Here is a 288,358-nt window from a genome sequence, read left to right as displayed (position 1 = left end):
GTACCATCTGAGTGCTTACTAGGAGCTGGAAACCTTCTAGGTGGACTACTAGCTAATTTACTCTTCACAACCACCTATGAGGTAGATACTATTAGTATTCCCATTTTACAGGTGAGGGAACTGAGGCACAAACGACCTAAATAGCAATTTGACCAAGGTCTCACAGGCGGAAAGAGGTTAGAGGATGGCTTCAAACCCGGTTCTAAATCACTATGCTATATACCACCTCTCAGGCATCTTGTTTGACAAATAAGGGAACTAAGGCCCAGAAAAGCAGGGCATCTGGCCCAAGGCTACACAGCAGCAGTGTGAGAGCTAGGACTCTGGCATCCCAAGGCCCAGGCACTGAGGCTCCACAGTGCCCCCTTCAGGCAGTCTGAGGCTGCACTGGCCACTTGGGTCCTGGGGGCTATGGGAAGGGCACCATTTGCACCCCTCCACACCCACAAGTGGATGGCGGGGAAGTGCAGATCCTTGGAGTGTAACGCATGAAACACCTGCCCCTTCCCCCTGGAGCACTGCACCCGCTTAAATCCTGTGCAATTTAAGGCAAATGTAATCCATATGCCTCTCATTCATTTACACTGAGATCTTTAAAATACTGTGTTTTAAGAGCTGTTACTTACAAAGCCTTCAGAACCTGCTAAAGATTCAGCTCCTTCACCCGTCCTCCCCACCCGGTCCCCAGTCCAGCCACCCTCCCGCTCCCCCATCTGACTGGAGCTCACACCAGCATCTGGCCAGGCTGAAAAGAAACTCACAAAGTCAGACTTGGAAACTTGTATGTGGGCACAGGGAGACCATTATCAGGGTGTTCAGAGCAGAACTGTTCGTAATCGCCCCAAGTTGGGAAAGATGTAAATATCTATAAATGGGAGAATGGATGAATACATTGTGGCAAATTTATATAATGTAATATAGCAGTGAAAACTAATACAAAAGATCTACATATATCAACATGACAAATCTCACAAACATATTGTTGAGGGAGAAAACAAAACAAGTTGCAGATGAATTCATATGATGCCAGCTATACAAAATTTTAAAACATTGAAAACCATATATATGTGTCTGTGTGTGTATATATATGTGTATATACGTATATATATATATACATATATATGTGTATATATATATATACATATATATATATATATATATATATATATATATATATATACACTTTTTTTGGCACCCCAGTATATGTGTGTGTGTGTGTGTGTGTGTGTGTATACCGTGTTTCCCCGAAAATAAGACCTAACCAGAAAATAAGCCATAGCATGATTTTTCAGGATGCTCGTAATATACAATAAGCCCTAATGCGTCTTTTGGAGCAAAAATTAATATCAGACCTGGTCTTATTTTCGGGGAAATACGGTAGGGATTATTTTTTATACATATATATATACACACATATATATATCCAAAAAATATATATATTATATTTATATATATTATATATATATGTATCTCCAAAAAATGTATACATATTTTGAGAAAGGAAAACTGTATTAAAGTTGTAATACTCAATGTATACGATAACAAAAGATGAATACAAGTCACGTTTGACTCCTGCAATTACAAGAGGTGCTCAAAGTGATTACCATCAGCATCCAGACACTTCTGATTACAGCGAACTACTGCTTGAGCAACACTGACCAAAGTGGCCACTTGTATACGTATTTTTGACACCTCCGGTATATATACACACAAACTACCCTGGTAATGTTTATTTTTTAAGCTTGCAGTGGCTACATGAATGTCCGTTAGTTACATCATGTACACATTTTTGTATAATTTGGGAAAACTACATTTTCAAAACATCCTAGATGTAGCATCAGCAAAGACAGTTATGTATTAACAAGTTCAATGCCCTCATTTCAAGAAGGGGAGAAGGAAAAAATTTAATATTTGTTAACTACGTAACACTTACTGAATACTTCCTAGCCAGGCACACCATCATTTCATTTAGGTTCCACACAATTGCATTGTGATATATGCTATTACTACTTTCATTTTATAGACGAGGCAACCAAGGTTCTGAAACTTCCCCAAGATCAGGTAGCTGGTAAACCCCAAGGTCGGAATACAAATTGTGGCCTCTGCCTCCCAAGATCACACATCAGCTCACACGCTATCGAGGCAGGCATGGTTATTTGAGCTTTCCTCACAATTCTTTGAGTTAGGTTTTATTACTACCCATTGTATAGATGAGGAAACCAAGGCTCTGAGATGTTAGGCGACTGGCTAATGGTTGTTCAGGGAGTTAATCCATAGAAACCATACCAAAGAGCCTCCTGATTCCTTGTCCAGTGCTCTTTCCATACCAGGCCTTATCTGGAAACTCTGGGGGTGGGAGAATGTGGCCATGTTTACTTACCTTCCCCTCCTTTGAAGCTCTATGCAGTCTGATCACTTCCAAGGGAAATGAATCCCACAAAGCTTCCTTGGCCAGTTCTGGGACACAGAGCTGTACAGAACGGCAGAACTTGGTGATCCTTGGTCCTGTAGCCAAAGGAGCCGTCCTCCACTCCACTTTCATTCATGACCGGCATCCAATCTCTTGTAAGTCAGGGTGTCTGCAAGAAACAGGTAGCACATTCAAACTGGGTGATCTAAGGAGAGTTTAATAAAGGGCCTATCCACAAACGTATAGACAGGGTTTAGGAAAAGCAACCTGTTCTAGTGCAGTACTCTGGGGCTGGTAGGGGCAGGGAGCTGTTCCCACCTAGGTCTGAGGGCCAAAAGGAGCAAGCCAATAATGAGCCCAGAGGAGCAGAGTTTCTGGAGTGGGCTTCCTGACTAGAGCTGTGGGGTGTTGATAGAGGGCTCAGCCAAACCTGCAGGGAGGGAGTTAAAGAGACATCCCCACTCTCACGCTCTTCCTTCCCTCAGATCCCTTGCTGAAACTCATTTTGGCCAAACCCAAGCGGACAAGAGAAACTCGATGCAATTCATACAGGTCAGCCTCCCAGGGCACAGAGCAGGGAGCAAAGAGGTGAACAGTGAATCCAGAAGGGGCAGACAGGAGATAGCCACACATTCCACAAGAAACAGTGGCTTTCCTTCAGACACACTCTGACTCTGACCACTTCTTCCCACCTCTGCTGCTAGCCCCTAGTCAAGCCACCATCACCCCTCAGCTGGATTACTGCAATAGACTCCTCGCTAATCTATCGGTTTCTACAGTCTGTTTTTAACAGTCTGAGTGATTCTTGTAAATTATAAGTCAGACCATGTCACTCATTTGCTCAAAATCTTCAAACTATGAATAAAAGGCAAAATCCTTACAAAACTCCACAAGGCCTGGCGGGATCTGTCATCCACCATCCCTCTCGACCTCATCTCCCGCTCACCCTCTGGTCCTCACTCTGCTCCAGCCGTGCTGATTTCCTTGTTTTTCTGATATGCCAGGATGCTCCTGCTTTAGGGCCTCAGCTGATCCTTCACCCCAGTCAAGTCTTTACTCAGGGGCTCCTGCTCAATGAGACCTCCCCTGACACTCCTTTGTCAATGTGGAAACCATCTCCTCTCCCCATCTCTTGCCCACTACTCCTGATCCTCATCACTCTGCTCTCATTTTCTTTTCCCTGTATCACTTGACACCTTTTCCCATGCCATATACTTTCCTTATTTGTTACATCTGTCTCTCCCCACTCGAATTTGAGCTTTATGAGCATAAAGCTCTGTTTTATTTGTCAGTATAGCTGCAGATCTTGGAATACAGTGGTTATTTAATATATAACTATTGAATGTTGTCGAATGAATGAAATGGGGTTGAGGAAAGATTAGGCTTTGGAATTTCCAATTAGGAAAGGGTAGAGGAGGGGTAGAGCCAGTGAGATCAGTGGGTCCTATATGAGGGGAAGGAAAACAAAAAAGTCAACATGTAATTATTCATTATCTACTATATGCCTGTTAAAAGTCATGTTTTACCAACAGGTATCCAAGGCGTGAACATCTTGTATACCCTTTGGCCTAGGAATTCTGCTTCTACTTTTGAGAATTTGTACTAAGGAAACCGTGGTAGTTTTTTGGTAAAAGCTTAGCTGCAATGAAATTCTTCGCAGTTTTGTTTATAATAGTGAAAAATTAGAACCAAAGTAGGTGCCTAACAATTGTGGAACACTTAACTCAATGCTTAACTATGGTACATCCAGAAGATGGAATTCTATGCAAACATTAAATGTATTAATTGACTTGAGACTATATTAATGATAATTGCTTAGTGAGAGAAGCACATTATAAAACAGCATTACAGTATAATCTTGTTTTTATTAAAGTATATACATATTTTTAAAATTTGGAAATTTATAACCCAAAATATTAATAGCACTTACCTCCAGATGCACACTATGTAGGTATTTTATTTATTTTTGTCTCTATTTCTTAAATGTGCTTCAAGGAACTTGCATTATTTATTTTTTAAAACTAAATTTATATATTTTAAACAACAGCTCTTGGACAAATAACTTGACTTTTCTGGACTACAGTTTCCTCATTCTTGAAATAGAGACAAAAACAACTTCAAGTCCTTCCAATTTCACAAGAGTTGCTCTTAGGTATGTACTGGAGGAATTAGCCAAGATATAAGAGGAGAAAAAAAATTAAGAGATGTAAGGAATGAAAGGTAAAAGATAAAACTATCACTATTTGCAGTGATAATGTTTAATCACTTAAAAAAATCAAGTTCAACCTACAAAAATGAATAGTATCTCTCTATGCCAGCAACAACCAACTAGAATATACAACTTAAAAATACAATACCATTGATAAGTGGTAACAAAAACTATAATGTCTATGGGAAATAATTAAGGACAAAGCCAAGATGTCCCCTTTCACCATTTCTATTCAACATTAAAGTGGTTATTTTAGCCATCGCAATAAAAAAAGAAAAAAATAATAAAAGGTATGTAGCTTGGAAAAGAACTAAAATTGTGTTTTTTCACAGATGATATGATTGTGTGCGGAAAAAATTTAAGAAATATACAATAGAAACTACTAAACTCATGACATAAGGTAAGTATTTTAAAACTCAATTTTATCTCTATAGTAACACAAACAATTAAAAAAATAAATAAAAATACCCCTTACAATAGCTCTATAAATCATATAATTCTTAGAAATAAATTCATCAAAATATGTGTAAGACCTCTACACTAAAACCTACAAAATATTGATAAAATAAATTAAAAAGACCTAAACAAATGGAGAGCTATAACATGTTCATAGATTGGAAGACTTAATATTGTTATGATATTAATTCTTTCCAAATTTATAGATAGATTCAACATAATCTCAATCAAAATTACAGCAGGACTTTTTTGAAGCACAAATTAACTCTAAAATTTATATGGAAACTTAAATGACCTCAAATATTCAAATCAGTCTTAAAATTCAAAGGAGAACAAAACTGAAGGACTTATCCTACCTGATTTCAAGACTTACTTTAAAGCCACAATAATCAAGACAATGTGGCAGTGGCCTAAGAATAGATATACAGATCAATGAAACAGAATAGTGTCAGAAGCAGACCCATACATATATATGGCCAATGGATTTTCAACAAAAGTTCCAAGGTATTTCAACGGGGAAAGAAAATATTTTTCAACAAATTGTACTGGAACAACTAGCTCGGTGTGGGGGAAAAAAAGAATCTCAATCTGTACCTCATACTATATCCCCAAATCCCAGAAGAATGAAAGATCTAAATGGAAAAGCTAAAACTAAAACGATAAAACCTCTAGTAGCAAACAGTAGAATATTTCCAACCTTGGGGTAGACAAATATGTCTTGGAGAGGCCATGCCAGGCATAATCTATAAAAGATAAAAATGGATAAATTTTCAAGAGAATGAGAAGACAAGCCACAGACTGGGAGAAAATGTTTGCAAATGATATATCTGATATTTTGGATAACTGTTATCCAAAATATACAAAGAACACTTAAAACTCAACAATAAGAAAATGAACAACCTGATATAAAAATGGGCCAAAGACCTGAACAGATACTTCATCAAAGAAGATATATAGATGGCAGGTAAGCATATGAAAAAATGTTCAACATCCTATGTCATTAGGAAGTTACAAATGAAAGCAACAGTGAGCTACCACTACACACCTATTATGAATAGAATGGCCAAATCCAAAACACTGACAACACCAACTGCTGATAAGAACGTGGAGCAACAGGAGCTCTCATTCACTGCTGGTGGGAATGCAAGACGGTGCGGCCACTTTGGAAGACAGTTCTGCAGTTTCTTATAAAACTAAGCATGCTCTTCCCAGACCACCCAGCAATTGTGTTCTGTGGTATTTACTCAATGAGTTAAAAACTTGTATCCACACAAAAAAAACTGCACACAGATGTTTATAGCAGCTTTATCTATAATTGCCAAAAACTTGGAAGCAATCAAAATGCGTATGCGTGTGTATAAATAACTAACTATATAAATATGTATATATATATATATATATATATATATATATATATATATATATATATACCGAAGGACTTGTGTCCAGACTATATAAAGAACGCCTACAACTCATCAATAAAAGAAAAAACCCAAATTAAAACAAAAAGGTCAAAAAACTCAAACAGACACTCCACAAAAGAGTATAAAAATGGCCAATAAGCACATGAAAAACTGTTCAATGTCATTAGACATAATGGAAAAGCAAACTGAATATGAGATACTACATACCAGAATGACTAAAATTAAAAACACGGATGATATCAAGAGGAGGATATGGAGCAACTGGAACGCTCTTACATTTCTAATTGGAGTAGAAAATGGGAAAATCATTCTGGAAAACTCTGACAGTTTATTTTGCAAGTAAAATACATCTACCCTAAGACCCAACAATTCCATTTCTAGAAATGAAATGAATACGTACACACACATACATGTGCACATACATGACTTGTACATGAGTCTTTATAGCAGCTTTATTCATGACAACCAAAAGCTGGCCTAACTTCCATAATTCGGTTAATGAATAAACAATCTCTTACAATGGTGTACTAGTCAGCAATTAAAAAAAAGACTAAATTACTGATACATAGAGTGGCATAACTGAATCTGAAAAAAAAATTGTGTGAAAGAAGGCAGCCATAAAAGTTTGTGTGATTCCATTTATATGAAGTTCTATAATAGGAGAAATTAACCGATGACAATGAATATTAGACCAGTACTTGCCTTTTGTGAGTGATTGAGTGGAAAGTGGCCAGAGTGAACTTTTTGGGGTGATGGAATGTTTTATATCTTTATTGTGATAGTGTTATATGAGTGTACACACTTGTCCAAACTCATCCAACTGTACACAAACTCAGAGCATTTTTTGAGTGTACATTATAACTCAATAAAATTATGTAAAGCTAAAAAGGATACAATATATGTAAAAAGGATATGAATATATAAAAATTAAAGATTTTTAAATGGAGAACAACATAGTAAAGAGATGACAGATTGAAGGAACATAATTTGCATTGTCAAAAACTAACATGAATAAAAAGGAACGCTTGACAATTAATAAAATTGGCCAAGGATCTGAGTTAGCAGTTTACAGTCCTTAGTCAAATTAGGTATGTTCATATACATTATTTGTGCATATATATTATTATTATTCCATTTCTAGCCATTGATCCTAATGCTATTTCACACAGGTCCATAAAGGAAAGATCCATTATGTTGAAGGTAGTATCATTTGTGGGGCATTGCTGAAGGCAGTCTGGAGCTGGAATTCACCAATTGGATAGTGAGGAGTTGTATTAACTCCTCCCGCTGCAGCTGAGGTCTCTCTCTCTCTCTCTCTCTCTCTCTCTCTCTCTCTCTCTCTCTCATCGAGGACATACTATATTCCAGTTATGTTGTGTGTTATATAAATTAACTCATTAACCTTCATAATAAGGAGGAATGATTTCCATCATTCCCATTTTATAGGTGGGAAACCAAGGCAAAGAGAAGTCAGGGAAGGTTTTGCAGGTCACCCAGCTTGTCCTTGTAGAACCAAGAGTCCAACAGAGCAAGCCTGAAGCCCACACTGTCAATTGCTCACTTTGCTTCTCTGTGCTTCCTCTGTATGAACGCAGAGGAGGAAACTCAGAACCTTGAGGCCCAAGGCTCAGGGCTGTCGACCAAGTAACATGAAAGCCCCTATAAAAAGGGTTAACCCAGAGCAAGCAGGGTCTGTGCCTTTAGCCCAAATAAACATCCCGCCAGCATTTCCTCAAATTCAGTGGTCGCAGGGAGGGAGCCAGGTGGGAGCCCATGTGGTTTTGATAGAACGTCCATTCAAGCGGAGCTTTAAATATTATAGTGGCACTGTTTGCGCAGTTAAATTTAAGGATCTGTCAGTTTATGATGAATTTTTATTTTTAAGGGTTTCAAGTAAGCTGTAAACATTCACTCCAGACTGAAATTCCCCCCATTTAACACCTGGGAGGGGCAGGGCTACGGGTGGGGGTGCTGGGAGGTGAGCATGGACGGATGAGAAGAGGCTGGGTACCAGTGTGGGAGGAGACAGTCCCACCAGTATCTCCAGGGAGGGATGGGAGGGGCTGGGTTTCCAATAAGGAGGGAAGAAGCTGACTGATGCTTCAAAGGAAGCAGGGTCATTCTCTTTGCAACCCAATTCACTTTCTCCTTTCCCCCTTCCCAGCAAAGCAGGATGGTAATGGGCATTTAAGAATAATAATCCTTTGCGATCTATTGCTGGAGGAAAGGAAGTTAGGGGATGGAATGCATGGTATGAACATAATTTTTTAATGCATACATATACGTGGAAAATGGACTGGTATTTTATAGGTTTTTTTTTTTGCATTTTAGGGGCATTTTTTACATTAGTTGAATAGTAAACACTTATGGCTTTTGTAACCCTAAAAAAGGTTATTACTAAACAAACAAAAACCAAACTGCAAAGAACAACATGTTACTATCAACTGCTAACCTTTCTGTGCTTTCACCCTGCGCCAGGCCCCAGATACCCCGTCTTCTCGCACTGTCCTGTCCCGTTTGACCTTCACCACACACTCTGCAGGGGTTACTATTTTTGAATCCCCATTTTATAAATGAAGAAACTGAAGTTTAGGGAGACGAAGTAGCCTGCCCAGGGGTACACAGCTAGGAAGTGGAGTTGCTGCATCACCGGGAAATCCTCCTGAGGCTTTTATAAACAGCAGTTGAGTTTGTCCGTGAAGTAACATCTCATTCTCATCAGAGGAGGCCCTCAGAAGTTCACCTCCAGGAGATGGGAACGAACTAGGGTCCCTGGGTGATCTCCCAAGTGCCTGGGCTGTCCCATCAGTTTACAGCCCACCGTGAAGCCCTCTTTCTACCAGTCACTGGAGGTGTCTGATTGCTTCTTGCACTGTTCCATTTGCCCAGAAACGATTTTGCCTCTTCCTCTTTCTCTCGAGATAGAGGAAAGTAGGATACATGGCACAAGAGAGAGTAGCTTAATGTGAATCCTGACAGTGGGACCAAAATTTCACACCAGTGTGTGCATCTGTCGGGGAGAGAATGTGATTGGCACTTTAGCTTGGGAAACGAAACAAAACATTGCAGAAATATATTTAAGCGAATTTTTAATAATTACAACTGTGTGCTAATTCTTAGAATAAACAAAGTCAAAGGTTACTTGCTTTATGTTTGGTGGCACATTGTTTCAAATCAAATCACAGAACTCAGTATCTAACTTTACTTTTGTCTCAGCATAATTTATGAAAAAAAATCATTACTGCAATAATATTCTAGGGTTTTATCAATTTCTAAACTGTTCTCTCTTGAAATCTCTATTGCCATTTCCTGTTTTACAGTGTTAATTGGCCTAACTTTGCTGTGTCCCGGTTTGTCCCAGACATTGCAAGGATCTGAGCAGCTCATGGGCATCATTTTCATTGATTTTGTGAAATCCATATATATGTTTGTGTTTTTTTACAACATTTGCAGTTTCACTCTGTGATTAATTTGTACTATTAGTGTCGTCTTTTTATAATAACCAGGGAGAAACTGAGTTGATGCAATGGGTGGGGACAGAAGTTTGTATTCAAGAATCAGGTTGGGTGGGAGGGAGGACTCATTTTTCAAAGTATTATTTCCATTAATGAATTGTTTCCTGTTTCATTGCCTTTTGCTTCCCTTTCCAAACTTGTAACCCTAGGGACTTTGGCTAATGGATATTCAAATAATGGGAGATTCCCTATCTATTTATTAAATATAGAGCATACTTTTAGGTATGAAGTACGTACTTGTTAAGTGTATACAGAAGAAATAACATCCATGTAGGTAGAACGTGTGTCCACAATGACAGTGGTGGTGAGTAATGGTTTCTCTTTCTAGGTAACGCAGCATGAGTTCTGAGGGCTGAGTTCCATGCTGGTTGCCAATGGAGATGAATCACCTTGACGTGTCCCAGGAGATGGAGACTGAAATCAGTCCCATTGCTTCTGTGATGGAGAAGAGGATCAGACTTACAGCTAAGGAATTTGGGTACCACACAGCATGGCCGCCTGTGGCACCTCTCTGCTTCCCTGCCTCTGCTCTCCACACCGGCAGAGAACTTTTTGCCTCTGGTTGGAGTATATGGACGAGGACGCATCTGGGAAGATGACAGAGATGTCAATAATGGTACTGAGGCCAACAGCTGTCATAGAGACACCGCCAGTGTGCCAGACACTCTGCCAATATCATTTCTAATCGTCACAGCAGCCCTATGAGGAACCTAGGATAGCTGTACCATTTGGGATTTTCTGATTGAAAATGACAGAAAAACCAGTCAGAACTAATTTAAGCAAAACGAGGGATTAATACGCGTAAACTGCCTCCAAATGCAATACTTTTATTGCTCACAGGTCTACAGGTCAGCTGGCTGAGTCTTCTGGTCTCGCTGGGCTCAGCCTGATCTTGCCTGGGCTCTCTCATGCATCTCCATCCAGCAGACTGTAGGCCCTTAGCTAGGATAACCAGATTCTCCTCATCTCTCGTCCTCCAGCAGACTAACTCTGGCTTATTCACGGGTCCAAGAGAGTAAGTGTAAGTGCACAAGGCCCACTGAGACCTGGGCTTGGAACTGGCCCACTGTCACTTCTGCCATGTTCTACTGGCCAAAGCAAATTACAAGACCAGCCTGGATCCAAGGGGTGCGTAAATAGATTCCACGTCTTGATGGGAATTGCTGCAAAGCCATATTGTAAGAACATGGATACAGGGAAGGTAGAGAAGTATGGCCATTTTTGTCAATAATCTTCTACAAGGAATTTATTGGTTTGTATATTTGGAAAGTCAAAAGGACTGGCTGCAAACACAGCTTAATGCAGGCATTAAAAAGCCATGTCCTGGCTTGGCTCAGCTCTGTGGGTTGCTCCATTCTCAGATATACTTTTCCTTCATAACAGCAAAACAACAAAAGGGACTTCAGATTGCTCATCTCACAGCTTTACACCTACTAAAAAGAGTCAGCATCTGTCCATCAGAGCTGGACTCTCACTGGTTGGAATTGGCTCACATGGGCATTCCTGAACAGACCACTGGAAGGAAGGCTAAGGGAAGTGCTGAGTAGCTGAGTCCCCGAGCCAAGATTGGGATTACCTCCAAACCATGTGGGCTGAAGGAAGAAGACGAATGGTGCCCTCCAGGCAACTGGGGATACCAAGTGGAAGGCGGAAGGCTACTGGGCAGCAAAAACCCAGCTGTCCACTACAACCATTAGTTCTGTTTTACAGAGGAGAAAACAGAGATTCAGAGAGGTTAACTGTCTTGCGTGAGGTGATCCAATGTCATAACAGGACTGTAATCCACATCTGCCCCACCCCAGATCCTTCACACTTTCTAGAAACCTAGCTGCCTCTCAATCCGGAGGGAGAAGAAGGTTCCTTAACCTAGGCTGCTTGCAAACTCTCCCGTCCAAGGTTGGGTCATCTCTCTGCCCTGACCTGAGAAGGCAGCAGCCAGGATGAGGAGGGGGCTAGAGACCATGTCATTTGGGGAGTTGCTGAAGATGCTGGAGTGGCTTGGAGAAGATTTGGGGCTAAGGGTCGCCCCCAACATCAGAGCACCTTCCTATTGTTTCCCCGAAAATAAGACCTAGCCGGACCATCAGCTCTAATGCGTCTTTTGGAGCAAAAATTAATGTAAGACCCGGTATTATATATTATATAGTATATAGTATATAGTATATAGTATATAGTATATAGTATATAGTATATAGTATATAGTATATAGTATATAGTATATAGTATATATTAAGACCCGGTATTATATATTATATTATATTATATTATATTATATTATATTATATTATATTATATTATATTATATAAGACCCAGTCTTATATCATAGTAAAATAAGACCGGGTTTTATATTAATTTTTGCTCCAAAAGACGCATTAGAGCTGATGGTCCGGCTAGGTCTTATTTTCGGGGAAACACGGTAGGAGAAGGCCATGAAGTTGCAAAGGGCAGAGCTGGTGCCTAATGGGTGCACACCACAAGGAGACACAAGAAAAAGGAAAGGACAGTGAGGACTGGGGATGGCAGGGGACTTGGAGGGGAAGGGTGGGTGGGAGGGGCGTGCAGGGGCCCACTGGGAACCCTGAGCTTGCCCAGAAGATTCCCAGGGCATCCTGTTTTGGATCTGTAAGGCCCACTCCATGATGTGGGATTCTCAGACGATGACTTAGCCCAGTCAGGGGCAACACACAGACAGGAATCGTCATCTCCTAATCCTCACTCCTCGAGCCAGGAGACACCTCCTAAATTCCAGGCCAAAGGGCTTCTCTGGAGCCCCAGTGACAAGAAAGCATAGTGGTGAGGCCTCAGCCTTTGCCTCTGTCTGAGTGGGTCTGAAGCCTTCCCTGACACTTTCCAGCTGTGTAACAGGGAACAAGCCACTTCACTTCTCTGAGCCTCTGGTTCCCCATCTGAGAAAGAATTAATTCCAACCTCTCAGGGCTGTTATGGGGACCCCATGAGCTAATGTGTACCAAGCGCCCCCGTGGAGGCAGAGTCCAGCACACCTGGAATAATTGTGCATATGCAACCCCTCGGGTCCTCCCACTTCAGGCCCTGTACAGCGCCCCCCATTGACTCAGAAATAGGTTCCAGGTGCCACCGACAGGAAGCTGCGGGGCCCTGAGGGGGCCCCCTCCCCAGCTCGCCTCCAGCCTGCCTCTCTGTTCTTTCCCTGGCCTCCTGGTGCCCACTGACACACAGATCTCTTTCACTTCCAACTGCAAGAACCCGGCAGCTGATTTAAGAGTGTGCTCAGGGCCCAGAATGTAAACCATTTCTCACCAGGAATGTGTAAACAACCCATAAAGCAAAGGATTTGGGGCTTGGTCACGTGGCCCAGCTGCCCATAAAACCAAAGCATTGATCTCCGCTCAGAGCAAGCCTCTAAGCCACGGGAATGATGGAGGGGCTGGTGTTGGGAACCTGTAATCTCCCACCATACATCTGAGGTGGCATGTTTGAAGTCCTAGGATGAGTTATTTATATCATGTTTGCAATGTGTACTGAAAGGGCATTAGCCCAAACGCCTGGCAATGGGGCCGAGGGGAACCTGGTCACTTAAAAATATAGGGGGGAACAAGGGGTCCCTCTGGCAAGTCACTCATGAGCCAAAGTTTCACTGGGCCGTCATATAATCAAAGCCAGATCTTCCAGTCCAGAATTCCCTAAACCCGGCTGTTCAAGAATAACCTTCTCGATTTCTGCTGTACCCTTGTACCACCTATTATTTACTTAATGATCTGTTATTTACTTAATGGTTTTTGTTTTAAACCACTTCTCTCCTACTTAGCTTCATTACAAACAATATCCATGATATCATGAATATTTCCTTAGTTTTTTCACTTATACATTAAAATATATTCAGAACTTAAACTAACAACTGTTCACTTTGTACCACCAAGACCACCTAGCTTACCACTCACTGTGAACTACTTTGGAGAACACTGACCTTGTCCAACCTGCTCATTGTACAAATGGGGAAGCTGAGGCCCACAGAGGAAGGGTCTTACCCGAGGTCACTCAGCTATTTAGGGGCAGAACTGGGAGCAGAAGGGATTCAGAGGAACAGCTACCTGTTTACTGAGCACTTACTGTGTAGCAGCACCGCACTAAGCCCTTTATGCATATTTCCTGATTCACACGACAATAAAATAGTGTCTGTCCAGACGAAAAAATGCTCAACATCACTAATCATCAGAGAAATGCAAATGAAAACCACAACGAGATATCACCTCACCCCAGTCAGAATGGCTATCATCAACAAGACAAATAGTAACAAGTGTTGGAGAGGCTGTGGAGAAAAAGGAACCCTCATACACTGTTGGTGGGAATGCAGACTGGTGCAGCCGCTATGGAAGGAAGTGTGGAGGTTCCTCAAAAAATTACATATAGACTTACCATATGACCCAGCAGTGCCTCTCCTGGGTATCTACTCCAAAAATCTGAAAACATTTATCCACAAAGACATGTGTACTCCAATGTTCATTGCAGCTTTACTTACGGTGGCCAAGACATGGAAACAACCAAAATGTCCTTTGATAGATGAATGGATAAAGAAGTTGTGGTATATATACACAATGGAATACTATTCGGCAGTAAGAAAAGATCATATAGGAACATTTGTGACAACATGGATGGATCTTGAGATTATAATGCTAAGCGAAATAAGTCAAACAGAGAAAGCAGAGAACCATATGATTTCACTGATATGTGGTACATAAAACTGAAAATAACAAAAGAACAAGACAAACAAATGAAGAAACAAAAACTCATAGACACAGACAATAGTTTAGGGGTTACCAGGGGTTTAGGGAGGAGGGGGACTCTAGAAGAGGGTAAACGGGGTCAAATATGTGGTGATGGAAAGAGAACTGACTCTGGGTGGTGAACACACAAAGTGATTTATAGATGATGTATTACAGAATTGTACACCTCAAATCCATGTAACTTTATTAACAATTGTCACCTCAATAAACTTTAATTAGAAAAAAAATAATAAAATAAAACTGTCTGGCACTATTCCAATTTTGCAGATGAGGTTGCTGAAGCCCAGAGAGGTTAAGTGGCTTGTCCAAGGCCACACAGCTAGTCAGTTGTTTAACTAGCATTTTGACTCTGACCCAACTTCAAAGTTTGACTCTTAATCTTCCCAGGGAAAGAGGGAGGGGCGGGAGGAAGGAAGGAATGGAATATTTATTAAGTGCTGGCAACTTTTATGTCTATTGCTGTATCCTTCTCTGCTCACCCATTCAGTGTCCTTGTCCCATAAAATTCTCACCATAGCCCAGAGTTGTCACAAAGAACGGTGTCTCGCCCTAACGCCTTTGGGCACAGGAATAGATGTTTAAATGCCCAGGCCCCAGTGCGATTTACAGAAGGGTGCCCTCCACCACTCACTCCTTCGCAGAGGCCCTTGCCGAGCTGTGGCTGTGGGTGCTGCACTTACACTGGGAAAGTTGGACTTTGGATCAGGCACCCTCTGATCAAATCAAAGCTCCTCTGGTCTCTAAGTAAACTGAGAAAGGCACTCAACCTCTCTGAGCCTCCGTGCCCTCTGTATTCAGTGTGAGTAATAGCCTACCTATCTCATGGGATTTTAGTGAAGGTGAAAAGCTCTGTAGCGTGTGAAGTGCTTTGCACAGGGCCTGGGACATGGCGCTCAACATTCTTTAAAAAGAAAAAAGGGATCATCTAGGGGGTGGGGACAGACAATGAGGAACGACCTTCACCTCCTCCAGGACCTGAAAGCAGATCTGCAGCAGCCACCATGCAGACCACAGCCAAGGCGGCTGGATCAAAAGCTGCCGAGGCATGAACAGAAAGAGCAAGGGTGGAGGAGCAGAAAAGGCCAGCCCTGCACCCAGAGCCACCAGCAAGAAGCTGTGTTTTCGTGCCAGTCGCAGGACCTGGCTGAGCCTGTTTTCTCAACTGTGGAATGTGGATCACCTGGGCCTCACATTTAAATGACCACCTTTATATTCATGGAATTGAGTCCTTGGCTTGTCAGGACACGAGGTGCTGTCCAAGGTCGTTGAGACCTATCCCTAATTTTACAAATTTGGGAACTCTTCATGCATGTGCATGCCTACAGAGTCCTATGTGTACGTGACGGATGGCACTTGAGGGTTTGAGGTCTGATGTTATCGCTGCCATTACCGTACAAATGGGTGACTTTGCTAAATCAGCCTCAGTTTTCCCAGTTCTGAAATGGGCCCCGTCAAAAGCCTCTTCTTAAAGAACTGTTTTGAGGATTATATGGATGAAGTCTACAGGGCACTTTGTACAGGGCCTGACATATGGTAAAGGCTTGATACGCAAGGTGTTCTTCCTTGTTTCTCAGAAACATATTTTCATAGCCCGATTTAGGAAATAAAGATACTGGGAAACGCTTGCTGGGTTCTTGAACAGAAAAAAATAAAAATGTACATTTCACCCAAAACTTGGAAGGTCACACAAGTATTTGCTGCAAGACTGATCACCCTGTCCTCATTCAACACACGCGTGTTGAATATTAAGTGAAGATGCACTGCCCGCCTCGAGGGCAGTAAGACAGAATGCAGCCCCTGCCCTCATGCGGCTCAAACCCCATAGCTAGACAGGAAGACAACGGGCACTGGTCACAAAGCTCTGTTAATAGGGCTGCTAGGGAAACATGAATAATTCCAACCAGCAGGATCTAGTAAGCAGGAAGGCAGCTTTTGAGTTGATCCTTTAAGAATGGGAAGAATTTCCTTAAAAAAATAAAAAGGAAAGAAAGAAAAAAAGAAAGATAAAGAAAAAAATCTGCCTGCATCTACATGTCCAAATTCCACCCATCTTTCAAAAGCCACTTCTCAGAAGCCTTCCAGGAGCATCCTTTAATGGAAAGGTCCTCTCCCTCCTCTTTTGAAATCCAGTACCACTTTATCTGCCCAGTTCATTCGGCCTTTATCACCATTATCTGGTAGGTATGTATTTCTGAGGCTTTTCTCATCTGGGTTTTTTTTTTTTAAAGAAAACTCTCTGCAGGCCTTTCTCGTATGCAGTGGGCAGTCAATAATTGAGCTGAACTGAACAGATAGGTGCAGTTCTAATGGCCAAATCGGGGCGCTGAGACCAAAGGTGGTGCCGTGGGTTCCTGGGATCCAGTTCCCTGCCTGCACATGCTCCAGTCTCAGGCTTCTCTGGGGAACGGCTGGGGAGCTACAGGAACAGAGAGGATGCGCGAGCCTCCCACCCAGCACTGGACCACTTCCACAACCCCATGTTACCTCGATGATCAGAGCATCCCAGGTCCTCTGCCTCTCCTGGGGGAACCCACAGAACACATGGTCCTTGGGGTTACAATGAGACCCCACCAGGCAGGCTCTGGCCTTTAGGTGACTGCTTTCTGGCTGAGTTAGTTACCTGGGAGGGAAACTGGGGGGTTGGGGGGGAACGGTCTGGCTGGGCATTTTCTGTGGTTCTTCATTTCATGCTCACAACACTGTGAAATAGCTGGTATCATTTTGTCTAGTTTAGGAATTCAAAATCACCTAATTAGTGACTTGGGAGCCTTGAGGCTTCCCTTTCTGTCACCACCACACAAATCAACCCATTCCCTGTCCAGGCCATTCTCAAACCTGTCCTTTTCTCTCCACGCCACTACCACCACCTTGCCCCAGCCGCCATCTCCTCTCACCTCTATCGAATCCAGAGCCCCCCAACTGACCTCCTTGCCACCAGTCTGTCCTCAGTACTGTAGCCAGTGACTTTTTGTTTTAGCAAATCTTTTACATTTAATTTCTTCATGCCTATACCTGAAATACATACATACATATAGATACACACATACATACGATTTTCTATAAATACCTAAAAATGATCAGAAATACACTTCGGTTAGTCAAGTGTTCTTTCTGTTCTTTTTTGTTTGGTTCCTCTTTTTCCATCTCCTCCGCTCACCAGAGCCCTCCACTCTCCATGCCAACAGCCTATTGACTGCCCTTCCATATGTTTATCTATATTCATTCAATCCTAAGCAGACGCCTTAGATCCTAAACACATATTTGTATTCACATTGATAGACTAAAGTTCATTTGTCACTATTCACTTTTTTTTAAATGGGACCATAGTAGTTTTCTGCTCCTGGCCTCTTCACCCAGCATCACGTCACAGACATCTTTGCAAGTCAGCTGATACAGCTCTAATTCGTTATTTTTTAATGGCTGCCTCATTACTATTCCCCTGTGTGGCTGTGTCAGTTTATTCAGTTGTCACCTTGTTGATGGTCATGTTCTGCTTCCGGTTTTTTACCACTGGGAACAATGCTGCAGTGTTAGGTAGGGTTCTTAGAAGCTACAGAAGCCAATCCTGTTTGATGGAGCTGGAGGCTCAGTTTCTAGGATCAAAGTCCCCAACTATACATGGGACAGCCTGGGGAATTCACCAGCTGTGGTCTCACCTAGCCCTCCCCTCCCCCTCGCTCTGCCCCACGCCACCTCTGCACCTGGAATTCTACCTTGCAGCCCCTAGGAAACTACTCCTGGTGCTGCGGCTACCGGAGCTCGACTCCCCGTTTGCTCCCACGCCAGCACAAATGGGAGAAGCCTCACATGTTTCATCTGATTGGTGGAGCCTGGTGTGACGGCCACATATATCCTTAGCAGCAAATCTGAGTTTGAGATTCCTACATTCATGAGGTGGGGCTCCAACGCAGGGATTTCTCCAAATACAATGTTTGACTGAAAATAAGATCTAGCTGGACAATCAGCTCTAATGTGTCTTTTGGAACAAAAATTAATATAAGACCCGGTCTTATCTTACTATAAGACCGGGTAATATAATATAATATAATATAATATAATATAATATAATATAATATAATACTGGGTATAATATAATATAATACCGAGTCTTATATTAATTTTTGCTCCAAAAGACGAATTAGAGCTGATTGTCCGGCTAGGTCTTATTTTCAGGGAAACACGGTATACAGAAAGACCATTCAAAAGATGATGGGTAACTATAAATATGACAGTATCTACTGCCATCTTCTTGCATGTAAGTCTTTCCTTATTAGGGCCTTTATTCCTATGGGGTAGATTCCCAGGAATTGAATTGCTGCTTTCCAAATATCCATCACTCTTTACATTTCCACCAGCAATAGGTAGGAGTCCCACTGTCTTTACTTCCCCACTAGCGATAGATGTTACAGCGCTAATAGACGTGAACTCTACCATATGTCTAGATGTACTTATGTTTTCCTGGTTACTAACATAAGTTTGAATATATTTTTCATAAGCTTGTTGGCCATTCGGTTTGTTCAGTCATTGGCTGTCTCATCATCACCTCTGGCCATTTTCCTGTTGGGAAGTCCTCTCCTTTCAACCTACATACTGGATACCTCCCATCTGCCCCTCCAGGTCCATGCTCCGTCTTTCTCCACCTGCCTTGTGCCTCTTACACCATAGGAACTGGAACAAGTTCCTAGTCCTCAGATTCCAGTTGGGTTTGGCTAATGGGAGCACAGCTGGAGGTTACTGGGCAGGAGGAGAGAGAGGCTGAGGCTTTTATTCCCAAGCCCTCACCCCTTTTCCCACTGGGCACCATGGGTTCTAGGTAGAACCGATTCCCTTCTGATAGCAGCCGTAGCGCACGTCCCTGGGTGTGCTTCTCAACCCCGCCCACCCTTTGGAAACAGTGCTCTGCATGGGCCTTTCATTACATCTTAAACTACCCAGTTTGGGTGTGCGACCAACCTCCTGCCAGGACCCTGACTGATACAAGATAGGCATGCTTTCTCTGTCATTAGTGTTATAGTTACTTCTTTAAGCTCTGTTTTGCCCAATGACTTTGTTTTTAGTATTTTTTTTTTTTGCCATACTAAAGACTTTCATATATACTGGGGGTGCCAAAAAATGTACACATTTTAAGAGATGTTATCTATGTATTACTTTTCGAAGTTGAATTGACTTACGGTAGCAATGTGTATAGTATGACGTTCACTCAAAAGATGGCATTAATCAAATGAATGCTAGTATCATTCATTGTATTACAATTTTAATACAGTGTTTTTCTTTCTTAAAATGTGTATGCACTTTTTTTGGCACCCCCGGTATGTATGTGTGTGTGTGTGTGTGTGTGTGTGTGTGTCTGAAGATTTGCCGTAAAAAGATTTTTATATAAATTTAATTTTTAAATAATGTCTCTTTTCTTTTATAGCTTCTTAGTTTCCAGCTCTCAAATGTAAGGCCTTCCCTGCTCTAGATCAGGAGTTGGCAAACGTTTTGTGTACAAGACCCAATAGTATATATTTCAGACTTTGTGGGGCATACATACAACCTCTCTTGCAACTACCTGACACTGCCATGGTAGCAAAAAAGCAGCCATAGACAATACGTCAACAAATGTGTTCCAATAAAACATTATCTGTAAAACAAGCAGCAGCAGTTCTCAGGAGAAACGAAAGCATACAAAACATGGACATGTACATTCACAGCAGCACTAATCATAATAGCCAAAAGGTAGAAATAACCCAGATGGTCATCCATGAATGTAGAAATAAAATGCGGCATAGTCATACAGTGGAATACAGTTGTCCCCTCTTATCTATGGGGGATAAGTTCCAAGACCCCCAAATGTATGCCTGAAACTGTAGACATAAAACTGTAGATAGTCCCAAACCCTATATATACATTCTTTTCCCACATACACACCTATGATAAAGTTTTTGTTGTTGTTGTTTAATGTGTTTTTCCAGGACCCATCACTCCAAGTCAAGCAGTTGTTTCAATCTAGTTGTGGAGGGCGCAGCTCACAGTGGCCCATGTGGGGATCGAACCTGCAACCTTGTTGTTAAGAGCACTGCGCTCTAACCAACAGAGCTAACCGGCCACCCCCGATAAAGTTTAATTTATAAATTAGGTACAGTAAGAGATTAACAACAATAATTAATAACATGGAAGAATTATAACAATATACTGTAATAAAAGTTATGTGAATATGGTTTCTCTCTCAAAATCTCTCATTGTACTGTACTTGCCTTTTCACTTAAAGGAAGCACTTGACGGCTTCTCTGCGGCATATCTCAATTGTCAGCATCACTCCTCTTGTGCTTTGGGGCCATTATGAAGTAATATAAGGGTGACTTGAACATAAGCAGTGCAATACCAGGACAGTCAATCTGATAACCTAGGCAGCTACTAAGTGACTAATGGGTGAGGATGGCACGCAGCGTGGAGACGCTGGACAAAGGGACGATTTGCGCAAGATGGCCAGAGATTTCAGCATGTTGCTTAGAACGGTGTGCAATTGAAAACTTCTGAATTGTTTAATCCTGGAATTTTCCACTTAATATTTTCAAGCCACAGTTGACCACAGGTAGCTGAAACTACAGAAAGTAAAACTGCAAATGAGGGGGAACTACTGTAGTACTGATCTATAAAAGGGCTGAGCACTGACACATGCTACAACATGGATGAATCTTGAAAACATGACACTAAGTGAAAGAAACCAGTCATACAAGGTCACATATTGTATGATTCCATTTCTATGAAATGTCCAGAACAGGCAAATCCATACAGACAGAAATTAGGGCAGTGGTTGCTTACGGCTAGGGAAAATAGAAAATATGGGGTTGAGAGCTGATGGGTACAGCATTTTTTATTGAGGTTATGAAAATGTTCTAACATTGAGGTTGGTGCTGGTTGCACATATCTATGAATATACTAACAGTGGTACACTTTAAATGGGTGAATTCTATGGTATGTGAATTAAATCTCAATAAAGTTATTTAAAACAAAAAAAGGCAGCCAGCTTCCTTTGGCCCACGGCAGTAGTTTGCTGGTCCCTGCTCTGCTTTATACATGCAGCCTCCTAGAATGTCTTACAATGTTTTGTAATTGTGTTATTTTTAACTCTTACATTTAAATTTTTGATCCATCTGCAATTTGGTATTGGATGGACTAAAATGGGGGTTCATTTTTATTTATTCTAGAGGGCCTGCACCATTTGTGAAATAAACTATCCCTTTTTCTGCTGAGATGAGGTATCTCTTTTGTCAAATATTAACATCTATATCCTGGGATGTAATTCTGGATTATTTATCATGTTCCATGGATCTATTTGTCTATGCCTTTCCCAATACCACATGATCTGATTTTAGTGACTTTATTGTATGTTCTGGTTTCTGTAAAGGAAGTCCCCCCTCATGTTCTTTTCTTTCACACTTGACTTGCAGCCAGTGAGCTTATCAAAATGGATATCACTCCCCGCTTAAAAGCCTTTAATGGATTCCCACTGCTCTTACAATGATGGCCCACATCCTGACTGGCCTTGAGCGCTGCATGCTTGGCCCTGCCGGCTCTCTAGCTTCACTTGGCCAAGGACACTTCACCTGGGACTCTCTACTTAAGCCATGCTGAAGTTACTCACGTACTCCTGCCCTCTCCTGCCCCAGGACCTTTGCACTGACTGTCTCCTCTGCCTGGAATGCTTTTCCTTCCCTTGTGTCAAGTAAACTACTCCCCTTCTTCAGCCTCAGTTTGGTCATCATTCCTGGGGGAAGCCTATGCTGGCCTCCCTGACCAGAACAAATCCCCTTCCCCACATCGTGAACCTATGCTGTGTGCCACTGACTGCACTTGTAATATTACATTTATTTGTATACGTTTTTGACTAATGTCTGCTTCGTCCAGCTCCCCATTGCCTTCCCAGTATTCAGCACCATGAGCCACTCAAAAAAATGTTCAAGGAGTGAATAAACAGGTAGAGATCAAACTCAGACACCTGTCTGCCTGGCTTCCAAACTACTGCCCTCTCCCTTTCACCATTCTGTGTGCTGCCCGGAGTAAGCCCTGGCTGGGATATTAGGAAACTTGGGTTCCAACTGAGGCAATGCCTTAAATCTGTCTGTTTGCAAAGTGCTTCCTCCTTCCGTGCCTCTTGGGATCTTGCGATCCGCACAGCCACTGTGGGAGGCAACCAGTGTGGGGATACATTTGCCCCTCATTTTTCAACTGAGAAATCTGAGGCTAGAGATGAAATGACTTGCCCAAGGTCATGGTCAGTCAGAGGCACAGCCAAGAGCCCTGTCCTCTGGGTCCCCGAGTCTTTATCTGAGCCTTTCCTGAGTGGCCTCAGTTTCCCTATTTATAAAATAGGGGAAGAGGGTTTAGACTAAGTGTTGTCAACAGTGTCGCAAACCTCAGGTACCAAAGGTGTTGCCATCTCTGAGTTCCACCTGTATTATCATTGACTTAATTTTTTTACTAAAGGACTTTAAAAGAAAAAAAAACTTAATTACCTTTATTTTTAATTTTTTTAAAAAAGGAACTTCTGAAAATAACGAACATGATTACCACTTCTGTCATTTCATTGTAACCACTGGTTTAATTTTATATAAGACACATGTTAGTAAATTTGTACCTATTAAAGTTAGAACAGTTCATCTGGGAGCTATCTAAAATCCCCACATCCCTCCAGCAGTGAGGTTCAGTGCTTTGAGAAACCCTGATCTGGGGGCAGGTTGAGGACAGGCACCCCTCCATGAAGCTTTCTCTTGTTTAGTCCATCAACAAAAACCTGCTTAGTGCCACCACGTACAAAGCACCAGGCCAAGTGCTTTCCACATCAAGGCTGGGGTGGGGAGTGGCGGGTGTCTCCGGGAGTGTTGCGGGGTGTAGCCATGTGCTGTGTGACTCCGTGCCTGTGTCTGGGCATGATGCCTGTACATGTGCGGAGGTCAGTGTGTCTGTGCATGCACGTGGGTGTCTGTGTGTCTGTCCGTGGGAGAGTTTATGGGATTCTTTGCACACGCCAGTGCAGGCCCTCTTCCTAGGCTCCACCACAGCCCGTCCTTCCAGGCCCAGTCTGGGGTCAGCCCATGTGACGGCCGAGGCAGGGTCTGCTTTTTCTCAGGGCCAGAACTGTGAAGTGAGGGAGACAGGGGGGCCACCAAGGTGGGCACCTCGGCCCCGCCAGATCTCCTGGAGACCAGGAAGTAAAGTGGGCCCCTCTGGAGTCCTTGCTGGGGACTAAGCCACCCTGGGATCCAGAATTCTGGAATGTTCCTAGTCTCACCCTCTCATCCTACCAATAGGAAAATAGGCCCCAATGGGAAGAGGACTCGCCAGAGACACTGAGCATGTTAGTGGCAGGGCCGGTCCTCAGGAGTCTCTCAGACCCTCTGCAGCTGATCCATGCACTTCCAAGGATCAGCCAAGCCCTGTCTGCTGCAGAGATGACTTTGAAATGAGGAGAAAGCAAGGACTTCAAAATAATTCCAATAAACGCTAATGTGTACTGAGCACTCACTGGGTGTCAGGCACTGTTTTAAGCAGTTTAAATACATTAACACATTTCGTCCTTGAACAACTCTATGAGGTAGCTACGACTGCTACCGTCCCATTTTCCAGATGAGGTGCCGCCACAGAGGGGTTCACTAACTCGACCAGGGTCACACAGCTGCTAAGTGGGCTTTGTGGCCAACGCGCTCGGCCTCCACGTTAAACAGAGAAAGGGAGAAGGGGAAGAGGCCTATCCAACCCATAGGAAGACGCCTGTTGGCATCTGACTCTGAGGTGACAATAGCTGGCGCCCTTCTGCCATTCTACAGCATGTTCTTGAAGACTAAGGTGCTGCTCTCAGCTTTGCCTCTGATGTCTTGACATCACTTTTCAGATGAGGAGACCAAATTGAAGGAGGCAGAGTTACATATGCGCTCAAGGGCACACAGCTATCCCCATGTGCCCTCACCATTTGCCAGGTACCATGCTGAACACTTTTACCTGCTTTGTTTAACTTAATCCTCACAACAACCTTATAAATAGGAACTGCTATTCACCCCTTTTTCTGGATAGGGCGATGAAGGCTTAGAGAGGCTAAGTAACATGCCCATGGGTGCACAGCTAGAAGTGGCTGAGTATGAACAAGTAGACTATGAACCCAGGTGTGTATGGTCTGACAGCTGTGCTCTTAACCACCAGACTCTCCTGCCTCACTCATCCCTGACGTCATAACTACATGCAAGGAGGGCAAGGCACAGGCATCGCCCTATCTTATGGGGGAGGAAGCAGGCAACTTGCCTGGGAATGCATAGCTAGTGACCATGGGAGCTTGGATCCAGAACCCCAGGCCCATCTGACTCCTTGGCCAATCTGTTTTCTTTGTTTCTTCAGGAATATTCCAGAAAAGGCCCAGCTCTGTGGTTGTCGGTGATCAGCAGTCCAAAGCAATTTCTCACTTATTCTGCTGCCACTTTCCCACAAGCCCATGAAGGTCAGAACATGCTCCATTTTACAGGTGGGCAATCAGAGGCCACGAGAAGAAAAGAGACTTGCCCACGGCCTTGAACTAGGGTTCCTGACTCTGAGTCTAGTGAGGGAGGTCGTGTGGAGGAGGTTCTGTGGGGGCGGCACCAGCTAACCGGTCTCTGCTCTGCCAGAGGCAGGAGGAAGGTCATCACCTTATCAGGCTAATTGCTACCCTGCAGTATAATCTGCTGCTCAGCTGGAACCTGCGGGGATGGTCTCAGAAACAGGAGCTGTTATTGTCCAGATGAGGGGCTGGGCAGCGGGCAGGGAGGCAGGGCAAGCTTACCATCAGCATTCCCCTTGAAGCAGCTTGCTTTGTCAAAGATCTCTGGACAGAGACATTTCTCAGGTCTTCACTGGCAGGACTGAAGGTTTCTGCTGCTTTTGTGTGTTGTTGGCTGAGATGTCAGCCATAGTGACAGAAAAAGTGTCAAGAAACCCTGCCTTCTACAAATAGACAAAACAGGGCTGAAATGAATACAGGTGGGGCCTGTTTCTCTCTGAAGCACAGGAATTGGTCATTGATGGTGGAGATACAAGTTGAGCAACAGAGCTTGGGACATGTGAGCGCAGAGTCACCCCATCTAGCTAGGGATAGCCCCAAGGGCCTGACATTGGTGGGATATGAGTGGGGGCAACCTAAAGCCGGGTGTTGAGAGGAGGGACACAGAATCAGAAGGCGACAATGACAGTTATGTAACAGCCACCATGGGTTTAGTGTGGCCAGTGTTTCCTGCACCGTGAAACAGTTGCTGAGGCACCTGTGTGGTCACGAGTGCCCAAGTCACAAGGCCTGGCTTTAGGTCCTACTTCCTAGCTGTGGGACCCTGGACAGCAGGGCTGAACGAGGGTGAGGTGAGTTAGGCACCCAGGATATAAGATTTAAGGAGGCACGACCCCAAGACTGCGTGCCCCCCAATTTTTGCATACAGGGTGCCTCTCTTGCCTCATCCTAGACCCAGCCCGGTCAGCAGGGTACTTTCCCTTTCTGAACTCCATCCAGTTCCATCACCCAAATGGTGGGGATGAGAATAACAGCTTCTGCCTCAGAGGGTTGTGAGGAGTAAATGAGAAGTGGCCGAGGAGCGCTTAGCGTGGGGCTGGCACCCAGTCAACACTTAGAATGTCAGCTGTCATTCTTACTCAGAGCAGGGCTGTGCTATGTGCTGGGCTCACAGCAGGGAATGTCTGTGTCCCTTCGAAATTCATGTTGAAATCCTCCCCACAATGTGATGCTGTTAGGAGGTGGGGCCTTTGGAAGGTGATCAGGGTCATGAAGGTGGAGCCCCCAGGAGCAGGATTAGTGCCCTTAACAGAGAGCCCTGTCATGTGAGGACACAAAGACAAGGCCCGTCCACAACTAGGAGGAGGGCTCTCACCAGAATCTGACCTCACTGGCATCCTGATCTTGGACTTTTGGTCTCCAGAACCCTGAGCAATAAATGTCTATTGTGTGTAAGCCACCCGGTCTGTGGTACTTTGTTACAGCAGCCTGGATGGATTTAGACAGATGCATACAAATCTCTGACCTCGTGGTGCTCGAGTCAGGAAGAAATCAAGCATAGAGTGTGACATGAGATGATGGGGCAGGAGGAAGGGGCCAGGGAAAATGTCATCAAGACAAGAAGTAGGATGAGAAGAAGAAAAACCCCACTCCCCAAAGATGGTTGCTTAGAACCAAGAAAGGCGTGCTCTTGCTCTGAAAATGACCAACGCCAGGATGGCACCCTGTGTCTCACTCTACTATTTTATTTAACCCTCAGAACCGTTATCACCATTGGATAAGTGAAGAAATTGAGGCTCAGAGAGGTGAAGTGACCTGCCTAAGATCACATAGCTTGGACGTGGCAGAGCCAGGACTGCCTGATTCTCTCCTCCACAGCTTAATTCTGCTGCTACGTAGCTGGATGTGTGATTTGTGGCAAGTCACACTTCCCCTTCCAAGCCTCAGTTCCCCCACCCATCAAGATAGAAGATGAGGGTCACATGAGGTCATGGATATGGGAGTGCTTTGGACATTGCAAGCTGCTGTCTGTGGCTGAAGGATTCTTGGTGCAGCGGATGCAGAAAGCACCAAAGGGCTCCTTATCTGTGATGACCACTCTGTGGGTCCCCTTCCCTCCCACAGGATCTTCCTCTGAGTCAGCGTACTGAGTCTCCTCAGACCTCCCTTACATCTATCCTGCTGTCATGAGCAGAAGCATCTGGAAGCATTTTCATCAGCCATGTGGCTACCACCTCCCTATGAGAAATATGTTGTTGGTCCCCATTTAACAGATGAGGAAACTGAGGCACAGTAAGGTAGGTCATTTGCCGTAGGGGGATCCAGTTTGTGGCTGAGGAAGAACCTGAAAGCAGATAGTCCCTGGACATCCCTTGCTGTAGGTTCTAAGTGTGTGAGACACTGGTGAGCAAGCATCAGACAGCACTTGAAGACTGGGGGCCAAAGTAGTATTTTGCTCTGGCGGGTGGGATAGGGTTAGGTAGGCCCCACCAGCCTTCCAGCTCCCTCCCCAACCCTATTTCAGGGCCTAGAGATTTCTCTGTGTCCCAACCATGCAAATACTCCAGGCCCTTTCAAGCTTCATTCTCACCTGCTTGTGAATGACTTTAATCCCACACCTTAGTTGCTTTCTTATAGGAGAGGGGAAGTGTCTGGAGAATAAGGCCAATCAGATTTAGAGATGGGCTCCAGATGAAGGGGCATGGGAAGGGGGGTTGGGTGATAAAACAGGACACTAATCTAGGCAAGCTGGCACTCTCATTTTTTTTAACTGTTGAAACCAAGAAAGGTGTTCAAAGTCTCACGTAAGTCAGGGGAAACACCTGGGCCAGAACCTAGGTCTCCTAGCTCCAATCCAATGACCTGGCTCTTGCCTACTTTGTGCTGTCACCTTCACATGTTAAGAACCTTAGCTATAGGAAGACAAGATACTTGTTTGATAAATGAATGAATGAATGATGAATGAGTGAATACTGGTCCCTCCCCTAGGGGGCGCATGGGGGTATGATGTTGACTCCTCTAAGGGGCCCTACCAGGATAGACAAGGCTCAGCCCCTCTAAAATCATCCCTCCTTTCCTTGGAATGAATTCACTTGGGGTTCCCTCCTTTCCCCAGAGGGTTGTGCGCCACCTAGAGGAAGCCAGGATCCCAGCACCCTCATTCCCTGGGGAGAGTGACAAGGGAAGAGCTGCCCACCCCACCACTTCTAAGATGGCCCCTACCACCGTCCAGCCTCTTCCCTGATGCCTGGAGGTTTTGGCCAAGCTCAGGTTCAAACAGCATCTAGTGAATGAGGACATCCTTGCAGCCGAAAGGACTTAGAGAATGCCACATACTTTCTCACCTCAGTATTTCCTACTCTGAGGCCTTCCCCTTTTCCCACCTCCTGTTTCCTTACTTTTAAGAGATGCAGACAGAAGAAATAGCATCACTTGTGTGGTGTTCCTGCTGAAGATGCATAACCTGAATCTAATCATTAGCAGAAACCCAATTTAGGGACCTGCTACAAAATAACTGGCCAGTCATCTTCAAAAGTGTCGAGGTCACGCAAGTCAGAGAAAGTCTGAGGGATCTTCCAGGCTGAAGGAGACCAAGGAGACATGACAACTAAATGCCACACGTGATTCTAGCCCAGCGCAGAATTTTGGAGGGGGTCTGAGGATTCTATGGGAGGAAAGTGTCAATGTAAGGTTCCGATAGTGATGGCTGTATTGTGGTTTGTAGGTGATTGTCCAGGCGTGTTGGAAATAAACACAGAAGTGTTCAGGTGACATGGGGCATATCAGCAACTTACTCTCAAATGGCTTAGGGAGAAGAAAAACTTCTGTGTACTTTACTGGTGACGTTTCTATAAATTTGAGATTGTTTCAGCATTTAAAATATATGAGCATTAAAAATAAATCAAATTAATTTATTACAGAAAACAATGCACACAGTAAAATCTCCTTCAGATTGGAATGATGGTGAAACGAAATCTGTCATCATGACACCATTTACTGAGCTCTAAGGGCTTTCCACAGGTCACCCCATTTACTCCTTACATGCTCTGTGAAGTAGGTATCATCGCCCCCATTTTTCAGATGGAGAAACTGAGATTCAGAGGGTTGAACTGACTTGGCCGAGATGGCTGCACTGCAGCCCTTGGGCTCACTACTTCATTGTCATCTTTCCTCAAGCTGCCCTCAGCCCACTGCCTGCCCCATAGCCTACACACTGCCTTCCTCCTTTTCTTGTCTCTACCAGGCAAAATCCTACTCATCAAGACCTGGCAATGGTGGCATTTCCCCAGGAAATCTTCTCGGATTACCCCTACTCGATATGACTGTCTGTTTTCTGACATCAATCCTTCTCATGGTCAATCATTCATTCACTAAATAAATATTTGTTTAGAGCCTTCCACGGGCAAGCTTCGTGCCAGGGGCTGAGCATGTGCTAATGTATAAAACAGATGCTGTCCTCACCCCTGTGGAGCTCACAGTTGAATAGTGGAAACAGAGATACACATATAATCCCGAATTTGACAGGGGCCATCAAGGAAAGAATAGCAGTGTCAGGGGCACACAGGAGCTGAGTGGGAAGAGCTGAGAATGGCATGCAGTTAGCTTACTCGCAGAGCTGAAGGAAAACCAGTATGCTAGCGGACAGAGGTGCCAGCAGCTGAGGTCTGAGTAAGAGTCAGGGGTGAGATCCCATGGGGTCCCGGAGGCCATTTTTAAGGAACTCAAGTGCAAAGGAAGCCACTAGAGGGTTGTGAGCAGGAGAGAGCTGATGAAGTTTAAAGCATCACTCTGGTTCTGCTGTGGAAGATCAGAGGGGACAAGAGTGGAAGCAGATGGGACCTTATCTCTCCCTCCCAGTTTTCTGGTGGAGTCCAGGTCTTATCTTGCTTTCTAGAGAGCTCCTTGAGGCCAGGGAGGGCCTCTGACAGCTCAGAGGTCACCGAGCCTAGGCTGTCTGTCCCAGGCCTGGCCACGGGGCTCCGTCTTCTGGCCTATGCTCTGTCCCTGGGGACAACCTGGGACACACTTTGCTCTCTGCTCCCTGGGGCTCTGCAGCCCCAGCACGGGTGGAATGTTTGACAGAGGAGTGCACGTGTTCTCCAAACAGACCTTGATTCATGTTTCCAGGAGAAACTTGCAAACAGACTTCTGCCGGCCGCATCCATCAGAGGAGAGATGGGCTCTGTAAACAAAGGCCCACAAGCTGTCTCCATCTTCCATGCAGACACCCCTCCCTGCAGGTCCCTGGCAGCCCCCTGCCCCACCCTGGCCATTGGGCCATGCTCTGTGCCAAGCTCCTCTCCAGAGACTCAAAGACACACTATCCCTCACTGCCCCCATTTTACAGGTGAGAAAACAGGATCAGAGACGTTAAGTCAGTTGCCCAAAGCCACACAGTCCACCCAGCACTATTACTGTATTCCCCTACTGTACTACCGTGTTTCCCCAAAAATAAGACCTAGCCAGACCATCAGCTCTTGTGTCTTTTGGAGCAAAAATTCATATAAGACCAGGTCTTATAGTAAAATAAGACTGGGTATTATATTATATTATATTATATTATATTATATTATACTATATTATACCTGGTCTTATAGTAAAATAAGACCAGATATTATATTATGTCATGTCATGTCATGTTATATTATATTATATAATACCCGGTCTCATATTATAGTAAAATCAGACCGGGTCTTATACTAATTTTTGCTCCAAAAGACGCATTAGAGCTGATTGAAAATAGCAGTAACTCACATTTCCTTACGAGTGCTCATTATGTGCCAAGTACTGTTCTAAGTGCTTTATGTAGATTAACTCATTTAATCCCCACAACAGCCCTTTGAAATAAGGGCTCTTATTTTCCCATTGTTTTCATATGGGAAGACCAAGGCACAGAGAGGGAGAGGGATGGCCTAAAATCCTGCTGAGTAAATGGGGAAGGTGGGACGTGAACCCAGAGAGGGTGAATCCAGAGCCCATGCTTTAGCAGTCATTCCGCCACACCCCATCTACTGCTCTCCCGGCCTCCTGGGAGCTAAGAGCAGGCCCATTGAGAAGTGAAGAAACTGAGGCCCAAAGAATGGAAATGACTGTGTCCCAGCCACCTGGCTTCTATGGCAGAGTGGGGCTGAAACAGAGGGTCTGTGGGCTCTCCTTTTCAGAGGCCAGGATAGGAGCTAGGAAGGCTGGTTTTACTCCCAGCAATGCCACTGTCTTGCTGTGTGTCCTGGAGCAAGTCACATCCCTGCTCTGAGCCTCAGTTTCCTCAATAGGAATGACAACTCCAGCCCTTGCCCACATCATGAGCCTGCTGTAAGACCAAGTGAGTGAAGGGGTGGGGTAACAGGATGAGCTGCCTGGCCTGGATTCCTGTCTCGTGAATGGAATGTCCAAGCAGCGCCATTCTGGGGTTGAAAGCCCAAGCAGAGGGGCTGGGCTAGGCCTCCTCCACTGTGAGACCCCCCACCTTGGGCTCCAGCCCAAATTGCCAGACACAGGCCTGAAAGGAGGGCCCCCCTCCAGGCAGGGGTGACCAGGAGCCAGCCAGCTGGCCATTTGTCCACAGATGGGTGTGCAGATAACAGGCGTCTGGAGATAAGGCAGGGCCTGCTCACAGCCTAGTGGAGAGCCAGGCCAGCCTTGGTGGAGAGGTGGGGGGCAGGGGAGGTGTGGCACTTGGGGCGACTTGGGCAGAGAGGGCTGGAGGGCTGGGCCCCACCCTGATGAGGCCAGAGAGCAAACTCTTTCTGCCTCCCCAAAGCATGGAGCTAGTGCTTGCCCCTATTCTGGGCCTGCCCCCACCTCCACAGAAACAAAGCTGACTCAAGCAAACAAATAAACACATACACTTTTATCAGAAGTGCTGCCTAAGCTGGAGAGAGCCCTGGGCTAGCACTCGGTCCCAGTCTATCCCTGCCACTGACTTACTGGGCAGCCAGCCCAGCGTGCCTTCCCCTCCATCCTCACAAATACAAAGGAATACAAATAATAATTATCAGCTAACACCGCGCCAACGCTGTGGAGGAGGTATTGTTATTATCCCCACTTTACAGATGATGACATTGAGGTATGAAGGGGTTAGGTCACACAATTAGTAAGTGGCTCAAATCTAGGCAATCCGATTCTAGTGGTGGCCTCTTCACTGCTTGAAATGTCACTGCCAATATCATTAAAGGAACAAAGCAAACTGCAATCAGTGCCCATGTCAGTTTAAACACATACACATTTACGTTTGTATATTCATAGACATTTTGGGGAAATCGTACATGCAAATATGAACAGCATTGATATCTGGAATGGGGTTTCTCAACCTCGGCACTTTTCACAGTAGAGGCTGGATCACTCTCTGCTGGGGGGGCCGCCTGTGCATGTAGGCTGGTGAGCAGCACCCCTGGACTCTAATCATTAGATCCAGTAGTAGCACTGCCTCCCCAGGCTGTGACAACCAACAATGTCTCCAGACATTCCCAAATGTCCCCTGGGAGGCACCCATCTTCCCTCCCCCTGTTGAAAACAACTGATCTAGAGGATGTGAGAAGAGGGACGTTCACTTTCTAAGCCCTACACTGAGAATCTTGCCATGTGCAAGCATGACACACTGAAATGAGAAGAAACACTACTAAAGATGAAAAAGTAAAGTCACTGGATGATGGATGGACGGATGGATGGATGGATGGATGGATGGAAAGAATAAATGAATGCTGATGGAAGGTGCTAGATGAAAATCAGAGCCTAGGTATTCTGCAGGAGCATTTTGAGACCATCCAATGAACTTCTGCATTTTATAGAGAGGAATAGAGGCCCACAGAGGGCATGGCTTGTCTGAATCCACAGAATGGGCTGGTGTAGGGTGAGATGAAAGGCTGGCTGTGTTGACTCCCAGTCCAGTGCTCTGAACCCAAGAATGTGAAAAAACAAACGAGAGAACAGCCACACCGAGAAAACTCTGCTTTTGCAGCTGGAGGCTCCTGAGGCTTGAGGCCAGAGCTGCCACCCAGCCTGATGACTTCAGATGATCACTTCTGGATGCAAGTGACTCCCTGGGGGCCCTCAGTATGGAGGGAAGATGCACACACAGCAGTCTGTGCAGAGTGCCAAAGGAGGGGGAGGAGCCTGCTCCACAGCCCAGTGTGGGGCAGCGAGAATGGGGTGGCTGGCCGGCCGACGGAGGCAGAGACAGGTTGGGGTAGCCAGAGCACCAGGCCCAGGAGATAGTGGGGAGCCCCACAGTGCTACTGAGAGTGGATGACCCAATGGGTGAGCTGTGGCTACGGTTTGGAGAAAACACACACACGCACACACACAAATACACATACACACAAATACACACACAAAGACTCACATGTGCTCACGCACACACAAATACATACACACACACACACACACACACACACACACAAACACACACACACAGACACCTCTACCTCTGTATGTACAGAACACCTCTGGGAAGATATTCAAGAAACTAGCAGTTGTCTCTGTAGAGGGAGGCTGGCAGAGACGACCATCATGACGGTGACAGTTGTTCACTGAACACTTACTATGTGCCCAGAGTCCCACAGTGTGTCCTCAGGGTAGAGGCAGCATTTACACCAGTGCCTCTCTGGCTCCAAAGCCCTTGCTCCTCACCTTGCCACTGTCCCCCAGCGGAGCACTGTGCAGCCATTAGGACACGTGCTGCAATGGCCCCAAGAGGTGTAAGCAACACAAGCATCCACCCACAGACGAACGGAGAGCAAAATGTGGCCCTCACTACAATGGAATGGTATTCAGCTTCGAAGAGGAAGGACATCCTGCCACCTGATACGACATGGATGAACTCGGAGGACGTTATGCTAAATAAAATACTGTGTTTCCCCAAAAATCAGACCTAGCTGGACCATCAACTCTAATGTGTCTTTTGGAGCAAAAAAGATAAGATCCGGTATTATATTATGTTATATAAGACCCGGTATATTATATTATATTATATTTATTATATTATATTATATTATATTATATTATATTATATTATATTAATTATATTATATTAATTACATTATATTATTATATTATATTATATTATATTATATTATGTTAAAGACTCAGTCTTATACTATATTAAAATCAATTTAATTAAAATTAAAACTATATTAAAATATAATAAAATTATATTAATTTTTGCTCCAAAAGACACCCTAGAGCTGATGGTCCGGGTAGGTCTTATTTTCGGGGAAACGCAGTAAGCCACTCACAAAACTAAGGATCCTCTATGATTCTACTCATATGAGGTACCTAGAGAAGTCAGATTGATGGACACAGAAAGCAGAACGGTGGTCGCCAGAGGTTGCAAGGAGGTGGGAATGGGGGTTAGTATTTAATGGGTACACAGTTTCAGTTTGGCAAGATGAAGAGAGTTCTGGAAATGGGTTGCATGAAAACCCATTGGGTGAATATGAACGTACAGCTCACACTAGTGACCTGTACACTTAAAAATGGCTATGATGGTAAATTTCATGTTATGTGTATCTTACCACAATTTTTTCTTTTTCTTTTCTTTTTTTTTTTTTTTTTTTTTGAAGGATGAGGCAGAGCATGGGTGATATAGTCAGGGTTCCCTCAGGGAAAACACCCGCTGTGATTTCTGGAACAAGGGCTTTGTTACAGGAATCATACCCTTACCCAATTAGGGGAGTGGGGATTCAGGAGGGGAACTGGAGGACACCAGCAGCCCAGTAATCTAAGAAACCAGCCAAGGGGCCACCCTGGAAGAGCTGTGGGAAGCTGTGCTCTGTGGCCGTGTCTCTATGGTCTGCCCTCAGCATCTGGGGTGCTGTGTTTGGGCCCCAGTTATCAGGGTCATCGAGGCCATCGGCTGGCAAGAGGAGCCAGGGGTGAAGACAGGAGGCTGAGGAGAGGCTGGAAGCTGCGGCCATCTCAGCGTCTGTCCCTCAGGGCATCTGACTGCCACAACCTTGAGAGGTTTAACCTTGAGAGAAGGACAGCTGCTGCTTCACTTCCCCCTTCCAAATCTCCCCAAGTTCCTCTTCTCACCAACTCTCACCAGAAACCCTACCCTGAAGGGCGTTTCCGGAAACAGTTCCCAGTGTAACCAAAATGACCAAGAACAAATCACCTCAGGGAGTGATGGTGGAATGATCTTCTAGACACATGGTTCATTAAAAAAGATAAAGAAAAACGTATTTCTTACGAATTGTGGTAATATACACATAAAATTCACCACTGTAACCATTTTTAAATATACAATTTAGTGGCATGAAGGACTTTCGCATTGTTGTGCAACCGTCACCATGGTCCTTCTCCAGAACTTTCTCATCACCCCAAACAGAAACTCTAAGCACGTTATTTTTTAAGGACACACACACACACACACACACACACACACACACCTCTACCTCTGTATGCGCAGAATACCTCTGGGAAGAGACTCAAGAAATTAGCAGTTGTCTGGAGAGGGAGACTGGCTGGCAGGAGTGGGAGGGAGACTTACTGTTGAAGACTTTTTACTTTTGATCCTTTGTACTGTTTGAACATGTATTTTTATTCTTTTTCCTCCCGTGGAGGTTGCCCTTATTCCTTAACGCTGATGGAGTTTAGAAGGAGGGAATCCTCCCCTTTTCCAAACAGATTAAAGCACTGTGATTGCCACCTCCCGCAGGAACACACAACTTCCGGCAGTCTGGTGTGGAATAAAGGTGGCTGGACTGTGTAACTTGTTGTGTGGCTCTAGACCAGATCCTTCGCCTCTTGGGGCCTCAGTGTCCCCTTCTGTACAAGGGGAGGCTTGCAGTTGATGGCCTCAGGGATGTCCTGATTCTAATGAGAATTCCCCTGGAGGCTGGGTCTTGGCAGTGGAGGGGGAGGCAGAGACGCAGGGAGATAGAGAGACTTGTCCAGAGTGAGCTGGGGACAGCAGTGGCGATGGGATTAGAAACGAGAGTTCCCAGTTACTCTGCTCGGAGTGAGCCAGGGGCTGGCCTGGCATACACTCAGCTTCAGGCATGGGAGCCACAACTCCCATTAGACAACCATGGGACTCCACAGGTTTCCTTCTTATCCTTGTTTCCTATCTTCTCTTATATATTAAAATCTATTCATAACTATTAAAATAACAAATGCTCACTTTGTCCTAGCCAATCGCAATCATTGTACAATGGTTGTGTCTAGGGCCCCAGAGATGGCAGGACGGGGCGTGGTTAATGCCTTTGGATTTAGGCAGATTTTCATTGGCACTCCAGCTCACCTGGCACATGGGCAATGCTACATAAGAGTTAGCCATTGCTATTATTATATACTGTAAAATGAAATTATTACATACCGTAACATGTAAAATAAAAAATGAACTTGTTTCTTGTGTTTAAAAATTAAGATGGCAAGCACATATACTTAGGCATAGAAAACCTCCAGAAAGATTCATGGGCCATTGACAACCATGGCTGCCTCTAGGAAGGGGAATGAAGCGTCTAGGGGGCTGGGAGGTGGGCAGGGAATTTGCTGTTCATTCTGTACTTTAAAAGATGGCTTGACCTTTAAACCTTACAAATGTATATAGCTTTTGAAAAATAAGTAACAGGCTGATTAACTCACTACCCAGCCCAATCATTTATAATATTCCCCACCAGTTGTATCCCACCCAGGGCCCTGAGAAATGATGCCTTTTAAGCATCTCAGAGCCAAAATTTTAGAGTGACTCCTGCTTTGTAATCCATTTCCTCCCCACCCACCCCATCCCACCCAGTCCCATGAAGGAAGGTCTCCTGGGGGACTTTGCTCCTTCCTGTCCTCTGTGTCTCTCACCTTGACAAGAACCCACCCAACCTGACCCCCTCCTGCCTCCTCCACACCTGACATTTTCCTCCTTCCATAAGGCAGTGACCTTTGTACAAATGCAGCAGTGAGCTGCACAGTTCCCCCCCCCCCCCCCCCCCCCCCCCCCCCCCCGTAAGCTCTTCAGTGGCTCCCCACCACTCTGAGGCTGAGTCCAAAGCCCTTCACAGCCTGGCTCCTGCCACCTTCACCGCACACACAGGCCCCTTGGGCTACTGAGCTCCAGCCTCACGAACATCTTTTAGGTGTTTGAACTCAAAGCCCTCTTGCTGCTGGTCTCTGCACACTCTGTGCCCACTGTCTGAAATACGTGTCCTGTTCCACTTTGTTCAGGGCTCCACTTAAGTTTGCCTGACCTCCAGTAGACTCAGTTACACGCAGGAGGCCCTTTTTGTACTGCATTAGTCTGTTTGTTTGTCCCACTACCAGGCTGAACGCGCCTTACGAATGGGGGTCTTATCCAGCACAGGGCCCAGCCAGGGCCTGCTGTACACCTAGTGTTCAATCAACAAACAGGTGGATGAATAAATGCATCCCTTCTTCCGGGCCTCAGTCATGCCATGCTTCCTGACTGCTGTCCCTCCTTCCCCCTTTCCTTCTTTCCCAGCCCTGCCCACTCAGGTCCAGTGCCAGTCCCCCACCTCCTTAGGGAAGACTTCCCTGGCGACACCAGCAGAAATGCAACTCTTTCTCTCCTGCCTCCCACGGGCACGTGGGTGGCACAGCTCTGAGAATTGGGCCCAGGTGTGTTCTGTCTCCCCCAACACTGCCAGCCACAGCTCCAGAGGCTCAGGGCTCAGGAAGGACAGAGAGAAAATGCTGAGTGCAGACAGTGCTTGGGTGACAGAGCTGAAGATACACAAGCAAGTGCATGTATCACCCCAAGGGTTCATGTGTCAAAGAGTCAGAGGGCCTTACCTTACAATCAGAATAGATCTTCAAGCTGCATATTATACCTGGTCTCCCAATAAAGGAATTCTATTAATGACTATGGAGCATTAACTATCTACCAGGCCCTGGCTGAATTCTTTATCCCAGCATCTCATTTAATGCATCACACTGCTTTAGCATTAGGTACTAATGCCCTCACTTTACATATGGATAAAGTGAGGCTCAGAGAGGTGTAGTAACCTCCTTTGGGTCACACAGCAAGCAAGCACCACAGCAGAGATTCTTAATTTCTGTTAATGACTGAGGCATGCTACCTCTACAGCATCGCCCACAGGTAAACGGTCAGCCTTCACTTCTATCCCACTGTTGTCAGATAGCTCACTACACACCAGGTCATTCTTTCATTTATTCATTCCATTGATAAATATTTATTGAGGACTACTATGTTTGTCACTAGAATGAGGAGTGCACGAGATATCTGTTCTCATGGAACTTACAATCTAGAAAGCAGGGGAAGACAGAGGCCAGTGAAAAGTAAAAATGACAGGGTTAAATTCTAAGCAGAATTAAAATAAGCCCATGTGACAGAATGACAGGATAGCGCCTTTAGACAGAGTGGGCTGGGAAGCCCTCTCTGAGGAAGTGGTATTTTAGCCAAAATGTGAGTGACAAGAAAAAGCCAAGTGGGAACCTGGGAAAAGCATTCTAGGCATTGGGAACAAAGGCTGTGAGGCAAGAAAGAGCATAGTGTGTTTGGGGAACCAAGCGAGCAGAGTTGGAATGTGGGGGTGGGTGATATAAAATGAGGCGTGAGGGGCAGGCAGGGGAGGGGGCCAGAGCCGGTCAGGCTTCCTCGGCCAGAATGACAGACTCGCCTTCTGTATGTGGAGCCTGAATCTTTACATGTGATGGCCCTTGCTTTGTCGTCAGGGTACTCACTGACAAGCCCACCCCTCCCTCGAGGGCTGGCCCCCCAAGTACCTGAAGGTGGCTCTTCAAAATGAGCCTTTCCAATGAACTGCCCTGCCAGAGGCCTATGAGTTTCCCTGGTGGGTCCCTCAGCCCTGCTTTCTGCTTGCCTCAGAGCAGTGTAGCGGGTGCCACGGAGACCCCAGCTTGGAGATCAGGACCTAGGTTCAAGCTCTGCCCCCCAGGACTGGCTGGGCAGACTGGGGAAATGGCTCCCCGAGCTGGAGCGCCAGTGGAATTGGTTTCTTTGTGAAAAGAGCACTTGTTAGGGACTCAGAGGGTACATGTTCGAGTCTGTGTGACCTTGGGTGGGTACCTCATCCTCTCTGGGCCTCATATTCCCTAACTGCAAAATGAAGGAGTTAGAACTTGCTCCCTAAGGCTTCCCCAGGTCTGAGATGCCAGTCTGTGTCTCCCCATGTAGGGGCCTGGCCCCACGCAGGACTCTGGGAGGTGGCAACAAGACGACTGGGAAAGCCACAGCTGCCCCCCACCCCTTAGTACCTCTGTGCCTGGGACAAGGAGCAAGGATGCAGGAAGGACCACAGCCCTGATGTCAGCCATGGTCCCATTTCCTGCAGGCCCTGTTTCTGGAGAACCTTTGCTCAGGGTTGCCAGTCCTCTTTCCTTCCCTTAACAGCCCGAAGCTGAAACGAAGATGGCAGAAGGTTGTGCCCCCACCTGATGGGTAACTTCAGGTGGGCCTTCACCTCGCTGGGCCTCAGTTTCCCCAGCTCTGACCTTCCTGGTGTCCAGGAAAGGCTATCTCAGTGGGCCTAAAGGCTGCAGCAGGGTTGCCATGGTGAGAGGCTGACCAGCTCCTGCTCCCAGAGGCCTCTGCAAGGGTGAGGGTGCCCACTACACATGGTGAATATTCCTTGGTGGGGCCCTTTATCGGGAGAAAGCCCGCAAGGGCAGCCTGTGGAGGGAATGTGCTTTACCCACAGGAGCAGGCTCGGGTCGGGTTGCGAGTCTGGTTAATGCCTCCATGCATTAGGCCTGTCGCCCGCTGACAGGATTTTTTGTTTAATTGGAGGCATAAGAAAACAATAACATCTGTCGGCATGAGAAAAGCTGCAAGGAGCCCAGTGGGGAGAGCTCCCAGGGAGGTGGGGCGGGGAGTCTGAAGTCTGGGCTCTGCCACGTGGGCTGGGCGACCCTGGGCAAGTCCCTTCCCTGTGGGCCTCAGTCTTGCTGTCTGGCAATGAGCAGGTTGGACTACAGCTGGCTAACTCCAAGTCTGGTTCAAAAAGCACCTGCATCAGGAATCCCCAGGGAGCCCATTCAATTCAGTTGTGCAGTTCCCGTTCAGCTCGCTGACCCAGAATCTCCAGGGGAAGGGGCCTGTGAATCACCCTGTCCTGACTTTCAGGACCCGCAGCATGGGGTTTGCACTGGGTTGGCACACAGGAAGTGTTATCTGTCCTTAGGAGCTAAAAGTCCCGAGGATGTACACCAGCATGACAATGGGTGGTATAATGCTAGTGATTTCAATAGTTTCCTTCTGTACCTTTGAGGACTTGCTGATTCTCCACAGTGAACATGTACAGCAGTGTAACTGACAAAAATAATTATGGGGGGAAACGAGATGGCGCTGCAGTTTGGATTGTGGTCAGTCTTCTTGGTAAGTGCTCCTGTCATTATATTTAACCTTTTTTCTTACTTGTATGACTTTCAGATTACAACAGGAATGCAGGTTTACGCAAACAAGTAAAACAGTAGAACACAAATGTGAACACATGAAATTATCTGACCCCTGAGATAAGCAATGTGAAAAGTCCGCGGGGGTCCATTCCGTGCTGTGCCTCTTGCTTACACACAGACTGACACCCTGCCATACGGGCTGTTTGGGACTAGCTGTTCCTTTTACTGAAATCAAATCATCATACACATGACTCTGCAACTTGCTCTTCTCTCTTGGCAATATATCACGGACATCCTTAGGAGAGAAAACTAGCTTGAATTCATTTCTTTTTAGATTTATAAATATTTAATTTTCTTTCTTGCCTCTCCAAAAGGAAATAAATGAAAATATAAGTGACTCTGAAACTTCAGGGTTTCAGTTTTGAGCTTTGAGCGGAACCATTCCATACTCATCCTCCTCCAACACACATATACACGTATACACAGGCGTGTGCACACTCATGCATGCACACACAGATCTCTGCCTTCTCTCCTCTCGCTGCATTGTTGGCGAACGTGAAATCTCACGCCAGGAACCCTCACCTCCTTCAAGAGCAGGGAGTAGACCTTAGTCATTTCAGTTCGACTCACAGTGAAGTCTAATTCTTCTAAATGAGCGTCTAAAACCGGTAACAGCCAAAGGCAGCGGTTGCCCCCCAGAACCAGCCCCATCTTCAGGCTCTAGAGATGGATTCTGCCGATTTGGGGGAAGGGAGGCTTTTGCTTTCACACAACCATCGACCAAAGCCTTTAACCCAGAGTTGTGAACTAAGGCCACATCCAGCCACAGATGGGTTTCGTTTGGCCCAATCAGCATTAAAAATGTGTTTTAAGTTAAAATATTTAAAACTTGGGAAATTTCATATAATAACCTAGATTTCCCTGCTTGTCTTTGAAAACTCCAGGATTTGGCCACTCTGGGCCCAAATTCCCCAATGGCTACAACTGGCTGGCATCAAGCACTGCTGGGCAATGCCCTCCAGCTTGACGCTGCCCCTCCCTAGGCCACTCCAGGTTACCTGCCTGGCCTCCACAGGCCTGTAAAGCTCTGTCGACCCTTGGGAGGATCCCTCACAGGTCCATTTGGGGTAAGGACAGAAGGCCCGAGAGAACCCTGGGAGCCCAGGGCTTCCTTTGGCCCTTGATTGGCTGAAATATGTTCCAAGTCACCCCTTGGGGACAAATTCTACAGGGAGATGCACAAGGCAGAAGACAGAGAAGCCAAATATGTTCCCTTCCCAACTACAGACTCATATAGACTGGTGACAAACCCAAGCTGGGGGTGGGGTCCGCAAGGAAAAGGCTCAGTTTCAGTCCAGTTTGAAGGTGTGGCGATTTAGGAGATGAAACTGAGACTATACTTAGTGACTAGAAATGATTGCAGGACTTTACTACCTGAAGTGACCAGGGATCTCATAGCTCTGCCCCAGTTTTCATACAAGGGACAGGATAACTAGCTTCCCAGAATAAACAAAAAGGGACGGAGGGTGCAAAATTCAAGTTCCTTCCATGTTAAAATCTGTATGTTCTGTGTGTTCCAATAATAGCTGCTTGAGCATAGGCACTGGAAATGACATTTGAAATATGTGGCCATGGCAGATTGGGGCCTGAATGTTAGGCCTGAAGATCCCTTAGGAAACCCAGACCCCATCACTCTGGGGTTCGGTGAGTCTGAGCCCAAGGTCACCCTGCCTTATGAGATTTGGGTTCCAACCTGGGCTAAACAGACCCAAATCTGCATAATCCAAAGGGTTCAGTACTTTTGATGCATGCCACACCCCCCAGGTGAGAGGAGGGCAGGTGTCTGAGCAGGACGTGATCCACGTCAGCCTATGTCCAGGCTGGGTGGAAGAGGTTTCTGGCTCTGTAGGCGCCTGACCCGGGATCCTCAGATTCCAGCAATGACATTATGGCTCCCAGGGGGGCTACTCTGACATAATAGGCTATAAGTAAGGTCTGAGGTTTGGCATGTGGGGTGGGGAGCTGGGGGTGACACACAGGGCTTCCCAGGGATGGATACAAAGTGTGCCGAAATGAAGTGAGAAGCCAAGACAGTGACCTTCCAGGTCTCATTCGGAAACCAGGGAACCTTCCAGAGCTGGAAGCGCCTTGGAGACCATCTAGTCCACCCGGCACATTTTACAGACCAGGAAACTGAGGCCCACATAGGCCAGGGACTTCAAGGGGCTCTCAGTCTGAGCTCAGGCATGAGTAGACTTGAGCCCTGGACCTTCCTCGGCAGGACACCAGGAGGAGATGCATTTGGGGTGGAGGGAAAAACTACTATTACAGACAAATGTTTAAAAATCCTTTCATTTAAAAATGTAGACGGAAGAGTATCAACTTACGGCCAACCTTGTTTTAACTCCACTCCCACCCAGTTCCCCCTCCCGTATTATTCTAAAGGGAACCTCAGAAACTGCTCAGAATGTACCTCTAACAGGACTCTTTTAACACGTTGCATACGGATCACGAGAATCTTCGTTTTTTTCTGAGCCATGCGTTAAGGACGGATAACGAGAATTCTCATTTTTACTGTTGACTCTTTTTACTTTGTATATTTTATTGAATTATTTGTAGAATAATTATTTATAGAATAATTTATAGAATAATTTATTTGTAGAATCTATTATGTATAGAAAAATAATAAATGACATAGAAGCATTTACGCTTTAAAGAGAAGAGTGCATTTTAAAGTAGTTTCTTTTAAAAACCTGCCGGAACACAGGGGTATGAGGGATTTAAACCCCGCCGTACGCAACGTGTTAAAAAAGAATAGGTACAATGTCACTGTCACACCTAAAATTTTGAAAACTAACAATAATTCCTCATCAAACATCTAGGTAATGTAAATAATATTCATTAACAACAACAACAAAGTGTTCACAATCCATGGCGAAGTGAGAAAAGTGAAACAGGATAGACTCTCTGACCCCACTTTGGAAAACATACGTGTCATGACGGTAACACAGTTATGGGTGTAGGATTATAAGTGTTTTCTTTTCTTCCCTAAGTTCTCTATAGTATTACTTTTTGCATTAAAAAATAATATAAAAGGGAAAACAAGGGCAGACTTATTTTTAAGTCTAAATCTTCTGATTCATCATCCAAGTTTCAAGAGTTTATCTTGTTCCATCTTGAGATGGAGAAGACCCAGACACCCAGAGAAGCGGGGGGTCTTGGCCACAACACCCAGGGAGGGGAGGCTGTGAAGGTTGATATGAAGGTCCTAGTGGCTGTCCCAGCCTCAAGAGGAAACGTAAAAGCAGAAATTCTGGGACATCTCTCGAGCTCTGGTCCCTGATGTCCAGCCACCTCCACCCTCTTACCTTCCCACCTTTATCAAGCCTCACACGTTTGAGGCACTTTGCTGCTGGAGTTGACAGACCAAACGAAACAGAGGCAGGCGGCAGATAACCAGAGTCCTTTCTGGCCACACGTAGGCCTGTTGGCTTGTTGGGCCTGGAAGGGAAGGCGTCTTGTTTCCCCAACACATTCCAGAGTCATGTCCCCCAGGCTGCGTGGCCTCTTGGCCGGATTCTCCTCTAGCCTCCCAGGTCTTTCATGTTGGCACAAAAAAGGGAGTGAAAGATCTGACATTGTTAAGTTCCTCTTTCCTAACAGGCATAAGTCTCAGGGTTGCTGTGTGACCTTGGGGAAATCCCTCCCCTCTCTGGGCCTATGTTTCTGGTGATTGGACAGCAAGATAGACAATTTCTGAGATATCCAGTCCCCCTCCCACCCACCCAACTCTGATTTCTTTCAGAGTTCCTACATTTATCAGAAACAGGAAGTAGATCCACCACACCTCTAAATGTCAGCCTGGAATTTCATGGCTGCCTCAGGCCACGGTGTGAAGGCCAGTTGCTAAAACTTTTTTTGGCAGTGAAAACATAAGACATTGTACCTCAAGACCCACTACACACACACACACACACACACACACACACACACACACACACTTGAAATAACATCTTTCATGCAGTAATGCCCTTCCTTTATTAGATGCACTCTGATATTGTCTATGCATTTAAAAAAATTTTTCTGATTGCAATCCATTATGGTGTTTTCCCAGTCCTTGAAACAGGCATCACTTACACTTTGAAAAACACTGATTCATGCAGCTCCACCCAATTCCTAACAAAGTAGTACCAGCCCAGATAAACACAAATGGATTCTCTTTTTTTTTTTTTTCAAATAGATGCTATGTTAACTATCTTCCATTACTGGGGTTCCCAAACTTGCATGTGCATACGAATCCCTTGGAATGTTTTTAAAATGCAGATTCTGATTCAGCAGGTCTGAGATGGAGCCAAGATTCTGCATTTCTAATTAGCTCCCAGGTGAATCCCACTCTAGGTTAGACAACAGGGAGCTCAGACATTCCATTTCTTTGGTCCAACTAATCTTACTGATGGGACAATTTTTTCCTCCTGTCTTTCCTTCCTCTCTTTTTCTCATCCTTACACAAATGTGTTTGGAGAATCAACGGGCTCAAGTCACAGCTGTCTTTCTCACCAGCTGGGGAAACTTGGACAAGTTACTTACATCTCTGTGCCTTAGTTGGAAATAACACTGCCCTTTTCTGATGAAGTACTTTTGAGATGAATGAGATAATCCATGCAAAGTAGGTAATATATCGCCTACCGCATTATGAGTGCCAAATATTGTTGTTATTATTGTTATTGCCAAAGTTGGCAAAAATGTCATCCATAACCCCACCAATAACTCCACCAATAATGATTGTTTTGGTATGTCTTCTGCCTGTTTGATGGTGTTGATTTTTAGTTGACACCTGAGTGCAGCTTTTAGAAAAACCAGTGAAACCTCTCACTTGCATTTGGGTGTGGGTTCATGCTATTGTTTTGTCTTAAAAATAAAGACTTCCTTATTTTGGGGGGAAAAAAAAAAAAGCCCAGTATGTTTAATTTTATGTCCTGCTTTTTTCACTCAATCTAAGGTCATATTTACTTTTTCCCTAGAAATTTATTCTAATAGCATAAATGGGAGGAGGTACAAAGTATGGCTTCTGGAATCAAGGACTGAACGCAAACCTCAAATAATCAGATGAACTTGGCTGAGGTCTGACTCCGTGCCAGGTGCAGTCTAGCCCTGGCACTGGATACATGACTTAGGGCCTTACAGACACACAGACCTTTGGGACTGGATTGTCCTTAGGGAAGAGCTGGGGCCAAGGGTCACGTAATGACAGGGCATGGAGCTGAGATCAGAAACCACAGCCTTCCTAATGAAGGAGGCAGCAAGGGACTTAACTAAGGTGAAGAATCTATTTTAGTTTCATTTCACTAATCTGGGTGAGACTTTATTTTAAAAAGTCCATGTGCCATCTTTCCTCCTAAAAGATTGTTCCTTAAAACCATGTCTCCTGGGCTGGCCCAGTGGCTCGGGCTGTTGGAGCTCCATGCTCCTAACTCCAAAAGCTGCCGGTTCGATTCCCACATGGGCTAGTGGGCTCTCAAGGACAAGGTTGCCGGTTCAACTCCTCAAATCCCGCAAGGGATGGTGGGCTGCGCCCCCTGTAACTAACAACAGCAACTGGACCTGGAGCTGAGCTGCGCCCTCCATAACTAAGGTTGAAAGGACAACAACTTGACTTGGAAAAAAGTCCTGGAAGTACACACTGTTCCCCAATAAAGCCCTGTTCCCCTTTCCCAATAAAATCTTTATAAAACAACAACAACAAAACAAAACAAGAAAACACCATGTCTCTGAAGCAGCCCCCATGTGGTGGGGCTGTACTGTATGATTAACTTTTGGGTGATAGTATCGCCAGAGGCATCTCCTCTGCATTGTCTGTACTGAGCAAGTTATGATTCATTCATTCATTCATTCAACAAATATTTACTGAGTAAAAAACTTTTTGGAGTCATGAAGATCTGCGTTTGACTCCTACTTCTCCAATGTCCTAGCTGAGTGACGTTGGGCACGAACCCTGTATGTATAAAATGGAGTTGACAGTGTCACTGTGAGGATTAAATGAGAGATGTGTGTATAGCTTAGTGACAACTGTCCTTGATAGTATGCTGTGACAGAAGGGGTGGGGGTCTGCCTCATAGTTTCAGGAAAGAATTGCACATTTGTGAACGGCAAACACCCCACTATCCTGTTTCTGGGGCTGTCTGTGAAATCTTGCCGGAGTCTTTAAAAATCTACTCTGACTATTCTGTTTGGCAAGGTAGGACTGCCCCACTCAATTCCAGCTCACAGTGATGGCTGGGCTGCCTGAGGCAAGGACAACCCTAAACTAATATCAGATAGAGCAAGCAGAAAGCTGTCAGATCAAGTGACAAGACATGGAGAAGAAACATACACATGTTTAAATGTCAAGGGTCCCAGTGACAAATATATCTGAGTTTATGCAATTACATTTTTTCCCTAGGGCAGAGAATGAAAAATGGATTGTTAGGGTTAGAAGTGACTTTAGAGATCAGCTAATCTCACAGCTTCATTTAGCCAATGATTTCTTTCAGAAACTAATTTTTGGAGGGTCTACTATGTGTCAGATGTGTGCTAGGTGCTAAGGGTAGGACGGGTGGGAACAAGAGCCTTGTCTCCTTTTGGAGTCTATAGGATTTGGTGGAAAAGCTACAGCCCAGAGAACCTAAACAGCTTGTTAGGATCAAAGAAATTTTGATTTTCTTCCTATGTTTTTCTGTGTTTTTCTGAATTTCCCACAGTAGACATGTATCACATGTAACTGTGTACGTATATTTACTAGAGTTACATAGCTAACAAGACTTTATGTTGGTTGGTAAATGGGTTACTCTGGAGTCCCTCCTATATCTATATAAGTTGGATTCTCAAAGCACGGTTGGTTCCTGCATCCAAATCTGCTAATGAGCTTTATGAAAATGCAGGCCCCATGTCCACCCCTCTCTAACAGGGCTCTCCGCATGGAAACGTGTTCAACAAGGGGGCTGTGATAGCCACTGAACTTTGAGAATGAATGCCTATTACAATGATTCCCACATAGCAAAGAAAGCAGCAACGTTAAAAAAAAATGGCCCCAGAAATTTAAATTAATGCACTAAGTTCATGAAAACAAACACATTAATCTTTTATTGGAATAAAGTCAACTCCTCCCTTTTTTCCTCTAGTGCCACAGCTAATTGCATCCATTATGTGTTTTTAACAGGTGCTATAAATCAGTGTGCCTGTGAGAGTGAGTGTGCTATGAAGAGAGTGGGGAGAGAGGTGCGAGGGAGGGGGCATTCTCCAGCTCACAAAATGCAATGCAAACCAAGTGGCACATTTCCTTAGAGCAAGCAGCCCAGAGCTCTCGGTTCTGAGCGAGCGCTTCTCCAGGCCGCAGGCTAGTCCCCTCTCCCAGCCGGCCTGCCGGCCTGCCGGGGGAGTTGCATAACAGCCTTTTCCGGGCGCTACAAATCACAGCCCTGTCCCAGTTCTTCAACAGGCACCCTTTACACTGCCCAGCCTCACAGCCCTCAGCATTTGTAACCTCTCTCTTTTCCAGGTTATCATCATCTGTCAGATCTGAAGTTAAACAACAAGAAACATGTCAGGTGAGTGGCTGGGAGAGACACTTGGCTGTTTATGAGAAATATTCCATTACAATCTGATACCAAATGTTAGGATGCATCTGCCAGCGCCCAGCTCAGGAAGGTTCCCCTTCTCCACAAGCAAGCTGATTAGTGTGTGGTTCCAACCGATGTTTATCCTTTCTGGCTCCGTGGCAAACGCCCTTGGAAAAACCCGGCTCAGTTGATGCCTGGCTGCCTGGTACATTCAGAGTCATTCAATTAGGATACCCAGTTTGATACCTAATGGGGTTGGGCGCTCTCAATAGACTGATTGGTTTTTATACACATGCACAGAAAGATTTGATTTCCTCTGTGGAATTTATGGCAGGGGAGAAGAGGTAATTACGTTAATTTCTGCTCTGGTTTCTAGGCTTTCCTTTTCTGTTCTCTCTTCGGCCACCTTTGTTATTCTTCTTTTTACAGACTTTTGGGGAATCTTGCTCGCATGGAGAAAAATGAGTTTAATAATTGCTTGCAGTTGGTTTGAGTTTGGGGCTGGGTTCCACTGTGACTTCTGTTTTGTTTTTTTCTTTTTCTTCATGCTCTGGATGATTTGGAGAAGAGAATGTGAAAAATCTCGCATCCTGTGAGGTGATGGGGTGCCCGTGTGGCGAGGGGCGATGTTCACACAAGGAACATCGTCAAACTCAGGTTTTCTGTAAGGGAACCTGCTCTAATATTTGATAACAAAGTAAAACCAAAGTGTACTTTCCCCTTCTCCAGTCACCATTCAGGCCCCTCACCTTTCTTTTCTGATTTTTCTTTTCTCCAATGTTCACTTGTCTTCTCTTCGTCCCCCTCCAGAGCAAAATTCTGCTGCAGCAAGGGGAACGGCAGGACAGAAAGGAGCTGACACTGAGAAAGGTGCTGGTAAGAAGGTTGAAGTGACAATGAAAAGGACTCTTCAAGTTTGCAGTGCTGCCAAGTTTGCAGTGTTCCTACTCCATTGCTTCTCCTTCCCGGAGCCAGGGCCCTTTTATCCATCTCTGACTTTTTAAAGAAGGCCTTCCCTCGTTAAAGTAGAGACAAAGACCCCTGAGAGATTTAGAAATTCAATGGAAAAAGCAAAAAACACGGAGCACTTAACTTCTCTCCCAAAGGACAGGAGAGCCTGCCAATTCCCCAGCAATGCCAGAGCTAAGCATTTTCACAGTGTCGACATTAAATACCTTTTTTGTTTTTCTCTTTTAAAGTGTGTTTACAGTTGACCATTATGGGAAAGATGACGGATGTAACCTGGCCCGGTTTAAAATATTAAGACTGATCATAATACCGTTTTTTTACCCACAGAACCAGTTTCTGAATGCCTATGGGCATAAAGGAAGAGTTGAGGAGCCCAGAATATTCACCAGTAAACCTAGCCAGCGGTGGATCTATCCCCCAACCCAGGGACTGAACACTTAGGTTCCTGCGGGCTTCTCCTCAGACAAGCACAGATGTCCTAAGATTAATATCTCCGCCTACAAGCAACTTTAAAAGTTCATATCTTGCTCTGCTCCTGTCACCAGCACCCAAGAACGGGTCCCATGGTCCATCAGAGCGAGGTCAGTTTAAATCTAAATTGGGAGAACTGAGGCCCAAGGAAGGAGGGGCTCTCCATCCTCCACCCCCAGCCCCAAGTTTTAAGGGAGGACAACGGAAGAGGAGCCGTCTGCCCCCCTCACCGGTTCTGATCCATTCTACCTCACACGAGTTCTTAATCTCCCAGACGAGGTTGATCCAACTGGGTTTTCTCTACCAACATAGTCTTTCTTTGAACCAAACGCTACTGCATATGCTCACTCCAGGCAGGTAGTGGCTGAGGGCTCCGCTCAGCGGATGGGCTTGCGGCAGGCGGCCCGGACATAGACAGACAGGTTGGGATGTGCTGCGGCACAAAGTCGGATTCCCGCACAACCTTGGATTCCCACCCACTTTGGATGCCCGCATTACCTTACCACCATTTTTACACAGAACCTCGTCGCCCCAGTGCGGTCTTTTGCCTACCCTGGAAAAAGGAGCACAAAAGTTTTAAGTGAATCCTCAAACCCTCTTCCTGAGATAACGCTTAGCCAGACAAGACTGGAGCAGACAGCTTGCCGTTGTTCCCTTTGGGGACGCTGCCAGAGAAGTGTATGATCCTTACTAAAAACTGCGGAGACATGGGGCTCAGCCCTGAATTTCCCGGAGAAAGCAGATTCGTGAAGGCTCCGTGCGTCCAGCTCTGCATGTACGACAGGGCTCCCCAGCCTATGGGGCAGGTGGTGTACGTCCTTGAGGACGCAGCCAGTCCTCAGCTGGGGTCAGATAACAGCAGGATCCAGGAGATAGGGTAGTGGGTTGATTCCGTCCTCCTGCGGAACTCAGACTGCACTGAGAAAGGAAAAAATATCCAAAATATCCCTGACTTGGGAAGCAACAGTCAGGCGATGAAACTGACCTTTATGACACTGACCAGAGATAAACCTCTTGGCATAAAACAGCCCGGCACACAATTGATCAGTCGGCTGGGGACCAGCTACAAGTGACCCTGCGGAGCAAACGAGCGCCACGAAACTAGCCAGTGTGCAGTGAACGAAAAAACCAGATATGTCTAAAACAGACTGGTGCCCAATAGAACGCCGTTCACTGACCACCTGAAGCTGATCGCTGTGAGGCTGACCAGAATGAAATTGCTCGGAAAGGAACGGGACTGGGTAAAAGGAGCCAGGATAAAATCCACCTGCCTGCTAGCACGAAACTAACCAGTGCCAGGGGTTGGAGCAGCGAAGGCTGCAGAGGGCCACATGGTGGACCGGGGAAGGGGCTTGTCGCCTGGTGCTCCGGAGACTCTGACTGGAGCTGCTGTGGGGACGTGGCGGAGGCGGGTGGTGTCCAGTGCTTTTTGATTTACAACCGCCGCGCCCCAAGCGATCCCATAAATTTGGGGGCCGTTTTCACCAAAACTGTGAGTTACGATTTTTCAAATAAATACATTTTCCAATCAGACGGGGTTCTGTTTAGGTTGAACGCGTCCCGGAGCAGACATCTCTCTACGCGGAAAATACACAGAGGAGGAAACGGAGCCGGGACGAAGCTCAGACAACATAAAAACTTGTGTAAACACGTTGTCATTTACGGACTTCGGAAGAGAAAGGGAATGGGGGAGGGAGATGGTTCATTCTCCCTTGAATCCTCAGATCCCAACCCCGAGAAAAGGCACGGAAAATTTAATACTCTTTTTTCAATAAGCTTGATTTGTGCTACTCATTACACAACGGGCAGCATGAGGTTTACCTTAAATAGATTTCGTACTTTTGAGGCTGTTACAAATCTAAGAATGTAAAGGGTTGCCCCACTCTTCGTTTTTCTTTAGGAAACGGTGTCAGGGAGATAAACCAGAATAGATTATTTCAGCAGTGGAAGGTCTTCGAGTTTTAGCTATGCGCCCATGCTCTGGGCCTGTGTTTTGCCACCTGCAAACCAAAAACAGACTAGGTATCAGAGGCCCCTGTTGCACACAAGCGCATTCACACATAACTCTGTGCACAACTGCAGGGAGCTCAGGAACCCCGGAAGCTAAAGGGCAGAGAATGTCAGCTTGTTTGTGGCTTGGATCTTTACCCTCATCCCAGGAAAGGCGGCTACCATCGAAACCAAGCCTCCCCTAGAGGTCTGGTCTCTAGCCTGTCTCTGCCACTCATTGGCTGTGCGCCCTTTAAAAAGCTCCTTCCCCTCTCTGGACCGGTTTCCCTGTTGGTACTAACACGATCTTTCAGTAGACTTGCTACTTTCCCACACCGGCCAAGGCAACGAGGCCTCACCCTACGAACTTCTAAGAGAAGAAATTGAGCCTTTCTATGTCTTCGCTGCCATGGACTGTACCCCGGCCCCATGGAGCAGACTGGGTCAGATTGGAAAGTCCTAGACACTCTTTAGGTGCGGCAGAGAAATGTTTAAGGGATTTGCGCGCTCAAGCTGCGGGGTAAATGGCCCGCGGGCTGATTTATGGCGCGTTACTGTGCGACGCGATTCCCCAAGACAGCGAGAATATTTTACACCGTGCTAATATAAACAGGCGGCCGGCCGGGTCCTTTTTATGGAGTTCCTGTAATTACCCGCTCCCTGACAGGTCCTTGATTTACGGCCCTATTTAGATAAGGGGTCCGGTGCGGGGATTGCCGGTGGCGTCAAGGTCACGGGACGAGGCGGAGGAAGGTTTGCGGTAGGCGCCGCGGCGCGGGCTTTCGGAGGCTTGCCAGTCCCGGGGGTGGGAGTGAGGGAAGGAGTCGCGCAAGGGCGGGAGAGGGGCCCCGAGGCTGAGGCCGCCTCACTCCGGAGGTCCGACGCTTGAGTCAAGTCGGTCCATTCTACAGCTGGGGGAACTGAGTCCTGGAGGAGGCAGGAAATACACTCCACCCCCCAAAAACACCCAACAGCGAATGAAATGAGAGTGGGTTGGAGCTGAAACCGGAATTCAGGTCTCTGGCAACGTCATCCGCACACCTGGCGATGCTTGGTCTCCCCCATCTCCAGCCTTATGACAGTCGGATTTTTGGGGGTCAGCGGGGAAATAGGACTCAATGCTGTCAAAAAAAACAGGCAGGTCAGATTGGAACTGAGCACTGCCCCGGGAGACCAGTGGTCGGGACTCTGTCCTTATCCAGGGCGATGGAGTCGTGTGGGTGTGTAACTCCATTTCTTCCCCTGTGAAATTAATATTCCTACAAACAGAGTCACCATTTATCCAGATTTACTGATGCTGTGCTAAGAGCTTCACCTATGTCATTTCCCTTCATCTTAAACCAGCCCTCTGGGCGGTATTACCCCACCCCCAAAACAGAGGAGGAAACTAAGGATCAGAAGTTCACACCGGGGAATGGCAATTCGGCGTTTCAACCCAGGTGGGCACGATTCCACCCAGAGGCTCTCTTAAGCACTCCTTGAATACAACTTTCGACCTTTATGTGCTTAAGCTCTCTACCTTGTCAAATGGGGTTAGAGTTCTGGTCCCACCTCACCAGTACAATTGGAGGAGGAAGTATGTATTTGAAAATGCTCTGAAGGCCAGACCTTCTGAAAGCGCTATCTGGGTGAGCATGGCAGGGTTCCCCAGGGGAGGCGGGGCAGGGCAGTGAGACTGGCGGGCAGAGCCCCGGGAGTCCCCTGGCTCCTGGTCCTTGGTCTGTAGCTGTGGACCCAGGGAGACTGGAGTCCTCACCTGAGCCACGCGCTAAATCCGTGTGAGGTGAGAGGGGAACCCAGGCAGGGAATTACAGAACTCCATATTATCAACCCTGTATCCCCTTCTAAAAACGGAGAAACTGAGGCTCTGCGAGGGAAAGGAACTCAGTAAGGGGTTAGGCAGAGCCAGAACTCTCTTGCCTCCCAGCCTAAAGCAATCTGGGTGGACCAAACTTCTGGGTCCCAGACCTCCCCCCACACCATGTTGTTTGGGGCAGAGAGAACACCCTCATCAGGTCCCCACTGACCCGTTCTGCTGCACTCCAAACCCACCTGAGCCAGGGTGGAGTTGCAAGCGCCGTGGGGGTCTCCCAGAAGGCTAGGTCTGGAGCCTAGATGCCTTGTCGTCTATGCAGATGACCTCCCTGGTGTCCACCCCACTGGAGACTGCCCATCCTGGAGTCCCAGCGGTCCCCTAAAGCCATGCTACACTGAGACTTTGAATCCTTCCCAATCTGTGTGTGTGGGAGGGGTGGGGGGGAGCAGCACTTTCCACTTCCCAGGAGGCTGGGAGCAGAACCCCGTTCTTTAACCACCCATGGGGTGGGGGTGGGGGCAGCCGGGCAATCTCAAAAGGTCTGATGGGACTGAGATTCATCATCCAGTAATGATAATATATTCCCCACCACACCAAGCAGGCTGGATATTTGCGGGGTGTCAACCACCCTGAGTGATGGTAACCACAGGAAACCGATTTGGACATATAGGTGGGGGCTGGAGCATGAATTTGTGAGTATGTGGGTAATTGCATGTACCTATGTAAGTGCTCCTCATGCATGTGGGTGCTGTGATAACGTGCATACTCTAGTTCACCTCATTTCATAACCATGTGAATGTGACTATATGAGTACAACAGAATATATGTCCAACTGTCTGAGTGTTTATGTGCCAGTGTGTACTGTGTGAACATGTGACAACATCTATTTCTGAGCACCTGTGCATATATAGTAGCCATCGTGGCTATGCATTTGCATGTTTGTGGGACTGAAGGTTTAGTTGTGACACTGAGAATACACAAAATGTACGAAGTGGTTTTCAGACATTTGTGCTGTAAACAACACGGTGGGGAATTTTCAGGAAATGCAAACTGGCTGCACCCATGCACAATTGTGACATAAGACGATGTGTCAGAACGCTGCGTTGGTGTAATATTTATGCAGAATGCATGTGCCTCTGCTGGATGACGGTATCTTATACATGCAGGCATGTGGGCTTGGGAGGCTCAGCTGTAACACATCTGCAGTGGGAAGTGTGCTGATAGAGAGATAATGTGTACAATCCTAGGAATGCATGAATATTGAAATGCTGTGTTGTGTGGGTGTACATGTACGTGAGAATACACATGCTTTTGGGCGTATGAATATATGGACTTTTGTGCACGCGGGTGAGTTTGTGTGAGTCCTTATGTATGTGTGCACGTGCAATCGTGGGCCGAGTGTGCCACTATGAGAGCCTGCGAATGAAGATCGATCCCGGATTAGGACAAAGGCTAGGTGTGTGTTGAGGACTGAGGGCCTTCGCCACACAGTAATTACTCTCCGTCCCCGCACATTCACTCAAGAGCGCCTCTAGGCCAGGAAAGCTCGGGACCCCGCGGAGCCCCGGCGGAACTGGGCGCCCGGCGCTCCCTCCCCTCGAGCCTCCGGCTCCATGCTCGGCCCAACCCCAGCGCTGCTGGCGCCAGGCGCCCGGAGAGCGGCGGGTTTCCAGCTTGCCTCAGGCAGGAAACCAGGGCCTCCCTCCCCCCACGCACCTCTAGGGCCCACAGCCCTGCCCAGCACCCCCGAGGGGAACAGGCTGGCTCACGACTAGGCGTTTGTCCCCTTCTCTCCAGTAGTGCCCCCCCCCCCCCTCCATTTACTTCCTTGTACAGGAGAGGACTACCGCAGTATCCACTCGCTACAGGACCCAAGGAAAATCGTTCGTCTTCTCTGGGCCCCACTTTCCCTTTCTGTACCAGGAAAGAGTTGGCTTTCTCCCGCTGCCTTTGAACTAAGTATGCCAGGCACATAGTGGGCGGCAATAAATAATTAAATGAATGGGTAAAGGGATGAATTTGCCCTCTAAAAAGAGCAGCCACATATTGACCTTCCCCTTTCACCCTCACCTCCACATTGCTTTTGAGAGAAGGGCACACTCCCTCTATCCCACCTAGGGAAGGAAGGCTGGGAAAGGTTCGTGAGATGGAGGGAGCCAGGTATAAGGACATCAGCTGGGAGACTACTGGAACAGGAGGTAGGACAGAGAACACCAGCCGGAAGCACCGCCACCCTGGGAATTCCAGGTCCCAGCGTAAGCCCAGGGAAAGCTCCCTGTGGAGAGACTGGTACCGCCAGGAAGGGCCCTGGCCCGGAGGGAGGGGAAATAGCGGAGGTCCGCGCAGCCAGGGTTATTTCTCTGCGCTGGTGAGATGCCCCGCGGTGCATTTCTCCCGCTACGTGAGCTTGGCGGATAGAGTGGAAGTCATGGTCTCCTTTGTATGTGTTTAATGCCAAATGCAGATTTCTCGCGGTGTGAGCTTTGGCACTGGTGTCTTTATAGAATCATTCTCAAGCGGTTATGACCTGGGTGAAGTAGTCCAACGTGAGCCGCGCTCCGGGGCCATTGTCTGAGGAGCGCGGCGCGGAGGCTGCCTCAGCATCTGACCGCTAGTATACACGCCGTCGCCAGCGTTGACCGGTGCTCCCACTCGGGTGGGATGGGGCGCATGTCTAAGGGCTGGGGGTGCTTAGGGAGGAACGTCAGGGGCCTATTCGGCCTCCAGCAGCACCCTGTCATCGTCTGACTGACGCCAAGCGGAGCAATGGAGCTCGGGACTGGGGACCACTGGAATTTCTTTTTTGAATTCTGGAAGGTCTAGAACAAGGACCTTTCTTTCGCTGGGCCTCAGTTTCCCTATGTGTAAAATTAAGGGGTGGGTTCTAGATGTAGGCTTTCTTTTCGCTGGAGGATTCTATATTTCTTTCCGTGGGGGGCGGAGGGGGAGGGTAGCAGCCACCTTCCAGGGCGTTGACAGGCCTGTGCCTCAAGTCCTGAAGTGCGTAGTCTCCTCCACCCCTACCTCACCCCCACCAAGCTGCAACTGGGGGGGAGGGGCGGGGGCGGGGCAGCCTCCCTGTCCCCGCGGGCAGCCTAGAGGCGAGTGGCGCAAGCTGAGCTTTAAACCAGGGACGGCCACCCCCTCCTTTCTCCTCCCCACCCCCCTGCCATTGGCTCCAGGGAGAGGTTGACATCAAAGCCGTGGACTTATATAAGCCAGACCCTGAAGGAGAGGCTGCAGAAGGGTTAAACAGGTCTCTCAACTCCGGTATCCTCGCCCGCGACCGAAGGCAGCCCGCTGTGCACCTCTTTGCTGCGGACGCTCTCAAAGCCCGCATCCACCGGAGCGCCGCCCGAGCCCACGGGTGGCCCTGTCAGTCTTTGGGGTGCATGGGGCAGCACTAATTGGGCTGGCGGCGCAAGCCAGGGACCGCTCCAAAATGAACCTCGTGGGCAGCTACGCACACCATCACCACCATCACCACCATCACCACCCGCACCCCGCGCACCCCATGCTCCACGAGCCCTTTCTCTTCGGCCCAGCCTCGCGCTGTCACCAGGAGCGGCCCTACTTCCAGAGCTGGCTGCTGAGCCCTGCTGACGCTGCCCGGGACTTCCCCGCCGGCGGGCCACCGCCCACAGCCGCGGCGCCTTCTGCCGCTTACTGTCCGGATGCCAGGTCCGGCCAGAGCCCGGGGCGCCTGGAGGCCCTCGGAGGTCGCCTGGGCCGGCGGAAAGGCTCGGGACCCAAGAAGGAGCGGAAGCGCACTGAGAGCATTAACAGCGCGTTTGCAGAGCTGCGCGAGTGCATCCCCAACGTGCCCGCCGACACCAAGCTCTCCAAGATCAAGACCCTGCGGCTGGCCACCAGCTACATCGCCTACCTGATGGACGTCCTAGCCAAGGATGCCCAGGCTGGCGACCCCGAGGCCTTCAAGGCCGAACTCAAGAAGGTGGATGGCGGCCGCGAGAGTAAGAGGAAAAGGGAGCTGGTAAGTTCGGGGGCCTGTACGCTCCAGCCAAGTGCGGGGGCGGCCGGTGAGCACCCGCAGGCCGGCGCATAGGGGAAGGAGTCTGCACTGCCGTGCGCGAGATTTTGAGACGCTGCGGGAAGTTCTGAGATGGTCGAAATGTGGGATTGTTAGCCTGAGGGAGAAAGATGCCTATTTGAACTTCACTTGTAACGCGGAATGGTGTTTGTAAGGCTGTGAATGAAGCCAGGATCTTAACCATTTTGAAGGGGATCACAGGGTCCCTTTTAAGAATCTATTGGAAGCTTGAGACCCCGGGAAAATGCACACATCATATATTTCGCTTCCAATCCCGAGGGATCCTGAACCACCCCTGGGCTCTCCTGGAAGCCAGGTTAAGAATGCTGTAAGAGTTCGTTACTCTAATTTGCCTGAGTGTGAATTCATGCATATGGGTTCAGTTACTGCTTTCAAAGGACCTTTGCGGGAGAGGCTAGTTTACTTCCATCATCAAACAGCTAGGGAAACTGAGGCCCAGAGTGGGACGGGTCCTGAAAGCCACCTACCCAAGGAGTCAAGAGGTATAGCTGGGGTAAAACAAGTCAGGTCTTCCACTTCCAGTCCAGAGCACCTTCCACCGCGCAACCTCCCACGGCTGGTTCCAAGGGGACACTTGATGGGTTTGTGTGTCAACAACAAGAAGCAAGAACTCTCTTCTCCCACTTCTTTTGGCATTGGAGATCACAGTTTCTACTCCACCTTACTGGATCCTCTCCAGCAAGAGCGACACTTTCTGCAGCTCGGTTCCCCTGGCCCAGGGCTGTGGAACCTCAGAGAACAGATTTCCAGACTAGAGAACTCAGGCCCGCTACCTGTGGAAGCTGACTAGGGAGCCCCACCGGGTTTGACCTGACCCGCAGGGACTCTGGTCAACTAGGGAAAGCTCACCTGGGCAGACTGGGAAAGACAGCTAGGTACTGAGTCTCTAAACCGCAGCCCTGGGCTAGAGGAGATGCAGGCCCGGGTGATGCCTCGGTGGCAGTAGTTATTGGTACGGGGTGTATCCCCACCTCCTGCAAGTCGTGCCTCCTTCAAGTAGCACCACTTGGTTTCTGCTAAGAGAGCAGGGAAGGAGATGCTAAGCCAGGCTGACTGCACCTTTTTCGGCCAGCTGTCTAAGGCTTCCCAGCACTGGCTGGAGGGGACCCAACCCAGTATCGAAGCCCATGCGCTAAACCTGATTGGAAAGCCAGTGGGATGTGTGTCCCAGAGCGGAAAACTGTTGATTCCCACCCCTTCCATTCCAACTCCTGCAGTCTCTCTTGGGCACCATTAAGGCAAACCAAGGTGCATCAATTTCACTAGACGCAGAAAATTTTCATTACCACACCTCCAGCAGCTGCCCAGCCCATCCTGCCCCCGGGAACTCTGTGCATAAAGGCAAATTTATGAGCCTGTTTGCTTATTTCACAAACAGAAATCTGTCACTTATTTAAAAGCTCTCAGTTACTGCTCCCAACACCTTTTCCTTCCCACCCCACTCTACACTGGGCGACGGGAGCAGAAAATTTTAAACCTGTCTCTCTCGCCTCTTTTCTTCTGTGTGTCCTCCGGCAGCAACAGCACGAAGGCTTTCCTCCTGCCCTGGGCCCAGGCGAGAAGAGGATTAAAGGGCGCACAGGCTGGCCGCAGCAAGTCTGGGCGCTGGAGCTAAATCAGTGAGCTGAGGCCCGCGCCGAGGACCCCGCCACCACGGCTGGACCCCTGAGCCCCGGGAGGAGAGGAAGGTGGCAGCGAGTGCCAGGCTCTGGGTGCCAGGGGTTTATGGGGGCGCATCCTGCCAAGCCTCTGCTGCATGCTGGCAGGTCGCTCGCTGCAACACACTTGGATCACACGTGCAATGTCATTTGAAATTGTTTTTAATACATTAAGAGAAAGAGAAATATATATATATATATATCCACCCCCCCAAAACAGAGAGAGTGGCTCTTGGCAGCACTATGTGGGAGGGAAGGACTGTGAGACATGAGCGGGCTAAGACGCACCCTTCCAACCCTTCTGGGCCGAATTTGGAACCCCCAGCGCCTTCCCCACGATGCTACCTGGCTCTCTTTCTCACCTCCCCCTTCGGCTTGCAGTCAAAACCCTCCGGTGCTCCCTTCCCTAATTAAAATGCAATGAGAGGAATCAGGAGTTTTCTGCCAAGAACAGAGAATCAGACCAGGAAGATGGAGGGCTGCCTTTTGTTGTTTATCTCCCTCAAACAGTGGTGTTTTTATTTTATTTTTTGTTGCTGCACTTCCTACTTAGTTCCAAGGGAAATGCTTCCCCCCTTCCTTCCTTTCTTTTTTCCCCCTTCTTTCCTTCCTTCCTTCCTTCTTTCCTTCCTTCCTTAGTAAAAGCTTTTCCCTATGTTGAAAAGTTTTTATGTATTTAAACTACCTATGGTGCCTGCTGCGTTCAGGTGTTTGTTTATTCCCCATCCCTATCCTTTTTCTACCTCAAATCTATATGACCACTCACCGCCCCCTCCCTTTGCCAAAGCAGTATCTATGCTCTTGACTAATAAAACATTTTCCGAAATCGGAGGAAGCCTGTGTGATGTCTTGGAGGGTATTCCCGGCTTCATCGTTTCTGCTGGGTGGAGAGTCTCTGGTTCCTACTTCCTTTCCATAAATGCTCAAACTGCAAATTAAGTCAAGGGGAGGAGGCAGATAAAGGACTTATTCCTGGAACAAAGAACAAAGTTCTCCCTACAATATCACTGTGGGACAGGATAACCTTAGTGAGCCCACAGAAAGGAAAACTGGAAAGGAATTAGATCGAGAGACAGGCCAGGATTTAGGTAGGTCAGCATTCCAGCTGGTCTAACACCAGGCTGGTACACACATAGGTAGTTGTCTGCAGGCAGTGGTTTGGGGTTATCATCCCCAAGGCAGCGTTGCTGGGAAAAGGGGGGTGTGCTCAGCAATACTACCTTCACGTAATGAAGGAATTCTGAACCTATAGTTGTGTGTATGGTGGCTCAGGAACTCAGCGAGCCGGGTGCCTGCGCCGGGAACCAAGGAGGGTCTGCTTAGCACAGCTCCTATAGCAGCAGTAAGGACTCCATGAGCCTGGCAGCTATTTTATACGTGAGTCAAATAAGCTTGTGAGTTCTTATGATTAAATTGAGACAGTTAGGTTTTTTCTCCAGCCACAATGCACTCAATAAATAATTGTGAGAACTCAGGATTTGTGCACAGGGAAGCGGGTATGTGCATGCTATTTCGGGCACTCGTTCAGGAGAGCCATCTTTGTGCCCCCACATGTGCACTCGTGGCTGCGCATGGGGGTCAACAGAAGTGGGTGCATTTGCCAAGACGCGGGCGCGAGCTGGGCTAAACTGGGGCGGGCAAACGCAGACGTTTACACGCCCCTGAATAATAGCAGACAACTAGTTTTGTTTGTGTGCAACTGTGTGCTAGGCACTAGCTAAGCGCTTTTAGGCTTCTGAACCGCTCCCACGATTGCCCGAGCGTGGAAAGGTCTGCGGCGCTTGCACGGGTGAGTCTCCGGCGCTACCTGCGAGGGAAGCGCGAGGACACGCGCACCGGTCCCCTAGCGCTTACTTGCTCCACACCCGGAGCTGGGGGCCGAGAAAGGAGACCTTGGGCAGCTCCAGGGCCAGGCGTGTCCAGGCGCCTCGTCCCGGCATCGGGTGAATATGGGGCCCCATTAGTCTTGGCTGTAAACACCGTGGCAGGGGCCGAGCGGCCACGCGGGCCTTTCCAGACACGAAAGAGTTAATAAAAGGTGTTTTATGGATGCGAGGAAACGGTGGGGGGAGGTGTGAGCTTCTCTCCACTCTTACCCCCTACTTTTTTCTTTTTTCCCTCTCGCCACCCGCCGCCAGATCAAACAGGCCGGTGATTTAACTAGGGCAACACCTCGCTGTAATGAGCCGTCCTGGCACACCCCTCCCCCGGCCTCGGTTCCCGGCCCCAGGCCCCAAGGCCCCTCCGGCAGGAGAAGAAAAGAAAAATCTAGGGTCTTTTCTTTTTCCTTCCAAGAGCTGGGAAACCCCTCAGAAATCCTGGAGTGCATGGGGACACTGAGCCTCAGGTAGCAAGCTGACCGAGGTGCCCCAGGACGGAGGGGGCCTTATCTGGATTTGAACCCAGGACTCCAGCTTAGTTTACAGACCATCCTCTGGCTAAACGCAGAGCGCTGCTCCGGCGACTATTTTTAGCACCCGAAGTATCCTAAGCACGGGAAGAATGCGCGCTCTGGTCCTGCTTTCTCGTAGCCCGGATCAGTGAAAGGAGAGAGGGTACCGAGGGGTACCGCCCGCGCAGCCAGAACCCCATTTGGCAGAACCAGTCCCGCTCAGGAAACCCCATCGGGCCTGGCCCAAGCCCCCTTTGAGGGGTGGAGCTTCAAACTCAGCCGCAGTCACCTACGGTCCCAATCTCACAGCTAGGACCTGGGAGCTGAGACAGGGGACCAGTGCCGGTGAGGGGGTCACCGGGATGTCCTCGCACTTTCTCCAAGCCTTACTCCAGGGCCTTAGGACGTGCAGGCTACATTCCCAGCCCTCACTCTCCGGCTGGAAAAGCGGAGCCCCCAGACAGGAACGGAGTTGCCCCAGGTTTCACAAACCAGTCTGCGTGGGGGTCTCCAGACTCCGCCCGTCTCTTCTCACCGCCTCTGGCTCGCAAGCCTCTCAACCTTCTTCAATCCTCCCCTCCTGTGAAATGGCTTTAGAGCCTGGTATTTGCTGTCTTATTCTCTCCCAGGGTTCAACACGGTTTGTCAGAAACCTACCTCAACCCGGTTGTAGCAGGGCGGTGTCCTTATTGTTATAAAAGTAAGGGCATCACCTTTTTTTTAAAAAAAAAAAAAATCTGGGGGTGGGGAATGGAATGGTCCCGAACGTAAAAGTAAATTCCAGGAATTTCTCGAAAGGAAATACTCACTGATGTTACAAACCTTTAAGTGCAGGGCTAGTGTACTAAGGAGTGAAAACTCGGAAAGGACGCAGATGTGCTACAATTACAGAATCATAACTGGTTAAATAAATCCATCAGGACAGCCCGTGACTACTTAGCCACTAGAAAAAAATGTGAGATTTGACATGGAGATTGTTCATGATATATTAAGTGGGGGCGGAAAAAAACCCCCTCCCAGGTTACTGAAGACTGTCCATCTTGAGCTGCTTTAAGTAAAAATGAATGAATGAATGAATATAAGTCACGGGAAAAAAGTTGAAGAATATACATCAGCACATTTACCTCTACTTCTGAGCTGTGGGAATGAGGATTCCTCCTACTTAGCTATATTTTTCTACATTTTTTACAATGAATAAGCATTACTTTTGAGATTAAAAAATATTACACTGCAATTTCCTTCGACGTTCTCCTGTGGCCAGCGTTCTCTCAGTGGCACACTGTTTAGTCAACATTCATTAATTGAGCGCCCATTTGTGCTAAGCCCTGTGGGTATAAATATAATGGGCAAGAAAGAACCCATAGAATCACCACAGAACATACAATAGTAAATAGTTGTCTTGAAGAGTTGATTATTCCTTCTACACAGTAAATCCAGTCTTTTTCTTAACATCTAAAACCTATTAATGCATGACATATTAACAACAGCTATAATTTGTTAAGGAAATTATTTAAGCCCTTGGCATGTATTATTTCATTTAAGCTTAATGAGGGTTATTTCATTTAAGCCTCATGAGGGTTGTACGAGGTTAATACTGAAGCGGCTGAGGCTCAGAGAGCTGAAGGGCTTTGTTCAAGGTCACATAGCCAGTAAAGGCAGGTCTGGCTGTCTCCAGAGACCTGGCTTTTCCACCATATCTCAGAGCACCTCCAGGATTGTGTGTGTGTGTGTGTGTGTGTGTGTGTGTGTACACGCAGCGTGCGCGCACAAATACAGCCTCTTCCTTGGTCCCCAAAAATAAGGTAGAAAAGAAAGAAGGGGGTTTGTGAAGGCATCTGGGATTCTAACTCCAGCCTGTACCTGGAATCCTCTTCCTCTGTCAGCATTCAGAGTGGATCCCATCTATAAAACGAGGAGAGGGTGGGCTCCTCCACCTCTAAGTTCTTTCCTGACTGTAACGCTGATTCTAGAAATTGACTTTCTGATGGTGAAAAGCTCAGCACATTATTCTTTGTACTAGTCTCTGATGTTTGTATAGTGCATTCACCTTTCCTTGGTACTTTCACTTTTCTAAGCACATTCTCCCTCTCCCCGCCCCCCTCCCCCAAGAAACTAAAAAGGAGCAGGGCAGGGATTATGCTCCTCATGACAAAAAGAGAAAGGAACACCCAGAGAGGTGAAGTAACCAGTTCGGGGTCACACAGCCAGTCAAGGGATTAGAAGGCAGTCTGCAGACGTGAGGTCCAGGGCTCTCTTGGAAAAAAGACTGTGGATCCTTTCTCTTCATGCAACCAGCAGTTAAGCTTATGGTCTTGCTAAATCCTCATAAAAGAAACGAAACTAAGAAATCAGCCAATCTCATTTTTAAATGAAAAGTGACTGGGAAGAAAAAATATGCAGGCTCTAAAGTGTCTGAAACCAGCCTCCTGATTTAAACCTAATTTGTTTGAAAAAAATTTTTTTTCAGCGGAGAGAGTTTTTACAGCTGAGCTCTCCCAAACCCATAAAAAACAAGGTTTATATGGGAAATAGTGAAAGACTCTTAACTATAATACACAGCGTCTAATGTAAGCAGACATAGACACTATATAAAGCTCCTACAAATGTTATTAAAACAAACAGAAATACACATTTATCCCCACAGAATGGACAACGGAAGGCATCGGACTTTCAAGGAGTTCCAGAAGTCTTACGTTCACTGAAACGTTCGAAGCACCCCATAACACTGATCCTTACTCACCATCCAAACATTCCCTTCATTTTACAGCAGGGTAAACTGAGGCCCAAAGAGGCGAGGGCCTTGCCCGAGGTCATACGGGGAGTTGTATTCTTTTTTCCCCCTTTGTTTACTTAATACCTTCGACTTCTAGTGCAGGGTAAAGAACTTACTGAGCCTCAATTTTCTCATCTACAAAATGGGAGAGATCATTGCCTCAGCTTCCTGGGGTTGGTGAGGATTGCATGAGATAATAAAGTGTGCAAAGTACTTAGCATGTTGTTCACCACAGAGCTACTTTTATTACTTTATTTAATCCTCACAATAACTTGGTGAAGTATTAAGGACTTCTTTTTTTCTTTTTTTTTTGGTTTGTTTGCTTGTTTTGGAAAGGTAGGACGTATTTCTGACAGGCACATAAGGTTGCAGTGACTTGCCCAAGGGCACACAGCCAGTGAGTGGTTTCCTGGTCCAAAGCCCTGACATTCCACATCATTAAGGTAAACTGAGGGGCAGACAGGGTGTAGTAGTTGAATTTCTGAAACTATCTAAGGCAGCACTATACAGTAGAAATATAATGCAAGCCATAAGCATCAGCATGTATGGAATTACAAGTTTTTTAGTAGCCACATTAAAAAAGTAAAGGGAAACAGGTGAAATTAGGTTTAATAATATACTTTATGATATTATTTATATATATTTCATTACGTATAAATATAATTGCAACATGTAATCAATATAAAATTATTAATGAGATAGTTTACTTTTTTTTATCGTAAGCCTTCAAAATTGTGGGTGTGTTTTATACTTAAAGCACCATCTCAGTTTGGACCACATTTCAAGCATTCAACAGCCACATGTGGCTAATGGCTGCCATATTGAGCAATGCAGCTCTTAAGGCTCATGTAGTGATATAGCTTTAGTTAATCATATAAGTAAATAGCCACCATTTACTGAACAACTTACTGTGTACCAGGCAGCAGTGCTCATATATATGGGCTTATTTACCCCCCCTAACAACTACAGAGGGTAATTTATTCATGGTCACATAACTACTAAGCGGCAGGTCTGGCATGTAGACCCACATCCATCTGTCTCCCAAACCTGCCATTTTAGCTGCAGAGTTCCATGACTTCCAGAGACATCTCAGGGCTGTAGTTGGGCAGTGAGATATGGAGAGTGCTTTCGAGGTGCCACCCAGTGCGTGGAGCCCTGAGTTCCAGATCACATGAGTCAGGTGACCTTGGGCCAATCGTCCTCTTGGGCCCCCGTTTTCTAATCTCTAAGGTGGGCTAACAATACCTTTCCTCAACCCACAGAACTCTTGTCAGGCTAAAATGAGAAAAACTCTTTGAAAGTGTTTTGAAACATAGAGAATGTAGCACAAGAGAAGGGGCCAAGGTCAACAGGGAGGTCTCGACTGGCAGCCAGCTGAACTGGTTAGATGAGCTGTGTGGCATTTGGCAGGTTTATTAAACTCTCTGAGCCCCAGCTCTCTTCTGTAAAAGGGGAGGCAGAATAGCTCACCGAAATGTGAAGATTCACTTAGCCTGGCCCAGAACAGACAGTGGTAAAGGAGCTATTACTGCTGCTCTTGTAGTTGGGGCTAGGCTGCAGGGTCTGATTTGGAAGCAACAGGGAATGGCAGGGAAGGGGAAGGGAGCATGACCTTCCCCAGCCCCCTGAGACCTAGCTCTTGGCTCAGGGTAGTATTCTGGCAGTCCAGTGGTGGGGTATGGGAGGTATTCGTGGGAGTGTGAGAACAGTTCGCATGGTGAAAAAAAGCACTAGATCCAGAGGTCAAGAGAAGGGGGTTCAGCCTGTTGTGTGACCTTGGGCATTTCCTTACCCCCACTGGACGTTGGTGTCATGTGTAAAACGAGAAGGTAGGACCGGATATCTAAGTCCCCTTCTGCATTGAATGTTTAGATTTTTACAACGGTATGAATCAAAGCATTCATCAAACACAGCATCTGTGAAGAGGGCGGAAAATGCCCCGGAGCCTTCCCAGGTGGCCTGGGGCTACCACAGACTAAGGGGAGGGCGCCACCTGGTGGCCACACTCTCTCCTCTGTGTTCCGTGTAGAGAAACCAGTGAGGACTCAAGAGCCCCAGAACACACTTTATATAACTTCCTTTGGCAGTTCGGGGGAACAGAGAGGGAGACCAGAAACTTCACAGAGCCAGGAGTCCTGGTTAGGAGGCTAACTCCTGACGGAAGTTGAGGTTTTACAATCCAAGGTCTTTCTGAGGCTTTCTTCCCTAAAGGCACCTGGGGGCAGGGGGCTGTGTTTCCCTATTATGTAAAGTCTAAAATGCACCACACATTTTCTTCTGTTTCTTTGGATAGAAGCCATTGAACAAAACATAATGTTCTCTTGGTAACTCAAAATCCTTTTGCCATTATTGCTCGGGGTTAATGGAATGCAGAGGGCTGATTCCCCTACACTGAATGCCCCAGACTGCTGGCATCCTGAGTTCTTCTAAGGGTTTTTACTACCCTGTCACTTCCCACACTATCATTATTTTACTTCTCTCTGTGGTAGAGGCTGCATGGTACACGGAGGAGGCAGACTGACAGGGGTTCAAATTCTGCCTCGCCATAATACCCTTAGTAAGCCATCTAACCTCTCTGAGCCTCAGTTTTCCCATCTGAAAATTAGGGATAATAGCTTCTTTGCAGGTTTGTGTGAGATTTATGACCGAAACAGTAATAGAATAGAATTAATATTCTAGCAGTTTGTCTAGCACCTAGTAGGTGTTTAACAAATAATAGCTTTTAGTTCTGCAGGTATGTCATTCTGACCACTTTTCATATTCAGCTTTTGCCGATATTCCTAGATCGAAACATGAATAAAGTGCATCTGAAATAGCATTGGCAACAACAAAGAAAACACCCTTACCGTTGAAGATGGTGGAGCCTCCTTGGAACTGCTAAGATTGGTTCAGCCAAGTTCAACTTCATCTAGTTGAGATAAACCTCATTGGCAGGCTGGGGTCTTGTCAGTAAGTGCTTCTCTCAGTCCTCGTTCTCCCGGCTTGGCTAAGCTTCATCAGATACAATTGCACCTTCAGGCAGTTGCTTGTTGACACGTCTGAGTCTGACCCCTGCCCGGCTGACTGCCCTGCTCTCCCTGAAGCCCGGTCCACTCGGCCATGCCACCATCTCCTAAGCAGGCTCCTCAGAAGGGTCTGGCTGGGCACAGGTGTCCTCCCACTGGTCACTTAGCACAGTCTGATTTCGCTGGTGGCCCGGAGCCCTCATGAAGTCCCCTTAGCCGCTGTAGCTTAATTAAGCTCATCACATTTGCTAAGCCTCATTGGCTTCTCTAAGACGGCAAGAGACTTTTATGCACGCACGCATGCACGCACCCACCCACCCACGCACGCACGACTCCTCCGTCAGAAGTGGGGCTGGCGCAGGACTCCCAGGCTTCCTCGCCGGTCCTAGAAGGTTAACAGTGGCCGGGCTACTTTCCACCACTGTGTGGGTATTAACTCCTCTGAAATTCCCGGCTCCTGGAGGACAGATTCCCTCAGGCACCTACCTAGCACACAGCAGACATTCAAACATTTTCTTGACCACATTTCATTGTTTGGTTTTTTTAATGATCGGTTTGGTGACTCCCAAGTCCAAGTTCCTCACTCTGGCACCTGAGGCTTTCTGCTCCGAACTGGACTTCCCCTAACCCTCAGTCTCCTGCCAAACCTTCCATTTCCTTCAAGGGTATGCTTAGGAGCCTCTTTTTCCACGAAGCTCCCTTGATTTTCAGAAAGCCTTTTCCTTTCTATTTGACCTTTACTCTGATTCCTATAGATACGTGTAGTATGGCCGTACACGGGAGTTGGTAAATAAATAGATGCTTTGATATGTCTACCGATATGGCCATAGTCACAGATACAGGTGTGTGTGTGTGTATACATATATACACACGTATATAGTGCATATATGATATATAACTATGCATATCCGTATCGTATATACTCATTCATATATGTATACATATAAACATATACAGTATGTCTAAACTGATATAAATGCTCTGTCATTATTTTACAATTTGGACATATATAACTGTATATGTTTATTACATGATTTATAGATAATTATAATTATATAAAAGTATAATGCTTTTAAAGCCAGTCCCCTATTATTTGATATATAGGTTGTTTCCAGTTCCTCACTGTTCTGAACAACACTCCTATGAGATACTAGCTCATCCTATTAGAAGGCAGAGGGCACAGTGGACTCCGGGGTCAGACAGACCTGTGTTTTGCCTTCATCCCCACCACTTTCTGGTGACTCTGCACAAGCCACTTCACCTTCGAAATTTCTCTTTCCTTGTCTATAACATATAGAGAGTAACTGTACTCATCTCCTAGGGTCATAAGGCATGTGAAGTGTTTAACATTGGACCTATCACACAGTAAGCGCTCAGTGAAAAAAACAGCATCAATCTGGGAAGCAGAAAATGAGGCTTTTCTTTGGCCTTCCTATTGACAAGTGTTACCATTATATCATTATTTCGTAGTGTGTGACAACACATGGAGATAATGGGCGATGGCCCACGGAGATAGTAAATGCTGTCCAAACTTAAGATTTTAGTATTGTTTTTCCTTCTCTTACAGTTTTCTACAGGTTTTACGAATATGTAACTTAAACCATGCCAGTGGAGAGTATGCGCTTTGAGGGCACTTGAAAAAAAATTGCTTTGCTGTTTTACAGATTTGGTGAAAATGGTTCAGGTCCATTATAAACAATTTAGACAATATCAAAAAAGCAGAGAGGAGAAAGTAAAACTCCAAATCCCACCAGCCAGGATTGACCGGGGTTGGCACATTGATGGTGGCCTTCTCTTATTCACTACCTTTTGTGGTGCCCAGGGCGGGACAGTGCAGGTTTCAGCTATTTAATAAATGTCTGTTGACCTCAACCAGATTGACTCATTAACAGGGGCACGCTCCAGCTCTGTCCCTCTCGGCCAACCTCTGACAGTTTCATTAACCCCATTAAATCACGCAGGTGCCTTTACACCTCCTGGGCTTGTTAACCTCTGCTCAGCTCTGCTAAGTTAAAACCTGGCTGGAAAGTTGGATGTGCCTTGTTAACCTCCAATAAACCCTATTAAATTTCCTACCTAGAGCCTTAGTGACTTCTAGGAATCCCTCATTAAAGTTCAGTAAATCCAGTTGATGGGGACAAGGGTAACTGTTGTGGCTGTACCACTTCAAAGCGTGACATTCCTGAATTCTTTGACAGAGGGGTTGACAAGTGTCCCTGGGACCAGATGACCCGATCCTGGCAGTGCCTCAGGCTCTCATTATTGGGCAAGTTTCTCAGCCTTTCTGCATTTACACCTCTGTAAGATGGAGTTCATAATAGTTCCTACTTTATGATTGTAGTAAGAAGCAAAAATGGAACACTAGTAGCATGTTGTCTGGCATGCATGCTGCAATTATAGCTATTATTATTTCTGGATATGAAAGATCCTTATAAACTAAGTAACTGTTAAGTAAACGGAAGCTTTAATTCAGACATGAAATGTGTCCTCCTACACACCAGGCAGGGTGCTAGGAACTGGAGATTATTTTCATCCTGGTTTCATGCAGACTGAAGACCGTCCATTTGAACGATGTGACTGAATAGGATCGCTGTCAGTGCCTGTCACTATGTTTGCTCAGGCTGTAATACTTCTGAGCTGTTTGAGGTTGAACAGAGCTCTTCTCCTTCCCTGGGTCTTGGTGGCTTGGACTCATCGCCCCTACACTTGGATGTCCATACAGATTCCCCAGGAGATTTTGTACAAATAGTTTCCTGAGACCCCCTTGAGATTCTCATGTAGCTGGTTTCACGGGGAACTTTTAACCAGTATCCAGATGAGGTTGAAGCTGTTGGATTGGGAAACCTCTGGACCAAATTAGTGCTTCTCAACTTTTTGGGCTTGAGTCTTACCCAGGGAAATTCAATTTGCATTGCTGGAATTCAGCCTCTGAGCTTTTCTTTCTGAGACTCTGGGATGGGAGCCCAGCAAGTGGCATTGTAACCGAGTTCTTAGGAGATTCTGATGGGGGTGGGGGTAGCAAGTGCCACACTCTCAAAAATGCTGGACCTCAGATGACTTGACAGTCAATATTCTAAAGGTCTATTTTGAAGAAAGGGTGTCTGGTTCCCAGTGAAACTTCTCTTCCAATGGTACGTTAAGATGTGGGTTCATTGTTTCAGCACAATCGATGCCTGTGGATCCTTAAAGGTCGACTTCAGCAGTGGACAGCAGCCAGTTTGGGAGAAGCCTGGGGACGAAGCACCTCTGAGGCTCAGTGTGAGGGGTTAGAGGACAGCAGGTAGCCCTCGGCTGTTAGATATAAAAGAATGAGGGCAGCAGGCAGAGGAGTGGAAGGAACTACTTAGGGTATACCTCAAACGAAAAGGCAACATGCTATGAAAACTGGAACTCCCTCTGCTTTCTGAAGGAAGCCAACCCAGGGCTCCTCCATATGATGGCACCCTCCAGAAACAATCCATCATTAACCCCAGGGAAAGCCCTGTCCTCCTTGCCCCCAAGTGCCCCTGAAAAGTCACCCTCCACCCTATTGACAAGGGAGTGGAATGGCAGAGGGTGAGGGTGGGGAGGAGGAAGGGCACTGTACATTGTAGTGCTGTTTATAGTTTTAGAGCTAGCATACATGAATTCTAGTTAATATGATACAAAAAAATATGGATTGTATTTCTTACCTTTCATTCTGCTTTGTACTAAAGTGGCACTTAGTGACTGATTTGAAGTAAAAGACCTGAGTCGGAGGCTTGGCTGGGCAAGGGGCTTCATCCCAGGGGGCCTCTCGGACTTCCACAATAAACTGAGTAACAGGGGCTGGGAGACTGCGAATCATCTTGTCTGGGGACTTTGTTAAAATGTAGATTCTGATTCAGTAGATGGAAGGGCAGGTGAGGGGCCAGATTTCTAGTAAGAACTCAGCTGATGGACCAACTTGAAATAGCAAGCTTCTATGTAGTTGAAGAAACACCAGTCCCACCCTGTTAAAAATAAATTGTTGAGACATTTAAACATTGGGATATTTACATAAAGGTCCCTATTTCCAGCTCCTCTTGTTGAATTGCAAGAACTGGTCACACAGAGCTGGCATTCCCACATGGCAGCAACAGGCTGGAGCTGAGTAGCGGCTGCTCTTAGAAGGGACCTGAATTTTCCAGTTTGCAGCACGCCCACTGAAATCATTTCAATGTGCAATTCTCCATCTGTTTTACTTACGGCTCTCATTTTATAGATAGATAACTGAAGACCCAGAGTGAAGCGATTTCCCCAGGGTGTCTGCTATGCTATACAGCATGCAGGCTCCAGACTGAGGCCATCGGACTCCAGTCTGTCTCTTTCCATGTGAGTGAGTGGGAGCGGAACTAGAACCAGGGCCCAGACTTCTGTGACCTAAACTCACTCGGTGTGCACTGGGATTGAACGGGCAGGGAAGGAGCTAGTTCAAGGGCTTGGAGCCAGGAGGAAAGATCGGGGTCATCAGTCGCTGTAGTACACACCCAGAGGCCAAATGAGAAAGTGAAAGCACCCCAATTCCACGTGGACATTCAAAGAGAACAACAGTGTCTTGTTACTCATTCAGATCATTTATTAAGAGCGAAAGTCGGGCCATCTCATCTGTGTGATATTGCAACATGAAAAGTCACATACATTACTAAGGAGACCCCACAGAATTGAGAGCCTTTCAACAGTACAGAGCCATAGATTACAAAATTAAAATACAAATGATCCCCCAAGTTTGGCAGGAAACATGTACACTATGAGGAGGCCTGGAATGGAAGGGCACTTGCTTTTCAATAAGGCAGTTACAAAATGGAAAAAAAAAAAAAGAAATCCACCCCCCCGCCAAACACTCTGATGGGCATAACAGGTAATAGAAATATGAGACAGGGGTCCTGTACAACCCTGTCATTGGCAAAGATGTGTTCATTCAGTGACAGCAACCAAAGGGTTTGTGTTTTAAGATGCAGGCTAGATGAAGCAACTGATTGTAGACATTTCTACCTTAAGAAAAGGTCCCACCTTGCCCCAGTTTGGATCCCACCTGAAAACATCAGATCACCTTTATTCTTCCTAACCATAAACTTGGAAACAGTCTGTAATGAAACAAAAGGAATAAAAAGGCACCCCTACAGCACCATGCTTCCCAGGGCATGACTGAGAGCTCACCTGTCCTGCAGGTCAACTGCCTAGCTCAGTAACAGGGGCTGGGAGACTGCGAATCACAAGGCCACAGAACTAACTGTCTATCCGAGTCAGGGCCAACTGAATCACACACGCTCCAAGGACCACCTGAAAGGCAGGAGTCTGACCAACAGATCACAGAGCAAGGCCATTTCAAGAGACTTTAGATTCTAGGAGAACACTACATCTTCCTCTAGGACTTTGAACCCTGGTCTTAAATTATAGGCTAGTTCTGTTCACCCCTCCCATTCATTTTGCACAACTCAAATGACTGCTTTTCTAATCATTCATTCAACCTTGAGTTCTGCAGGTTGGTCTTGGGATCCTTTGCTCAGTTGCAAGGTCTTAAGAATCTGAGGGCAACTCACTTTACACTGGATTAGAGTCGTGCAAGTCAGAAAGGGAGAGGAGCACGGGACAGGTCCCAAAGGTGACAGGTTAGGCCAGGTAAGGCCTGGACCCGGGTAAGTCTTTTTTGAATTTGTTTCCCCATCTCATTCCCCTAAGAATGAATTGGACAATAGTAACTTTATAGCTTGAAAATATGGCACTTGTCTGACACTGAGAGATGTGGTTCCCCCACGTTCCTAAGCTCTGTTTTCTCAGTAAAAACAACATGTGAAGTACTTGCAGGAATCTTAATGTATAAGCCTTCAGCAGCTACGGAAACTTTAAACTCCACACAGAGCAATATTCTAAAATTTTCTAGCTAAAGTGTTTCCTAAGTGATGTGAGCATTAGCTTTTGTGGAACAAGCATGGAACTAAGGCCTCCTCTGTCTTATGTCTTGTTTGTTTGTTTGTTTTTAGCCAATAGCATCCCTGCCTCCCGACTCTCTCCATCAGCTTCAGCAAGGACCAGGCTGATGGGGTTTCCTCAGTATTCTCCAACACGGAACTGAATGCACCAATACTCAGGGGGGTGGGCAATCAGGACGCCAACATGTCTACTTGCTAGCTGCTCCTTTTCAAACAATTGCTATGCCGCAGGACAGCGCCAGTAATTGGGTCCTTGGCCAAGATGAGCAACTTGTTCCATGTGGGCAGAGACTCGGATGGAAGTTACAGAGAACGCAGAAAAAGCCAGAAGTCTACAAAGATAGAACCAGATACCCCCAGGAGGTAGTGAGTTCTCTGTCCTCAGAGGTGTTTAAGCCCAGACTGCTCAAACCCTTGGGGGATGGTTGGAGGCAGAATGTCAGCACCTATGGGGAGACTGGACTGGATGAGTTAAAAGGCCCTTTACCAACTTCTGAAGCTTGTCATTATAATGACTGAGAGCCTTCAGATGATTTCCATGAAGCAATCACTCTGGGTCGGGATAGCTTATTTCAATAGGCGAGGCCCCCAGAGTAAGCTTCCTCTCCTGACTTCTCCCTTCCTCCAGGCACTTGTCCTGTAGGATATTAACCAAAAATGCCCACATAATAAACAGCTGAAATGCCAGGGTAGGATGCAACATTCCAGCTGCAAACAATTATTAGTATCTGTTCTCTGGAAAGCTAGCAGTGAATATTTAGCTTTGACAGGAACATCCAACAGCTTAGTGACTATAACACATAAGTGAAATTCCTCCTCATTTTACAACACTGGTCTTGAATCCTTTGGTTTCAATCTTTCATAGGATTCAGTTATGATCTTTTTCATGTGCTGTTGCCAACCTAAGAGTTTGTTCGTTGAAATAAGAAGTTTGTCCATTTGTTTTTTATAAACCTTAAAATGGAGCAACATGAATGGCAGGATATTGACATTTCCATGTGATATCCTTCAGGGCATATGAGAAAACCATACCAGGCCCGAACTGAGGCAGGAACCATGCTCTTTAAGAAGGCAGTGCCAGTTCTATTTCAAATTCCAGTTATGCCCAGGAGCACCGAGAGGAAAGAAGGCAATGCTGCAATGTTACAGGTGGAGAGAAACGAAGAGTCCTTGGCAGGCGGCGTAAAAATGCAGGCAGTCAAGATGAACACTGCTTGCCCCAAACCCCACTGCTCCCTGAAGCCAGACCTAGTTGCTTTGGAGGGCCCGGCCATTTCTAACAGGCAGGCAGAAGTCTCCTGCCCACAGATCAAGCCATGGGAAACTGCAGAAGAGACTAAGGCAAGTGGTTTAGTGGTTTGATGAAAGAACAGATTTCTGCACACAAGAGAAATGTAAGTTCAGATAGCTTTGTCTTTTCTCTCACCTGATGTGTTTTCAAAGGTGGAAAAGAGACCCACAACCTCCACTTTCCAAAGGTGACTCCCTTTAGAGGAAAGACGATGTCATGGGAGTCAAGTGCGCACAGCACCTGGCTGGAGGTGGAAAGTTTCCCCAGGCTCCTCTTTGGAACAAAAGCATTCTTACAGACAGACTTGAACAGATGGATCCTAACACCATATTCTTGTATAGAATATATCTTGTACTGCTGTCTCTCTCAACTGGGAAAACAGATTTACTGTTAGAAAAATAGTGACATGACGTACACATCCATAATTTTGGTTTAAGCATCAGAAAAATACACCCTCTAACTCAGTAACATAGGGACATTTCCAGAAAGCAGGTTACCAATGAATCCCTTAACCTACAGGCCCCAGTTGCCCCCAAACTCCAGCCTGATGAGAAAACACACCCCCCTGACAAAGGGAACTTCGTGTCTGATGCCTTCAAAGCCTTTCTATTTTCTAATTCAGCTTCTCAGGGAAAAAAACTAGATAATCCACACACCTTTGAGCCGTCTTGCTGCTTACATATACATCAACATCAGCTATAAGTAGTGAGAAACCTTTAAATACATCAGGATCTGAATGACTAAACATTCAGCACCCTGACATGCCATCCACAGCCAGGTGTATTAAAATAAGACCCCCTCGTAGCCTAGAGTATGTTCTATGTACATTCATCTACACATGTGTAAAAAAGATGCAATCTGCTAGACATGCATTTTGAACACCGGCGAAAGCTGTGTTGCAATGGAACACACTGCGTTTTAGTGAGAGTGGTGACCCTGTCCCCAAGCCACAGAAAGCAGGGCACTCTGCTCCACAGACATGAATCCACCACCTTGCTCAGTGCAGATTTTCGTTCTGACTTCTCTGTGTTGATGCTCAGATTAAGCCATGTAGGAGACATTAAAACTCTGCCCAAGGCCAGGCTGTCCACGGCTCCTTTTAGTATTTAAGGCTTAAGAACTCAGAATTAAAACTGAGTAAGAAAATGATACTTTTGACCACAGTATATGTCAAGAGGGTCAGAAATTAGCATTCCAAATCCTTTCCTTCTCTTTTTCTCCCATTTCTTACCCAACACCCTCTGCCCCCGAACACATTGATTAGAAAAATTTGGAAAAGTAGACTTTTGGATATAAAGCTTTGTTTTCAAAGGATGCTTTGGCTGTGATATAATTAGATCGAGGAAACGGAGTTTTTGAATGTAAAAATATCAGGTAATTATTAATACTTAAAAAGAAAATCACGTTAGCAATCTTTCCCCCTAAAAAGGAGGCAAATTGCTCTCAAAAACGAGCATCAGATGGCACTGACCTTTGTTGCTCAAAACCATGATTTGCTGCTGATCTTGGAGCCCAGGGTATCAAGGCCCATCACACTTTCTACCCCAGAGCTGGACTGCTGAGCAGGAGTCACATGGCCCTTGGCAGCTTCCTTGGTGGTTGTGAACTATGGATTAGTACTTCTGAAAACATGAGCTCCAAACCACTGAGTATCTCTGTTTGCCAAAGAATTGATGGCCCAGGAGAATGGCTGAAGTCATAGCGCATAACTTCACCACAAAGAATGAAGCACAGAGGGGTGTGCAAAGGGCTGCTTCTTACAGGTCGCATCCATGTTTCTGGAACCTCCACAAAGACAGCTTGGCACATGCGATTGCCCTGAATCCTCATTGGATCTGAAACCTTTTGTTGTGTATCAGGATTTCCTCCACACTCTAGAATTTAAGTGGCGGACCACAGACATGGCAGAGGTCTCGTTAACTAGAGGTGTGAAGCAGATGTTACAAGGCTGGCACGGTTAGTCACAGCCCAATTAGCCAACAGATACTGACTGAATGCCTACTGTGTGTAAGGCGCAGGGCCAGTGAAGGGGACCAGGGTCAAACTGATTTTCTGATAAATGACAAAGCTTTTTAGGAGGCGGGGCACTACGTCCCCAGCACACTTGGGTGTGCTCATGCACCTCCCCCATCAGCTGTACCCTGCTGCTATTCCAGGGTGACATCTCACACGTGGCAGTGTGGGATTATAAGGTGACCACCAAAATATTTGTTATCCCACACTTCCAGAAGAACTGACTTGATGTTTTCTTAAATGCTGCAATACATAGTTTTCTTTAATTCTTTTTATGATCTTGTTTTTTCAGCCCAGTAGTTGCCTTAAAAGAAAGTCTTTGTATACACATGCTGAATCAGGAGAATATAATCCTCCTGACCAAAGAGATTTACAGTATTTATCATTCAAACTTTTTTATTTACAATAAAACTTAAAAGTCTCTATGGGCTTAAATGTAGCAGATATCACCTGTGCATTAGGCCTTCTACTTCATCTTCACTCAAGCTGCTTGCCACCCTCGGATTTCTGGTCCAGTCTACTCTTGTTACTCTTCACCATGTAGATGAAGTAGGCAAGGGTCTCTTTTTCGTTCACAGGTATGTTCCTGAAGTGTCGACTGACAGTCTACATGGGGGAAAAAAACGGAACAACATGCATAAATCAGGGCCACAGATTCTAAATTGGGCAAAAGAGGAAGTAGGAAGCTGTTGCCAGAGACATGCAGGGATTATGACCACTGCTGAAGTCCCTGCCATGGTAAGAGCTCAGACTGTTCTTACATTCCCTGGGATCTAGGTGGTTTGCTTTCCAGGCTTCCAAAAGCAGGACTTTAACCCACAACACCTCCAGAAGGTGCAGTTCTATTTTAGTGGCAGCCAGCTGTCCATCATGCCCTGATCTCAAGGTTATCCCAATGGAGGCAGAGACTGGGGCTGCTCTGGTGGCCAGCTCTCAGGCCCCAGAACTGGGTGAAAAAGTGTCTTTTTAGAAATTATGGCAAATGGATAGCCAATCAAACATATAAGTATGTGACCCAAGAATTCATCTTGAAAGACATCAGATTTGAAGAAAAATTCACCATTCACTCTGTATTCCTGATAACTTTGCTTCATTCTATAAGTACTAAGAACGCATGTCACCTCTTGCCCCAGCTCATCCTGTCCCTTCCACCAGGGGTGAATACTGGCAAATGGGTAATGTCATCTTAAAGTGGGAAAGGCTTATGTACTCGTAAGTTTTAACTGGATACTGGTGAAGGAGTTTAAGAAAAAATAATAGCTCAGCAAGAAATCTCTAAAGGAAAGACCAAAAATCAGTGGGGTTGTGAGCCTTTAAGGAAATCTCTGGATGGACTGAGTGACCAGGACAGATAAAAAGAGTCAGAGAATTAGAACTACAGAGTGGTTATTTCTGGATGGTAGGATTGTATTTTTCTTTTCTCCATTTCCCAAATTTTCTATAATCGGCAGAAAAACACGTTAAGAAAAGAAGGATGAGCGAGTACCCATACAAATGCCAACAGGACAGAAGTATCCAGCCAGGTGGTCAGTATATTAAAATAATGGCCAATGGAGCAATTCCCCACCTCCAAACTGTGTTAAGAACTCAGGGCAGGAGAAAACGTTCTTGGGCTCCATTCAGTATAATAAATACCTCCATTACCAACATGAGAGTAGAAGAAATCAAGGGAAAAAAACCCAAAGAAAGAAAAGTATCTCTTACAAAGGTTTTTGATATGATTAGTCTGACACGTACTATGAAGAAAGGAACATATCTATAAAGAATCGTGCAAAACAAGATTTAAATAAATGAACAAATAACAGAGTCTAATTAGGAGTTCTGAAACTCTGGGCTCAATTCTGCTACCAGCACACTGTGTGATTTTAAGCAAGTCCTTCCCTCTTCCTGTGCCACGGTTTATTTTATGGAAACAGAGCCTTCCCAGGTCTAAAGCTGAGGGATTCTTAACTGTGCGACAGAGGAAACAGAGAGCTGCTTCCAGGCCTCTGAAGGGGATTGTGATCGACAGGCACACACAGCAATAGGGAGAATCAAGGTCACCATCAGAAGCCCAATGCTGGCTCTCTCTTTTCTGAATGCAATTTCGTCTACCTACTTCTGCTAACTGGGCCTTATTGAAGCCTGGTCTGGTCTGCAATTTGTAGTGTCGTTTATAACGTCGTAGAGTGTTCACCTGCAGCTGGAACAGATCAACCTGGAGAGAAGAGGAGAAACACATTATCCATCAGCTGACCAGCCATGACTCACCGAGAACCCACCATGTGCCTCGCACTATACTAGGTAGGGGTGGGGATGGAGAGGACTACAAAGAAGTCTTAGAAATGGTCCACTGAGGACTACTAACTGGCTGGGAGGACAAAAATAACAGTGGACAAAGAGTCCTGGCTGGGGAGGGGTGGTCCCAGAAGGCTAATGGAGGCAGTGAAGGAGGCGAAGGAGAGGCAGGGTTTAGAAAGGCAGTGAGACACAGAGAAACGATAGGGAATAAGGGAGAAGATCAGATGCAAAGAAAGCCAGGAGATGAATAAGTGGGTGAGGGGGTCGGAGGTTGTCCTGACGGATTTCACAGGTGAGGCTGGATGGTAGCATGTCTGGAAGAGCAGAAGGAGCTATCACAGGTGGTAGAAGGTGAGGTTCCAGGAAGATGGAGCTAGCGGTTTGTAGGGACAAGTGATGGGGAGGGGGGCAGAAGGAGATGCTGTAGTGATGAACCAGAGGTGACATGATGAAGTGGAGCTTTGAGGGGTGACGATGCTAGAAGGGAACACCAAGCATGGAGAGCAAAGGTAAAACCAGACAGACATCCTGGAGGGAGATGGGCCAGAGTTTGGCAGCAGACTGGACAGAGGGGTGTGAAACACAGTGGGAAGTGCTGTTCTTCTCAAATAGTTCTTTCCTAGGCTCAGCCTTAGGGATTAGAATCTGTAGCAACCCTCCAGGGAAAGCTCAAAAGCTACTGTGACAAGTGTACAAATCCAGTTAGGGCTGGGGTTTCTGCAGATGACTGGACATAAGAGGGGAAAGGACCCCTCCCTTTTTCTTCTAACACAGGAAGAGAGGAAAGCTGCACAGTCATGAAACATTGAAGGCCCAGAAAGTTGGGCTGCTTTTACCTGCCTCTAAAAGAGATGTTCTTGCTTCAGGCAGGTGGAGAGCACTTAAAAACAAAATGAATGATCAATATGAGGGACCAAAGTCCTTCATTCTTCTTAAAACATTCCTCAAACCTTTTCCTTTCTTTCTTTCTTTACTGTTTTTTCGTGAGAGGGGGGCTGCATTTAGAAATTGAATATATACATTTCTTTATAAAATAATAATAACGCTAAAGGCAATATAAAGATACATTAACCAATGCTAGAAAAGGGGACACGGGGTGGGGGTGGGGGGCGCAGAGGGAAAGGATCGTATTTTCAAAGGTTTCCTCCACATCTGCAGACAAAGGCCCACCTACTCTTTCTATTCCTACAATCGTTTTCACTTTGAGTGCTAACAAGCAGGCAGTTGCCTTATGAAATATTCATGTGTCAAATACTCAGTGTATTCTATAAACAGTTCTTCTTTGCTGAGTCTTAAGTGAAAACAATTTAAATAGAAAGGAACCAATATTCCTTCCTGGACCTTGCTTAATAGACACTGGCATTTTGATGAAAGGCGGCCTTCTGCTTTGAGACCCTAGGTCTTGTGGTCTGGTGTCGTGGTTCTCAACATGGGACAATTTTGCCCCTCAGAGAACACCTGGCATGTGTGGAGACATTTTTTTGATTGTCACGACTTGGGGTGGCATGACTGGCATCTAGTGGGTTGGATCCAGGGATGCTGCTAAACATCCTACAATACGCAGGACAGCAGCCAGAACTCAAAGTCATCTGGCCCCAAAGGCCAGTAGTGCCAGGGTTGAGAACTCCTGGTCCAGTAACACTGACTTTGGAATGGATCCTTGGGAACAAGCCTGAACTAGGAACGAGACAGTGATAGAAAATCAGAGCTGGTATGAACTGACAACTTACACCTTCATTTTGCAGACCAGAAAACAGGGGAAGTGACTTCCCCCAAACCATACAAACTCCATCTCAAACTTCAAAGACAAAAACAAAGTTTTAAACAATTTGACATTGTGATTGTATTTAAGTATTTGTTAGGGTTATTCTTACAGAAAGGCTGCATGGACTACTGAAAAGGGAACTGGACTGGAGCCCCCCAAGCCGTATATGTGACGTTGGGTCTCTGTGTTTGTCTGTACAATGGTGGGGCAGTCAGACCAGTTGATTTCTAAGCTTTCAGCTCTCAGATTTGGTATTACTCTTATTTTGTAATTCACTTTTCAAATAAACAGCCAAACAAAGGGACTGAAATGACTTCTTAGCACAAAACGCAGGCCGGAGGTAAGGATCAGATTAGAATCCGCTCTCCCAGCTTTCTTGAGCTGATTTTTGTGGACAGTTACCTCAGGAATGTCAGTGTCGTGCTCAGGAGAATCTCCACCATCGTCACTTGTCTTCCTCTTCCTTTTATTTCGTACACTCTGGATGAAATTTTTGTGGAAATCGCAGATATACAGGTGCCTGACCTGATGGGAAGCAAATTAAAGTCAGAGTTGTCATTTCCATGGACACAGCTACAGGTATCTGTCAAGTGAATGGGCCCCTCTCCTTTACAAGGCACTGGGGACAGAGGGGAGAACTGAGTGCGAGCCGCCATTTCCAGACGTTTGCCACTGAGTTGCAGAGCACGACACCCACAAGACAACACGAACGTCTCACTGAACACCAAGTCCCCACGGAAAGACAACAGTCTGGATTCAGTGGAGACAGGGTAGAGGTCACTGACTAGACAGGAGGATTTGTAGGTAGACAGGAAGCATTCCAGAGGGAGGACGACAGAAGGTGTGAGTAGGAGGCCCAGGGTGGACAGTGTCTGGTGGAGGCGACTAACCAGGCAGGAACATAAGGAGAAATTTGGGTGGTGGTAGGGTGTGGGGTCCATATCAGAACAGCTTTGACCTTGACTTTCCTTTAGATAAGATAGAGCCCCCCAAGGCTTTTGAAGCAAGGAGTGACATGACATTTTCAGACATGTAGGAGTTAGGAACTTACAGTGGGCTGGAATGCATTGCCCCAGGAAGGAGAAAAGCAGGAAATGGTCTGTGGTAATGCTAGACAGGACACACTATTTTTAAATTGACAAAAGGTAGTATCGTAGGATGACAACTCTCTGAAATATTTTATTTCTGTGTATCATGTTCTAATTCTTGCATTACCTCACATCTGATCCACAAAGAGAATTGAAGAGAGATATACAAGTTCTCACAAGGTGGAACCACCGAGAAGAACCTGGATACTAGGCCTGATTTTCTTATAGGTTGGAGGCAGTGACAGCAGCTGAGACTGAAGAATACGTTTTTATTTGAGAATGTCGGTATCAGGGTTGGCTGGAGGAACCAACTGAACAACTTACAGAAACTGAATGCCTATGTAAATTACATGGGGCTGTTGTCACCGAAACAGATGTTGCACCTCTGTTCTCGAGAGATTTCTGAATTTGACTTTATTCCTTAAATTCTTAAAGATGAAAGCAGGCTGATAGGAAACGAGCATCAATTATGTCAGGCCTTTTCATGGAGAAAGTAATGAAAACTGCTTTTTATCGGAAGAATTATCACTCTCATGTGGCTGGATGAGTGAGTTGTTTTTACACTGTGGTGCTGGTGTCTTATGGACAGCAAGAACTCAGTAAATGCTGTGGTGTCCACATTGGCATACCTTGGATCTAAAAGTAGCTTAGGCCAGTAAAAGTCACCATTTACATATGTTACAAATTGGGACAGCTTTGCCAGATTCAACTCTGCCAAAGGACTTTCAGACATAGCATGTGTCACTATCTCAAAGAATCCCACTGAGTTGATATATATACTACGAACATACTTTTATCAGGGAAGAGAGCACACTCACAGCACGCGCTACTTCCCTGACAGGAAGCTGGTCCTCACGTTAGCCAGTTCCACATGTAAACTCTGAGAGATTAAACGGCTCCTCAAATTCAGTAACAAATTTGGTAGGAGAACAGGCAAAAGAGGTGATTTCCTAAAGCTGTGACTGGGAGATTTCAGTTCAGGACATTAGAATGATGGAATTCTAAACGGAAGAGAACTTAGCAATCACCTCCCTGGCCCCCATTGCATTTTCTAGAGGGATTAAACTGAAGCTACCCAGAGTCGGGAAATGACCTAGCCAAGGTCACCCAAGCCTTCTAACCCTTGGCACGTCCTTTCTTCCCTTGACATTTGTCTTCTATTCTCAACTTACACTTTTCTCCAGAAAAAAGCTGAAATATGTTCCATTGGAGGGACGTGTTATCTTAATAAATCACAGAACACTGCCAATGTCTACACAATATGAGGTAAACTGCCTCAGTTGGATTTTTGGTGCTATTATTTAAAAAGCTTCCCTGCTAGACCCTCTTACGAGACATACCGTCATTTCTACCTAACCATTTTCAAGTACATACTGGTTTTCAGACATTTCAGAGCTCAGTGGCCTTTGGGAGGGGAGGAGGAAGGAGGGTGGTAGCAAAGGCTCTAGTGTTTATTTTTCCTGTTTCATTTTCTACAACAGCTAAAAATTCTTGTAACACAGCATTTACTTAGAATTGAATTCCTGCCCAAGCCTGTGAGAATGAAATAGAATCCCTTTCAGAAAAAATGGCTCTACACCACCACCTTGAAACAAATTGTGAGTGATTCCACCTCGAAACCCTACTCCTTCAGAAGCATTACCTTTGGGGAAGGCTAGTGCCAGGCTTAGGCTGTCTCTCTTCTACACAGTGTGTGTGAAACAATCAACACAGCTCAACACAGGTTTTCTAGTGGGGTCACTAGGGAAATGGAGCCCCAACAGCAGCAGCACAGTCGTTCAGATGTGATGACATCCAAGGGTTTAAAAGAACTGGACATTTCTTTTTTTTAAGGACTGAATAATATTATTATTGTAAGCTGCTCAAGTAAAGGCTCCCAACAACCTACACAGAAGGTGGGCAATGTTTTGAAGAGGATGAATTCACTGCTGTCTTAGAATTAAGCATTTCACTTCAACATATGTCCCATCTGGACCACCTCAGTGTCTAGCCAGTTTGCTTTCAGATAAATTCCATCCATTCATTCATTGATACGAGATTTGTAGTAAGAGAGCCCCAACTACTTAAAAATAGCATCTTTCAAGAGTTGCAAGTGTATTATAATCAACTTTAAAAAAAATTGGGGATGGGAGGGAAGAGCCTGGAAGAAAGGGCAAGGAAGAGTTTTAATTTATTAAAGACTTAATAAAGTTTATGTATGAGGCTTGGAAATTAGATAGTGGGTTTAAGAAATTAACCAGACGTTTAGGTGCTGTGTGACTTTGGCACTGTCCCTCCCTAGCTGGGCTTCAGTTTCAACCGTAAACTCGTTTAAGTGGAAAAGCGGGACTCCTTTCAGTTTAACAATCAGTTTCTGATTTCCCCCAACAGTGGAGAGATTTTCTAAAAGATAATGGATGTTAACCACCTAAGCTCTTAGCTGGTCTATCTGAATATTCAACACCCCCTTAATTCATTTCCAGTTCCTAATTGTGAGGCAGGCACTTAAAGCGTGCAGCAACAGATGTCAAAAGTAAAAAGTTCTCAATTGGTTGACAATAGGCACATCTTTAGAATTGTTAACTACAAGAGGTGAAATCACACAGGAAAAGTTTTCCTATAGGTAGGCACGAAACACAGGGCAAGTCTATCCATTTTAACACCCCCCCCCAACTCCCACGCATTTCTACGGAAGCTACCCCTTGATTTTCTTCCTTCCAGCATCTTCGACTGCAAGAACCATCTCCCAAGACCTGGTCTTGGCCTGATTTCTGCCACATCCTTGAAAATCCCATTTCCTCACAGCTGCCTGCGAAGCAGAGAGCTCCGGGATCCTCTGCAGAAGCCGAGGCCGCGGGCAGCCAGGGAAGTAACTGCCACCTTGCCTTTTCTGAAGGAATAACAGGGTTCCGTGGAGGAGAAGTTGGAGAAGTGTCGGGTCCCTTCACCACTCCTCCCCAATACTTGCTTCTTCGCAGGCCAACACAATGAACCCCTTCTCCCTGCTTCAATACCTAAACCAATAAAACGAGCTAAAAACTGTTGTCAATCTTCCTAGGCAGGAAGCCTCCTCGGAGTCCCCTGCCCAAACCTCCCGGATTTGGGCAGAATCCTAGAGAGAGCACGTCAGCGCTGAAGCGGCCTTAGAAACCCCGAGTCCAACTACTCAGTTAGCAGATAAAGGGTGGCGAGGCCCAGGGCGGGGAGGGCCCCGGAGTCCCGCGGGTAGTCCGAGGGCAGCCGCAGGGAGCCCAGTGGGGGCCGCGGGGGCGGGCACTCACGCTCTTGTCGATGTCCAGCTTGAGTTTCTTCTGTGAGATGCTCTTCTGGACCCTCTTGCTGAAGGAGGCGTTGCCCGCGGGCCGGACGCAGCGCTCGCCGTCCTCGATGAGGCAGCAGCTCTGGCCGTAGCCCGGGGCAGCGGCCGGGGCGGCAGGGGGCCCTTCGCGGCTGTCCTCCTCGGTGCTAAAGCCGTTCATCTCCCCGCCCCGGGCCAGCCCCTCGGGAAGAGGTCACCTGTAGGCCACTCCGCGGCCGTACTCCCCGCGGGGCAGGTCGCTGAGACCCCCAGACCCGAGGGTCCCAGAGTCCGTCTCCAGACAAGGCACTGCACTGCCCCGCGCCCGGGAGGGCCCGCTCCGCTCCGCCACGCTCCGGCTCCTTTGGCTCCGGCTCCTTTGGCTCCGGCCCCGCGTCTCTGGAAAGCCCCTTCCTCCCCGCTCGAGGCCCCGGGGTTGACTCCAGCGGCTCGCAGGGCCCCGCCGGGGGTCACCCGGAGGCGCCTTCTGCCGGGGGCCCAGAACCGTTACCCTTCGGCAGGGGCGTCCGGGAGGGCGTCCCTGGAAGCGGCGGCTCCCCGGGGACTTCAGGCCGGGGTTGCCAGAGGGTTTCGAGGGCCCCCGCTGGCTCCCGCCTTCTTTCGGCTGCTGGGCAAACTCGCCGCCGGGCAGCTCCCTCGGGGTGGCGCGGCCTCCCCGCGCGGGGCCCGGCCTCGAACCCGCGGCGCCCGGGCCCCGCGGAGTGTCCGGCCCGCCCCACCCCTGCAGCCCCTCGGCTGCGCCAGGAGTCCCGCGGCAGCCCCTGGGCCGCCCGGCCGCCGCCCGCCCAGTGCTCCACACCACAACAGTTCGCTGCCCCCGCCCTCCGAGGGACAGCGGAAGTCCCGCCTCCGTGCACCTATTGGCCGCATTTACTCTCTGGGCGGGGTCGCCGCCGCCGCTGGCGTTCCCCATTGGGCCCCATCGCCGCCATTCCCCGGCGCCTGGCTACTTCCTGGACTCTGCTGGGATGGGTTCAAAGTAGAGAAAGTGGAAGAAGGAAGAGTTCCCAGGTTGAAGGAGGGGAACCGGGCTGCACTCTCCCTGCCCGGGGAGAGATGGTGACCCGGGGCCTGGCTGCAAGGAAGGCCAGACTCCGGGAACAGAGGATCATATTCGGGACAGACAGAAGTACAGACATGGGCGGGGGCGCAGAGCGACTGACATGGGGAGGGACATATTTGGGGGGGTTGGCTAAAGGGGATAGAGGTACTGTCGTGAGAGACAGACCAGGTAAAACGGAAGGACAAGGACCAAAGGACCTGCAGACGTGGGAGGCAGGGTAGGTGAAGCAGGACAGAAAGCCAGTCATGGCGGGAAAGACAGAGGACAACCCCATGTATATATGTGGAAAGATGTAGAGAGGAGATGATGGGAGTTTGATGGCGAGTCTTGCAAGGTAGTTGGATGCTTGAGGGTGGCGGAGACCCCAGACTGGAGACTGGGACTGGCTTGGACCCTGCGGAAAGAGGAGGGAGGGAAGGAGACCCCCAGGGACTTGGGTGACCCCTCCGCTGAGAAGCAGCAGACGGAATAAGGTCTGAAGGGTGAACTACCGTAGGTGAACCGCGGGGACAGAAGAGGTGCTGCGGAGGAGAGGGAAAAAAGGCTGGGGCTGGAGGACCAAGGGCCGATCTCGGTTTGCAGAGCCTGGAAGGGCTTGCGGTGTGTTGGGCCCTCCCTGGAACTCTGGTGCGCTGTTAAGCTGTAGCTTCTGTTGCTTTAAGCCTCCCCATCCACCCGCGAGGTGACCTTGCCCTGCCAAGCCCCTGAGCTTGGGGTTCAACGCCTAGGACGTCACACACACTCAGAAAGTCTGACAGAGAAATCCTCTGGTCTAGCACACTTATTCAGGGCACCTCTCCACTGGGCAGCTTGGGGACAAATGAGGGCCAAAGTCCCCCAAGGGACCAGCCCAGGGTCATGAGGTCATGCAATCATTTAGGGCTGGGTAGCATTTTTCTTGAGGGGAGGGGCATGGACAGGTCAGGGAGTGTTAGGTGAGCACAGGTACCAATTTTGATAGGACTAGGTGGCATTCAAGAGAGACTTCTGGTTTGTGTCCTGTTGGAAAAGGGCAAGCTACCAGTTTCCATGTTTAGAAGCAGATGTTCTGTGATCTTAAATTTTCCTCAGTGGCTTTAAACGTATTTGCACCCTCTAGCCTAGTAATTTCACATGTGTGACAGCCATTTTAGGAAACTGACCTACTAGAAAAAGTTTTGAACACAATGTTCATTATGGGATTATTTATAATAGAAAAATAACCTTAAACATCCACAAGGGAAGTGGTTAAATAAACTAACATCTTCAGAATGAGATGTTTTGCAGTCACTTGTGATGTTTTCAACTTTTAAAGTAGTTTCAATATCAATATAAACATTTTCTATATATAATAATCCAGTACTGACTCTTCAACAAAGAGTTGATGAGTTGGAGAAATGCTTTATTTATATTAAATTAAAAATGCAGGGTATAAAATTACATATGAGATATGATGTATGTACATCTATGTTTTAAAAAATAAGAAAAAAGAAAAACTGTTTGTACATAAGAAATACACCAAAGTACTAACAGTAGTTATTTCTGGGGAGCAGAAATATGGTTGATATTTTTCTCCTTTTGTTCTACCTTTGCATTTTCTCCAATATTTATTGCTTTTAAATAGGAAAAAATAGAATAAAAATTAATGGAAAAAAGGCACAGTTTAATAGCATTCCTTCTTCAGAGTTCATATATTCAAAAGTAAATTATTGAGCATATTGTGTATACTCATTTCAGGGTTGGCCACAGGAGGAGGATGAAACATAATCCTTGCCTTAAAAGAGAATATCTTCCGGCAGGGAAGCTGAGACATACACAGAAAACAGCTGGGTATCTGTACGAGGCAGTGTGGGATGTTGGTTCCAAAGTTGAATGGCATGGATAAGAGCTCTACATTTCCCACATAAATTTCGTACTTATTTTTTTCAAACAACATTTGCGTCCAGCATCAGGTTATTGCACTACACACAGCTTCTTTAGTACCAGCTTCCCCTGGTACCACTCCTGGGGCAGACAGGGGGTGGGGTGGGGGCAGGAGGCCTGTTCCTCAGGAACTATGTCGTAGCCCCGGGGGTACTGGCTGCTCTATCCATTTGCTATACCTGTATTCTTTAGAGTTCTCTTCTCACTAGGCAATGCCTTGTTACTACAGTCCCGTTATGGTTAATACATCTTTATATTAATCTTTTCCTATTCAAATTATTGTGTGGTTTCTATCTTTTCATTGGTACCAAACTGATACCCCCAGCATCTATATATTTTTTGGGGGAGCAGGGACGCATGCTTTTAATCTATGCTTTATGGACAATTTTGTAGTCTTCAAGGAATGCTTTATCATAAGCTTTCCCCAGGTTATTATGTAGCTTGGTTCCAAACAACAATATTTGGAAAAAATTCTGATCCCTTTGCTGGGGGAATAAGTCTATAACTCCAGAAAGGAAACAGACATTCAGATAATGAAGAAATGAATACAGGAGAGAAGCTTCTGTGACCCTTGTTCTGCTTTGTGTTGGATTCAAGATTCTTGAAATAGCCAAGAGAATTTGATTTGCTACATTTAGAAGTGTAGGTGATTAATTTACAACAATGGCTTAAATGTTTAGAGAGATCTTCCTTTTTAGATTTGTAAGTCTGCCCTGTTAGGCATTTAAAGTGTTTGAGAAAATCAGGTACATTGAATTTGTAACTGTAGTCTGAAATGTTGAAGGAAATTTGATTAATTAATGCTGCAAATCTCAAATGTTTAAGGAGGATCGAATCTACTAACTTCAGAATTAATTCAACAGTCATCAAAGAACAAGTGATTATTCTTATTTTTATGTGAAAAATTACTAGATTTATAATGGAATAGTAAGATTTATAAATTGAATTTAAAACCTTAAAGAAAAGCTAGGTTTTAAAATGGGCATCTTGAGTCAGCAACTGTAACATTCTTTTCTATACCCCAACCTACCCCCAGATGTTTAAAGTTGCAGGTCTATAACTCCTAACTTTATAGTCTAACGGAGACCTCTCCTCTCAGCTCCAGATAGCAACATGTAGCTCTTTGCTTGGAATGCTCTTGAGGCACTGCTGACCAACATGAACAAGTTAAAACCTTCTCTGACACCTGAATCCATAAACTGCGCAACATGTATCACCTTTACGTCTCCCTTCCTCTCACCATACTCCGAGTCAACTCTGAAGCACTTCCTTCCACTTCCATTAGATACTCAGAATCTGCCCTGTCTCATTTCCTGCGGCCAGCAGCCCAGCCCAGGCCATCATTGTCCTTTGCCTGAAATGCTTCATTGGCCTCCGAGCTGGTCCCTAGGGAGCATCTACACAAACCAGACCATGCTACACCCCCCCCCTTAAGGCCCCTCGCCAGCTTCCCCGTGTATTCTAACATCTCTCTGCCTCTGTCATCCTTCCTGAAGTTCTTCACATAAGCTAAGCTTCTTCCTGCCTCGAGGTCTTTGCACTTGCAGCTCCCCCTGCCTGGAATGCCCGTCGGCCTGTTCCTCCTATGCCTAGCTCCATCCTTCACGTCTTAATATAAATGTCACCTCCCCCAGACAAGCTCCCCGACCCCTGCCCCTCACTAGTCTCTATTCAGTGTCTTTTTTTTTAAACTAGCATTCATCGTAATGCTTTCTATTTCATTATTATTTTTGTTGTGTGGCTGTCTCTCCCATGACAATGGAAACTCCAATAAGGCAGGGACCACGTCTGTCCTGTTTGCTGCTATAGCTCCAGCTCATACAACACTAGTTCTCCGAGTCTGGTGGCTAACCAAGTAGGGACGCTAAACATGTTTGTCAGTAATTAATTTAAATATACCCAAGTATATCAAGATTAAGTTAAAAAAAGATACAAGGCAGTATGTAGAGTGTAAATTCCATTTGCGTTTCTTACAAATTTTGTACACACCTACTGGGGACACATGAGAAACTAGTACTTGTGGTTGCTTTTATGGTGGGGACTGCACATCAAAGAAGGGAAGGTAGTGAGAATTTGAATTTTATGACCTTGTTTCCTATTTGGATATTTTACTATATGCCTGTATTTTCTCTTATAATAATAAGCAGGGAATGTGGAATACCAAAAATGTAGGAAGAATCTCAGAATAAAGGAGTCATTTAAGTGGAATAAATTTAGCTTTACAAAAAGCCTACAACATTGTCCTTATTTTCCCCCTTCCACTGAGGACCCGTGAGAGTTTCCTCTGGCTCTGACCCTAGTCTGCAGCCTGGCACTTAACAGGCACTGTAGCTATTAGCACTGTGGATAAGAGCAAAAGCTCTGGACTCAAGCACTTGGTTTGAATCCCAGCTCTGCCACTTTACTAGCTATAGGATCATTCACAGCTTTCTTAACTGTATGAACCTCAGTTTTCTTCATCTGTAAAATGGGACAATATTACTTCTCTTATAGGCCTCTGATGAGTATCCAATGTGATCATGTAAAGTACTTAGCACAGTTGTCTTGCACAAAGTAAGTGCTCACTAAGTGGTAGTTATTTCATCCATTATATGCTGACACCCTAAACTTCCTACTGTTTAGATTTCTGCATGTGAGGGAAGAAGACATCCTATCGCAACACGGCAGGATGGTCCTGTTTATCTGCCAGTTGTTCAGTTTCCACACAGACAGTCTCCACATCCATCTGCACAGCCAAGATTGGGAAGGTGCTTTATTATTTTATTGCATCTTAACCTTATAAAATTGTATGAACAAATAATGGAAATACCAATAGTAGTGGTAAGAAGTATGTGCCTATCAATTAAGTGAAAAGACAATCTACAGAATGGGAGAAAATGTTTGCAAGTCATATCTGATAAGGGACTTGTATTCAGAATATATAAGGAAATCTTATAATTCAATAATAAAAAGACATAGCCAATTAAAAAGTGGACAAAGAGTTTGATAGACATTTTTTCCACAAATGTGCAACAAGCACATGAAAAGGTGCTGTGTACCACTAATCATTAGGGAAATGCATATCAATACCACGGTGAGATATTACTTCATTCCTAGGAGGGCTATACTCAGTAAGACAGAATAGCAAGCATAGGCAAGGATGTGGAGAAATGGAAACCGCAGAGTGCTGGTAGGAATGCAAAAATGGTGCAGCCACTTTGGAAAACAGTTTAGCAATTTCTCAAAGTGTTATACGTAGAGTTACCACATGACCTAGCAATTCCACTCTTAGGTATCTACCCAAGAGAAATGAAAACAAACATCACCTAAAAACTTGTACATGGATGCTCATTGCAACATTATTCATAATAGCCAAAAGGTGGAAAATCTATGAATGGATAAACATTCAGCCAATGAATGGATAAACAAAATGTGGTATAGTCAGACAATGGAATATTATTCTGCAATGAAAAGGAACGAAGTACTGATACATGCTACAATATGGATGAATCTTGAAAAGCATATGCTAAGTGAAAGCCAGACACAAAGGTCACATATTGTATGATTCCATTTATGTGAAATGTCCAGAAAAGGCAAATCCATAGAGACAGATGAGCAGTTACCAGCGGCTGAGGGACTGGGGGTGGTGGTGGTGAGGGGGTTGGGGTAGGGAATGACTGCTAATGGGTACAGGGTCTCTTTTAGGGGCAATAAAAATGCTCTGGAATTAGGAAGTGGTGACAGTTGTACAACCTGTGAATATAATAAGAACAGCATACACTTTAAATGGGTGAATTGTATTCAATAAAGTATGTGTTTCCTTAGCTCTTTATAATTGATGTAAAGAGAAATTGTTAGATGTGTTGAAAGGGATGAATCTTTAGCCTCCAACTCCATGTTCTTATGCCCATTTTTTGATTAGTGAAGGAAAACAATCAACTTGAAGATATAGTAGGAAAGGCAGGAAATAGATCATCAAAGACTGTGGCCAAATATGCAGTTGTAATTGGAAACGTTATACCATTTTTCATTCCCTAGGAAGAGATGTGCCCTGTTGGCAGGATAAATTTGTTGTTTGACTTTTGTACTTTCAACATTAGTCACGTTTTCAGAAACCAATTATGTATGAAAGTAGGGGTCTGCGTAAACACTGTCATTGGAAAGCAAAGATCACTTAGCCCCTATACTTCTCCTTTTTTTTAAATGCTCGATCACCAAGCAAATGTCTGCTATGGAATAATTCAGCAGAGAGTAGGATACCGCACATAATTATTTGGGTCATGGGAAAATGCTAATGTCCATGAAAACATGAACCACTTTTGATTTATAATCAGTCTTGCAAGTTTAGTAAGGAAAAGTCAGCCCTGGAAAGCTGTTTCACTTTGGCCTTAACTAAATATGTAGCTAATGGTGACATAAGGCATAAGGATTATTCATAAATTTCACAAAACTGAAATTCCAGAGGTTGGTGGTTGGCTCAGCAGCAGCTCAGCGATTTCTAAGGCCCAAATCAGTTCTGCTAAGAGCTGGGGATAAAATGGTGGACAACAGAGAAAGAGCCTTGTTCTCCAGAAGTTAAGTGGAGGAGGAAGAATGAAATAATAACAATTAACAGATTCTCATTAGTCACCGATTTTGTATTTGTGCCTGAGCCTACTCTCTAAACTGTATTTGTGACCTCAAAACTAACACTGGTGGCATCTTTGAGGTCACCTGTGGACATGTGCATGTGCAGAAGGGCAAAAAATTCGAGTCACCCAACATTCATGTTCCCAGCTGAGATCGATTCAGCTCTTATGCTGTAAACCAGTGTCCTTTTTGTGGTCTATTTAGTGCCAAATTGTTCACATTTTTGTGCTTTTTGTTGGTGGTTCTGATTTAAAATGGCCCCCAAGTTCAGTGCCGAGGTGCTGTGTCGTGTTCCTGAGCACTAAGATGTGGCTGATGGAGAGCATATACTATGTGTCAGGTAAGTTTCAGGCTGCCATCAGTCCTAGTGCTGTTGGCCCTGAGTTGAGTGTTAATGAAGTAATGATCTATAGTAAATAGCAATGTCGGGGGAGCTCAGCTCTCAGCTCCAACAAAGGCAGACCTGCCACCCCCTTCTCTCCATCCCCAGGCAGGAGCTGGCAGGAGATCAGACGCTACTGCAGTTCAAAGTAGCTCATGAACAAAGACTGTAAAGTTGCTAAGAAACCTGCTTTTTCCGAGGGTTCACTGAGTGGTCTTTTGTTTCTCTGGCATTGTGTGTATGAATGGGAGTGCACTAAGGGCCATCACCCTACCAGCCCTGAATCTAGTCAGACTTCAGGGTAAGAACTCCATCATGGAGCCCAGGGATGGCCAAGCCAGACAGCCCAGGCCTTGAGGGGGAACAAAACAGAAGGCAGCTGCCTGAGGCCAGAGGTTGGCAGAGCTCTGAGCAGCTGCAGGAAGGAAGCTTTGGATATTGAATCCTGGACCCACTTCAGCAAAAGCCCAGAAGCCCTGGGGTGGCAGACACCAACAGAACCTCAAAGGGGTCCCACTCTCATCCCCTCGCTGAGCTTGGAAAAGAAATCCTTAACAAGATCAGGGCCATTGCAAAATACTAGATGCGAGATTTGGAGAACTATTAAGTTGGTGCAAAAGTAATTGCGGTATAAAAGGTTACAAATTGCAAAAACTGCAATTACTTTTGCACCAACCTAATATAAGAGTCCAGCTGACCATTATCTAACTTGTTCCCCTTCTCCACTGTCATATGGAGAATCTGAGGCGTAGGGAAAGGAAGGGACTTTCTCAAGAGCACTCTCTATCAGAAGAAGGTCTGTGGGCAGTGAGAGCAGGGAGAAAAGGCCTAAAGTGTAATCTGAAACTATATTATTCAAACTACATTTGTCCATTCATCAAATACTTAACGAGCCCTTACGAGGAGCCTCAAAGCCCCCATCCCAACAAAGCCCCCATCCCAACGAGATACAGAGAAAGAGAATTCAAAACTTGGAGCAAACTGCCAAGTTCTCTAAATCTGTCTCTGAGGAAGTGCAGCCACCACCAGAGCTCCCACTCGTCCTGCCAATCGCGGCAGAGACCTTGGCCTCTCCTCTCACTGTGGGTTTGGGAGGATGAGCAGCTACATGGCTGAGAAATGTAATCTTCCCATCTCCAGGGAGGACGGCCCTTTCCTCCCAGTGGGCAGTGACTTGGAGGCAGCTAGGGCCAGCTGCCCTGCATTTGTTTCTCCTTCTGTAGGCCTTGGGTGCCTACTCTGTGCCCAGCTCCTTGAGCAAGTCATTCCCAGTTCTAGACATCAGCCAAGGGCATGTGAATCTCCCACTCTGCCCAGCATAAAACCTTCTAATGGTTTTCACGGCTTTTAAAACAAAGATCAGGGACTCCTTGACCTGGTCCTACAGAGTCTGGCTTTTGCCTGCCTCCCGCTTCTTGTCTCCGCTTTCTCTCCCACTCCGCTCCAGCCTCACTGACCTTCACATCTGTCATGTCCCTCCACAGCTTCTTCCCACGTGGCCCCCAACACCTGGAATGTTCTTCCCTCTTCTCTTCTTTTTTTTCCTAGTAAAAGAGTTTAACCCTTTTAAAGAAACCATTACAATTTTTAGAGTTATTTTATTCAAATTTATCTTTTTATAAAAGAGTTTTCAAAACAAAACAAAACAAAACCAAAACAATACAAGTTACAAAAGAAAATATCGCCCCTCCCAGGGCTGAAACCTGCCAGTGACCAGTGAAGATTCCCACTTTCTGTAAATCAGCCTTCTCCAATCCGTGGTCCACAGCGCCCTCTCGTGGGCCCTGCATGACAGCACCAGTGGGTAGCTTCTGCTCATAGTCACCTGCAGCCTCACAACAAGGCTCAACCATAGGACCATAGGTAGACCTGGAAGCATCGTCCAAATCTCCTCATTTTACTGTGGGAAACTGAGGCCTAGATAGGGGTCAGGATGTGCACAAGATCTCACTGAGTTGGTTGCAGAGCCGGGCCACCACAAGGCTTGACACAAACCTAATACTCAAAAGCATCAAAATGTTTTGTTAAGTAGGGACTTGTGGCTGATGGGTGAGCATCAAAAAGAGCTAAGTTTATTTCATATAGTCACAACCCTCCTGAAATTCTCCACTACTGGGGTGCAGTCTGTAAAACCCTTTGGGACCCACCCTGCGTAACTCTGTGAGCTCACCTCTTTCTGTGCCTCCAACATAGGAACCCCTCCCCGCCTCAGGGCCTTTGCACCAGCTGTTCCCTTTGCCTGGAACTCTCTCACCCATATTACCTCTTGGTTCACACTTGTTTTTCAGCTCTTGCAGACAGGTATTCCCTGACCACCCTCCCCAGTGTCTAAAATATCTTGTTTTATATCTTTCATAACTATTCACATCTGACATCAGCCTGGTTAATTGCTTTAGGTCTGTCTTTTCCCCCAGGGTGGCTATTGGGAATTTGTTCAGTACCCAGCAGAGGGCCTGGGTACTGAGAAGTTGCTCAATGAATATGTGGGGAATGATAGAATGGAGGAGAATGGCGCATGACCAGGAATAAACCAGAGACCACGTTAGAGAAAGTCTGGAGGTTTACTCAACCACAATCACAATCACAATTGTACATATAAATCACTTCTTCACAAAGGCTCACTCTTTTAGGCAGGAGAAGAGAGGTTGGCGGTCTTGAGCTTTCTCTATGGAATACCAGTCTGACTTCTCAAGGAGTCCCCTGTAATCTTGGGACCCCAGGTCTTCAAACCCAAACAGAACAGGAGCTCGACCCTGTTACCTGGCATGGCTGAATCAAAGCCATTTCGGGAGTGCATGTTAAGAGGACCTTGTCACTTGGAATGTAGGTCCAGTACCCATCCCAGAGGTGGCAGTGGGCCTTGGCTCAAGTTTGAACGAAAATATTACTTGGATTTTCACAAAGAGCATCAGTTGAAAGCAGAAGAGAATTCCAGAACAGGACTGTACTCTGTGCCCCTCTCCCACACTTAGAAATCAGAAAACATTAAAAAATCATCGCCTCCTGGGAATTATAAAAGATCACCCCATCTGTAAAAACTGGGGCTCACTGAAGCCAGAACTCCAGGTTTCTCAGTTACTACTGTAAAGTGCTTTGCCACTCTTCTGAGACTCCAGAGACTAGGACATGGAGATGCATGGAAACAAATATGGAGCCATTTTCAAGGATATCACCTATTTGTTAAGGAGAAAAAAAAAAGAAATCAACAGGTAGGAGGTTTGAAACGTGAATATAATGTGGACTTTGGGACTCCATATGCCCCATCTTCAGTACGAAATGCTTTCTCCCCTGGAGAAACATCAGATCTCTTCAACAGATGAATCCCCTTCAGCCTCTAAGCTGTGACCTCCTACAGGGGAGAATCGACAGCTCCTGACTGTCTCACAAGTTGAGAGCTCCAACTGGAGGCATAAGAAGGGATGGCTTTTCACACACGTGCCTGCATTTTTAGCCACCACCAAAGGTCTTGTACTATACAGCAGAAATGCTCGCTCTTTCCATTCTGGAATGTTTCTGGAGTCCCGCTCTGAACAGGCCGCTGGTGGGCCACACGGTCCTACTTTGTAGCCACTCTTTTTTCTTCTTTTTTTTTGCGACCTCATGCTCAGAATAAAGGCTTTAGAGGAAGAGGGGTTCACGTTCCCATCCCGTACCTGGGTGACAGCCTCTCCACAGGCTCCCGGCCGTGGGATCAGGGCATCAGCTGAGTAGGAACCTGAATCCTTGACACAGCTGGATTTCACAAATGAGGCCAAAACAATGAGTGGCGAGTATTTGCAATCAACCAGGTGGTCAGCTAAGCAATGACCTTGTCTCCTTCCATCCCCTATTACGTACTGTGTCAACAGCCAGCACCTACAGACGCAGGTTTAGCAATGACAAAGGTTGGAGTGCTCATCCCTTGTTGAAGGTGTGAAACCAGACTCAAAACAAGACCCAAAGGACAGGACAGGGGAAGGCTGAGGACTGTTGGCTGCGGCTCCTGCTTTCCACGTGAGCCCTGGTCGTGCCGAGGACACTGTCACCCATTTGGAGTGGGGCTGTTCAGAAATCCAGCCAGCGCTCTGCACTGTGTCTGGGGCTGGGATGCGGGACTGCAAGCACGGCTTCCAACCAGGGCCCTCTTCCAGGCCACAGACTAAACGAGCTGTCCAGCTGCCCTTTTAATCTGGAGTGTCACTCACACTGATTAGGACAACATCTGGCCTCTGCCCTCGGGAGGCTCCTCCGCCTCAGAACCTGCTCTAGACCCAACGGCTCCTGCCTGAAATTAGACATTAATAAACACACACTCATCCAGTAGGAACTGCATACACCACCAAAAACGCTCCTCTCCCCCAAGCCCTGCCCGTTATGTTTGTCTAGCAAAAGGCACTAGGAAATGGTTCAAGTTTAGGGATTTGCTGTACATTTGCATTTTTTTTCTTTTTAAAAAGGCACAGTTTTTATTTTAATGATGTTGCATTGCTCTCTGATGATGAATCCTAACTCGACTCTCTGAATTGCAGCACTAGCTGTTATCCTAGATTCTGGAAGAGGCCTTAGCTTTTGAGTCCTTCCTGTCCAAGGGCCACTTCTGAAGATGTAACTCTCATTTGCAAAAGATACTAGGGCTCAAAGCAAGCTTTGCAAGCACAGGGCCACCTCTCCTGCAGACAGGTGGCCAGAGCAGGGCTTGTGCGAGGGCAGTAGAAGTGATGCTTTGCCAGCTGCACGCTTAATTGAGGTGGTCGTGGCTGCGAGTGTTTCTCACCCCCAGATCACTGATGGCCTTGAGATCAGCCAGCATCTCACAGGCAAATTCGTGGCTCTGCTCCCAGATTTATGTCTGTTATTTAACTGGTAAATGACACAATCGAGAGACCCAACTCTAATTGGCATACGGATTTCAAGGATTTCCTCGGTTAGCTGGTGGAAGCCATAGGTTGTAGAATGCAATTTCCATTTCTGAATCAGTGGGTGGCAGGCTGGTTACAGAAATGCTTCCTATTAGTTTGGGAGCCCTCTGGGAGTCTGACACGTAATTAACAAAGCAAAAGGTAAACAGGCAGGACCGGCATGGAGCTGGGTATGCACCTGGTCCTGGGATATTGGGTTCTTTTTTCCACTGCAGCTGTGATGGTGGTGGGAGGTGGCAGGGCTTTAGGTCTGCATTGAGGACCATGTCCTACCAAGGCCTCTATTAGAAGCTGATAGACACAGTCCCCCAACACCACCAACCTGGGATTTCAGACTGTCTCTAGGCTGGGGGCTGCCTTGATTGGATTACACTTGGGGGGCTCCTTTAATCACAACAGTCTAGAAATCCATATTGGATGCCAGTATACCTGGATCCTATGTAGCATTCTAGTTTGTGATCCAATCACAGAGTTCTTTAGAAGGTCTAGAGTTCTATATATAGGAGAACAGGAGCCACGATGAGGTTGGAGGCTGGGCATCTTGGCCAGGGTCCCCCAGGGAGGCCTCCAGACTGTGTGAGGGGAGCATTTCATACTTGTTCCTCTCTTAAAGCAGGAGAGAGAGAGAAAGAGAGAAAGAGAGAAAGAGAGAGATAGAGAGATAGAGAGAGAGAGAGAGAGAGAGAGAGAGAGAGAGAGAGAGAGAGAGAGAGAGAGAGAATGGAAGCACTGATAGGAAAATGCAGCCTGAATTTCTACTTTGGAGAACGTCTACTAAGCCTTTTCCACAGGCCCAAGGCCATCTGAAACACAGTCCTGAAAAGCTGGCGGCTGGGCTGTCCTTGTGCTGGGAGGGCCCTAAAATGGGCATTTCAAGTACCCAGAGAGCAAGGGGGGACACCCTGTATGTCCACAGCTGTAAAGGAATGTCTGAGGGTACAGCTGCTGACCCCAGGCCTGGCAGTTGGCCAGTGTTCAGTAATGAACACTCTGAGGGCCCCAGGTATGGCCTGCGAATGCATCACCTGGGCTGTGACAGAGAACAGGAGCTGGACAGTAACTGCAGTTACCCCCACGACAGGCAAACACTAACAGGCTGAAACCAGCGGCCCCGGGAGACTTCCTTCTCTCCTTCTGCAGTTGGGTGGCAATGGTGCTAAGAGTTGCCCCTAACAGGCAAAATTTGCCTCTCTTCCTAAATGACCATCATGTACGAGCCATCGGAAGGCTAGGTGACCTTGTAGGACTCAGTTTTGGGTGGCCTAGGGCTGCCCTGGCATTTCTCCCACATAATGCTCAAGGGAACATGGTGACAAAGTTGAAAAGGCCCTCCCGGATTTCCACAGTGCCATCCGGGGTTAAAGCAGGCTGCGTTCTCGTGGGGGCCTCTTGTGGGGTCTGCTCTCCATGCTACCGCCACACGTCAGGGCGTCCAGGAGCAGACAGACACCCTGCACCAGCTGTAAGAGCCCCTTCACCCCGAACCAGCTGGCCAGCACCTTTATGTTGTGGTGCCCACGGAAGCCCTGTCTCCCTTGGGAGAGGAAGGCTGCAGTGAGTGCCAGGGAGGACCCCCCAGGCCCGCCGAGGGGATGTGTGCGCTCAGTTACTATTGAATTTTTCCAACACTGTTGAGTTGGTGTGTTCAAACAGCCACTGCTGGGTGGGAGAGGAGGGGTTGCAGGTGTTCATGAAGATCCTATGGTCCGTGACACTGCAGTCCATGCAGCTGCCGCTGACGGGATGGTACAGGCTCTTGTCCTGCAAAACACAGAGATGGTCAGCTGGGCAGCGCTGGGGATGTGAGCACACAGCGGCGGCTATAACAGCAGTGAGGCACACCTGTCTCCTGAGCACACAGTGACACACTGCCCTGGCCCCTTGCAGCTGGCGTTGCTATGTGCCCGAGTCATACCCACTGGGATGTGGGCAGAAGTGCAGCATGCCACCTCCGGGCCTGGGCCCTCATCACTGCCTGTCTCCAGTCAAATTTCATTGGTTCTCATGTTTTCTTCTTTTTCTTTCTTTTTTTTTTTTTTTAATGGACTCAGTTGCCAACATTGAAGATTCTAGAAATTTCACATAAAAAGCTTCTCTTGGATGTGTGCAAAGTTGGGCGTGGTAGGTTTGTGGAACACAGGTATGAGTGAGTGGGCTCTGCTGGGAGGAGGAGTGGGCACTACATGGCTTTCTTTCTTTCTTTCTTTCTTTCTTTCTGGGAATCAAGCAGGTTGGCCCGTTACCCCCCACAAAGCCTGCCTTACGTGGCGGTACTTCCACAGCTGGTTGCCCTTCATGCTGTGGCAGTCATAGAGTGTGACAGGGCTGGTGTGGGACACGGCATCAAAGCAGGACTTCTTGGTGTGCTGGGGGTCTCCAGGCCGGATGTCCTCTCTCCAGGTGAAGGTGAACACCTGTACACACAGGGACAGCACCATAGGGATGGCAAAGCCTGGACACTTGTTTTTTTCTTGTAATTATGAAACATTTTAAATACAGAGGTCCAGAAAAAAAGTATCTAGATCGCATTGGTTCCCAACACCCAGCTTCCACGAAGCTGACTGTGTCACTCAGTGTTACAACTTTTCCCCCACGTTATTTTGAAACAAATCCTAGACATCATCTCATGGCCTTGGAGAATTCAGAAGAATCAGTCAAGCAGAGCCACTAGCTAACGCGCACTGTTATCAAGGAAGGATGAGGGAGAGCGGCAAGCGTCTCCGAGGGAGGGGCAGGCACTGTCAGAGAGGCGTGCTGTCCACTCTCAGCGAGGATGCGGGCATCCCTTCCGAGCTCTGTTTTTGCAGCGGACCCACATTATAGGCTTTTATCAGTGTACACTTGCAAAATGCCAGAAAACCCAAGGTGAGGCGGATGCCATGTGATTTAACATTAGGGTGAACTGCTTGGAGGATGGGATCATGCAAAGTTAAATGCAATTTCCTGAGAGCGGCAGCTTTTCTGGCAAGGCGGCTGGCACTCCTCAATCTTCTGATAGCATCTCTTGGGAAGGATCCCTTGGGGAACCAACAGGTGGAGCGGGCCATAGCCCAGGCTCCAGAAGTGACCATGTAACCCAGGCCTGATTAATATAAGGACGGTATTGCATCCCAACCGTAATTGGCTCAGGAAAGCCAACATGTGAGAGCCCCAGGGCTTTTCCAGAACTGTTGGAAGGGACATACCTTCCCACTGCAGGGCTAGAAGCCTTTGTTGCCAGTGTCACATCTGCCACCACATGGGAAGAGCCAGGTTATAAATGAAACCAATAGACGTGGGAGCAGAGTTGCGACCCTGGTGTGTTCCCAGTGACATCACCTAAACTTTTCAGTGACGTGAGCCAGTGACTCTCTCTTTTTGGTGAAGGCCATTTGAGCTGTGTGTGCATCGTTGGTAACCACCAGTCCAGGTTGATGGTTTCACTGCCGTGGGAAGAATTCCTCTTTCGAAGGGGTTCAGGAAGCTTTTATAACTTGTCCCCTGGGCTGACTTGTGTCACTCAGTGTTGACCCATGGCCTCTCCCTCTCAGCCCTGAGCACGTCTAGGCTGCCACAGACGGTACAGATAACCTGGCTGCCAGCCCCCAGGAGTGGCCCTTACCTGCATGTTGTTCCACGCAGCCTCCCCGCGGCCCCGGACGCAGCTCTCCAGCCTCAGTGGGGAGCCCAGGGCCCCGTGCTTTGTGTCTGCACACAGTCCTGTGCCCACATTGCGAATCTGGATGGGAAAGAGGGAAAGAGTGACTAGTGAGGCACCTGAGACACCTCCTGGGGCCCTTGCAGGGCTGGGGGGGGGGGGGCAAGGCGGAGACATGAGATGGGCTGAGCTCTGGACTTCCTAACACAGCCTGCCCTGGCCGGTGGCAGTGTCTTGTGCCCTCAGTAAAGGAATACTCCGTCCACGGAGAGGAGCTCCTCTAAACCCTGCTTGTCTTAGAGCACGCAGAGTCTCAGGGTATGGTGGGGGCCTGGAGGGGGGGTTAAAAGGAGGGCTCCCTGGCCCCATTCCTGGAGAATTTGACCAAGAGGCCCAGGAATCCAATTTTACCCCCATTCTAGGTGACCCAGAGACCACCCCTTGAAAACCACCCTAGAAAAGGACGTGATGTCTTTGCTGTAGTCTTGGACTCTGCTAGTGGGGCAGGTAAGTGGCAAGAGGTGACAGGATCCAAAGAACAACAGTGGTTTCATGAGACGGGCGTGGTGCAGTGGGAAGAACACACATACTGGTGGGAGTGTGAAGGCCTAGGATGCCTGTGTGGTTAGTGCACCTACTACAGGCCGCCACTGTGCTAGGTGTCACATTCCATTTTGTCTGACGGGTGGGGGGTGACAGCTGTGACAACGTGCCCCTCGACGTCTTGTTGCAGGGAGCCTGACTGCCCAGCTGCTATGTTCTGAACCCATCACCGTTGCCAAGTAGAGGACACGCTTCCCACGGCGGCTTCCAGCCACCAACTGAGGGCAGCAGGAGGCCTAGGGCAGGCCCATTCCTGGGAGATGCTGGATGACTGACAGGAGGTCTGGCTTGAAGACTGTTCATTAACCTGGCCAAACTTCCGTAGAGCCTCCCTGTGGCCTGGGCCTCCTGTTCCCCCAGCCCTCTTTCCTCCCGTCTCCCAGGGGGCAGACTGTCTGTCCCACAGCTCCCTTCTCATTTTTTCTCTCAGGCATTTCCCAGTAAGTCCCTTGCATGTCTCATCCCACCTTGATGTTTGTTTCTCAGAGGACTTGAACTAGCGCGGGGAGAAAGCCAATAAGCTGGCAAAGAAATGAAGAGCTTCAATGAGAAGAGTCACTACAACACCTCCTCTAGAACACTCGTGTTGGTGTTGAGTGGGGTAGCTAGACAGCTTAGTCAGGAAGGTCCCTCTAACTCACTGTGAATTTTTCAAATTCACACCTGCTGTTTCTGCTGGCCCAGCACATTTCCTTCCTCAGGCAGAACCCTGATTTTCCTAGGCTCCTGCTCTTCACCCACCCACTGGCCAGTCAGAATATCCATCCTGCCCTTGATTTCTATTCCTCCAACTACCACAGTGATTGGTGAGGATCCAAGAGTAAGAGCTGATTCCTAGCCCTTTGCTGGGTCTACTGGGAAAGATGTATCCTTTCTGCTGGGTTGGCCAAGCTGGGGGGTTGCCAGCCTGAAGCTTCTGGAAGCCATCTTGCTACCTTCAGCATGAGGCCAACACAAGAGGAAGCAAAGTTAAGCAGGAGAAAAAGACTGACATAATTTGAGACCCTGGATCCAGGCGTGTCTGAAGCCACAGCTATCCAAGGTTCCTATAAGAATCAATAAATCCCCCTTTTTCACCTTAAATTGCAACTCTGTCACCTGCAACTGAAGGAGCTCCAGCTCTTATGCACCCTCTCCCCCAGCCCCAATATATCCACGTATAAGTGAGTGGGTCCCCTCAGCTCAGAGGTCCAGGAACCAGGGTCGGTGATGGAGCACTTTTCCCCTGATAAGACCACCTCCTCCAGCAGGACATGCTTTGTGGGTGTGTGACGTGGGCAGTCGCACGGTCTGTGCTTAGTTTAAAGCTCTGCTATCGCTATCTTAAAATTTTCAGTAATTTCATCTTTGAACCTGTAAGTGAAATCTGATGGGACAATGGAGCACGCCTGTGAGCAGGGCCGATACATGATATACGAATATCTCTGCTGTGTTTGCTTATAGCGTCTGCGATGGCCCCACATGCACAGAATTTCGGGTCCCAATTATATAGTTGGCCCTGCCCTCCAGACTCACCTCTCCCCATGCTGCGGCCGGGGGCTCCACGGGCGGATAGAATTTGGGCAGATCCCAGGCGATCTCGGTCATAAACCACTTGAAACTCTTGCAGTTAAGGGAGCTGCGGAACTTCTTCTGGGCAGCTACGTCCCCAGCGGAGAGGTGGCGGTACTCCGGCCGGCGCTGGTAGATGTGCTCGGCGTATTCGTCCATCCATACTTCCGCCACTCGTTTCAGGTTCTGGAGGGCGACAGGCAGGTGTGAGGTCAGATTCTCTGAGAGGCTGAGGCCAGGGTGTGGGGTGCAAAAGGTCCTGGAGGTTGAGGTCCATCTTTCCTATTTGACATTGTATCAATGACTCTAGCCGCACCAAGTTCTTAAGCCTTCCATGTGTCTATTATTTATGCATGTTTTAAAGACTCTACAACTTATAGTTGAATATTAGACTGTTGTTGTTTTGCCTGCCCATCTTCCTTCCCTTCTTTTTCTAGTGATAGCCCTCCACCAGTTTTCCTTTCAGGACCCACCTCTGCCTCACTGTTATCTCATGACTCAGCCTGGCTAATGGGAATACAGTCAGCCTTGAACACAGGGATTGGTCAGCAGTGAGCACGTGACCTAAGCCAAGTCAATCAGAATCAATAGGCATTAGCCCTGGAATTTTTGCAGGAACTATGGGGAGGAATTGCTGTGTTTCTGCCCGGACTGCTGGGTAAGTCTGATGGGTAAGATGCCAGCCAGAGCAGCTGGGCCACATGGAAAGCCTGTCCAAGGTTGAAGTTAACCCAGGATGAAGCAGAGCTGAGGGCGAGACCGAGGAACACATTCCTCCTTTTAGTGCCTGGATCCAGCCATGCCTGAAGCCAAACCACCTCAGGACTTCCCATTTACAGAAGTCAGAAATTTTCCGTTCTGCTTAAGCCAAATTGAGTTGGGTTTCTGTCATTTTCAACTAAGAGTGCTGACCAAGCTGCATGGTAAAAAATTAAAATTTGCAACCCAAAGGTATAAGTCCATCAGCAGCTGCAATTTTCCATAATTTGAGGTGGGATAGCTGCTGCTACTTTTATTATGAGGCACAAAGATAATTAATAAAAAAATGACAACCACATTATTGGCAAATGGGGGTGACAGGTGAGGAACATCCTGTGTGTGAGACCTGGAGACAGAAGAAACAGTGAATTCTCCTTTGCAACTGTGATGAATATTCCCCATTCCATCTGCAGTGTAGACACCACCTGCTGAGAACCTCTGACAGCTGGCTCTGGAAGAACACAGCTTCAGGGTTCAGGGGAAGTTCCCTGCTCCAAAATGTCTCCTTCTGACCCCTGGCTGTTGCCAGAAAGCTTCTCCTCACCTCCTATATTTAAATTTCCAAGCCTTTTCTCTATCATAAAGCTGCCCTCCCCACCCCCCCCATTGCAGCCCAAATGTGCTTCCAAAAGGTAAAAGGGAGTCAGCACTTCAGGCTGTTATCAGTCATTCACACCTCAGTGTAAATGACCGCTCTAGAAACAGAGTTAAGCAGGGGTTGGCCAGTATCTCCTGTAAAGGGCCAGGCAGTAAATATTTTAGGCTGTGGGACCAGATGGTCTCAGTTCTGAGGATGTAGCTATAAAGCAGCCCTAGACGCTATGTCAACGGATGTGTGTGGCTGTGTTCCAATAAAACTTTATGGACACTGAAATTTAATTTTGATGTCACAAAATATTCTTTTGTTGTTTTACACTCCTCCCCCTACTATTTTAAAATATAAAAAACATCTTTAGCTCACAGGCCACATAAAAACACTTTGCCGACTCTTGAGTGAGGAGAAAGGAAGCCAACAGGAGGAGGCCCGGATACCAAAGACAAAATCCACTAACTCCTCAATTTTGTTGGCTCTGAGTGTGGCACTAGGAAACTACAGCATTTCCTGGCCACTGCCCCATTCTTCTTGAGTGCTGAAGGGGTCGACAATGGGTTAGAAAATAGTTCAGGAACATTGTTATCCCCCCAGCCCCCTGCACGGCAAATCATGGGTTTAATTTAAAACCGTGCCCCGAGGAAGCTGAAGGCCCACAGAGCCTGCACACCTGAACGCACTCCTTTCTCACTGTCCAATTCGCTCGAGCCACAGGGATCATGAGGAACTGCCATAGTTTCCATAGGCAAGGGTGGCCAGTCTGACCAAGGAAAGGTACCAAAATTCAGCAGTGATATTCTTAAAGGATCCAATCATATACTATTTTAATTTTAGTTGGTATTTAAATTACTATTGTAATGAATATTGCATTTTCCAGACACAGCTTAATAAGCCATTTCTCCCAGACCTTGAACTTTTGTACCAGTGAGTGGACCAAAGTAAAGGACTTTACATTTATTTTTATTACACCTCTCCTCCCCTTGTTAGCGTCATGAAAAGGACTCTGGGAGTGAAGTGGGTTGTGCGCTCTTCTTATCCCTCCTCCTCACACCTCCCTCGCTCGGGGGGGCAGTCCTGTCTGAGAGCCGCTGCTCTTCTTGCGATTGGACTATAGAGATTTACCTGGATCCTTGGGCTAAGGCTCCAGTTGTGTTTCACCAAGTTTGAGTGGGTTTCTGTTACTGCCTTCCCTAAGACCCCTTCCCCAGAAGCAGAGGCAAGAAGGAGTTTAGCAAATTTAGTGAACCAGTTAAGACTGGCTGCTTATTCTGGAGGCAGGCAAGCCCCTTCCTGCACTGCTACTTCACTGCGGTCTGGCTGTGTGTCCTTCTGGAGTCAGCACAACCTTGGTAAGACTTTGGTCTCCCTCTTTATTGTGCCCTCTTAGGGCTTTGCGAATACCTCTCCTCAAAGCCACCAAAATGATGTTCTAGGAGATAATGCTCTGGGGGGAGCTGGTTGTTAACACACGGAGAAAACATTTAAAATATGATCTGCAACTAGATGAGGGTAGTTAGATACTATGAGCAAAAGTCAGAGGAGCTTGAGTCAGACATCTCTGTGGTCCTGCAAAGCCTACGTGGGGTGCCACTCCAATTGTTAACTGGCTTAAAGGCCCAGGAGGCTGGTTCAGTACAGATGGGTGAAAAAGAAGTTAAAATGTTTAAATGCAGACAAGACAGTGACATAAACTTCCCAGTCTGACTAATATTGATGCTGACACGAACACTGCTACTAATAGCAGTCACTATTTGAGGGACAAATGCTGTACTCCAGGCACCAGTCAACCCTACGTGAGCTTGAATTCTGAGTCTAGGCAACTAAGGTGTCTATGTTTCACTTTCCTCATCTCTAAAATGGGGATGAAAAATAAGTGAGAGTTAAGTGAGATGAGTACGTAAGTTGCTCTGCAAGATGCCTAGCTCACAGAAGGTGTGTGTTACGACAGTTAGCTATTACCCATTGAATTCACCTCTGGTTCCATAAACGGGAAGCGGCAGTGCCTCTTTCCCAGGCTGATCTTATAAACGCAGCTCTGGATGGTTTGGGAGTCAGAGGTGTCCCCATGGTCCCGCTGTTGCTAGCAGCTGAAAGAATCTCAGTCTTGGCTTACTGAGCAACTTTGCGCTGTTTCCCTGACGGGCACCTTCTCTGGGACTGCCAATAGTATTTCAGGTGAATCGTGATTCCTGCGTCTCTATCTGAATCTAGAACCCACCCCCCACGTCAGATAGAGCTGTCCAAACTCCAGATGGCTGGTCGGCTGTCGTTGCCATCTTCGGTCAGTAGAGGGCACTGCCGGCTCTCTTTTCCCTCAACGCTGGTCCCATAGCCCCGTAGCCTGTGAAGCCTCCGGAAATAGCTCCCCATCCTCGGATGGAGGCCGGGGAGACCCGCTGCCTCTTAGAGCCTCTCAGTCTTCTTGTAAATCGCAGGGCAGGGGCTCTTCAAGGACGCAAGGGCTATAATCCTGCACGTTGTCGACTGTCAGGGGGTGCGGGGAACGCAGAGGCCTGGGCAGAGGAGGCTACGTGGACTGATGTCAAACAGGCTGACAAGGGGGGCTCTGTCGGGAGGGGTCTCCGCGGGGTGACGAGGGGGGGTGGGATGTCCCCATGAGCAAAGATGTGCCTATGATCTTTCCAGCTCCCCCCAAACCTCCCTGCAGCGCTCTTTACCCTCTGGGGACACTCCCACCTCTTCGGTTTTCTTTGTGGTCAACTTGATTTTTTCTTTCTTTCTCAAGACACTTAATATTTTAAAATTTATTATTAAAGTTGCATAAAATATCAATAATACAAAAAAACCTCCAAAACCTCAAACCTCTAACAGATTTCCATTTGTAGCTTAGTGGTCAATTTAATTCAAGCAATAATGAATACAAACCATTCGAAGGCATGAAATAGTTTGACACACAGAATTTTTGGTAATAAAGGTGGGGAGGGGGTGGGGAGAAGAGAAGGACATTGACATTTATTAACCGCCCCTGTGCCAGGAGCTTTTAAGTACCCTGTCTCAGGCTTTCCCAAACATACCCACCTGTATTAATATTTATCTAACATGTTTCTTTAAATCACCCCATGTCTAACTTTGCACCTGCTTTAGCTTTATCCTAAGTAACACTGTCTGTGAAATCCTAAGTTTGCTATATGAATACACATCAATTTCTAATCCACATTCATTTAAACATACGTAAATAAAAATGTTCCTCTGTCTACCACCTCAAATCATCTTGTCTGTAGCACTTTGGGAAACTCCTTAATTCTCTGGCAACGCTAGGGGTTGGAAAAAATTAGCTTCCTTTAAACAAAGGTGAAACAGTCTCAGAGGAGTGAAGCAACCCTCCCAAAGTCACACAGCTAATAAATGGGTGAGCAGGGCTTTAAGTAAGTTCTTTTACATTGGATTTCACCTGAAGAGTGGTGGTGGTGGTGGGGGCTCATCCTCACACGTAGGGATCACTTGGCCTGGGGTCCCGGATGCCTCAGGGTACCTCTGCTCTGCTGATGGGCATAGGTAAACCCCTTCCCCACCAGGGAAGCCACCAGCTTACCCGGGCCAGGCTGACTCCAGCAGGGACCTTGTACGGTACATACTTCCTGTAGATATGGCCCACCCTGGAGCAGGGGATGTCCTCCATGCGGCCCCCACACATCCACACCTGCAGGGTGAGAAGGGAGAGAGATGATATTTCTGCCCCCAATTTGCTACCCCCTCCTTGATGCATCTATTGAAAGCATAAGCTTGTATTGTCTACTAAAGCCCCGTTCCCAGAACTAGGGATGGAGGAAAGCATAGTAATCACAACAGTAGCAAAAATAGCTGACAGCAGCGAGTGCTTACTCATTGCCAAACACTATGCTATGCGCCTCACATGCACAACTGCACTTAAGCCTCGTCAGAACACCTATAAAGTAAGTAGGGACAGAGCTCCACTTTATAGATGAAGGAAATGAGGCTCAGAGAAGCTAGGAAGCTAGTCTAAGGTCCCAGGGCTAGGAAGTGGTGGAACCAGAACTTAAACCCAGATTTAAATTCTCGGCTCTAAACAGAGTCTGAGCTCTAAGCAACTGAGGATGCTTGGAGTGCTGTGTTGAGAAGCACTCTAAGGCGGCCCTGGGGAAGACTAGGCGATCGCTTAGTGATGTCTGCCACAGGTATGAGAGGGGACGACGCAGAACATGGGATCTGTGTGTTTACTGAACGTGGCATTACATTCTGGTGTGTTTCCTCCTGGATCGGTAAGCTTCCTGCTGGGCCCCCCTGAGCAGAGGTGGCAGGCCCCCTGCGCTGACTTTCCTGTGGTCTGGCTGGCTAAACCATGCAGCTGGGCATCACTGCAGTGAGGGACGCTATGTTGCTCCTTGTGTCTCCCTCCTTATCTGGCATCACAAAGAGCTCCTGAGTGTGACTTTGCACTGGGCGGACAGCAATTTGGGAATTCTTATTAAATACAAACAATGCTGACTCACACCCACTGAGGGGCCCAGCCTAAAAAGACTCTCCTCAGCAGTCCTGGGTTCAAATCCTGCCTCATCCATTTACCAGCTTTGTGACTTTGATCAAGGGACTTTACATCTCTGAGGCTCAGTTTCCTCATCTGTAAAGGATTAAATGAGGCAGCCCTGGGGACGGACAGTGCTTCGCACAAGACTCGGCACACAGTCACAGCAGTGTCACATGCCACAATGATTGATTCCTATATTTGACTAATATTTGGGGAGTATCTGCTACATGCCAAACATTGTGCTGGGCAGATATAGTGGTGAATAAGCCAAAGCCCCAGCTCTCATGGAGGGGGGAGTGTGGTGACTAGCCTCCGAGATGGCCCCCCAATGATCCTCGCCTCCTGGTATTTGCACCCTTATACAGTTCCCTCCCATATGAGTCCCATGAGGACTGACCTGTGTACCCAATAGGATACTGCAGAAATGATAAGGCTTCCACCTTACTCCCTGGGATCACTTGCTTTGGGGCAGCCAGCTGCCATGTTGTGAGGACACTCAAGCAGCCCTGTGGAGAGGTCCAGGTGGTGAGGAGCTGAGGCTGGCTGCTAATAGTGCTAACTTGCCAGCCATGTGAACAAGCCATCTCAGAAGCAGATCCTCCAGCCCCAGTCAAGCCTTCGGATGACTGCAGGCCTGGCAGATACTCTGACTTCAACCTCATGACAGACTCAGGCATAACTATCCTGCTAAGTCCCTCCCAAATCCTGACCCACACAAACTTGGAGATGATAACTGTTTATTACTGTTTGAAGATGCTATATTTTGGGGTAATCTTTTTTCCTGTGGCAGTAGGTACACCAATACGGGGAGCCAGTTTCAGATGGTGATGAGTGCTATAAGAAAGCCAAAGTGAGGTCACTGGATAGACTCTGTATGGATGTGTGGGCTGCAATGTCACCCATCTGTAAGGGAAAGCCTCAGTAAGGGAGTATTTGAGGTGAGACTTGATGAGAAGGTAAAAGTAACATAAAGATCTGAGGGGTGAGAGAACAGGTGGTGAGAAGAGCTAGTGCAAAGGCCCTGGGGTAGGGCCAGTCTTGGCAGAATCACTGAACAAAGCAAGCCAGAGGCCTGGAGCAGAAGAAGAAGTGATGGGAGGGGAGGTCAGAGAGGTGAGCAGGGACAATCGTAAGGGTCTCACAGGGCAAATCTTCACCGAAAGTCTTTAGTGAGGAAGACAATACAATCTAATTTCTATTTTACAAAGATGACTCTGCCTGTGGAGTACAGAATGGCCAGTTGGGTGCAGGCCTGGGAGAGGCAAGGCCTGGGAGACTCTTGCAGACATGAGGCAGTCATGGCTCTGGCTTGTGGTTCATGGTTTGGGTCATGGCTTGTGGGGGCTATGGGGATGGCGGGACAGAGCTGGATTCAGGAAATTATTATTAATCTTGGTACCATATGTCCTCATTGATGGAATGAGGAGTAGGAGTGGAAACATCTACAATGCCAATTCTGTGCAAAAGAGCCTTTTTCAGCTTGAACTCCTCAGTGAGATATTGGGGATTTGTTTAATGTCTTGATTAATTTGGGGGCTCTAGAAGGGCCACTTCATGCACCTGGGGGTCCTCAATCCTCCAGGATCTCCTGCCAGCCACTCTTTCCATCCCACCCCATTGTACTCTGTCCCGAGCTTCCCGCAAGGGGATAGGCATGTATGGGGCTGCAATTAGTGGAAGTGCTGCCTGGAGAAATGCAATTATATTCTGATCTTGGGGGAGGAAAAAAAAAATCGAGCAAGTCAATAGAACAGAACATTGGTCTCAAGATAATGGGCTCCTGATGGTAGATTAATGTCAAGGCCAAGCCAAGAAGTTTATTTTCAAAGCAGGAGATATTGATCAGGCGCCAGGATCCCATAACAATAACTCTTCTTTTATACAAAGTGATTGATGTGGAAGTGATGCTTTTGTCTGGCGGGCATTGCCCAGGACGCCGTTGGGCTGCCCCTGCTTTCTGGGAGGTGGAGCAGTGCTGAGCAGGTTGGGGACACCTTACCCCGCTCTATTTTTGAATGTCTCTCGGGCAGTGGGCTAGGTTGGCGCCCAGCTTTTTTGAGTCCATATTAAACTCGCATTAGCTAATTCCTTAATGCAGACAGATGATCAATTTCCAAATCCTTCTCTTTGCTGTGACCCCAGGTGTCTTTGGTCCTGACCACGATGGCCATCAGCCTGAAGTTTCCTGAGGGACCAGGGTGACCTTGATCTGCTGAGAGCTTCGAAGCGTCCCAAATGCTCTCACATTCCTGGGATGTCTGGAGCCCAGGGGAGTCCTGGCATTGGATGATGGGTTTACTCTATGGCTTCCCTGCCCTGCACATGATTCACTGACGGCTGACTCAGAATGTGAACTGCCTTCAGAGAGACAGACACCTGCTCCGCTAAGGCTCTTGCCAGCTCCTGAGTCCTTTGGCAGCACCTGAGCAGCCTGAGAAAGGCCCACTGCTGGCACATCCCCTCTTCACAACTCCCCCTGCCACCCTGAATGCATCTTACACAGCAGTCAGCACCTTCCATGGTGGTCACTGGTTATCGGGCAGGATCCCAAGTCTGGAGGGGGCTCTCCTTCCAGGGCCGTGATAAAAGCTGAAGGCACAGAATGGTGACATGACTTGCCCTGGGCTGGCGAGCTGGTCAGAGCTGGTCCTGGATCCCAGGTCCCCTACCTGTGTACCTTTAGGGCCCTCCCACACCTCCTTCACAGCTGAGGCAGCAGCCACTCAAGACTCACAACAACCATGGCACAGGGGTGATGAGCACACACCGCTCTCCAGTCCCAACGCCACCTCGTGCAGCTGTGTGACCTCATGCAAGGCATTCACCTGGGGAGCCGCCCTCTCCTCATCTGTGACCTGGGGATGATAGTCACTGCTACTTGCAAGCTGCTGAGGTGGCAGGAGACAACCTGTGAAACGCGTGTAGCTTGATGCCTGCTCATAGCAACCCTGATTGATGTTCATCATTTCTACTTGCAAAATGATGAGAAACGCCACCACCTTGAAATTATACAGTGTTTGCCCTTCGGCCCAATACCATCACGTTTTTTATCCTACGGCCCAATTTCCCAAATGCAGAAACTGAGGCTCAGAGAGAGGAGGTAGTTTTTCTAACTGACTCAGTGGCAGTGCCTGTAACTTACCAGGAGAATGACAAAAGCAAGTGGGGCAGGGCGAAGCCATGGGGCACTGCTGGGGGCCAGCCCAAGGGTGTTCTCCTTTCTTCCAAGGAACATACCAGCAGAAGAGTCCAGCTGGAGGCAGAGAAGGGGGAGCCACAGTGCTGGCAGGAGCCAGAGTCATGTTTGGCCAGGACCCCATGATATTTGGATGGGGACAGACACAGGCCACTGAGATGACATTTTTGCAGCCCCTCTCTGCTTCCAGCTTTCTTGCCTCCCTCGTCCCAGCGCCCACCCCATCCTGCCTGCTCTGGGAGCCTTGTTCCACCATAAGGAGTTTTCATGTACCCTGTCAGCTCGCTTCTTGGTGCCCTCCCCGCCGCAAAACAGTCTTCTCACGGGAAGCACCATGCCACCAGACAAGAACAAATCTAATTGTAAAAGCTTGCTCCCATTCATTTTCATTGCTGCTTTGATTTATTTTATTAGCAACCTTCTTTTGTGTGATGACAGGCTTCATTACAGTGTCTATAAAAGACAATTACTTGCTCTTATCTCCTAAACTGAGGAGGAAAGAGACGAGCGGTGATGTACATCAGGAAAACACAATGGGACCCAGAGAGAGAGTGGAAGAAGGGCCGGTCCCGAGGAGGAAAACATGGGTGGGCAGGGGCTGGGGTGAAACCTCTCTGTGTCAAGAAAATGGCTGCCTGGAAACCAACCAGGAATGGGACGGTCATCCTACATGCCCACGGCTGCCCGGGGAGAAGACGGCAGCCAGCCACATCTTCTGCTGTTTGTATCTCAGCCGAGGACCGCCTGGAGTTCAAACCCTATTCAATTGCACTTTGGGGAAATAATCTGACAGTAATTGCCACTGATTATGACACATCATCTGTGTGCTTAGGATGAACATAGGGTAGCAGTTATGAGCTCGGTTCTGGAATTAGATGGAACTAGGTCTAATCCAAGCGCCTAGGCAAATTTTGTGAGTCTGAAAGCCTCAGTTTCCTCATCTGCAAAATGGGATGAATTATTGTACCTATTTCCTAGGGTTCTGATGAAGCTGAAATGAGGTTATTCCGAAGCACAGAGGACTGTGCTACCTGGTGTTACCTGGACACACAGCAGCTGTCACTACTGGTGGTGGACCCTGCACATATGCGTGCCACACAGTTCCCCTCAGAAAGGGAATGGCGATATATCCATGTCGTCTAGAAGTTTCTATCATTTTTAATACATTGGCTTGTTTTGGACAACAAGATACTGTCTCGGGAGGTCTTACCAGCATGAAAGGACTTTATTCATGCCAGTTTTGGATGTTCATAATGGTTACTGGATGCAGTTGGTAAAAATCTAGGAAAAAACAATTTTACTATTTTTAAAAGCCATTTGAATTTAGTTCTAAATTAATATATTGTTTTATATAATATAGTTTTAAGCACATGTGTGTCTAAATTAATAAATTAGTATTAGACTATTTCAACAATATCCTTAGCTGTTTAGTCAACTTGGCCAAAGAATGGGGGCGGTTGCCTTACATTAGGGTTTTTTTTTCTTTAAGAAATGAGTTTAGTAAAGTTGTAGGATACATTAGGTTTTGACTCATATTTGGAAATGGAGCTCTCTCACAACCACCCCGGGAGGGAGATACTATCATACCGTTACAAGCGAGGAAACCAAGGCCCAGCGAGGCCAAGTGCCTTCCCCAGGGCTCCTTGGCTCACAAATGGCAGAGCCCTGAGTGGAATCGGGGTTGCGTCCCCAGAACTAGGCAGATCTGAGGCCTCCAGGGAGACTGCACCTTCCTGGTTTAATTTTTCTAAAGCTTGGCCCTGATCCTGTCATGGTTCCACAAAGATTGCTATCAATACTTGTACTGCCTGCATAACGAAGCGCTCACCCTTGGTTCGCAATCAAGGTCCTCTGTCACCTGTTTCGGTCACCCTGACCCTCTCCACAGCCCATGCCCTCCATGTGTGGCTGCTGCTGAGAGCCAGCTGCAATGCACTCACTTTTCAGTTCCATTGGGCACATGTGCTCTTCTTTCCATGAACAATGCTGCCTGGTCATTCATTCATTCATTCATTCATTCATTCATTCATTCATTCACACATAGCCTAGTCATTGGTCAGCTTTGCTCTAAAATCCTGTTGGAAGAAATGGAATAGAAACTGGCTGCCAAGAGTGGACCTAAAGAGCCCATGATACAGAGCCTTCAAAGCTGGGTGAGGTGAGCAGAGCCAACCTGCTGGCCAACCGACCCATTTACTCTGTCCTTCCACACTTGAGCCCGAGAATCCTCCCTACACAGGACTCCACCTCTTCATTACAGCCATGATTTCCAACGTTGGGTGAGCATCAGAATAACCTAGAGAGCTTGTTAAAACACAGACCACTGGATCCCACCCCCAGAGTGTCTGACTTAGCACAGGTCTGCAGTGAGGCCTCAGACTCTGCATTCCTAAGCAGTTCCCACGTGCTGCTGACATGGCTCGTCTGGGGGGCCACCCTTTGAGAATCACTGCGTACTGAAATAGTGACAACCCTTCTCAGGATAAAGGTGCCTGCCAGGTCACACTGTGTCTCTAGACGTCCCTGTGAGTTTGGGGTTATTAGTCCCCCTGTAGATGAGGAGATAACGGTTCAGCAGAAAGGACAGGTGAGCGGTCCGAGGTCTCACTGAGAGTCCATTCCCGAGCTGGGCCTGGTGCCAAGGTCTTTGGCCTCTGCCCTGTGGGCCTTAAGCTCTTTCCACGCCTGTCTTCCTGCAACTGCAGTCCGATCACATCAACCACAACACCACCAACATTAATAGCTACCATTTATCACTCACCTATTATGGGGCAGGCACCGAGCCAAGGTTGTCCCAGTTGACTAATACCATGCTCACACCCACATGTAGAAAGGAATTAGTCTATCCCCATTGTACAGATGAAGAAATTAAGTCCAGAGAGTTTGAGTCACTCTCCCAAGGTCACACAACGACTAGCTAATTGAGCCTGCACCAGGACCCAGGTGGCCTGATTCTGAAGCACGTAATCCTGTGCTGTTCTGTCTAACATGAGGGTTCTGATCAGGACACCTACCACTTACTAAGCACCTCCTCTTTGCCTGGGTCCAGGCCAAAGACATGTTTCATCCCACTTGGTTCTAACAATAAGCCTTCGAGAAAGTTATTATCGCCAGTTTCTGCTGATGAAAGACTGAGGCACGAAGAGACAGGTGTGTGCTAGTTAGGGAGTCATGTAGGTGTGGCAACCCCTGGCCTTTGAGCCCCCTTTCTGGAGGAATGGTGGGAGAAGCAGGCTCCCACTGACAGAGATGCTCACAGAATTTCAAATGGCTCGTTGAGAGTCATGAGCAGAATGCCTTCCCTGTTCTGGGGCAGACGGCTCTTGGGAAGTCTGGGCACATGTGGCCGGGAGCAAAATGCTGCATGCAGCTGAGCGTGTTCCCAGCATCCTCAGATGACCCAGCAACGGAAGTACATCAGGTTCCTGGCAGCCACACTGCATCTGGTCTGAGTCTGAGGGAGCTGGGAGGGGCAGTGAAAGGGAAAGGGAAGGTGCTGTGCAGGTGCTTGGATGATGGCCCTGGATTGTCCTCTGTCCCTTGGGCTGGCCTTTAGAAATCATTTCTCCCTCCTGGGTGGCTACCTAACCCCCGCTCAGGGCTGGTCCTGGCCTCTCAGCTCTACCTGTAACAGTGGCCTCTCGAGCCGGGGCCACCTTTTCTCAGCCCTCCCACCAGGTGGAAGGAGATGAGCACTGCACTTAGAGGAGGGACTTCTGGGATTTAGTCCTGGCTCTGCCCCCTTGTAGCTGAGGGACCCTGGTCCTGTCACCGAACCACTCAGGGCATCATATCACAACGTCACCCTGGATCAGATTCTGGGGTGTCCTACCTTCTTTCACACACCCAATTTCACTGAGTCCTCCTGAAGACACTGTGAGTTTTACAAAAGGAAAATCTGAGAGTTTTCTTTTTAAAAATCTTCCCAAGGCAGTCTGGGACTGGGCTGGCCTTTGGTAACGAGATCCGTGTCAAACAATGCAACCCCACTCGCCCTGGGGCCTCCTGCCTCTACTCAGCTGTGCTGCGCCTCCCTCTTGGATGAAACACAGCTCTCCCTCGTCCCTTACGTGGCTTCCCATCGGTACCTTGTTCTCACGAGCCTGCGGCATGGCACCCTCAGGCCACCTCCATCTCTCCAAGGGCAGTGTCCACACCTCTGCCTCCTGGAGCCAGCCCGACAGAGGTGCACTCAGGGGACTCAGTCTCTCCCTAGATGCCCCTCGCCATAGGCCTGCCCTGTTGGGAATCTTAGCCCTAAACCTGCAAATGGCCCAAACTGTTGGGATATACATGGGAGGAAAACCATTTTTCCTTCTTCTTAGTTAAAAAATAATCTTAATTTTTTTTTTTTATTATACAAGTGGTAGGTACTTATGATGAACACATTCAATGTTACAGAAAGCCATTAGTAGAAAGGGACAGCCACACATCGTAGCCTAGACAACCTTAAACATGCTCAGAACACTGACATTAGCCAGTAGGTGGGCAAAATTACCTCCCACAAAGAACACACTGTAGAGTATCTGCTGTTTACCCTGGTGATTGCATGGCTGCCTGGGAGCTGTGGCACGCTGCCACTGCCCAGCGTTACAGGAGAGTATTGTGTGGCATATCACTGGCCCGGGAAAAGATCAACATTCAGAATCTGAAGTACGGTTTCCACTGAATGCTAATTGCTTTTGCACCATCTCAAAAGTCAAACCATTGTAAGTAACTGTCCGAATAATACTCCATTGTTGGGGTGTGTTCTAACTTATTGATCCCCTAAGGACATACATTTGGGTCATTTTCAATCTTCCCCTACTGTAAATAACGCTTCAATAAATAGCTTCTACCTAAATCTTTGATCATTTATGCGGCTGTCTCTTGGATAAACTCCTGGGTGTGGAATTTTGGGTCAAAGAATGTGCTTGCTGTGAAATGTAACAGATTTTGCCAAACTTCTATTAACAAAAGAGATATCATATCCCCTTACATTGCCCAGAGCACATATATTTCTTATGCCAGCTCCGCCACGACCTGTAGATACTTCCTCTCTCTTGGATCTCAGAGTTGAAGATATCCTAACCTGGCCTCCTGGGGACACTGTGCAGTCCCCTTTCTGCTCCCTGCCCATGCCACCTCTAAACTACTCTTGGCTCTGTGCAAATCAAAGGGTTTTCGCCATAGCATTTTATTTGATCCTATCTCATGGGGTATGAAGGAAAAATACATCAACACCATCTAGGATGTGAGGGCCTAAGAGCTCAAGCGATTGGTCCAGGGTCCCCAGATGGATGGAGAGCAGAGAGGAGAAACCAGTGCCCTGCCTTCTCACCAAGTGCCTTTCCCAACATACCACCAGTACCCAAAGATGGTGATGGAAGTCTGGGAAGAACATGGTGAAGGAAGTTTTATCAGACAGGAATTAATGTTACTAAGTTATTTAAAATACCTATTATGGGCCAGACACAGGGGTATAGAGATGGAACAAGACCCACTCCCTACCTCCAGGGAGCTCAGCGTCCAGTGGGAGAGACAGGCCAACCCTTGGGTCACGTCAATACGAGGTATTTGAAACCATCCTGGCAGTGACGCTGGAGTGGCCCCTAATCAGCACAGGGAGCAGAGGTAAGGCTGAGAGGAGGCCATTTAGATGAGCTGAGCCCAGAAGAATGAGTGTGGGTTGGCCAGACTAAGGAGAGGCATCCAAAGATGGCCAGCATGGGAGCCTGGGGCCTTGTGAGCAGATGTGTATGGCCGGGCAAAGTGGACACCTGTGGTTTGTCCTGACCCATATCCATTCCCCCGTTCTGGATACAGTGCCTAGACTTTCCTTTGGGGAACTAGCCCATGCCCATGTTCCTGGTTCTAGGATGGGCATGTGACTGCAGCTGACCAATGAGAATGTTGTTCAGCGGTGGGCAAGGGACCAGCCAATGAGACTCAACTTGGGGACTTCTACAGGAATGATGGGGGAGAGAAACTCTCTTTCCAATGGATTACTGGGTATTTCTGCAGAGAGAAAGCCTGCCTGAGCAGAAGGCCAGCCCACATGAAAGCAGAGACCGAGAAAGGTGGAGAATGGATGAAATGGGTTAGTCACTGGATCCATGAAATGGGTTAGTCACTGGATCCATTAGGCCCCTGAAGGGCCTACCATGGAATTTCAGTTGTGTGGGCCAATCAATTCTGATTTTTTGCTTAAATCCGGTTGACTAGGATTTTGGTCACCTGTAACCAAGAGTCTAGACTAATGCAATGGGGTAAGAGGACAAGGGGGAGGGCAGAGACGAGAAGCTGTCAGCTCCTGGAGGTAGGTGCAGGCCAGGTATGGAGTTTAACCACACAACTGGGGAGACTCTAATCGTCAAGCAGGAGAACTCTGGTAGTGACTGCCTTTCGGAACAAAATCTATGCTGGCTAAAAGAGAGAGCATGAGACAGAGGCAAAAAGAGTCAATAACTATTCCAGAAATTTCAGAGTCTTTAGGACACCTTTTCTGGGGTTTTCTCATCTAGGATAGATGGCCTAGTCTGGAACTGAAGCCAAATTATTAGTCCATTGGTCCTGGCAGCACATCTCAATTTATCTTAATTTCTGAAAATACACGGCCTTTCAGACCAGTCTCTTTTCTCTGTCACCAAGAAGAAAAGGGATCTTAGCAGAGATAAATCAGAGGGAATGTGGCCCTTCATAAATGCCCCGCTCTGCCTGAACAGAACACCTGGCATTTCAGGGAGGCATCACAAGCAGATGAACGGGCTAACCTGTCCCCTCAGCACTGTGGCAGGCTGTCCAGGAAAGCCTGGGAGACAATGCACTGGCAGATGGGCTGTTAGGGGTTCCGGGAACTCACGCTCTCAAAGCCAGGAGAGAGAAAGCTAAGGGAGAAAAGTCTCCCTTCCAGACTCAGAGCCTCCTCATTACACTGCCTCCTTTCCCCTCGAGAGTGAAGGATATAATTGGATCAGATGGAAACAGGAGCCATCCTCCTTCTCCCTCCCAGATGAGAGATTTCTAAGATGGCTTCATTACCAAGTCTTTTGTAAATAAACTGTGTGGAGAAAAATGCTATTTGTAGTGCCGTAATTGCCTGATGAGCATCATTAGATGGGTCTTTGAAATACACAGAATGAAATCGTTTTGGGTTTAGGAATTCCTTTGTGCAAATCTTTCTCCATTCACTATTCTCCTCAAAACAAGCTTCTGAAGGTGGACTTCTTGTTCAAGGAGGCTGGTTCTGGCCAGAGACACACTTGTTCTGAGTATTCAACCAACAAATATTTATTAAGTGTCTTCTCTGGGTCAGACAGTCCTTCTGGTACTTATGTTATAGCAGTAAGTAAAACACACAAAAATCTCTACCTTACTGAAGTTTACATTCTGGTGAGAACTCAGAACACAGATGTGCCCATTTCTGGGAACAAACTTGCCAGGAAACTTCATAAATCAAGTTTGTTTAATTGATGATTGAGGAACTGTAAAGTAAAAACTCTTCTGATTCCTTGTGCGTGATTTCAGTGTACCCAAAAAGATGTGACATTTGGAAAACAAGATTGCATGGGCTAGGGATGCTAAATAAATGGCATGTATGCCGTCACTTGCCAAACCTGTACCAATGGCAGACATCACTAATCAATCACCACTCTTTTTGTGATAAGCTTGGATGCAGCCTCAGAATACACATCAACACAGAACTGGGGCAGCCTCTACCAAAGGATCAGAGTTGGCTGGGAGAGGAAATCTATTTGCAATTTCTGACTTAGATTGTTATTAAATTCACTTCACTGAGAGGCTGTAGAATATTTCAATAAATTAAGAATAACACCAGGAAGAGATAAACGCAGAGAAGATAAGGTGGGAGATGGCAGCCACTTTCTCAGGCTAGTTTTCCTCTCAAGTGCTCTTCTCTCACATCCCTACTGAGGCCTATAAAACATGGTGAGTCAGAGCATGGGCTATGCAGTCAGGCAGACCTGGTTTCAGGTCCTGGTTCTGTTCATTCTAACTGTGTGGAACCTTGGTTGGATCCCACCTCTCTCCCTGGGAAATGGCTATAACGATGATCCCACCCCCCTAGGGTTCTTGTGAGGATTAAATAAGCCAACTTGTGTTTGGCACGGGGTCCTGCTGGCTCTGCTCAGGGCTGAAATCCAGCTGTGACACACCCGAGTGGATGCACAGTTGTTTACAGCTGGCATCCGCTCTGACTGGTTGGTGCTTATGTCATCAGAGTTGTTAAATGTTTTGAATATCACCCGTGGACATTAATATTAGTTTTATTTAGGGGTCCGGTCCCCTTACAGGAGACAACCTCAGAACTCTGGAGGTCAAACAGACACAGAACGCTTTTCAAATGAAAATAATGTCTCAACAGAATTCTGGGTGGTTGTTTTCTTGCTAATCAAAAAATTCATGTTCCCCAGTTCTGAACTGCTCAACCAGTGCTATAGAGAATGACATAATGATATTGGTAATAAAAATCTTTTAAGATATTTATTATGGAGCACCTAACAAGCATGGTCTCATTTAATCCTCTCAATAACCCCATGAGGACTTAAGTGTTACTAAATCCATTCTATGGAAGAAGAAACTGAGTCTCAGTGAGGTAAGGATTCCTTGTCCAAGATCATGCAGCTGGTAGGAAGTGGCAGAGCTAGGATCTGACTTAGGCAATCTGACCCCAGCACTGAAGTCTTAATTGCTGTGTGTGACAATGGTCCTTTGCATTAAAAGCTGATGCCTGACTCAGAGTTGTGTATTCACAGGGGTTGGCCCAGTAATAGTGCTGCTGGCCATCCCCTGTTGGAGTAGGTGGGCGGGTGGGTGGATACACCTCACCAGAGGTTCTGGGACGTGACAAGCAAGTCCTGGCGGACCACAAGGGCCCAGGACAGGCTAACCTTCCCCTCAGAGGGACCTGTTCTTCATCTGAGATCAACACAGAACCCCACAAATAAAGGGAGAACATGACGTTTTTGCCTTAGGAACACAGGCAAAAAACACTGCAGAACTCTGAGGCCTCCAGTCTTTCCAGGCTCAGAAAGACACTAGGCAGGCAGCTTGCCAAGATGGATGCCAAGGAGAAGCAGGCTTCCGGAGAACTGGCTCACCTTGAATGAGATTTCGTACTGCTCCCCTCCCCAGATTTCCAGGCCTGGGTCGTACCCGCCCAGCTCCCAGAACCACTTCCGATCCACAGCGAACAGTCCACCAGCCATCACGGGAGACCTGTCAGGGAAGAAGAGCGTGGTGTAAAGACGTGGCCCTAATGGCCATGTGCTCCCCGTGCAGTCTGATGCTGCTGTTCCCCCGGGATGACACAGCCCACATGTCCAGCAGGGAACCCCAGGCCCTTCTGAGTGAGGGTGCAGGATTTTTTCTTGCTTGCCTCCACATCCATTCATAAAAGCTACATTTTAACCAAATGGACTCAAAAGTTCCTTTTCACGGTTAACACCAAAGAATACTTGTGAAATGAAATCACAGTACTTTTTCCCTGTGGTGCTGATAGCTGTATCCTATATATGTATCTTCAGTTCACCCACTAGTTGAATGGCTCTCATCAGGTCTTTCCAAGACTGTCTATCCTGTAGAAATGTCTTAGAGAGATGAAAAAACATTTAGCTTCCTGGGCTTTACCCTAGAACTATGAAACAATCTCTAGGCGATGGAGCCAAGGAACCTGTTTTCAGACTCGCTCCTTGGAGGGTTTGTACTCAGTCAGCACAGACATTTGTCTGCTGAGAGTTTACAGAAGACACAGTCTGATCTTTCAGTTAAACGGGTAAGATTAACTCCACTCATTCATTCTCTCATTAGTTTATTCACTGAGTGCCAGCTGGGCAGCAGATGCTGGAAGAACATGGAGGTAAACCAGAGTTGGCTTGGGACTTCAGGAGATACCAGTGTGGTGGGGCAGCCACCTCAAGACAGAAGGATCCAGAGACAGCTGGGTGTACTAAGGGCCAACAGCACTATAAGAGCATGAAAGGAGAGAGTGTCTGTCGCCAGGTTTTGGGCATGAAGAGGGAGGCTGGGTGAGGAGGGAGGCTGGGGCGAAAGTCAAGGAAGGGTGTTCAGAGAGGTTGGCATTCTTGGTGGGTTTGGACAAGTGGGCACTGGGGGTAGGGAAGGCACCCAGAAGGAGAAAACAACAAGAGGAAAGACACAGAGATGATACATTATGGGGTGTCATGGGGAATAGGAAGTCAGCATGGCAGCATGCCAAGCCCGAGAGGGACGCCTGCTGGGACCTGCCCAAATCCCTCAGGGCCCCTCACCCAGGGCCGGCACCTAAAAGGGGCCACTGGTGGTTGCTGTGTGAAAATCTCTCAGAGTGGCCGTTTCCTTGTCTGGCTCCACTGGAAAACTCCAAGCCTTCAAATCAAAACACATTTTAGGAGCAACCTCCACATCCCCTCCGGGCTTCGGGAACTGCGAGCTCCTGGGAACATGGATCCCAAGCTTCCTGTGGCAGCTGAGCCCTGACAGCACAGGAGGGACTCCTTTATAAGGGGATCCCCGCGACTACCCTGTTTTCCCAAAAATAAGACCTAGCCGGACTATCAACTCTAATGCGTCTTTTGGAGCAAAAATGAATATAAGACCCGGTCTTATTTTACTATAAAAGGCCTGGTCTTATCTAACATAATATAAGACTGGGTCTTATATTCATTTTTGCTCCAAAAGACACATTAGAGCTGATGGTCCGGCAAGGTCTTATTTTTGGGGAAACACGGTATCTACTGAGGGCATGAATACGCCAGGTTCTGCACTGAACTAATTCATTAATAAAATGACTTCACTCCTCACGCTGACCTCACGAAGCTGGCCTCAGGATCACCACCCCATTTTACGTATGTGGAAGCCAGAGTACCCCCAGGTGGCCCACTCCAGGCTTCACAGCTGCTAAGCAGGATTTGACTCTCTAACTTGTGCCACAGCCTCCACTCCTCCTCTCAGGGAGGGACAATCGAGCAGTAGGTAGCGAGTGAAGAGGACAGGGGATCAGCAATGGTGAAACCCTCACTGCGGCCTCGGCTCTCCTTCCCCTGTGGTGTGACCTAAGCAAAGACCAAGCCCTGTGCTGCCCACTATAGCAGCCACTAGTCACGTGTGGCGACTGAACACTGGAAACGTCGCTAGTCTGGATTGAGATGTCTGGGAAGTGTAAGATACACAGCGGATTTCTGAGATTTAGTGTGACATCAAGAATAGGAAAGATCTCATCAATAATTTCAAAGTGTTGGTTACATGCTAACATGAGAATATCTTAGAAATACTGGGGTTAAGCATAGTATACTAATAAAACGAATTTTACCTGCTTATCTTTACCTTTTTTTAAATGTGGCTATGAGAATATTTAAAAGTTCGGATTTGGCTCGTATTATGTTTTTGCTGGAGGGAGCTGATTTCACATCTTTGGGCTTGTTTCCTGTCTATACAACTAATGTATATGTAGGTATACTTCCTAGCTCACCTTGCTAGTATATTTCTGGACCTAGGATTATAAGAAAAGAAGGTGTCATTAGCATCAATGCGCCTTCGTCTTCCGAAGGCTGTGGGGCTTGGGTTTTCTGGCTGGAGCCTTAAATACACTGTTTGGAGGGGCAGAGTGTTTCGGACTTGGTGCTTCATGAGAAATCAAACCCAAGGCTCGGCACATGAAAACCAGCCTGGGCAGGGGCCGAGGAGCTGCCTTCTTAGGAGCTACCTCACAACAGGTAGGCTGTTAGCCTTAAGGTATTTTGGAAGCTTGAGGCTTTGCCCCCAGAGGGAGGCCTGTCCTGTAGCCAGGTCTGTTTCCTACTGTGTTCAGCGATAATAGTAACAACAATTCTGAATGTCTAGTGTGTGCCACTCACTTTACTGACATTATCCCCGGCTCTCACAAAGCGCTATTACTAGCCCCCATTTCAGATGGAGGAATTTGAAATTCAGAAACGCTACACACTCTGCTTAAGGGCATGCAGTTGGTAAGTGGATGCGCTGTGATTCAAACTGGGGTCTACCACCAAAGCCCGAGTCTTTCAAATATCACTCCCCCACGCTGTGCCTGCAGATTGCCCGCTCACTGGCACCGTGGGGAGGTGTGCAGAAAAGGACCAGGATTTCTCAAGTGGCCTCTCCCCTGGGTTTTGTCCAAGTACAATACAGAAGAGAGACTTCTGGAAGGAATCAGAGGACACAAAGGAAGGAGAGCCCCTGAGGAAACATCTAGCCTAGTGGCCGCCAACCTTGCCACCCATCAGCATTGCTGGGGAGCTTTAAAAAACAATGATGTCCAGATCCTACCCCCAGACTCCGGTGTAATTGGTCTTGAGGGTGTCCTGGGTAAAGGAATTTTTTTTTTATTTTTTTAAATAAACTCCATGCATGATACCAATGGGCAGCCAGGATTGAGAGCCACTGTCAGGGTCCAGCCAACGCCCTAACATCCAGATGAGGAGACTGAGGCCCTGGGGAAACTGGCTGGGCCTCTGCAACTGACCAAATGCATGACCTCAACTTACCCTCATCCGGAAATGAGGACGATGAACGGGCCAAGACCCACACTTACGTATCTTTCAAATCTCAGGGCCTATGAGTCAGCTCATGGCAAAGGGTCAAACCATAAAGGGGGTTCTGGTTACCCTGAACGTTCCTTTTCTGGAGCAGCCCAGCTTCTGTTACATGTCTTCTTGGGCAAGTGTCCTTTCCTCTCTGAACTGGACCAGGAAGGGCTCTAATTAGTTGTGTTTGACCATGTTGAGGATACAGGTCAAGAGGGGGACACAAATGTCTGACCTGCTAAAGGGGCACAGGGGCCGGCTCGTGCCCTCCACTCTCAGCTCAGGCTGCTCCATCACCCGGCCACCGTCCATTTCCTCAAAGGCCACTTCCTCCTACCTCAGAGCCTTTGCTGGGGCCCACAACATTAGGGGGGTCCCTTCAGGAATCCTGGGTATGCACTGTGCCCGTGAAGATGGCTGAGCTGCCAACAGCCCACTTTCTCAGGTGGGGAGAGTGGGGCACAGAGAAGTGGGGTTCACTGGGGGCCAAACTGCAGTTAGGCAGGGGTGGCAGGCAAATTGATGCCGCCCCCAACCCCCAGAAGTCAATGTCCTCAATTCCTGGAACCTGTGAATATGTTACCTTACACAGCAAAGGGACTCCACAAACGTGATTAAGTTAAGGACCTTGAGGTGGGGAGTTACTCTGGTGAGCCCGATGTAATGACAAGGGTCCTTATAAGTGAAAGAAGGAGGCAGGAGGGTCCGAGTCAGGGGAGGAGATGTGATGATGCGAGCAGAGGACAGGGAGAGGGAGAGATGGGGGAGGGCTGCGGAAAGGGAGAGAGAGACAGGGAAAAGGGGGAATCTGGGGGACGTGGAGCTGCTATGCTGCTAGCTGGCTTTGAAGATGGAGGAAGGGGCTGAGAGCCAAAGAATGTGAGCAGCCTCCAGGAGCTGGAAAAAGCAGGGAAACGGATTCTCCTTTGGAGCATCTGGAGGGAATGCAGCCCTGCTGACACTGATTTTAGCCCAAGACTCGTGTCAGACTTCTGAGCTCCGGAACCTTAAGAGAATAAGTTTATGTTGTTTTAAGAAGCCAGTAAGTTTGTGCTAATTTATGACTGCAGCCATAATTAGGAAACTAATCCAGCAGTAGAACCTGGACTTTGGCTTTGCACCCAAAGATCTTCTTGACATCTCCAGCAGGAGAGCCAGTGCAGGGATGGCGGGCCCACTGTGCAAGAAAAGATCCTTTCCAGCTTGGAGTACAGAGACGGACCGGGCTGTTTCTGGCTCAGCCACTCGCTCACTGGGTACCCTGGGGGGACCCTGTCCCTCCTGGTCCTGACGCCTCCATCTCCTCACCTGTAAGGGACTGGAGTCCATTCCCTGTAGCTTCCCTCCAGCTTTCACACCCTAGCACGCTGTGAGTCCAGTCCACAACCCCCAAATTTCCACCATGGGACAAGCTGTTATTTTCTGAACACCTCCGAGAGGGTGTGACAGAGCGATGGGAAAACTGGCTTCTGAGGCAGACAGACCTGCACGGACACTCAGCCTTTGCCACTTCACACTTGCTGTGTGACCTGGGCAAGTTGCGTAACCTCTTGGAGCTGTGGTGTCCGCACTGGAAAAGCTGGATAATACCTTTCATAGCTGCTGTGGGGCTTACGGAGGACGAGGGAGTAAGATGCCTGGCACAGTGCCTGGCGTGAGCAAGTGCTCAGGAGGTGGTGGGGAGGGTGGTGACGGTGGCGATGCCCCCTGGGGCCAGGCTTCGGGGCGAGAGCATGAGCAGCTCCCCTCACCCTCGGCTGGCACTCCTGGCAAACGGTGCAGAGTGGACAAGGAACAGGTGACCAGCTGGGAGGTCCACGAGCTGGGAGGGACTGTGCTTCTGGTTGGGGACATCTGCCCTGGCCCCTATGTACCGGACTTTTGGGGGAGGTGGTGCCCCCGAGTTGTGTGTGTTGGGCAGGGGTCGCTGGGTCACCCCTGGGACCAGCCCGAGTCGCTCACACTTACTCAAACGGGTCGCTGGGGTCAGCTTTCTGCAGCTCGGGAGGGATTGGGATTCTCTTGTAGTACATCTCCCAGTCAAAAGCACCGCGCATGGCGTCCCCGGCCTGGGTCTCGTAGCGAAAGTCGTCGTGGTCGATCACGTCAATCATCGGGCACACGATGGTCTTCCGGTTGCGAGCGATGCGGTCTGAGGAAGCCGAGAGATGCCCATTAGGGAGCAGGACGGGGAGCAGCTAACTGCACGACCCTGTTCTGCAGCTTACTCGCACTTTTAACACGTTCCCTGGTGATTTCTCTGAACACTTGAGTTTGATAATCCTGGAGAGGAAGGGAGGGCACAGGCTTTAGGCAAGGGGCTCCCATTCAGTCCTGGTGACTACGATTAGGGATGTGTGTGTGTGTGTGTGTGTGTGTGTGTGTGTATGTGTGCGCGCACGCATCCCTGGGCCAGCTGCACAACTGATGTCTCCCAGCCCCAGCATTCTCCTCTGGGGGTGCCAGCAAGCTGTTGGGGCAGGCGAGCGGCAAGTGGGCTGTGCTGGGTTGCCTGGTGGCTTTGGGCCAGGAATCAAGATCAAGGCTTGGAATGGGGAGCCTGGTAGGTCTACAGCGACCTAGAGCCCAAGCGTCATCAAGCTACCACATATTTTTCTCTCAGGAGAGAAAGCAGCATTTTTGCCTTTTTCTAAACTGCAAGACGTGATCCATAGGTGGGTCATGAAATTGACTTTATATGTGTGTGTGTGTGTGTGTGTGTGTGTGTGTGTAATGAACTAAAAAAGAATACTAAATATCAAAGTACATTCCACGTGATAAGTACTGTTTCAGGAAACTTGTTTCAGTCATACTGTATGTGTGTGTGTGTTTGCGCACTGGATGGAAATGTCCAATGTATTTCTAGCTGTGGTACATGGTCAAAAAAGTTTCATAAATGCTATCATCAGTGTGTCCCCAAGTACGGATGCAGACGCAGGGCCACCAGTGCCAGATGCACACAGGGTGTGTTTAAACGCCCCCCAGGCCGCCCCTGCCGCCCTGCCCCAGGCCCACTGAATCAGAAACTTCTCCAGGGAAAGATCTAGAGAAGGCCTCCCTTCCTAATTATTCATGGCCATTCCGGTGATTTGGCTTCCAGGGAGGGTTTGTGCTGAGGACACAGTGCTCTGCTGGATGCTGGCTAATTGTGGGAGGTCTGAGGGCAAGAGGGCATCAGAGAGGCAGCATCAGGTGCTGTGCTCACTTGGGGACAGAATGCCCAGGTTTGAACCCTGGTTTTGTCACCTACTAGCAGTAGAACCTTGGAAAAGGTTATCTGATGCCGCTGAGCCTTGGTTTCCTTGCTGACAAAAGGGAGGAAGACAGCATCTATCTCGTGGGATCTTTGAAGGCCACGAGGGCCGATGGGGCCCAGATGCTTAACACGCGATCAGCACTCCTGGCATTCTGGGACCAGGATTGCTGAGAGGCTCGGAAGCAGGAGTTGGAAGGCTGAGCACCTCCCTCATTCTCTCTGCCCCTCAGTTGTCTCATTTGCAATATGTGGGTAATAATGCCTGGTCTCCCTGTTCTACCACGTAACCATCAAATTCAAATGGGGATGTAGACTAGTGGAGCGATGATGATGATGATGATGATGATGGTGGTGATGATGATGATGATGGGGGGGAGGAAATGATGATCAACAGTGGCTTTCCTTTAGAGGGCTGCATCCTTCTCGGGCTCAGCAATGGCTCCTCTCCAAAGAAGGCAGAGTGAGCTGTGCTCAGAGGTGTTAATGGCTTCAGGGACAAAGCCATGACGTGCTCTCTGCTGATCATATCAGCAGGGCAGACTTTTAAATCTACACCACTGGTTCACATTTCTATTGGAAAAAGAGAAAAAAACAGGGGGAATGCCTCTTCCATGTATGTCTGCAGATTATGAAAATTACTCTCAGACATTTCCGCAGAAACAGAGTTAAGGACTATGGAGACGCCCAGCTCAACTTCCTGCCCCCCCCCCCCCCCCCTCCATTCTCTCTGTTTCTCACTGACCGACCCAACAAATGGGTTGTTCCTTCAGGACCATAAATTAGGTGCTTTATGGTGAGGCTTTTTTCTTTTTTATTCTTTTTCAGTAACAAGAGGCAGATGCAGACCTCTTGGTTTAATTAAATAAACAGTTTACCAGAAAACCCGGGTTATATCCTTGTTCTAACCCAGTGGGATCCTGGACCCTGGGGTTCGGAAGCACGTGATCTAACACTCAAGTTCCATGCTGATCTGTGCCGGAGCACACATTTGCTGGCTTATCCCATTTAGCTGTGTGCTGCTGCCTCCGTCCTCAGCCCTGGATGGTGGCTTCACCAGTGCTCCTCAAAGTGTTGTCCCTGGACCAGGAACTGGTGAGAAATGCAGCTTCTCAGGCCCCACCCTGGAACTCCTGACTCAGAAACTCTGGGGTGGGGCCCAGCACTTTGCCTTTTAACAAGTCTTTCTGGTGATTCTGCTGCACGCTCAGGTTTGCCTGAAACTGCAGTCCTCTTTGCTCCCTAAGCTTCCTGTTACGGAGAGCACAGCCATCCATTTCTGAGGGGTTCGCTTTTCCCTTGCGATTAGTAAGTCTTCCCTACTCTGCCTCCATCCCTGTTCCTTGCCTGATTCACAGTCTCAATGGGACATTTCCTCTTCAGTGTCCCCCCGTCAGCACTGGCTCACCACCTTCATCAAAGCTGAACCCCTCAGGGTTCAGGCCTCTGTCACCAACCAGCCAAGAGGCACCTCGCTGCTCAGTATCCAGTCCTCGCGTCTCCCTTCCGTCCTCGAGGCTAAGGTAGACGCCGCCTGCATCATGCTGCCCTCTGTCTCTAGCCCTTCCCTGAGAGCTGTGAGAAACTCTCTGAAGAGGAAATGAATTTAGGGAAGCAGTAAGGAATCATGAAAGAGGATAGACTCTGGAGCCAGACAGATGGTGACTTTGATGCTTATGGCCCAGGCGAACAAGTGAGTCACTCCGTATCTCTGAACTTCAGTTGCTTCTACTATACAAAGGGGAGACTTTCGACCTGGCATGGTTGTGTGAGGATTAGAGATAATGTTACACTGTGCCTGGCTCACCGTAGCCGTGCAGGGCATGGTAACTGTCCTAAGTTGATATGATCATGGCCCCCCACAACTTGGCTCTTAACAGTAGACAGCCTTGGCTTGCTTTCCAATAAATCTTGAAGTAATCTGCGGGAAGCAATAATGTCACTAGACACTTGAGTGCCATATGACTTTGGGCAGGTCACTTCTCTTTTCCCCTTTCCAGCTTCCTTCTCTGTAAAATGAAGGGATGAGGCTGAATGGATTTTCAAGGTCTCTAAGCACTCCTGAACTTCCGAATCCCTCGAGGCACATGGCACTGTGCTGGGTGCATCTCTAGCAGGCAAGGGACCCTTTGTGGGTGACTCCCCGCAAAACACTGGGTCCAGTGGCAGCTGGCTCATCCCAGGCCACCTCCCTCACTTTAGGAGGGTCCCTTACCAAGCAAGGGGGGGAGCCAGTTGACATTGGCTTCACAGTGTGAGTCCAAGAACGTGATGACATCCCCAGTTGCTGCGGAGGCTCCCAGCATCCGGGTCCTTATCAGCCCTTCCCGTTTCTTGGTTCGGAGAATCCTCACGCTGGGGAAATGGGCCATGTAGTCTTCAAGGGGCTTCTTCAGGTGCTCTGTGAGGGAGACAGAAGAGGACAGATGGACAGATGGGTCAGAATAGCTGCTTAGGAATCATTCTTGTGACCCGCCCTTCCATGTACAGTGCACTTTATGGTTTAGACACAGCTTTCCAGTACCGTCTCACTGGACCTTTCAGATAGGGCCAAGAAGGGCAGGCATCACCACCTGCATGCTGCAAATGGGTAAAGTGAAGTTCAAACAGGTCCAGTGATAGTGCTAGACCTGGAATACAGAGAGAACCTCTGTGGGCAGCTGTGCTTTATACCTGGCTGGGACTCTTTCCCTTATTTTCTGGTAAAAATACTCAAGATTTTTCTGTGGGGAAATGACCCCTCTCTTCAGTCCATCAGACTTGGGTGGGGCTGGTCCCAATCCTGGGTTCCAAGAGGGAGGAGCACATGGCTTGGCTCTGACCAACCAGGGCATTCCATTCCCTTGGCCGTAGTGATTGGTTCAGGGGATGGCCACGTGACCTGATTTGTCCAAATAATGAATTCTGAGAATTTTTTCAGAACTATTGAAAAAACAAGGTCCTTTCTTTCTGCTAGTTAGTCACCTGGTTGGCCATAAGTCTGGAGCTGCTGGTGACGTTGTTGGCAAAATGAAGTGAAGAAGTGGTGGGGGGATCCGCTGAGACTGAAGCTAATACGTAAAAAGAGAGTCAAGAGATGGAGAGAGACATTACCCTGAATGTAATGATTCTTCAGCTCCCCCTGTGCCTGATGCAGATAGATTTCTAGATGTTCTTATTACAAGTGACAATAAATTCCTCTTTTGGCTTATTCTAATGTCAGCTGCATTTCTGCTCCATGCCTGGAAAAGTTCTTCTGAACAAATTTTAAAGATGGTCTCTTTCTACTATAATGCTGCTGTCTCTTAATTTTAATCAGGGTTTGGGTCCTTTATGAAAACTCTAGTATGGCTACAAAAAAACCCTATTAGTTTACATCATACTTAATAATAAAATATTGAATGTTTTACTCCTATGATCAGGAGAAAGGCCGTATGCTTTCTTATCACTTCCTTTCAATATTATACTAGAATTCCTAACTAGTGCAACTGGTAAGACAAAGAAATAAAAGGCATAAAGATTGGAGAGAGAGAGGTAGTAAGGTCTTTAATTATAGATGACATGACCGTTTACATAGAAAATCCTAAGAATCTACAAAAAACTGAAACTAATAGGTAAACTTAACATAGTTTCAGAGTACAGGTCAACATTTTCAAATCAATTGTATTTCTATTTACTAGCAAATAAAAAAACAATTGGAAAATGCAATTAAAATGGTAAAAAAACAAACACTTACAATTTAACAAAAGAAGTGCAAATTGCATACTTTGAAAACTACTAAACATTGTTGAAAGGAATTAAAGACTAAAATAAATGGACAAATAGTCCATGTTCTTGGATTGGATAACTTAATATTGTTAAGATGGTAATACCTCCCATGTTGATCTCCAGACTCAACGTGATTAAAATCACAGCTGACTTCTTTGCAGAAATTGACAATTGACAGTTGATTCTAAAATTTATGGAAATGCAAGGGATGAGGGGATCCAGAGCAGCTAAAAAATCTTTTGATTACTTACACGTGAATATTGAGAGCAACACTATTCACAATAGCCAAATGGTGGAAATAACCCGTTTCTAACATCTCATGAATGTATAAACAAATATGGAATATATTCATACAATGGACTATTACTCAGCCATAAAAAGGGATGAAGAACTGATACATGCTACACCATGAATGAATTTTGAAACATTATACTAAGTAAAAGAAGCCAGACACAAAAGGTCACATATTGTATGATTTCATTTGTATGAAATTCCAAAATAGGTGATCCATAGAGACAGAAAGTGGTTGCCAGGGGATTGGGTAGGGAATGACTACTTAATGGGTATGGGGTTTTCTTTTGGGGTGATAAAAATATTTTGAAACCAGATAGAGGTAATGGTTGCACAACACTGTGTTACTTGTATACTTGAGCATGGTTAATTTTGTGTGAATTGTACCTCAATTTTAAAAAATGGGTAAAGACTATAAACAGGTACTTCTCCAAAGAAGATATACAAATGGCCAGTAAGCATTTCACACATTGCTTCTGGTATGGCAATTTCTGTCAAAAAAAAAAAATGACAGTGTGTCCTCGTCCACTTTATTCACTGGATCTGGCACCATGCGACGTCTGGTTCTTCCCCAAAGTCAAAATGATTCAGGACATTGAGGCAGCCATGACAGTGCAACTAAAGATACTCACAAAAGAGGACTTCCAGAACTGCTTCAGAAAGTGGCAAGAACAATGTGATAAGTGTGTTCAAAGCGAGGGGGAGTATATTGGGGGGGGTGTCTTTTACTGTAACACATATTTTTAAATTTAAACATTCACTGTATTTTTTAAAAATTTTATTGGGGAATATTGGGGAACAGTGTGCTTCTCCAGGGCCCATCAGCTCCAAGTTGTTGACCTTCGATCTAGTTGTGGACGGCGCAGCTCAGCTCCAAGTCCAGTAGCTGTTTTCAATCTTTAGTTACAGGGGGTGCAGCCCACCATCCCATGCAGGAATTGAACCAGCAACATTGCTGTTAAGAGCTCGCGCTCTAACCACCTAAGCCATACGGCCGCCCCTCCGGCAGCTCAGGGGCGGCTCGTTGTCTTCAATCTAGTTGTGCAGGGTGCAGCTCACTGGCCCATGTGGGAATTGAACCGGCAACTCTGTCGTTCAGAGCTCACACTCTAACCAATTGAGCCATCTGGCCGCCCTTCACTGTGTTTTTTGATCACACCTTGTACACCCACAAAAAGAATGAGAATGTTCCATAGTAATTTTATTCATAATAACCCCCAAATAGAAACAACCTAAATGTCCATCGACAACTAAATGGATAAACTGTGGCAGAGTCACACAAGAGATTCCTTCTCAGCAATAAAAGGAACACATTTATGCTGGGGTTCTGGTTTCCCAGGTGTATTATAACATTTGTGTTTAACATTTATTAAACCTCATGGAATTGTATACTTAAGATACCTGTGCATTTTTTTCCACTGTGATTTTTACCTTAATTTAAAAAACACTAGTCAAAACAGACATTCATTCTCTCAGCTGGGGAAGCTGGAGTGTAGTGAAAGTGTCACTGACTGGCAATAAGGAGAATGGGGCTGTGTTCCTATCTCTGGCACAGTGAGCCCACCACTTATTTCTTCTGGGCCTCGGTGCTGTCTCTGAATCAGGGTTTGGACCAGCAGGTGTTCAACAGCCCTGGACCCAGGCCTCGCAGAAGCCCGGGTAGCACATGACTGCACCTGCCGGGCTCTCTGCCCTTGGCAGCCCCTGGGTGATCACCTTCCGTGACCCAAGCCCGAATCCTGCTCTGAATTCACTCCACCAGGAGTTGGAGCAGGAAGGGCCTCCTAACTCAGGGGGTGTATCCAAACCACCTGGTGAGCTGACTGCCTGGGCATCACCTCAGGCGACTGTGATTTGGTATTAGGTTGGTGCAAAAGTAACTGCGGTTTAAAAGGTTAAGAAGAATTGCAAAAACTGCAACTACTTTTGCCCAACTTAATAGACCGAGGGTAGCACCCAGCATCTTTGGTTTTACTTGACCAACAGGGGATTGTGACACACAGCCAGGCCTGTAACCTACTGGGGTAGTTTCATCTCTTCATTTTATAGACAGAAAGCTGAGGTCCAGAAAAGGGAAGGGCCCCCACTCTGGCACACAGTTAACAGTAGAGCTGTGTTTCGAGCCAGGGTCCTCTGGCTGCTTGGTGCAGAACCTACTAAACCTTTTCATTCACCCTCTATAGAAATGAATCACTTTCGCTGGTAAGGCAGATTATGATTTGCAAGGCAGATTCACATATTTTATCCCTCTTGGTTCATAAAATCGTAATCTGCAGTTTCTCTGCCTTTGACAGATGACAAAACTGATGCTCAGAGAAGCTAAGAAACTTGCCAAAGGTCACACAGGCCGGTACACAGCTGGGCTCTCTGTAGAAACATGTTTTCCCCTTCTAGTCATGTCTTCCCAGCTCTGACAATCATATACTATTGGCACGATTTTTGCCTCCTCTACCTACCCTAAGACAATTTACTTAGGTTTTTTTAAAATCCACTCACTTTTTTTAATTAAATTTTTTTTATTTAATTAAATTTATTTTAAAAGGAAATGTTAAACACCACAAATGGAAAATCAGTACCATTTGTGAGGGAGCTAATAAAAACTCCAAACAAATGAAAATCAGACGATGTTATTAGATTTTAGCCAGATCCCCTTGCCTCCCCATGTCTGGGGAGCTTAAGGTCTGCCCTCTCTTTGTCAAGGAGGGAGCTATGAGCACCAACCACGACTTTCCATCTGAGGTAATCAGAAGAAACAAAAAAGTTGAAAAGAGAAAATGTTCTCTCCACGTGCGCCCATGTTACCTAATGCAAAGTCTCCAAACCACCCGAGATTGTCTCAGGTACCACTTAAAATCACTTCTGTGCTGACACACTTAGGGAAACACTGCTCCCGTCACTTGATTTACGTCTCCAGAAACCTGTACGAGATGAGGTGTGTTTTGTGTGATGTTGCCTAGCATTTTGTCGGTCGGAGCCGTTAAAAGATATAAAGAGAAAAGATGATCTACACATACACAACCCGCGGCTGGAAAACTGAAAAATACCCCCGCTTGCCTTCTTGCTCCCTCTCAAAGATTAATATGGCTTCTCCCGCCCTTTCCCACTTATCTTTGGAACAGTGACTCTGTAGAAAACAGAAATCAATTTACCCTAATTGAGGGACTAAATCTTTCCAAAAGAGGCTTTCTTGGGCATCGAGACAGGAGAGCAAGAGGCATGATCGCGCTCCAGATGTGCTGCTGTTTGGGCAGGAACTCTATCTTACAAAGAGAAAAATCCATAGTCATTGTATCCGCACTTCCTCTTGGCCGGGTTCAACTAGTAGGTCATTAACTCGAGGATGAGCTAATCTCCTATACTACACACCACTACTCCCATCAGAAGGAGAAATATGACCCTGTCCAGCTCTAATCATGGAGGGCCCCGCTCGGGCTGAGCCCCATCGCTAAATCACCCCAAGGCAGATGGCTGCATCATTACAGATCAACCAATTAAGGCCTTTTGACAGCTTGTGGTAAAATCGCAGCCATTATTTAGGGGGCAATTATGCTCCTCCTGTCCTTATTAGAAAGTACATTTACACAAAATCAAGACTGTTGCCTTATTTTGCCACTTGGATGAGGACATTTCACAAAGTCACAGAATTTTAGAACTGAAAGGGATGTTAGATGATGATGATGATGTTGATGACAATTACGGGGAACAATTACTGAGGCCCTGCTCACACATGGAGCTCCCTGCTTCATACACATAATCTCTGACACGTACAACAACACTACAAATGGGGTGCTTTATACAAGAAGATGCCATGAGGCTTAGAGTGGGTGATGTAACATGCCCAGGGAACACAGTTTACAAACGATGAAGCTAAGGTCTAAAACTCAGCCCCACCTGACTGTAAACCAGCAGGCTGTCCCTACAGCACCACGCCCATCTCCGCCTCACTTCAGTCAGTCCCTTCATTCTACTCAGAGGGAGATGGGGAGGGCTGGAGAAGTTAAACATCTTGCCTAGTGTCTGTGACACAGCGTTGGCCACCCTGGAATGTCCCCCAGCTTCACAAGCCCTAGGACAGGGATGGTAAACAGGCTCCACTGAAGTGCCAATGCTCATGGTTTGTAATGGATACCTAAAGCTGTGTTAGGAAAGATTCTGAGGCTATATCCTGGCTCAGCATGAAAGTGCCAGGGCTAAGAATAGATGTCTGCCACCCGAATGCCACATAAGCCTCATTTCTATTCTAGGGGCTGCTGTGATTATAAAAGCAATACAGAACTGATTTTGCCCTCACTACCTCTAATTTCAGGATGAGCCAGAGCCATCCAAATAGGGGGGAGCTGATTCTGAAGCTGAGCCCCCGTCACTGTGAGGCTCGAAGTAGCACTTATCAGAGAGCTCACAGGTGGGTTCTGGGCGCCCCACCAACCTCTCCTTGGCATTTGTTCTCTGCCTGCCTCTGCCTTCAAACAACGACTGCAGTAGGTGGGTAACCTCCCCGGCTCCTCACCCCTCTGGTGGGCTAACCCTGGGCACGTGCCCTGGGCTGGCTCCCACAGCTCCTAGGGAGTCACATGGAGCTGCCACCGGGGTGCCTGGCACAGGCATCCTTACTGGCTGCCTCCCCTTCCCGTTCTCACTTCCACACTCTCTTGCTGGCATTTCCCCCCCCCCCCCCCAAAGAACTACTTCCACTCAAATCCTATCTCAGGGCTGCTTCATGAAACCCAAACGAAGACACCCTCCAAGTAGCAGGTACGACTCAGAGGACGTCACGGCTGACTCTGTGACTCCATGAAGCCGACAGTGATGATTTCGGTTCAGCAACACCTTGTTCTTTGGTGCCGGGTTTGTATAAATAGCGGTTACCACACGTTCAGTACTCACCATACCAAGAACTCACCCTAAGACCGTACCCGCACTGACTCATCTAATCTTCACAAACACTCCGCCAGGCAGGTCATGATCAATGTCCCTGTTTTACTGAGGAGGAAACTGGGGCACAGAGAGGTTCAGGAACTCTCCCCAGGGCCAAACAGCTTGAGCAGGTGGCAGGTGTTGGATTTAAACCCAGGCTGTCGGGCTCCAGAGCCTGTAGTCTTCTCTGGTAAACTTTTTAAATGAGGGAGCATCACTTCAAACATATGAAAAATGTAGGACAGAATAATGAACGCCCATCTACCCATCACTCAGCTTCGGGAACTGTCAACGCCTGGTCACCCTTGTTTCATCCGTGCCCCTGCTCACTGGATGACACAGGAGCTCACAGAGTCTGCGCTCATAACCACTGGGCTGTTTGGAAGACAAGAGCCAGGGCGACTGACGTGGAAGGACCTTACAATTCCACTGGACTGGCACTTGTCCCTCTCCCAAGAACACGCCCCGCGAGTTACCTCAGTGTGGGGCACACCCAGGAATATGTGTTGGTTATCTCACTGGATTTCCCGGAAAAACACTACAAGGAGGGTGGGGCAGGTCTCGTCAATTCTTGTGTCACCAAAGAGGAAACTGAGGCCCAGGGAAGGGAAAGCTTTGCCCCAAGTCTGTCAGCTGGTGAGGACAGAGTGAGGGCCAGAACTCAGGGCCTGTGCTTCCCACGTCCTCGCTGTATATCCCGGCAGAAAACACACAGACTCTCTCTCTCTCTCTCTCTCTCTCTCTCTCTCTCTCTCTCTCTCTCTCTCTCTCTCTCATACTCACACGGGCTTCCCTTGCTCCTGTCCCCTCCTGTCTGGTCTGAGGCACTTACGACCCTGAAGATGGTTCTACCTGGGGAGTTGTGGCACAGGGAGGAGCTGCACGCCAAGAACTGGTATGGGTTGAATTGTGTCCCTCAGGACCTAACCCCTCGGACGTGTGAAAGTGACCTTATTTGGAAATAGGCTCTTTGCAGACGGAATCAAGTTGAGGTCATCCTGGTTTAGGGTGGGCCCTAATCCAGTGACTGGTGTCCTTATACGAGGGAAATCTGGACACACAGGAGAACGCCATGTGATGATAAGGTAGAGACGAGAATGTTGTGTCCAGATGCCAAGAAATGCCAAGGATTGCCAGGAACACCAGAAGCTAGGAAGAGGCAGGGAAGGCTCCTGCCCTACAGCTTTCAAGAGATGGCCCTGTTGACACCTTGATTTTGGATTCTAGCCTCCAGAATTGTGAGAGAATCAACTGCTGCTGTTTTAAGCCACCCAGTTTGTGGTATCTTGTTACAGCAGCCCTAGGACACTACGACCGAAGGGGGAGGTTCTCACATATTGGCACTGTACGAGTGATACAGCAAGAACATGGCCCTGGTCCAGGCTACTGCTGTCCCTTGTCTGGATCACTGTCGTCTATGGCCAACTGCAGTAACCACACTGTCCTTGCTTCCACTCTGTCCCCCTTCAGCTCAGCGTCCACGCAGCAGTTCAGGTGGTCTCTGAAAAGAGCAGCAAACTGCATCTTGTCACCCTTCAATGGCTTCCCACGGCTCTTGGAAGGAGGTCCAAAATCCTTACCAGGGATGATAAGACGGTGCATGGTTGGTGCCCACCCCCTCTGCAGCCTGATGTTGCCCCTCCCTTCCTTCTAATCCATCCCCCAATCTTCTCCCCGGTGTCCACAGGCCCATGATGTCCCCTTCTGTCAGGACTGCAGAGATCTCACGCCCCTCCATACATACATTCCCCTTAGTTAACTCCTGTTCACCCCTCAGAGCTCGGCTCAAACTTGAACTTCTCACTGAAGCCTTTCCTACCCTCCCAGACCACAGCAGGTCTCTAGGGCAGATGGGCACAGAGCTCTGGAACGTGTCCTTCACATACTGAGTTCAGGACACCCTTCCTTATCTGTGGAATTGCTTACTGTCTCCCTCCAGCTCTAGCTCCAGGCAGACGAGCTCTGTGAACCGTCTGCTCGCCAGTGCACCCCTCACGCCGGGGGCAGAGCCAGAGGTGCCTGCTGAGTCCACACGCCTTCCTCCTCCATCGCCTGATGTGATTTGACTTCCCTGTGAGGGAAGCAGCTCATGGTCTAGCACCCTCATTTCAAGAAGAGGGAAGTCAAGTTTCAGAAGATGTTCTGGTCCAAGGTTACACAGCCAACCAGGTAAGTGGTGAAGACTGGACTCAAATCCAGTTCTATTCGTTCAGGAATTTTTGCTCCACTGCTGTGTGTAATCAAATTAATTCCCAAGTAGAATCCCGGAGTTTCAATCTCCGCTGCCATGGAGCCTTACAGAGACACCCGCTGAGGGGCACCAGAAATACAGGAGCTCTGTGTGTTCCACGCCCTGGCAGGACCCAGAGCATGTGGAGAGGGCCCCATGGATGGTCCCCCAAGGGGAGAAAGGGGAAGGGAAATAGGAGCAAGTCACAAACCAGACAGTTAGCATCCTCCCTGTGTCACTGCTGGTTCTCTGGCCCCCGGGGCTGTTGTTAACAATGCAGAGGCCACGGCAGGTGAGGCTGCCCTCTGGCTTCTGAGAGACGTAAGTGTCCTGGGTCTTGTCATGTCTCAGCTCCGCTGGGCTTCTGGTTGTTCGAGTGTCGCAGCGCATTTGTTTCTAGATTGATTCATTTACTTGCAAGTCTCAGACAGTGTATTCTAAGGCACTGCCAATCCATTTGCAGGAGGGAGGGCACATAGCGGTCAAAAGAGGCAGCCTCTGTCCTGCTTTGATAATCAGGTGTTTCTAGCCAAAAGTTAAGATGAGATGGACCCTCACCTTTATTATCACTGTCATCGTCAGGATTTCTGTCGAGTGCTTACCTGTGCGCCTAGCCCCTGTGTTAAATGCTGTTATTTATCCACATTGTCTCATCTCATTACCATGACAACTCTATCAGGTAGGCACTATTAACCATCCTAGACAAGGGGAAACTAAGGCTCAGGAATGTTCTACGCTAGCCTATGTTCAGATAGCTGGTAGGTGACAGCCAGAAGGCATGCCAGGTGTTTGATCTCAAAGCTGATATTATTAAGTATAAAACTACACTACCCATCGCTGCTCCTGGTCTCTTCATTTTGGCTGGTGGGCACCAGTTTCCAATCCCACAACCTCAGCCCGATCCCACACCTCCTGGGGTGTCCAGGGCTTCTACTTGCTCCAAAAAATGTACAGATGGATAAATATAAATAGTGGGAAAATCAGAAAGAGAGGTTGGGAAGGAAAGTTATGGGTGCACCGGGATGGATTTTTGCAGGTGAAATGCACAGGCATTTGAGCATCATTTACTGTTTGGAAAACAGACTAGTCCTTCAGGAGAGACATACTTTCTCTGGCCCTGAGTCCCAGGAAGGAATTTCAGAGAGTGGCAGAGCTGAGACGGGGCTCAGAGTTCAGCTGGAAGGAAGACCTTTCTTAGTCTCCTTTGACACGGGTCCTCTCTATACGACAATCTAAGGCGTAACAGACACTTTTGATGTGTGGTTTTGAAAAACCAACCACTTCCTTTTCCCCTTCCCATCCCCCTTCCTGCTTCTCACCCTCCTTTTCTCCTTGATAATTATTGAGATAAATATATCTCAATATAATTGAGATATAATTTTATTGGGTGAGCTTTATTGAGATAGAATTCGCGCACCACACAATTCGCCCATTTAAATAAAGCATACAGTTCAGTGTCAACCAACCACTTCTTGCACTGCTCAAAATAGCGAACCAACTGTACCTTAGCAAAGAAATTTCTGCGGCGGAGAATTCAGTTCAGTTTAATCAGAAAGCATTCGCTGCACTCCTGCTGTGTGTCAGGACCCATGCGGGGTACAGTCCTTTCTGCTGATCTAACCTGGTGGTTTTCTAAGTGTGGTCCCCAGACTAGTGGCATCGGCGTCATCTGGGAACGTACTAGAAATGCCAATACTTAGGCCTGACCCCAGATCTCCCGAACCAGGGGGGCGGGGCCTGCTGACCTGGATTTTAAAAAGCTCTGCAAGTGATTCTGATATGTGCCAACATGTGAGAAACATTGATCTGACTTATTGCTGTGGGTGAGCTCAGAGAAATAAACCTAGGCCATCGTGATCATATTAGAATAACTAAATGATTAGAAACAGAAACCTACATTTCCTGCTAGAATAACGGAAAAACTGAAGTTCTCCAGGAATCTAACCCTATATCCTGGCCCCGAGCAAACCTGTGACGGGTATGGGTACTGACTCGCATGCCCTCCCGTCTTCCTCCTCAGACTGCCAGTGGTCCCCACCTGGCCGGGCCTCCCCTTCACCTCCCTTCCCGACCCTCCTGTCACCCCTCAAGTGAGACAGATCTGACAAACGAGTGCACCTCCTGACAGGCTCATAGCAAGGGCTCTCAAACCTCAGCCCTACGAATCCCAGGGGACCTGGATTTCACACACACGCCAGTGAAGTCGCAGAGATTCCAATTCCAGGTATTGGGGCATAGTGGCTTTCAAATCTTTCAACCATAACCCATAAAAAGAAATCATGACGTGGAACACGCATACATAACTGAAATACAAGGGGTGATGCACTCAGGTAGTTTTTTCCTATTCTATCCTCTTGTATTTCATTTTTGTTAAAAAGCTGGTCATGACCCCAGAAATGGATTTCATGACCCTCCAGGGGGCCTAACCCACTCGGAAGAGCCCTGGCCTAGGGCACGGCCTGAAATCTGCAGTGTGGCAAGACGGCTCACTCGATCCCGAGGCCGTCTGCCACAGCCCCTCGGCACCCGTTGTTACTGTTAGGATGATCGGGCTTCTGAGAACGCACAGAAATGGACCGAGGTCCAGTTCTACAAACAGGACTGTCACTGCATCGCTCATCTCAACAGGTCATGACTAGAATTCCTGGAGGCTGATTTGCCATCTCTGGAATACCACATGGGTGGAGAAAGTCATGACTCCCACATGGCCTTTTTCCTTCCGCCAGAGACTCAGGCGAGCATATTTTAGGTGTCTTTCTTCTCACCATAGGGGCAGCCAGGAAAATGTGTGTATCAGAGCTTTTGCATCTATGGGCCTACTGTCTCGGCAGCCAGAAAACATGAAAGACACAGCAGATCTGAGGGAACCGGGCTTAAACCTTTCTTCCAAAGCCAGCATCGCTCTGACATCTGGCTGACTCACCTTCTGAGGCAGGGGTTTCAACCCTATCCTACTCGATGTCCCTTTATGTAAATTATTTTGGATGGTTCCCTTTAATATTATTCTAAAATAAAATCCGTAAACAATATACCCTGCTTAACACCCAACTTGAAAAAATTCTATATAATGCCCCAACGGCGACATAAAGGAGAAGTAGTAGAATCCATGTGTTTCAACATGCAAATGCTTGGGAGGAGCACATGAAGACAGACAAGCGGCCAAATGCTTGTACCTGTAAGTGTCATATACTGGAATACACATAAGTCCACCTTGCAGACTAGTACAGGTATGTGGGTTGGCAAGTCAGGTCCCCTGAGCAGCACTGCTGCTGATGTAATTTCCTAAAACGGTGAACAACTTCTGGTTGAGCTCCAACCCAGCAAGTACGACCTTCCCTTGATATACACCTGTTCCCGGAAAGGTCAGCACGGTGCCACGGCTGGGGAGGGAAGAGAACTCCCCCTGGGGAGGGCACTGAACGTGTCTGGAAGCTGTCTTGAGTGGTCTCTGGCAATGGGGAGGTGAGAAGGGAGGAGGCAGTTGGGTGAAACGCTCATGGGCAGGTTCCAGTAACAAAAGACCTTTCTGGAGGGAGACAGGGAGGAGAGGGGAACCCGTGGGGGTAGGCGTTGTGTGTGGGGCCCAGAGGCCGGGGGGAGAATAGGACTGTCTAGTGAGAGTTGTCAGTGGGTTGCTATGGAGAATGTGATGTAAAACCCCTCCTTGGCCTCTGCCATCAAATGTTCAGTAAAGTCTAAAGTCTTCTCTGATACTTTGGCACACCTGGATACTTTCAGGGAGCTCTCCCTCCAGGGTAGAAACAGGGTGAGTCTCTGGAGCAGGAGCCAGAAGCCAGGGAGGCAGCTGACTCATCCACTGGGTGCCAGGCCACACACAACCGTCACCACCACCCTGTGGGGGTTAACCCCACTTTACAGGGGCAGAAACTGAGACTCGAGAAGGGTCCATCTCTGCCTCTGGTGACACAGCTAGTAGGGTTTCTCCAGAACCCAAGGCCAAGTCTGTCTTTTCTCACTGTCCCTTGCAATTAGTGGCCTCTTCGTCGGATGGCTTAGATTAACATGTTAAGATTATTTCTCTGGCACTTTCCTGAGAATGAATGGGAATTTGACCTCCAATCTAAAGACAAATTGTACACCTTCCCCAAACATTTGCTTTGAAACCAAAGCCCCTCTGTTCTTTGGCATCACATTACAAATTACCCCCTCCTGGGGTGCAGGTACTTGGCCTGAACATGCCTTTGGTGATTTTTAAGAATGAATTACGCTCCTTCCTCAGGCAATCACATCCACCAGCCAGCTCCCAGAAATAGAAAGCACTTCATCACACAAATTAACTCTTCTCCCTTATTTTGCAGAAGATGAGTAATCTATTTTAAAAAAATGCTATTATCTAAACAGGCAGCCTTATCTGCACTTTTAATTTCAACTAAATGCCTTGGTCCCTTTTCAGCGGGTGGGCAGGGCCATAAATCTGTTTAATAATCAGACAACAAATAAAAACACTCCAGAAACCAGCACTGTCAAGTTAATTGCAGCTGCCCCTGATTTCGGAAAGCGACTCCCCACGCATCAGCTACAAGTGAGACAAGAAGCCCTGGTCCCCTGGACTTGCCCCTCTCCACTTTTTCACCCAGTTGGAGCCCATCCAGGGGTGCTGACTCATGGGCAATCCCAGTTGTGGGCTCTCAGTAGCTGCTCTTAAATTATGTCAGGCTGTCAGGTATTGGAGAGCAACATGTGTTTCACTTAGGATGCTGGTTTCCATGCCTATCGTTGAAGGTGTTATTAAAAAGGGGAAAAAAATTTCTTCCACTTCAGCAACAGTGTCAACCTGTCAGTTTCATACTTGTTAAAGGGCAAAGGTATTCCCTGGGGGAGATTTTCTTGCTCGCTGCACAGGAAGCGAGAGCTGAACATATGTCAGAACTTTCCTTACCACCCGCTCTGACTCCTGCCACCCCCAATCCAATCCAACCCAATCCAAGCCAACCTTGAGTACCTAGAAACCTCTGCTTTGCAGGGCCCTGCAGACTTCTCATCTGGGCCCTTTCCCTCCCTGCTTCCTCATTGGTTATGCCAGATAGGAACTGTGGGATCTTCCGCTATTTACAGAATCTTCCACATCAGGAATCAACCTGGGTACACCGGTCTTCTGGCCTCTAATCCTGCATGTCTTATCCTCTCCACACTGCTGCCACAGCACAGGTCCCCTGGTATTACTTGGTGCCATTTCAGGCCTCTCAGCAATGTCCAGAGCCCACCTCCTTTCTCAACCCTGCACCCAATCCCCTCTCTGTAGACACCACTCAGCTACTTTTCCGGCCTTTGCTCCTTTACTCTTGCAAACCCCTCAGGTCAGAGCATGTTTCTCGGCTTCTCTGTCCCCGGGAACCTGTTTCTTCCATTCAGGCTCAGCTCCAAGTGCTCCTGAGTCCCACTCGGTGTGAACGATGCTCTCTCATGCCCACTGAGTGTAGCACATGCCCCGACCACAGATCTTTCTGCATTCCACGCCAAGTTCTGGTTCGGGACTGGTGTCCACTTGCCCGGCAGCAAGCTTCTTTTTTTTTAAATATTTTACTGGGGAAGCGGGGAGAACAGGACTTTATTGGGGAACAGTGTATACTTCCAGGGCTTTTTCCAAGTCAAGTTATTGTCCTTTCAATCTTAGTTGTGGAGGGCGCAGCTCAGCTTCAGGTCCAGTTGCCATTGTTAGTTGCAGGGAGTCGAGGAATCAAACCGGCAACCTTGTGGTTGAGAGCCCACTGGCCCATGTGGGAATCGAACCGGCAGCCTTCAGAGTTAGGAGCACGGAGCTCCAACGACCTGAGCCACCAGCCGTCCCCGTGGCAGCAAGCTTCTTGAGAATGGGACTGAGAGTGATTCATTTTCCCTTTTCTCACAGCACCTGGCATTAAGGCAGATACTCACAGACGTCTGGCGAATGATCCTGACTTGACAAATTTCGCTTGTCATTTGTTGCTTTTATTTTTTAAAGTCTATACATACAACGTTTTTCCAGAGGACTCAACATATCACGCCAGGGAAGATGTCAAGCGTGTTTGGGGACCTTGTCATCCAGGTATTTATTCACTTGTGAGTCTCTAAACATAGGAGGCGGTATCAGGAAGCAAGTCACCCTAACAGCAGGGTATTTACCACTGAGCTGACCACTCATGAAGTTCCCACTCAAACATCACCGCCCACTTCACAGAACGGATGTCTGCTCATCACATCCAAGTCTGTTTGTGAGACGGCTGTGTTTCAGATGTGACTACTCCGCAATATAACAGGCTGATTACAAGTTGCTGCAGAGGGAGGAGCAAATGCAAAGGTCCTGAGGCAGATAGGGCAGGAACTAAAGTAGTCACCAGGTTCTTGCTTAGATGCTGAAGGCCATTTCTTGTAGGTGGACACTTGCACAAAATCCTGCCAGGACATGCCTCAAAGATTCAGACACTTGCAGAGAACGAAACCACAACTGATACAGGTGGACTCCATTTTTGGATATAAAGTATCCTAGATACTTCATCCTTTTTTTTTTCCCCCCTAAAACGGAAAAGTTTTTACTATTTTTCATGATTCTAAATGTGATACATGTGTTGTAAAAAAATTTTTTTTAACCATCATGGAAAAATGTAATAGCTGAGTCTCATCCACCAGAGATGGCCACTCTTAATAGCTTGGTGCATTTCTCACCCAATTTTCTACGGTTTCTGTGCTTACTTCTTCTGAAATCTGCTCTCCCCACCCCATTTAACAATATGTCACAGTCACCTTTCTGTATCCGTACATGTAGATCTAGCACGTCCTTTTTGTCACTGTCTCACTTGATCTTCTAATTAGCCTAACTGAGGGGACGAGCCCCATTTTGCCTGACACAGGACTGAGACTGGCAGAGGTGAAGTACTTTGCCCAAGATCAGTAACTGGCAGATTAGAAGATGGGGCTCTCTGACCCTGCAGCTCCTGCCGTCTCTGACACCATGCTGTCTCCCTTCAGAGGAGAGCAGCAGAACCAGAGGACAAAATTTGCAGAGTTATAGTTTAGTTCAACCTAAGGAGAGAACTTTCTAATAATAAGAGCAGCCCTGTAAAGAAATGGGGTGTCTCCTAAGACAGTCAGTTGCCCATCACTGGAAGAATTAAATCAGAGGCTGAACTTATGCAAACCATAGAAAGACTCGAACATTGCAGAACTCGTTAGGTCACCTGGCCTTGCAGGGCCCCCTCCAGCCACGGTTCCAAATTGATATGCCTATCCACACAACCGGCTCTAAGAAGGGTAAAAATCCAGCTCTGAGGACCTAATCTTTTAACCTCATAGCTCCCTCTGAGATGCATTTAGTAATTAGCACGCAGAGAATGTGATTTTCTTTTCATAGCTCTAGGCTAGTTTATCTACCCCTGTAATTTTCTCCCAGCCCCAGCTGTGAGCAACTTTTCCTTTTACATGCTGTGTTTGTTTTATTTGTCAAGGGCCAGAAAACACGTGGAACGCTGCCTCCAAGGGAACCCCACATTGTGGGTGAGGTGCCGTGGGCTGGGAGTTCTGTGCACTACGCTCAGAACAGCAGATTTTCTAGCCCTCTAGTTGTGCCATGAATTACCAGATGCCCATGTAGTCAGGTCTGTTAACTCGTACACACACACACACACACACACACACACACACACACACACACCCCTCTAATGCTGGGATGCCCTGTGAGAACAGAAGGAGCTGCTCATAGCTGGGGTATCATGAGCCTAAAACCAAACAGAAAGTACTGGCCTAGGCCTGCGGTGACGAGGGGCTCTCAGCCCTGGAGAGGCATCTTGTTCCCATGCAGGGACCCAGGCTGCCACCAGGTTGTGAAGCCACAGACTACTGGTATTCCCCAGAAAACAGGTCTGATCTGAGGCATGCCGGTAATGCCCCCTAGCTGCTCAGTGCCTTTACTATTCAGGTCTGCGCTAGTGCCTGAGTTTCCCGCATGGGTGGCCCCACTCCTCTGGGTGCCCACAGTTTCCCTCTGGGGGGAAGTGGCCTTTAAAAAAATTCTACAAGTAACACATGCTTATTTTGGAAATTGCTGAAAGTCAGATATGCAGAAATAAATGAAATAACACCAATCAACCCGCTTTATGGTCTGTTGGGGGCTTTCATGTCCCTTTAATAGAAAATCCCCCTGGCCCAGAAAGTTCTCGTCCTTCCATATTCTGTCTGTATTGCACAGTTCAGTACGGAATAACTTTTAGCTGAGTCTCCATTATCTGCCAGGGATGGCACGAGCTGATCAGAAACCAAGACAAGCAAGCTCGGGCTCCAGGTCTACTGAGTGCAACATCTCTGCTACAAGCATAACATGAATAGCTGCCACATCACAGTAAAAGCGGTTCTGTACCAGGCAAGGTGCTAAGCATCCTGCTAGCATTATCTCACTTAACGTTCATAAAGATCCTATGAGGTGGGGCAATCACCTCCATTTAGAGACAAGAAAACTGAGGCTTGGAGAGTTGGAGGAGCTTACATGTTGCTAGTAAGTGGCAGAGCAGGCACTCGAATCCAGGGGTCTTTGACTCCAGAGCATGTGCTCCTAACCACCATGCTGTCCTTTAATAGTGGAAGTGTGGGCACAGATTAGCAGCAGTCCCTGAGCAAGTGACTGACTTCAGGGAGGGCACCAAGGAGAGCAGACGTCTCCAAGGAGAGTTTCAATGGCATCAACCAGGTGGTCAGGTGGGGAAGGTCATTCTCGGCAGAAAGAATAGCCCGTGGAAAGGAAACGGAGCCTTAAAACAGTGGAATATCCAGGGGACTAGACAGAGTCCAACGTCTTCTCACCAATGATAAATCGTGTTGACAAACAACGAAGAATTCATGATTTAATTCAAAGGGGCGTTTCTTAAGTATGTATGAGTATCAAATAAAGGCTTAGTTAAGAAAAAATTAGCCCATAAAGGATTAAGACACACACACACACACACACACACACACACACACACGCACACACACCTGCCACAAAAAGGGAACATACAAAATCTCTAAAACCTTGCAGGAAATAAATTATTGGGTCAACAATCTTCTTTTCTTCAAGACAGTATTCTTTTTTAATTAAATGAGAAAAAAATGCACGTACTCTCCTTGTAAAAAAATACCAACACTGCAAATACCAGAGTGGGTAACATTTCCTTTGACATGATCCTTAATCCTGGTTCTCTCTCCTGTCTCTTAGGTACCACTGTTAGTCATTTAGAGTATATACTTCCATGCCTTTTTCTATGTTTACACACACACTGAAAGCCAAGTACTGCTTGTGTGTTACATAAATGGTTCTGCAGTTTGCTCTCCTATACTTTATAATACATCTTAGAATTCTGTTTATGTCATTTAGATCCAGTGCCTTGTTTTTAACAGCTGCATCACATTCCACATTAGGGATACGTCATGGTTTATGTCCCTTCCCCAACTGATGGGCACTTAGCTTGTTTCTAACTTGGTACTATTACAGGGTTGCAGATGGCATCCTTACATGTGCCTCATGCTACAGCCACATGGTGAATATTTCTCTAGCGTAGACTCTGAGAAATGGAATTCTTGGATTATAGGAAATGGACACTAAGATTTTTTCGATACTCCCAAAATGCCCTTCAAAGTGGAATTCCCAATTTTTAGCCCCTCCCCACCCCAGCAGTTTCTGTTTAGAATGGTGAGAATTTTGGGAGGAGAAGGGAGTGGAGTGAGGAGAGAGGGTATATTTTAAATGGCATATTTGATATAATAAAATAATTATTTAGAAAAATAGCTGTGTTCATAGAAAAAGTAGAGCTGGACAAAATGTTGGCTTGAGGTGATACACAGAAAAGGAAGGCTGTCCAAACGAGTGGGCCAGGCCCTGCCCCTCCAAGAATCTCTGGTAACTGGTGGGGAAAGAAGAGAACTCGCATCTTTTAAAAGGAAGTAAATACTGAAAAAAAGGAGGAGGAAGAGGAGAGAGAGAAGAGGAGGAGGAAGAGGAGGAGGAGGGGAAGGAGAAGGAGGAGACAAGAAGAAGTCGAGTCCTGTTAGGATCTGGGTGAGGGTGACCAAGGGCTGGGAAGAAGGGGCGGGAAGGAGGACTAAGCAAGCTCTCTTCCCTGGGCTGCTCCTGGCCGCCAGGGCCACCTGTGTTTCAGGAGGCAAATCTGGTCACCATCAAAACCACAGCAGGGGGCAGGAATCCCCGGGGGGGGGGGGGGGGCAGAGGCAGGGCTGCTCCACTGACCTCATAAATCTCTCCTCGGGTCAAATACTCCCCCCTGCTGCTCTGAGTGAAGAGGCTTGTTTAACCTGGATGGCCCAGAATTTCAGGGGCCAGATGCCTCCATGGACAGTGAAGGTTAGGAAGGTGCGTGTGCTGTCGCTTTCAAAGCATCAATGGTCTATGAAGGAGGAGACAACCCTTCAGAACACAGCCCCACTCTGCTCCAAAGTGTGCACCAATTAAGATGATTACTGGTTTCCTTACAACACAAATACTAATGGCCTGTCACACTCTGGCGTATTTTTCTTGGTAACCTTCAACTCCAGATGATTAATAAGGCTCTGGTGGCAAAGATCATACGCACAGGCGGGAAACGGGGGAAAAACCCAACGCTGACGACTGCACATCTAATGAGGCAGAGGTTGGAGAAAACAAGTGCTGCAGACTGACTGTTTGGGAGAACACGGCCATGGTCAGTGGGGTGAGTGTCCTGAGGACACTCTGAGGGATTAAGATGCGACAGACACGTGACCCACCAAAAGCCACTTTCCTTCTCTGGGCCTCAATTTCTCTCTTTCTTGTTAAGTGGGGTAGTAATGCCTTTCCTGCGTGTCAGGCAGGATGTTGCTGCTTAAAGATGCAGAGAATGGGAACGTCATCGTTATTACTATTACCAGCCGTAAGAAGGAAAGGGGGGCACACAGATAGGAGTGAGACTGCAGCACAGTGGGTAAGAGCAAGGCACCAAAGTCAGGCGGACGTAGGGTTCATGTCCAGCTTTCTAACAGGCCAGCTCTGCCACGTTACTTACGTTTCTCTTAGCTTCAGTTTCCTCACCCGAAAAATGGGGCTGATATGGAGCCTTTCTTAGGGTGCTGGGGCGAATTGAGATGGTGTCTGCAGAGGGCTCGGCAAGCCCAGCAGCGTCTGAGGCAGACGGAGCATCAATGCCGTTCACCGTGGTTATTGCTATTATATTATTGTTGTAGTCGTGACACCACAGCAGGAAACATGGCATCAGCCTTGGTACCCCCAGGAAAACACTACCTCTCCAGTTTACATTTTCTCAGGACACTCCCCCCATACACACACCTCAAATTCCATTTCTGCTACTTAATCAGTGCCAGAAAGGGCACCTGATGGTCCTAAACAGAACTCCTTCCCATGTTTCATGCGTCATTTAGGGAGAAAAATGGTCAGGACTGTTTTCCATTCGGCCTTCTCACAAGTACGAACTGCTAGGTAGAGGTACCAACACTTCACTGGTGCTTTTGGTCCAATGTTTAGTAATTAATGAGGATGTAGTCAGGGGAGGCTCCCCCAATCACTCTGCTTCTTTTCTCCCATTAAAATCTCATGTAAAGTGCTGCGCAAAGCAGGTCTCCACGCTTCCTCCTCCAACCCCATCGTCACCACTGAACACTAAATTTTGTAAGGCTCTGCTTCAGCTCACGGGGGAAACAGATCCTATGGGATGCTTAAAGGGCCCCTAGGATGAAAGCGGTGGGGGTGGGGACACATGCTCCTAGGCCCAAGCCACTGAGAGATGTGTGAAATGGGCCAGACAGAAACTCGCAAACCCAAGTGGGGTCACCTGCAGATGTGGGCCTCGCGATGGTATCAGGAGAACCACAGCACCAGATGTTTTATGGGGCTTCTCTCAACTTCTAATAGTGGCAATTCAATCAGATTTCAAAAATCATTTTGAAGGCCAAATCAGCAGGTCTAGGGGCCTGTATCCAGCACTTTGAAAGGAACATAAACTCTTCAAAGCCAGAGGTTTATGACCTAGAGCAAAGGAGGAGTAATTTACCAAATGGAGTTCTCTAAGACCAAAGGAGTTTAATGGATCAGAAAAAAGATGGCAATAAAAACCATGTGTAATTCCACCCCCCCACCATTAATGTTTTGCTCTATACACTTCCAAGCATTTAAACAAAAAATGATGTTTTGCTTGGTTTTTATGTTTAATAGGATTGGGTCCAGATGTGCATGACAATTTGTGGCCTTTGTTTGTTTGCATTTCCCTATGTTGCGATCATCTTCACGTGGTATCCTTCTCAGGCGGCTCTCCTCACACCAAACCAGCTTCTCTGTCACAATGTGCTCACTTGGCAGCTTTTCTGGGATGGACCGAGCCAGTGTTTCTCAAATTTAAATAATGAACAGTCCCCGTTAAAAAAAAAAAAAATTGCTGTGGCCTCATCCACAAACATTTCCAGGGATTAATCTAAGAAATACTAAGCAAGGAAACCAAGGTTTCTGACTTCCAGGTGTGAATTTTCACAGCAAAGGAGAAGTGGTGTTGAGGTTGGTAAAATAATTTTTTAAAAGGTTAAAAATGATCATCAAAAGGTAAACTAAAAAATTCCTGGCTAACTTTTGGATCTACTGAGCCTCAGTTTGAGAAACTGAGATAAGGTACAATAGTGGGTCCCCGGGAGCCCAGGGCCCTGGTGAGTGCCCCCTCTGACGCTCCTCTTCACCTGGGTCTTCCTTCCTGTAGGCCCAGGGCTTAGAGACCACAAAGGGCACCAGCTTTCACCGTGTGCCCTGCAGCTGTGGGGCTGCACCCCACTTGTCCTCCATCTTCAGGGGGAGAAGCATACTGTAAATTATTTTCTACATCAGGCTCTTGGGTAAGATTCCTTTTGAAAAAAGAAAAAATTGGAAAATCACAGATACAGGCCAGTCTCCTCATTTCACAGATGGTGAAACTATGATCAGAGAGGCGCAGGGCTTGCTGGGAGGCCAGTGAGTCCGTGAGGACTTGGGTTTCCCAACAGGCGGGGGCTCCCCTCCTTAGCCCCACGTCTTGGATTCCTCTCCCTTTCTCCCCGGATTTGAGCCCTGCCTGGGAGGAGCCGATGGAGCCCAGGTGTGAGTGCTGGGTGCAGAGTCAGGCCACCAACGGCCGATGTCAGAAATGTGGGTATCTGGTGAAGAGACACACAGTAGGCGTTTTATATGTGTTCTCTAAATGAATCTTGTGTGACTAAGGAACTAATTTTTTAATTGCACTGTATTTTAATGAAGTTTAAAAAGTCACACAGGTGGCTAATGGCTACTGACTTAGGCAGCAGAGCTCCAGGAATTCAGGAGCTTCTATAGCCGATAATCATGGTGACCAGAGATCCTGCATTATTTGCACCAGATCTGATGGCAATGTTCTGTTCCCACTGCCCATACACACGGACATACTGGAATTTCTTAAATGTCTGCAAATTCTGATATTGCAGAATTTAAATTACATTCTCCCAGACTGCATTTCCTACTTTGAATCCTTTGTCAGATTATGTGGCCTTATGGTTTGGGAAATATTGAGCTTCCAGCTCAGTAGAGAAGCACGGAGGTCAGTCACTCAAGGGGTACAGGCTCCCCCCAAATCGCTACTACCAATCTATCTCTGTGCTTTTGGCCCTGCTGTTCCCTTAACCCAGGGAACGTCCTTCACTAGGCAATGGCACCTCCTCTAGGAAGCCCTCCTTGATTATTTCCATTTAGAATTAAAGGCTTTTCCCTCTGTGTGTCCACTAAACATGGCTGATAATTCATGGCTCAGATGAGGGTCTTGAGTCACCCACTCAGGACCTAGTCAACCTTAACTTTAGGTAAAAATAAGCTCTATTTGAATGACTTTAATACTGGATTTCTTATTCCAAAGCTTATCTGAAGTAGCAAACTAGAAGGGGAAAAAGGCTCCTAGGAACAGACAACACTGGAGGTGACAAAAAGTAAAAAACATCACAGAGTAATGCAATAAGGAAGAAGATTTAGAAAAAATACTATAAATACCAAACCTGGGCTTCTGAAAACAGAGCCATTGGGTCATTTTGTGCAAGGGCAAACTTTTCGAGACCTCAGTAGTTCTTGAGAGTAGTGCCATATTAAATAACTGATATTCATTAAGATGACAACTATGCATCGTATTCGAACTCTACACTCTGGGGAAGAGGTGAGGAAAATCATCCTAAGGTTCTAGGGTTTAAAGCTTGATGGGATTTCAGAAGTCATCCATACTTGATAGATACAGACACTGAAGCCCAAAGAGAGGAAGTAATTTGCTCAAGGTCACAAAGCTATTTCCCGGCAGGACTGGAACCAAAGCTGGTCTACTTGTTCTCATACCAATCTGTAGGAAAGTCACTTCATGATGAACTTTTTCCTCCACAGTGCCACTGAACTAATGAGGCATTTATGGAGGAAAAAATACTGCATCTTCCCAACCCCCAGACACGAAAATGTTTTTGCTTGTCATTGGTGATAAACCCTGGGAAAAGATCCTTCTCTATATAGAGACAGGTGTCAAAAGGAAGAAGGAAACAAGAGTTGGCATTTATATCTTCACGGCAAACATGGTGTGACTAGCACGACTTGTGCGTGATATACTATTTGAAAGGGCATCCTCTAATTGGGGTGATTAATACCCAAGTCGGTACTGCACACACACAATGTGATCAAAGACGGTAATGAAAATGAAATCCCCCAAACACATGGCTGTCCATCACGATGCAAATGACAGAAGAGAAACAAACGACTGATAATACACAAATGATTTCAATGCTCCGTGCATCTCCAGACATTTATTCTCGGGCTTGGGCCGTGGAGAAAGAATAATAGGATTGATCTGAGGCAGTTATAAACCACCACCGATAGATAAATATACATCTTCTCGCTCTGTGCAGGAGCAGGTATTCAGAACAAGGTGGCTCACACAGACAGACAGCTCTTTAAATGACACCTTGCAATTACATTACAGCCTTCCAGCAGATAATAAACCTTCAATGTCTTGAATAATTTAAAATTTTCCAGTGGCATGAAGGTTGACGGGAAAGAAAAATCACACTCTGCTTTAGAAGGCGGAGAAGTCCTCAGCAAATCAACTGTGGGTATTCTGGCAGAAAAATACCAAGTTTTTCATTCATTTTCCTGATAACTGGATATTTCATCCCAGCTCAACATAGCCTGATTTTCAAAACCAAAAAGCCAGTAGTGTATGGATCTATGAGGAATAAATGAGGAAAATAAAGGGCATCAAATCTTTACACATTATTCCTACCATCACAGAGGAGGTATTACGTAATGGTATATTACCCTGGATTCAGACAAACTTGAGTTTGGATCCAGACTCTGCCACTTGCTTGCTGTGGGAAGCGGATCTAATTCTGTCTCATCAATTGTAGTGCCAAGCTCACAGGATTCAGTGAGGTCATGAATGAACAGTTCCTGGCACATATTAAGTGTTAATAAATGGTGCCATTTATTATTGTTTGATAATTTAAGTTTTGGGGTCTTCAAGGTATAGCTACAAAGGAGGTTGAAGGAAAAAAAGGAAAAAGGGACAGAGGAACACAGAGAATTTCATAACAAGGAATGTGACGTTATTCAGGTTAGGTTACTGCCTATGGCATGGTTAACCTACGGATGGTTACTCTGAGCCAGCCACTGTGTTCTAACCTCTCTAGGAATAATCTCTCAATTAATCTGCACAACTCTTTACGAAAGTAGCCCGATTTTGCTCATTAATGCACAGAGAGGTTATGGACTAGTTCAATGTCACTACCATCTGACTCTAAAGCTACAAGGATTCAAAGCCCAGACAACTTAAGGTTTAAGTTTTACATTTAGGTTTTCAAAAAACAATTTGTACATGCTCAAATTTATGCTGTTATAAAAGCGGTCGGACTGGCAGAGGGGATGGTGGTCATTTAAAATTTCATTCCTAGTACTGCCAAGGTGGGCTTTTGTAATTAAGTTCACTATAGACCTTGGCAAACATCCAAGAAAACTATCAAGAGAGAAAATGCCTACAAATGTTAGATGACTACAAATGTTGTTCAGTCCTGTTGAAAAAGTATACTGGATATGCTGTGTCAGTAACTAGCTAAAATGTTAAAACGGGGTGGATTTTCGACTGCACTAGTCAGGAGATGTATTCAAGGATGAACTCTGGCCCATATGTTAAGTCAGCCGAGAAAAAAACAGGACGTAACGGGTGTTGAGGCGTTGCTGGAGCCTTGCCCTGTGAGCACAACAGACGGTCCTGCCAGCAGCAGTATACCCACTGGGGATAGCCAGGATTGGGACACGTGGCTGTGTGCCCGTGTGCTCGACTTCAGGAGGGGCCTGACGGCTTGTGGGGGCTGTGGCCAAAAACTGACAGGTGTTCCCTGAATGGGGGCAGGAGTTTGTCAGGAACCGGCCATGTGACTAAAGTGCCTAGTGGGACTCCATTTCTCACTCCTAAAATGTGCAGGCTGGGAGAAGATTCCTGAAAATAGTGCAGAAATCCTCTGAACCCTGAACTCTGGGAACACAAGGCTTCCTGCCACCAGTGGAAACCCTTGATTTCTTCCAGATTTAAAAACTGACTTTGTGTGTGGGTAACTTGCACATGAGTGAACTTGAGGTTTTGCATGTGCAGAGCTCACTAGGAGATAAGATCCGTGGGAGTGTGGAAGAAGTATTTCCAAATGAAGGTTGAAACGTGAATAGAACCGGAGTGTCTGTTCTTGAACGTACTCTACCACCACGTTGTTTAGAAATTTAGTTCGCAGTGGAAGGAACTTGCGGTTGGGGATGCAGAGTCTCCTTAAACCTGGAAGGAGTCAATGGAAGATCAGGGCAGAAATAGAACCCATCAATGGATGTGGCGAAAAGGGTGATTTTAATTCAATATCAGGAAACGTTTTCCGAAGAGCTGCCTAGTCCATTGCGACACTGCAGCATGGACGTGGCACAGGCACACAGGTGGCCATTAGGACTGCTGACTGAGCCTCCTGGGAAACTTGGCAGCAGAAGTAAGCAGGTTAGGACATTGAGGTGAGAACCAGTACCTGGGGTACCTTGATTGGAGCTTTTCTATTTCCAAAGCCATGAAAGTGGTCAGAAGTGGGCTCACATGCAGCAAGCATTTTGGGGGCAAAAACGTTCCCAGGTCAACGTCCCAGAAGAAGCCGGTCATCCATGTGCCAGGAAGCCGGATTTTTAAATCAAGCACCCCCAAGTTGGTGGAGATGTTGGTCTACCCCAGAATATACGGGACCCGCAACAAAAAAGGCAGAGAACTTCTGACTGAGGACCAGGCAGGGACCCAAGCATATTGTCACATCCAAAAAAAAAAAAAAAATGTATTGAACATTTCAGAAGGAATTTATTCCATGCCTGGTGAATTTAGAGTTATGGGCTTGGTTGGGGCCTCAAACAGGTGATTATGGTAATTTAGAGAGAAAGTACCAAGCCATTTCTGTCACAAGGACGTTCCAGCTGGAAAATAATAGTGTCTCCTTGTATTTATAGTGTTGAATACTTTCCAAAGTGCTCTCCCATGTATTATCTCATTTGATCCAGACCACAGGCCAGAGCTGTAGGTTGTCTGTGCTGCGGGATCGGAACGTGCCTGCCCCTCTGTGGGCTTCAGTTTCCCTGTGGTGCTCCCAGGACCACTTGCATCAGAATTCCCAGAAAATCTTGTTAGAATGCAGATTCTTGGGCTCCACCTGGACCGCTGGGGTGGGGTAAGGCTGGGAATTTGCATGTTAAACATACTTCCCAGGTGATTCTTACGCACACCAAAATCTGAGAACCTGCCTGAGAAACTAGTATTTCCTAACTCCTCAGCTCTGAGGTCTTGTCATACGAAACACACACTCAGCAACTAAAAAAACCCTGAAAAGGGATAAAATTCTGATGAGTGGGGAGAAAACAGTCTAGTGTTGGCCCAGCGTATGTGATCATCCAGATAATAACAGCTTCTCAAGGATATAATTAGTGCCCTCGAAATTGGAATATGACTGTTTAATAATTTAAGTGAGATCATCAGGATTAATGAATAGTAGTTGAAATTAAATGTGGGACCATAAATCCACACAGGCCCGTCACAGTGAGGCAAGTGTTTATGACAAGGTGTCCTGGAAAACAGGGGTCTGGCCGAGGCTGAAGTCATCGTAACTTATCTGGTCCCACAAGGGCGTTGTGTTTTTGCACGTAAGGTAACCCAGGGTATACAGTCAAAGAGATCACCGTCCAGCTATATTACAAAACGTATTTATGACATATAGCTTGCTGTTCCTATAATCCAGTGTTTTCCAAGTATATGCATCATTTCAACTCTATCAAAATAACCTGAGATGCCTGTTAAGAATGCAGATTACTGGGGCCCACCCCAGAACCACTGAATCAGAATCTCTGGGTGCGCCCTGGTAACCTGCATTTTAACAAACTCCTCAGCTGCTGCTGACATGGATAAGAGCTAAGAACCACTGCATGAACCGCACTGGAACTGCAGACTGCGGGGGACACACTCCAGGTGTATGGGCTGTCTGCCTGAAAGTCGCTTTCTCCCTGGCCAGCAGCCTGGAGGGTTCTCCTCGGGGTTCCTTTCCCTCCTTCCGTGGAAATCAGTATTCTCTTCTATGTCCTTATTGCACTTTTAGCTCATTAGGCTGTTTTACATTTCCAGTGTCATCTAATCCCTATAACACGACTTTGAAGTAGATGGGGGAGGTCCGTGCTCATCTGTGTTCCAGTGAATCGTAATAGTAACCGCCACCATCTGCATCATTAACGAGGACCTTTACTGAACTTAACCATGGGCCATGGTGCATCATCTCACTTAATCCTCACCCAGCCCATGAGAGGATGGTAATGATGGCTCTTGGGTTGGGAGTGACGGAAACCCAGCCTCAACTAGCGTACACAAGAAGGGAAGGCACCGGTTTATGGGATGGGGAAACGACAGGGGCAGACTGGCCTGAAGCACATCTGGATTTAGGGTGGGCTCAGCTGGCACCCCAGGCCAGCCCTCTGGATGAGTTACCACGGCCATGAGGATGGGATGCCACTGGGCAGACAGGCTGGAACCGCTCTCGTGGCTGGGGGGTATTCCTAACTGCCTGTCCCCCCAGGACCATAAGGAATGGGTTGTAGGGAAGGGGCAGCTCATCAAATGGACTACAGCTCCCATTTTTCCTCAGCCAGAAAAGGGGAAGGAGACGGGGTTTTGTTTCAACTACAAAGAGTATTTAGAATCACCGCTGCTCAGGAATGTCTAGATATAGGTGATTTTCATCCACTCGTGGGTTAAAGTGCCCTTCTTCTGTCATGTGGCAGCAGGGACACGTTTTCTGGGGAAGGTCAGGCTGGTCTTTCCTCCTGCCTGGTGAAAACAATTCTGCTGACTGTCGTGGAGGTTCTGGGCAGGTAATTATTAGTTTGAGTTTTCCATTAACAGAGAGTGGAGTGTGGTTATTATTGAGAATATTTTAGATCATATATTTGGACAGCATACAGAAAAAACAACAACAAAACAACAACTAACAGTTTCTGAGCAGACTGGGCAGAAAACATAGTCTTATAATTCCACCTGTTTCACCCTCACTGCATATTAGCAATGCCCAATAAACCCCATCCATTACCAGACACAGGAGCAGAGCACAAACAGAGGATAGTGGGAGTTATTGGTTGTTTTGAGGCTCCTGGTTGCTCATAAATAATGTGGGCATCTCTGAAGAGGTTTGCATTTCTGAAGCAAACAAAATTATTATTTTTTTTATTCTGGGAGGAATGAATATTTTGGTCCTTTAGGAGAAGGAAGTGAGTGTATACAAGGAGCCCAAAGGTTGGAAGAGGCAGCATGCAACTGTGAATGCTTTACCGGAACCAACGTCCCTACGTCACACACGAGGAAAGGATGTTACTATGGCCTTTACGCGTGTCTGTTTCTTTGTTCTATATAATGATGCAAAAATTACACTTTCATGAGATTTTCCTGTTTGAGATAGTAAGGCGAGAGAAAAGAGAAATGAAACTTTCAATGCCCATGAACACTGTATTGCTTGATAGTGCTACAATTTCCTCCTTTTGATTTTTGGAATAAATAAGTGATATAGAAATGTGTGGATTTGGCCTTCTTGATCTTCAGAGCTGTCAACTCTTTCCTATTTTTGGCTATGAAAATTGGTAACGTTTTAAGCCTCTCGTGTTTACAGATCTGAAGGTGTCTCTGGATTCACATCAAACCAGAATTGGCTCTGGAGTCTGGCTGCCTAATAAAGACGTGACTGAACCTTCCAGGGGCTGGCAGTTCTGTGAGGAAACTGGGAAAAATCCCTCCAAGTTTCTTTTTTTTGCAATGGGTCCCTTGTCACAGCTGCCCATGGGTTGGGTGCTGGGCAGTAGGTTAGAGCTAGTACCTACTTCTGGGCCAATGTGATTGATTAACGTGCTAGGACCAATAGTATTGAGAGGATTTGGCGAACATGTATAGTGACTGAAAGCCGCAGAGCACACTTGTTAGACATATGGATGTGTATCTAATGTCATGGCGAGCACTTCATATCTTTACCTAAAAGTTGTGTTGTTTTTCACCTAGAAGTTGTTTTATTTGGGAGGCGGGGTAAACAGAGGAGGTGAATTTCTTATACTTTAGTTTGAACTTGCTACTAAATGTGCATTTGCCCTTTATGCGAATGTTGGCCACTAAAAGGCTTCCTATAAAATTAGATACACGTTTAAATGGCTCACAACACTGTCTGGCACATAGGAAGTGCGACATGGGTGTTAGGTGGCATTATTGCTATTATTGCTATTTCCCTCTGTGATGCAGACAAATCAGCCCTTTCAGCTCCCCATTTATCAAGTTAAATGTGAATGACGGGAAAGGGACTTGGTTGGTTTGCAGTAGATCAAGCTAGGTACTAAGGGACCTATTACTTTTATTTCAGCCTCAAATCTCATCTCCCGCTAGACCCTGAGTAAATAACAATTCACATCAGACTTAAGCCAGCAGAAAGGCCCAGGAACTTTTTAAAGACGACTATGACTGGAAGGGGGCAGCTTTGTGACTCTCTCCCTGAGGACCTTATTCCAAGGACCTCCAATAAACTGCTCCATTGGGTTTTTGCTTCCCCCCATTACGTTTTTAAGGAAACACTAAAACAGTGGAAAAGGTTAGATTTGAATCCTCAGAAGAAAACCAGGAGAATATTCAGCAATTTAGCACAGTTTTGCTGTGCCAAGTTTTTAAAATGTAGAAAGAAGGCTCGCCTACCTCAGTAGAAGCGCTGCATTTCTGAAAATATAATGCAGCTATTTTCCAGTACAGAAACGATTCTTTCCCAAATATCAGAGCTTTTGATGCTTCAGATGCAATCTGAGTGATTTGATATTTTTTTGCTATCACAGTAAATCATTTATACAGTGCTCGATTCACAAAATCCTGTTTTTTAAAGATGCACAAACTATCCTATAAACATATTGACTCCTGCATCCTGTGTTCCTGTCAGATATCCACCAAAAGGTTTATAGATTTCCCTCATTATAAACTAATTGATATTCTGTAACAGCTTAAATCTTCTTAGCAATTCTCTCCTTTGGAGTCTGACAGAAGAGTTCAGGATGTCATATATTAAAGGAAAAGAGACTCAAGAAGCGTGTGGACTTCCTTAGTGGGGAGACACCCCACAGACTGATCCTTAAAATGTGGGATTCTTAAGATTATGGGACCCTCCTGTCAAATGGGATTACCGACCTAAGGGCAGGGACACAGTGTAGGCCACCTACCCCCGATCTCTCTGAGCCTCAGTTTTGTCATCTGTAAGATGGATCTGCTTCCCCTGCCCTCATATTTCCATGGAAAGAACAATATTTCACTTCTGGGTGTTTTGGGGAGGGGATGCTGGGCAGGCCAAAATATGAGCTGTCGTTTTCCCTGCACGGCCTGCTTTGTCCTTTCCCTCCGTGGTGCACTCATTGGCACAGGCTCTGCCCTGCCAGGGAGGCCCACAGACCCTCAGCTGCTACGCCTGTCCCTGAGTCAGTTAGTTCAGGAGGAAAGTGGTAGGAACAGATCCATGTTGTGTTCTCTGGCTCTGCCTCTCTACCAATACAGCTAATATTCTGGGTCACTCGACTCCTGGCTCAGTCAACTATTTCATAGTTGACTCAGAGGAAGAGAGATCTGATAGTCATTTTACAAGGGGAAATGACTGTAGAAAGTTAAGCGAGAGAAACTAGGGTACGAAGTTAACTATGACTGGATGTCCACTACACAGAGCGCAATGGAAAGGGACTAAATGTAGGTTCACATTATGGAATATTATCTAGCTATTAAAAAACAGATGAGTTAGCTCTATATCTATTGACCTGAGAGAGATCTGTGGCACATCAACAGGAAGAAAAAAAAAAAAGAGTAATGTGTATAGAATGATCCCATTAAAATGGGAAAATACCACATAAAGATTAGGAATTAGGTTCTAGAATCAGAATGCACGTCTTAAATCAAAGCTCTGCCTCTTTGACCTAAGTACAGGTTAGTCTATCTCAGTTTTCTCACCTGTAAATGGGAATAAAGACATTACTCTTTTTTGTAAGTAGAACAAAGAGGTTTGAGATCATCGAGTCCAGCGGTTTCACACTGAGGGTGACAGAATTCATGACAGTGGTAATGAATGGGGGACTGCATTTAGTGCACAGCAAATGCTCAGCACGCATTAGCTCTTGTTATTCCACGCTGTTCCATGTTAGTATTATCATGCAGATAGTCTAGAATGATACCCACTAGACTGTTAATATTAGTCACCTCACTTGGGGTGAAAGACGAGGGGGATTGGGAAGGTATGAAAAAGGAAAGGAAAATAAAGACACCGGGAATAAAAGAAGGCATACAAATGGCAGAAAAGCATATGAAAAGATGCTCAACAGCAAATGTCATTAGGGAATTGCAAATTAGAACAACAACAAGATACCACTACGGCACCAAACGCTGATGCTGGCCAGGATGGGAAGCAACAAGAACTCTCGCTCAGTGACCATGGGAATGCAAAATGGTACTAGTCACTTTGGAAGACAGTCTGACAGTTTCTTATACAACCAGACATACTGTTACTAGGTTAACCAGCAATTGCCCTCCTTGGTATTTATCTGAGACTGGAAAACTTATGTCCACACAAAAACCTGTACACAGAGGTTTATAGCAGCTTTATTCATAACTGCCCAAACTTGGAAGCAACCAAGATGTCCTACAGTAGATGAATGGAGAAATAAATTGCGGACCATCCAGACAGCGGAATATTATTCAGTGCTAAAAAGAAATGAGCTACAAGCCATGAAAAGACCTGGGGAAACCTTAAATGCATATTCCTAAGTGAAATAAGCCCATCTGAAAAGGCTACATACTGTATGATTCCAATTATACTAGACATTCTTGAAAAGACAAAACTATGGAGACTGTAAAAAAGCGAACGGTTGCCAAGGGTTATGGGGGAGGGAGGGATGAACAAGCAGAGCACAGGGTTTTGAGAGCAGTGAAGCTGTTTTGTATGATAATGGTGGATGCATGCCATTATACATTTGTCAAAACCCATAGGATGTACACCACCAAGAATAAACCCTAATATACACTATGAATTTTGAGCGATAATGATGGGTCAACATACGCTCCCAAGTTATAACAAACACACCGCCCTGGTACAGAATAGGACATTGATGGGGGGAGGGGCAGTGTAGGGGACGCTGTGTGTGTGTGGAGTGTGGAGGGGTACATGGGAACTCTACTTTCAGCTTAATTTTGTTGTGAACCTAAAATTGCTCTGAAAAATAAAGTCTATTAAAAAAAAGAAACACTGGCGGGGCCGGGGGAGGAGCCTAAATATTAACAGTAATTGCAGCCAGGTGATGAGATCATGGACGGCTCTTTCTGCATTTCCCATATTTTCTCCTAGCCTGTTCTCATGTTGTTCCCTCTGCCTGGAAAATTCTTCCCCCTCCTCCACCCCAGGGAGAAATATCTACTTATCCCTTGTGATTGAGTTTAGCTGGAATTTTCTCTGGGAGGTCTTCCCTGATTTTCTCCATCCTCCACAGCACCTGACCTCCACCAAGGGGTACATATTCCGTGGTCTGACAATTGCCCCTTATCTTGTCTGTCTGCCCTACTGGATGCGAGCCTCCGAACGGAAGTCTGCTTTATTCCCAGAACCTAGTGCAGCATCTGGCACAGAGTCATTTCATGAATTTTGTTGAAATTCAGTTCATGAATAGGAATTAAATCAGGACAAACGTAGAGAAAAACAAAATAAGCAGCACACAACTTAAGGTGAAAGAACTCAAGTAATACAGTGAAAGTGGGGAACAGCTATCCAACAGCTATGGTGCTACTGGATGCAAGCTAAGGCTTAGGAGAGATGACAGGAAACGAGGAGTGGATGCTTATGGGGCAGTGTCAAGAGCTGTATGTTCAAATGCAAATCGGGTCAGAGCAAAGGGATTCCCGTGCTGCTTGCTGTGTCCCATGATTGGCATGGTGTGAGCGGGCAGGTCAGAGTTAATTAGCCCATTAAGGAAAGAGGACCTCTGACCCGGCTCACTAGTGAGGGTCTCTCCCCTGTGACCTACTGGGTCCTGCAAGGTCCACAGGCCTTCCCGCACCACTCACTGCCAACCATCTAGCTGTGCAAATACTTAAGAACTTCCTTTTATGGAGCGCTTCACTGTGTCCATTTTTGTTTGTTTATTTGTTGACAGGGACTTCAGTTGGGGAAAATGCTGTCAGTGAGCTCGTACCATAGCCTTTCATTTCTGTACCTCATCATTCCAGGCAGCTGACAGTTCCTCTAAAGACAATAAAACCCTTTCCGTTACTGCCTGTCTGATTTTTCTACAAAACCAGCACTGTTTGAAAGGGGGGAAGGGAAGAAGGGGACTAGAAAGAAACAAATGAACCAAGGCCCTGCTGGTGCTTCCTACCAAAAATCTCCGATCCAGACAGTGCAATCTGGAGGCAGGTCTGCCGCCCTACACCCTCACCTCTCTCTCCCACTAGAGCAGAAACACCTCCACATCCTCCCAATCCTCAAGCAAAGCTCACACATTTGAAGAGCTTTCGGAGACCCCTAGATTCTGCAGTGCCCTATTTGTAAGCAGGGCCAGGATTAGTCCCGTGTCAGCGTCTGGCTCCACACCAGTCTCTAGTGCTGCCTGCACAAAGCTCGGGATCTTATTTCAAGAATTCATCTGCTCCAATTTTGTCTCCTACTCAAGGTCTCGACCCTCAGCTGAATTACAATTAGTTGCCCTGAGGATCCTGGAGGAGACTCATTTCAGAGGAAAATGCCTTCTGCTAGGCAGCGCCAATCTCGCCTGTAGTTAGTGTCTATGAATTTCAACTCTGAGAACGCCTCTGCTCATGCGTCCCTGAGAAATCTGTCTTTCACGATGGCCCATATTTGCCATACTTGAGACAAGCCTCTCCATAATTCCAAAATTGTTTCTCCCAAATCTCATTTTTAAAACAATCACTGCTGAGTAAGTTTTCTTCCAAAGCTGCCTTAAGAATTGCTTCTTGAAACAAGAATAATGATTGCTTTTCTGAAAAAAAAAAAACATGCAGGTTGCAAAATGTGACAGCTAATGTACAGGACAGAGGGGCGTGAGGTAAGCATTTTCCTCTGGGCCCCGATGCCTGATAATCATTGAGAAAAAGGAGCAACAAACAGGGGCCTTGGTTCTCATTCTCATCTATGAAATGGGACAGTATTTGGTCTCTTTTCTACCTTATTGGGGTATGCAGATGGCACCGCATTGGATTAATACTTTTGCTCTCTGGAGAAGTAGATGCACTTAGAGAATGTCCTTCTTATGAAGTTTACCTTTTCTTTTTCAGTTGTTACAATTTTTTATTGTAAACAGTGGAGGGGGGTTGTTATTTTTATCACTGAGTACAACATTAAGGAAATTGGGATATTAGAGGTGTAAACCATTATAGTCCAGGACTGGCTATACTTGATAATGAGCTCTTTTTAGCAGGAAGCTTGCTCTTTAAGACAGTGGGAAAGTAATTTATTGAGACGTGTCCTTGGGGACAGGAAGGAGTAATGCACATCTGCAGATGCTCCTCGCAACCAGCTCAGGCGATGAGGGACGAGCCTGTTCTAGGAGCCCGGACGCGGCATCCTCGTCCCTCCTCGACAACCAGCTGGCTATGTGCTCCCGGTGAAGCCATCCACTGCTCCAGACTTCGGGTTTCCCACTTGTGAAAGGAGTAGGCTGAGTTACATCTCTGATTTTCACACATCTTTAGGCAGTGGAGCTCCCATTAGTGAACAATTTTTCAGAAAGCAAATACAGACCATGCCAGGAGAAGCATCTGAACCCCACCTGCATCTGTAGGTTTCTCCGTACCCCTTACCGTGTGCCCCAAGGCATTCCTGGGCCCTCAGCTGCTCTGGGGTGCACAGTGACAGCCAGTAGCCTAAATGACCTTGACATTTTTTGTAATTGAACAAGGAGAAATACTTGTTTCTAATCCAGCTGATGCTTAGTTTATTCTGCCTCTGGAGAGAACTAATGTCCTGTGACACTCAAAGAGGGTCTGCCCCCAGGACAGCTGATTCTCCAGAAAACAGGTGACAGGGACCTGAGCCTGAAACACAAAGATGTGGGCCCGAGCCAGTCACAGGACAAACTGCGGTGTCTTCCACAGCCACATCTGTCTCACTGGCTGGAGATGATCCTGGTCTAGTGACAGTTTGTGTGTGTGGATGTAGCTGCTATATATGATTTCTTCCTCCTTCCTCATTCATTCATTCATGCATTCACTAATTCACAAACATTTACTAACCACCTGCTTCTAGACCACAAATGGTCTAGTAGAGTGAGAGCAAACAGGTGAACAGAGAGCCGTGCAGTCACACATGGAGAGCAGTGATGAGTGCGAGTGACGAGGGACCTAACTGAAGATGGTGTGAGAGGAGCCAGCCGTAGGAAGAGCTGGGAAGAGGCTGTCCAGGTGGAGGAAACAGCATGGGAAGATCAGAGGCAGGATGGCGCCCTGCGGTGGCTGGTGCTCAGAGCGAGACAGTCAGTGAGGGAGTGCCATCGTCACCGCCAGACCGCAGTGGCGAGCCTGCTCTGAGAGGGCGGGCGGTCCATATCTGAGGGGGGGCTCAGGTGTTCACCCCAAGGAACAGAGGCTGTTTGTGCTGCTGCGTAGTACTGGAAATCAAGTCACCATGGAGCAGTGCGTGCATTTATTTTCCTTTTCACTGCCTGGCTGCAAGCCCTTGGCCTGTGGGTGGCAGGCCCAAGCTGGGAGAAGGCAGAGGCTGGGAGAGGAGACCAGGTACAGGAAAGCAGAAGACAGGGAGGAAAAGGCAGTGGGAGAGATCATCCTTTGTATTCTCAATTACCACACACGGATGTTGGACAGTGAAGAGGGAAAATGGGGAAAAGATGGACTCATTTGGAATACGGTGTTGGAGGAATGCTTTACAGATGCCCTGGACTGCCAGGAAGATGAACAAGTAGGTCCCAGAGCAAATTAAGCCTGAAACGTCGCTGGAGGCAAATATAACAAAACTGAAGCTGTCCTACTTTGGGCACATCATGAGAAGGCCGGGTGCTTTGGAAAAGACAATAATGCCGGGAAAAATAGAAGGCAGCTGGGAAAGAGGAAGAGCAAACATGAGGTGGAATGAATGACTCCATAAAGAAGCCATAGGCACGAGTCTGCAGGCGCCGAGCAGGGCTGTGAGCACAGGACACTGCGGACGTCACTCATTCATCGGGTCACCAGGGGTCAGGGATGACTCAACAGCACAAAACACACACGGAGCACGGGCCCGGGGCTGCGGTCCTCAGGCCTGGGTCTTCTACTCACTGCCTATGTGACTCTGGGCAAGTCACTTAACCCCAGCTCCTCATGGGAGACTCAGGGATCCGAAGGCCTCACTCAGAGCATGTTCTCAAGAATAAATGAGACACCACACAGGCCTGGTTCATTTATGGCCCCTCAGATGGTGAACGGACAGGAGACGATTTAGGTGGGGGCGAGACAACAGGGCACTTGTTCAGTGTTTCATAATTCACAAAGCCATTTTACCCACAGAAAGGGGAAGACCCTGCCTGCACCTCCACGTCTGACTCCCCCCTATAACGGCCACAGGTACTGTCAATAATAATGACAACAACACCAAGCTTAAATGTTTATTTCTAATGTTCACTGTGCCAAGCACTGTCCTGAGCACTTTACATGCAGTGACTCATGTAATAGTCACAGCCACCTAAGAGCTACATACGGTCATGGTCCCATTGTACAGATGCAGGAACCGAAGCACAGAGAGGTCAGGGGAGTCGGTCAAGGTCACAGATGTCGTAAAGTGACGGGGCCAGGACCAAAGACGTAACTCCTGCCAGGCTCTCTGCGAAAGAACGAACAGGGCTATGGAGACAAGGGACACACCCTGGGCTTCAGTGGGCTGACAGACCACAAATACATCTCACACACGGTCCTATATGCTCCTGTGACATGGCGGAAGTACCAAGGGAACAGAGGAAGGTGTGCCGATCATTCAATCATCAAACATGTCTTAAGCACCTACTATCTGCCTGAGGAGCTGGGCGCGAGCGGTGAGCAGGACAGAAGCGGTGGCCCCTGCTCTCAGACTGGACAGTCTAGTGGGGGAGACCTGCAGCCTCCAATGCTGACGTGTTATATTCATATGTATTTTCATGCTGCCAGTGATAAAAGCTGAGAAGGACAAGGAAAAGGTCCCATGAGAATGAGTGTAGGTGAAGAGTTAGGGAAAACGTTTAGAGGTGGTAGGAATTGAGTTCAAGATGGGTGTGTATGTGCACACGTGCGTGAGCGCACACACACATACATGGACACCCCACCAAGGAGTCTCTACTAAAGGCAGGTAATGAACTATGTAGTGCTAAATATGAGGTGACAGGCAGGTCAACTTTGATTGTTCCAGAGTGTACTCAGACTCCCTCTCTTCACTACCTGTTAGTGCCTCTGTGGGAAGGTGAGCAGAGGAGAGGACTTCTCTGGATTTTGCTGCAACTGGTGAAACTTTGATGCAAAGAACAAACTTGAGACCACTGGCAGGAGGGCAGTGTGGTCCAGTGGTTAAGATCATATTTTGGGGCCAGACAGACATGGTTCAATCACCCCATCACCATGTAAGAGCTATGTGACCGAGCATAAGTCACTTAACCCCTCCGAGCCTCAGTTTTCACATCTGTTAAATGGTGTGGCAGATACTATAGGGGGTTTCACTCAACACTTGTAATCCACCTCTCCCTTTCCGTTCTCTACTAAAGAGGCCCCAAATCAAAACCCTCACATGTCCAGCCACTCTTGCAGATAGGAGTGCCCAGATGTCAGAGTTGTGGCCAAAAGTCTTTCCTGAATAAGAAGGCAAAGTCTTGCAAGGAAGAGGTTTTGCTCTCTTTGCCCTTCTTCCTTCTTCCTGCCTGGAAGGTAGACTTTCCCGAGGTCCAGCAGCCCTTTTGTGAGCATGAGGATGAGGAAGCAGAGAGAGAGAGAGAGAGAAGCCTGGTTCTCTGATGAGAGCCTCAAGCAGCTGTACCAACCCTCACCCTTATTATGAAATGAATAGAGAAACGCCTTACTTGTCTGAGCTATTGTTGATCAAGTTTTCTGTTACTCGCATTTGAACGCATGTCGATATTGATACAAATGGGATAAAAAAATGGAACCTCCTTCATGGGTTGTTGTGAGAACTGGATGAGATAATGTGTGTACAGTGCCAGGTTCATGGCCGGGCACACAGCGAGCGTCAGTAAATGGGGAACCATACGTTGGTGCTGCTGAAGAAGGGAAAACCCGCCACCCCTGTGGTAGTCACAGGACACAGCGTGGAGGGCAGAGGCGGAGTGGGATGGGCCCTACCTCGGTCACTGAAGTCATCCACCAGCACGATCTCGGCGATCAGCTCCGGCGGGGAGCGGTTCAGCACGCTGTGGACGGTGCGGAGCAGGGAGGACCAGCCCTCGTTATGGAAGGGGATGATGATGCTGGTGTTGGGCAGTGTCTCCAGGTAGCGCTTGCTGACGCAGCTAGAGGGAGACACAGGACAAGGGGAGGACAGGTTCAGCTCTCCTCTGGCCAAAAGAGAACTCAGTCACGCACATAGTTTGGCTAATGGCAAATCCCACTCCCTCTCCAGCCTGTAGGGAACACGTGAAAGTCACTTGAGAACCTTCTTCTACAGGGCATCCTGAAGCCCTGCCTCCAAACTCTGCACACCCAGTACACAGGGATACATATACAAGACCCCAAACAACGACTGCCGATGCGGGCGGAGCAGCCCTGGGGCTCGATGTTCTACATGCACTCACTCGTTGAAGCCTTGATCGTGACAGGAAGACGGTTGCCCATCCTCAGCTCAGGACTCCACGTGGAGGACAGCCCTGCAGTCACACTCTCTCTGCCTGCTTCCCCCCTCCCCCCACCCCGGCCATTCCTCTCCAATGGAGGAGAGACGAAACCATTTATCCACGCCTCTGGAAGAATACACGGGGCTTCATTGGCTCAGCCTCCTCCCCTTCCCCTCCACGGGCTCTACCCGCAGCCAGCACACGTTCTCCTCTGCTCTCCACCAGCCCCGTGGTAAACTTGGGGGTGGAAGGCCCTGCCTCTGGGGGCCTTTAATATTGTAACACCCAAAAGATTTAACATAGTTTCTTAAGAGCATCAGCTATCTAGTTGGTGTTCAAATTTCCCTGATTCTTCTGTCTTTTTACAGTTGGGTTGTATAAATCAGGATCAACAAGGTCCATAGACTGCCTTTAGCTGATATGTCTCCTAAGTCTCTTTTTTCCCCCCTTACAATTTATTGCAGAAACTGGGTCATTTATCCTATGGGCTTTTCCACAGTCTGCATTTTGCTGCTTGCATTGCTGTGGTGTCTCTGAACAGGTTCCTCTGTCTGCCCTCCTTTGGTTCCTGCAAACTGGTAGTTGGTCAAGAGGCCTGATGTAATTTGACGAGATACGCTGGTAACCTCTTCCTAGATGGCGGTGTGAGCACGCCACGGGAAACACGCAACGTCCCGTTGTCTCTCCTTTTGTGATGCTGGTGAGCCATTGATGGTCAGTGTCAATCCTTTATTTCATCAGGGGTTTGCAAAATGGAGCTATTGTAATTCTACCATTCTTCATACACTAGCTGGAATAGTTCTCTCAAGAAAAACTACCACATCAACTATTTGGATCCCCTGAAATATAGGAAAGACAGGGTAAGTTCTTGACTCTTTACCAGTTTTCAGAAGGACTAGCATCCTCCAAAGATGGCCAATTACTTGTTTTCATTATGAAAACTCATAAATTTTAACATAATTAATACGTTTCAATTCAATGCGAGCATTACTCTTATTGGTTCCCAAATAAGCCCGTCTTTAGCCCAAGGGAGTCTTCTCAAGTTGGCTCCTGATGCTTTGAACAATGCTGCAGAATACTGATGGCTTCCTTGCTTTCTGATAAAAGATGTCAGAAGGCTCTCCAGGCTTAACTTGTATTACTTCCTGCCCTAACCTGGTATCAGCCATTCTGCCAAGGAACCCTGGCTCCTTAATTCATCCCACCATTCACACACTGCAGTGTGAGCACTAAGGGTATTCCTTACTACTGTGTTGCTTATGGTTTCTATGCCTCTGCAGTGGTCAGAGCTAGAAATATATTTTCATAGATACAGCATGTGTTTATGCAGAAATTCTGTATTTAATATATAGGATTACGGAGTTTTACTGAATATTAATTTTATACTACATCTGCTTTTATTGAGGTATAAGTCATATACCATAAAATACAACATAAAATTCACCCTCTTACACTGTATAAGTTAGTAGTTTTTCCTATATTCACCAAACGGCACAACTGTCACCACTATCAATTCCAGGAAACATTTTCATCACCACCAAAAGAAACTTCATATACCTCAGCAGTCATCACCCATTATTCCCTCCCCCCAGTGCTTGGCAACCACTAATTTGTTTTCTGTTTCCATAGATTTTCCTACCGTGAACTTTGTATATAAGTGGAATCATGTAATATGTCATCTTTTGTGTCTGGTTTTTTTCACTCAGCATAATGTTTTCGAGGCTCATCCACGTTGTAGCATGTGCCAGTAGTTTATTTTTTTTCATGGCTAAATACTGTTTCACTGTCTAGGGATCTACCACATTTTATTTGTTTACCACATTCACCAACTGATGGACATTTGGGTTGCTTCTTTTGGCTACTCTGAATAACCTTGCTAGGAACATTCATATACAAGTTTTTGTGTAGATGTATTGTTTTAATTATCTCGGGTATATAACAAGGTGTAGAGCTGCTGGGTCATAAAGTACCTTCATGCTTAACTCGTAAAGGAACTACCAAACTGCTTTCTAAAGTGGCAGCATCAGTTTACATTCCCATCAGCAATGCGTAAGCGTTCCAATTTCTCACCAACTCTTGCTTTTGTCCATCTTTCTGATGATAGCCATCCTAGTGGGTGTGAAGTGGTATCTCATTATGGTTGGATTTGCATTGTCCTTATGAGTAACGATGTTGAGTATATTTTCACGTGCTTATTGGCCAACTGTATATCTTCTTTGGAGAAATGTCTACTAAATATGTTTTTCATTTTTAGATTGCGCCTTGCTAGTGTATAGAAATTCAATTAATTTGTTTATTGAGCTTGTATTCTACAATCTTGTTGAACACATTTATTAGTTCTAACACTTTCTTTTTCTTTTGGTGGTGGATCCCTTAGGATTTTCTATATAGAAGACAATGTCATCTGCAAACAGAGATAGTTCTACTTCTTTCTTTCCAATCTAGATCTCTTTTATTTCTTTTTCTTGTTTAATTGCCTTGGCTAGAAACTCTAGCACAATGCTGAATAGAAGTAGCAAGAACAGACATCTTTATTTTGTTCCTAATTTTAGGAGGAAAAGCTTTCATCAGTCTTTCACCATTAAATATGTTAGTGTGGGTTTTTCACAGATGCTCTTTATTGGGTTGAGGACATTCCTTTCTAGTCCTAATTTCTTGAATGTTTTTATCATGAAAAGTGTTGGACTTTGCCAAATGCTTTTTCTGTGCCCTACTGAGATGTCAGTAGGGTTTTATTCTTTACTCTATTAATATAGTGTATTATAATGATTGATTTTCGTATGTTGAACAAACCTTGCATTCCTGGGATGAATCCTGCTTGGTTATGGTGTATAATCCTTCTTACAAGTTGCTGACTTGGTTTGCTAGTATTTTGTTTAGGATTTTTGCATCTATATTTATCAGGGATATTGGTCGATGGTTTTCTCTTCTTGTGATATCTGTATCTGGTTTTATTTTTGCTAAAAATCTAGGTTCTTAAGATTAACATAATTACTTATTTCCTTTTTCCTGTACTATATAATAGTTTCAGAAAAACAATACCAATACTATTGCTAACAATATTATAGAAAATTTAAGATTCCTTTTGTCCTTCATTTCTTCTTATCTGTGGAGTATATTTTTTTTGGTTAAAATTTATTGGGGTAACAAAAATTTATTTTGTTGACAATGGTCAACAAAACTACATAGGTTTCAAGTGTACAATTCTATAAAATATCATCTATACATTGCATTATGTGTTCACTACCCAGAGTCAGTTCTCCTTCCATTACCATATACTTGATGCGGAGTACATTTCATTTGGGATATGAGGGAGTTTCCCAGGGTCCAGAAGAGGCAGTGTGAAGACTAGGCAGGCTCAGAGGGAATGGCAACACTGTATTCCTTGTGTCTCTGGCTTCTGGCAGAGTAGCAGCCCCTGAATACATCCAAGCCTTAATCCCCAGAAGCTGTGCACATGTTACCTTACATGGCAAAGGGGGCTTTGCAGATGGAATTAAGGTTAAGAACGAGTTTGGGAAGCCTGGATTACCCAGGTGGGTCCAATGCAATCACCGGAGTCCTTAAGAGCAGAGAATTTTTCCGGCTCGGTTAGAAAGATGAGAAGGAATGAATAAAGATTTGAAGTATGGGGGGGACTCGACCCACCACTGCTGGCTTTGAAGATGGAGGAAAGGGGTCATGAACCAAGGAAGGCGGGTGGCTTTTAGAAGCTGGGAATCGTCCTCAGCTGATGGCCAGGAAGGACATGGGACTTTCACTCCTTATAACAAAATTCTGCCAACAATGCAGATAAGCAAGATTTCCCTAGCGCCCCTAGAAAGGAATGCCCAACCAACACCTTGATTTTAGCCCTATAAGACCCATGTTGGACTTCTGACTTACAGAACTGTAAGAATAAATTTGTGTTGAGTAAGCTGCTAAGTAATTTGTTACGGCAGTTACAGAAGACTCACACACAAGGAGTCATCCTTGATAACCTTTGCCCAGTATGTAAACATTATTTACAAACATTTAAAAAGTGAAAAGATTTTACATAAAAACCCTCACGAGTCTCAGGTGGCAGCATGGGCTGCAGTTGACAGTGGACGCATCTCTATGAGGCAGGTACTCTCCGGGTCCTCAGGTCTCACACTCCCCACAGTGCTATTACCAGGGCTGCTTCACTCCCTCACAGTACCTCCCAGGCCCCTGGAGACATCTGAGTTGAGAGCCCAGAAGTAAAAGGCACCATGGGAGGGAGCTCCACAAGACTGGTAAGAAGTTTTCTGGGAAAATTTGTGACATCTAGAGCAATGAACATAACCAAAAAAAAAAAGAAATCTCTCCTTTTGTATGCCACTGCAACTGTTCAACTCTCAGAATGTGCCAGGATCTCTTGGCAACTTACTTTGAAATGTATTAAAGAGTAAAGTGGATTGATGGAGGGAGAAAGAAATGGATGGATACGTGACCAAGTCAGTAGAGGAGTGTTAACTGCAGAATCCAGATAGTGGGAACATGAGCATTGAGCGTATAATTCTTTAAACTTTTATGTTTGATAATTTTCAAAAAGAAATTTTGGAAAAATTGGGTCAGGGTCCACGTTCTCCTTAGTTTTGAATTCCCTCTCTATAGGCACCAAGGGAAGCTGGGGTAGGGGCGTAGGAGTGAACCCTTGGCATCTGGCAGTGAGCTCGGTTCCAGCTGTGCAAACTGCTTCCCTGATGCTGGCAGTCCAGTCCTGATGGACAAGTCAGCCTCTCTCTTTCCTCTTGGGACCGCTGCACTTCTTGCACGTCCCCTCTTGCTCTTCATCTGGCTGGAACTGTTTTTATCCAGGCCGCATGCAGCCCTCCTCTGCCCCTTTCCCCACCTCTTCTAATCCCTTTGATCATTCCAGCCTTCTCTGGGAGCCTTCGCCAACTTCATTATGTCAGCCTTCACAAATAAACGAAAGCACCTCTTTTTAAAAATCCCTTTCCCCTAACTCAGCTGAGTCCTCTGTGACCAAGAAAGAGACAGGCGACATCTAGTTTTCTACAAAAGGTCTTGCCTTCCATCCAATTTCACAGGAGGCTTGCTCAGTGGAAGCAGGGTAGGGGGTAGCTGTAATAAATTGCCAGTAGTCCAAAGGGTGAAATACAATAGAGCTATTACCCAGCAGAGAGCTCTCGCTCTCTCAAACCCCACAACCTGCCAGCAGACACACAAACACCATCGTATAGCAAGGGAAGTAGACAATGCCACAATAGACTAAATTCACTTCTAATTTAATTCAATCATGGAATTAAAGATTATTCAGAACTCAAATAAAAGGCTCAGCTGGAATCATAGCCCTGAATGTATGCCTTTTTTTTGCTTCTTTTGGTCTCCTTTCTTTTTCTCCCTCATCCATCCACTAAATAAGTACAAAATAGCATTTCGACTTTTGCCATGGGCACTCACTAGTCATTAGTTTGGTCCCAGCTTAGTAGAGGCTCTTTGTTTAAATAAAATGTTGTGTGACATGCTGAAACGAAGCTCTCCAGTATGAAGCAGGAAACTTGGTTCCACAGACCTACCCACAGGCCACCTTCCTATTGGGAGCTTATGCAAAATGGCCTCAGGCCACCGTAGAGAGAGGTGGCCTGGCGATGGCAGGGATGAAGACAGAAGGCCGCCACTCACCCCAGGGCCACCCCCATCTTAGCAGTCCCCTTTAAGACCTGTCTTCATGTATTGTTTTGAGATGTCAACACGGATGGTGGCGTTTCCCCAGGTCTTTTGTGAACGGTGAACACAAAGCGCCTCCTTGCTGCTGCCTCCAGGAAGCAGCGCAGAGCATGGTCTCCAGGAAGGAGAAACTAGGGCACTGCTCCCGATGAAAGAGGCTGGGTTTGGCTGTGACCAGACAATAAGTAACTTGCCTCCCCACAGTTTATCGTGCCCGATGGCTTACAAAGCTCGTCCTTCTCTCTCCTCTCATCTGTACCAACCCCTGGCAGGGAGATGAACCAGGGACGGCTCACCTGTTAACCACATCAGGAAAACAGCCCAGAAGGACAAGGACATGGATTCAGGACTCAAACCTAGCTAGTATCTACTCAAAATAACAATTATATGTGTGTGTTTCTTGATGATAAAGTGCTAACTGCTCTGTGTAAAAGTCTGGAAAACACAGAGGCGAAAGAACAACTGAGAACGACAGCAGCAGCCTATCCTTCCCAGTGCTCAGGGGGCTGAGCTCCGTTCAACACTTGGGTATGTTTTCCTCTGCTCTCTTCTCTGAACACATACAGTGGTACGTCGGTTTTCAAACATAAGCCGTTCCAGAAGATCGTTCGAGTTCTGAAACGTTCGAAAACCGAGGCACGGTTTCCCCATAGAAGGTAATGCAAAACAGATTAATCCATTCCAGAGCTTTAAAATCAACCCCTAAAACTGCAAATTTAGCACGAATTTTACTATCTAATGATACCAGAGAGTCATAAAATTTACGGCATTCGTAAACTGAAACGTTCGTCAATGGAAAGGTTTGAAAACTGAGGTACCACTGTATCCGTTTCTACTCCATGGCATACAGCACCCTGACGTGACAGCATCCTAATCTTTGTGGGCTCCCAGCGGCAGCATGGTCTCCTGAGATGCTTGCAAGAGCCCCTCTGTGGGCAGGATCAGGTAGAGCGATGCCCTTGCAGAGGGTCTAAGCAGTGATACCATGAAACTTCCAGCACACAGCTTCAATCCCGATGCCCTCTTGGCTCGCTATTTCTGGCCCCAGATGGCACCATAAAAGAAGAGGCACCCATGGAATTTCAACACATCCAACTAAGACCCAAGTGAAAAGCTTTCTATCCCTGCACAAGGCTTTCTATCCCTGGTTCACAGGCTGGTGAGGACCCTACCCAGACAGCGGGAAGGCTAGTTAGAGGCGCACAGCGTGAGAACTAAGAGGCATGGTCGGTGGTGTTCCTTGAAACACTGTGAACTGGTGAGGAGGAGAAACAAGGTGTCTGTCAATAGGAAAGGATTAAACAAATGGGAAAAATTCCAACTATGGAATACTGATAAGCAGTTAAAAAAATACAGTGGACAATGACGATGATAACGACAGAAAATATCTGTTAAGGATTCCATTATGCCAGGCGATGTTCTACATACTTTATACGCATCACGTCATTTCATGGTCACAGTGCTCTTAGGAGGTAGGGGCGATCATTGCTCTCATTACAAAGAGGAAGGAAACAAGGCAGAGAGAAGTTAAATAAACTGCCTAAAGTCAAACAGCTGGTAAGGGCTGGAGCTGGATTTAAACCCATCTGCCCTTTATGCGTATTTAACATTTTCGTAGACACAATGTAGCAATGCTATTAATTGTACAAACAAAAAGAAGAATGAATAGATCAAAAACAAAAATTGAAGGAACTATAGTAAGTAGGAGTCTGGAATCCTGGCTTCTAGTTTCCTCTCTGCTATGCACTCATCCAAGTCCTCTCTTCTCGCCGGACCTCGGGTTCCCTTATGTCATTAAGGGAGCCAGACTGAGGCAATAGGCAGGTGTTGTGTGCTGCTCTGTGTGCCTTCTCCTTCTTTTGGTAATAGCATCCCGATTTTTCTGGGGGAATCTCCCACCCCTCATTTCTATAGCGTTGGGCCGGGAGGTCCTTGCCTTGCTTCAACGGTGGGCAAGGGAGCCTGGCTCAGCCAATCAGAGCATCGCATCTCCCCAGTCACAGCGATTGGTTCAGGGATGGGAACCTGTGAATCAAAGTTAATTATTTGCTGAGACAACTGGGAGAGAGGCAAGCTCTTAGCTGCTGAAATTGAACACGGGAGGCTGTAAGTCTGGTCTGCCTGGGGCCACCATGTAGACTGTTCCCAGTCTTAAAAAGAAGTTAACAGAATAGAAAACAGAGCCAAGAGTTGGAGAGAGAGGCACCTGCTGGCATTTTTTAGGGACCTGGATCCATCTATGGCAGAAGCCACGGTCTGCTCCTGGCCTTTTCAGTACATGAGCCAATACATTTTCTTCTCTTAGGTCAGTTTCACTTAGGTTTCTACCACTTGTAACTAAAATAACCCTTGCTGATGTAACTGGATAACCTCTAAGCCGTTTCAGTCAAATGATTCTGTTTTAGACCTAATGCTGGCTTCGGAAAGACAGGGGCAGCAACTACTGTTTTCCAGGAGTTATCTCTGATCTGAAGGGGCACAACTTCTCTTTCCTGCTGCAGGAAGAGAACTTTGTTCATTCACTGACCAGGAGAACGTGGCCTACGGCGGCAGTGGTGTTGGGAAGGCAGTGGGCGAACTGGGAAACAACTGAGCTCATTTGTCACTAAGCAACCCCAATTTAATATTCCCTAAAGGATTCTGAGCTCTTGTGACATAAAGATAAATGTAATATACTGGCCCTTAAGATGTGCCCTCTGGGCTTAATGCTGGAGCACCAGAATATAAAAGAAAAGAAGTGAAAACAGAGGAAAGCGTTGCAAAAATCTTCTCTCTGTGTCCACTTTGAAACAGAACAACCCAATCATTTTGAAGGGAACTATAAAACACATTTAATTCCCTAGCATGGGACACCACCCACAGACCAAAGTGAAATGCAAGTCAACTGAACAAACCCGACATTGTATGGACTAAGGGAGTAAGAGTGCTTTGGACCTGGGTTCAAATCCTGCTGCTACTCTGCAGCTGTGAGTCCCGGAGCAGGGTTCCAGCCCTTGCTGAGCCTCAGTTTACTTATCTGTGACATGGGCATGGCAACACCATGAGAATGGCATGAGAACTAGGTGAGACTGTACATTTAAAACAGCCATGTGGAGGGAAAAGTAGTTAGCTCTATCCTTGAAGATGGGTCAATATGGAGGGCCCACAGCAGAGACGGTCCTGACTTCAATTCTCTTGTAGTCAGGGATGGCCATCCCAGGAAAGGGCGTGAGGTTTCCAACAGGCTTAACCTAAGTAAGAGTTTTGCTCTTGTAGACATGTATCCCCCTCTTGGTACTCCAGGCTTCAGCCAGCTCTGGGCTCAAAACCTTCTCATTTGCTCGCTCCTTCAGTCATGCATCCATTCAAGAAATGTTTACGGAGCACCTGCTATACGACAAATACCATGCTGAGCCCTGGGACTACAGCGGTGAAAAGCAAGCCCTTGTCCTTGTCACACAGGACAGAGAGTCGAATGGGGGGCGGGGCAGACAAATAATATAAGCAGTAATAAATTATAATTCTTCCAATGGGCTCTGGAGCCACCCAGAAGCCGAGTGGAAGTTATAAATAGCTCCAGGCTTTGGAACAAGAAGAAGAAACTGGGTCTCAGCGGGTACACTGAGAAAGACTCCTGCCTGCCCCGCCCCTGCCCCCGCCCCCAGACACAGATTGGGGCCCTCTCTGACACACCCTCACAACAAGCCTTCCCTCCTCCGCTGGGGCTCGGCTCCCCAGCCCTTCGCTACCCCACTCTGGGGGATAAGACAGGGGTGGGCTTTCTCTTTAACACAGTCCGGCTGGAATCAGAGGAGTCGGAAGACGAATGTGACACAATGTGCCAAGGCCGACAGCTTTCTGAAGGTCCTTTTCCATTCAGGAGAGGTTCTGCTGAGAGCCAGCCGCACCCCCCTGCTCTTCCCTCTTCTCAATAGACAGGTAAGAGAACCACAAGGGTCCAGCAGTGTCAGTCATGCACCTCTGCACTGCCCTTTCATCACCCTTTGCGCAACCTCTAACCTGCCCCAGGGACGTCAGACACAAGCAGTAGTTACAGTATCTTGCTGGTGTTGTCTTTCATCCCCTTTGAACTCACATTTTGGAAACGCCTTTGTTCAGATATTTAGTTTTAAAACAGTTATAAAAACAACAACAACAACAAAACATTTTAAAGAACACAGCAAAATCCAACAGTTTCTTCACGCAGCTGTCCCACACAATAAAACTGGTCTTCCTACAGATATAACAGGCAATGTACTCCACTGGCTCCAACTTGAAACACAGGAAGGAAGCGGCAAGCAGGAGGAACTGTTAATGAATATGATGTGTAAGGTCAAGGTGCCCGGAGTTACCAGCATGAAACAACCATGAGGACCACACCTCAGATCCCAGTTAGATGCCAGCTGCCAGGCAAATGTCGTTAGGCAGAAATGGGCTTTAATATCAATATTCTTGCTGATTCATGCAAGTGGAGAAAGGAAGAAACAAAAATGTAAAGATACATGTTCAAGGATGTTTTCGCCACTGTTTCCAGAAGCAAAGTCCTGGAAACAACCTGTCTGCCTATCAATGAAAGGCTGGTTGAGTAGATTATATTCCGGTGGAATATTACACAGCTATTAGAAATGTGACCACAACCTAGTAAATGAACAAAGCCACTTGTAGAATCAAATGCATATAGTACAATCACATTTTTGTAAAGCAAAACCAAACCCCAAACCCCTTTATATGTCTATGTAAGATGCATAAACAAAGGAAAAACTATAGAAAGCTAAACTGTTACCATTCATATCATTCACTACCTGGGCAGATTTAGGAATAGATGTAGAGAAAGAGCGAGAGCAAAAGCGAGAGCAAGAGAGTGAGAGAGCGAGAGAGAGAGGTGTGTGTCTCAAGAGAACCATTGATTTCTCCCCTCAAAAAAAGCGTGAGGGAGGCTTACAATTGAGGGGAATTATGTTCTATTCTACGTAAAAGTGCTCCTAAACTAAGCTGCTCTTGCTTGTCTCATCATCCTGCTGTCCTTGACACCATCTTAATGAAGGGAGAGAATTGATAATCGCCTTTATCTTCCAGTCATTTTTCTCTTTTTCCTTAAAACCCTTTCAAGGCCAATACCACTTAGCAATCAAACTCAGCTCTGTAACCAATTTTACTGAGTGCTATTTATCTGCTCCTGGACAGGCATATATTACCTTCAGCATGGTGAAGGAAATGCAACCTGAGTAGTCTGTTGGGTGTATCCATTTATCTAGCTAATATTGCTCGCATGCCTGGTCCAAGAACCTTCACACACAAATGATGAGAATTTAAAAATGTCTCCCTCCTTTTCTGTGAAGAATGGGTCTCAGTCTGTGCAGGATGCAGTACAAACCTTTGGACCAGATGTGGAGTCTTCTTTGCCTGACACCAGCTGTGTGAACCAGAACAAAGAGCTGAGCTTCTCCCAGGCTCAGTTTGTGCATCTGTAAAATGGACCTAGTGATCCCCATTAGATACAATTTCAGAGAGGCTGGGATCACTAGAGCTGTGATACTGTTTTTGTAAAAGAGAAGATAGTGTCAAAACATAAAGGGTAAAAAGTATCATTACACAAAACCTCAAAGTGAGACCAGGCTGGTAAAATACTCAGCACAATCCCTGTAAGTACTTGATGAATGAGAAACGTTATTATAATAGCACACCATCCATTTCTATAAGACTTAGAAAAAGCATCTGTTTGCAGAAATGATTAAAGAACCACAAACCACACATGAGTTCACGTGCATGTTAGTTGGTTCTTACCTAGCATAAATTGTAGGGACACATGCCCATTTGATTTTCTTTTCCTGGCTCACAAATCATTCAGGCTCCAGCCCCTCTTTCTACCCCTCTGCTGCTCCCCCAAACAACTGCCTGGCTAACAACCTGTCAAACTAGGGAGTCTGCAACACTCACATCTGGGCATCTCTGGGGTGCTAATCTTATATCAAAGGACTCCATTATAAATGAGTCAAGCGCGCTTACTCTACGCCACCACACCAATTATGATAAAAGGGTATAAACTGCTAATACGTATACAATAAGAGGTCGAACTCATCCTACATACCTCATTGCTGAATATCACTATGGTCACTTTCAAAGTACTCCCCTTGGGAAGCTATGCACCAACGCCAGCACCTAGTCCACCCTTCAAAGCAATTTTGGAACTCATTTTGGAATGGCCATCAGAGCTGTTGTCGTATTACCCTTGATGTCCAAATGTCATCAAAATGTCTTCCTTTCAGTATTTCCTGTCTCTTCGTGCAAAGAAAGAAGTCATTGGGGGCCAGGGCAGGTGAGTAGGGAGGGTGTTCCAACACAGTTATTTGTTCCCTGGCTAAAAACTCCCTCACAGACAGTGCCGTGTGAGCTGGTGCATTGTTGTGACGCAAGAGCCATGAATTGTTGGCGAAAAGTTCAGATCGACTAACTTTTTCACGCAGGCTTTTCAGCACTTCCAAATAGTAAACTAGGTTAACTGTTTGTCCAGTGGGTACAATTCATAATGAATAATCCCTCTGATATCAAAAAAAGGTAGCAACGTTGTTGCAACAAAGTTCGCAAACTTAATTGTCAGACCTCGCTGGTATGTCTTCGGAGCCTATCACTGTTCTGTGGATGGTGTGACAAACCTCTCAGCACTGTGGGGATGGGGTGGGAGAATGAAACCCATCTGGGACAGGAGTTTTCTTTGTGGGAAGGTTCTTAACTACAATATCAATTTCTTTAGTATTAATAGATATATGGCTATTCAAATCAATCATTTCTTCTTGAGTGATCTTTGGTACTTTGTGTTTTTCAAGGAATTTGTCATTTCATCTAAGTTATTGAATTTATAGGCATAAAATTATTCAGATTATTCCTTTATTATTCTGTTAATAGTTACAGCATCTGTAGTTATGTCACCTCTCTTGTTCTTGACATTGGTAATTTGCGTCTTATCTCTTTCTCATCAGTCTGGTTAGAAGTTAATCAATTTAATTGACCATCTCAAATAAACCAACTTGGTGTCATTGATTTTTCTCTCTTGGTTTTCTAATACCCATTTCACTAACCCCTGCTTTGATCATTCTTATTTCTTCTTTCAGTCTTCTTTATTTCTTTTAAAAAAATCTTTATTTATTAATTTACTCTTCTTTTTCTAGTTTCTTAAAGTAGAAGCTGATGTCATTAATTTGAGATCATTCTTTTCTAATGTAGGCCTTTAATGCTACAAATTTCCCCATAAGTACTGCTCTAGTGACATCCCACAAATTCTGATATTAATCTGTTTTCATTATCATTCAGTTCAAAATACTCTTTAATTTTCCTTTTGATTTCTTCTTTGACCCATCTGTTATTCATAAGTGAGTTACACAGCTTCCAAACAGTTAGAAATTTTAAGAGACTGCTTTGTTACTGGTTTCTGAATTTCATTCCACTGTGGTCAGAGAATATATTTTGTATCATTTGAAACCTTTTACATTTATGGACACTTGTTTTCTGGCCCAGAATATGGCCTATCTTGGTAAATGTTCCCTGAGTAGTTTAAAAGAATGTATGTATACTGGTATTCTGCCATTGATGGGTGCTCTGTAATTGTCAATTGAGTCACATTGCTATTCAAGTCTACCATTATCCTTGCTGATTTTCTGTCCACTTGTTCTATGAATTACTGAGAGGGAAATGTTGAAATTTTGTAATTGTGGCTATGTCTATTTCTCCTTGCAGTTCTGTGAGGTTTTGCTTCGTGTATTTTGAAGCTCTCTTATTAGGTACATAAACATTTAGGGTTGTTATATCTTCTTGATGAACAGTCCCTTTATTATTATGTAATGACCTTTATCCCTGATAATAGTTTTTGTTCTGAAATCTTTTATCTATACACTCGTATAGCCATTCAAGCTTTCTTTTGACCAGTGTTAGCATGGTAGATCTTTTCTATCCTTTTAATTTATCTGTATTTTTATATTTAAAGTGTGTTTCTTACAGGCAGCATGTAGTTGGATCTTGCTTTCTTATCTAATCTGATGATCTCTGCCTTTTAACTGAAATGATTGTAGCATTTACATTTAACACGATTATTGATGTGGTTAGGTTAAATTCCATCATTTTGGTACTTGCTTTCAATTTCTCCTTTTTGCTCTTTATTCCCTCTTCCAGCATTTTTTGTGTGTGTCGGAAAAGTATTTCCCAATGTTTGAAAGATATTTTCATTGGGTACAGAGTTCTAGGTTGAGTGGGTTTTTACTTTCAGTACTTTAAAGACGATGCTACACTGTTCTTCCCCACATTGTTTCCAGTGAAACAATTTACCGTTGGTTCTCTGTCTACAACATATTTTATTTCTCTAGCTGCTTTAAAATGTTTTCTCTTCATCACTGGATTTTAGTAATTTGATTATGACGTGCCTTGGTGTTTGTTATTTTATTCATGTTTCTTGAGACTGGGTTTCACTGAGCTTCTTGGATCTGTGGTTTTAAAGTTGTCATTCAATTTGGAAAACTTTTGGCCATTATTTTCCTCCTCTCTTTCATGGACTCTGGTTACATGAATATTCGAGGACTTAAAGTCACACAGTTTAATACTCTTTATTTTTTGAAATTCTTTTTTCTCTGTGTATTTTATTTTGAATAGTTTCTCTTCTTATATCTTCAGGTTCACTAATCTTTCTTCCCCTTGCAATATCTAATCTGCCATCAATCCCACATACTGTATTTTTCATCTTAGACGTTATTGGTTTCACTTCTAGAAGTTCAGCTGGGTCTTTGCATATCTTTCATGTCTCTAACTTTTTTTTTTTAATTTATTGGGGTGACAATCATTAGTAAAATTACATAGATATCAGGTGTACAATTCTGTATTACATCATCTATAAATCCCATTTCTCTAACTTTTTAAACACAAACAATAATACAGTTACAGTAACTACTTTAGTGTCCTCTGCTAATTCTTACATCTGTGTCAAGTCTAGGTTGGTTTTAAGTATTTTTCTCATCATAAGCCACGTTTCTCTACTTCTTTACATGCCTGACAATCATTGGTTGGATTTTATCTTGGTTAGGGCTGAATATTTTTGTATTTCTTTAAGTATTTTTGACGTTTGTCCTGGGATGCAGTTAAGTTACTTAGAAACAGTTTCATTGATCCTTTTGTGTCATAACTTATGCTTTTTTAGACTGGTCCAGAGCACTGTTCAGTCTAGAGCTAATTAGTCCCCACTGAGGCAAAACTCTTCAAGTCCTCTACCCAATTTTCCATGAGCTACAAATCACAAGGTTTTCCAGTCTGAGTTGTGGGAAGAGGCACTGTTCGTGGCACTGTGTGAGAGCGTGGCACTGTTCCCTCTAATCCTTTTGGATGATCTCTTTCCCAGCCTCAGGTAGCTTTCACATAGGAAGGAGCTCATCGGTGATCTGCTGCATACTCAAAGGGACCATCCACAGACCTCGGTAGCTCAATCTCCATGCAGCTCTCTCTTCTTCAGTATCTTGTCCTGTGAACTTTTTGCTCTTTGTTTTCCCTGGACGCTCAGCTCCATCAACTCAACTCAGGAAGTCCTGGGGCTCAACCTGGGTTCCCCCCGCCCTGCACCATAGCCTGAAAACTGTCTCAAGGCAATTAGCTCAGGCAACTGGAGGACTCTCCTCATTTGTCTCCCACCTCTTAGGGATTACTGCCCTTCACTTCCAGTGTCTTTTTTTTTCTCCCCCAGTTGTTTCAGGCAGGGGAGTAAATCTGGTCCCTGTTACTCCATCTTGGGTCCTAAATAGCATTTTTAATGTCTATGTGTACATTCATATTAAAGCACAGATATTATTATTATTACTGCTACAAATATGGTTGGCTTTAATGTCTTGTGCTTTTTCAAATTGTCTTTTTTTTTCAGAGTATATGTTCAATAAATGCTTCTCAAAGGTAACAGAGTGTAACTCCCTCCATTGTTGTTTTTGCAAACTGTTGGGGAAGTAAAGGTGCTTCATAGGGTACTGGCCAATTCTAATAATATGAGGTTGTAAGTTCTTTTGAGGAAATTCAGCACATACCATAAATTAACCGTGTTAATTTAACAAAAAGGTAAAAGCAAAAAGGAGCACGGAACCAGGATTCTAGGTAGACCTGGATCTTTTATTGCAACAAAGACTCCATTCAGGTTCATTCATTACTGGAAACTAAAGCCATGGACTGCAGAGAGCAGGTCAGGACGGTAGACCACTTTCTTTGCCACGATGGACAATCTTTGCATGGGAACAACTGATCACCCAGCAAAGGGGTGTGCACAGGAACCTTCAGACCCAGGCCGCTTTAACAGCTGCGGCTCCGGCTCCGCTGCCATCAGCGCTGTGGGGCCTCCATGTGCAGCTGTCAAACAGCCCAGCAGGGCCCCCTGAGTAGCAGGGAAAGTGGGCCAGCCCACCAGCCAGCGTCTGTTTTGCTCCCTTGGCAGGAAGTGCAGAGGGCAGGCCTCCTCAGAGCCAGCTGGCTGCCTCCCACATGCACGCCCAGCAAGTGAGGCCCAAGTTCCTAGCTTCCGTTCTCGGTGGCTGCACGTTCCCCAGTGCAGCTTCTGGTGGAAGCAAATGCAGCTGGCACAAACAAACAGCCCCTCAATCCTCTTCTTGACATCCTGTTGCCAAAATTCAGTTCGAAGGAATAAAAGGCAAACATAAACCTCAGCTCCTGCTGGGGAAGTTGTTTAAGCTAAAAGAAACCGGAGGGAAGGAGCGGCTCAACGGCTCTAATTTATTCACACATTTCTGCTGTCAAACTGCAGGAAAGTTTCCCCCCTGGGATAAAAAAAAAAAAGGCTCTTCAAGACATCTGTCAACTCATTTCTGAAAAGTCAGCTTCCACAACTGGGGATTCTAAAAAAGGGGAGTGTCAGGAGCACTGGATTTAGCCCCAATCTTTCACTGAAACTTGGATGCTGGCTGGGCGGGTGGGCTGGTAACAGGAGCCTGTGGCTTAGACTCAGTTCACATCCGTCCAGGACAGGGGTTCCTCACCTTATCGATGGACCCCTCTGCAAGGCTGGTAAAATGCATGGACACTTCTGAGAGCAAGGATTATACTTCAGAAAACAAAATATATGAGATTGTAAACTATTTAGGACTGAAACATCGTTAGAAAAAAATTTTAAAAAATCAAAATGCAGTAATAAATGTGCTTCTTTGGGAACACATTAAACAACGGGATCTAGTGCTGGTTCTAAAAACTACCTTCATTTCAAAGTGGTGATGAGTGCCCACAACATTTCAATCTATCTCTAAAGTGATGAGAAAGCACATGATTTCTTTTGGTGACTGCATCACAGGGGCTTTGGTGCCTACATTCATAACTGGAGGGAACACCGCATTTCAGTGAGAGGTTAATAATAATTTTAAAAAGCCACGTTTTTCTCATCCAAGTTTACAGACCTTCCTGAATTCTCTTCGTGGACCACGGAACTCCTGGATTAAGAAGCTCTTTCTTTTTCTGGGCTGTCAGGAAAGGGCACTGCACTGGGAGACAAAGGGGCCAGACCCCCATCCCGGCTCCTCTTCCAGCCAGCTGAAAGACTCATCCTTGTAACTCATAAGCTGAAGAATGTGCATCGTCTTGGCTGGCAAGTCTCTGCCCAAGCAGTTCTCCACCTGCCATGTCTTCCCGCAAAGGCTGGTGTGGAGTGCGGGTGTCCTGGGAGGTTCCAAGCACTCTGCTTACCATTGTTACTGGTCTTCTCTGCTGCAGTGTAATGCCTTCCTTACGCCATCTGTCCCAGCCCTGCACAAAGCAGCAAGATGGCTCATTTCTCACTGTGCTCTGGTGTCGGGCACAGGGCTTGGCACACACACGACCATTATTTGTGTATTTAGTGAATGAACAGATACATAGATGGATAAAAGCTGTGACCCACCCAGCTTCTCGCTCTCATGATAAAAATATTCCTTATTTCATACCAGCAGTTCTCAACCCTCCTTATACGTGAGAATCACTTTGGAAGATTTTAGAAAATTCAAAGACCCAGGCCGCATCCCCAGAGATTGAGATTCCAGTGGCTTGGGTGCCATCCTGGCCTTTGCATTTTTTTTCAAACCACCCCAGGCACAGTCAGAGCCCACAGAACCACAGAATAGCAGCTGAGGTGAGAGTAAAAAGCTCCCAGATGCACTTCTTTCCTAGACCGCGAAAGATGATATTAGTGTAGAATTCTGAACTCTGCAAGGGGCTAAACACATAAATTGAGTTTCTGACCTTCAGCGTCAGGTCGCAGTTCTGAATCCAGAAACATCAGTAATATCTGAACTACATTCTCGGACTTAGATGAAAAAAAAATCTCAGGCTCGACAGTGAAGACCATGAAACAAATTGCAAACCCCACAGACAGGCACACCCAGGGCCTGTTCCCTCCCCTCGCTGCAAGCCATCATCAGGAACATGGCCCAGCCCTGGACACGCAGTGCGCCCTGCAGCCGTGTGGCGTCCTCCTCCACAAAGTGGAGATGGGGATAGTCCGCCTCGCTCAAAAGCACTGGTGCAAGAACTGACAGATGTAATGGGGCTGAAAGCATCCGGGGAGTAGCCAAAAATGCCATCATGATTAGTTCTTGATTATTGTAGTCTACCATCTCAGTTCTTACAGGTGAAAACACCTTACAGCTCAGAGATTAGTAACAGATTCCAGAGGCAGAATCCCTGCATTCAATTTCTGGTGCCCCCTCTTACCAGCTGTGTCATCTGGTGCAAATTATTTACCCTTTCTGTGCCTCCATTTCCCATCTGTAAAATGGTGATAATAAAGGTACCTACCCCACTGGGTTTTTTGGAAAGTTTGGCTGAGTTAACAGCAGTTCTAAAACGTAAGCATGGACCAGAATCGTCTGGAGGGCTTGTTAAAACGCCGAGTGCAGGGCCCCTCCCCAGAGCCTCTCATGTGGTTGACCTGGGCTGGAACTTGAGAAATCTACATGCCCAACAAGCTCCTAAGGGATGCTGATGTCACTGGTTTTGGAACCACACTTGGAGAACCACTGGCTTATATCAATGCCTGGCATACAGTAAGCACCTGGTAAGTGTTAGCTCTCATTATCGTTTCTTGGGCTCTACTTTTAGTCCCTGAACAAAATACTTTATCCTCCAATGCTACTCAGTACTGCCTTCGTGTAGAAGCCATTTTGAAATCCACTTGCAGTGGTTCCCAAATTGTGGACCCCAGACAAGCCGCACGAGCTCCATGTGGGAGCCTGTTTGTAATGCAAGCTCTTAGGCCCTAACCCAGATCTACTGAATCAGGAATTATGGGGGTGAAGCACAATGTCCTGTGTTCCAATAGCCCCTCTGCTAATTCTAATGCACATCAGCTTTAAGAACAACTGCTCTCCTAAGAAATCACCGTGACCATCACAAAAACCCTACTGAAAACGTCCAGGAGGCAGGATGGCTTCAGGTCCAGAATAGAACATTTGGCTGAACTGAAACCTAAGGCCTGGCTCAGCTCCTTAGTCACCTTGTGGCCTTATGGGAGTTATGACACGCCTATAACCCTTAGTTTCCTTATCTATAAAATGGGCATCCTTCAGGCCTCATCTCACAGGAACCTGAGATGATGCAAAGAAAGGGCCTGGCCTGTTCAAAGAATGTCAGCTGCCACTGTTATCTTTATAATTGTTACAATATGTCCTCTCTCAAATGATTTGAGATAGCTTATAACAAAGACATAAATACACAGATACACAGGAGAGCTAAAATAAAGATAAAAAAAAGAAATAAGCATGTCACAGGTAGAAAGTGGAGAGAGTGAGGGTTGGAACTGTCACTGAAAATGTCTTCTAACTGGGGCCTGAACATCCCTGCGGGCCAGAGCTCAAAGGAAACGTAGAGGTTCCATGTTCCACCACCGAACAGAGGTAGGAGACTGGCTCTTCTGGGGCCACATCAGCGTCCCTCTGCCTCACCATGCACATCCTAGGAGCATCTGATCACAGGAACCGTCGCACAAAGGCCCTCGGTAACAGGAGGGACTCCTCTCCAGCAGCGCTTCTTGTACCTGTTTCTTTAATTAATTCTCAACAAGTGCTAAGAGCAAAATCCTTACATCCCAGAAGATGAGCGATGTTACACTTACTTAGGGTGCCGAATATCAGGGAGAGAGCGATTCAGGGAGATTTTATCACTGACGTAGATGTTGAATCCATTTTCTCGGTACGCCTGATCCACTCTGTCAGCGTCAGTCATGGGGTAAGGTCTCCCCTGTTCCCCGTTTCCTACGGGCAAAGAGCAAAGTCAATGTTGCTAACTGAATAGAGGGGGAAAGAAGGATGAAAAATGTGGTCCAACCACAAAGATAAACCTTTATGATTGGCTACCAAGTGTACGTCCAGATTTGCGGGGGAAACTGGACAGAGGGGCGGGGAATGAGCATTTATTCAGTCATGGGAGTCACACACTTCACAGACTTCATTCTCGTGTAGTCTCCACAGCAAATCTGCAGAGTGGACATTAGAACCCTTAACCTGTAGGTGGATAAACAGGGACTCAGAAGAGTTATAAAACCAGGTGTGAGGGCTGCAAAGCCCATGCTCCCTGCACACTACCAGCCCCAAACACTCCTGATTGAGGAGGCCCATCACCTGGCCCGGTCAGCCACATATGAGCGGATCAACTCGGCCCAGCCACACTACCTCTCTGAACTAGGAGCTGGGGCCCCTCTGCTACCCACAGCATGTTGACAGAGTCAAATGGAATGCTGTATACATGAAAGCTTTTTGTAAACTGTACAACTATATAAATGTGAGGAAATATTGTGATTACTCTTGAGGCAGGGTAACTTTATATGTAAATCAAAAACTGCTACAAATTATAAAAGATGCACTGAATTGTTTAAGCCAGCAAACAAATTAAGATCTGCCTACCCAAGGCAAGGATTGCCTGAAAAGTGTTGCTGTGGGTCACGCATTGGGTGGGTAAAGGGCTATTCTTCCCTCCCTCTGGACGATCCATCTGGGGAGAGTTCCTGATGCTCCCGGAAATTATTCTCTGGGTTCCCAAGATGCAGATGGTGAGTGGGAATGTCTGCAACAACTCCTGTAATAATAGCTCAAGAACTCGCCATGGGCGAGGTTCTTAAAGAAATGGCAATCAAACCAGTTGGTTAGAAATCCCCTCATTTTCTGAAGCTTGTGGTCTGAGCAACGCCCTGCGTAGTTTGCAAAGTAAATGCTGACCATACAGCTTGATGGGAAGGTGCCAGCTGAGAGGCTGAGCCCAAAAAGGGCTGTGGCTACTCCAGCCAGAGGAGGGAGAGGACGCTCTGCAAGATTCTGCAAGGCACACAAATGCAGCAAGCAGACACCGAAGGGCAGAAGCGTCTCTCTCAGGCAGGGAAGCCTCAGGAAGGCAGTACAGGGGATGATTCAGAGTGCAGGCCCTGGAGATGGGCTGCGGGGAGTTCACAGCCCAGCCTGGCCACTCCCAGGTTCTCTTGGACCTGCTTTTGGCCTGCCTATGTCTTGGTTTTTGCAGTAATTGGGGTAAGAAGGTTCAGTGTGGTGATTAAGAAGGCAATGCAGGGCGAGGTGCCTGGTACACAGCACTGGTCATTATTCTGAATCATTTCTCCAACGCTCACTCTTTTTTTTGCTAGTTTGCCCAGTGCTCTAATAATTCTCGTATAATTGTCTGGCAAATCAGCTCTTTTCAAATGTCTCCTTTCTTAATTTAAGCAGCACCCCCCCCCTCCCAACCTTTCATTTTAAATCACTGGCATACAGAAAAAATGCATGTCATGTCTTTAGAGTTCCCTGGACTTCAGTTATCATTTCAGCTCTATTCATAGGCTTGTTGTAATCTGGTTTTGTCATAATGTAATTTTGAAAAAAATCAATAGTGGTGGATACCTTTAACTGAGATAAAAATGAATAAAATACCAATCCCTTATATTTCTACAGTTCTTGACAGTGTAAAGCTTCTTCATACCAACACGCTGAGGTTGTCAAAACAAGAAGCATGAGCCCCACTAACAGATGGGGAAACAGGCTCACGGAGAATTTATCTGATGGTCACATGGCTGATAAGTGGTATCAGAGCTGCTTTCCTGACTCCTAGTCTGGCCTCTCTAGAAATGACTCTCAGCACCATTCATGTATCTCCGCCTCCCCAACTCTTCCCAACTCCTCAGTGCAACAAGAGCTACTCCAAAGACTAATGAGCCAAAGAAAACTTCAGCTGAAGCTCACTAAATTCATTCAAACTCATGGCTACAGTGCTGGGTAGGGATCAACTCTGCCCTCCAGACCTGGGTTCAAACCCCAAGCCTTCCTCTTTCTCACTGAGTGACTGTGGGCAGAGTATCCCATGTCTCTGAGCTGCAGGTCCTGTCTCGTCAAATGGGCCATGAGGCTGATTTGGGGATGCACCAAGAAAATGTGCAAAGTGTGGGCATGGGCCTCGCTCACCATAGACATTCAGTAAATGCTGGCTGATTTTTATTCATCCTCATTTTAGTGGTAACATATCCCATAAAGGGGAGACATTTGCTATTGCCCAATAAAGGTGGCTGGACAAATTCCTAAAGGCAATGGACGTGGTGATGTCAGAGGAGAAAAGAAGGGGTCAGCTCACAGGTGAAGATGGGAATTCCAGAATCAGGGGAAGGGATGGTGGCAGATGGAGTTAACACAAGGTCCTGATACCCCGTGAAACACACACATGCACACACGTGCACACGTGCACGCACACACACGCATGCGTACACTCTCCAGGGGACCCGCCCGAGGCCGATGCCGCTGTCCGTACCTACACGCTGAGCATCCCTTCTGATGGCTTCTTTGTCGTGCCAGTCCTTCAGCTTTTGCCCATCTCCCAAGAAAAATATCTTCTTTGGCTGATTGTGTGATCCCTTAAAAAAAAAAAAAAGACAAATACTATGAAAAAGAAAAGGGAACATAAGTTTAATAACAGAGACCCAGAATTTACACTGCCTAAGGGGGCTTTTGGTATTGATTGGATGTCTGCCATCGTTTGTTCATTTATTATTAATGCCCTTGGTAAACCTCTGTTAGAGCCTGCCATGGACCAGCCTGCCATGGAGCAGCCAGGTGTGCAAAGGTCAGAAAGATGACGGGCACCCCATGTCGACCCTCTTGGAACTCAAAAACCAGCAGTAAAAAAAACCAAATGGACAAGCATTCCTTTCACCCACGAGAGAAAGCAGTAGATGTGGCACTGTCCCACGGAAACATAATAATGCAGGCCACAGGTGGGAGCCACAGATGTACCTTTCAACTTTCTGGTATTCACACTGGGAATAAAAAGAAATAGGTGAGGCTAGTTTTGATAATATATTTTATTAAACCCAATACACTCTATTTAAATATAATCACTTTACCGCACAATGTTAAAAATCATTGAGCTATTTTACTTTTTGTACTAAGTCTTCGAAATCCCGTGTGTATTTCACACCTGTGTTCATCTCAATTCAGATCCCTTTCAAGTGCTCAACAGCCACAGGTGGCTGGTGGCTACATACTGGATGGGGCAGAATAAGTAACTATTAGATGAGAGGCCCACAGAAAGTGCCACAGGAGTTCACGTCCACCTGGGAGAACTGGAGAAAGTTCCATGGACATGTGGGCATGTGGGGTGCACTTTGGATAAACAGAAATGAGAGACAGGCAGGGCAAAGGGCCTGGGCACAGACTTCCAGGTGTGGTGGAGAGTGGCAGAGGTGGGCTTGGCCCAAGGAACACCGCACAGGAGTAGAAGTGGGGTCTTGGTCATCTCTACAGTCCCAAGGAGGGCTCAGTCTCACAGAGAGCAAATATTTGGCAATTTTGTGTGGAAGGTATGAATAAGCCATTGGATGGCTGAAAGAAAACAGGACTACACAGCAGCCCCAAGGGGCCTGGCTCTGAAGATGTGTATTATGTGTCCAGGGAGGTGAGCCCATCATCGTGGGCCCATAGGAAGGGACCCCGCAGTCCAGGGTCTGGAGTCACTGGAAGGGGCCAGATGCTTTCCCACGCCCCAGTCAGGTCTAAAGGCTTGACCCTGAGGCTCAGTTAGACTCTCCCCAAGGTAACACTGCACCATACAATCTTCCATGTTCCCGTAGATGAGAACGGCTTTCCCTATCACCTTGCCCATTAAAAATCCCAGACTTGTTCTGTAGGACAAGTCAGTGTGGCTTGCAGAATCCAATAGTCCTATTTCCTATGTAATTAACTCCAAAGGCCCTGAATGTGTGGTGAGTGCTGGAACATTAGCACCAACACGAAGCCACCAGAATAAAATCATCCACACACCTGTTTATTAAGTCTCTGGCTGATTCTTGAGTTAGCAGATTTCCCCCAACAGCTCAGTATCCTTATAGCAGCTCAAATGATAATAGCATTCCTTTGTAAACCATCTGTCTCGGTCAGAGAGGGAAAGAAACTGTGAAAAGAAAGGCCAGGTGCCCGCAAACTGTTCTCGGGGTTCTCAGAAATCACAGAAGCTGGGCTGCAAGTTCCTTCGGAGGAGTTCAAGTGTGTTGAGCTACATCTGTACAGGAAACACCTCAGTGCTGCCTGGGGTTGGGGGTGGGGGTTGTTGAGAGTAGGAGTGTGACCCCCCCTTCAATCAGACCACCGATGCGTCTGTTTTCTGTACTGGGGTTCCATGTGGGACTTCAATTTAAACAACTTCTTTGCAAAAAAACAAACTGACAACCAAATCTCTAAACAAGCGAACAAATACACCTGGAAACAGCGCTAGGACCACTTGGCTATTTCACAGAGAGGGAAACTGAGGCTTGGGGTGGGTTAGAGACCTGCCCAGGATAAATTCTCCGAGTCTCGATGTCAGGATTGATTGATCATGAGCTGTTTGGTAATCTTTTCTCCAGCCCTCTCTCCCAAGTCCTTCTTGCTTTTCTACTGCCCAAAGATTGGGAACTTCAGTTGGTTACTTGAGGCCACTGGTGGAACTAAAGAGGATGCCTTAATGGAAGGTACCAATCTAAAGTGGTTTTCAAAGTGTGGTCCCTGAAACAGCGCCACCCTCACCACCTGGGAACTTGTTAGAAATGCTCATTCCGGGGCCCTGTCCCAGGCCTCCAGAAGCAGAACCTCTGGGGGGTGGGGCCCTCGGATCTGTATTTTAACAAGTCCTCCAATGGATTCTAATGCAAACTCAAGTTTGAGAACCACTGGCCTGGGATGAAGGAGGCCACAACCATGCCTGCTCTGCGCTGGTCAGACCAAACCCGGGCAATTCTATCTGCGCTAAGCAGGCAATTATCACCACAGTTATCACCGCAAACACCTGCGGCCCGGTCACTGGCAAATTACAACCTGGTGGCTTTTGATGTTTTTTTCCTTTTTTAATTGTCAGTGTGAAATAAATAAGGAGATTTTCTGTTGTCCTATCAAGACTTTTGGCTTCTCTTGAAAACATGGCGCTCAGACTGAGTTCCCTCAGCCCCTCTGCCGGGCGGAGCACAACAGCTGCCCTGCTTAGACAGGGCAGGCCTCTCCAGTTTGCCACAGTCCCCACCATTCCTTACTGTACTGCACTTGGCTCTCACCGCTCATTCCTGTTACCTGCCTGGCCCCAGTGAGCTTACAATGTGCTGCAACACACAGGATGAGTGAGGAAGCTGGATGAGATTAGGTGATCTCACCACAAAGCTGATCAGCTCTTCCTGGATGGAGGATTAGAAACTACGGTTGTCTGAGAACTAGGAGATAAACCGTGAGGGAGACAGAAGTATTTATCTTGTTCTGTGCGGTCCTGAGGCTAGAGTGAGTGCTAATGGCAGAAGTTACTGAATGACTGAGGGGCCAGCTTAAGGTAGAGAAGAAATTCCAAGAGTCGGATGGGCGCTAGGATGAAACAGGACCACACGATGTTAGGGGAGGCTGGAAACAGGACACTCAGCTGCTCATCGGGATGGTAAGGAGGGGAGTCAAGGGCGGTGTTAGGGCCAATGCCCCCCTCAAACTTCACGTGCAGTAGAATATGTGGGGATCTTGTTACATGAGATTCTGATTCAGTAGCTCTAGGTGGGGCCTGAGATTCTGCATTTCTAACAAGCTCTCAGGTGACGCTGATGCTGCTGACCCACGAAGCACACTTTGAATAGAAAGGGTTAGGCGACCTTTAAAGGACATTTAAGAGTCTAAGAGTCCATGAAGGGCACTGTTTCCTCCATATCCTTTAGAAAGTCTTTCCATGCTACCGGGAAGGGGCACTGGGCTGTATTTCACAGTTACAACCTCGTAGAAGTCAAGTTCTTGAATCTTTTTTCTCAGGATGAACAGTGAATTCCTGAACTAACAGGATAGACAATTAAGGTTCCAAAATCCTGGGAGTTTGACACCCATGGCGTCTACCACCTCCGCTGCCTTTGCCTTAAGGCAGTGGAAGTGGTATTAGGTGGGTGCAAAAGTAATTGCGGTTTAACACGTTAAAAATAATTGCAAAAGCCGCAATTACTTTTGCACCCACCTAACACATCCCTCTGGAATGGTCCGCAGAGATGACTGTGCTGGTTTGGGTGGTCTCATTAGTCCTCACATCTTCCCTAAACTAGGAGGACGGCAGAGCTTGCTGACACAGGGAGTTCTGTACGTCGACGTATGTAATTACTAGAAAGTCCCCAAATAGCAAAGCTAAGCAGCTGCTCAGAGACCGTTTGTCCCCTCTTGAGTAACTGAGGCCTAAAGGGGCCAACTTACTCAACCAAGGCCACACAAGCAGGCAAGAGGATAAGAGCCCCGTTCTTCAACTCCCAGGCTAGTTTGCAGTAGAGAGAACCCTTGTGGTGTGACCTTGGACAGGTGACAAGACGCACAGGAACCTCAATTTTCCCACCTTGGAAATGGAGACAGCACTCCCTGCCCAAAGAGTGCTTTCCGGTGAACAGAGGAAAACCACCAACAGTATATCCAGAGTACTTTCACGATCGACACAGAGAATGTGGTGATGCTCTGTCGGATCTTAACAATCGATTGTAAATTGACATCTTTGCACCAAATTGCCTTGATACAGGACTCAAATTTTACTACATACATTAAAACAATTTCCAATCATAGGTCTGAGCTTTGGGTAGGAGAGAAAACTTGTTTGTCGTGCGGGGCGGCCTGCGGGGTCTCAGCTCCCGCTCCCCACATAAGAACGCAGGACATGGTGAGGCCAAAAAGGAACACCCACAGAGCCATAGGTAGGGGAGTTATACCACTATATTCTCGCTGGCGGCTGGGTTGGAGACACAGGAAGCAGGAGCCACACTGTTCGCAACCCTCACTGCACCGCTTGCAGGCTCAGCCCCCATCTTCTTGCTAGGCCCCATTTTCTGCTAGTGTAGCCATGGCAGTTATATTAGTGGCCAATGGCTCACTGGTTACAGCTGACAGCCAACTGGCCACAGCTGATGGCCATCCAATCACAGTTGATGGCCATTTACTACCTGAGCCAGCACCTTTCTACTTGAGGCCGAGAGCCTGGAAAGTGCTTTCTGGGGCTCTGTCCCCACATTGTTTCAATCCTAAAATTGCAGAGCCTATGGTGTCCAAAGGGCCCTTAGAAGCCTATCCATAAACCTTAACAAAGACTGCGGTTAATTTCAGGTGGTTCATGAGTTTTTTCGATCCATCCATGGAAACCCCTTAGATCATTCAAAACATCACCAAGTATTTATTGAGACCTACTGTACACCAGGCACTGGGGACAGGGGCGTGACAAGACAGACCCGTGGAGGCACTACTGGACTTTACAGCCAGTCAGTCTCTCTCATCTCTCTCATAGGTGGGTGAGCTCTGGACCCTCACCATAGATGTGAATTCCTGGGCCCCGCCCTGAACCTACTAAATCAAAGTATCTGGGGGTAGGAGGGTAGGAAAATGTGTTTTTCAACATATCCTCCATATAATTCTGATTCATGATAAAGGTGAAAAACCACTTGTCCAAATCCAGTTGCCTCATTTTACAGACATGAACTCTGAGACTAACAGAGTAGAACAGACTTGCCCTAAATGCCATAGCTTGTCATCCTCCAAAACCAAACCAGACCTGGTTGTTCTCTCCCTGGGATAGCCTGTGAGCTTCCTGAAGACAGGGGCATGTCTGTTTTGATTGTTCACCGTGCATTCCTAGGCCAATACCTGACTCACCTGAGGCCCTCAGTAAATATCAGCTGAATAAAGGACTGCACGTCAGTGGGGCAATAGTCTAGTATAATGACTCAGAACATTCTTGTTCCAGAGGTGGAGAATCCTAGCTTTCACTTCCTGGGACCCCCGTTGCCTTGACTCATAAATAGGGGAAACTAACATTATTACCTGAGAGTTGTTGGGGGGATGAACCGAACTAACGGACACAAAGCATCCGGCTCAGTGTCTGGCACAAAGCTAGGCCGTCTCAGGAAAGGAGTGCTGCTACTAACACATTATTTTTAGAGAAAGCTTATGATGTGATGTTTGTGATGGCCCTGTTAGGGGAACAGGAGCTCTGCAGAGGCAACTCATTTAACACCTGAGCCAACTCAACTGGCTATGGCTGATAACAGGATTTAGAGTCTCCTCATTAACAGGAGGTCATACGCTCCTGCGGAAACCCAGTGTTCATCAGGAAAGGAAGAAGTGCTTCGTGAATACGTAGCGGCATTCTATAACACAACGGAAACAAACGCCACAAAACCTTTAGCAACAAGAAAGGCTCGAACAATGCTTCGCAAAAGACAGCAATTCTTATGCAATAACAATCATTTAATATTGTCCACAAAAGCACGTCTGGATTCTTAATCCAGAAGTAATTTTAAATTTCTTTAATTCCACAGACGCCAAGATTTGTCTATAAAAGTTGTGATTATTTTCCTTCAGCAACCATCTTCTGTTACTTTTCCTCCCCTCGGGTTGCAGATGTCTTTTTTGCTACAGGAAGCAAAGAGGTTGGGAAAGAGCGTGGCAAGAGAGGTGGGGGAGAGTTGGTGGAGGAGGCTGGCAGAATTACTGTGGAAATTGCAGTAAATGATAAACTGGAAACGGATCTGACAGCTCCGCTAAATAACTGCTTCTGGTATCTGCGTGCTTTTACTTAACATTCCACGGCAGAATCGATTAGTGTTCAAACAGCCACACACTCACACACACAAATGGAATTTTAATCTTTTGTTTAATCACTATTTAGCGTGCCTGGCCCCCTTTGGAGGGAGGGAAGAAAGGTGGGGCAGCAAGCCAACTGTAGTCTGCCCAAGAAGAAAGATCTGATAACGTGCACGCTCTAATTCCGACACTGCAGACGGGGCAACCCCTGCTCACAGAGGACACTTGAGTCTGGCCGAGCTGGCGAGTGTCTTCAAAATCATGGGAAAAGAGCTGTGCGCTGTAAAAGGGCAATGCTGACAGGAAAACTGAAGAGGTCATCTGCTTCATCAGTGTCTGAGGACATATTACAAACCAGATTCTGCCAAATTTTAGGATGGCTGCCCTGCCCCTGACCATCCTCTCACTAACCCTACAAAGGCCCTGGAATGACTTTGCTTTGAGGTTTAAAAGACTCTATACAACGGCAGACATTTATTTCTCTGCTAAATGGATTATTCTAATCACACACACACACACAGCAAAGCACTCTCTTCAAGGCTGCCTTCAAGGTTATACTTCAAAGACTTAGGACTTAATTTAGCCAAAAGCGCAGTTACTTGAAGTACCGGAGTTTAAATACTTAGATAAATGTACTTGCTTCACGAGTTTTGAGGACGTAAACTGGATTGTTTTGATTGATTGATTCGTTCATCCCACAAATGAGGATGGCTTCGTGGATGAATGGAGGACCTACTATGTCCAAAGAATTGCCACGAGACAAAGATAAATAAGCTAGTTCCTGGCCTCAACAAAAATCATGGACAGGGGACAAGTATATCAGAAAGGAAAACACACACAACACTATACCATAAGTAAGTACCTTGAAAGTTGTACAGATACATTCTATAGGTATTTACAAGAGCCAAAGATTCACTTCTACCTGGGATGATCAGGGCAGAATTCCTGTAGAAGCAGAGTCTGAGCGAGCTGCCTGAAAAGATGGGTGGGATTTTGACCGTTAGCAATCAAGTGACAGAATCCAGCTGGAGGGAAAGCGTGGACACAGAAATGGAGGTTGGAAAGTAAGGGGCATGTTTACTTAATGGCAAGGAGCCTGATCTGGCTGGAGTGAGGGGGGCACAAAAGAGTCACGAGCAATGAGGGCAGGAAGTCGGGACCGAAATCCAAGGGCCTCATATTTGAGCTGTTTGGCAGGTAAGAGCCACAGAAAGTGTTCGAGCAAGGAACAGGCTGGAGGAGAGCTCCAAGAGTAAAATATATTACTACCTATTCATCTCAGAATCCTCCTCTTTCTGTGAGAGATGCAGGGAGAAAGACGGTTCTGTTTTCATTCAGAAGAAATGCTCCCTCTTTGAAGGCTGGCATTCTGTAAGTCAGATTCACATGGCGCTGACCTAACCCCAGCGCCTACCCAGCAGGCTGCTGTTCTGGGAAAGCCTACCTTCCACTACAGCCAGCACCAAGCTGTAAGAGAAAACCGACAGCCAAGCCTAAGGGTACCTACCGCTGGGGAAGAGATGGAGACACAGCAACCCCGCAGCCACAAGGCTGGCTGCCCGAGTCTGCTGGGCCTGTCGGGCAAGTCCTGCTGTCTCTCCTGGCAACCGGGCATGTCCACTGTCCTTGTTCAGTGACTCCATCATCTCGACACCAGGTTGGAATCTGAAATCTGGATGAGGCCTCATTCCCTAAGAGGGCGAGGTCATTTACAGATAGGAACCATTGTTTAAAAAGGCTGATCAATAAAAAACACAAGCTGGTCCTGTACTGTGCGTCCTCACTGAACATCGAGAGGTTCTTAGAAATTCTGAGTGTAAGTGAAATGATTATATACTGACACCAATGTTACCATAGGCTAACTGAGATTGATAAGGATTAAATTCCTACAGCATATTTCTGATCACAAAAACATCACCTTCTAAATAAATACCCCAAACACTTCTAATATTAAACATTGGAATACATGTGAGCTATACATACATTGAAGAAAGATTAATAAAAACAAGTAAGATCACTCTTTTCCAACCTGCTTACTCCAGTTCAGGGCCGTGGGTGGCCGGAGCCTATCCCAGCAGTTCAGGGCACAAGGAGGGAACCAACACTGCACAGGATACCCTTCCATCGCAGGGACACTCACACTCACACCCGCACTCACTCTAGACAAACCAATGCACCCAACGTGCATCGCTTTGGGATGTGGGAGGAAACCGGAGGACCTAGAGAAAACCCACGCAGACGTGGGGAGAACGTGCAAATGCTACAGAGCCATGGCTTTCCTCATCAATATTATACTGAAATAACATTGAACGAAACCACGCTATTTGAGGACCTGCTGTACTTCCAAGGACAGAACCATTCCACCCATCTAATTCAACCCCTGTTTTGTACAGATGGCTCTAGAAAAGGTCATTTGCTACTTAAGGTTCATTAAAAGACTTTTTTTAAACAGCAGAGAAAAAAAAAGCCAAGATACTTTGTAATGTCACTTATCTAAAGGGCAAATCGAACCTACGGTATAGTAACGTTTCTCTTCCATTCTAAAAGAACAATTGCAACTAGTACCCTTTCCTTGAGAAAGTTCCCCAATGTTTTATCATTGGAAATAAAAAGCAATACTCTGATCCATCATTTGATAATGTTCATTTGAGTCTGTCACCCACCCATTCATCGGTCCATCCATCCATCCATCCATCCATCCATCCATCCATCCACTTAAATGTCTAATGGGTATAAGCTTATGCCAGGCTCTGTGCTATGTCCAGGGTACACTTTGGTAAGCAAGTCCGACAAGGATGCTGCTTTCTGTGTGTGGCAGGAGGGGATACAGACTTCAATCCAGAACCCCAAATAAATTAAAATAGCTACAGTGGTACGTGCAGGAAAGAAAAATACACAGTGCCAAGAGAGTCCCATTCTTTCCGATCAGGCCAGGGTGGTCCGGACCAGTCAACGAGGTCAGTGAAGGCTTCCCTGAGGAAACGGATGGAATCTGATTAGGGGTTAATGCATCGGAGAGAGAACAGAGCATTCCAGACAAAAGGAAAAGTGTGGCTGTGCAAAACACAGGAGTGACTGAAACAAGAGCAGAGTGTGTGGTACAGGTAAGGAGGGGAAGCCTGGGGGGAGGAGAGGTGGGCAGAGCTGAGGATTTCGTCTTTCTCCTGGACGCATTTGGAAATCCAAGTATTTTGCATCAGGAGGTGGCAAGATCAGGTTGCATTTGGAAAGCTCTCATTAGCCAGATGGAGAAGGAATTATGAGGCCAAGAGGGTGACCCAGGGAGGCTATCACAGTGGTACAGGCAGAGGTACCACCTTGGCTAGGAAGGCAGAAGTGGGGATGGACATACACCCAGTTTTTAAAAATAGACTCAGGAGGGTCCTGTAGGTCGGTAGTCAAGAAACACAGCCTGAGAACTTGGACCCCTGGGTGATAAGTTCATCTTCAAGGTCCCACGGATGCAGGTAGGGCTGACCTGGGGCCTGAACCCACATCTCCCCTCACCTAGCCTGATGTTTGTTTCATCACATGTTCCTTTCAAGCATTGATCCTGTTCACAGAGGGCAAGTCAAGAAATCAGACCTCACAGCATTGTATCATACGTGTATTTAACCTTCAGGAATGAAACGACATGTGGTCCAAGAGAAAGAGAAAGAAGTTATAACTGGGTCCCCATACTAAGTGACCTGTGCCCTGGATGGTGTCCCCAGGGGCCTACTTCTCTCCGGCCTCTGAAAGTGTGGTGCTGAATGAGCCTACTCTTAGAAGGTAAGTATTTTCATTACCTCTGAAGTCACTGTGATGACTTTAAACAAAGGAAGTCATCAGTTTTAAAACCGTAGGAAAAATTGCCTAAACTGGATCTTGGAGAGGTGGTTTGTCTTTATATTCCATAGGCGATTGTCAGGGGTGATTCTGAACTTATGGTATTTTCCCCTGAAGCGGTGTGTTTATTATAACCTAACCTTTTCATAAGATGAGACTTGTGTATATTATTATTGTCATTATGTCCACTTTGCAGATGACAAAACTGAGGCTTGGGTAGAAAATCAATAGGAAAAGTGTTTTGCAGACTTCCAACCACCTGCATGTAACCATCACAGCTAATACTTCCTACCATACACATCTGCCCACTCGTTCCCACAGCTCAGTGTCTAGAAAGACGCTGGAAACATCGTTCCAGGAAAGGAAAACTTGCTGAAGTGAATCACACTTCTGTGCCTTGAAGTCTCAGTGGATCTGTTGTGTGACCAACCAAGGGAAACCCTCTAACAAGTGTTCTCTCAGAGGCTCGACAAATTGAGTGTACAGAAGGTCATTCTATTGCTCGGCAGACCAGACGTGGATGGGTAACGAGAAAGGCAGGCAAAATTGGCAAGCTGAGTAGAAGGCAAGTTTCAGGCCTTTTCAGGGACCAAAGAATAACTGCAAACACGTCTGATTTAGTCTCCTAGGTGGGGAATTAGGATTCAGCCACCAAGCAAGAGAGCAGCTGCTCTATTAATAGTAATAATTACAATCATCATCCTATACATTCTAAAGACGGCAAAATCCAGTGTGAAAGAACACAGGTGTGGGAGTCTGAAAGACCTCGGCTTGTGTCACACTTCTGCTGCTTACTAGCTATGCAACCTCAGGCAAGTTACTGTTTTCCCAAGCCTGGGTTCCCTGACAGTGAGATGGGGGATACTGATCGTATGTAGCATAAAGGTTATTGTGAGGATTAAAGGAGATACAGAAAGTAAAGTTCATAGCAGTGCTTGGTACTTAGGAAGCACTAAAAATCACAGCTACCATTAGCAGCTATTATTTGGATAGCGCTTTACAATTTACAAAGCATTTTTACGTATATGATCCCATTTCTTCACTACAATCACACTAGGATACAGGCAGGCATCACCAACCTACCATAATGCTCTTCCTTGCAGATCCGAGACTCTGAGAATACTTCTCAGCACTGTGCTCCAAGAGGCCCTTATCAGTCAGCCAGCACTGGCCAGGGGACAAGACCCATCTGCCACGCCTGCCTGAGCTGGAAGAGGAAGCTTCCAAGTTCACCTGGTCGGTTGCGATCCACTGGTTGATTTCTACAACCTTAGATCTTCAGGCTGGCTGGCTATTTGTTCACTACTTGCAAAAGTCCCCCAAGGCGGTGGAGAGGGGGCAAGTGGGGAAGCAGAAGGTGACTGATGGCCGTCCCCTCCTCTGGTACTGCCCGCCCCTCACCCACAACCACTGGGGGTCTGCCCTTGTGCCATGCCTCTGAGTCACAGAATATCTAGTTGCTGAGTGGGAGCTGAGATGCTGTCTGCTCTGATGGCCCACAGGCCTCAGCAACCCTTTCTTTAGTGGGCACATGGACAGTCCCTGAGGTTAGCATGGGCATTTAAGGAACAGGAAGCTCCTTTCCTCCACAGACGACAACACGTATTAGAACGTTCCTTCGGATATTTCGCTCCTTGGGCTCCTTCCTGGCCCACAAGGAAAGTCTCTGACTGCATTACGATCCTGGCCTCCTCCATCTGCCATCTTGGAACCCCACCACTCTTCCCCATTCCTCTTGGGGGGAAGCCACCCAGGGCTCTGAGCGGCACGCCCACCCCGACCCCACCCACACTTCACTCTCACTCTGGCATTCTTGCTCTAACTACTGATCTCTTGGACATACAGTGCCCCAGGCAGGGTATATGAGGTGTAACTCCAACGGCACACAGGGTGATTTTCCCAGATCTCACCGCTGTGCTATGAAAGCAGACACTCCTACAGGCGTGACTCCAAAGTCCCAGGCAGCCTTCCCCGACCTCCCTGACTAGATGACGCCCGAGTGTGTCCTTATAGCATCCTTATGGCTCCTCTGTGATTTCACATTCACTTGGGTGATGATTTCATTATTTTCTATCTCTCCCCAAGTCGTGAGCGCCATGGAGGTAGGAGACAGCCATTTTTGTTGAATGAATGAATGGGCAGAGACATCTTTTATTTTATCTTTTTCTAGAAGAAAGTCATCCATGATTAGACATGTCTAACGTAGTCACAAGGATTTGATACCATAAAGGGGTTCGGACGGTTAACTTTATCCTCTAACTAAATGTGGCTTCAAGTCAACTTAATGAGCCACAAAACTCCACAGAGAGTTGGTCCACTTGATCCTAAAATGATTTCTAAAAGATGCCACAGGCTTTGAACTCTTCCACTTTCTCCCTTCTTTCATTTTCGGACAGTTTCCTTCTGCATTCCTCACCTTAAGGTTTGTGCAGAAATTGCTGTATGTCCCCCAGGAGCTGTTCTCTTTCTCTTCCACAGTAATAGAAATTTAGGCTGGGAATATGACTGCTCAGAATAAAGATGCTATTTCCCAGACATGCTTGCAGCTAGATGTAGTCTGACTAGGTTTCGTCCAATGAGTTGTGAGCACAGGTGTGGAGGCAGAGCACGGACTCCCTGAAGAAATCACTCGTGTGCTCCTTTGCCCTCTTCTTTACTCCTTCTAGCTTGCTGCCTAGAATGCAAATGCCACCACATTGGATGATGAGGTGGTGGTCCACACCCTCGGGCTGGTGACGAAATTAGTGGGAAGGAGGCTAAGTGCTTGAGGAGCAGACTGTCATTATCAGCCCTGGACTGCAAACCTCCAGACTTTCAAGTGAAAGAAAAATAAACTTCTATCGTGTTTCAGCCATTCAAATTTAATCCTAACTGATACAAGCGTCTCTTGCAGCCTGGAAGCCTAAGAAGCAATGTGGGGTGGTGATGAGGACCCTCAAGGAGGCTTCAGACTCCCGGCTCTGCATTTACGAAGAGCGGGACAGCAGGCAGGTCCCTAGGTCTCCACTCTTTGACTGCAGAATGGAGGTCAAAATAATCCCTGTCAATGACACGATTATCTATATAAAAATGCTAGGGACGCTGTAGAAAAGCTAGTAGAACGAGGGAGTTTAGCAACGGCACAGGATACAGGCTGACATGAAAATCAAATGTATTTCTAAGTACCAGCAATGAAACGTTGGAAATGGAAATAAAACATACGTACGGCATCAAAAATGTTAAATACTTGAGGGATAAATTTAACAGCAATGTGCAGAACAGGGCTGAGAGAAATCAAAGATCTAAATAGAGAGATACAGCATGTTTATGGATCAGGAGACCTGATGTTGTTAAGCTGTCCATCACCCCCGCCCCCTGCAAAAGCTCATCTTTCCAGTTCTCAACCCTTACATATTTTAATGCTCTCTTGGAGAGTCACAAAGTGTATTAACATATTTAGGTGCTGTGAAGTCTCACAGAAAAGAAAGCTGGGAAAAAAAAAAAAAAAAAAGACAGAAAGCTGCCTAACTTTGTTTAATCCAGCATTTCACAAATTTATTTGATGAGAAGTTGCCCCTACCTAGAACTGTGCTTAAGAGATCACTTCATATTTTTCAAGTGGCTTCTCATATGTAAATTTTCTCCCCAAACCCTTGCTTCGCTTGAGAAACAATGCATTTGAAGTTGGGAGGGGGAGGCTTTTGTGTTCATTCTAGAGAATTAGGAAAGATTTCTCAGGATGGCTGCAGTAGATCGGTAACAAACATGGCCCCAGTGCTCCACCCCTCGCTGTGTCCTGCACTCTGCAATGGAATCCTGTGCTCCTTCCGGTAAGAGGTGGAGTCTAACCTCCCCAGCTTCTGCACTGGGCAGGCTTTGTGATTTGCTTTGGTCAAAAGACTGAAGCAGAAGTAACAGTGTGCCAATTTTGAGTCTAAGTCTCAACTCGAGCTGTTTCACCCTGTTTTTTGTTCTTCTGCCTCCTCCAAGGGAACAGGCCTACCCTGCTGAGCCAGAAAGAGGGGAGGGGCAAGCAGAAGGTGAGACAGGTGGAGAACCGAGGTCATCCTAGACCAGCCAACAGATGCCAACCCCCAGAGGTATGTGAGAGCGCAGAACGGGCAGCACAGCTGCCTGGCCCACGGTGGCTGATCAGAGAGGCAGGAGAGAACCCAGCCAGACCAGAGAAACCACCCAACTGACCTGCAGACCCATAAACAATAATATGTGTTTGTTGTTTGAAGTCACCGAGTGTTAGGATAGTTCGTTATGCAGCACCGTTTGTGGTGACAAGAAGTGACAAAATGACCTTAGATAGGACTCAGAGAATTCAGTTCAGTTCTGTTTGCAGGCAAAGGTGCCCAAACAGAAATATAACTGTTGGAATCCTGTCTTCCTGCCTCCTTTTTAAAAAACCCAAATGACACCTGTCTTTCGATGCTTAGTTCAAATACCATAGCCTTACGAAACTCTAGTTCTATCCCCCTCCACTTAGATCATAATCTTTCATCCCGCTGACCTCTCACTGTACTAGCTCCCCTTCTCTTTTTGGAAGTTATACTTATGGTTTCAAGTTATAGCCATTTGTATCCATGTCATTTCTTTCCACTGGATTCTAAACCATTGCTTTCAAACGATTTGCGATTAGGAACCACTTTGTTTTAATTTCTCCTTCAGTGCAAACCAAACCCTCTGTGGTCGGCAGAATTCTAGGAATGACTTCCAGTGACTCCCCGCCCCTCTGACTGTGGGTGGAACCTGTGAATATGATACGACAGACGCAGGATGTTGGCACTAGTATTTCGCCTTTTTATGGAGCAAGAGACTCAGAGAAGCTAAGTAACTTGCTAAGATCACCGTGCTGATAAGCAGTGGGCCCGTGTTCATAACCACACTTTTTTTTTTTTTTTAAGGAGGGTGCAGCCCACAATGGCCCATGCGGGGATCGAACCGGCAACCCTAATGCCACCAGCACCACACTCTAACCAAGTGAGCTAACAGGCCACGCCCATAACCACACTTTTTACAAGGTGAATGGGTCTTCTCCCATCTCATACCATTTCACTGTCCCCTTAGCATCCTGCCTATGAAAGCCCCAGGTTCAGTTTTATCTGAAATGGCTACAAAATCCACCTTGGAACATTTCTCTCACATTCCAACCCAGGAGAAGCAATCCAAGAGTGACCTGTTTCCTATCCCCCAGAGTTGGAGTGACACTCAGCCTGTGCCCAGCTCATCTTTCCCAGCTGCTGACTGCCAAGAAGGGCAGGGTATGGACCTCTGCAGCGACAGCAGTGAAAGCAGCTGCTTGTGGCACAGGCTACACTGCCCCAGCTTCCTTTGCTATGAAACATAGAACTGGAGAGGTGGGAGGGGCCTTAGAAAAATCATTTAAACCTGTGATTTTCAAACCAGGTGCAATGGATCTCTTCGAGAAGCCACAACTGGGAGCTGGAGGCAGGAGTCCTAGTCCTGGCAGGAGGGGCTCCGATTTCCTCTTTGTTATACATTCATTAGGCTTTCACGTAAGGTTATGAGACAAGTGTTTCAAAGCTAAAAAACAAGTTTGGAAACCAGTGATCTAAGCCAACCCCTTCTTTGCATTTTTTAAAGACAAACCTATAATTTGATTTGCAATTTTAAAAATAATAAAGGCACATGGTGAAAGATCCAAAAAGTCAAAACGAGTATATATACGATGAAAAGTAAATCTCTCCTCACTTCCAACCCCCAGTCCCACTGCCTAGAGATAACCACAATTTAACAATTCTGGCGTGTTCTTGCCAGAATTTTTAATAAGGAAACTGAGCCCCTGAGGTTGGCTTGTCTGAGACGACTCAGCCAATGCTATTTGCTGGATGTTACGCTCCAGACATTTCTCTTCCTTTATAACTTGCAAGACTTAAATGTTTCCACAGATTGCAGACTCCCCAATCCACCTGCAGCCTCGGAAACCATACATTATGCATCTTCTGGACTCACTCACTGAACAGGAAAAGCTCATGTCTTTTTTGTGTGACCATATTTCCCCATGGCCTTTGCATCACATGGTGGCGAAACAACCAGAATCATGTTCTCAACTGGCCAGTGTTCAAGCCAGAAGCAGCATCTGTAAAAGCGCATGCTCAACAAGCAGTCTGGGCTGCCGGCCGGGAACTCAGGCTGGAACCCAAGTCCCAGAAGGGGCACCACCTGCGTATCCTCGGCCTCAAGACATCTTCCAACAGCTTCAGTGCCTCTCTGGGCACACTGCCCACCTCTGCACTGGTCTCCTGGCCCTCAGGCAGCAGCCCCAATTCCCAACTTTCCTGCCTGCTTGCTGTGGCTCTGATGTTCTCCCCGCATTCACCATCTGTAGCCCCTTTTCCTACCTGCCTTCCATGCTGGACTCATCTCCAGGCGGAGCCCATTTCCTGCCTGGTAGTAAAAAATGCGTAAGAAGGAGAGAGAGCACCCTGAGCCTCTTTCTCTCCTAGAGAAGACCCAGTGGGTAAACATTTACTGGGCTTCCTATATGCCAGGCTATGCTAGGCAATTTATAGGCCTTATCCTGAGCCTAGAAGGTGGCACTGTTAGTATCGTCCCAGTTTATAGATGAGGAAACTGACAAGGAAGAGGTAGCTGGCATAGGGACACAGAGCTGGCTAACCCAAGGCTCAGGAGGGACATCTTCAAGTTCCTAAAGCTAAGGAGCTGCTGCTCTCCACCCAGAGACCTCTGATGTCATGTCTGCCCATTATACAGCCCACATCATGCTCCTGAAGGGGGCAAGACGTCTACAGTATCCCTGGAAGACGATTAGCACTCCCCTCCCCGTAATCCAACCGCTCAGTTCCTTCTCAAGGCTCTTGAAGTGGACTCAAGAGTGTAAGAGAAGGCCCTAGATCTGTGAAGAAATTAATCCCGTGTTACTTGTCGGCAGAGGTACAGGCTCCCTGCCGTTGCCTAGGTTACCTGCCTGGAGCTTAAGCCACTCCATCACTCCCCTATTTACCTTAACTCATCAGATGGGCCTGGCTCCCTCTGGAGGGGGGCTGAGCCCTCCTAGTGCCCCTGGGATAAGCAAGGAGGTTGGGGAGCCCTTCGTGGTGAAATGAGTGAAGTACAGTAGGCAGCGCTAGAGGCCAGTGTGGGCAGGAAGACGGCCACAGAGGGCCACCTGGAACCACGTGGGAAAAGACAGGCCCATTGTGAATGGCGTTCACTTGCCAGGAAATTTCAACTATCACTCAGAAGACACAAATACGCCGCCTGGCAGGGCATAATTACAAGTTGCATTATTCGGGCTATTCAAAAGGAAGTCATGAGACCTAAGAAAATAGCTGTCTCCCATGTGAAGGCCCCATTTCATTTTTCATGCTTTTAAAAATTACACAAGAAGGAGGCAGAGGAGGGGGGAAGCCCCTCAGTCTTCATACTGCAGAGGCTTAATTTCTAAGAAACACGCTCTGTCAGCTGCCCTGAATCTGAGCGTGGACTCGACCTGCATTTCTGGCTTTCAAATCTTTCCTCTCCTGGTGTGCATTTCAGTTTCCTAAAGGAGTCACACAGATGACTGGACATGTGGCATTTACTGGGTCATTGTCAGAAATATGTCAGGGCTCAAAGAACACAGAATTTACAGACATTTTCACTTCAGCTTTTCACCAGATAGAAATGGACACATAAGACAGACAGACAGACACACCCACACACACCCTTGGACCTGGAAAACTTAAATGTAGGAAAATCATCTAAAGAAACCCATGACACTATTGTTAAAGCCCACACTATCTTCTCCACATAGAGCCCCTCCCTCATTTACAAGAGTCAAATATTTGAATAGGCTAACATATATTATATATATTATATTTATTATATATATATATATATATAGCTCCCTGAGCTCAGCACTTAATGATCAGGCCGCAGTTTCTTCTGAAGAAGGGGGAGGATAATAGGCTATTTCGTCAGCTGTACAAAAGCTCCAAGGTGACCATGTACATGAGTGTTTTGTGACTATGAAGGCCAGACACATGGCAGCCGTCGTGACCATCTTCTGAGCTGGGTCACCCATGAAACCCGTGGTCTCATGTTGTTCAGCTGAAGATGTGGAAATCACTCTGCCCTTCCACTTCTTGTCTGTACAAGCCTGTGAGCCTGTGGATCCAGGCCATCGCCGGCCTGGCCCTGCCTTTGTTCTTAGGCAAAATGATGATCGGTTCAGTTAAATCTGTAACTGGTTTTCCAGTCACACAACTAGACTAGAGCCAGATGAAAGTGTGACGTGAGGACTACATACGGTCCTGTTCTAACTTCACCACAGGAAACAGACAGGTGAGTGGGTCAAGACTGAAAAAGTGAAACAACCTTTGTTAGGCAGGTTTTCGTAGTCACGCATGGATGAGTCAAATAAGTTCTGAGCGCTGGGATCATTTCATCCCCACAAGGAGCCTCAGCCAAGTACCGCCCCCCGCCCCCAGCTTTGGGGATCAGTCTGGCCTTTGGCAAGAAAAAGAGCAGGATGACGGGACGCCAGATTGTGGGATCAGCAGCCTCCTCCAGGTGGGACACTTGGACTTCCCCTTATACCAGCCTCAGTGCCCAGACTCTCTCCTTCCTTTCAGACAAGGGCCCACCTTCACCTGAGCGACCCGACCCCTTAGTTAGCCCCATAGCGCAGTTCCTTCTGCCCTCTGCCAGTCCAGCCCTGAGCTCGCTCCCCACAGACTTCCCAGACTCTCTAATGCTACTATCTTGTCTGCCTTGACCATGCCAGGGTCCCTCCCCTGGCACAGTCCTCCCGCCAGCGGCATCCACTCAGTGTTAGAGGCCTGGAAGTGACCTGGCTTGGGCTGTGGTAGCCTGTGCAGTTCTGCAGGCCTGTGGAGTCGGCTGGTCCCGACCATGTCCGGCTTGACCCTGCTCCAATTCCCACAGTCTCTCCTTTCTGTCCTGGATCCAGGCTGCTTTTAGTGTCCTTCCAGGACCACGTGGAGGAGGAAGCACTGTTACAATGAGCCACAGGGCTCTGGCCTATTACAGGTCCTGCTTTCAGAACACCAAATGGATCAATAGGATTGTGGGTTTTTTAAAAATTATGAATTCACAGAATCTAATAAGAGAGCTAATATTGTTGGGATGTACTATAAAAGTTCCCGGAAAGGAACAATAATAGCTAACATGTAATTGAGCTTAATTGTTTTTAAGCCCCTGCTTAAAGACCTTCAATGGCTTCTCATTGCACTGAAGATGAAACCAAAGCCCTCAATAGTCTTCCGAGGCTCCACATGGCCTGGCCTCTGCCCATCTCTCCAGCCCATCCTACCACCGTGCTCCTCTTGGTCTCAGAGCGCCAGTCATTCTCCTAAGTTCCTCCAGGGCATTGCACTCTTTCCTGCATGGGACCTTTGCACATGCCATTTCCTCAAGGACACTCATCACACCTTGTTCTTACTCCATCAAATTAATGTCACATTTCAGCTCAGATGTCATTTTCTCCAAGAAGTCTTCCCTGATTTCTCAATCTATTAATAGGTTTCTGGCACACACAGTACTCATCTGAGCCTATCCTTCAGAGCACGAAGTTAGTAAGCAGATGTTTATTTAGAGTGACTATTTAATTAATTAACGCATATCCATGCCTGGACTATAAACTCCAGAAGGGCAGGGGCAGCGTCTGTTTAGGCTCACCTAGCACAGCAGCAGACACATACAGGTGCTCAAGAAATGTTAGCTGAATAAACTGAATGAATGGATAAATGGGTGCATATGATGTGCTAGTCCCTGGAATAATTCCCTCTCAATGCATTATCCTATTTTATCCTCAAAACAACCCTCTGAGGTGGGTACAATTATTATCTCCAAGTTGTAGACAGTAGCTAGGATGTTTTAAGGGTTTAGTAACTTGTCCAAGGCCACAGATGAAGCAAGCGGTAGAGCCAGGATTTGAACCCAGGTCTGTCTGACTCCAATGTACTCTTTACTCTGCGAAATTTGATCCCAGCCAGGAAGTAGAGGACATCTCAAACACTTTCTGGATCCCGTTTTTTAGAGTACAAACTGCCAGTGGGGTGAGCACAGAGGAGGGGAGAGTTTTCCTTACTCCAAACATCTGGATTAGAGCCACAAAAAGATGAGAACATCTCAGAGTTTTTATATTTTTCCTGGAAACCTCTCAAATAATCCCATCTCCCCCTAACTTTCCTCTCCCTTCTGGAGTGCTCTTGAGACCTAGGCCAGAGTGTAATTTCTGAATGAGAAATAAATCTCTGTGGGGTCACCACACTGACGTTTCAAGGTTGATCTGTTATACCACCTAACATTACCAACAAGTACGCAAGTCCAAAATCACACACTAAGATGCTTCCTTGAATATATTTTCCTAAATGGAAGTTAATATTCTCTTGCCACCTTTATGAATGTAAGGATGTCCTAAATTGCTACTGAAATGTACAAGGTAGTTACCCAAACTTGCCTGTTCTATTGTTTCTTCCCCTTGGAGGCTGTCATCTGGTACTCCCTCATGTGAATATGATGTTTAGTCTGAAGCCACCCCTCTCATGAGTAAAGTGCTTACACATTGTTTGGTGAACCTCTTCAGTCCCTCTGGGGGGGTGTAACCCTGTATGTGGGCTCATGGGAGTCTGCAGCCCCAGGAGTGGGGTAGCCCTGTGACACAGTTGGGCTGCTCCCAACACCTGAAATGACCTCATGGACAAACTCCTTAGTGGGAGGGACCTGTTCCCTCACAAGGTGCTTGGCTAACTTTGCTTTGGTGATGGAGTCTGCTAATTGCATTACTGCATGTGCCATCTGACCTTGCCAATAACTGCTCAAGTAGCAAACTTGCCACTAAAGTCACCATATTATAAGCACTTATTTGGCTCTGTGCAAAAATGTTAATTTCATGCTTTGTAAACATATCTCTTGTAAAAGACCAACCTGCCTATAAAAATTGCTTTTGACATCCTCAAGAAAATCTTTAGGGGAAAGAAAAAGAAAAAAAAAAAGAGGGACATCCTCTTAATCAGTTCCTACAACCTTCTTTCCTTTGAGCCTTTTTTTTTTTTCAAATGACAAAAGAGAGGTGTTGACAGGAAGGTTCACCAAGGAGGCAGAGAAATATTCAAATCAATGACGACTAACTTCTAAGGATGCCAAAACCCTTGCAAGCTCCTCGTGCACTTTCACTTAGGTGTAAGGAGTTTGGGAAGCCTGGGAAAACCACATGCTTCAGGCTGACCAACTTCAGCATCTTGGAGGTAGAGGGTCCCTAGCGATGATCTGGGCTTGAACAACTCAGGCTGCTGGTGAGGAAAAAGAGGCCCAGAGACCAGACGTCCTGCCAGGTGCCCGCAGAGGTCAGTGCTGGAGTCCAGATTCCAACCCACAGCCCCTGACTCCCTGGGAGTGTGCAGCACGTGGCCCTCGGGCAGAGAGAATGTCTCGTTTTTTACAAAGTAAGGACAGCGACTCCAGTCATTCTTCTCCAGTGATTTCCTGCAGTGCTGTGTATCCCGACATCCACCCCTCTGGGACAAGAAGCCAGCTAAAGAGGAAGACGGCGTAATTCAATTCAACAAGCATTTCTTCTACTAGCAAGCAGTGCTTCTCAAACAGCAGTTTGCTTTATCTTAAATATTCATCTCATATCTGAAATCTTCCTTTCCACTCTATCATATGGATGTCTTGTTTTTTAATAATTGCAGTTTTTGCAATTATTTTTAACCTTTAAAACTGCAATTACTTTTTTTTTAAAAGATTTTATTGGGGAAGGGGACTTTATTGGGGAACAATGTGTACTTCCAGCCCTTTTTTCCAAGTCAAGTTGTTGTCCTTTCAATCTTAGTTGTGGAGGGCACAGCTCAGCTCCAGGTCCAGTTGCCGTTGATAGTTGCAGAGGGCGCTGCCCACCATCCCTTGCGGGAGTCGAACCGGCAACCTTGTGGTTGGGAGGATGCGCTCCAACCAACTGAGCCATCCGGGAGGCAGCTCAGTTCAAGGTGCCCTGTTCAATCTTAGTTGCAGGGGGTGGAGCCCACCATCCCTTGCGGGACTCGAGGAATTGAACTGGCAACCTTGTGGTTGAGAGCCCACTGGCCCATGTGGGAATCGAACCGGCAGCCTTCGGAGTTAGGAACATGGAGCTCCAACCGCCTGAGCCACCGGGCCGGCCCTGGCTGCCTTATTTTAACTTTATTTTAACATAAAAATGTTTCCTTCCTGTCTTCTCCAAAGAGTTTGCGTAAACCTGATGTTTCTGGAAGGTGTGCCTTGTTTCTTCAACATGAACTCACTGTATGAAAGCCCCTACATAGGCAAAGAGCCAATTTACTACAGTATGAGCAGGTGCTAAGATCTAAACAGTGCACCAAAAGGCCGGCAATAGGCTCTGGGGGTGCAGGGAAAGGGAAGATCAATCACAGTTTGGAGCAAGGCTCTCCAGAAGGACAGCTAAATTTTTTTTTTTTTTTTAATGGTAGTCCTTACTTTTTAAATCCTCTACAGGAAACCGGGTAAAGGGTACACAGGATCTCTGTAATATTTTTACAACTGCATGTGACATCTGCAATTATCTTAAAATTAAAAAAAAAAATTTTAAAAAGCTTCCATAATCCCACCACCCAATAATAACCACTGTTAACAATTTTGTGGTTTCCCTTTTTATCTTGTTTCAATGCATGTGTCTGAAATCTGAAGACTTAATTGGAGGTCTGAAGCCGGCTTTCTTCACCTATCATCGTGTCAAGAGAAATTTCCTGTTATTAAAAGTTGTTTGAAAGTATTTTCAAAGGGTGTGTTATATTCCAATACATGGATGGATTATATCCCCTACTGCTGGACATTTAATTGCTTCCAATTTTTCACTATTAAATTTTTTTCATGTCATACATATTTTAATACAATAATTTTTTTTTTAAGTTTCAATAAACATCTTGTACATTGCTCACATTTCTGATTACCTCCTCAGCCTGGACTCCCAGAAAGAAAATTCCTGGATAATTTTTTTAAGACTCTCATTGCACATTAACAAAGTTCTTTCCTGATGGGAAATGGAGGTGGGGGCAACATTTTTGTTTTTAATGAGGTTGAAAAAGTCTCAACAGAAAAACTCCCAGAGACTGCAAAGTGCCTAATTGGTGACTTTCAAATGCAGGACCATCTGGGAGCCAGGTAAGAAGGTCCAGGAATCCCACAAACACACCTGCCTGCAAATCGGTGTGGGTGCCTCAGCCAGCTGTCATGCTTTCCTCACATCTCAATGCAAAATGATCTTTGAAGAGACTCACTAAATCAGGACATATGGGACTGTCTTTTGTAAAAGGACGTTGTTCACTCTTCTCCTAGGAGGGTAATAACTTGAGAAATATGCATAAACCATTGCTGCTAGGATATAAACAGCATGAAATTATCCAAACTTGGGGCCATTAAAGATGCACATTGTGAATTTAGAATCAAAACACTCTATAAATTCATAGCAAATCTGAACACAGAAAGATCAGCCTGCAGACTATAAAAGCAGTTAGTTTAAAGGCTTTTGCCTATGCTCCTGACTCTACTCTTTTCCCCCCGAAAATAAGACCTAGCTGAACCTTCAGCTCCAATGCGTCTTTTGGAGTAAAAATTAATATAAGACCTAGTCTTACATTATACTATATTATATAAGTAAAATAAGACCGGTCTTCCATTAAATTTTGCTCCAAAAGACGCATTAGAGCTGATTGTATGGCTAGGTCTTATTTTCGGCGAAACACGGTATTTCCTGGGTGGGCATGAGGTGTGAGAACAGAGCAGTGCATTTCACCTGTGGAGGGCCTCGTCAACATCAGGAAAACGAGGCAGCTCCGAGGTCCTTTCCAGGTCTGTCTCGGTTATCGGTTTTACTGTTGCTCTGGAGGGGAGGTGGTCAAGTCCTCCTTCATGAGTCTCAGGACTGCCTGAGACCTTGCTGATTTTTCCATACTTGGGGGAGTGGGACAAGAAACAAGGAACTTGACGAGTTACTGCAAGGTTCCATACACCCCAACCTCAAATATAACTATTGCCAACAAGGGAAGAACATGGAAGGTTTAGAAAATCAACTGAGAACTCTTTCTCTTCAGAAATCATGCTCGCTGGCTATTTTAGAGCGTCCCTTAGAGAAGAGAGCAAAGAGTTTGCCCCGCCACTGCTCTCCCCCACCCTAGGAATGAGGTCAGGAAGGGAGCTATGACTGGCGGCCCCTTTTTGCTTTCATTCTGGGGTCCCTGGAGATCAGCCGAAAGCCTCCTCTTTGATAGCTGATACATGGGCCCACAGTACCTGGTCTCAGGTACACCCGAAGAACAGCTGAGTGGGGGATCTGAAATGCTCAGAAGTGGAATTAATTTCCTCCGAGGAAGGCTGAAACAAGTATTTGTTTAGTCTTGTCCTGGATAAATAAAAGGGCAAGGTAGACAGCCAAAACGCCTTTTGACTTGTCTCTGTCCCTTAGTATTCTAACATTTCCACCTGCAATGTAGTGATTTAGAGTATATATAGTCATTCTGATGACCAAAATGTATGTCTTAGATATATTTGGTCTTCACTCACAGTTCCTGGCTCACAGCTCCAAAACTCCTTGGAATTTCCTAAGTGATGAGAGAAATGATGGTGTGTTGTTATGTTAATGAGTTGATTTGCACGCCACCCAAGGAAAGCGGGATTGACAGTGGAGCCAACCAAGGGGTTAGAGGACTGGACCTTTCAGTCCCCCCCACTAATTTCCAGGGAGAGGAAATGGGGATTTGAGGTTGACTCAATCACCAACAGCCAATGACTTAGTCAATCACGACCATAGAGGAAACACTCCACAAAAACCCAAAGGGACAGCTCGTTGGCCCTTCTTTTGGAGGGCTTCTATGCTGGGGAACCAGAATGCTTCCACATGTCATTGCTTACACACACACACACACACACACAAACACACACACACAAACACACACACACACACACACACACACGCTGGAATCGGGTCCAAAAACCCAGTCACCATCTCACTGTTTTTCAAAAATATTATTTACCAACAGTTTTGAACAATATCAATAGAAAAGTTGTAAGAATAGTAAAAGCCAGTAAACTCTTCACCTACACATACCAATTATTAGTATTTTACCATATCTGCTCGCTAACCTACCTATACGTAGTTTTTGCTGAATCATGTGAAAGCAAATTGCAGATGTCATGATGTTTGACCGCTAAATACTTCAGCACACACCGCTCAAGCAAAAAACCATTTTCCTACATAACCACAATTCCACTATCACACTGACATAAACTATTATCTAATACACACTCCATACCGTGTTCAAATTTCCCTATTGTCCTCCAAATTACTTTTTATTTTTTAAATTGACATCATTCACATAACAAAATTCACCCTTTAAAAGTGCACAATTCAGTGGTTGCTAGTATTCTCACCAAGTTGTGCAAACTTTACCACTAACTCGAAATCAACCATTGTCATCTCTGCAAAGAGAAACTCTGTATCATTATCAGTCACTCCGTTTCTCCCTCCCTTAAAAAAAAAAAACCACTTGGAAGCCAATAATCTGTGTTCTGTCTCTATGGATTTGCCTCTTCTGAACACTTCGTGTAATTGGAATCATATAATTTGAGGCCTTTTGAATCTGGCTTCTTTCTGTTAACATAATGTTCCAAGGTTCACCCATGCTATAGCATGGGTCGGCAGATTTCTTTTTAGAGGTGAATATTATTCCATGGATATACCAAATTTGTTATATTCATTTATAATTTGATATTTAGGTTGTTTCTACCTTTTGTCTACTATGAATAACGCTGCCACTATGAACATTCAAGTACAAGGTTTTATGTGCACATATGTTTTCATTTCTCCTGGGCACATACCTAGGAGAGGAACTGCTAGGTAATACGGTAACGCAATGCTTAACTTGTCGAGGAACAGCAGCTTTTGCAAAGCTGCTGCACCATTTCAGTTTCACCAGCCGGACATGAGAATTCTAACTTCTGCACATCCTTGCCAACACTTGTTACTGTCTGTCTCCAAACTCTTCCCTCAAACCAGGATCCAATGAGGGATTCTGTATTACATTTACTTGTCACGGCTCTTTCATTTTCTTTAATCTGGACCAGTTCCCCAACCTTCTTTTGCCTTTCCTGGTGTTAACGTTAAAATAATCAAAAGAGTCTAGTCCAGAGGAGGGATTCATCCCTGATTCTAGTGGGTCCTAAAGCACCTGTCTCTTGCCCACTGAATCAACAGCTTGAGGGTGCTGAGGGTGCAGCCTCCAGGGAGCTAAGCACGCTAGCTTTGTAGGGGTCCTGGCTGGAGCCCAGCTTAGCGCTGAACACAGGGATCCCGTGCTTTGTAACTATTTCCCAACGTCTTAAGGCTTCTGTTCGGCATCAACAGGGAGCTTAGGGGAAGGACAGGTCAAGCTGAGGTGGAAGAGAGCATGTCTGAGGGGAATCGGGGCGCCTGCCTCAAAGTAGCCCTTGGTGATGCCTGCCCAGCTAGGTTGTCTTGAGCGCTGAAGTTAATTGGGGTCGCTGAACTACAACAAGGGATAGCGCTGGAGAATAAAACCCCCCAGCCCCACCACAGTAATGAGCTCTGACATGTATCACATCCCAGACTGTAGCTAATTAAATACTCCTCCAACAGGAATGAAGGCTTGAAGCACTGAGCCGAGGGGGACGGAGTCAGGGACCCTGGGACCTCGTGCTGGCTTAGCCTCAGATTCCCTGCAGGATGCCAGACAGGTAAATCTCTCTGGGCCAGTTCCTCATCTACAGTGAGAGGAACACAGGTGAGGTTTCTTTAAACTCTAGGGGTCCTTCATTCTAGGCAGCATACTGTCAGTTCATGATACTGACAATAACTCAGAAGCATCCTCATCAAAGGGAAATCATAGCCAGAAGAGCTAAGTGCTATCCAGGTCACAGCACTGCCAGGAACTCCCATGAAATAGCTCTTCACATCTACGTAGCGCCTCATGGCCCCACCGGGGCTAGAAAGGGGGTCCAGTTATCATTCCCATTTTGCAGAGGAAGGTTCGCAGACCTGAAGTGAACTCATTCATTCTTGAACAATAACCATGGAGCATCCACCATGTGCCAGGAGCTCTGGACAGGTAGGAATTTTCCCCTTTGAACTTCCATTTGAGCAGGAATGACAAGCAATTAAATAAGCAACAGCAGCACTGAGCTGAGATAACTGCACGGGGTGCATGCAGGGGCCCCTAACCTGGGCTAGGGATTGGCCACAGCTGTCACTCAGAGGCCATGACTCGCAGGCCAGAGCTCTTTCTGGTCCACCAGGGGGGTGGGAGATATATGCCTCAGGTCGTAGGAATAAAACGTATTCCTGGGGCCTCCTTGGCTGGTAGGAGAAGGGAAATGGGACAGGTTTTTGCCTCAGTACTGAATACAGAGCTACAGGATGAAGGAACTCCAGTGCCCAAGGGCCTCAGCTCCTAAAGAGACAAGAAATCTGGGCAAGACTCCCAAAGGACTTTAGGCTTTGAGTAGACTCCCCAAGATCCTTGGTTTCACCAGCAGTGTGGGGTGTTGCTGGGCAGTGCCAAGAGCCAGACGCCTCCCCTCTGGGCCTCCGTTTCCTGCTCGCCCCTTTTAGGTGAACAGGTTGAACTGACACTTACTCTTTAGCTCAGATTTACCTATGAACCTTCAAAACTTTCTTTCTTCCTTTCTCTATCATGCATGTCAATGCTGTCTCATAAAATGACATTAACAGTGTCAGGAAGCTTTATTGACCTCTGAGGTCAACTCTTTAAAGCTGACTGGCTGGACACAGCTGTTTAATAATGGGGCCCCCCTTGCACCCCACCTCACACTCCTCTGCGGTTAATAGGGCGATCCCATAACTCATCCCATGAGAGAGAGAGAGTGGCCGGTGTCTACACTTTCTGCAGAGGCTGGTTCATAAAGCAATATTTATACATTCCCTTTAACCTGACATTGCATAAGATCTATTACCAGTTAATTAAATTGTAACCATTTTATACGTTGACTTCTGGTTGTGATCAGCATCTAAATTTACAGATGCACGAGGCTGCATTGACTTGAGTGAAGAAGCTAAATAATATTCACTTAAAAGAACATTAAATTGTGCAGAACCATCATGAGCAGTCAATAAAGGCTTCATGTTAAACAGAATTTAAAGAGATGGTATTTGCTACTTTACTCCCTTGAGAAAGATAGGCCTTGAAAAGTGATTTCCTACCCCTGAATTCCCTGCCACTAGAGAGGTTTTGACAATTTTCTGACTCGTTTAAAATGAACAATTAAAAAACTTTGTCAGAGGTATTTGCATTCATCTAAACAGGGGTACATCCTGGCTCCTACCACAGATCCTGCCACGGTGGGTCGTGAAGGGAAAAGAGACAGGAGACTAATTAAGTAACAAAGGCTCAGCCAGAAAATTCCGTTCCAGCGGCATAATCGCCTTTGCTGGGAGCAGGGCAGATGACTGGCTGCGTGAGCTGCAGCCTCCTCAGCCTCAGCCTCCCTCCTCAGCAAGGAGCGCGCCGACAGTGTCTGGAATGATAATGTAATTATGGCCAGCTAAAACACCTCATCCATGAAGGACGAGAATTCCGAGTCTTTCAAAGACGGAAGGAGAAGAAAAGGCACCAAAGGGTTGTTCTTTCTTTGGGCGGGGTGGGGGGGTGTTTAGAACTGTCTCTCTCTCTTTTATTTCCCCCACCAAAGTACATATGCTTCTGAGAGGGAAAGGAACTGCTTGTGACCAAGACATGATGTCTAGTTAGGTCAAAGTGACCGCTGCACCTACTCAAAACACAAACCAAACATCCTCAAGTATCCTTCCCCGCAAAGAGCCACTGTTTTTGTTTGTTTACTACCTTCATGCTTCTTCCTTGGGTCTAGATTATAAATTCCTCTCTGTTCAGAAAGAAAAGACGTGGGATTAACGGGCAAGGACTGTGTTTTATGAATTCTACATTCCCTAGTTTTAGTGCAATGACTGGTACACAGAGGGTGCTAAATAAATGTTTGCAGACTGGCCTCAGTTATACTTCATGTTGTTTAAGTTAAATTTAACTTGGCTAATTTCAATTTGGAAGAATACCATCTTGCAGAATATTTTGAGTGCAGGGACTTATAACACATGCATCATAAAAAACCAAAAGCCAAAAACCACAGTCCTGAGCCATAATTCTCAAACAGCATTCTATAGAGGTGTCGGGGGTCAACAGAGGCTACTAAGGTGGTGTTAGGGAGGGAGGCGGGAACAGGCTGAGGGGATGCTGCCCCCATCTCATGTCCATCTCAATGAAAATAACTTTCTTCTACCTGTTTTCTGTGCTAGATTTTCACATAAAACATCCTTTGAAGAAAAATGCCCTACTACTGGATATTTATACAGTCTCAAAGTAGCTCCGTTAAAGATGCTTATTAATTACAAAGGGAAAAGTAGTAACTCTACGCTGGAGAAACCTGGCATATATCATCACCTTAACTTGTCTGGTAAGAAGACATCAGGTACCTCCAATATGATGCACTGAGATGGTCACATGTCACATCTGCGGCATTCTTGCCCAAACGTGTCAAACTAATCACAAGAAAACATCAGATAAACCCAAATTGGGGAATATTCTACAAAATAATTGGTTCCTCTTCCCCAACGTGTCAAGGTCACGAAAAACAAAGGAAAGACTGAGGAAACATCACAGGTTGGAAGGAGACTAAGGAGATATGACAACTTAAATGTAATGTGAGATCCTGGAACAGAAAAAAAAAGACCTTTGTGGAAAAAATTGGTAAGGTTCAAATAAGGTCTATAGATTGGTTAATTAGCAGAAGCTGGGTGAAAGGTACAAAGGATTATTTTTGCAAATTTTTTTGTAAATCTAAAATTACTTCAAAATAAAAAAGGAAAACAAATTGAACTAAATAAAGTTTAGAACAATCACCATCCCAGAGAAATACAATTGTACTTCTGACTTGATCTTCACATAAGACAGAGGCAGGCTTCGCTTGGGGCCGACAACAATTCAACCTCGTTATCAAAGCTATGAATTTTGAATAGTCATGAATAGCCAGGCCATAATGCCCTGTACCTATCCAAAAGGCAAGTTCCAAAGCCCAGGAAATAAGGATCATTCACAGAGATGAGCAGGCTGACCATTCTGCCTAAGTGCCAGGGAAACATAGAAAACCCACAGCCTTTTAAGCGACAAGGCTGGAATCAGTGACCTGGCCAGTAGACGTCCCATTTATCTGGTGGTCAGTCCCAGAGACTTCACCAACCTCTTCCCAGTGTGAGTCCACACTGGGCCAGTCCCACAACTTTTGAGCTTATTTTACAGAAGAATAATAGAATCCCTGTCCTGCCAAGTCTACTAAGTTAGGTATGTGTGTGAATTTTAATGTTATTTATTTTAAAAAGCCTGACTATCAGGTTTCTCCTGCAATGCTGAATGATTCCCTAGAATAAAGTAAAGACCAAGTAGTGATGGAGAATAGCTCAAGATAACATACACTGAAGAAGAAAAAAGGCACTGCTGCTTGGAGACAGTGGTGAAGCAGCGAAGAGCCTCTGAACACATTAGAGGTCTACTTCTCCCTAAAGGCACATGGATGTGAAGGAGGGGGGGGGAGGAAAGGAGAGGAAGGAAAGATGAGCCAACTCAGGGTTCATCTGAAAACTTCCTTAGAATTTTGCATTCTATTCCACCATGTTCTCATGTTTATTTTCACATATTATTAAACTTCATATAAATATAAAATAATCAATCCCCTTCCCCAGATTATGTCCAGGAAAGAAGGGTCATATTTATCCTGTGGATTCTCGTACATCTAACTTCTAAAAGCAAGGTGCAAAATGGCTTAGAAAATGTCTACTGATGCTCATTGTATCAGCATATTGTTAGTACAAAGAAGTGTTTTGAGAAAGATATACTTTTTTTACATATTTAAATCCTACAAGTACAAACATATCTGCAAAATAGTTAATCCATCATGACACACCTCATTTCAGCAAGCATTGCAACTGCTTATCTAAGAGACATTTCCTCTCTGCCATTCTGGTAGAGCCTGAATTTTGATATAGTTACTATGGTTCCTTCACATAATTGAGGACTATGTCTGGGGGAGTCTGTACCAATATTGGTGGTCCTGGTTTTTCTTACCAGAGATTGGTTCAAGAATAGAAGCAATTGAGGAGTTGCTGAGGTTAGAGGCAGGGGTTGGGGAAGGATATCCTCACTGATTAAAAGGTGACAGAAAAAATATTGTCCTCTCTGCTCCTGGCGGGAGCTCCTGTAGGAATTGTGTGTCTCTGAGGGGGAAAAAGCAGACATGGTGAGGATGATAGAAAAGAAAGATGCAAAGAGCCAGGTCTGTGCTGACATCATTGAGCTGCCAAATTAATGAGCTCTGAAGCTGCTTTAATCCTGGATTCCTTGTTATTTTAATCTATTAAATCCCCACATCGTTTCGGTTATTTCAATCGACTTTCTGTTACTTGCAGCCCAAAGCATCCTAATTTATACACCCAGGGAGCTGTGACATGGCCTTAGACTCCTTCTTAAACACATGCTTCCGAAAGTCATGGTTAACTTTGAGAATTACCACTTGACATAAAAATACATTTGCCTTCCTGGGGCTATACACTTTGTTCAAAGAAGTATCAGTACCAGTAAAAAAATTCCTGCTCTGATGTTACCCTGCTTAGGAATTCATTATTAATAAAAGTTACCTGAAGACAGAATAACACCACAGGAATTCTGGGACCAAAAGGGCTGCATAAAACAAAACACTTCCAGGTAAATAATTCTTCTGCCAACAAGAACAATGCTTCTACGTGATCTCAATACTATAAGCACCTACTATGTATGTAAGAGGCACTGGAGGAATTAAAGTGATGAAGAAGAAAGATGGCAATGGAAGTGGCACTGTTTTTTCTTTCAATGTCTCTGGATCCCCACAGAAACACACAAAGCAACCAGACAGCAAAACCCATGAGACAACATTTACAACCAAATCAGCTAACAAAGTATCCTCATGAACCCTACAACACAAGTGAGTGAATGAGAACAAAGCACCATTAATCACAAGGCATGTTACTGGCATCTGTACAGGTGGATGAATGGATCTAGAGGGTATTATGCTAAGTGAAATAAGTCAGTCAGAAAGACAAATACCGTATGGTTTCACTTATACGTGGAATCTAAACACACACACACACACACACACACACACACAAAACAGACTCATAGAAACAGAGGGATGGCTTCCAGAGGGTATGGGGTGGGGGGACGGGTGGAAAAAGTGAAGGGGAATATAGTTCATAGTGTGATGTTTGCACAGTGACAGAAGATAATTATTAGAATTTGTAGGCTGATCACATTGTAAGGCAAGAAAATGATGAATCACTATATTGTACACCTGAAACTAATGTAATTAATGCTGTACACCAACTACACTTAAATTGGAAGCAGTTGGAACAGTGGCTGCTAGTCCTAGAGCAGAACGTCGAAATAGCCAACAGGCATTCCCCGGGAAAGCACCACGGGCCAATGTGAGGACAGTAGCTAAAACTGGCAGGGTTTCTCCTCAATTCAATAACTGGCCAGGGCCAGACGCCCACAGTCAGCAGGTCTGAAAGGGCTGGAGCGGCTCAGGCCCTATGAACTCTTGAAGCTGATCTGCCAGGGGATCAAGACCTGCACTGAGGCGTAACTGCTAAGAGTGCAGTGCAAACTGACAGGACAGGAGCAATGCAGACAAAGGAAAGAGGAGCTTCAGGGAAAAGTGGGAGACGGAAACGGAGCCAGAAAATCTAAGAAAGCCACTCAAGCCACTGTATTCTTCTTTTTCTTTTTCTTTTTCACACTACACGAAACACAGAGAAGAGGAAGCTCTATGAAGTTAGAAAAGCTTCACTGAATCCCACCTTGTTCTAAAAGTTCAAGAAAACTCATTTCACCAAAAAATGAACAATAGCCAAGTACTGAAGTCAAATTTCATGCTAAATTAATATTTAAGAAACAGACTAGGAAGCAGAATAGCATTCACATGGACAATGGAGGCATGCTTGAAAGACATGCTCATAAAATAGCTCAAAACTGTAACCTACGATTTCAAAATTAGCTAAAAGACATTAACAAAGTACTCCACGACATGGATAAACAATATAAATTAGAATTAGAAAGACTGAGAAGTGAGGTTAAAAAAACTCATGAAAGAATTAGAAAAGAAAAAATCATTGCAGAAACGAAGACTAAACTAGAAGAAACAAAGAACTAAAAGACACTATAGTTACTGCCTTAAATAGGTGAAAAGAAGAAAAAACGTCAAGAAGAAATAAAAAGACTCAAGAGAACGTGACAAATAATGAAGATAGGCAAAAAAAGATCTAACATACAGATAACAGGAGTCTCTAAAGAAGAAAACTAAAACAAGGGAATAGAAAAAAATACTAAAAACTATAATTCAGGAAAAATTTCTTGAAAGTTAAGAAAAAAATTGAAAGTACGTGTTGAAAGAGCACACTCTATAACCAAAAATACCGATTCAGGATGACCAACACTAAGGCATAATCCAGTAAATTTACTGGAAAGACTGGAAGGAAGGAAGAGGGAGTATATCCTTCTGGGTACCTAAAAAAAGGACAAGTTACTTATAGGGTAAGAAAATTAGATTATCACCAGACTGTTTGATAGCTACACTGACTGCCAGAAGAAACTGGAGTAACATACTCAAGATTCTCAAAGACAGGAAATGTGAACCAAAAATTTTATATCCGGCAAGACTGACTTTCCAGTATAAACTGCACAACTGCTATTGACATTTAAGAACTCAAGAAATACTGTTTCCAGGGCCTGTTCCTAAGAATTCTCCTAGAGAACAAGCTTCAGACAACTAAACCAAGTAGAGAGACGTCAACATGCAGACTGATGGTGAACATTAAATATATGGTTACTTGCAGAACTAAGACTAAGTGAGAATCAAAAGGGAAACAGTAGTACAACACGGACATAGGACAAGAATAAAAACGATAGGGGGAGAATGGGGAGAATATATCCAAAAACATTTTTGGTGTTTTCAGGTAATCGTACTGGCAGTTGTATTAGAATTGCCGTTCTGACAGCGCTGTGTGTATAAAAGGGGACAAAAGAGCCTGAGCCGCCTGTCTCCTGTGGGTCTGTGAAAGCCAGGGTTCTTGATGTGAAGAAAGCTGACACGGAGATACAGTAGAGAAAAAGAAAGGAAAAAAAAACCAAAAAACTCTATAGAGCCTTGAATTCAATTAAGCATATAATTATGAATTCATGGGTTATCTTATCTTCAACTGTAAATAAAAATGTAAACATTTTTATAATCTCCTACCACTGTCCAATGAAAAGGCCAGGAGTAAGTCTACTCGCGGAAAGCATTATGGTCTTAAAATATCATTTCTCACGAAAAGAAACCCAGGGGCTTCTATGAGACATGACTGATTCCAGGTCTAGAGGAGGAATGTGCCAGATGAATCCGGAACATCTTAACAGGGCAGAGATTAGTGGGGTGTGTCACAGGGACTCAGGATCTGGCTTGCAGAGACTCCCACGGCATAAACAAAGAAGCAACGACAGAATCAGAAAATCAAGAGGCACTGTGTGCCTCCCGATGACGGAGCATAACATCACCTGTATTCTTGCCAGCAGGGTCACCATCGGTCTGATCAAGTCCCCAGATCCAGCTGCCAAGTTGCAGAAAATAAAGGAAACTGAGACACGTTAACCTGAACCACAACTGTGCAATCTGCCAAATCCAGACTCTGGGAAACTTGACAGGCCTGGGTTCTTCAATAGATAAATTATAGGAAAATAAGAAATGGAGGGGGAACTGCAGATTAAAAGAGACTTAAAAACACCACACTTAAAAACGGGTAAGGCTAAACTACAAGGGATGCACACTTGGATGATAGATCTATTTTTTTAATGAAGGGATTGCTATAAAAGGGAGGTTACTGTTGAGGGAGATAAGGGATGGTGATTGGATGGGGCAAGAGCAGGGGTTTCCAGAGGGACTGGCAACGTTCTGTTTCTTGGCTGGTGGTGGCTACAAGGGGTTCACCTTATAATAATTCATTAAGTTCGCAGTTGCTTTGCAAGGTTTTCTGTATCTTTTATTTTGTAACAAAAAGATAGGGACAGATGGGAGGGAAAGAAGCCTGTTTTTATCCCTGTCCCTTGACAGGTTTTGCGTTGAGAGGCAGGGGTCACAGACAGGGTGTGATCAGATACAGGGCACAGGGCAAGCAAGGTAAGGAGGTAAGAATGAGACGTGCGGCAAGTCTGGCAATAGCAAGTGGTCCTGTGTGACTACCAAGGGCTCCACCCAGAGAGTAGTAGGAAATGTAAGTTGAGGGCATCCTGTGGACGTCTCACTGGACAAGATGTCTGAACTTAACGTCTTAGGCAGAAAAGAAAGGGTAAATGTTTATTAACAAGGATGGACACCCCAGTGGCCATTTCTCACTCCAAACTCTTCGTGTGATTTGTACAGTTATCTGCCCTGCAGGTTTCAGTGTCTACGTGCAATGTCTGGAGCTACAGCAACCACTTTGTGACGATGAGGGACTTTAACTTGGGGAGAACATTTGGAGTATGGCAGCATGATGGCAGAAAGAAGGCAGGAATATGAATCTTAGGTGATGCTGCTGCTGAGTGACTGAATTAATTAATCCCCAAATTGCCCTTTTGCTAGTGTTCCTGTCCTATGAGGTGGCAAGTCTCTGTATCATTTAAATGAGTTGGGTCTTCCATTACTTGCAACTCAGTTGCAGCCAAAGTTATAAATGAGTTTTAAGGAAAAACAATAGAAAAGCCTACCTAGACACTGATAGGTAAGACTCCAAGAAATGCCCTTAAACAGGCCCCACGCCCTCCGTGGTCCAGAGAACTCATGACCCATTGGTTACCCTGAGCAATCTCCCGGTTCCATAGAAACACATGCAATGCTGCAGCAGCGAGCTTAAGTTTACCACGTAATCACACACGTCGATCTGGTGTCAAGCTCTTAAAGGAGCTGATCCCAGGGAACGGGGAGAAAAATGCAAAGGAAATAAAATTGAACAGTTGCCTGCAGAGGACACCAGCTGTGCGTGATTGATTTCCATGGAATCTCCATTTGTCTCCCTAGAACTTCTTCAGCAGCTCTCTGGCAGAGGGTCACAGAGAGGCACAGTGCTACTCCTGCCTGGAGTGTGGTCACCAGAACAACACTCCCTCATGAGCGCCAGAAAACCAAGGAGGCCGAGACAGGTGACCTGGGGAGAACAGGGAGAGCGACTTTCCTCTCCTCACCCCCCGATGATACTCAGGCTACAGGCTGCTGCAACCAAGGTGCAAGGTTAGCCTAATGGCTGCTCTGTCAGAAGTTTCATCTCTCCAGCGGGTGAGTTCCTGAGCTCTGGGGAGTCTGGGACCATCCTGTGTGTCTTCAATACATCCTGTGTGTCACCATCCTGTGTGACAATCGCTGGTATGTAAGGTTCCTCCACTGACCCCATCCATCCTGAAAACCATATAGGGAAACAAGCTATTTGGGGGAAGAGTCTGTCTGGACTTGGGGTCACTGATGGTAGGGAAAAGGCTAAAACCAAGCAGAAGAGGATGGAAGGGCAGGGTGTATCTATGCTGTTAGCATTTCAAAGGGCCACATCTTTCACTTGCTGAATGCTCTTGTCTTGGACTGATGTTCTCTCTATTAATACTGGCACGGAGCCCTAAGCTCAAAGGGAACAGAGAGCGCGACGAGGGCGGTGGCACTGAAAGTCCCAGTCCAGCAGCTTCAGCATCTCCCAGAAACTGGTTGGAAACGCAAACTCTCAGGCCCCGCCCCAGGCCGAATGAATCACAGCCCTAGGGGTGGGCCCCAGAAATCTGTGTTTGCACAAGCCCTCCTAGGCTAGATCATCAACCTCATTAGAGAGGGAAGGGCGGCGCCAGGACTTCAAGTGACTTGCTCAGGATCACGTGGCGGGAAAGCAGCAGAGGTTAAGTTAGAATCTGGGTCTGACTCTCAGTCTAGTGCCTTGCCCGTTGCATCAGAGAAGGAACCGTTTCTAGCATTTCTGCATGTCTCCCAGAATGAATTGGAGCCCTGACCCCACATCATGTACATTCCTACTAGGAGACGACGAGACCAGGGCACCCTCCCCTTCTGACTCCTTTCTATGGCCGGCATTAGAGGAAAGTGCCCACATTCGCTCAGTGGCTGAAGCCAGAAACCCCAGCAACTGTGGGGCAGAGCAGTCCAAAGCAGCAGCTTAGGAAGCAGACTGCCTCCGTTCAACCCCAGCTACCTGACTTGTTCTCCTGTGTCGCTGTGGGCAAGGTGTAGCCTTTCGGAGCCAGTGTCCTCAGCTGTAAGTTGAGGACAGTGTTTATAGGGACAGTGCCTGTGGAGAGGATGAAATGTGATGAGCCATGTCAGGTGCTCAGACACACAGCTACGGACGCACTCACTGCATGTCAACTGTCACTGCTCTCAACGTCACTTTGCCCCTCTCCTCCCCACATCCAGCTGGTGACCGTGTCGTGCTGACTGTACCTCCTTGGCTGTCCCCACATCTGGCCTCTCATCTTTGTCTTTGCGGGTCCATCCTACTGCCATTGGGGTGGAGGCTGTGGTCCTTACCCGTCCCCTGCATCACCACACAATTCTTTAAACAGGTCTTCTGACCCCCAGTCGTTCTCCAGGCTTACAGCCCACGGAGCTTCCTTCAGAGCACAGCTGAGCTGCTCTTCCCGCTGCGTGGGCTTCCCGAGTCCCCACAGAAGTCCCCCACAGGGTCCGCAGGGTGCAGTGCAGCTCCTGAGCAGACGCCACAAAGCCCCTGGTCATCAGCACCCCTATCTTTATCTTACATCTGGGTTCTCCCCACCATGCTCTACACCTAATTACTTTGGGGACCACAAAAACTGTGTCCTTTTCCCTCTGCCAGGAACACCCAACCCCCATCTGCCTGGCAAATCCACACTCATCTTTCCAGACGCAGCCGGGAGTCGGTGCGTCCTTAAGTCTTGTTCTCGGGGACAAGTGGCTGCCCCCGCTTGGGCCCTCTCTGGCGGCTGCACCTGCTTCTCTCACCACTTCACTGGGCTTATATGTTCTCACATCGGACGCCTTTGCTATCTGCTGGATGATTATCCCTCCCCGGCCTAGAGAAGGTATTCTGAACTTATTTATTAAAGGGATCAACAGTGGACTCCCCCAGTCTCTCCAGTCCCAGTGCTGCCTTCTGGGCTCACGGAACAAACCTGCTCTGGTGTGCCAAGGAAAGCCTTCCAGGCGGGAATCACGTCTTATTTTGAGGCAGATTGGAATGATGCTCCATACAAACATGGCTGTGATTACGCGCTGAGTAAAGCAGGCCTACGACAGATACCTAACTGCGCAAACCAGGTGGGCATTCAGTCCCCAGTCTGGGCAAAGCCCCCAGTTTAGGAGAAAATGAGCCTTCTCATCCCAAACCGCTGTGGGAGGCACAGTGGAAACTCAGGGCTTCCACTCACAGTCCTAGTGCTGGGCTGCAGCTCTGACTTCTGGTTTCTAGTGCTGCCACCCACTCGCTGAGGGACCTGGGCAAGCTCCTTCCTGCCTGGGCCCTGGAGCCTCATCTGTAAAACAAGGGCTATGGACTAGAAGCCCTCTAGGTACCCATTAGAGCTCGGAGCTCCAACATTTCAGAAATGTAAATGCCACTTAGAGAGAGCACGAGAGAGCAGGAACACTCTTGCTTTCTATTCCCTCTCCCTTATGAGCACTTTGCAGTTCATATAGAGACAGATGGGAAACACAGTATTCACTGAATAAATGACGTGACTCTTCCTGTTTACACCCAGGTAGCCTTTCATCTGTTTGCCAGGACGACCTGGATCTTTATAAACAACTTCCCCCTCTTTGAGATTTAACCAAAGGAGGGGATATTGCATAGTGGTTAAAAATGCACAGGTCAGAATCACACTACTTGGCGCGACTACTGGTCCTTTCCTTTAGCAGCTGTGCGACCTTGAGCAAATTGTTTAACCACTCTGTGTCTGTTTTCTCATCTTCACAACAGACGCGACAGTTCTACCTTAGAGTCATCCTGCGGATTAAAATACTTAATACAGTTCATTCCTTAAATAGTGACTGCAACAGAGCAAGTACTTAACAAAAATTATTGTTATCGTGTTTTTTCAAAGATCCTTTGGGAAAAGAGTATTGTTGCTTAAAGTCATTTTAGGAAGGGCACTAACCCGTTCAAGAGGGCTCAAACCCCATGACCTAATTATCTCTCAAAGACCCCACCTCCAAATACCATCACACTGCTCTTTCTGTGTGAGGATATAGGCAGTCTGCAACTGGCAAGAGGGTCCTCACCAGAACCCGACCATGCTGGCACCCTGATCGTGAACTTCCAGCTTCCAAAACTGGAAGCAATCAATTTCTGTGGTTTGTAAGCCACCCAGCCTGTGGTACTTTGTTATAGCAGCCGGAAGTAACACGCATAACAACAACATAATGTGAATGGATAAACACTAAAACGTGGTCACCTCTGGACAGTCATAATCACTGAGATTATCTTTTTGCGTTTGTGCTTATGTATGTTCTGTAAGCTTTCTATGACATCCTCCCTCTCCCCTCAAATGTCTCTTTCCGCATTCCAGGGTCTCTGGACTGACTAACCCTGCAGCTCTGCTCCCCAGCTGGGGCCCAGCATTCCAAGGAATTGCCAAACTCCAAACTCATACTCCTCAGGAATGGGCTGGGGTGGGGCCTCTCCAGAGGGGCCTCATAAACTGGCAACACATTCTTTCCATGGGCATTTCCAGAAAGAACCTCATTTACGGGCGAGAACGACAGGGATGTGAAATAGACCATCCATTAGGCAGAACTCTGTGAGGCTCAGAATCTTGGCAAGAAGCCCCCTCCAAGGAACACCTCCAGCCCTTTACTGAGCATTTAAGCTCTGCTCTGCGCTGGAGAGCTGTGCCAAATGCATTCTGAGCGTTTCTTATTTGATCTCCACAACCTCGTAAGGCAGGTATTTTTCTCCCAAATTATGGATGTGGTCACTTGAGGCTCTGCCATATCGCGCCCCGGGTCACATAGCTAGGAAGTATCCTAGAGGGACTCAACCCCAGGTCAAACTTGGCTGCACACCACAGTGAAACAGCAACATCTCGTTGCTTCTGTAGACCTCAGTGTACCCCGCCTTGAATTTCCCTTCCCTCATCCAAGAAGCTGGTCTCTTGTCAACACTCGAGATTCCTAAATAAGGTACTCATAGCTACCTACCCCGGTGTGACTTTTCCCAACTTCCCCAACTCCATTTCCCAGAATTGCTGTTTTCAATCAATCAGTGAGTATTTATTAGGTGTTTAGCACACGTCCTCTGGGTGTTAGGGAAGCTTAGACTCAACCCAGGACAAACAAAACAATCTATCAGAAATGATCCGTGCCTTTAAGCATCTAAACATCTCGCTGTAGATGTAAGACCAACAGACTGAGAGGTCCCCCCAAAACTGGGTCAAGCTGAACCTCAGTGAGACTCTATCCTGTGACTGGGGTCTCACTAACTTCTGCGGTAAGTCCCACCATTTATTGAACGCACCATGGACCAAGAGCTCTACGTACATCCTCTCTTCTCACCATAACCCTTCGAGATATTCCTCACCATTTTATAGGTGAGGAAACTGGGGATGAGAGAAGTGAGGAGACTTGCCCATGGTCACCTGGAACCAGGGACGGCCCGGTAGCATCTCTCATCCTCAGTCGTATTTGAGGGTTACTTGGTGTCTGTGGGCCCATCAGCCTGGAGGCCTTCAAGGATAGGGATGGCATCCTGTTTGGGACTGTGTCCCTTGCTGACCTAGTCCTGCAACTGACACATGTAAGTGTAACCTTGCGCACGCACAGGCACACACACGCAATACTGAAAGGGAAGAAGTCATAGTCACTCAGCAGGGAGCCTCTAGATTCAAACAGATCTGGGTTTGAAGAGCAGGTCTGCTGTGTCCTACGTGTCTTTCCTTTAGGCAATTCAGTCTCCTCTGAGCTTCAGTTTCCTCACCTGTTATACGGGGATTCTAACAAACTTACCTCCTAAGGAAGGTGTGAGGAATGAACAAGAGTCAGGGCTATCGATCTCTGAGTAGAAGGTCTGGCACATAGTAATTGCTTATTAAAATATAGACATCTATTACTATAAGGCTAGAAACCAAAGTTGCCCAATTAATGGGACACCTGGAACTCAAGGGGTTCTGTTCCCCAGGTAGAATGTGAGCTCCTTGGGGGCAGCGTTGGAATGTTTACCTCTGTGACCCCAGTACTAGACAATAAATGCTGTTCAACAAATGGCTGCTGATGACGGAGACCTTTCCTGCCCAGGATGGTGACTCTCAGAGGCGCGGCAGAGGGCTCTGCAGCCAGCCTCACCTCTAAAACGCGGATCAAGACAGTACCTATCCTGCAAAATTCTAAGGAGGCAGAAATGAAACACCTTTGGAGATTGGTAGGAGGCGGCGGGAGGTTGTGATGACACAGCGGAAAAGTGGGCAGTGAGGCTGAGAAGGCCTTGAGTGGTGGACCAAAAGCAGGCCTTGAGAGGGAGGGCTTTGGATCCACACAGCTAAGGGTTCAAATCCCAGCTCTGACAGTTACCCGCCTTGAGATGTCGCCTCACTGAGCCTCAGCAGCCTCATCTCTAGAAGAAGGAAAAGAACAGAGCCTCCCCCAGGAGGCTGTTGTGAAATCAAATACAGTCGTATCTGATGGTAAATCGGAAGCGCTCAGTAAATGACAGCTAGAGTATGGAGTATGGAGGACACACTTTTTTTCTGAAGGTAAAAGCCAACCTTCTCAGACAATAACTGAGCAAAAAGGAATTCCACTTAGTGCAACTAAAATAAAAGTAGGAGCGCCGAAAACTGTTTCCTGGGGATGACTATTGATGAGGCCCATTTCAGTTTCCTCTGAGCGCTAATGAACCCCCCACGGCAGCCTCTGCGCAGCTCAGAGGCCAGAGGGCAGGACGCGCCCTGCCCTGGGTTCTTCCAAGCACCTCAGGCACTGCGGTGCTCAGCCAGCCTCTAATAACCACAGCAATAATCCCAATAATGATCAGGGTAACGTGCAGGCAGAGAGAGGATGCAGGTGGGCAGGAACAACGTTTCGGCTATTTTGCTTCCTCAAGACCAACTTCTGCCTGAAATAGATGAATTCAATCTGCATATTAATGTGGATTACTAATTAATGACTAAAAAAATAATGCTCCCAACATGGAAAGGGCTACGCAAATGTTTAAAAAAATAGTAACATCCAAGAGTCACAAGGTTAAGTATGGAAAGGAAATAAGCCAGCCTCTTTGTTTGAAAGAAAAACATTTAAAATTTTATGGTCGAGAGAAACGGAGGGCATTAGGAGAATTCACTTAAAGCACAAGAACATAAAAGAGGAAAGCCTGGCGTGAGGGGAGTTCCTCTCTGCTCCTGAGGAACCTTCTCACTGCACTAACCACAGCGTCCGTCTGGCGGCTGCAAGCCTACTTTCTTGTTTTGTCTTCTACACCCCGAATTCCCTGAGAGCAGAGGCCACGTTTTATGCAGGCCCATATCCCTGGGCCCCAACATCGTGCCAGGCACATAGGAAGTAATCGGTAATGTGTAATCAAACAAACTAATGACCCCAAAAGAGGAGGGCGAGGGCAGCGCCCAGTGACTTCTCTCCAGAAAGTACAGTGTGAAAAAAGAGGAAAAAGGGAACTTTACAGTGGAGAAATCGGACACATGCTGCCTCAGCCAGGGAATCAAGGTCAACGTCAACAAGTCATGTTACGAGTATGTGCCCTTGATATGATGTAATAAAAATGGCACTTTAGGTCTGTGGTCTTCTTTCCCAAAACCCATCACCCTATCTAAACATCAGAAAAACATCAGACACATCCCAATGGAGTCTACAAAATACCCGACTGGGACTCCTCAAAACGGTCAAGGTCATCATCAGAAACAAGAAAAGTCTGAGAAACTGTGCCAGCCAAGAGGAGCCTAAGGAGACATGGTGATTTAACGGAAGTGGTATCCCGGAGGGGTTTTACAGACAGAGAAATGGGTCTAGGAGGAGAAGAAACCCGTCCAAGGTCTTGCAGACTCGCGTGGTGCAAACTGATGCAGAACGATAGAGATGGTACTCTTTTCCACACGCAGTATCTTGCAACTTAGATACAATTTCCTTTCTCCCCTGAAAATCCTTAACTTCTATTGACCAAGAGTCCTGTATAATTTGGCAACCAAGTGCCTCATGGGACAAGAGATTCAATGGGCTGGAAGAACAGTCCTCAGAGCTCACCAAGACCAAATCTTCCCATTTAGCAGAGAGAAAAATGGAGGCCCAAAGTAGGCTCGCTTATTATCAGTTTAGTATATTGGTGCCACACTTAACTCATGCTTCCTCACTTGCAATATCCAACATTCTCTCTCTCTATCTGGGACATAAAGAACCAGTTTAGGACCACAGAGGAACTCCTGCCAAATCTAGCTCTATATTTGCCAGCCTTAGGCTGTAAAGAGCACCCATGTAGAAAATGATTTGGTATTTAGCTAGCCATCTTTTGGCCGTTGCCAAGCAGAAAGCCCAGGCCTGGCAGGCTGAGGCCTGAGACACAAAGACAGCTTCCAGTTGGGGTGTAAGGAAAGGGCACACCTCAGCCTGGCTTGCAGGCCACACACCAGCCACCCTGGGGGATCTAATTTTCCACTTCAGCATGGGGTACGTTTTCTAAATGTGACCCTGTTTCTGTTATGAGAATCAAAGTGCGCCAACCGCAAGATCATAAATACTCAAAAGTGATGGTTAATGGCAGTGGCAGTTTGCAAAATGCCAAATGGCAGCACAAAGTGGACACCGTAAATTACAGCCCGACTCTTCCATTCTCACTGAGGTGTTTTGTAGGTTTTTAGTAATGAGATCTGCTTTCAAGTGGATTTACAGGGGCTGCCCATGAATTCAGGCAGAGCTTTGAAAAAGACTTCTTAATAGACGCTAAAAAGAAAATGAGAAGAACCTACAATTTCAAGCCTAAAACCAGTTTATTAAAAATGTATAGGGGCCGGCCCCGTGGCTCAGGCGGTTGGAGCTCCATGCTCCTAACTCCGAAGGCTGCCGGTTCGATTCCCACATGGGCCAGTGGGCTCTCAACCACAAGGTTGCCAGTTTGATTCCTCGAGTCCCGCAAGGGATGGTGGGCTCGGCCCCCTGCAACTAAGATTGAACACAGCACCTTGAGCTGAGCTGAGCTGCCTCCTGAATGGCTCAGTTGATTGGAGCACGTCCTCTCAACCACAAGGCTGCCGGTTCGACTCCCGCAAGGGGAAGGTGGGCAGCGCCCCTGCAACTAGCAACGGCAACTGGACCTGGAGCTGAGCTGCGCCCTCCACAACTAAGACTGAAAGGACAACAACTTGACTTGGAAAAAAGTCCTGGAAGTACACACTGTTCCCCAATAAAGTCCTGTTCCCCTACCCCAATAAAATCTTTTAAAAAAACCCATATAATGGCCAAAATATGGAAAGTGGCCCATTTTCAGATGGATATGTTTGGTGCGAAAGTGCTAAGATGATAATAGTAACGATGGTGAAGCTGCGGTGGGTCAGGCGTTGGGCTAAGCATTTTACACGGATCATCTCACTGAACTTTCACGGTAGTTCCATGTGGTACGTGCTATGAGCATCCTTATTTTACATGAGCTAATTCAGGTTCCAAGAGGTTAAGGCATCTGTCCCAGGTCATACAGCTGGGGAGTGACGGATTGGAGCTACGGACATGGAGGGGTGTAGCTTCCGAGCGCAGGAGCTAGATGACCTTTCTAGCCTAGTCCAGTCAAAGCTGCTCTAAGATGGAGCACATCATGCTCCCCAACCCCGGCAGAGCATCCAGTGAACTCACAGAGGTCCAGGGACCATGCAAAGGTCAAATTGTGGGAACCTGTCATCAGCGCAACGAACAAAAGGACAAACTTGCAGAAAACAGAAACAATCCCTATTATTGTGAAATTGGGTACTTCTAGGCCTGACTTTTTAAGCTTCAGTTGCTTCATCAGTAAAATGAGGGCGATAACCACCTTCTGGCTAAGACAATTTGGTGAGATCATGTATGTGAAAAGCTCCTTGAAAACCCAAGGCACTGTACAATTGTGTTATTCATGAAAATACCTAAAGTTTACCAAATTGAGTGCTGGCATGCAGTCTCTCATGTCCCCTTCACAGAGGGAGAGACTGAGATTCAGAGAGATTGAATGGCTTGCTCAGGGTCACAAAACTGAGAGTCAATGCCACGGCCACAGCAGAGGGTCTGGAGGGTCATTTGTTCCCCCTGTCCTCAACTCTACCCTTAGTCTCCTCCCCGCCCATTCCTCCCCACCTCGCACATGCACGCATGCGTACACATACACACACACACACACACACACACACACACACACGGGCACCAGACAACACCATTTGAGAACTCCTGGAAAGTCACCCCCAAAGGTCCCTTCCTAGTGCTGGAACTCAAGTCAATGTTCCTATCTCCAGACAGACTGCAAAGAGCGTGATCTCAGGTGACCTCACAGTCTCAGAAAGTGTCCTGTATGTGCTGCTCTAGGCACAGTGTTTACAGCAGCTGTGGCTAGTGACCCATAGGTGGAAACTGCAGGCTCACTAAGACCAAGAGCAACCCCCCACCCCCACATCCCTGTTAATGCTCATTTGATTTAGCTGCAGCTGGTCTGGGACATTTCTGATGAGAGTTGAGGGAAAAGCACCCTGTGGCTGGGCCATGAAGGGACAGCAGCTCAGTGCCACTGCCAGCTGTCTAAGGAAGTGTCTTCAGGTTCTGTGTCCTTCCATGGATTTCTTTCCTTTGGGAACTGTCCCACTTTTTCACAAAATTCTATACATCAGACCATTTCCCTCTGGACTTATTTCCTCTATTTTCTGACTTTTGTAAAGCTGGTGAAGGGCAAGTTACAGAATCATAGAACCTCAAGGCTCAGAGGATCTCAGATGCTAAAGGCTGTCTATTCCAACCTCCTACCCCTACCTCCCATCGGGCACTAAGGTCAAAAAGTCATCTAGCTTCTGCTTGAATACCTCCAAGGATGGGGAACTTACTACCTCATGAGGCAGCCAGTTCCATATTCTGCCTATTGTCAGAGTAACGTAGTGAGATGCTAGGAGCACAGACCCTGACCAGCACTGATCACAGACCTCGTGAGGCCCAGCGCAAAACGAAAATTATTAAGTTAAAAAATATTAATAATTTCCAGCAGAGCAATAAACCAAGTGCAGGGCCCTTCTAAGCAGGGGGCCCTATGCAGCTACACTGGTTGCAGCACATGTGGCCTGATTCTGATGGCCGACTCCACGGGTTTGGATCCCAGTTACTAACCAGCACTAGCCTCATGTGTAAAACAGAGCTAATATCTATTTCATAAACTTGTTTCTGAGGAGCCAATGAGTTCCCACATAAAGTGCTTAGAACAGTGTCTATGGAATAAACACTACCACATTTGTACCCAGGTTGCATACTATGGACAGAGAAAGAAGTACATGCAGCAATCTCCATGCCAGCCCTTTTGATATCTGCAGACGGCTCTTAAAACCTTGTAAGCCTTCTCTTCACCTGGAGCAAAGGTGCTGGCCCCTGCCACCACGGCCAGACACCAAGGCCACAGGTAGGAAAAATCACAGCCATCACCGAGGGCAGACCCAGTTTGGTGGGACGTGATGTTTGCATATTGGGGGATGGGGGGCTAGGGTGGGGATGAGGAGAGGCTCTTTAAGAAAAAGAATGTGACATTAAGGCATGCACACAATGTGTTTTCACACACTGCTAGATGGAGTCCCAACTCACTCTTCACCCCAGGATCCTTAACATGCCTGTGGCGCTCCCAACGCCACTCAGCAAGTGGGGAAGTCAGAACTGAGAGAGAGACGTTCTACCTGGGCTAAACTGTCTTGCAAATTTTAAGAGAACATATGACCAGGGAACATATTGCTAGGTCCCCTCCCTGGGCCTTGGAAGGCAGGGGCTCTGAAGCTTCCCAGTAAATCTGGTGCTGGCAACCACTGCAGCTCATGATGTCTGATGACCAGCTAAAAATATTAAGTAGAAAAGTAAACTGCCCAAGAAACTAGTCCCAGTCGTCAGCGCTGCCGGCTCTAATCCGTGCATGTCTGTTGCGTGTGTCTATTCCTCTCCATCCTGCCCTGCCTGGGCTGCACAGCCTCCCGACGGCTGCCCCCAGCAGCCCCTGTCCCCTCCTGGCCAGTCTCTACAGAGCAGCTGCAGCGACCCTTGCAGAATGCAAACCTGACTGCGTAAATCCTTCCCACCGCCATTGGGATAAAATCTAAACTCCTTACTAGAGAGCGCGTCTTGCTTCCAAGACTTCCTATCCTTTGTGGTCCCAAACCTCACCTTGTGGCCCTTCAAGGCCAAGCCCCAATCAGACAGGCCATGCCGCTGCAGGATGTTCTGCCTGGTACCCTCCCCTCACCCCATACTCCAACCTGGCTAATTCATCCTTTGGATGTTCACTTAAATGATGCTTTCCCCAGGAAGCTTTCCCTGGACAGACCCGTCCCCCAAATGAAAACAAATCTAGGTTTGGTACCTGCTGGATGCTCCCAGTGTAACCTCTGCTTGCTCCATGAAAGCACCCCTGTCACCATCTTGCCATCACAGCCTTAAGTCTGCCTCCCAGCTAGGCGGTAAGTGCCAGGAGGGCAACCCTGTCTACCCTGCATCCCCAGAAGTGTGGTAGGTGTTCAACACGTCATTGTTGAATAACTCAGTGCTTCAGGATGGCAAGGCAGAGGGCTGGGGTGCAACGAGCACTGTGGTGGCACTCTAAAGAGCCACAATCTCATCCCAGCTCTCCCACTAACCCCCCGGGCAACCCAGGACAAGGCCTCTACCCCGTGAGGCCACACAGTTTTCAGAGCCTTTGCTCTGCCAGTGCCATCAGCAGAGAGCCCACCTCCCCGGGCAGAGACAGCACAACGAGGCCGTCTCCTTTCTGCTGAGTTTCCTACACACAGAAATCTTGCAGGAGCAGCCTGACTTCAGAGCTTCTCATTTATTATTCATGTATTTTCTTGTAATACGTTTGCTGCTGCACGAGGAGGACATGGCCCTGGAACAGGCTTCCCACCTGCCAGCTAACACTGATTGAACCCACACGGCAAATCCTGTCGGGGAGTATCCAGTTCCCGACAGCCAAACAGGCCCCCAGAAGCAAAGGGCCAACCTGGAGTCAACACATCCCCCTTCCCATTAATAATGCTCTTTAAACATTCCATGCATTTTTCACACTTATCATTTCCTTTTGAAAAAATCTTATTTTCGTAACAGTCTTCTGAGGGATGGAGTTCAGGGCTTATTATCTTTGTTTTACAGATGAGGAAACTGAGGCTCCAGAAGGGTAACTTGTCCAAGGTCAGAGAGCTCATAAGTGGCAGAGCTGAAGAGACCTGGGGATGGACAGACACACGGGGACACACACACAGACAAAGACACACATACACACACACACACACACGAGTGTGACTCCTCAGACTACACTCTAACTACAGTATCCTCCCTTCTACAGTCTAGTTATTTTTCAGAGTGATGTCACTATCTAGAACATATTTGTACTTCCTCTAATTCCCTCCCCTGACTGTTCCACGGGGCTGTTTATTTCCTTACAGCTCTCATCATCGCCGTCTTAATGTCTTTGCTTGTCTGTTTCTTTCACTAGAATATAAGCTTCCCGAAAGCAGGGTCTGGTTTTCACACCATGGTACTCCCACCCTGTAGAACTATGTCTTGCACACAGCAGGCACTTAGTAATAAGTGCGCTGAATAAATCAATCAATCTTATTTGCATTTGACCAAGTCAAAGCCCACAGTATCTCATTTATAATAAGCAAATTACATATAATAGCCAAATAACCTTATAGTAATCAAATAAAGGTAGAAGGACAGATAACAGCCTTCTATTTTTACTAAGGATGAAATTCATAAAGAGAAATTAAGTCCTTGCCTGAAGCCACGGAGCAATGAGAGACGGGGCTAGACCTTGAACCCATCCGTTGTCTGGCTTTCTAATACTGTCAAATTTTATAACAATCCACATAAAATATTTCCCCTTCTGCTTCTTCCCATTGCTTTAGAGATTCTCACAGGTCACTGTGCTGTGTGCGGAGCCCTCTGGCTCTCCCTCTCAAGAGGGCAGAGAGCTGCCCATGCCCGCAGCAGTTCTCTGAGCTGACATGCTGCAAGGGAATATGAATTATCAGGCCCTATGGGGCGAAGCCAATCCACAACCCAGGGTACCTGGAATCCTGCGCAGAAAAGCTGAATGGCACAAAAACCTGGGTTCCAGGATTCAGCAAAGTCAAGCAAACGTCAAAGGGCTTATCTGTATCCCAGGAGTGAAAAGGTGTACAGAAGCAGGGGTGTGCCAGCAATAAGCCTCCCACCAAACACAGGACCTACAAGTACGTGTACAACCTTGAGAAGATGGACCAATGGACCGAGACACTACCCTATAATGGCCTCGTTCCTCTCAAGAAGCAGGTTTCATTCTCATTCTAGTATGTCCACGACAAACAATAAAACCAAAAGTTAAATTAATCAAAACCCAAATTTTACAGCTGGTAAGAAAGGGAAAGTCATCTCCTGACCCCCAGAGTCCACACTTTGAAAAAGCTGAGGTTATTCTATTTCCATCAGACCTGGTGATTCCCTGACTTCTGAATTTGATGGATGTGAAAAGACACCCCCCAATCCCCCCGAAAAAAATGTTGGGAAGAGACACAGTGTTGTCAGCTTTGTGTTCTGTTCAGTAAGTACATGTAAACCAAACAAGAAGACAAACAACCTACCAGCTGCTATCATTTCATAAGAGAAGGGACATATAAGAACATATGTCATAACATAAAGGACATTATATACCAAGTTGGGAAGACCTCCACACAGGAGCAGTAACTCACTGAGCTCCTTTGGCAAAACTCACTGCTCTTCCTTCGTCTTCTCTTTCATTTTACCTTGGACTGTGGACAGTTTTAACAAGTGAACCACGCCTGTGGACCAGTGCCTGGGAATCAGGGATCCAGCCCATTCCGTCCTCTGCAAATAAGGAAAAGGCAACCCCGAGGTCCACAAGGCCGAGAGTGGCCCTCAGGAGCCACAGGCCAGCTTGCCTTGTTGTGTCTGCGAACAGAGGTGCATAAAAGATACGTCAAAGAGCTTGACTTTTCTATATTTACTAAATGTTGCATCTTATCTTTCTGGGCTAGGCCAGGCCCCAGGGCTGGTCTGGGTTCCAGAAAGAGAGAGAACTGCAATTTGGATTAAGTTTAGAATCACTTAACTTTGGTTTACCCCAGAAGCTTCTAGAAAGCAGTGCAGAGGAGGCACATGGGAGAAAAGGGTGCAGGGGACACACACGGTTTCCCATTGCCTTGTGTTTTCTCACAGGTACATTTAGGGCCTAGGGATCTAGGCAGCCCCATGCAAGAGACTTTCACAGGTCTGAGAAGCAGAGAAGAGTGGGCTTGTTTTCTAACCTCTTCACACCGAAAAACAATTTCTAAGACCATAAACCTGCATCTCAGCAAACCAGACACAGAGCCTAAGGTGCAGACTTGGGGCCTTGAATACTTGCTGTAAACCCAGGGACAGCGTCCCCTTATTTGTGCCCTATGCTAAAGGGCCTGGAGTTTTCTATTTAGGTCCACTCAGGGCCTCTGTGGGTAGGTCCAGTAGTTGCTGTCCATGACCTCCACCATCCCAAACAAACAAACTTCTTGAGGGCAGGAATCAGTGCTTTATTTTCAACGTAAAACTGCCCGCACTATTTGATACAGTCTTGGGCATAGAGAAGCTCTCAATAGTTAACTGAACTAAAAAGAGGGCTGAGACAGGTGTTTGGCCATCTCAGCATAAGATGCCCATGTAGGGCTGTTTTGGGGATACAAAGACGTATGTACACAGGAGTACAGTATTTGAACCCTGGATAGTAAATAAATAGGGACGTTACACCCCAACATGGTCTCCTCACAAGATGAGGAATTGATCATTTGAATTTGGAAATTCCAATAATGGAAACACTGCCTTTTCTCCACAGGACCGTGGGCTCCTTGAGGGTGAGACTCATGTTTCGCTTATCTCTGCACCCTCCAGTACGTCCTCCCTGGAGATGACACACCGTACGGGCTCCAGAGATGGCTACTGAACTCAACTGAGTTATTGCACGTCTCTGTTTCCTCAATGTCGTCCAACAAGCCCTGCCATTTAATCATTCATTTTGTTTATCGATTGCTCTTTACATGCCAGGCACTGGGCTAGGAAACAGGGATTCTATGGGGAGTCAGACTGTCCGGGCCCCTGATCTCACGGAACTTGTGTTCTTAGCAGGGGAGATAGATTTTGATATCTAACAGTGATACAAATAATCACACGGCTTTCACTGTAATAAATAACCTAAAGGAGAGGTAGGGAATACGAAGAGAGGAATAAGGGACTGACTGTAGATGTGGTGGAGTGCAGGTATTTTAATCACACTAAAACAAAACCTCAACTCGGTTGGCACTGATGGCTTAGTAGTAAAAGGAAAGATGGAAAGCCCATGGGTTCATCAGGTAATGGTAATACCACAGTGAACACATCACCGATACAGGAAAAGTCAACACCTCCCTCCCCTGGTCCTCTAATCCTTGCCAAAGGACATGGAAACAGAACCTGATATAAAAGCAATTAATCCCACAGAAGAAACAATTTCTAACAACTACAACGAAAGTTTGAGGCCTAACTTTGATTTCCAACAGTGTGGTGGACTGCATACCATGTCAAAGCAGTAGCTGAGAACAACTAAAAAGGCAAAATAAAAAGCAATGACAGAAACAAAACCACACATTTTCACATGTGTCAATAAGCTTTCAAGAAAGTAAAAAAAAAAAAAAAAATCAGAAAACAAAAACCACATGAAAATAGGAACCCAGAAAACTAAAAGTGGCTTTTGTCTGAGGGCATTTACTAAACCAGGCTAACACAAGTGCAGATTTGCACATCCTCTTAGCACACAGGACACAGAAGATAAAGCCAGAGTATATACCAGGCAGGAAGTTTGACAGGCGGCCACTCTACACAACCATCACACACAGCTGGGACTGGCTAGACCCTCAGTATAAGGATAATCCAGAAATAAACCTACCCCACCAGAGGACTGGCTCACATTTTGGCAACGAGTAAACAAAGTAGGATGGAATCTCTCTTGAGAATTTGTTACCACAAGCCAGCTCTAGGTACAGGTCTGTAATCTACAATCAGAGTTACCTGGGAGGTCTGAAAAAACTTCAAGTTGAGAGTTTAGCATAATGTGATCCCACTAGGTACGTGGCAGAACCAAACACCAATCTTTTCTGGAGGAACACATCTTTCCCTAGTCCTCAAAGAACTCCCACAGAAAAGGTTCCAAGATACGAGTTTGTAGCAGAACAAACAAACAAAAACTCAGAAAACAAGCAAACATACAAAATATATAAAGAAATGAGGTACCAGGAAAGCAGTCAACAACAATTTAAGAAAAACCAGCAAAATTATACCCACAAATAAACTTCAAATTACCAGACACAAAATGTGTGTATATGCTTTAATATATGTGTTTATATAAGTTTTAGAACTACAATGATAGAAAACTGAAAACAAAACAAAACAATAAACACCTCAATGGGCAGGTAAAACAGTAGCCTAGGTAGAGCTCACACAGAACTGATTAACTGTAAGAGAATTCAGAGGTAACTATTCAGAATACAGCAATGAGAGAAAAAAAGGAAAATATGAAAGAAGATACATGGAAGACAGAGTGTAAAGGTCTAAAAAAATGTCTCAAGTTCCAGCAGGAAAGGAAAGAGAAAAATAGGCAAAGGAAATACTTGAAGAGATAATGGCTGAAAAATTTCTTGAACTGGTAAGACCCAAGCAGGATTTAAAGAGATACACTAATAACAACACAAGACAAAGACATTAAACGAAATTACAGACCAGTTCCCTGCTCAACAAAGATATAAAAATTTGAAATAAAATTATAGTGAGTCAAATCCAACAATACATAAAAAAGGTAGTAAATCGTGATCAGTGGAGTTTATTTCAGGAATGCAAGGCTGATTTAGCATTCAAAATTAATGTAATCTGCTATGTCAAGAATTTTTTAAAATACCAAATAATCATCTCAATAAATCCAGAAAAAGCTTTTGACAGACTCCATTATCTATTCCTGATTTAGAAACTTTTGAAAAACTAGAAATAGAAGGGAACTCTTCATTCTGATAAACAGCATTCACACACACACACAAAACTACAGCTAGCATCATATACAATGTCATTATTAAGACTGAATACTTTCACCCTAAGGTCAGAAACGAGACAAGGACGTCTACTTTCACTACTTCTATTTAACATTGTACTGGAGGTTCCAGCCAGTGCAATAAGGCAAGATAAAGAAAAGCCACTTAGACTGGAAATAAAAAACTATCATTTGAATTTGGAAATCCCAATGATGAAAAATAAATCTCAAACTAATCATGCTCAGTGAAAAAAAAAAAAAAAAAGATTTTAAAAAGAGTACATACTGCATGATTCCATTATATAAAATTCTAGAAAATACAAACTAATTGATAGTGATAGAAAGTAGATCAACAGTTGCCTGGGGAATGGAGGAGAGCAGGAGGGAGGGGTCACGAATACAAATGGATACAAAGAAACTGGGGGGGGGGGAAGGATCATGACTATGTTTATTATCTAATGTGGTGATGGTTTCAGGGGTACATACAAATCAAAACTTACCAAATTGTACACTTTAAACATGTGCAATTTACTGTATGTCAATTATAGTTCAATAAAGCTGCTTTTATAAATTTACATCATAGTGAAACTGCAGAACATCAAAAACAGAGATAAAATCTTAAAAGTAGCCAGAGAAAAGACAGATTTAATTTAAAGAAATAATCATTATATGAGCCCTGACTTTTCAACAACTTTAATAGAATCCAGAAGGCAGTAGAATAACATAAAGAACGTACTAAAGGTAAACAACTGTCAAAGTAGTATTATATACCCAGCAAGAACAGGGGCAAAATCAAGCTATTCTCAAGCAAAACCTGAGAGTTTGCTGTTAAGAGACCCTCAATCAAAGAAATTTAAAAAGATATGCTTTAGGCAGAAGGAAAGTGATTCTATTTGGAGGGCCTACATAAAACAATAATAGTACAGTCTTATGGAATTAAAAATAGTAACTAAAATACATGGCAACAATGGCATGGGAGTCAGGCGAGGGGGGTGACCAAAGTTGAGGTACATTAAGTTCCTTGTAAAATACTGATTAACATTAGACTCAAGAATACATGTTAAAATTTCTTGGTTAACGACTAAAAGTGTAGAAACAGATTCCTGAACCCTCTTAGTAGAAGAGTGGAAAAAAGTAAAATGAGAAAATAATCCAAAAGGCAAGAAAAAAGAAACATAAAAAGGTGAGACGAAAAGAAAACCCAGAAGGAGGCAGAAATAATCCTCCACTAAAATGGGAACTTCTTGTGGACAGAGGCTGTGTTATGTCGTCCATTTTATCTTCTGTTATCGTAGTATCTGGCATATACTAGATACTTGATAGATATCAAGTGACTGAGGGTTTGCTGAATGAATAAGTAAATGTTTGGATGACAGGATGGTGGTGGTATAATAAGAAATCCATTTAGTCTTTGTCCCGGATCCCTGGCACAAAGCTCCTATAACCCTTGGAATTTGCAGTGACTGGAGTGTTTACTGTCAATCACAAGGAGCCCCTTTTGAGCCCACTTGAGTTTATGCTAATGAGGTGACTTAGGGTGGACCCCTCAGATAGCCTTAAGATGGGGCTGGTCACCAGAAAAACCACCCACCGACATCTGGGAAGGGGAAGGGGTGTGCTGCTTATTAAGGGCTATAAAAACTCTTGAGTAAGGGAGATTTGATGAGCTTTTGGGTTGGTAAACATGAGGGGAGGGTGGCGCACCCCGTTTCTATGGGCACTGAAACTCCTGTGCTCTGGACGCTTCTGGGTCTCACCCTATGTACTTCATCTGGCTGTTCATCTGTGTCCTTTATAATTAACTGGTAAACATAAGTAAATGTTTCTAAGTGAACCCGAGGAGGGGGTTGTGGGAACCTCCGATTTATAGCTGGTCAGTCAGAAGCACAACTTGGACTTGTGATTGGCGTCTGAAGTGGGAGGAGTCTTGTAGGGCCACGCCCTTAACCTGTGGGCTCTGACTAACTCCAAGTGGGTGTCAGAATCGAGTTCAATCTGTAGGACACCCAGTTAGTGTCTGATGAGAATTAGAGAGAAAAAACACATTGGAATGGTAAATGAACGAATCTGGTTAGTTGAATGAATAAATGAATGTATGAAGAGCTTCATTTTGGCCAAAAGTTCCAGTCTTCTCCAGGCACCACTTCATTTACCAGAATTAGCCAACGAATTACAGGCAAGACAAAGTTTCTCTCTTCTCCCTGGCCACTGTCTGGAAGCAATAAAGTACGCAAAATATAGATGGTCAATGGAGGAGGAGGCAGCAAGGGAATGGCCCAATGAGTCCCAGATTATAGAAAAGTTGATGAAATAAAAATCAAGAGTGGGAGGTTGCTTCTACCTTTGAATTATGTATTAAACCCTTCCCGTGCACTTGTACGGCCAGTGTCCTAACTGGGCCTTCAGTACCCGCAGTGGGGCCACAAGCTAGACACAGCTGCAACGTCTATCCACAGATGTACGGATAAGCACGTTACAGTACAGCAGTGGGACAGAATACTACTCAGCAATAAAGAGGAACAAGCTATAGCTACACACAAGAACATGGGAGAATCTCAGTGTCATCATGCTTAGTAAACAAAAGCAGGCAAAAACGACTGTATCAGTCCTATAGAAGTCTCTAGAAAGTACACTCCTAGGGAAACAGAAAGTAGGTCAGTGGTTTCGTGGAGACTGAGGGAGGAATGGGTTGCAAAGAAGCACAAAGGAGCTCTGGGGGTGATAGAAATGTTTAGAATTTTGATTCTGATGATAGTTTCATAGACTTATACGTATGTTCAAACTGATCAAGTTACACACTTTTTAAATGTGCAATTCATTGTACTTCAAATATACCTCAATAAAAGTTGTATGAAAAAAGTACTAATACTTTCTTTAAAACTTAAAAAAAACAATAAAATAAAGCAAGCAGGCTTTTCACTGGTGAAAGCCTAAGGCTGGTGGGAAAGCTGTTCTGGAAAGCGCAGTGTCAGCATAAAGAGTGGCAGGAAGGCCAAGAGGCAGGAAGCTAGGCAGACAGGCCTCAAAGCACAGCGGGGAGCACCATGAATGCGGTTTGGGTATGACTGGTTTTTTGAGGCTGGCTCGTGGCAACGCTCATTTATTCAGTGCCCAAATCCCTGGCAGTCCAATACTTGAAGCCTGAGACACATGTCAGGTTGCATTCCTGCGGCTTTTTTTTTCTTTTCCTTCGTGCATTTCAAAAGAGATTCCTGGGTGCGATGAAGCCTTCTCCCAAAGGCAGAGTTATAATGGCAATTTCAGACATGCCTGGAGGCCTGAGGACGCCGATCCTTGGGGGAAAGGAGAAGCAGAGCTTTGGAAAGGCTCCAGATGAGAATGTGCAGACGGAGCCCCACTGCAGGGGGCGCTCTTCATTCACAGTGATCAGAGGCAGGTGCTGCCCCTGGTGCAGTGCAGGGAGGGCAAAGGAAGCACTGCTCCTCCCACTGTTCCCGGGAGGCTGAATTCCCTGCTCCAGGCCTGCCCCAGGAACTATTGGACCTTCTCAGTCCTCCCTTCACCAAACCTTATTTTAAGAGAAGAGCTCAAAAGTGAAATGTCAGTGGAATAGGCCAAGGAGGAAAACGCATGCTTTACCTTGCCTCATTCATCATGCCTGCCTTGATTCTAGCCCTCGTCTGTAATTACCTTCCACTGGTCTCTCTGAAAGCCCCTGCCCCTCCAGGTGTCCTGCTTCCCCATCTGTTGGACAGAGAGATAATCCCTGCCCTGCCCACTTCGTTCTGTCTGGAAGCAATAAAGTCACCCCTTGCCCGAAGGACTGAGCTCACATAACCCTGAGATTCCTGGACACAGGGGTTAAACCGGCAGGCCACGGCCATTACTGCAGGCACAGATGGCTTTACTTGGCTCCCGTAATATTTAAAACTCAGGAGAGTCCATGTTAAAAAATCCAGAAGTCTGTCTTTCCTTGAAAAACCCAAAGATCTGGCCTCACTGCACTCACATTCTCAAGCAATCAGCTGGAGCTGAGTAAAAGAAGCCGAAGCCCCCTTCTCAGCTGCCCACAGCCCCCACCAGAGAACCCTTCATTCGCTTAGGGCACTGGCTTGGGTTGGGGGCATTTAGTCTGCTCTCGAGTCAGTGAGAAGGGTACTTGGACTCCATTGAATCTTGACTACCCCTCACCCTGGACATTCTGTGACAGGCCTGTGAGACGGCCCCAGCCTTGGACGTTTTTCTTGATGTGGGAACTCATTACCTTTGAGGACACCAATTGGCAGGATTCAACTTGCTGGAAAGTTCTTCCTTATATTCCAGTGGAAGGTCTTCCCACCCTCAGATCCAGGTTCTGCTTTCCTATAAAGGCCTTCTCTCCCACATCGCAGCACTTCAGGCATGTACTGCCACTGGTCCTTCTATGAGAACCCTAACACCCAGTGTCTTTAGCCCTTCCCTTTAGACACACTGTCCTCAGCCCTTGGCTTTCCTCTGAACATGCTCCACTCGATCTCTGTCACTTGTGAAGCTGGCGGACTCTTCCATCCTGTTTTGTCCTACTGAGCAAGTCGCATTAATTACAAACACACCTTCCTATGTGGCTTCTGTCCTCTGGTGGGTTTAAAGAGAGGCAGAGTCACGGAGTATGTAAGCAACAGTAAATGTGTTCTGTCGGTGTCAGTCTCAGCGTCCTCATACTGATGAAAACAGACCTCACGGCATCACGCAAAGTCACCCACACTCTCTACAAATCATTTCTGAAACAGAAAGTGGAACATCAGGGATTTCCCACATTTAAAAAAAATTACATTTAAGTCTTGGAATGAAAGTAATTGTTTTAGATTTTAAAAATAAGTAGCTCATATTCTTAGGTTAAGTACTTTTTATGGAAAGGAAATAAACAATATGCCAAGATTCCTCAGTTCAGACGTAAGGTTAAAACAAGGACAAAAATTCTCTCTTGTGCTTCCCACAGCTTTGTTGAAGATCAACATTTTGGGAGTGGAAAAGCATTGGGCCTTTCTTTCATCTCACACGTGTGTGTGTGTGTGTGTGTGTGTGTGTGAGAGAGAGAGAGAGAGAGAGAGAGAGAGAGAGAGAGAGAGAGAGGAGAGATGGAGAAAACATGGACGAGAGTGAATACTGAGATTTTGCACAGGTCACCTGCTGTCTGTCTCTGGATTTCACTTTCCTGTTTTGTAAGGTGCAAGGCTTGGACCAGCTCACTGAGAGGTCCACGTGGGTGTGCACGTTGTTAAACACCCACAGAGATTATGCATCTGGAGGGCTGCGGTGGGGCCAGGAAGCTGGCGTCTGTCTGACAGGTGCCCAGGAGAGTCTAACATTCTAAGTCCATTCCTGTACTCTGCCGCAGGAGGTAAACTAAGGGGTCTGGGGAAGACAGTCAAGTCACACAGGCACAGCTCTCAAGGAGTTTACATATGGGGGCGGGGCTAGGTAAAGGCAGGCTGCCAAGGAAGTGATTGGGATCGGGACACGCATAGGCCCAAGTGCCACCCACACTGAGGGGGTCAGGGAAGGTTTGCTGGCAAGGTGATGGCTCCACAGAGACCTAAAGCGCACGGAGGATCTGGCTTGGGGAGGCCCAAACTGGAAGCATGTCCACGCCTGGGGATCGGAGAGGGAACGTGTGTCTAGGGAGTGTTGGGATTCAGCTGGAGCCAACGGAGCTGGAGGAGCAGGAGACAGGGCCTAGAGAAGCTGGCAGTGGCCAGAACATGCAGGGCCTGGGCAGCCACACCAAGAACCCTGGATTTCATGCTAGAGGCAAAGGCTCTGAACAGAGCGGACACAGCCAGACTTGTGTTTTACATCATTCTGGCTGCTGTGTGCACAATACACTGCAGGAAGGAGGAAGCAGGAAGAAAGGAGAGGAGGCTGGAGCAGTCTTCTGTTCTTAGATGTAAAGGGTCAGGCTAGAGGTGGCCAGCGTCGTGAATGTCAGGACGGCGGGGGCCCTGATGGTCAGGGAAGAATCCCAGGCTTTGGCTTCCTATCCCAGGTCCCACTAGTCTGGTCACTTTTCCTTCCTGGGGAAACTTGGGGCTGGGAGAGCAGGAAACTCCCTTCACCTACATACCCACCTGCCTAACTGGGTCTAGGCTGCTTGCCTTTCTCTGGCTCAGAATGGGAGATGGAACCTGCCCATATCAAGAAGCAAAAAGCGAGAAGGTTCCAGAAATGGCTCAGAAGAGAAACATCCCTCATGCTTGCCCTCCGGGAATAGAAATGCAATCTTAACAGTAATTTGCCTGTGGCCAGCACTCCACAGTTGACAACACTTTTGATCACTTTACCGTTTTGGAGGCTCCCAACATTCCTGGGAGACAGGCACTCCCATTTTAGAGAGGAGATAACTGAGGCCCGGAGGGCTTGAGCGCCTGGTGCAGAGAGAGCTGGAAACAGAGCGGAGGCTAGGAATTCATTCCACAGCTCTTTACTGCTATTGATTCCTGAGCCCATGGGACTGTAATTAATTAAAATGTCTGCTCAGCACTGGAGACAGCGAACGGGAGAATTCAATGAAAACGATCTGCCCGTGTGGAAGTGTTTCATCTTCAAGTCTTGGGAGGGCTTCTGAAATGAGAGAGGGACCTACAAGGTGGGGAGGGAGAAGATGCCACAGCCTGTTAGGATGTGTCATCCATGACTGAAAATGCTCCCTCCAAGAAGGCTGAGCCCTTCTCCGCTCCTAGGAGGTTGGACGATCCTACTTCCAACTGAGCAGGAGAGTCCAGGCGGGGGTGGGGAAGGGCGCTAGCAGGATGAGAGGGGACACATCACATGGAATCTTCCCTTTCTTCTACCCTCATCCCCAATATTTCTACCCAGGGCAAATCAGGTACGCTAAACTATATAGTTTATCTGTAAGAAGAAAAACACTCTCCAAATGCCACAATCACCGAAAAATGAATAGCTATGTTTGAGCCCTTATGAAGGGCCAGGCACAAGCCCTGTTGCTACAGTCTCGCAATGACTCTTTAGCATAAGTCTATGAAGAGGGTAACTATTATTACTCATTTCACAGGTAGGTAAACTGAGGCTCAAAAGGTTAAGCACCTTTCTTCAGGTTCACACGACTATGACAAATGACAGAGCCACGATTCAAATCCAGGCCTGTCTGCTGGGCCTGTGTTCAGCCTGAGGAGGGGGTGTCTAAGGGACAGGCCCCCTCACCAGGTTTGTTTGATGACGGGGGAAGGAGGGGTGCACTGACTCTGTATGTGGGAACTTTCGTTGACTTCATTTCATTTAGAAGGCAAGGTGAAACGCTCTCCATCTCCTTTCCTATCTTCTTTCTTGGAACGAGAAAGGAGGGAACAGATATACGAGCAAACAGGGCTGGGGCACTGCAGGGTGAAAAAGCACCAACGACAACTCCACAGGGAAGAGGGCAGAGCCTCCCTGCCCTCACAACACAGCCTGTGAGCAGGAAGAGTGAGGTGAGAGCCTCATTTTCCAGAAGAGTGCCTGACCTGCCAGAGGTCATAGAACATGCTAATCTGGGGGCTCCATCAGCATCATTGGGATGGAGAACAGGGCTTTGGGCTGAAGCCACTGTAGTTCACAAAGGTTGGGAAGGAGTCGGGTTAGTGAGACCGGCCAGACAGAGAGGGTGGAAGGGAGATCCAGTGAGAGGAGGAAGAGGAAGGAAATGGGGGATGCTTGGCCTCAAGGAGGCCTAGGGGGGACCTATTTATCCTCCTCAGTGCTCCATAGCTGCTGGCGTGATCTTTTTTGGGCAAACTGCCCAACAGTCCTCTGAGCACATGGGAAAGAAATTAGACAGGAGGTAAAAAGTTATGGTCTTATAATTAAAGCGTGACAAGGTTGGACAAAGGGAGAATTTCTCCCTTATGAGACGGGAGAGGGAAATTTTTTTCTTTCATGAGTCAACAAAATCTAGCAGGGGAATAAAATCTGCCAGGGTCCATTCACAAGTAAAAAGCAGTTGCTTGGACATGAACATGAAAATATAAACGTAGTTGCCAATAGGTAAGCCTTCTGATGCAAATACCACGTTGTTATCCAACCTACCAGGGGCATAATTTAATCAGTAAGCGATGATGGACTACAAGGTCCCAAACTACTCTGAGAGATGCCAGGTCTATGTTCTTTGAAAGCCTGGTAGGTTTTCAGCGAGTAAAGTCTTTTATTACTAAGCCCAGAAAGTTGTACTTTATTATTATAAATTAAATTTTTTTTCAAATTAACAACATTTTCTTACTATAACATTAACCAATGAGGAGGTTGTTCTGATCTACGTAAACAATTTGACCTCAGGGATTAAAGATAACAGCTTGCAGCTTACATCTGCCTCAAAGTACCATTTCTCTATTTTGCTTTAGTTGCCCAATGTTGAGAAAACATTTCTGATGTAATAGATATAGTTGATGAATAAGTAGATACATTTTTTGTTTTTTAACACAGCGTGCTCTACAATCTCAGGATTCTTTTCAATTAAACAGATGCTGGAAGAATAAGCTGGTGACCTTCTAGATGTAAAAATGTAGCATATAACACATATAAGTGGTTTTTTAAAAATGTTTTTTCTTATTACCACAGCTTTCAGAAGAGTTGACAGCATCGGAAACAATGTTTACAGAGTCCCTGAAACACCCACTTGAACCTCCAAAGACAGTTTGTAAAGCGCAGGCTGGGATGGTCTCTGAGGCCTCCCAGCTCTGGCCCCGCTCCCTTATCATTACATCTTGAACAGAAAGGAATGAAAATGCCCCTGGCAGAAGCGGGCCTGAAGCAAACAGGCTTTCCACCTGTTCCCCGCCTCCCCCATTTCAGAGAGGAAAGTGAGGAGAGGAAGGAGAGACAGTAACAATTACTGCCACAGACCTTCTCAGGTAAGTCCATATATACCTAGAGCTAGAAAAACCACCAGCTAATACAAAGAAAAGTATTCAGATGCCCAGACCAGGGCCCTCTTTCCGCTCCAGGGCTGCAGCCTTCGTCCTGGGAACTCACTGCTTCTGGTAGAGAGAATACCAGATCCCCCTGAACAAGCAATTGAAATACTCCGGAGAGCAGCTCACATGCCCCCAGCGGTGATGTGTACAGACGGCAGACCTGCGCAATGCATGCCAGGGCATGCCGAATCGTTTTTATCCAGGACGTTATTCTTTTGCTGTCTATCTTAGGGAAAGAAAAATCCCTGGTCTATCCTATATCCAGAAGAACTAAAGGGCTGGGATGATTAGGAGAAAGAAGAAAAGGGAGAGGTGGTGACCTCCGTGTCCCTGGAGCTATTCAAGCCGAGACTAGATGACTCCCTTTGAAGGCTGCTGCAGAGGAGGCCTCCCCAGGGCGAGGCGTTGCACTGAATGATTCCTAAGGTTCCCTTGCAACTGAAACTCTGTTTCTAAAAATAAAAGCAACCCTTTTAAAATTTAATTTTTAAAAAACCACACAAGTTATATATGTGCGCAATCCCATCTCGGTACCCACAGCGGTCTAACAGCATTTACAAAGCATTTTTCCCACATGTATCTTCTCAGGTAATCATCCCGCAGCCCTGCGACACAGCTATTACTGTCATTATCCCCATTTTAGAGGTGGGACAGGGGCTCTGAGTTTAAGTAATTGCTCTGAGGACAGACAGCCGGAGAGCAGACAGCACTGACAGCTCCAGGCTTCTCTCTGACATTTCTCCTCCTCCTCCTCCTCTTCCCCCATCCGCTCCCCTTTTCGTCTTCTGGTAAGTACAGTTTAACAACGGGAAAATGGAGGACAGACACTGAGAAGGAGCCTCCTAGACAGGTGACGGACTGAATCCCCTCCCCTCACGTTGTGCCACCAGGTGACTCAGGGAGGACTTACTCGTAACCTCCGTGGGTAATGAATGTACTGAGATGTGCAATCGTGTGTGTTTTTTAAAGATTGGTTCATGCATATCCAAATTTTAAAAAGAAAAAAAATGAGTCGCTTTTCCAAGTTTAAAAAGGGAAGCATTTTAGTCGAAAGTGAGGCAATGAAAGGAGGGAAGTGTTTTTTTTCTTCCTTTTTGCAAAGTAGGTTCTGCCATTCCCATGGGTGGTGAGTGAGTGCACGCAGCTTCTGAGATCACAGTGAATGAAACATTCGGATGAATTCCATAATGAACCGGCACAGAAGACAAATGCCAATTCGTTAAAGAAGAAAAAAAGAAGATTAATTCTAAACGATAAGTCCTCCAAGTTGGTTATCAGATTTGAATATTCAAAAAGAGAACCACAGGGTTCTTGATTTTTGTTTGGAGGCTGTTTTGATCCTCAGCATTCAGATGGAAACTGCTATTTCTCCAAAATGTTTTCGCCAAGAGGGTGTGGGTGGCACTGGGAAGGGAGGAGTGACTCCCATCAAACAGCCTCTCTGTATTGCAATTGCTTACGAAGCCACAATTTCTCAAACGGAAGGAAGGGAATGAAGAGTCCCAAAGCCTCCTGCCAGAGTTTTACAGTTTTCTAAACACACCCTCTCCATCTTCTTTCTGATGGAGAACCCTGGAGGCGAGGGGTTGCCAAGCCCCTCTTGTAAAAGAGGTCCTTGGAGCCCAGAAAGCTTTAGTAATTGGCTCAAGGACACACAGCACAGACTTCTGTCCTGACTGATATCCAGTCCAGCGCTCCCTTGCTTCTCAACAAGGAAAGCACTTCCAAAGAAAGTTGCCACCTCAAGTTCAGCTTCCTAAACCCCAACCTGGCCACCATCTAGACAGAGGAGGGAATGGGCAGGTATCCCTCGAAGCGTTCACAGCCTCATGTGGAGATAAAGTAGAAACTGGAAATGGCAGCATCAGTCATTTAATACCTGCTGGCATGTTCAGCCTGGACAAGTTGTTTTTCCTCTCAAATTCATAAACCCAACACATGAAGGCGGTGTGGCTGCAGTTACCACTGGCTTCTCTCATCCCAACCCTCCATAACAATCTCACACAAAGAACCTGAGGACAGCATCGCTGTGTGTCTCACTGAGCTGTTAACAGTAGCAGTAGTAGCTAATGCTTCCCACATGCCAGCACGAAGCCAAGAACATTAAACAGTTTTATGTGCATATTACAGATGAGGAAACCGAGGCAGAGAGGTTCAAGTCGCTTGCTCAAGGCTCTAAGGCTCTAAAGTAGAGGAGCTGGAATGTAACCCTGCAGGGACCTGTGGTCTTAACCCCTCTGCCACTTACTAGCTGTGTGATCTTGCATATGTTACTTAATTTCTCTAAACCCTACTTTTGTAATCTGTAAAATGGGGATAATAATAGGGACCCCATAAGGCAGTTCAAAGCAATAAATGAGAACATGAACGAAGCACCTGGCACCGGGACTGCCCCACGGCACAAGGCAGTCCTGCTTGGCACAGCGCCCATCAGACTGAAAATGCTCAAAAGCTACCATCAGGATTCACGATCACTGCAGGACAGCTCTAACAGTCAGGGGCGCGAACCAAGGGAAGAGCAGCTCATCCGCGAGTGCCCAGCTCGGGACATCTGCCCCGACGAGCACTCCTTTGCTACCCATTCTGATTTAGTCGTCCATGGAATATGTCATGGTTCTTATGACCTTGAGCCAGAACCACCAAGCTAAGCCTAAATTCCGGACCCGTAGAAACTGTGAGATAATAAATGTGTGTTGTGTTAAGCTACCATATTTTGGGATGATTTGTTATACAGCGATATAAAACCCAAACAGGAACCAAAGGTGCACACACCATGCTGTTTTCCCCACTCTGGGCTTGCGACTGTCCTGCCCCCTCTGCTGGGAATCCCTGTGCTGTCCCCCTGGTCCCCAGCCCTTTCCCTGCCTGGCTAACTCAACTCACTCACCTTCAAAGCCTCAGGTTAGAGCTCCTTCCCTCAGGAATCCTTTCCTCCTCCACCCACTCTGGTTAACTGGCTCTCCTACTGCTCATATACAACCCTGTACCTGTAGCCACCAGACAGAGATCCCTCTGTGCTCTGACTGACCTGTGAAGCGAGTGGAGCCAAGGGCAGAGGTACAGGCTCGGGACCCTGCAGGCCAGTCCCAGCTCCATCAGGGACCAGCCATGCGACCTTGGGTGCAACATTTCCTCTCCCTGAAGCTTAATGCCCTCGTCGATAAAATGGAGATATTTACAGTGTGTGTGCCATTGGGTTGCTGTGAAGATGAAAAGCAGTGGTGTATGTAAAGCACTTAACACTGTGCCTGGAAAAATCAGCCTGCATAGTAGTTATGAGTAGTTATGAGACACTATTATGAGTGTCTGAAGCTCAGAGGCTGCAAGTTACACATCTTGGTGGCCTCCCTACCTGACACGGTGTCTGTCTGAACCACAGCAGGCACAGTGGATCAATGAATGGATTCATCTTCCCTCCACTCTCTTAGCCTCCAAACGGGTGCCCAGGCCTCCGGTGCCACCTGCGTTGCCATATCCATCTTTCTGAGGCATACCTCTGATCCTCTGTGCCAAGACCAATGGCTTCCCTGTGTCCCCAAGTCCAGCCTCCCAGCCTCCCAGAGCACCTGTGATCCAGCCCCACCTCCCCGCAGTTACTTTCTAACAGACACCTGAAGGCTCAGTGACTCTGGCTTACTCCCTGCTCCTGGGACACGTTCCTCCCTTTCTGCCACCCAAGAAGCCCCAATCCTAGTATGTTCAGAATTTTCTAAATTCCGAACCTTTCTCAGGGCCATCTTAAAAGTCACCACCTTTCAGAAGCCTACCCTGACCTCAATCCGTGTAATCTCCTCCTGGCCCCTCTGGCTGGCCCCCCCGCAGTATAAGTGTACTCTGCCTCGTACACTCCATCACCATGAAATTGTCCGTGTCCCCTCGGAGCTCAAGAGCCCTCTGAAGGCAGGGGCTGTGTCCTGTACCTGTCATATTGAGTTGGGATCCAGGATAAAAATAAATTGTTGAGTAAGCGGGGAGAGGCGGTGGTAGAAGAGGGAATCAAAATATGGTGATAGAAGAACTGACTCTAGGTGAACATATGAGGTCTGACAATTAAGTTCGCGAACTTGTTGCAACCAGGTTGCTAACCTTTTTTTGATATCAGAGGGATTATTCATTATGAATTTGTACCAGCTGGACAAACAATTAACCAAGTTGACTATTTGGAAGTGCTGAAAAGGCTGCATGAAAAAGTGAGATGACCTGAACTTTTGGCCAACAATTCATGGCTCTTGCATCACGACAATGCACCAGCTCACACGGCACTGTCTGTGGGGAAGTTTTTAGCCAGTAAACAAATAACTGTGTTGGAACACCCTCCCTACTCACCTGATCTGGCCCCCAATGACTTCTTTCTTTACCCAAAGACAAAGGAAATAGTGAAAGGAAGACATTTTGATGACATTCAGGACATCAAGGGTAATACGACCAGAGCTCTGATGGCCATTCCAGAAAGAGTTCCAGAATTGCTTTGAAGGGTGGACTAGGCTCTGCGTCGGCGCATAGCTTCCCAAGGGGAGTACTTCCAAGGTGACTGTAGTGATACTCAGAATAAACACTTGTTCTTTCTGTGACCCGACGCCTGTGTCGGTAGATAGGCTGCACGGTGCAGGCAGCACGTGCCCTCGGACTGTTTGGCCTCCCGTTTCAATTGTATTTGGAACTCAGAAAAAGAAAGGTAATACAGTTAAGTAAAAGGCAGTATGTATCACGTTTTACTCGTTGGTATTCCAGGCTAATAGCAAAGTTTAAAAAAAGGAGGCTGATCTCTTAACAAGAAGAGTGGCTTTAGTTAAAGAATGCATATGTGCTGGGTGATATGCTAATCCTCCATAGGAAGAGAGGATTTCCCCCATGAATTAAAAAGGAATCCAAGTAGCTAGAAGAGATTAAGACCTTTATCCTGCTTTGCAAAGTGCTTAATCCACCTCCACCCAAACACAACACACAAACACATGCATGCACACACACAAAACAATCTGATGAGAAAATGGAAGATGGGCAATGCGTTGGTTTCCTAGGACTGCCATAAAGAACGTACCACAACCTAGGAGGCTTGAAACAACAGACGTTCTGGAGGCTACAGATCACAAGTCAAGGTGTCGCAGGGCCATGCTCCCTCTAAAGCATTTCCTGCTGCTGGCAGTAGCCCCAGGTATCCCTTGGTTTGTGGCATCGTCACTCCCATCTCTGCCTCTGTCTTCACATGCTCGGCTTCCTTCTCTTCTTCCAAGGACACCAGTGGGTCATATAGGATTAAGTCCACCCGAATCCAGCATGACCTCATCTTAATTAAATACATCTGCAAGGACCCTATTTCCAAATGAGGTCACATTCTGAGGTCCTGGACGCTAGGACTTCAACCTATCTTTTTGGAGGGACACGAGTCAACCCATAATGGTCCATTAATCAATTTAATGGGAGATGTGGTCCTGGGAGAAGGACCCACCCAAGGTCACATAGCACTCGAGGTGGTTCCTCCACCAGGAAGAGAAGACCAGAGCCAGCCAATTGTGGCTTGTATATCCAGTCTGCTGCCTGTTTTTTGCAAATAAAGTTTTATTGGAACACAGCACGTTCATTCATGTGTTGTCTCTGGCTGCTTTCACACAACAATGAGAGAGCTGAGTAGTCACAGCAGAGCCCATATGGTCCAAGAAACCTAAAATATTCCCTGGCCTAGAAGAACAGACAAAATACACTGGCCACATTTGGAGATGGAACTTCGAGAAATGGGAGGAAGTTTGGGCCCACATGGCAGCTCTCTGGGATCCCTTCTCTTTGGCTGGAACCTCCACCAATGGGCTGTCCTGCTGAGAAGGCTCCCTCTGCCTAGAGAAATGGCAAAGCACAGCCACTAATGTTGTACAGATTAACTTCTCTATGCATTTCCAAGAGACAGAGATTATTTCTAACTGGAAAGATCAGAGAAGGCTTTCTGGGAAAGGAAAGACTTGAGAAAAGCCTAAAGGATGGGTAGTGGGCACTCAAGAAATCCTATAAGTCACCCTGAGCTATAGCAGCTATAGGTAATCTACCTAGGATTCTGCTGAGCTAAAGGGAGTGAGTTCAAGCCAAAGAGGGCTGACCATTTGGCAGTAACGAAGTTGAAGAGATGGGACAAAATGAAAGACAGCCCCTCAGAATCGTGGATTCCACAGTGGTGGGCTTGGGGCTTCCTCAGTCTCATCCCTCATCGTATTTGCTGAGAGATACCACACAGCATAGAGACAGTGAGAGTAGAGGGAGAGACAGAGAGAGAGAGACACAGACAGGGAAAGGAAAAGGTTGAGAATAAGAGAGGCACGAAAGAGGCATACTCACACCCAAAGAGAGCCCACACAAACCACAGAGAGGGGAAATCCACACCAGGCTTTTCCCCTCTTCACTGCTACAGAGAAAAAAAGAGAGAGCAAAAGCCTGACAATTAGGGTTAGACCTAATCAAATGTCCCTTTAATACCTCTGGCTTGGCACCTAGCAGCCTTCTTAATGTGCCCCATTGTTCCCCGGCAGGGCCCTCGGCTGCCTCTCCGGCTGCCAGAAGAGATAAAGAGCAGGTGCCCAGCCAGGTTCTGGCTGGGGAGGGGGGCAGCAGGAGATGCACCCCAGGCATTTGGGTCTGACTCTGCGGGGAGACCTTACTCCCTATAAGCAGAGGAGACTTGCCTACCCCAGTGGGAAAGAGAACACCGCAGACGGCAATATCTGACAACTGTCCAAAGTGAGGGGCGACAGGAAGAGTTATCCGTGCTCCTCGCATGCCAGGAACGTACTGTTCCCACCTTAGAGGCGAGGCAATGGAGGCCAAGAGAGGTGAGATGACTTGCCACAAGCATGAATAAAACGTGGTAGTTAACGGCACAAGTTTGAGAGTCAGAAATCTGAGTTTCAGCCCTACCACTTGTTTCCTCCGCAGGCCTGGGAAGTTATTTAAGCTTCCTCAGCCTCAGTTTTACCAGCTGCAAAATGACCTCAGTCTTCCTGGGGTTATAACGCTGATGACATGAGACAGGCCCAGTGCATGCCACACAGCAACAGCTCAATACATTAATGAATGTCACTGTTACCGCTGTGGAGCCGGGGCTCAAAGACAGAGGCAGCTCTCAGCCCAGGACTGGTTGCCACACCGACTGTGCCCCACACCCATTGCCCCACTGCCACACCAGCAGCCACTTGAAACTTCTAAGAGAAGGTTCCTGAAAGGGGGGTGGAGCTGCCCTGGCAAAGAGCCTGATATTCAGACATACGTGGCTGCGTTCAGCTGAATGGCCTCACCCAGTTAGTTCTGGGTGGCCCCAAAATGCCCTTACACGGGCACTCTCTTTTCCAGAAATGCCCCCAGATGCCTTTGAGGCCTCCCTCAGACAAAGGAATGCGCCATTTTTGCTGGGAACACCCACTTTCCTCTCATTTCCTCACCGACTCCTAACATTCCCAGTAACAGGAATGCACATTCTGGGGTTTCCTGACATACCAGGAAGCACAAGGCAGAAAACAAAGGGGACCCTGTGCTTACTTTGCTTTTAACAAACCTACAGCAGGCCCTGACCCAGCTGGAACAAGCTTTATTAGACACGCTGGACCTCAAATTCAGAATACTCAGAGACACAGAGAAGCAAGGTAAGTGGTTCTTGGGCCCAGAGAGAGCAGAAATCACCCAGTGAGTTTGTTCAAGAGCCTGTGGTTTATACATTTATATTTCCAGGTAACCATCTTTTTTTGCCCCCCTGAAAAGTACATTAGGCTGACAGTCAGAAAAACTAGCCTCAACTTACTGGCTCTGTGACTCGTCGTATCATTTATACTCTTTGAAACTTGGCTTTCTCATCTCTCCAGTGAGGGCCATAAGCCCTCATGAAATAAAGAGAACCAACTGGACGAAGGTTATAAAGCAGGGCTGCCAAACTCAAATGTCTCCAGAGGCCAGGCCGGTTACGTGAAGGGGGCGGAACCCAGGTTTGAGACCACAAAGTGTGGCAGGTGCCATGGCCAGGTAGCGAGCTGGGCCTGTTTAGAGGGAGCAGCGGCTCCCCAAATCTAGCCACTTCTTGTGATACTGGAACCTGGGCCCTGAAGCCAGACTTTTCATTTTTCCTCAAAATACAGAAATTATACACACACACACACACACACACACACACACACACACATATGTGTGTGTGTATATATATATATATATATAATTTTTTATTTTTTTAATGTGAACTATTCCAAAATTCTGACACTGACCACTTACTACCATTTAAAAATAAAGACCCTCAACAATCTATGAGCCACACCCAACATATCTCTGGGATACGTCTGGCCCACAGGCTTAAAGTATGCACATGCGGTTTTTAAAAAACATGGTCAAGGTCCAATAAAGTAATAAAGAAATTCTCTGACGGAGACAGCCATTAAGGTTTATTATTAATAAAATAACCGGGAATCCAAGCTATAAGACCCTGGTGCTCCAAGAACAGAATCACTAAGTTTTCACTAAAGTTCGGTGCCAAATTTAGAAACTGGTTATTTCACAAATAGGTGTGCGCACACATACACATTTTAACTGTCAGCAGCTGACTGTGATCAATGCTCAGGAGGAAACATGCAAAAATAACAGTTTTTCAGTTGAGCACGTACAATGTGCTTTAGCAGCAGGAAGTAATTTTCACACACACTCCCCCTCCAGATGTTTCCAACCTGTTCCCTTTAAGAAACTCCTTTCTCCAGAAGCCCCACCAACCTCCTCTGCTCAGCAGCGGCCTTTTCAAGGAGGCTGACATTTGTAACTCACAGGGAGAGCCGCCCCAACACACAACCCTGGTGAACGGGGCTCTTGGGAGGCTGCCCCACGAGGTAGGTTGCTGGGCGGCACATGAGGCAGCTGTGATCTGCCCTGGCACTGCCGCCTGGGCGTTCAAGTAAGGGAAGAGCTTTCCAGAGCCAACATAATGAATCCAAGAAGCAGGCTGGTGCCCTCAGCGATAAGCTTCCACTGTGTTCTCATGTCCACAGGAAGAGGGTGGACTTACTCAAGGCCACAGGGTCAGTGGGTAGCGAGGCAGCAGAAGGAAGCCTCGGGCTGTGCCCTCCACTCTGAGGAGACACCTGGGCTGGAATTCCTGGCTGTGTGGCCCAGGATAGGTCACCTGCCTGCACCTCAGTTTTCTAATCTTTCATGTAACTTAATGAGCACCACAGCACTGTGAAGTAGCGCTCATTTCAGGAGAAGAAAGCTGTGGCTCCAGAGGTTGGACACACAGCTAGCAATTGGCAGAGGTACACCTGGGAGTCATGGGGCCTGGTTCCCAATCCCACACTCTCTCTAGCTCAAGGGAGAGGTTCTCAGGGTCTCCATAACGTCACCCCTTCCCAGGGAGGCCCTGAGTTCAGTGCCACTGCTTCCCCCCCACTACAGGCAGCTCATTCTTGCCCCCGTAGCAGGACGGCAGAGCACCCATCCTGGAAGGGCAACGGACCACAGACATTAGAGGGAAAGGAAGCATTACTGTGCCTGACAGGGTCCTTGCAGCGTCCAGCAAGGGCTCTTCCAAATGCACTGCCTAGCAGAGATCTAAGATCTCAGATCCCGCCTCGGAGCCGCTTGCATCTGATACAGTGCCACTACCGACAGGTTGGCAACTCAGGAAACTGCAGGTCAACGCACTCCCCAGGAATAGAAGTTCAAAGGCAAGTCCCAAAGGGCTCCAGGAGAGTGGAGTGGAGTGGGACCCTGGGGAAGGCGGGGTCTGCCTCTTGGGGGTGCTGGCATGTTGGGGGTGTGGGTGGAGAAAAGAGAGTTCCCTATGGATTCTCAACAGGATTTGTTAAATACAAGGTTCCCCGGCCCACCCCACAGTGGTCCAATCATGCTCCTTGGGCATGGGCCCTGAGTTGCCAAGTTAACGGGCTCCCAGGGATTCTGCTATTGGAGAAGAACTATGCCTCACGGCTAAGCGTCCAGCACTCAGCAAGAAGTTACTGAGTACCAACCGCATCATTCATTCACTTGCTTGTTTCTTCAGTCATCAGCAAATATTTTGGGCAAATAAGAGGGGGTGACTGAGACAGGAGCAGCTAGTCTGGAGAAATTAAAAATGATTACTATAATGCATGATACATTTCCATAAGGGACTCTGAGCCCCCTGACTCACCCTTGCTACCCCACGCTGCCCCAGCAGGGGTGAGTCAGCTTTAGGAGCGAGTTGGCAGGGAAGAAGGGTGTCAGAAACAAGGGAGTAATGTGTGTGGAGCCGCCGAGGCACACAGAACACACTGACAGGTGCAGGAAGACAGAAACAGAAAGAAACACCTGGCCATGGCTTCCTGGAAGGGCCTCTGATCTAAGTAGGCAGATGAGAAAAGCAAGGTTTGGGGCATCTAAAACCTGTGAGCAACTACGTCCTGGAGGGGGCAAAGAATACTTCCCAGAAGAAAGCAGAGGATCTGGGTTCTCCACCAGGGAAGAAGACAGAACTTCCCTGCAATGATTGCTTCAGATTTCAGAGTCATGGAGTGGGGCACGGAGAGCAGCCTGTGCACGCACCACCCCTTTCCCACGCCCAGTCGTTAGACTGTCTGGCCCTGCTCCACTTCGGAATCCTACGCCGTTAGGCCAACCACGGATGCTCCGATCGCTTACCTTCCAAACAACGACAATTAAGGCATCCCTCCCTACCTGGCCCCAGTGTCTCAGCCCAGGACTGAGGAGTTAATTCGCCGATGGTGCTTAAGGAGGGGTGGGGCAAAGGTTCCTCTTCAAGGTTACATAACCACCTAGTGACCCCGTGGGCTCCTCTTTGGCTACTGAAGAGGTTCGGTGTTAGAGCAATGGTCTCTCCCCTCTGCTCAGACACTGGGGGGCTCCGACAGCAGCCTCTGAGGAGGGAGTAAAGGGGCAGGGTGGGAGACAGGTCCTTTGTTCTGAGAGGTGCTGCGTCAGAGACCCACAAGCTCAAATACCAGCTCTAGCACCACACGCTGTGCATCCCCGGGCAAGCAGCTGCCCCGCTGGGAGCCTCGCTCCTTTATTCTTTCCTGCCTGTTTATAGTTGCAACTATTTGACAAGATGTGCAGGTAAGGGTGTATTTAATCCATTGCCTAGCAGACTAAGTGCTAAATAAATGGTAGCTGCTATTAGTAGTAGTATTATCATTATTATTAACATTATCAGGCTCAGAATCATTGTTCTTAGTTGTATCATTTTATGCTGTGGTTTTCATTATCATTGCAAAAAAAAATTCATCATTTGAAACTCATAATTCTCTTAAAACCAAAGGGAAGAAAACAAATAGGCCTCTTTTCCCCCTTCCTTCTCCTCTGCACACTCAGCAGAGGGCAGCACAGAGGAACCATCCAAAGATGAGAGAGAAGAGAAACACATGGAGAGAAAGCTACACACTCATAAATATACACCCACCCACCCCAGCAAGAAGAATTGTTTAGCTTCCTCTAGCTTCCAAAGTATGAACACTCCGCCTCCTCCAGCTAAGAGGCCGAGGCAGAAAAAAAAAAAAGTTGCAGCTAAAGACACAGAAGTTCTTTTTCAGCTTGAGAGATACTTTCAATGAATTGACTTTTAATGTGTGTGTGTGTGTGTGTGTGTGTGTGGGTAGGGGGTAGTTCTCAGGGCATCTGTGAAGGAAAAGGGAAGGCAGCAGCAGCACTCATAAGACTAGATAAAGGCAGCTTTCAATGGCTCCTCATCTCAAGCCTCTGTGCTGGCAGGCATTTGCACCCAAGCTGTCCTCAGGGGGATACTGAGGCCCACGAGCTAATCATCGCAGCCAAGGGGTGGCCGAGCTGAGATGAAAATCAGACCTCCAGACTGCAGGTTCAGTGATTAAAACTGAAGATGGCAAAGGGGTTTTATCTCAAGGACCATGGCTGACCCCTCGGTAGTGACGGCCTGGGACACTGTGCCCCACTCCCTGGGACACTGCGTCAGCAGGACCCTACAGTGAACTTTTGGTGGCTTCTTCCCAGATTTTATCTCCCCACCTTCTCACAGGAGCACCCAGCTTATTCTCTGGTGACCTGCTCTTTCTACAATTTGGGTGGCCCAACCCAACACCTAGTTCCAGGGGGGTTAAGCCAATCCGCATAAACTGTGAATGGTTCAAAGAGCACATTAGATCCTAACTGGGCCAATAATAGCTAAGGCAAGCTTGCGAGGGCTTACAGAAAAGAAGTGTCCTCTCTCTTCCTTAGGAGCTATCGAGGAGACAGACTCTTTCCTCTAGGATCTGAGCATGGATATGAGGTGGGAAAGCGCTTCAACCACGAGGGCTCAACCTAGGACATGGACCTCTGGAACACACCACACCTGAAGTCCACTGCAATTACAGGAGTGAATGTATCCCCTTCCTCACTTCAGCCCACATGGCTTCACTCATCGTTACCTGCAGCTGACAGAATCTGAGGTGGCTCCATCTCAGATCGAGATTAGCTCCATCTGCCACTGATGGCAGTAAAGGTGCCTCGTGCTATTCGTCCTTTGAATCCCTCCACCCTCCTGCTAGATCCCTTTGCCACCGTAACATTGAATCCATTTTACTCGCTGTAAACTATAAAAATTCGGGGTGGGGTGGGGTGGAATTTAAAGCCAGGTAAGTTCCAGCAGAGAAGTGGTCTCAATAAGTACTGGCCTCCCAAACTGGAAGTGACAATCTTGGTCCATGAGGGAAATAATGGTAGAGAAGGACCAAATATTAGGATGTGGAGGGAAAAAAGTATTTGTGGTAAAACAGAGCAAGAAGTTGGAGAGCGACGGGTTCTGGTCTGCATTCCTCCGTCTGAGAACTGATTTTCCCCGTCCTGGGCCTTAGTTTCTGTACCTACAAAATAGGGGGTTTGGACCAGATGACTTCTGAAGCCCCCTCCCTGCTGACACACAGCACTCATTCAGCAAACGTGTTCTGACTGTCTTGCAAGTGCCAAGCTGTGGGGACAGAGCCCCAAAGAGCAGTTTCCAGGCTCTCGGCCTCATATGGAGGGGTGCTGGCTCGGGTGGTAGATGGCCGTCTGCTGTGGCTGATTGGCTGTCAGCTGTAACCATTGAGCCACTGGCCACTAATATAACTGCTGCGGCTACGGAGGAGAGTCGAGGAGCAGAGTTGAGGAGAGTGGAGGAGAGTCGTCGGTCGGTTGGCAGAAAAGCGGACAGCAGGTCGCACATCCGGTGAACCCAGCCTCCAGTGAGACCATAATGGGATGACTCCCCTACCTATGGCTCCGTGGGTGTTCCTTTTGGGCCTGGCCACATCCTGCGTTCTTATGTGGGGAGCGGGAGCAGAGACCCCGCATGACTCCACGCACAACACAAGCCTTATGCTTTGTGCCAGAAGAGGATGTGGCTCCTACTTCGAAACATTTCTCGGAGGGGAGGCCAAGACATACCCCTTGGCCACAGGAACTCAGGCAGGTGCAGGCTACCTCCTTGCCCCGCTCCACTGGGCATGAGGACGGTGGTTCTCTAAGAAGCAAGACTCTTATTTCAGTCTTCCTGGGGGCAGAGCCTTACCCATCAGCTCTTCCTTTACTGGCTCTGACACATGTATACAGAATACAGAGGGTCAGATGTGTGTAAAATACAGAACCCACTACAAACACCATCATGAGCATTTACCTGCCATGAAACATACGTCTGGCTGCCAAGTTTGTCTCCAGGGGCTTTTTAGTGATGACATCCTGATGCCATCTCTGTGTAAGAGCTGACTGTGGACAAGGTACAATTAGCAAGCTAGATGGTTATCTTTTAAGTGGGCCTTTGCTTTTTCAACCCTGACTCCATTATTTGTCACTGTGTCACTGGAGCCAATAGATTAAAGGCTGAACATCCTTAGACCAGGCTGAGAGAAGACTTTAGAGTATGAATGTATCTCTAAGTAGTGGTCTCATCACCTGTTAGATACGGAGGCCTGTTTAAACACACTGCTACCGTACTAGCCAAGCCTTTCCAAAACACGCTTCAAAACACCAGGATGTTAGAGTTGGAAAAGTCCTAACACTGTATCTGTTTCCTATAACACAAATGAGTTTCAACATGCCATGAACGCTACTTGTGTAGCCGTGTTGAGAAACAGTCTGAGACCCAGTCTGAGCTGACTGGGAAAGAGATTGATTAGCAATGTCTGCCCTGGCCAGTGGCGGGGGAGGACAATTATCTCTCCTCTTCTGAATACAAACCCTCACTCCCAGATGAGGAATCCAAGGCCCAGAGAAATTAAAGCACCTTCCTGAGGTGACACAGTGAGTTTAGGACAGGCGAGAGAACTAGAACCTAGGCCTCTGATCCCAGGCGGTCCTCAGCTGGGTTCCCTGAAAGACTGCAAAGCCAGGAGAAGAGAAAGAATGCAGGGAGCCAGATTTGCTCAGGTAAATCTATAACCCGTCCCCTGTGGCATCAGATTTCGGCTGAGCATGCAGACAGAAGTGATTAGCCATCTAAAGGATCTCAGCCCCTCTGTGGAAAATTAAGGAAATCATTCCAAGGCTACATTTCTATGGTACTTAACTTTCTGATTGGTAAGGCTCTGCCACCAAGAAGACTGAAAAAAAAAGGTGCGGGGGGGTGGGCAGGGGGAGTATTGATTTCTGAATGTTAAAGAATAAAGTTCAGCTCTGACACAATGAGAAAAACTCTTGATATTTTAAAATTAAGTCATTGGTATTCTATTATCCCACCAATTTCTATTCCCCGGTCACTATTATCCAATGAAGTCATTTCTCACAAGAGATTATGGCTCAGAAAAGGGGAAGGACTGCGTTGTATTTCCTAGCATCGGTTTTTAATGGCCAGTTCCCAAGCCTGAAATAGGAAACAGACTATAGAATTACACCAAGATGTTAAGCAGATGGGGGCGAGGAATGAGAGCGAACCCCAAATTAAAACGAAGATGGTTTCAAGACTGGCTTTTCTTGCTTGGTTTTGCAGCTTTCAAAGCAGCTAGCTGTCTGACCAGATGAATGCTGAAATTCTAAAAGTATTATGTGCCCTTTACAAATGAGCTGCCCTCCCCAGCTCCAGAGGTACACCCAGAATGCGCCTGCATGACAGTTATGTAGACTTAAGTTCTAGCCGATGATAAACGCTCTTAATTTAAAACTCTGTATTCTTCAATCCAATGGAGAAATCAAGGAGTTAAAGGACTGCTCAAACAGTGGGTTATGTTACCCTCAGAGAAACTTCTCTCAAACCCACAAAGAATGTATTCTTCATCTGGATCAAGTCCTGTCAGACTTCCCTCCAGAGCCTCTGCAATTATTTCTACCGGAAAGATCAACGAGGTGCTCTGGGATCATTCTCAACAATTACAAGAGTGACAGGCTGAGCTCAGAACTGGTCAGCCCTGTCGGAAGAAGCTCCGTGTGCTCGCAATGCCAGATTTCCCAGAGAGCAGTAAGACGTGTTCCCTGCACATTCCAGGACACTGGGGTGAGGGACAGAACACCATCCCTCTGACAAGTCAGCCTCTTCCCTCAGGGCTAGCTGCCATTCTAACATGGGGGGGGGGGGGCAACCCCAGTGCTGTGCGTCTGCAGGAGACTGAAACAAATAGGGGGCTGTGTGTAAATTTGGCAGTGTCCCTGGAAGGCAGCAGATGAATGCAGAATCCTACAGCACCTAGAAGAGCTTATCATGGGGGAAACAGCTCCATTCTGCTGCTCCCAGGAAGCAAAGAGATTTTCTTTAAAGCAAGGATAACCAGTGGGCACCTCCCACCAACACCCCCAAACTCCTTCACCAATTCTTCTTCCTCTTCATGATATTCCAGAGCAAAAAAAAGAACAAGAACTAAACCTTCTCAGATAAGCTTATCTGTCCATTTCAGTTAAGGGCTCCGAGCAGCGCCCAGCTGTTGCTCCCCTCTCTCTGCCCAAAAGGCTGCCTTACTCCATCAATTCCCTCTTGCACAAGTGAATAATTTACTTTGAAAGCTCAGGCCAAACTGGCAGTTAACCTTGACCTTCTCTCTACACATCTGGGTCTATTGAAAATGAAAATCAGGACGTCTCTGGCATCCACAGCAAATGAAATACGAGGGCTTTCTCCAGGCAGAGGCAGAATGTCACAAGTTATTTTAGAACTGGCTAGAGCTATTCCAAAGGGGAGTTTGCATTTGGGCAAGACACTCTCCCCCTCGACCTGGGGTTGTGTCCAGTATGGAGCCTCCACAGTTAGGGATGCTCCAAGAGGATCCTGCCTCAGGAAAGAAAAAAGAAGTGATCATTGTACCCCTCACTGATTCATTGCTGGTATCACAGAATGGTGGAGTTGGACCAATAACCACATTTCACAGATGGAGAAAGGGAGGCTCCGAGGGGGGAGCTGGGAGGTGATCAAGGACACACACAGCAAGTTACTGGTAGAGCTGAGGACAGAACCTTGACCTCCTGACACTGATGCTGGCACAGGATGGGAACAGAAGGAAGAGATTTCATGAAGGAAAACCCCACACGAATACAGAATTTAAGGGAGAAGGCTCTAAGTTGGCTGTCAGGGTTTGAACTGGGGATTTAGGAAGGGAGTTAGGACCCTTAGTTTCCAAATAGTAAGATCTACAGAAAGTTCAACCAGGCCCTCCAGGATGGTTTGCAACAATTACCAGTGTGACAGACTACACTAAAATTGGTCAACACTGTCGCAAAGAGCTCTCCCTATGCGCAAGATGCCAGACAGCAGCAGCTTGATACTGGGAAAAGGAAAACCGTCAGCCTCAGAAGTCTCTTTCCTGGTCCTGCCAACAATTAGTCAAATTTGACCCTGAAGTACAAAGTATCCACTTCCCAAAGAACCAAGAAAATCCCATAAGAAAACCTGAAATGTCCCACTATGGACACAGTTTAAGCACGTATATGCTCACTGGCACCTCCTCAGCCATGAGCTGGGAGGGTAGGAGTGATCTGTCAGAGCTCCTGCCATCAGTCTGTATGTATGTGTCACACACACACATACACACACACACACACACACACACACACACACACACACACACGGGTGAGTTCAGAGGAGGCAGAAACAATTAAGATCCCAGTCTTTGCTGCAAGAAACACCACACCTAATTATACTGGACAAGTTCAGAGGGGTTATGGGTACTTTGAGAAGGGCCAGGGAAGGCATATGCTGTCCCATCCTCAGAGCACTGGGCACAAACAGCCTCTAGGAAATTTGGGGTAGTCCCTCCACCAGAGCCCCCACTTCTGGACTCCCAGAAGGTCAAAGGCAACAGGACCCTCAAGGACGAGGAGTTCACCACCTTCCCCACCTCCAAGGCCTGATGCTCCAAGGAGAGCATGATCTTTGCATCCTCCCAGGAGCCCACAGGATCTGGGAAAGAAATAAGGCTAGAAAGAAGGGAGGGTGAACAAATGCAGAGAGGAGGGAGGCCCAGGTGTCTATTTGGGCAGACGGAAAAACAGGGAAGGGGCTGATCTGAGTAGAGAACACCGGGATGAGCAGGTGGAGGGAACAGCAGAAAAGACCTGGACACCAAACAGAAGAACCAGCCATCTCCAAAAGAAGTATCGTGGGATACAGGCATATAGACAGGGTCCTCCAAAAGAGATGGTGGAAGGGGTGAAGGGAGACCAGACATGGACAGAAAGGAGGAAGGTAACCTACGGTAAGAAACAGCCCTCCAGACTGGGCATCAGGAGTCCTGGGTTCTAGTTCTAGTACTGTCTCTGACAGAGGTGGGTCCCTGGACAAGCCCCGTCCTACTCTGAGCCTCAATTTCCCATCCCCAAAATGGGAAGAACAGTAGTCTCCTGCGCTGAGTCTTAGGAGGCAGACGGAAAGGCGGAGAAAAGAACTGAAAGCTAGAAGTGAATTTTGGGAGAGTGTTAGCAACCCCAAGACAACTGGGGGACTCACCAGTCCGGCCGCAGGGGGCACCGCCGCCCCGGATCCCCCAGGGGTGCCGTCGGGCTGCCGTTCGCGGTACAGCGCCCAGAGCCCCACGTTGGGCAGAAGGACCAGGGCCGCCAGCACCAGCGCCACCGCCTGCAGAAGCCGCTTCTCCTTCCGCCTCATCGGGGCCGGTCAGCCCCGCCGCGTCCCGCCGGGTTCGCCGCGCCGCCCCCAGCTCCGCGCGTCCGCCCGTCCGCCCGGCGGCGGCAGCAGCTCCGCGACGAGAAGCGGCCGCGGTGCCGGCCCCGCTCCAACTCCGCGGCACTTCCGCCGCTCGCCAGCCGGGGAGCCGGGCTCGGCCACCGCACTGCCGCCACGGGGGGTACCGCTGTCGCCCCCACCGCCCCTGAGCCGCGCCGAGCCGCGCGCCCCGCGCCGCCCGCCTGCGGATCCGCTGCCGCGCGCTGTGCTCCGCGAGTCGCAGCCTTCTCGCGGCTCTTCCTGGTGCTCGTGGGCGCGGCAGCGGCCGGGTGCGGACCGCTTCCCCCTCTCGGGCCGCGATGGTGCGGCCCGCTCCTTCGCGGCTGCCCCGCCCGCGGGAGCTTTGCGAAAGTCCGGGAGTTGGCGAGTTGGATGCTAACCGGTGCGGGGTGGTCACCGGTGCGTCTTCGCGCGCTGGGTCGCGCCGGGAACTCCAAAGCCCCGCCGACAACCTGTGCTCTGGACTCCAGTGGACAGTTTGCGAGCTCCCCGGGGATGTGCAAATAGTTCTGGAGCCAGGCCGGACGCTCCGCGTCTGCAGCCCTCAGAGCTGTAGCTTCCCACCCAACTCTGCTCGGTTCCGAGGACCTGCGGACCTACTGTGACCCTGGGGACTCGGTATTCCCAGGTGTGAAATGGGGCCACAGCTGTGCTCCACGTGCACTGTTCTGCCGGCGGGCCCTCGTTTTCTTCCTTTCGGAGTTCCTGGCGTTAGGTGTCAACGCCTTCTGTAAACTGTGTCGTGCTGTACCCTCCTGCCACCCGTCTGTTGTCCCTGCAAACCGGCGGGGAAAAGACCGGAGGAGCCTCTCTGCGGGACCTTTTCTCACGCAAGTCCAACCTCCTTGGAGTTGGAATGCCCTCCAGTCCCACGTGTGCTTCTAGGCACTCACCTCACGGAGCCCTTTCTTGAAACCTCTTGTCGGTTTCTGTCTCCAGTTAGCTATTCAAACTATTAGCGAACGCCTGTTGTGTACCTGACACTGTGCCAGGCACCTGGATGGAATGAAAACAGACGCGATCCCTGATGTCTGGGAGCTGAAACAAATACGTCATCTCATTAGACGAGGGGATGTGTCTGTAACCGAGGGGATGTGTCTGTAACCGTGGCGAGGGCTCTGAGGAGGTCGGGCTGTCTGGGCCCTGCAGAGGGCTGAGGAGCTGGGTCGTGATGCCTGGGGCTCTTCACAGTTCTTCATGTAATAGCTTCCTCTCTGATGCCGAGGGACGACAAGTCCTCTTGGTTGCCTTCCTCTTGCCCCCACCGCCCACACGTTCTCCTGATTCTCTCCATCTTCAGTCGCCGACCCTTGTGCCTCGCCGCCCCCAGACTTGGACCAGTGTCCTAAGGACTCCTGCCTTCCAGTTCTTCCAGCTCCAGGCAGAGCAATGGGGATTCAGTTTTCTGAAATCAAAGTTCATAGATCTCGACCTCTGCTACAAAACCTTCAAAGCTCCCATCACTTAGGATCTAGAGTCCACACTCATTGTGACCTGCCAGAGCTGATCAAACATTCTCTCCTCTCTGCCCTGCCTCATTGCTCCGTTTTCCCTGAAGATGTAGTTCCTTCCACCCAGAAAGCCCTCCCCTCTTGCCCATCTATGTCGGTGGAAACCGTGTTCATCCTTCATGTCTAGTTGAACTGCCACCTTCTCCATGAAGTCTTCCAAAACTCCTCAGAGGGCTGCTGTCTTTCTTTGGATTTCCGTCACAGCAATGCTTACCTTTAATTGAATGCTTACGTCATGTCAGACCCCATGTTAAACCCTTGGCATACATTACCTCTTTTAATGCTCTGTCCCCAGGTGAGGTAAATATTGTTCTTATCTTTATTTGCAGATGAAATTCAGATTAAAGAAAGTGGAAGCCAGCATGATCCTGTTTTAACAAAGGCCAGATAACCTCACCCCTCTGGTTAAATCTCTCCAGTGGCTTCCAAACTCTCACTGGATTTCTATAAAGAACCACAAGATCCTACAAGGTCATACATGAATGGCCCTCACCCTTTATTTTCATGATTCCCCAGCCCATTGGCCTTCTTGCTGTTCATCAGCGCACACCAGGTACATTCCTGCCACCAGCCCTTTGCACTTCTGCCCCCTCTTCTATCCCTAGATCCTAGCCCTATGCCTTTTTAAAAATATTTTTTTATTGTGGTAAAAATAATATAAAATTTACGATTTTAACCATTCAGTGGCATTAACTACATTTACACTGTTATGCAAACTATCATCACTATCCATCTCCAGAACTTTTTTAATCATCCCAAACTAAAACTCTATACACATTAAACCCTAACTCTCCATTCCCCGCTCCTCTCAAACCCTGGAAACCATCGTTCTACTTGCTGTCTTTATGAATTTGGCCATTGTAGGTACTTCATATAAGTGGAATCATACAATATTGGTCCTTTTGTGTTTGGCTTATTTTGTTTAGCATGTTTTCAAGCTTCATCCATGTTGTAGCATGTGTCAGAATTTCACCCCTTTTTAAGATTGAACAATATTCCATTGTATGGATGTACCACATTTTGTTTATCCATTCATCCATCCATGGACATTTGGATTATTTCCATCCTTTGGCTATTGTGAATAATGCTGCTATAAACAGCCCTGCTTTTTAATACTGCAGCTGATATACAGTATTTGTGTGACTGAATTTCCATCCTCTCTCTTTGACAAAAATGTAAGTTCCTAGAGAGAATGATAATGGTGCAGACTTCTTTTATGTGCTTCCACAGCAGGAGCACAATGCTAGAAAGAGAGTAGCTAGGATGACCCTGTTACAAACAGGAGGCTCACTCTGCTCCCAGGAACGCACCTGTCCCCTTTGTGTTAGAATAATCTATGAGAAGCCTTAGCACAGCCCAAGAGGCCCCACATGATCTGACATCTCTCCTTCCCTTTTAATTACACTGGCCTTCTTGCTATATTCCTCAAATGAACCAAGTTGATGATGGCCTCTGGGCCTTGGCAGATTTGCTGTCCCATTGTCTAGAAATCTCTTCCTCTACACCTTTGTTTGGTTCTCTCTCTCCCATCACGCAGGAACCAAATCAAATGTCCTGCCTCAGAAAGAGAGCTTCCCTGGCCAGCGAATCTAAACTATCAAAGAGCGCCCCCATCGCCGCCCTCTGCTTGATTTTTCTTCACAAAAGGTAGCATTTCTGGTTTCCTCTTCTAGATTGTGAGCTCCAAGCAAGGAGGGACTTTGTATTTTTTTTTGTCCCATACAGTACATTGCTGCCTCTGCTAGTACATACTTCCTTTTTTCCTTTTTTTTTTTTTTTTTTTTAGCGAATCAGAAAACCTGTGCTCCTTCCAGACAGAGGAAGTTGCAAAACGGGTGCTCTCTCCCTGGGCTAAAGCAGTGGGAGCTGAGCCAGGGCACGTGGATTTCAGCTCATACTGCTGCTCAACCACAGAAAGCAAAGCTGTGGCCCCTCCCAGGCCTGGAACACAATAGATGCTCAGTAATTACTGGTTAAGTGAAGTATAGCAGCTCAGGTCCTGTACATGAAAATCTTCAGTGTCTCTCTCCTCCCATCCCTTCTTTCAGATCCCCAGAGGATTCTGTGCAAAATTGGATTTGAGCTTTTTCTTGTGTTTTATTGAGTGACTTGTTAATCAAAGCTACACACCAGGCTGGTCAGCCCTCAATGGAAACTCTAACCTACGAGCCCAGCTTTAATCCCAGGACTCTGATCTCCTACGATGTGGGATGCTAAGGGAAGGAAACTCCTGGGGCTTTATGCCACTCACTGAGACAATACCATTTGAGACATGTGGGCAGCCCATTAGTTCTGGCTATGTTTCTGGGAAAACTGATCTGATTATCAACTGAATTACCCAAGAAGTGTTACTTTCAGATTGAGTTATCCTAAGCCTATTGTGGGCATTAAATTAGGTAACATGCATATAGGGCTTGCCATAGACGCTGGCCTAATGAAACTAATAACTGGCTGAAATAAAAGTCCACCACCAGTAGGAACACAGAGGAGGGATAAAAAGGATTTCAGCTGCATGGCAAAAACCTTCAGCTGTGGCCTAGGCTTCTCCAATCTCATCTCCTATACCCTCCGGTCTCTCCAAAGAAGCTGCAAACCAGCCACAAGCAGCTTCCTGGTCCTTGATCGCACTACGCTCATGGCATCCGCAAGGCCTTGGAATTAACCCTTGTCCCAGCCAGGAATGCTGTTTCTCCCTGTCTTCCCCCATTGTTGCTCCCTCTCAACCTTCAGATCTCAGCTTAAATATCACCTCCTCACAGAGACCCTCCTGAGCGCCCACGTGCGGTGCTTTCTCCATACTTTACATCGCGCTATGTTTTCTCAGTGCATATGCCTCTTGGCCATAATCTTATGTGTTTGCTCGTTGACCTGTTTTTGTGGCACACAGAAAGGCTTTAATGCATACATTTGATGAATGCTAAGTTATCTCCTGCCTTCCCCCATCTTATCTTTACCTCCTTTTCTTTCTCTTTCCCTTCCTCCACCCCTCCCTTCCTTCCTTTTTGTCATGAGCTGTTTATCCTCTCTCTCATGCTTCATTCTTCCCTCGTGTCATCAGTAACAGACACATCTTTCAGTATCCTCTGACACACTTCAGCAAGAAGGGTCAGCTAGAAGAGAGGTGACAGGTGCAGGCCTTTAGCTTTCCTGATGAGGACATAAAAACCTTCCCTACTAGACTCCTCACCTTGGCTTTCTTAGATTCCTTCCTTGCTGACCTGATTTGTCAAGGGCTATACCCTCAGGCTGTTCTGATGTAGGCCAGAGCCAAGAGGGTGTGAAAGTGGAATAGATTAGCAGGTGTTGGTCTGCTGTTAATCTACCTTTAACACTCTTTAACCTTGGCCAAGTCCTTAGCTGCTCCGAGCCTCAATTTCCTCATCTGTGAAATGGGGATACCCGTGACTGTAATGATATCATTTCCAACATGGTGAGAAAGAGGTCTGTTTGACCCTAAGCAAAGCCTGAGAAGCTATGGGTGTCAGATTTCTGTGTTTGCTGCAAGCCTCTTGCTGCTAGTCTGCTTGGGGATTGTCAAGATCATCACACATTTTCAAAGAAGCCTGCCTGATCTCCCTGAACAGACTGAGCTCCCCAGTTATGTGACCTTTTAGCAAAGCCTTTCCTTAACAGTCACAGTATTGATGGTTACTAGATGATTGTTTGATATCTGTTTCCTCCACTGGACTGACTGAAAGCCCCAGGAGGACAGAGACCTTTTTTTTTCCCTCCCCAGCATATTTTCAGTGCCTAGTACAGTACCTGGCCCAAAACGGGTTCTCAGCAAACATTTGAGAAATGAATAAACGCATGAATCAATCAAGCACTCACCTCTTCAAAACCTGCACTCAGGAAACTCATTCACACAGGTAACAGTGACCCAAACTGCTACCTCTATCAGATTTGTCATTGAACAAGGCTCAAACTTCTGATGTAGAGGAAGAGAAAAAAAGTCCTGGAGCCAAAGTTTCCCCACCTGGACCTGGTCAGCGTGGATCAGTCTAGACTTTGCCCCTAACTTCCTCTGTGGCTTCAGACAAGTAGCTCACCTTCTGAGTGTCGGTTTTATCATGTATGGGTCTAGGAGTGTATGTGGCAGCGGGAACTAGAGATGTCTAAATAAATATAGGATATGGCTGCACTGAATCAAGCCGTTGAAATAGATACCCTTTGAGGTCTTAGTTCTAAAACTCTGGGACTCAATCTTGCAAGGTAGGATGGCAGAAGGAGAGCCAGACGTACAACAGAGTGGTTCAGTCCAGGGTGAGTATTTTAGTGGCATTTCAGCTCCTAGCTGGAATAAAAAGAAAGGGTTCGCAGGACGCCTATTTGAAGTGACCTCTAGACAGAAAATTGCCTGTCTCTCTCTTGGTGTCTACTTTGTCATTTCCACAGTGAGATGCCAATTAAAAGCAATGCTGCCGACGATCAGAGAATGCTATTGAATCAAGACAGTGGACGTGGAAGGTGCCTTGAGTAGGATACATTGTGAAAGAGCAAACAAGAGGAAGCCATAAATCTCAAAGAGTACATATACTACGTCATTGGGTGGGTACATCTCAAACAGAGTATTAATCAGAAGGGTCAGATGCAAATATCAGGTGTGTAGGGAGCCAACTTCTTCCTGGCACCACCACTAAAATAAATATCAGGGCTTGGGAAATGAGAGTGCTTCCTGGTTAATTCCTTTTCATTCTTGTAGGAAAAAATGTTGTACAAAAACACAAACAGAGAGATGGTGGGGTGCAGGGGGCAGGGGGCTTCCTGGGAGTCTGAGACTCTTGGAGAAGTGACTCCCATCTGTGAATTCCTCTATGATAAAGGGCTGGGACCTCTATAACCCAGTGGTCTCAACCTCGGCTGAGCAGAGAATCACCTGGGACGTTTTAAAATTCTGGATGACCACCCAATACCCCAGATCAAGTAAGTGAAGACCTCTGGGGTCAGGACTTAGCCATTCCTTGGTGGTTCCAATCTCCAATCAGGTGAGAGGACCACTGTTCAATGGCTTTCAAGGCTATAAAAACCGCCTCAGGTTTCTTTTTGTCTAAGTGGCAGGTCATCTGATGTTCCACTAGGTGGCACCTTCCAGCAAACTTCAGTGGGTCCAGAGAAGTCTCACTTAGATTTAACTGTGAGGAATAAATTCAGAAAACAATGCTTGGTGGTCTTCACTGGCGATGAGGGTCTGAACTCTTGATGAGAAGGCCGAACTTGTTGGTTCACAACTTGCTGATGAGCGCTGATGATTCATCCCTGGGAGGAAACAGGCCTGGGGAAGGGACAGCTCCATCCTTTGTGGCTGGGCTCACCCGTTCACCAGTGCACCCTGGTCTTTTCCCTCAATCCATCCAGCAGGAACTACAGACCCCCACTGAAAAGTCCTTGATGAGCCTCGTCTGGGCAGTAGTGGACATGTGTTCTTTTTTATCTGGTCAGTTAACAACACTCTGATTTTCCTTGGGGATTTACCCTCTCACATGTCACCTAGGAGGTTGGATCAGAGCTGACTCCACCCTCAACTTGTGGCTTAGCCAATCAGAGCACACTATCCCTTTCTGCTACAGTGACTGGTCCAAAGATGGATACTTGACCTACCCAAGCAAATGAGAACAATCATGTTTTAATACCGTGCTTTTTAGGTAGAGACTATCAGAAAGTCGTGGCCTCTTCCATCTGCTGAGAGGACTGGCTATAAACCCCCATGAGAAGTGTACTGGACGTTTCACCTTCACTGCGCTGGAGCTTTTCTTCCCTGACCCAGGGAGTCTGTAAAATACATCAGTGAGTTTCCTTACTCTCTGTCTTTCTGTTGGGCTTAGCGTTTGGGGAGCCAGGGCAGGGTGTTTCCCCAGCTTCCTATTGCCACAGGGTGGCTGCATGCACCATTAAGGACCACAGCTCTCGTCACGCAGGCCTCCCCGTCTGGGTTCTGGGAGCGGCCCTCCCCTCACCCTTTGGCCTAGGGCTGGACTGCACACTGCTGTTTCTCGCCCTAAGGGACTGCACTCTCCCTGTGGTTATCCTACGCCCTGTTCTGCTGTCCTCAAGTTTCCCAGTGTGAAACAGCCACCCACTTTCTGCTGAGACCCTGACTGAATCAAGTGGAGAAGCTTCCTGGGAACCTGAGAACAGCACCAACACAGAGGAAAGTGGAGTTGAGAGATCACTCCGTTACCCGAGCCAAATCCTGACATCATCCTTGCCTCCACTCCAGCTCACCTCCCACATCCAAACAATTTCCTAATAATGATGATTTTATTGCCTAATAAAATTTAAATTTATCCCTTCCCCTCTAGGCCTACTATCTGAGATGCGTTTCATGCAGGTGCCTGCAAGAAGAGTCCCTTAGCAGAACCCTGCTACTTGAAATAGCCAATTCTCTACCTGGCGGACCAGCCCCCACTCTCATCTACAGGCTGGCCCTCGGCCTAGTTAGAAAGGATGAGCAGAGCCACTCAGATCCTGTCTCAGAAACTGGAATCAAGTGGCCCAGAGGGAAGAGGGGGATGTTCAGGTAGCCTCATGGTGAAGATTACTCTTGGGCCACTCACAGAGCTTACAGGCAAAGCAGAAACCAGGAGTAACACAGGAAGTGCATCCGTCAAAAGAAAGCAATGGAACAGAGGTGAGAGGAGCCGAGATGCTGAGACAGAAAACTAGGAAAGATAACTGCGTTGGCTACTGCTTTCTGGAATGCCTGCCGGGATCCCCGCTCTGGGGTTTCTCCGAGGTTTCCTGCTGCAGAGTCTTTCCCTGAAGTTACGTACGAGTGAGTCTCTGTCCCTTATGATCAAAGGGGCTCTGGCCTTGATACCCTAATCTCACAGTCCAAGTTCAAACCTTTATCACCTCTCGCTTGAATTGTTTCAATAGTCTCCTAAGTCCTCTGCCACTTCAGTCCTTCATCTCTTAAGATTCAGCTTCCCCCTGTGGAGATCATTCCGGCATGCAGAGCTGCTGGGCTGCTTTCCGTTGGTCGTCTCCCCCATCGTCTTCACAATAAAGTTCACGTTGCTGGACTTGCACGGTGTGCAAAACCGCTAGTCGGTCCTTACCTTAACCATGTTGTCTCTCAGCCCCAGGCCTTTGCTCAAGCTCTTTTCCCTTCCAGGGCGACCCTTCACTCCTTCTGTGCTGATGAATCCTCCCTCAGCTGAGGTGTCGTCTCCTCCTCCCTCACTTCTTCACTGACGCCTCCTGCTCCCACCCAGTGGAGCTAAGGGCCCCTTCCTCTTTTTCCCATACTGGGATAATTTCTATCTTAGCGTTGACATGTTAATAAAAATGATGGTGATCATTATGGAGCTCTTATTACATACCAAGCTCTCAGCTAGCATTTTTCAAACATTATCTTTTTCAGTCCTCACCAAAACCCTATGAAGCAGGTTCTATGATTATTCCTATATTCTAGAAGAGAACATTGAATCAGAGAGGTAAAGTGGCTTGCCCAAAACCACACAGATAGGAAGTGGTAGACACAGGTCTTTTTTGTTTTTTTAAAAAATAGCAGCCTTATTGAGATACAATTCACATGGCATACAATTCATTCACCCACTTAAAGTGTCCAATTCACTGGTTTTTAGTATATTCACTGAGTTGGGTGCAACCACTACCACAATTTTAGAACATTTTCATCACCACCAAAAGAAACTCATACTTATTACCTGCTCATTTTCGATGCTACTCTTAACAGTTGGCATGGCGCCCAGCTCGTAGTATCTGCTCAACCAGCACTTGAAGAACGGATGGCTACTCTACCTAAGAGGACAGTGGGAGGTGCAAGGCAGGGCCTTTTCATGCAGTGGTCTTCACATTTTAACATCGATCAAGGGATTTGCCCGATTCATCTGTTTATTTTACGCTATTTCTCTTTAATAATAACCACCACTATTATCTCTTCTGTGTCAAAACATATACTGAGTGATTTGCCTATGTTATCTCCTTAATGCTCACAACGGCACAGGTATTATTGCATTCATAGTGCAGATGAGGAAGCAGAAGCTCAGGGACTTCACGAATTTGTTTAAAGTCACACAACTTGTCCTCACCATCCTCCTAACATTAAGGGAACTGCTATTACCTGTAACTGAACACATGCGTACGTACTATGCTAAGTTCTTTATGTACATGGCCCATTTATTCCCTCGAGTCATTCATTCCAGAGATATTTATTAAGGACCTACCAGTGCCAGGCACCATGAGAAGTGCTAGAGATTCAGTGCTGGGCAAACAGATCATTCACAGTCTCATAGGGCAGGTGGTCTAGTGGTAGGGAAGGCATAAGAATGAACACACAGGGCGGCCGGTTTTCTCAGTGGTTAGTGCGCAGTGCTTATGACACCAAGGTCGCTGGTTTGATTCCCACATGGGCCAGTGAGCTGCGCCCTCCACAACCAGATTGAAAACAATAACTTGACATGGAGCTGATGGGTCCTGGAAAAACACACTATCCCCCAATATTTCCCAATAAAAATTGGAAGAAAAAAAAAGAAAGAAATGTTAACTTTAAAAAAAAAAAAGAATGAACACACAAATGACAATTGTATTAGGTAAGAGGAAGGAGAAAGGGCCTCATGGCTGTTAGGGGCAGATCTGGTATTAGAACCTAAAACTGTTGCAATCCAAGTCCAACTCTCTTTCTACAAAGTTACACTAGTGTGACTCACCCAGGCTATTCTAACGAGACACTGGATTTGTCAGTGAACTTCCGGGTAGCGCTTGTCCTTGTAGGAGGTATGCAGTAAACAAGTCCCACTTACCATGGGACGCCTGAATCCTGGCTCAAACTAACTCTCTCTCTCTCTCTCTCTCTCTCTCTCTCTCTCTCTCTCTCTCTCAGAGTTCCACTGACCTATACTTCCAGACGCAGAGAGAGAGAGAGAGAGAGAGTGCAGAGAAAGCTGAAGCAGTGGGTTTTGCAAATACCCTCTGTCCTCAGCTGGAGTTTGAAGAGCACTTTTCCCTACACTCTGCTGCTCTTTGCTTTTATCATGTAAATGATCCTGGAGACATGCATATAAATACATAGAACATTGTCCCATTCTTTTTTTCCAGTGGCAAAATACTCCATGGTGTGCATGAACCCCTATGGTGTGAACAGTCTCATATGGGGGGACTTGTGGAGTTGTTTTTCTGTGTGGGGCTATTACAATAATGCCATAATGAACAGCCTCATGCATGTCTTGTTCTGTGATGTGGAGGTGAATCTTTGGGGGAAATTCCTAGAAGCAGGATTGGCTAGATCAAAGTATAACCACTCCTTTAGTCTTGCAAGATATTGCCTAATTTCTTACCATAGGAATTGAATTGAATCCTTTTCAACTCCTGCAAGTCATGTATGAAACTACTTGATTCTGCACAGCTTAGGCCCACACAGTGTTTTTCCAAAGCATGCATTTTATATAAAAATCTACACTTTCATCTTCTCTTAAAAATTGCAAGACCGGGCGGAGCTGGGCCTGTTTCCTTGCGTGGCTGTGACACACTGGGGCTCAGTGGCCACTGAGACCAAGCCGTCACCATAGCCCTTGTTGGTCTTGGAGGTTTCAGCTCCTGATCTGGTCCAGCCCCTTTGTTATGAAGATGAGGAGACAAATTCATAGAGGAAACTGAGTGGGGACTAGAACCCAGGTCTACTCCCTCCCAGTCTACTGCACACACGGCTTCCAGAGTAAGTGCAAGAGGAACGAGTAGTGGGGCAGAGTGAATGTATAAAAGCACTGACAACACAGCATTAAAATTGGGGTTGTTTTTCAGTATTTAGTTAGTTCAGTAGATATATCACAACACCCAGTAGTTGATTAAATTGACTAATCTCCGTAGGGCAGAGTGACAAATTAATTCCTATGTCTTCTGAGCAACAAGAAATGAGGGCTCATGCCACACCAGAAGGAGGCAGGTTATATATTCATTAACTCCCTCACTCATATAACACAAACTGTGTGTCAGCCCCTGACCCAGGCAGGGGACTCCTAATTCTGCAGAGGGGTACATGGGAGAGGTCTCAGGGGAACTGCTGCTTGGGTCGGTCCTGAAGGACATGAAAGAATTTGCTAAGAAGAAGGGAAAGAAAAATAATTTTTTGAAGATGAACAATATTCAAGGTTCTTTCTCAAAAAGTGAAAAGAAAAACAACTCAAAAAGGAAATTGGGGCAATAAACAAATAAATAGAGGAAGGGAAAAAGAATGAAAGAAATGTCCTGCCTTATTTAATTGAAAAGTCCAGGGTAGATACGCCTTCAGGCACAGCAAAATCCAGGTGTTCAAAGGATGTCAAGCCCCAGAAACTCTCTCAGCTCTGCTCCTTCTTTCTATGTTCTTTGCCCTCAGGCAGCCTACCTTCTCCAGGTGACAGGGCACCTGCCAGTAGCTCCAGGTTGACATTATCCTGACAGCTAGCAATGCCAGGGGAAGCTGACTTCTTTGTTCCAACACCTTCACAAAAAATCCCAGGACTGAGTCTCATTGGCTAGGTCTGGGTCTCCTGCTTACCTCTCCCCGAAGGAAAATCATCGTCCTGTGTCCAGAGGAAGGATGGACGGATGCTGGGTAGGCAAGACCACCAGATCTTAAAGCAATGGTGAGATGAGATTGCATCTGTCTCATCAAAGTGGAGGAGTCTCTAGATAGTTGGGCTGGACACGAATCCAGTTTCTGACACCAGAAGATAAAAGCTCAAGCTTCTGAGGCTACAAAGATTGAGCAAGAAGGAGCAGGGATGAGAATTCAAGTCTTTTAGGACAAACGACTTCTTTATTTTCTCAAGGAGGGAATTAAGGCTTGGAAAAAGGAAGTGATTTATACCCAATCACACAACGGAGTCATGGCAGAGTCCAAAAGGAGTCTTGAACCCCAGGTCCCTCATGCAGTCAGTCCGTCACCTATCTGAGTAGGCAAGGGGCCTTGGAGAGGGAAGTGGGCATTTCAAGGAGCGCCTGGGATCACTAACCCTGTGGTAGATGCCACAGCCTGCAGGCCCAGGTGATACCGTATACCCTAGACACGCGCCTGACATTTGGCCCTAGGTCTCATCATAGCATTGCAACAGGCTGCTGGGCCTCAGGGGGCCACATGACTCAAGGACACTGTTATAGGCTGAATCATGTCCACCCCGCACCCTCACACGTTAAAGCCTGAAGCCCTAACCCTTAGTCCTTCAGAATGTGACGGCATTTGGAGCTTGGGCCTCTAAAGGAGTAACAAAGTTAAAATGAGGCTCTCGGCGTGGCCCTTCATCCAATCTTACTGGTGTCCTTATAAGAAGAGGAAATTTGGATACGAAGTGACAGCAAGGATGCACACACACAGAGGAAAGAGCGTGTGAGGACACAGCAAGAAGGAGGCTTGACAAAGCAAAGAAGAAACCAAACCTACCGACAGCTTGAACGTGGACTTCTAGCCTCCAGAACGGTGAGAAAATAACTTTCTATGTGTAAACCATCCAGTCCCTAGCACTTTGTTATGGCAGCTCTAACAAACTAATACAGACATCGAGCCCGACTGAGAGCAGTTGAGTGGGTGACAATCAAGAAAACAGAAAGCAAGGGAACAAGTAGGGGTGGGGGAGAACTGAGGATGCAGATGGGGGGGGGGGGGGGAGAGCTCTGAATGGGGCAGGAACCAAGATACTGAAGCCAGAAATCAGTCAACATCCAGCTTTCTATAGTAATCACTCAGTTTGCACATGTATTTTTTTAACATTTTAGTTTTAGCAATGTGATACATGCATGTACTTAGAAAATGAAATAATTCAGAGAACTTACAATAAAAAGCAACTGCCCCTCCATGTCCTGTTCCCCAGAGACCAACTGTTTTTAATTTTTTTTTTTGCATTTAGCCTTGATGAACATTTATTGAATTCTTGTCACGTGCCAAACCCTGTGCTAAACCTTATGTGTACTTTTTTCCATTAGTGCTCACTATAACCCCATGTGGCAACTACCATTATTATGCCCATTTTATAAATGGGAAAACTGAAGCACAGAGAAGTTAAGTGATCTGTCCAAGGTCACACAGCTGGTAAGCAACAGCAATGGGGTCAATTCCAGACACCTACAGGCCCTTAACCATCATTCTCTGGTGGTTCCCATCAAAGCTCTATATTTCCCAAGAAGACATAAAAATGGCCAACAGATGCATGAAAAAAAATGCCCTACTTCATTCACTATCAGGGAAATGCAAATAAAACCCACAATGAGATATCACCTCACCCCAGTCAGAATGGCTATCATCAACAAGACAAAGAATAACAATTGTTGGAGAGGCTGTGGAGAAAAAGGAACCCTCATACACTGTTGGTGGGAATGCAGACTGGTGCAGCCACTATGGAAAATAATATGGAGTTTCCTCAAAAAAATTAAGAATAGAATTACCATAGGACCCCGCAATTTCTCTCCTGGGTATCTACCCAAAAAATCTGAAAACATTGATCCATAAAGATATATGTGCTCCGATGTTCACTGTAGCATTATTTATGGTGACCAAGATATGGAAACAACCAAAGTGTGCTTCAATAGATGAATGGATAAAGAAGATGTGGTATATATACACAATGGAATGCTACTCCACCATAAGAAAAGATGAAATACTGCCATTTGTGACAACATGGATGGATCTTGAGATTATTATGTTAAGAAAAATAAGTCAGACAGAAAAAATTGAGACCCATATGACTTCACTCATGTAGGATATAAAACTGAAAGCAGCAAAGGAACAAGACAAAGAAACAAAAACACATAGACACAGACAATAGTTTAGTGGTTACCAGAGGGTAAGAAGGGCGGGGTGGTGGTAGATGAGAGTAAAGGGGATCAAATATATGGTGATGTATTATAGAAATGTACACTGGAAACCTATGTAATTTTACTAACCATTGTCACCCCAATAAATTTAATTTTTAAAAAAGCTCTGTATTACCTGTGCTTCTTATTTATCAACTCTAGATATTATCTGTTGAATTCTTAGTATGATTGATGAGGATTTAACTCACTTAACCTTCCTGTCTTCTGCCTGCCAATTTTAAATAGATATGTTGCAATACATAGTTCTGTTGTGAGTATCTTTGGGACTTTACATAATACTCACAAACCTCAATTTGTTGTTCCTACACTACAAACATTTGTGGATTGGTTATGGGGGGCGGGGAGTCACCTGCGAGTTGAGTGATGGAAAGGCCATCCCCAATTTTCTTCTTATCCATCCCCATCCACCCTAGCACTCAGCTGTGCGATGGGCACCCAGCAGGGGCTTGATAAATACCTGTGCAATAGAATAAATGCAGAGATACCTATCAGCGCCAAAGGTGGGAGACGACCAGGGAATCTCAGCCGGGCGAAGGCATGGTAATTGAAGCCTGCAATGTCAGTCTGACTTCTTTGGAGACACAGTCTCCCGCTGAGGAGGGAACAAGGCGCTATAAAATGGAAATTGAAGGAGAATCGCTTCAGAGCAGCTGTCAGGAAGCACTTCCCCCAGCAGAGACAGCGGATGACCTCCCTGCAAGGTTGTCTCAGCTCACACACCTGGGCCTGTCATGCTAGCCTGTAGGAGGCCACCAGGGAACTCCACACGGGCCTCTGGTCCTCTCCCCAACGTGGGAAACTTGGGGTATTCTGCTAGCACAAGTTGTAAAGGGGGGTTTCTGAGAAAGGGGTCTCAGGGGCTGCTACTTGGGGAGGCTTCTCCCACAGACTGGAGAATCTGGCTCACACACTTATGAAGAGCCCAGCATGTGAAGATGAATGAATGAGTCTTAATTCAACTCCTCTAATCAAATGGTTCATTTATGTGAGGCTTAGGCTCCTCAAAACCCAGCAACCTTTGCACCTAGAAAGAAGAGGATGAAGCTTTCAGACCCTGGCT

General features: G+C 46.6%; 3 protein-coding genes across 3 annotated transcripts; 1 reads left to right on the top strand and 2 right to left on the bottom strand.

Moving 5' to 3' along the window:
• The first annotated feature begins 56,611 nt into the window (after positions 1 to 56,611).
• Positions 56,612 to 59,988, top strand: HAND1 (heart and neural crest derivatives expressed 1). The gene is made up of 2 exons (XM_019750389.3): positions 56,612 to 57,452; positions 59,049 to 59,988. The coding sequence occupies exons 1-2, from the start codon at positions 56,901 to 56,903 to the stop codon at positions 59,151 to 59,153; spliced, it is 657 nt and encodes a 218-aa protein (XP_019605948.2). The 5' UTR covers positions 56,612 to 56,900; the 3' UTR covers positions 59,154 to 59,988.
• An 11,923-nt stretch (positions 59,989 to 71,911) lies between these two features.
• Positions 71,912 to 85,813, bottom strand: SAP30L (SAP30 like). The gene is made up of 4 exons (XM_019750400.3): positions 84,986 to 85,813; positions 81,040 to 81,162; positions 78,691 to 78,789; positions 71,912 to 77,198 (listed from the first exon to the last, which is right to left on the bottom strand). Exons 1-4 carry the CDS (start codon positions 85,181 to 85,183, stop codon positions 77,070 to 77,072), a joined length of 549 nt encoding a protein of 182 aa, XP_019605959.1. The 5' UTR covers positions 85,184 to 85,813; the 3' UTR covers positions 71,912 to 77,069.
• Positions 85,814 to 95,520: 9,707 nt separating this feature from the next.
• Positions 95,521 to 273,045, bottom strand: GALNT10 (polypeptide N-acetylgalactosaminyltransferase 10). The gene is made up of 12 exons (XM_019750401.3): positions 272,747 to 273,045; positions 192,515 to 192,617; positions 189,846 to 189,984; positions 169,581 to 169,747; positions 130,729 to 130,914; positions 127,229 to 127,412; positions 121,820 to 121,937; positions 108,572 to 108,679; positions 103,632 to 103,853; positions 101,478 to 101,594; positions 100,141 to 100,290; positions 95,521 to 99,637 (listed from the first exon to the last, which is right to left on the bottom strand). The coding sequence occupies exons 1-12, from the start codon at positions 272,903 to 272,905 to the stop codon at positions 99,479 to 99,481; spliced, it is 1,812 nt and encodes a 603-aa protein (XP_019605960.3). The 5' UTR covers positions 272,906 to 273,045; the 3' UTR covers positions 95,521 to 99,478.
• Between the last annotated feature and the right edge of the window lie 15,313 nt (positions 273,046 to 288,358).

This window comes from Rhinolophus sinicus, chromosome 5 (assembly GCF_057876585.1).
Source record: "Rhinolophus sinicus isolate RSI-liver-muscle chromosome 5, RSI-T2T, whole genome shotgun sequence".
NCBI classification, from domain to species: domain Eukaryota; kingdom Metazoa; phylum Chordata; class Mammalia; order Chiroptera; family Rhinolophidae; genus Rhinolophus; species Rhinolophus sinicus.
Note: the sequence above shows the minus strand (reverse complement) of the source record. Positions and strands in the feature narration are given on the sequence as shown.

Excerpts from the sequence above, each read along its gene's own strand:
- SAP30L (XM_019750400.3), bottom strand. The coding sequence starts at position 85,183 with ATGAACGGCTTTAGCACCGAGGAGGACAGCCGCGAAGGGCCCCCTGCC. Across the intron at positions 81,163-84,985 it reads AGCTGGACATCGACAAGAGC|GTCAGGCACCTGTATATCTG; the intron begins GTGAGTGCCCGC and ends GCTTCCCATCAG. Across the intron at positions 77,199-78,690 it reads ATAAGGCCCAGTTAGCAGAA|ACTGTCAGTCGACACTTCAG; the intron begins GTAGGTAGACGA and ends TCCCCCATGTAG.
- GALNT10 (XM_019750401.3), bottom strand. The coding sequence starts at position 272,905 with ATGAGGCGGAAGGAGAAGCGGCTTCTGCAGGCGGTGGCGCTGGTGCTG. Across the intron at positions 127,413-130,728 it reads CTGGCTCCCCCCCTTGCTTG|ACCGCATCGCTCGCAACCGG; the intron begins GTAAGGGACCCT and ends CGGCTTCCTCAG. Across the intron at positions 101,595-103,631 it reads CGGCCGCAGCATGGGGAGAG|ATTCGCAATGTGGGCACAGG; the intron begins GTGAGTCTGGAG and ends TTTCCCATCCAG.
- HAND1 (XM_019750389.3), top strand. The coding sequence starts at position 56,901 with ATGAACCTCGTGGGCAGCTACGCACACCATCACCACCATCACCACCAT. Across the intron at positions 57,453-59,048 it reads GTAAGAGGAAAAGGGAGCTG|CAACAGCACGAAGGCTTTCC; the intron begins GTAAGTTCGGGG and ends GTCCTCCGGCAG.